This window comes from Lonchura striata, unplaced genomic scaffold (genome assembly GCF_046129695.1).
Source record: "Lonchura striata isolate bLonStr1 unplaced genomic scaffold, bLonStr1.mat Scaffold_149, whole genome shotgun sequence".
In the NCBI taxonomy this organism is placed as follows: Eukaryota; Metazoa; Chordata; class Aves; order Passeriformes; family Estrildidae; genus Lonchura; species Lonchura striata.
The window spans coordinates 27,805-307,999 of NW_027461098.1; the positions used below are offsets into that span (position 1 = coordinate 27,805).

The 280,195-nt window shown below is 42.8% G+C and overlaps 10 protein-coding genes and 2 long non-coding RNA genes across 33 annotated transcripts in view; 6 read left to right on the plus strand and 6 right to left on the minus strand.

Moving 5' to 3' along the window:
* The first annotated feature begins 2,108 nt into the window (after positions 1-2,108).
* On the plus strand, positions 2,109-66,150 carry MAP4K3 (mitogen-activated protein kinase kinase kinase kinase 3). Of its 3 annotated transcripts, none has more exons than XM_021538570.3 (34): positions 2,109-2,337; positions 10,387-10,444; positions 12,594-12,684; positions 15,511-15,575; positions 17,755-17,810; positions 20,599-20,646; positions 22,710-22,752; positions 23,383-23,455; positions 25,705-25,836; positions 26,133-26,195; positions 26,277-26,358; positions 26,460-26,570; positions 30,483-30,558; positions 31,530-31,588; positions 34,127-34,189; positions 41,562-41,620; positions 42,765-42,803; positions 43,087-43,140; positions 45,855-45,897; positions 46,109-46,271; positions 47,263-47,369; positions 48,312-48,353; positions 48,582-48,666; positions 49,667-49,746; positions 52,232-52,292; positions 52,378-52,495; positions 54,291-54,349; positions 56,224-56,327; positions 57,067-57,238; positions 59,325-59,393; positions 59,509-59,601; positions 61,209-61,279; positions 63,681-63,736; positions 64,648-66,150. In XM_021538570.3, the coding sequence occupies exons 1-34, from the start codon at positions 2,227-2,229 to the stop codon at positions 64,733-64,735; spliced, it is 2,694 nt and encodes an 897-aa protein (XP_021394245.2). In that variant the 5' UTR covers positions 2,109-2,226; the 3' UTR covers positions 64,736-66,150. The 3 variants fall into 3 exon arrangements, with proteins under 3 accessions (XP_021394245.2, XP_021394246.2, XP_021394248.2); XM_021538571.3 differs by having other exon boundaries at positions 52,384-52,495; XM_021538573.3 differs by lacking the exon at positions 34,127-34,189.
* Positions 65,887-67,648, minus strand: LOC110474837 (uncharacterized). The gene is made up of 2 exons (XR_013341778.1): positions 67,326-67,648; positions 65,887-67,231 (listed from the first exon to the last, which is right to left on the minus strand). It is a non-coding gene; the product is annotated as an uncharacterized LOC110474837 (long non-coding RNA).
* A 329-nt stretch (positions 67,649-67,977) lies between these two features.
* SOS1 (SOS Ras/Rac guanine nucleotide exchange factor 1) lies at positions 67,978-111,817 on the plus strand. Of its 3 annotated transcripts, XM_021538581.3 has the most exons (23): positions 68,351-69,358; positions 70,711-72,090; positions 76,754-76,879; positions 79,046-79,177; positions 79,732-79,896; positions 81,265-81,474; positions 81,925-82,068; positions 83,811-83,921; positions 84,031-84,129; positions 95,362-95,489; positions 96,259-96,914; positions 101,250-101,331; positions 101,542-101,664; positions 101,805-101,908; positions 103,016-103,238; positions 103,889-104,008; positions 104,326-104,488; positions 104,827-104,944; positions 106,202-106,374; positions 107,303-107,419; positions 107,565-107,829; positions 108,872-108,990; positions 110,231-111,817. In XM_021538581.3, exons 2-23 carry the CDS (start codon positions 72,055-72,057, stop codon positions 110,732-110,734), a joined length of 3,918 nt encoding a protein of 1,305 aa, XP_021394256.1. In that variant the 5' UTR covers positions 68,351-69,358; positions 70,711-72,054; the 3' UTR covers positions 110,735-111,817. The 3 variants fall into 3 exon arrangements, with proteins under 3 accessions (XP_021394255.1, XP_021394257.1, XP_021394256.1); XM_021538580.2 differs by lacking the exons at positions 68,351-69,358; positions 70,711-72,090 and adding an exon at positions 67,978-68,105; XM_021538582.2 differs by lacking the exons at positions 68,351-69,358; positions 70,711-72,090 and adding an exon at positions 67,978-68,105 and having other exon boundaries at positions 96,784-96,914.
* A 2,549-nt stretch (positions 111,818-114,366) lies between these two features.
* ARHGEF33 (Rho guanine nucleotide exchange factor 33) lies at positions 114,367-147,966 on the minus strand. 8 transcript variants are annotated; one of them, XM_021538585.3, is made up of 17 exons: positions 147,807-147,966; positions 144,751-144,806; positions 136,343-136,392; positions 131,842-131,945; positions 130,774-130,938; positions 129,066-129,187; positions 128,096-128,238; positions 127,028-127,087; positions 126,219-126,434; positions 125,464-125,593; positions 124,632-124,764; positions 123,808-123,891; positions 122,967-123,050; positions 122,121-122,269; positions 121,095-121,253; positions 118,722-119,475; positions 114,367-117,124 (listed from the first exon to the last, which is right to left on the minus strand). In XM_021538585.3, exons 4-17 carry the CDS (start codon positions 131,866-131,868, stop codon positions 116,987-116,989), a joined length of 2,364 nt encoding a protein of 787 aa, XP_021394260.1. In that variant the 5' UTR covers positions 131,869-131,945; positions 136,343-136,392; positions 144,751-144,806; positions 147,807-147,966; the 3' UTR covers positions 114,367-116,986. The 8 variants fall into 8 exon arrangements, with proteins under 8 accessions (XP_021394260.1, XP_021394259.1, XP_021394264.1 ...); XM_021538584.3 differs by lacking the exon at positions 131,842-131,945 and adding an exon at positions 139,599-139,753; XM_021538589.3 differs by lacking the exon at positions 131,842-131,945.
* On the plus strand, positions 147,953-168,943 carry DHX57 (DExH-box helicase 57). 2 transcript variants are annotated; one of them, XM_077790627.1, is made up of 25 exons: positions 147,953-148,050; positions 149,251-149,449; positions 150,175-150,327; positions 150,607-150,771; positions 151,120-151,922; positions 153,240-153,430; positions 153,565-153,686; positions 153,947-154,142; positions 154,871-154,995; positions 156,095-156,228; positions 157,009-157,063; positions 157,360-157,556; positions 158,013-158,129; positions 158,447-158,543; positions 158,985-159,158; positions 159,648-159,848; positions 160,301-160,577; positions 161,125-161,220; positions 161,320-161,403; positions 161,524-161,661; positions 162,103-162,177; positions 162,583-162,717; positions 163,074-163,274; positions 163,362-163,522; positions 168,897-168,943. In XM_077790627.1, exons 2-24 carry the CDS (start codon positions 149,256-149,258, stop codon positions 163,503-163,505), a joined length of 4,074 nt encoding a protein of 1,357 aa, XP_077646753.1. In that variant the 5' UTR covers positions 147,953-148,050; positions 149,251-149,255; the 3' UTR covers positions 163,506-163,522; positions 168,897-168,943. The 2 variants fall into 2 exon arrangements, with proteins under 2 accessions (XP_077646753.1, XP_021394252.2); XM_021538577.3 differs by lacking the exon at positions 168,897-168,943 and having other exon boundaries at positions 163,362-165,023.
* On the minus strand, positions 165,011-171,061 carry LOC110474841 (serine/arginine-rich splicing factor 7). Of its 2 annotated transcripts, XM_021538592.3 has the most exons (9): positions 170,962-171,061; positions 170,454-170,634; positions 170,137-170,313; positions 169,107-169,181; positions 168,883-168,984; positions 168,308-168,361; positions 167,043-167,087; positions 166,381-166,416; positions 165,011-165,745 (listed from the first exon to the last, which is right to left on the minus strand). In XM_021538592.3, exons 1-9 carry the CDS (start codon positions 170,981-170,983, stop codon positions 165,721-165,723), a joined length of 717 nt encoding a protein of 238 aa, XP_021394267.1. In that variant the 5' UTR covers positions 170,984-171,061; the 3' UTR covers positions 165,011-165,720. The 2 variants fall into 2 exon arrangements, with proteins under 2 accessions (XP_021394267.1, XP_031360059.1); XM_031504199.2 differs by lacking the exon at positions 167,043-167,087.
* Positions 171,062-171,495: 434 nt separating this feature from the next.
* GEMIN6 (gem nuclear organelle associated protein 6) lies at positions 171,496-175,876 on the minus strand. Of its 2 annotated transcripts, none has more exons than XM_021538597.3 (3): positions 175,773-175,876; positions 174,656-174,801; positions 171,496-172,845 (listed from the first exon to the last, which is right to left on the minus strand). In XM_021538597.3, exons 2-3 carry the CDS (start codon positions 174,781-174,783, stop codon positions 172,425-172,427), a joined length of 549 nt encoding a protein of 182 aa, XP_021394272.1. In that variant the 5' UTR covers positions 174,784-174,801; positions 175,773-175,876; the 3' UTR covers positions 171,496-172,424. The 2 variants fall into 2 exon arrangements, with proteins under 2 accessions (XP_021394272.1, XP_077646755.1); XM_077790629.1 differs by having other exon boundaries at positions 175,748-175,852.
* A 247-nt stretch (positions 175,877-176,123) lies between these two features.
* Positions 176,124-183,929, plus strand: SRSF7 (serine and arginine rich splicing factor 7). Its single transcript, XM_021538596.3, has 9 exons — positions 176,124-176,200; positions 176,506-176,686; positions 176,818-176,994; positions 177,884-177,958; positions 178,049-178,150; positions 178,515-178,568; positions 180,603-180,647; positions 181,221-181,256; positions 182,181-183,929. Exons 1-9 carry the CDS (start codon positions 176,173-176,175, stop codon positions 182,233-182,235), a joined length of 753 nt encoding a protein of 250 aa, XP_021394271.1. The 5' UTR covers positions 176,124-176,172; the 3' UTR covers positions 182,236-183,929.
* On the minus strand, positions 178,030-192,021 carry GALM (galactose mutarotase). Of its 3 annotated transcripts, XR_004147953.2 has the most exons (9): positions 191,648-192,020; positions 191,039-191,193; positions 188,133-188,339; positions 186,713-186,794; positions 185,622-185,763; positions 185,354-185,528; positions 184,777-184,888; positions 179,454-179,629; positions 178,030-178,135 (listed from the first exon to the last, which is right to left on the minus strand). XR_004147953.2 is itself a non-coding variant. In XM_031504200.2 (8 exons), the coding sequence occupies exons 1-7, from the start codon at positions 191,841-191,843 to the stop codon at positions 184,811-184,813; spliced, it is 1,035 nt and encodes a 344-aa protein (XP_031360060.2). In that variant the 5' UTR covers positions 191,844-192,021; the 3' UTR covers positions 178,051-178,135; positions 184,777-184,810. The 3 variants fall into 3 exon arrangements, 2 of the variants coding, with proteins under 2 accessions (XP_031360060.2, XP_021394269.2); XM_031504200.2 differs by lacking the exon at positions 179,454-179,629 and having other exon boundaries at positions 178,051-178,135; positions 191,648-192,021; XM_021538594.3 differs by lacking the exon at positions 178,030-178,135 and having other exon boundaries at positions 179,296-179,629.
* A 2,699-nt stretch (positions 192,022-194,720) lies between these two features.
* LOC110474834 (uncharacterized) lies at positions 194,721-198,287 on the minus strand. Its single transcript, XR_002466164.3, has 3 exons — positions 198,238-198,287; positions 196,443-196,546; positions 194,721-194,861 (listed from the first exon to the last, which is right to left on the minus strand). It is a non-coding gene; the product is annotated as an uncharacterized LOC110474834 (long non-coding RNA).
* Positions 198,288-204,977: 6,690 nt separating this feature from the next.
* HNRNPLL (heterogeneous nuclear ribonucleoprotein L like) lies at positions 204,978-231,119 on the plus strand. Of its 3 annotated transcripts, XM_077790630.1 has the most exons (14): positions 205,455-205,489; positions 205,869-205,950; positions 212,834-212,952; positions 213,065-213,302; positions 216,506-216,591; positions 218,443-218,539; positions 218,630-218,702; positions 222,632-222,703; positions 224,211-224,428; positions 224,593-224,714; positions 225,389-225,590; positions 226,463-226,520; positions 226,637-226,735; positions 227,860-231,119. In XM_077790630.1, exons 1-14 carry the CDS (start codon positions 205,470-205,472, stop codon positions 227,913-227,915), a joined length of 1,542 nt encoding a protein of 513 aa, XP_077646756.1. In that variant the 5' UTR covers positions 205,455-205,469; the 3' UTR covers positions 227,916-231,119. The 3 variants fall into 3 exon arrangements, with proteins under 3 accessions (XP_021394274.1, XP_077646756.1, XP_031360061.2); XM_021538599.2 differs by lacking the exons at positions 205,455-205,489; positions 205,869-205,950 and adding an exon at positions 204,978-205,283; XM_031504201.2 differs by lacking the exon at positions 205,455-205,489 and having other exon boundaries at positions 205,584-205,950.
* Positions 231,120-245,972: 14,853 nt separating this feature from the next.
* The window catches only part of ATL2 (atlastin GTPase 2), a 39,643-nt gene continuing 5,420 nt past the window's right edge, over positions 245,973-280,195 (plus strand). For 3 of the 4 annotated variants that reach the window (XM_077790636.1, XM_077790639.1, XM_077790637.1), the window contains exons 1-11: positions 245,973-246,157; positions 265,269-265,546; positions 270,042-270,176; positions 271,779-271,883; positions 272,620-272,670; positions 274,775-274,831; positions 275,418-275,510; positions 275,772-275,910; positions 276,621-276,748; positions 278,871-278,927; positions 279,708-279,779. In XM_077790636.1, the coding sequence (XP_077646762.1) occupies positions 246,028-246,157; positions 265,269-265,546; positions 270,042-270,176; positions 271,779-271,883; positions 272,620-272,670; positions 274,775-274,831; positions 275,418-275,510; positions 275,772-275,910; positions 276,621-276,748; positions 278,871-278,927; positions 279,708-279,779 (1,245 nt within the window). In that variant the 5' untranslated portion in view covers positions 245,973-246,027. The remainder of the gene's footprint in view (positions 246,158-265,268; positions 265,547-270,041; positions 270,177-271,778; positions 271,884-272,619; positions 272,671-274,774; positions 274,832-275,417; positions 275,511-275,771; positions 275,911-276,620; positions 276,749-278,870; positions 278,928-279,707; positions 279,780-280,195) is intronic. The other variant, XM_021538603.3, reaches the window with a different exon arrangement.

Consider the following 280,195-nt stretch of genomic DNA (forward strand, 5'->3'; position numbering starts at 1 on the left):
TGGCTTTCCTCTGTGGTATTGAAGAGGAGTCCAGCCTGCCTCTCTGCAGCACATGGCTTGACTATCCCACCACAGCCACATGCAAGGAATAGGAAGAAAAAGAGAAAGCTAGAGAAGTCTTCCCAAAGCATGGGAAAGCAAATGATGCCTGATACCAATTTGATCTGGCCTGTTTCTGAAGGCAGTGGAGGACACACCTCTCAGCTCCATCTGTCTCTTTTACTGAAGAGAAGGGACACAGACACTCCCAGAGAAACCTGTGGGTGTTTTTACAAGAGCAGAGGAAGAACAGGCAGCTGCCATGGATAGAAAGCAGGATTTAAAAGTGAAAATAATCCTGCTCTCTTCATTCATAACCATTTCTACCAAAGCAGAACTTGACAAGAACATAATATGGGAACAACTATAAGCCAGTTCCCATCTAATGGGATAAAAATGAAGACTGAGAGGCAAGAGCAGAAAGGTGACAAGGTTATCGGCTTTCCCCAGCAGGATATCTGTCAGCCTTTCTGGATGGAGCTCAAATTCCCTGGCATTTCCTTCTGTAACTCAGTCAGAGCTGCTGCTACTTCTGAACTTGTCACAGAGCCCAGTCCCCTTGGACTGGCTCTCAGAGCATCTGTGGCAGCCCTGTACAGCTAATCTGTGCCTGTCCCAATGCTTCCCCTGCAGAAAGCAGCAAAGTGTGCTGCAAAAACCTCAGTTGCCTGCCAGGAAAAATTACTGACACCTGAATTTGAATCTGGCAGGTTTTAGGCCATTTTGCTTGTGAGAGCAAAGGTCATAAAACCAAGCCAAGGACAGGAATTCACAGCCCAGGGTGATTGTAAGGACAAACGCACGGACAGACAATATGCAATTTCACAGGCATCACCTGCCAGAGCTCAAGCTTCTCTTGAGCTCCTCAGAGCTTCGTTTCTGCTCTGATAATCACACGTGGAAATGAGGCCAATCCCAGCCCCCTGTCCCAATGCACCTTTTCAGCAGGGAGGGAAGACCAATGCTTTGGCAAGGCAGGCAGGGGCAGCGAGCAGATGGCGTATCCTATTGTCCAATGTTCCCCCTCATCCCACTCTGTTTATTTCACCCATCAGTCACTGGCAGCAGAAGCGCGTGAGAAAATCTGTGTCTGATTCACTGGCACAGAGCCCAAGAGGTGCCCTAGCACCTACTCACCACACAACTCTGGGGGCTGCACATCTGGGGAAAGGGGTTCCCGCGGCTGTCTGGTGCTTGTTCCCCACACAGAGAGGGTCAGGAGCACAGACTGGGATGGAGGCAAGCACGCCACATGCCTCCTCCGTGCTGGAAACCTGCGTGCAAGAGTGAAAATCCTACAGCAGCAGCACTAGTGTGAGAAGGGGCGCATGCTTTATCCCATGGGGGCATGCACAATGCTCCAAAAAGCCACAAAATTAGAGGAAGCCGTCCTGTGGACGGTGGGAAGATGTTGCCCAGACAGAGTGCATGGGGTGGGTGTGCAAAGCGGCTGTGCCAGCGGTGCAGGAGAAAGGCATGTGCACAGATGTGGGGATATCTGGGGAACGGTGGATACCTCCCAAAAGCCAGCAAAGGCCTCAGGATCTCCCGCAGGATCCAGCACTGGAGGATGTGAGCAACCGGAGAACGCTGGGATTTCAGTGGCTTCCCAGCTGTGTGCGCTGGGACAAGGAGCGCTGGGTTCCCACACACCCAGCTGCCGGCAAATGCCCTTTCCCAAGCTGGAGAGCTATAGACGGATATCAGGGAACAGGGAAGGCGGTCCCTGGTGCACGGGGACAGCACCCTAGTATCCTCGGGCACGGGGGTTGGTGAATTTGCGCGAGTACTGCGCCGCACCCACGGGCCCCCGCCCCGTAAGCCCGGCTGCGTGGAGGGGCCGGCTGCACGCTCCGGCGCCGCCTTAGCGGGAGGGTGCGCTGGGTTGTTTGGGCGGTCCCCGGGCGGTCCCCGGGCCCGCGGTGCCGCTCCCCGCTGCGGGCGGGGCCGCCGGGCCGCGAGGGGACCGGGGCCTCCACAGCCCGGGCCGGCCTCGCGCACGCGCAGGATGTACCGCCCCGGGAAGGAGGGACGGGCGCCACCCCGCGCCTGCGCGGTGCGGCGGAGGGCGCCATGTTGGCGGGGCGGGCTGCGCGGCGGCGGTGAGCGCTCGGGGCCGCTGCCTTCGCTCCCCGTCTCCGCCCCGGGCCCGGGGGGTCGCGGCCGAGCGGGGCCTCCCCCGGCACCATGAGCGGCGGCGGAGGCGGGCGGGTGTGCGACCTGTCGCGGCGCAACCCCCAGGAAGACTTCGAGCTCATCCAGCGCATCGGTAGCGGCACCTACGGCGACGTTTACAAGGTAGGCGCTGCACCGTGACCCGGCGGGGGTGTCGCCTGTGTCCCCCTCTCCGCTCTCAAGCACCTCGGTCCTCCAAAATCTGGGAGGGCTTCTGTCGCCCAGCGGCGTGTCCCGGCCCTCCCGAGGGCAGCGAGGCCGCCCCGCTCCGGCGGGGTCTGCGCCGCCGCACCGGCACGGCCCCGGTGGGCGCCGGTCCTGCCGCCCCCGCCCGCCCGCGTCCCCGGGGCGGCCGAGCGGTGCGGGACCGGCCCCGTCCCGGCTTCCGGCGGCCGTGGAGCCGCCCCGGCGGTCGGTTCTGGCCGCTGCTGCTGGGTGCCGGCTCGGGCGGCCGTGCTACGGGCGGAGCTTGGGGGTCGAGTCGCTGCCAGAGCGAGCCGGCGGCTCTAGAGGTGTGGGGAGATTCCTAGCTCGGTTCCAAATGTCACCGTATTAGACCCGGTCCCTGCTCCCATCGCCGTGTCGTGATGGTAATGCCGGTGTATTGTGTTTGTGTCGGCGTAAGATGTGGAGGGCGAACTGTTGTCGTTAGGATGAGACTTTCAGAATTTCGACCTAACTTCAGCAAACGTAGGAGAATCAAAGCTAAAGCAAAATCAGCTAAACATAATTTGGCTTGGATTTTCTTTTCTGGTTTTTTTTTTTTTTTTTTTGGTTTTGTTTTGGGGGGGGGTTATTTTTGTTTTCTTTTTTTGAGGGGCTTTCAAATGCACTTTGCCATTTTTCTCTGCTTTGCCAGTGTATGTTGTTATTTGTGTATCTAGCTGGCTGTTGGGATTTGGAAGCCTCTCCCTGGGATGGGATGACGCTGGTTGTTACCTGCTCTTTCGTGGCCTCGGAGTAGAGGGGAGAGCTGAAGTTTGTCGTGTACAGCCTGGCGGAAACAGTGTTTGAACTGTGTGCTTTCCTAGCATCTTCTGACCTATTTTTGTCATCACAGGGTGTGTGTGAGGAAACTTGCGTTGGGAGGCAGGACTGTAGGGAAACATGCATAACCATTCCACAGTTTGAGGTGCACAGAACAGGTGCTAATGCTGCCTTTCACTTTAGGTGAATGTGCCTAGAATGAAGTCTTGTTTGAGTTGGGCTTATTTTGGTTTAATCTCATCTCCCTTAAATGTCATGGAAGTTTCAAGACCTAAATCCTCTTGTTACTGCACTCTTGGTGTGCTAACTCCCTGCTTTATTAATTGCTTAATTGAAAGGGTGTTTTGTGTTGTTTGCCCCACCTTGCTAGCTTTCTTTGAGTATTTGTGTACTGTGCAGACCTTGTCCAAGTTTACTTGCCTTATGCACTGGGTTTTTGTTTTTCTGTGAACTGTTTTATGTTGTGTGTGTCTCTTTCTTCTGCAGTTTTTAACTGGCATATTGACTCTGATACCTTATCAATTGGATTTTTTTTCCAGTGTTCTGTATGTGACTGAAGGATGTGAATTAACCAAGTCATCTGTCTTTTTGTTTCATTTTAAGGATGTTACCTTCAACCCCAGAGTTTGGAATATTTATGTATGCAATACCACTGTGCATATGAAACCTGTTAAAGATTTGTGAAGGTTTCCTTGATGTTTATCACACTTGGATTGCAGTAACCTTCATTTTAGTGCTCTGTGAGTGCCCAGTGTTTAGCACTGCTTGTGACTTTTTCTTGTTTGAGGCACAGAGTGGATTTGTTGATGCTAACAATTGCCTGTACCAGCTGAGATAGACGGTGATGTAGCAGGACCAGGATACACTAGGCTGGTATTATAATTCTTTCTTCTAGATGAGAGGTAAGTGTTTTCTGATTAGATTGTGGACACTGTAAGGAAAGCAAGAAGTGCTTTTCTCTTTTGTGGGTTATTGCCTGTTTCATTCTGAGTCAAGGTTTTGTCCGAGATGTCTTCAAAGTGGAGCATAACAGTAGCCCAAAAACAGCAATGAAAGCCAGTTACTTTTAATGTGACAAAGAAGTAGTAATATTGTCTGAAATGTCATCCACATGTGAGTTTACTAATGCCTTACCGTACCATATGTTTGAGTAGTTTCGTAAAGCCTCTTTCTTTTGCCTTCACCTGTCACCTGTAGGTGAACTTTGAGGTGGATTAAATAATTAGGTGGAGTTGAAATTGGCTGTGTGCCAACGGTGCTCATCAGTGGTGGGATTCCAGCAGAGTGGTTCCAAGTACTGCATGTACTTGGGCATCTTCAAGCTGTAATTTGTGGTTTGCCCCCTTAGCAGAGAGAGCCATATAGGAATGTGTTTCTGCTATTAGCAAGAAGGGATTATTGCCTTAATAAGCTGACAGTCTTGTTATGTTGAATCTTGCTAAATGCTGACTTTTTGCAACCTTATTTCCTGGGAAAGCATTCAGGAGCTGAATGCAGAGCACAGTGACATCTACTTCTCTTGCTCTGTTCTAGTTGAACTGAGCTAGGGCAGGCCATGGTTTAAATGTTTGTTTTGTTAAAAAAAAAAAAAATCTATTAAAGAGAGGCTGAGTTGCTGGTCTGGAGCTTACTGAATTTGATTTAGGAGCTGGTGTTGGGGGCTGCTACAGAGGTTGGAAGGGAAGGAGGATATGGTCAGATGGATACAATCTTTCTGCTGTGAGTCCTGCTCCCTAGGCTGGTTTCTGGAAAGGGACATGTCAGTGCACTGTCAGTACGGATTTTTAGCTCAAGCCGATATTTTACAGTTGTCTGCACTCCCACCAAAGTTCAGCTTTCAAAAAGGCCTTGGAGCAAATCATAATGGATTAATTGCAAGAAAGGTAATGGGTAACATGTCATGCCATTAACTCTCTATCAAATAGTCACAGTTAACAATAATGTGTATATTCTAGCACCAGTGCAAATTTGTTGTAAGAGATGAAGTGTTACCTGGATTGCTTAGTTCTTCATGTATTCCTTGTATGGGTCATTTCTGGTTTTTTGTATTTCTATATTTCATTTTTGCAAAGAATTTAATTGTATATGGTGGTCAGCAAAGCATAAGAGAAGAATTAGGATTTATTGGTTCTGAAACAGAGATAATGTCCTGTCTGCTCAGTTTCAGGAAATATTCCTGAAGTCAGATGAGGTAGTTGCTTATTTTTGTTTGCTCTGCATTTATCCATCTCGCATTTAGGAAGACATTTCTGTCTCTTGCTGTGAAATTGCTGACATTTTAACAATCTAACAATTACTGAAATTCTAACAGTCCCTAGTCCCAGATACTATGCAAGTTGTGCCTTTCTTTTAAGGTTTGGCTCACAAATGCTTTCACAGGTTTTTCTGTGAAAACTCTGTATTGTTAGGTTTCCTGTTTGTCCCTATTCCTGTGCATTTGGTTTTGGTAGTAACTGCACAGAGTTTGGAAGTATTTTCTGAGGTTATTGTAGGTCCATTTTGTTCATGCAATTAATTTATATCATAGCATATCTTTTTAAAAAAATTAATTGCTTTGATTTAATAAAGGTTGAACTTCGTCTTACAGGCCATTTGTCTAGTGCAGGTGGTCCTTTCTAAAGATTTTCAGCACCTTTCTGCAAGAAAGTCCCTTATTTTGCTGAAATTCAAAGTTGTGATAATCAGTGAGATTATTGTTCCTGCAGAAGTTATCTATTATATTGTGTTTACCTTCTTTCAGTTCTTTTTGGTATTTATGGCTTCAGCCACATAACAAATAAAGACAGCTCATTGGGGTGCACATTATTTGAGGTCTTGTTTTTCAAAAAGGAAAGCCTGTTTTTTGTTCCCTAGCCCTTTGGCAGGGAGGTTGGTTTTTGTGAGCAAAGTCTTGTATCCACCAGCTTAACTGCCTCATGCTGAAAATTTAAGGTTCTGTGGGTATCTGTGGAGAACAGCTGGTGACTATTACTGCTTTCGGCTGCCATTCATATTTTGGGGTGTCTGGTTGCTGATAGAGCTTCTGTGTTTTGTTGGAAGAGAATGTGTCCATGTCAGGTGAACCTGAATTTTGATGAACTTCTATTTTTTGTGTCCTCTTCTCTATATGTGTGTCCCCTTGCTCCTCTTTCCTGGGGTGATCCACTCTGGGCATCAATTCTTCAGTTTGCTGCTTCTGAAAAGTTGCTTTTTGATAGGCACTTTAGTTTTCCATTTTTCCTGATTGATATTACAGCTTTAGAAGCTTCTTCTTGACTTTGTTAGGAATAAATGTCTATGTTTTGACATCTTTCTGTTCAACTTTAACTGGTTTTTGAAGCTTGTCAGGTAGGCAGAGAAGGGAGGTGGATGTTTTGCCATCCTGTTTTTACTGTGCTGAATAAGTGCTATAGGGCTTCGTTTCTGGGACTGTGGTTTCCTTAACCAGTAATCCGTGCCTAGCACAGAGGTTTTTGTTTAACATCAACTTTATCAAAGCATTGCTTTCTAAAACAGTCACTCTTTTGGGTTGTGGTATTACACTTTCTACCAGCATGTGGAAACTAATTATTTTTAGCTGGGGAAGCTGTGAGGGTTTGAGAGAGGCTGAAGAGAAGGGTTCTCAAGGCTGGAAGCAGAGGAGGGCTGGGGAGTCACTTGGGTGCGTTTTCCTGTAGAGTGGTGCTAATCAGGCTCAGGAAACCTCTTTGTACACTGGGACCAGTTTTCCCATGGAATAGTAACCTGTTTAGAAATCATTTTGTTCAATAGTTCACACAGGAAGAGGTCAAAACCAGAAACCCCCATCTTAGACTTTCGCTTTTCTGGCTTTGTTGCAGTATTATATACTTTATATTATCAGTTTCCATTTGAAGAATAATCAAAGCCTGACCGTTTTTAGCTTTTATTTCTATTTGGTGGCTTTTTTTTTTTTTATATAGGAGTTTTTTCTGATATCCTGCTGTTGTTAGAGAGTACACTAGTAATAATTTCCTGTTTAATTGAGTAGTGCTCCTTCAGCTTGACCTAGCAGTGAAACTCCTGCTCAGATGGCAGTCTAGATCTCTTGAAGAGTATTGTTCTTTCAGCTGCTGATAGAATTAGCATCCTTCTATAGTTTTTAAGAGCAGACATTCTGTAAATGTTGTATACATTTGGTAAAGTGTCTGCATGTAGATGAAGGCATTGTAGGCTAATCTTTGCCACTGGAAAACCTTTATTTCCATTGACATAGTGAAATCTGCATCTGAAGGAAGGGGTTGAAGGATCCTGCTCATGGAAATTGGTGGGTGCTGTAAACCTCAGCATCACAAGGGCTGGGAGTTAGAGCATGTAAGTGTAAGTGGTAAAAAAAAATGAGCTGGGGTTTTCTTACCTGAGCCTCTTCAAAATTTTAGTTGCATTTTGTCAGCTCAGAAGTACTTGTTTGAAATCATTCTTCACCTACCTACTGCTTACTGGTTTTCCATTCTCAAAACCCATAAGCAACTGGTAATTTCAGTGGGATTTTCCTAAATAAAAGTCCAAGACAGTGTCCTCCACATTCTGAGGTGCTGTATGGTACATAATTAGACACCCCCAAATTCAGGGTCACAGCCAGCTCCAACAGGTGTTGAAAACCGTACAGTCCTTCAGTCAGTCTCTCATTCAAGTGAGCTTGGAGGAGGAATTGCTTCACAGCTGATGATTTGAAAGGTATTTGAGATTGAGTAAAACCTGTCAGGGGTACTTCATTCTCATCCCTAGCCTTTACAAGGAGTCCTTTTGTCCCTACAATCAGAGTAATCTTTTTATATACTCAGATTAACAAAGTCAGTTCATATTCCTGCTGTTGATAACACCTTCAATACTGATAACCCAAATGGAACAAGATGCAAAATTATAGTTTACAGATTCTCAACTTGGACTCATGTTTTTTTAATCTATGCCCTTAAGCACAGGGTAGCCTGCTGTTGCTGAAGGTGTTGGTGAACTGCATTAAATCAGATTTTCTTCCTCCTTTCTGGTTTTCATAAGCCCAGGCAAACTCCTGTCTTTCTTTTCTTGCCCTATCACTGTGTATAGTGACCTGTGGAGCCATAGTCAGTGACACAAACACCTGACAGCTGGACCACAGTATTGTTAAAAATAAATAAAACAAAAAATAATGAGCAGGGCTTCTGAGGCCTGTGAAATGTTTCCATCCTGGCTTGTGCCAGAGTATATCACTTCAGGATCTTCTCACTTGTATCCACTACAGCTGTACCTCATTGATCATGTTATTAGTACAAGTTGCCCTAAAACAAGTCTGTAAGTGTTAACAAGCCCCCCTGATGATCACTGGTTTTTGATAAAGCTTCAGTAATTTTTCTTGTTTGTCTTGGAGGTTAAAAAATGCTGATGTTTGCTTCATGAGCATTTTGCTTCTGTTTCTTGCTCTGAAGAGAGTATGTTGGGAAAAGAAATAAGGAATAAAGATCCTAGCTCATGCTTCAGTGGTGGCATTTTCTCATGTGTTGCCTTTATTCTCTGGTACAGATGAACAGAACTCTTGTTTTTGCTGTTCTTAATGTCTGTGCTTTTTTTTTTCCCACCAGTGATGGCTGGAGACTTTGCTGCCGTTGGTGGGGTGGATAAATAATGGCTTACAGAGAAGGCTGCTAGAGAAAATACATTTGTTAACTGCTTTTTTCCACAGTCAGGTTTGGACTGCTCCTTGACTTTTGTAGGATTCCCACTGGTCTCGGAATCTCTCTGCGTGCAAATTATTTGCAAATGCCAGTGCTCCCAGCATTGCAGCAGTGTTGCCACACCAAAGAGTAGTGAGAGGTTTGAGATCAGCTGTCCAAGGAGTGAGCTGAGTAAATCTTTAAACACAGGAATACCCTCTGCATTTATTTCCAGACTTTATTCTTGTTTACTTTTTATAGTCTTAGTGGTATTTTCCCTTCCACTTTTGATTCCACAACAAGGTCCCAAGCCGCCACCTAACAAACCTTGCACATACTTGATGAGTCCGTAAAGACTCTGAGTTCCTGACTTCCTCAATTGACTTAAATGAGACTATTAGTATCTTAAAAGGTGTGGATCCCTGGCTACATGTATAATTCTGGCCTTTGCAAAAGCAGGCTCCGAGCCCTGTGCAGGGATAGCCTGGGCACTGCATTCTGTACTCCTACAGGTAGCAAGCCTCCCTTGGGGAGAGAGGAGGCTGTAGCTGGCATCCTTCAGGAGCTACTGCTGCTGCTTGAGTGCCAGGAAGCAGCCGTGCTGCCTTCTCTCCATGGCTGGGTGCAGGGACACAGAAATGCTCTGAAAGCCCTGGACAAATGGCTTCTTGGTTTTCAATTAGAAGTCAAATGGTACAATTGTAGAAGAGAAATCATTTTTGTAGTAGGTTATGTTGCTTCTTAATGGCTTTTCACAAATGTAACTTCCTTGGTTGCTCAGTAGAACCGAGGCTTCAGCAGGACAGAGCTCTGTGGGTCAGAGCATGGTGCTAATAGCATCAGGGCTGTGGGTTTGATCCCTGTATGGGCCATTCACTTAGGGATTGGGCTTGATCATTTTGGACCCCTTCCAATTCAGAACATTGTGTGTGTGAAAATGCTGTGAAGCTCCTGAGTCATTGCTGCTGCAGTTGGCTGCTGAGTGTCTGAAAGGAATGTTTTGAGGGGAATGCTCCCTAACTCCTTTGTTGCTGCCTTGCTTTTTTGAACCCCTTGCAACAGGGTTCAAAGAATTCCAAAAAGCAAGGGGAGGCTGTTGTTTGTGGAGAAGAAGGTTCAAGGGGCCTCACACATAGCAAAATGGGGAAGAAGCATTGCGTTGCTCACCTGGGTGTCTTGCAAGTGGTCCACACACTGCAGAGCACAGCCCTTGGTGTGCCCTGGATCCCTTGGCTGCTGAGAGACCCACGTGTGTTACACCTGCTTTTCTGTCTCAGTGCTTGGTTTGTTCATGGGTTTTCATATGGAAGCACAGCGTGGTTGAGGACTTGTATAATTCAAGTGTTGTGTGGCATTGTAGTTTCCTGAGCAGACTTAAAGCTTCAGTTCTCAGTATAAATCAGCTGTTTGGTGTTCCCCAACAAGTGGTTCCACTGTATTAAACCCTTGTGTACCTCAGTTGCTCTTTGACTACTGCTGTCAGAGAACATCAAGTCAAGAATGCAGAGGTGGGTGCTGTATTCTGCTCTCTAAATATTCCTTTTTTGTTTTTTTGTAGGCTAGAAATGTCAACACGGGTGAGCTTGCAGCAATTAAAGTAATAAAACTAGAGCCAGGTAAGTGGTTTCTTAACTAAGGAGTCTGCAGACAGTAAATATTTTTGTGCTTAAGATAACAATTTTACAAAATCTATCAAGTCCATTTATTGAAAGAAGGGTAATTGTTCACTTCTGGTGTAGGAGAAAATACACTATTCTAAATAAAAAAATCACGGCAAACAAGATGTAAGAGGAAAAATGTAATTGGAGAACAGTTGTGTGAAAGCTGATTTAAATTTCACTGAGAACTGTGGGGTTTTTTTTGTCCTCTGTTCGACCCATGCATTATAAAAATTTCTAGAGCACAAGAAGACGGCAAGCCAAAAAGAACTTGCCTGGTAAAAGAGTAGAGGAAGAACTAAAAAGAAGGGTGAAATAATAGCTGAACATTAGGGAGTTGAATGCATTTCCTGAAAATCTTTTGGAGGCTCTGATTAGGACTTCACTGTCTGCTAGATTTATGCTTGCACTGTGCTTCTGTGGTGATTTCACAAAGCACATGTGCCCTGCAGATCAGTTCTCAGCCCTGCAAAGTCTGTGCTATTAATAAGAGCAGGCTTGTTGAGTAGGATTAATTTGGAAAGTAAAACATCCAGACTTTTTGTCTAACTTCTAACTACTGATGTTCCATTTCCAGATTTAATGTTGGGGTGTGTGTAATGTTTTAACTACCTGGTTTGATCCTTAAGGTCTATGTGGGCAAGAAGGGAAAGAAGGTATTTGTTTTTTTTCCATTTTTTTTCTCTTACAATTCTGGAAGAGGTTAGAAATATTGTGTTTCCACAGTCGATACCCATTTACAAGCTCAAGACAGGACAGTATGTTACTAGGTAGTTCAAAAAGTGTATATTAATCACACTTCTTTTCCTCACACTGAAAGCATGATCTCAGATGCTCCTGTCTAGTTCTGCTTCTTTGTTTTTCTTATGTCAGTTCCCATTGCTGGAGTCCTTGGCTGTGCATGATATGGGTTATCAGTCCAGCTAACTGTGCTGTGGGCAGAGCATGGGGATGCCCTGCAGCTGGGGGAACTTGCCCCCATGCTGTGGTGATGGGTGAACAACTGGCATCTTGCACTTCAGTATTTTTTGGCAGCCTTTAGACACCCGAGTGGTGCTCAGAGAGTAGGCTTTAGCTGCCCTTTTGTGGAAATTTTGCAGCTCGGTGTACAATGTGCAGACTGGGGGTTAACAATGTTTAGGAACTTGCTTTAAGGCTTTACTCTACTTCATTTTTGAACATAGTGAAAATGCTGGTCACATACTGGATTAACTGTGTCCTTTCAGGGAGGTCCATGTGTGAAAATAAATTCCTCTGTTCTTTAGTGTCTGTGTGTTTAGAAGTCTAGCCAGGAGACAGGAAGCCATCAGCAACACACTATAGATAGATGTTAACTTGCAGCTTATGACTTGAAATTTGCTGTCAGTTAAATAAAATACATGGCAATATCATATTTCTGGTTATAAATAACTCGATCAATAGGTCATCAGTATGGTTATGTACTGGGAAAAAAAATGTTTCCAAAAGGAAAACATCTCAGCTGTGTTTTCAGTTTCACACATGATTTTCTCAGCATAAACATCTGGTAAGAACCTTTAATAGAAAGACTGGGACAACCATGGTACCAAATGGTGAGATTCAGGTAAATGTCACCCCTGTGTCAGTGTTTTATGGATGTGAGGTATAGTCCATAAATTTACATCCTTGTGGAGTCTGATGAAATATTGCAGCAGGCATCTTCTAGTGGCTGGTTTTGAGGGTTTTTTTTTTTTTTGCTTCAGAAGATGAGCTAATGAGTGTGGGCATGTGGCCAAAAATAGCAAATAGTTTTGTTGTGTTTTTAAGAACCCAGGCTATTGGCAGGGCTTATGCAGATGGACACAGTGGGGTCTCGGGGAAAATAAGGACTTGAGAAAGAAGTATGGGCAATATTGTAAGAGCTATCAGCAGATGTGAGGTCCATCTGTCCCAGAATGAAAGTTCAGAATATCGTTGCTTATTGCTAAGCCCTTGCTAACAAATGCTGGTTTACAGCTGATTTATGTCTGTGAAACTTGCAGATAATTAGTCTTAATTACTGAGAATGTTTATTTTATAAACATGTGCTGAAAGTTAAGATATGACTGTAACCCAGGCCAAAGAAAATACTTGTTCTACTGCATTTCAGGAGAAGATTTTGCTGTTGTGCAGCAGGAAATCATTATGATGAAAGACTGTAAACATCCGAACATTGTTGCTTATTTTGGCAGCTATCTCAGGTACAGTTTGTCTCTTTTGTTCACTTAAAAATGTGTCCCTGTCCCCTTGTAAAGGCCAAATCTATAAGGTGACATAGGCAAAATATAATTTACCAAGTGTTATCCACTTGTGTATTTTTTTCATTCACCTTCAAATCTGTTCTATTTACTACAGTGTCCCTCTCTAAATAATCCTTCTTCCAGCAAAATTGTTCGGTGACCATGTAGTCATGTTTTCTTTCAAATGAGTTGATGGTTAAAAGCTTCGAATCTAATTTATAAGTGGAAAATTAAGCAGAAGTATGTTAAGTATGAAGTGTCTGTGTATATAGTATCTTTTAAATCTGCTTCAGTAGAATGTCTGTTTTTCCAACGTGTGAACTTCTGACCAGAATGTGAAGGTTTTGTGTTTGTTTCTGTAGGTGAGGTTATTTGCATTGTAGAAACATTGACAAATGTATTCAGTTGTCTTACCAGCTACTTCTTTTAACTAGTGGGAACAGATTGCTTAGCATAAATAATAAAAATCTGCTTCTGATGATATTTTAAATTTTATGTGAAAACAGATAGTGCACAACTACTATTGTTGTACTCAAATATCTTTAGCGTTTTTGCTAAAGTATTGAAACACTAGTAATGAAACACTGCCTCTTCTGTACTCAAGCTGAAGGTGCTTTTTCTTAAAAGAAAAGTTTCCCTCTTGTCTTAGACTGTCAAAGTATACCTTTGAAGACTCAGAATTAAATTTTGGCAAATATGCTATATATTTTGTCACTGTCTTACACTCCTCCTTGGTCCTCTCTGCTTTCTTTGGCTGAGTGCTTCGTTTTTTTTTGTGTGTGGGCATTCAAGTCAGTCTTTGAGACCTTTTGTTGTCTGACCTTTTGTTTTCCAAGCATATTTCAATACTAAGAAGAATAAGAAAAATACTATTGTCCTATTCTTGCTAGTCACCAGCATATTGTTCCCCAAGGATTTCATCTGTTTGTATAGGGATTTTTCAGACAATGGCATTTCTACCTTCCTGTTAGCTGTTAGCCTGGGTGTTAAGTTGTAGACCCTCAATGGTACTGTTGATCCTGTCTCTGTTCTGCTTGCTGCTTAGACCATATGCTCTGCAGAAAGACTCTACACTGTTGGCTCTTGGATATTACAGTGATCTTCACCTGTCTCAAAGTGCTGAGGCACAGTGATAAAAGGCTAGATTAAAACTAAGAAATGCAGTCGTCTCTTCTGATCCTCTTACGTTCTTTTTCTGTTTTCTGTAGGGCTTTTGCACACTGGGAAGTGAATGCCCAGTAAGCAAAAGTGAGAATTTGCAACTCTTTAATGCTTCATGTCTTTTACTTTGCTGGGAGGGTTCTGGCTTCTTCCCACTTCCACAGTGCTGCTACTTTTGGCATCAAACAGGACGCAGCCACATGGGCCCATGAGTCCAGTGCCCCCAAAAGTGTCCCTATCTGATCCTGCATCATTGTGGGGAACAAAGAAGGGGCTTGGAGATGTCTCTTCAGTGGTTCTGTCTTAATCAATTTTCTTGCATGGGTTGTCACACTGCTTCTGTGTCTGGCTTTGGTCAGCTAATCCAGTGGAAAGCTTTAATATTATTTCAAGCAAGCTTTTAATAGACCCTTGAAATGCATGGAGTTAACTGCCAGGGAATTCTGCTGCTCAAAACTCCTGTAATGTTTGGACAATACCTTTCCCAACCCTAGAGGAAGCAGCTGGGAATGTAGCTTTGAGGACCATGGGCGCTCTGAACACAAAAGAAGAGGACACCCAAGAAAGACAAAGCTCTCCTTGGAGCAGCAGTTATTCTAGCTGTCACCTGTTGGTGAGAACACTTGTTTGCAGCTCCGGAGATAAGTTCAGCCACTTCCACCATTGCCTTGCAAAAACCCTGTCAGAAATGTGGCTCAGCAGTTCTAACAGAGCCTTATGAATGCAGGACATGGAAGACCAGGTCATCAGGGAGCTGCAGAACAATAATCAGTCTTTCCTTTGGTTCTTCTGTGTTACTGTCTGCTCTAAGGTGGTTGTATGGGATTTTTTTTTTTCCACCTGACTATTTTGATGGCCAGGAATGACTAGGCAAGTCCCAGATTTTTTGCTCTGCATAGTGCCTTTTTGTGGTCACATCTTACCAATGAAAATTACTGAGTGAAAATAGAGTTAATGGCCATGATAGAAGATACCTTTGAATACTTCAGCCCATTGTCTATTCTTGGAAAGCACCTTTTGTGGAGATACAGTGAATTACTGAATTGATTCCCTTAGTAAGGGAAGAAGAGCTAAATAACTTCCCTTCTGACCCTTCTGACCCTGCCACCAAAAATATCCATAGGTATTTTTGAAGGAAAAGACTTTATCTGAGCAGGCGCTTACCCACAGCATGGGATCTGCTCTGCCTAGCTCTAACTAAATCACTACAGTTTCACTTAATTTGCTGTGAAAGAAATTTGGTTGAGATGCCTGGGGCTTTTTGTTTTGTTTCTTGTTTATGGTAATTCCTATGCTATGAAAAAAGTGGAGAAGTGAAAATGAGGAACAAATAACCCACATCTGTTTTGTCTCTCAGAAAAATGTATTTCAACAAAAATCACTGTGAATGTTTCACTAATACTGTTTTTATTGCTTCATTAAAGTAAAATATTTTTGACTGTTTCATTATTTACTGTTTAGACAGTGAAGTGTCACATAAAGACTAAATTATACTCATTATTTGACTTGTACTTTCCATATTATGAAGCATGTTGTGTTGTGCTTTATAGTTTGAGTCCTCTGACTTATCTTTTACAAGTCCTCTGCAAGTCTGACAGCTAATGAATGGTTTTATTCACTCTTTAGACGAGACAAGCTATGGATTTGCATGGAGTTCTGTGGAGGTGGCTCTCTACAGGATATTTATCATGGTATGTCAAGCCTTTATTCCTTAAAATCTTAGTACAGCTAATTTTCAAAAATTGAAATGATTGCAGTGTTCTGGAATTACAGGGGAGTCTTAAATTTAGTATCCATAATAATTCATTGAAGGTCAATTTTAGCTTATGTTTTTACTTAATTGGTTTGGGCTTTTTAAATAACGTTAGTGAGAGGGGTTTAGCAGCAGAAGTTATTTCCAACCTTCAGGGGCTCATATGCCCATCACTGCTTTGCAAAATAAAATTAGACAATGCCACATTGTAAAAAGAAAAAATTTATGTCTTGATGTGCTGTCTTTCTTCATAGCCACTTTGTTTCAGAGCTTTTGAACTTTATTTTTGTATAATATATACCACTTCCAATAGAGACCTTGGTATGTGGATTGATTGGTACTCTTGTCCTTTGTAAGCTGTTTTAATGTTTGTATACCAGTATTGTATTCCATTAGGGTATTTAAAAAAATTTTTAGGTTTTTTTTAAGCTAGATGTGTGACATGTGAAAAGCGAAGGTGGTCTCTATATTTGCTTTAGGCTTGGCTTCAGTGAGCAGTCAAAGAAACAAGGGCTGTCTGTGAATCTGTTGGATAAAGACAGGATCAATGAACTGCTTCTTATTTTTCAAGAGAAAAAAAGTTTTGAAGGACTTTATTGCCCTGGAATTAAGGCCTTTGTAGAAAAGGAGTATGCCCTAAGTGAGTAATGGCTTTGGGGTTCTCAGGTGATGTTTTTTTATTGAGGAAGTCTTATCTATAATCTAACTTGTGAAGATTTCACATGTGAGGGTCTCCTGTGCATAAGCAGCTTTTTATGTTTACCTTGGGTGTGATTAAAAGAAGCACCAATTCACAAGTTCATGCCATGTTCCTGTCACTGAGTGTGGCCTTGGTGATCCTTTAACTCTTTCTAATTTTGAGAAAAGCATCGTGTTTAATAGGCTTTGTTTTGTGGAACACCTGTAGAGTAGGAAATTAGCTCATGCCACATGAATGCCTGAGCAGATGTCTACAGGAGTGGCTTCCCGTTGCAGCTGATTTTTGGCTTCTCAGCTGGTAGTTAGAATGCAAGGTTCTTTTCTGGTCTTCATTATGTTTTAGAGAGTCCTATTCTGATTGAACTATAGGCCTCTGTGATCTCGAGTAATTTGAGTTAATCAGAATGAAATTTCTCAAAACAAAAATATGTGCCTAGATATGCCTACTGTGGGTGCCAATATATATAGTTCAGCATGGGTTTGGAACTTTTCTTTCAGCAGAGAGAAGTTGGATGTAGACTTACTTTGAAGATATATTGCATAATACTAATATTGCAGAAGCCAAGCAGTTAGATTCTTTAATCTAGATTAATTCTTAACTTTCTACTCCTTCAGTGTCCTTTGAGAAACTTCATCCAACTTCTCGTTGTTTTCCGTGCAAAACCTGAAAAGCTTACAATCAGGACTGCATTTCCTGGTCTTAAACCCCTTTAATTTCAGGATCAAAGTCCAGTGACTGGGAGTCACAGACCATTCCTTGCTTGCCACTCACTGTATGATTTGTGTGTTTGTTCAGAATTTAATTGTTTTCCTCTAAGAGACTTGAGTGAAGTTGAACCCTCGAGGGAGAGAAAGACTTCTCCTTCCATTGGGAAACTGCTGAATCTGCGTACAGGGGGAGTTTGAGAAAGTGCTTGGTGTGGTAGGCCCAGGAGCAGCAGTGCTGACAGCTGATTTCAGGGAAAGGCTGGGAAGCTGGAGGGAGCAGTTTCTCTGGCAGTGGGAAGGATGGAAGCAAAGAGCAGGTCACAAATAATACAAAGGATTGCCAAGGGCTCAAATGGGACTGAACAGAGTTGGCTGCAGCTGAGTCACTGAGTTGAAAGTCCAGCCCTCTATAGAAGGACACAATAGGTTTGTTCAGGGGAAAGAGTTAAGCTGAAATCATTACTTGTGCTTCTTTTTCCTCTTAAATACTGTGAAATTTAAATACAGAAGAATTAGTAGTTTCCATTCCAACAGTACTGGACATTTTTGGCTTTAAAAAAATGTCTTTGGGATGCTCAGTCTGGGATAAAGACTAAGCACATTTACTTAGAGTCTCAGTGTGAATGGAAGTAATTGAGGTATGAATTTGGAATGGGTGGTATCTTATCTGATTTTGAGATTTTTTTTTTTCTTTTTCCCTTCCATTTCAGTGACTGGACCATTATCAGAACAGCAGATTGCCTATGTTAGCAGAGAAACACTACAGGTAGTGTCTCCTCAGGTTCTTGTGGTTGTCCTTTAATGTAAAAGTATTAAAAGCTAAGAATAAAAGCTAGGAATAACATGTGCTGCCATGGAAGTCCGGGAACTGGATGACACAGTGTTTTCTCAGACTTTTGAGGAGGTCCCATATTACAGCCTAGAAATTTGTATAATTGTATAACCTCAATTACCCTGGATCATTTGAAGAAAGCTCTTGTCATATTTCTGCTGTTCATTTTATATTTGTTTTTAAAAGGAGGGAAGCAGAATGTTCTCTTAATCTGACGTTTGAAAGAAAATTAAAACACTCCATTTTGTATATCTAATAGTTGATCTGTGCCAATAGGAAAAAAATTGCCTGTGTACTTGAGATTTTGAACTCATTAGCCTTTCCCTGTGGGTATACTAGCTTTCATTTTTCTTTCCTAAGTTACAGGTTCAATACAGCAGTAAAACTTAATCAGAAACTGCTTTTTTGATGGGTGTCTTGCTTCTCTGTGAGAGAGCAGTTCTTGACTTGTAGTGAACACAGATCTGTTGAATGCCATCAGATGAGACCTGCTGCCTCTCGCTCTTTCAGGATAGCTCTGTCCCAAGCCATCTTCCTTGGCTGTCACTTGGCATCTCTCTGTGCTATGCCAGACACTGCTGCCTTCTGACTTGCAGTGCTTTTTATTACTTACAGATCAGGCTTATATGACATCTGGGAGCATTAAGGGGTTTGAGTCTTTAAACCCTTTTGTTCTTAGACACTTGTAGAATGGTTTGCATTAGAAAGGGTCTTTAAAGACACTCCCCCTCCCCCCCCAATGAGCAGGGACATCTTCAATTAGATGAGGTTGCTCAGAGCTCTGCCCAACCTGACCTTGAATGTTTCCAGAGATGGGACATCCACCACCTCTCTCTGCAACCTCTTCCAGTAGCTCATCACTATCATAATAAAAGAATTCTTCCTTATATGTAATCTGAATCTACCTTCCTTTACTAGAAAACCATTACACCTTGTTCTGTCACAACAGGCCCTGCTAAAAGTTTGTCCCCATCTTTCTTACGAGACCTTGGCACATTTGCTGAGGATGCCCTTGATTGCCACTGTATATCGACGGTAGAGATACTAAACAGTCTAGTGTGGGACCCTGAGGGACACCACTTGTCACTCTGGACACTGAGCTTGTTTGTCCCTGCTCTCTGGATACAGTCCTTTAGCAATTCATAACCCACAAGACAGTCCATCAATCAATTCCATAATCTTCTTAGATAGGGAGGAGTGAGTAGTCTAGAATGGAATTTATGAAGCTATTTATTTGTGTGGGAAGATATCTTGGTTAATATGTATAAATGGTGTGTGAGAAAAGAGCTTACTATTTTATGTTTTCTAAATGCTATTCATTGACCCATTTTTCTATATTTTAAATTGTATATAAATATAAATACGTGTTTGTTATACTCTGACCAAATATAATGCATCTAGTTTCAGATATCTTGTTGCAGCTTATAATGGAACACCATTTTCTTGACTAAGAAGTCTGAGAATATAGGCTATTGTTCATCCATAGAAGTAATTAGTCTAACATTAATTTTGCCAATGTCCACGAATCCAGAGTCTCACTTGGATGCTGATGTTAACTTTCAGTTTCCATATTTAGAAGCCCATTGAATCCTCCATTTTCAAAATATACTTGCTGTCCATTTTGCTGGAATCTGTGAGAATTTATTCTGAAAATATGAATCTTTTAAATATGACCTTTAAAGTAATTGTCTCCAGACAATCAGTTTTGAAGATGGTGACTTGACTTCACATTCTTCCAGGGCAGTACTAAAAGTGTGTGAATTAAAGGCCTTTATATGCTAGTAGCATCCAGAGATTTAAGGAGTGTACATGGGACTCTTCTGCCTAATGCCAGTTGTTGCAGTGGTCTGGTAAATGCTTTGATTAATTACACTTTAAATTTTGCAGTCAACTCTCTGATGTCTTGCATGAACTGGCAAAAAAATATTAGTTGTTACATGGATATTTCCCATGAACATGTAGTCTTGTGGAGGTTCATGGTCACAGAGCAAGGAAGGTGTTTGTGTGTGATTTTACTTCTGGAAGAGAGTTTTAGAGATAAGCCTTAAGTGTCCGAAGTGACACGGTCTCTGATTTGTTGTGCAGGGTTTTGGTTCTACAGAATTCTTCCAGAATTTAAACTTAGTTTCTAACTTGTGTTGAATCTTAAAATGTTTTGGTAGGAGACCCAGGCAGCCAAATCCTCTTGCAGAAATCCATGAAATAGAGTTGGAGCCTGGTGTTAGACCCAAAGCACTGCCTGCCAGCACTTCTAGGCTTGATTGAAATATGTAATGATACAGGAGGTAACTTTACTAGTGGTCCAATGATCTGACTGCTGAACAGAAAACTCCTAGACCATTTGCCAGTAATTACTTTGGTCTAAAAAAGTGACAGTTAACATGTCCAGAGAAAAACTTGTTTGGGGAATACTCTTCTTCCAATAGGTGTGGAGACTGGTATTACTTCCATCTATCCTGTGTTTTAGATAAGAGATAAATGTCTAAATATCTTTCTATAAAGATACTTAGGTATGCTGCTTTATATAAAGATATAAGATATGCTGCTACATCTATTGAATCTGCAAATTTACAGCAAATTACACTGAAATATAACAATGTTCTTCAGTTGGTGAGTCATTTAGATGATTAAATTGGATCCTAAATATACGTGGTAATTAAATAAGAAATGTATGTCAAATGAAAAATGTTGAACTAAATTACTATTTAAATATTTTATTCAGGGACTATATTACCTTCACAGTAAAGGAAAAATGCACAGAGATATAAAGGTAAGTAAAAACTGAAGGGGTTTCGGGTGCTTTTAAAATAGGCTACATCACCTCCAGTTGTCTTTATTGTTACATAACAGTTTTAAGTACATTTCTGAATATGTAGGGATTTTTAATCTATTAGAATGAAGTAAAAGTTTCTGGCCAAGGCAAAAAAAATTCTTTCTTTAAAATACATGCAAGGAAATAGTTTGTTCTTTTCTTGGAACCACACAAACTGTTTATGTGGACCAGTGCTGTGAAATTTAGCCATCAGCTGGCGTCCAGAGCAGTATGTGTTCATATGTCTGTCAGATTGTGTGCTGTGTGCTTTGTGCAAAAGAAAAATTTGCTCTTTCCAAGCTTTTCCAGGGAGCTCCATTTTGTCTAGTGAGCAGAGCTCTTGCTTTGGCTTCTTGCATCGTGGTGAGCAGATTGCAGGGCAGAGGCTGCTGGATGTGTGGTTCTGTGTGGTTCTTGGAGGCTGCTTCTGTCCCCTCCCTCACATGATAAAAATAGAGAGGTTGCTGCAAATGAGGGTATTAGTACTGACTGACTTAAATCTCCATCTCAGCAAAGCTATATCAAAAGTGGCTTGTTCAAACTCTTACATTCTCTTATAGTTTCCTTCTGGTGCTTCCTGTTGACTTTTTGTTCCTGAAGTTTTACTACCTAGTCTTTCCAAAGCCCTTCCAAACCTGGCAAGTTTCCTCCTGGAAATGTGACAGTAAATCATCATAATCTTTTGTGTAGTTGCATGCTGTTGGTTTGGCTGGTTTTGGTTTCTTTTTTTCCCCCAGCAGCTTTAACTGTAGTTGCCTTCATGCAGCCTGATTCCAAGTTGTTCTCAGTGGCTGCAGAAGAATATGTGAGCAATCACAAACTAATTTCTGACAGAAAGATTACTTCAGGCACCGAAATTACATGTTTTCCACTATACTTTATAGAATGCTTGTAAGGATACAGTCCATAGATACATTTTCTATGCAGAACTGTGCTAATAAATGCTTACAGTGCTCACATTGTGAAGAATTTTTTTTAATCTGTTCTCATGATCATGGAAAAGTACTGTCTTCATCTGCAGATTGCCCGACTGCTGAACTGTGTTTGCTTCCCTCAGAAGCAAAGTTCCATATTTAGAGTACCTGTCCTGTTAGCTTGAAAGGTGAACAAGGTCAAGAACATGTAAGCAGGGCTGTTACACTGTTTGCCAAACTCATTAAGTGTGCTTGTGCAGTAGGCCAAGTTAGCTGTGTTTTACTGCAGGCTTGACTTTTCCTGCTCTGGGAAAAGCCGTGATATGTGAAAACACAGATCTTTGGAGGTTCATCTCTGCTGCCTTTCCATCTACCTGATGGGCAGTGCAGTGCTGATGTTTGGAACTGTGTTCAGCCATCTCTGACTTGCACTCATTTCAACCTGTAGCTGGTTTCAGTCTTCAAATCAGGTTTGTTCTCAGTCCTTTTATCTTGTAATTTTGTGATACAAACCTCTGCTTTGGGTTAATTTTGGTTATTGAGCTGAAGTGACTGGAACACGCAGCCACACAAAAATGACCTCTCCAAATCCAGCACGAACAGAATCTCTGTTGCATAAGGACGGAAGTAGCTTTGCTCAATGCTTGATTATTGAGGCAGGTCCTTAAGCCTGTAATTATAAGCATGGCTCTCAAACAAGACAAAAAGAGCTCCTACTTATGAAAAGAAAATAAAATTGTTTCCACTTTGACCTTTTGAGTTCCTGTTTCCTTTGAGTCATTGTAAATAGAAAGAAGTAAGAATTAATTGGCACAGGCAAATACTGTTTATTGAGAGGTTTTGTGTGCAATGCAAACTCTGTAGTACCATAGGCTTAATTAAAAATTAATGAAAAACACTGTATATCTGAGGAGACTTTTTAATAACAGAATGGCAGCTTACTAATTTCACAGATATTTTCTTGATAAGGCTGCAGATTTATTGAACACAATCCTTGCTTTGTTTTTGTTCCCTAATTTGCTGTAAGATCCCTCATATTTCTTTTTTTAATGTTGTATTGGAGGAATTGGCATGTTTTAATTCAAGTAAACTTTTATTTTTTTAAAGGGAGCAAACATTCTTTTAACGGATAATGGACATGTAAAATTAGGTGAGTTAATACATCTTATTGCTTAAAAATTAATATTTTTATGTGCTTTAAGAAGCAGCATGCTCTGTTTTGTTTAATGAGATGATGGTTCATGTAAGGAACTACTGAATATCAGAGTTCTTTTTATCTTGCTGGTGGTATCTAACTAAACCATTGAATTAGTATCTGAGGATTAGTTGGAGTAATTTTGGAACAGTGAGGTAAAAGACCTGATATTGTAAAGGAAAAATAAGAGTCAAATCACAGGGTTTTATGAATATTTAATGAAATCCAGCCATCCAGAGTCCTTAAATGTGAAATGTACCTTGAAATCTTATCTGAAATAATCTCTTTGGTAACACAAAATGGGGTGCTCTGTCTTATTAAAACCTGTCATGTACTGTTAGGTCTTCTGTGCCAGCCTGTTCTTCCTTGTGTGCATGTTTGGGAAGTGACTGAGGGGAGCTGACCAATGGTATCTGAGACAGACCAAGTTTCTATTATTTGCTTTTGTTTTTTAATTTTTTGTTAAATATTTCCAGTATATTTAAGGAGCTCTTAACAGTGGGGAAACCAAACTTGTGTTCAATAACAATTAATTACATCAAATCACTTGTTAATTGTCATTTTGTTTTTTCCTTTTTCTAATAGCTGATTTTGGAGTATCTGCGCAGATAACAGCTACAATTGCCAAAAGGAAATCCTTCATTGGCACCCCATATTGGTAACTGTGTTTTACTTGACCATTAATATAATGGTAACACACATAATACTGTTGAAAAATTGTGATAAAGGCACTGTCACTGTCACTTCCTGGGTAGACTAACCACTAAATGCTGCGTCAGACTTTTTGGTGATCATATCTGTGTTACTTATTCCAAATCCTGAATTTGCTGAGCATCAGAGAAAAGGCTTTAATGCTCTGGAAACTTGAAAGGCTGTGTAGTGCCATCACTGTTGACTAATCTATCTTAATTTAGTAAAAACTAAAAACCAGCAGCAATTTTACTTGCTTTTAACTTTGATCTTAAATATTTTTTTATTTCCAAATTTTTCATTTTGGTATTTTATGTTATTTCCCCTCCAGCCTAGATACAGCTTTTCTACTTGATGAGTTTCCTTTGTCCTCACAGATCCACAGACTTTTACTGCTTGTGAACTTTATTTCTAAGCCATTTTCTCCTTTTTTTACCTAAAATGAATTCTGTGACACAATTCTACCTGTTCTTCATCTCTATTCTTCCCCATTAAACTAGTGTGTGTAATTTTTCTTATCTGAAGTTCTGCCTTTCATTTTATCCTTTCCTGCTGAAAGTGATTGTCCCCTTTCACCTTGAAGTACGAGACACATTCTCTACTGTAAAACAGCAGTTTTGTCATGTTTCACAGACAGATACTAAAATTCTGTAGTCTGACAGCATAGTAGGTGCAAGATAAAAATATATATAATGAAAAAGCCCTATGTTCAAGTATTGACTTGAAATAGCCAAACATAGTATTTTTAGTATTCTTCTTTACACCAAGGCTTCACTTCCCTTGTTTGTATCTCTTTCCCAAGATGTCTGGGTGACCTCAGTGCTTGAAAGTCCTGTAACTTTCAAACTGTGCCAGGCTTCTGAAATGACCTTAAATAATAACTTTGAAAGTATTACATAGCTTAAATGCTGATTAAAAGCATCAGCCGTTCTTTGCAAAGCTTCTCAGAGATTTGAGAGCAGAAGCAAGGAAGCAAAATTTTTGAGATTGCAGAGAAGAAAATTTAGTTCAACAGGCCGTGTGAAGGTTTTAATGGTTAGATCTACATGTGTCTCAGGGCAGGTGAACTGCAGTGCTAGTAACCCTTCCATTTAAGTGTTTAACCCATGTTTCCCCTCTCCTGTGGTAACTCCCTCATTTTTGATTTAGAGTGATTGGGAGTTTTAATTAACTGAGGAAGAAATGTGTCTAAATATAGTTTAGTTATACATGTGAAGTAAGTTCTACCACCAAGCCTGCTGGTGTTTTCAGATCTACAGGTAAGGTATGGAAAGGGCCCACAAGAGTAATTGAGTCCAACTCTTAGCCCTGCACAGGACATCCCCAAGTGTCACACCATGTGCGGGAGAGCATTGTCCAAACACTTTTTGAGCTCTGACAGGCTCCGTGCTGTGACCACAGGATATCTGTATTTGAATTATGCATCAGTTGAGATGCTGCTTGATGATCTACTGGAGTACTGTCTAAGTGACTTCATCTGTGTTAACATTTATTGAGTTATTAGTGCTACTTTGCAGGTGATCAGGATTGATAAATCTTAAAGCTAGGAATTACTAGGAATGTTGGCCACCTTGTAGGGCTACATAGGACAATCAAATTCATTATTTACTTTGTCCATTAAAAACATTTGAAAATTCCAAGTGAATAATTTCCTTTAGATATTCCTATTTATATGCCAGTTATGTTTGTTCATTTGCCACCTGAGAATGTGAAACCACTTTGTTGACATAAAGAGGTCACCTAACATGAGTGAGACAGACTTTACAAACAAGGAGTACTCTATACAGAGGTGACAATGAGTGTTGTACTTTCAGGATACAAGATAGCTGATGTTTTACTGCTTTTTCTCTTATTAGAATTCTTTTCTTCAAAGTTACTGGATCACTTTCTGGGCAATATTTAAATTTGGGTATTACGTGGAGTTTATTGTAGTTGCATAATTACACTTCAGGCTCTTTGGTTGTTGAATAGTACTTAGTCTGAGACAAATGGATTTCATCCACTTACTCCTGAATGACCATTGTAGAAACTACCTGTTAGTTATTAAAAGAGGGAAACTTCAGGTGCATGTTGCATAATTTTTTACACACACACTTGTGCATGTATATCTATATATACTGTGACCTTATCGATTGAGAGCTCTAAGGAAGAGAATACTATGTGTACAAAGAATGTTTGATTTGTGAAGTTTACCTAAAAATGTCTCTTACTGTTTAGGATGGCACCAGAAGTTGCTGCAGTAGAAAGGAAAGGTGGCTACAACCAGCTCTGTGATCTGTGGGCAGTTGGAATAACTGCAATAGAGCTTGCTGAACTTCAGCCTCCCATGTTTGACCTACATCCAATGAGGTTAGTAGGGGTTAGAGCTTGGTGGGTAAATGCAGCTAATTAAATAATCCATTTGAAGAGATGGTTGTGTGTGCTTGTGGGTTTTAGCTGTATTGCAAGGGCTCTGGGCTGTGAGGGTTCTGAGTGAACAGAAATTTTAACAACTCTTTTGGTGCATAAGTGTATAAAGTCCTAGTTGAGTCCTTGTCCTCTTAAACTGATGTGTCTTCTTCCTGACCATTAAATAAAGTGTTTAATAATTTATCTAGTGTGTATTGCACTATACCCACAGAAATGCTGTTGTTCTTTCTTTTCAGAGCACTTTTTCTAATGACAAAAAGCAACTTCCAGCCTCCTAAATTAAAAGACAAAATGAAATGGTAAGTACTTTTTCATTTCAGTAGATAATGAATGTACTGTACTTGGAAATTGATTTTAATGTTTAGCACTTTGTTTTGCAGGTCCAATAGTTTCCATCATTTTGTCAAGATGGCACTTACAAAAAATCCTAAAAAAAGACCTACTGCTGAAAAGTTGCTACAGGTATAAATTTATGTATGAGGGGTCTTTTTTAAAGTTATGAAATTAAAATATGCTTAATGTGAGTGGCTAGAATTTTAATTTCTTGTATTTCCTTCTTTCAGCATCCGTTTGTTACCCAGCCATTAAATCGAAGTCTTGCCATTGAACTTTTGGATAAAATGAATAATCCTGATCATTCCACTTACCATGATTTTGATGATGATGATCCTGAGGTAGGAATATCTTTTCATCATAGAATCAGATTAAGGTTTAGTTTGCCAGCAAAACTATCTGATTGGGATTTATTTAGCCCCAGGATTTTTGGTGAACTGGGAATAGTTTCAAGGCTTGTTTTTGCTTTTAGTTGTGCTGTTCTCTCAGTCATACAGGCACTTAGCAAAAAATCATTGTATTACTGGGAAGCAAAGATTGAAAAAAAAAAAAAAAAAGATATTTAAATACTTCAAAATTTTGGTCATTGTTGTTCTTAACCATTTTGAAACAATGAATGTATCTGCTTCTCCAGTCCTGAGTTGTCATGCATTCTTTGTGAAGTTATGTTTGTATCTGCAAACAAAGCATTCATAAAACTGATTCATAAACCTGTGTAGGAGAGAGTGATCCTGTAGTTGTTTTTGTTGAGTGGTTTGTGTGTTTTTTGCTGATTGTATTTTTCCATCTTAGAATACTCTGAAACTTAATTTCACTTACAGTTTTATCAAAGAGTTTCTGACTTTCTGCTCAAACAGCTGGGACAAAGTAGTCTGCTTATGTAAGATGATAAACAGCACAGGAGTGAAGTGTTTAATAAATAAGAGAAAAGCGATAGATATTCTGTTACTTCATCCTGTCTTCATACTGTTCAAATGTTTACAGTTCCTTAATTGATGGCCATATCTTTTCAAGAAAAAATGTAATCCTTTTAACACAAATGCCATTGATTCTTTAATTACATATTTTGAGTTCTTTTTAGTGGGTAAACTAACCTAAAAATGCCTTCAGAGGAAAAGAAGCTTAAAAGAGGCAACTAATTTAAGGGACTAATTTTCAGACTTTACAAGTTAAATGAGCTTTTACCCACATGAACAGCAAAGACCAGCTGACTTTCACCAAGTCTTTCTTAAAAGCTAAAATAAAAAGTGTGGAAAGAAGCCGAAGTGAAATAGATGAATTTTTGTGTTATGGAGTGCAGTGCTTACACATTTTCCAAATAAGAAGGAAAGACATGAAGGCATAAGGATGAAATAATAGTCAATACTTTCAAAAGCAAATGTACATGCTGGGAGTGGGAGAAAAATTTAGTAGATTTTTCTGATAAAAACATATTAAAGTCAAACACACAATAAATCCTTTAATGTGGTTGACTTTCAGGTCATTTAAGAGAAAGGTGTCTGATTCCACATGGAGTCTGCACTGAGTAACTTGGATCTTCTCACCATAAGCTCTTTAGCATCCTTTAGTTCTGTCTCTGCTCAGTGATGAGTAAGCTGTGAGGCCCTTTAAGAGCTGTTTCTTAGCTTACAGAATACTGTTCTCTCTTATATGTCCCTTGTGACTTAGCATTAAGAAGGCTCTTCTGTTGTCTACTGTATGATGGATCAACTACCCCATAATGAAGGGTGGTATCAGGAGCAAAAGCTGTGCCTTTCTGGGGATAAGCGTACCAAGTTTTGTATTTCAGATGAAGACTCTCACCATAGGCAGGGCAGACGTGGCATTGTGGTCTTTCTGATAATAAAAACTAGTGTAGTGAGAAGTATATGTGCTTCCTTTTTGCGCAATTTAACTTTCTTCAAAACTCACCTGCTCACAGAGGCAGCTGGAGATGTTAACTTAGGGATTGGCCAATCCTGTACTTGTCACAATTGCCTGAATGCATCCATCAAAAATCAGAAGTGACAGAACATGGTACAACATAATGTAGTCCAAAAACACCATTAAGACTTGAGAGCTTCAGACCTACTCCCCAGTTTGTTTAGAGCCATGGATTTTTTTGGGTGGTGGTGTTAATGTTTTGAGGTTTTTTGGTGGGCTGTTTTTCTTTTTTGAAGATGAGAGAGCTTTTCTCTCTGTCAGTGGTCTTTGAAGGCAGGTCTACTGCCTACTGTGGTGACAGGTCTTCACTTGGCCTGTGCTGCTTTTACGGGGATGCAGTCTGTGCTTGGCTGTCCAATGCTTGGATAGTCTGCAGAGCTGTGAAGTTGCTCTGAATTTGCTACCACTCTGAGGAGTATCATACTACGTTTTAAAATAATTTTTAAGTAATTATAAACTCAAAGGTGAAGCATTTATTTAATGTTCGAAAACTAAAACCCATCCCATTATTTGGGTATAATTAAAAAGGTTCCTCTGTTTATGCAGTTGTTGTTCATTTAGCAACTGTATCTGAAACAGACATTTCCAGTATTTTTCCCTACCCCAGCTCACGGAGGGCTTCACTTAATTTCCCATTCAGTCATGGATAGGATTGCTGCTTAAGACTTAGGATTTGGGAGATGTTGATACTTGCCTGTTCTCCCTATTTCTATGACAGTAATTCTCAGGATAAATGTGGTATTAGCTGAAAAGGTTGCAAGAGGAAGGTCCTCATGTTTTATTCCTAGCACACTGCGAATTTTAGGGATAAAATTGCTTTTGAGATCTGTGCCATGATGGAAGTTATGCCCAAATGGCATTTGTGTCAGGAAGTTAACATACATTCCTTTGTCCTCCTGCACAGCTCATATGTCAGGCGTTTGTATCAGTCTGTTGTCAGTGCAGGTATTTTAAGGTGACTTGAGTTGGACTTGAGGACTTGAGATGAAGATTTGATCCTGAGTGTAATTGTGTGGTCATGGTGAAGACTATAGGAGTACAGGCTCTGTCTGTAGTGCCTCATAGGAATCTGTGTCAGGGTGCAAGTGTTCACACGGTATTGCTGAAGGTGAAAATACCTCCTAACCCTGCTCCAGCTGGGCTCCTGGTGCTGGAATGACAGATGCACACACATCAGACACAACTGGGCAGTGCCTCTTAATGGAAGATTATAAATGAGCAACCTTTCAGCACGTGGTATCAGATTAAACCTTGATATGCTGTAGCCAACCATTTTCGAAGCCTGAAGAGTACGCAGTAGACAAAATGGAACTGTGAAAAGGAAAGATTGACACAAGCTGTGAGAAACAAAAGGAACTACTGGTGAGAGTGGGGAAGATACAGATCCGCAGTCTGTAAATCTCTCTAGCTTCAAGGAAGAGCAAAGTGAACAAAAGTGGGAGGTGAACCCATGTATATGTGTTGGATCCTAACAGGAATGAAGGAATTAGGAATAAACAGTTTCTGACCTATTCATGACTCTGTGAAAGTACAGCAACAATAGTATTAGTAACAAAAGGGTGATTCACATACAAAGATGCTCACCAGGGACCCTGAGGCAGTGAACAAGGGTGGAGAATGCCCCCACATTTCTAGGAGAGCTTGCAGTGGTGAATGTAGAAAGACGAGGGAAAATCCAACAGAATCAAAAAAAGAAAGCCAGGTCTTAAAGTACAGAACACTTCATCCTGTAGAAGAAGTAAATGAAAATTCAGGGAAAAAATAGAAGTGAAATATAAATATGCAGGTGAATTTGTAGAAATTTTGCGATCTCTCTTGCCACACAGCAAAAGAGTACCAGGAATACTAGTTTCTATTAAATTTAAAACATTAGGTAGATTTCTTGTCTGCTTAAATAATGTAACTGATGGCATCTTAGAAATCAGTTTCAGTTAAAAGCTGGGAAAATTATTTCAGTATCTCATGGAATGAAATCTGCCAGTAAGTCAGATTTAGTCTTGCTGCTAATTTTAAAAACTACCAATACCCTTATACTGAATGGTGAAAAAAGAAAATGCTATATGAGCAAAGACAAAAGCTGGCCAGCATTAGCTTTATTTGCTCAAATGCAGTGTTCTAAAATCCCTTATACTGAAAGCATTCCATAGTTAAAATGTCTCCAAATTATTCTATCTTTAATATATTAAAAATGCATGCAATCTTTACATTTAGCTTTCACTTGATTTCTTTTTTTAATGCTGTGCTAAAGAAGCCTGCTAAATACTGTTACACAATACAGGGTTTCAACTGAGTATGTTTTTGGTATTAAATATTTTATTTTTCACTTCTAGCCTCTTGTTGTACCTCACAGAATTCATTCAACAAGTAGAAATGGGAGAGAAGAAAAGACACGCTCTGAAATAAACTGTAAGCCTGTATAATGTGACACTATTATATATTTAATCATTGATATTATTTCAGCTGGTATTTTGGGAATCTGACATACATAGAAACATTTTTAGTGATACATAGGAAAATAAAACCTTAGACTCTTTCACTTAAGGATATAGGTCCTGTAAATATTTTTATGCGCCCTTTGTCAGCACTTCAGCAGAGTTCATTATTGTTTCATCTTAAGTGAACAAAATGAAGCCTCAGCTCTTATGAGAGCTGATTGACATAGTTTCATGTGTTATTCCAGCAAAGATATCCATACCAATGCCATATTCAGCTGGGTAACAGAATGGCAAAGGATTATTCTTTTTTCCTTAATTTAGTATCTTGGATTTGCTTTTGAATTGAAACAATCACACAGAGGTCAGGAAGGGAGGAGGTTGACCGTTGGCCATTAAAAGCACTCTATCCCCCAAGCTGTAGTAATTATTTTGCTTGAGTTAAATACTTACAGCTTTAGCTGTTTGTTTTTAAGGTAAAATCAAGAGTAGGAGTGTTCAAGAAGTCCTGCCACAGAGTCATCCTGGAAAGTGGGGTTAATGCACACCAAACTTCATTCAGCACTCTTTAGTGCTAGTGAGTCTCTCAGAAGAACAGATCCAACAGTGAATTCACATAATGGATAGGTTTTTTCTATAAAGTACAGCTGTATTGCACCTTTGAAGAGGAACACTTCACTGCCCTATTTGCTCAGTGGTTTTCCTGTTCCTTCTAATGAGAAGGTGAGGCAAATGGCAGTTGGGCTGCCTTTGTGATAAAACAGTATTTTCTGTGCCCATTAGTTTTTCTAGCAGGCACAAGTTTGGTATGTCCATGTGTCACAGGTTTCTGTCAGTGAGGATATGATACATTCGTTAAAATGAATTTTTCTTTTTTGTTAGCCTTTGGAACTAAGTCTTGTCTAACTAGAGTCCAACTTCTTGTTTTGCTTTTCTCCTCTTTAGTTGGCCAAGTAAAGTTTGATCCACCCTTGAGGAAAGAGACAGAGCCACATCATGAATTTGTGAGTAACAAGCAGCATGGGCAATGGACTGCACATTAATCCCTACAAATACCTGTGGGGGAGGAGAAATCCAAGATGTGTAGCATGTTTCCTTGGTACTGCTGAACTTGTTAGTGATTTTACCGGCAAGTTGTAATGTAGTGGGGTTTTTATGCCATTACATTCACTGTAGATAGCAAACCTCCTTATTTGTGGTTTCTGCCAGGTGTACTGTATGTGCTAAGCAACAGCCCTTCGTGTTGCAAGTTTCCTCTATGCTTTATCCCTCACTGCCCAGTGTATGATTCCCTTTATTTACAGAGTTATTTTTTTAATTGGAGAATTCCTGTGTGTACTCATCTGTTTCTCCCACTTGTTCTTGTATTGACAATGGAAATAATAAAATTGAGAGCTTGGGGAAGAGGTACGATGCATTTTAAAAGACTTTCCTCTGTGAATAGTCCTTCTGTGGCCCTGCATCAAAGCTGAGCCATGCTGAGTCTGGCAGCTATTTTCTGTCAAGGTGTATTGCCAATGGTTTCTTCCTGTGGACCCATTGGTACAAGGGGTGTGAGAACTCAAGGTGTGAGGGAAAGGATGACTGTGCTGTCTCAAAATTGCAGTAGCTTCCTCTCTTCTATGGAGACTGTTACTTTCCACACTTGTGCACTTGGGCAATTTCTCCACTTTCCTGGATAAAAAGGCACTCCTTTGCTTCCTCACTGCAGGCTTACATGTTCTCTCTGTTTTTCTAAGGCAGGTGTTAGGGAGAAAAAGTTGGCTTAGTAAATAGGTGGGAAGGACACTGGCTTTGCTCAGAGTTGGTTTTTGGAAGGGTGTGTACTCAGGAATGTACTTCTGTAGTCTACAAGCCACATGTGAATCAGATTTCTGACACAGACTTCCTTGTGGTGCTCTGTGGTTGTACTGAAATAATCCTTCCAAGTGCTTTGCCCTTTGGTAGTGGGTCAGCAGACTCTGAGTTATAGTTAATCTTGCTTGTCCTCAGAACTGGCTGGACAGGGAGCCTCAGTTTCTGGTGCCTCGAGATGGAGAACAGCTTACCAAGTTATACATATGATTTTGACAAGTATTTCAGATGTGTTACTTAGACCTTGACATAATTGCATAACAGCATTATTTAGGAGCCCTGGTTATGTAAGATTTTAAGTATGATAATGAAGGTAGTACTTCCACCATAAACCCATCATTTAACTCACAGGTATTTTTGAACTGATTCCAAGTTTTTTTGTCCTTGCTTCCCTGTTGTAAAGAAAATACAATTGGAAGCATTGTATAGTTGAAACGGTCATGCTTTTGCTCATGCTTTTTTATTTATACACACACAGAATCATAATTGTAGAAAGATAGTGGAGAGGTTGAAGTTTAAAAAATACTTTTCCCACTTCTTTCTTTTTATCAGTCTCTGATGATACAAACCATAGAGGATAACTTCATAGGGCAGTAGTGCTTTTATTGCACCTTAGGAACTTGAGTTTCTAAACTGGAGAGAGATTTTTCTAAGGGGTTGAAAGCACAGCTTTTTTGAGCAGTTCTTTGACACGTGTTGTTGGAAGGGAGGAATCTAGCCTTTTCCTGCACTGTGTGTTAGCAGTCAGGACCTTTGTACTTTGGAATCTCAGAAGTTCTTGCTGCTTGGTGAAGGGACTTGAACCATCCAGACGAATTCTGCTGATAATATCGTAGCATTGTTTGTTCTGGTCAGATATTGCATATGTGAAACCTGTCCGAGGAACTTGCCTCATCTCCCTGTCTATACAGAATACCTATAACTGTTAGTTTGAATCTTTATGAAGAGGAAAATTAACTGCTTCATGCTGTATGTCAGAAAGAAACATGCAGATCTGATATAGACAGATCTATGATTTCAAAAGTAATGATGTTGGGTCCAGAGACCAAATTAAAAGCATATAGTAATAGGTTATCTGAAGAACCAGGGGGCAATTTAAATTGACATGGCAAATTGCAAACAAGTTCAAAGAATGGATGCTTTAGCTAAGAGCCTCAGCACAAACCAGTCTGTGGGAGAAGTTTGTAACTATCTGCCCACTCTGGCAGAGAAAGTCTTTGAAATGTAAGTGGGAGCAAGAGATGACTGTCTCTTCTTCCAGCAGTAACAGTGTGGATCTCTTTTCATTAAAGCAGTTCTGATGCTTTTGCTTCTGTCTAACCAAACATGCTTAAACTTATACTCAGTTACTTATGTGTGTGAGTGCACAAAGCCCTAGACCCCTGCAGCACAAGAAGTTACTGTCAGTAACTGCTGCACTGAGATGTTGAACTGGATTCTTGCTGGGACAGTTTGTCACACATTAGCACAGCTCAGCTGATGAGCAATAATTCATCATTTTGGTGTCTGGTAATGTGACCATTCCCTTAGCTGTGTTTTACCCACATTGTGAGAACTGTCTTAACATGGTTTTGAGTTTCAACTAACAGTATCTCTTTTTTTTTTTTAGCAAGAAAATTTACCTTTATATGCATCTGGCTTTCAGTCCCAATATAATTTGCTTTTCTTGATCTCTATTTAATGAACAGCCTGACAGTAGCGATTTTTTGGACAATTCAGAAGACATATACTACACTGCAAGATCTAACCTGGTATTTTTCGTCTTATGATTTTCTTTGTCAGTGTTAGTTTTGTCCTTGTTTTCCTTTTTCAAAGTTCATGTTTTGTCCTGTTGTTGTAGTAGTGGTGTTTTCCTCTGTAAAAACCATTCAATGTAACTATTAGTCTGTATGTGTATTTCTGTAGTGTAGGAAGAAATTCTTATTATGTGTAGCATTGACAGTATTTAACCTGTATTCATATTTACTTGAATCACTCTTACAGAAGGGGCTCAGTGTTATGCATCCATTGTAATTTCTTTACTGTCATGCTATGCATAATTTGTTCGTTTTTTGTAGGGTAATTGAAAATAGAAGAAACATGATCCCATACAAGGATCCCATACAAGGCTATAAAATTATGTTAAGTCTGTGAATTCTGCAGATAGTAATTATGTTACAGAATGAGTATACACTTAATAGAAATAACAGAAAGTGGGCTCATAACTAATTTCAATGGCGTTTGGCATAATTTAAAGTCTGATATATTTTCCAAATTTTCTGTTGTTGCACTGCTAAAAAATTAGTTTGTTAGCATCACACTGTAGAAATTACTCTACGAAATGAGTTTTCTTATTTCTCTGCTCTTTGTGTAGTTAGACAAAGACTGTTGAGAAAAAGAAACATTCTGTAGTAAATTGAGAGCATTAATCTACTAACTTCCTTGGATTTGTGAGATGTTTTATATAAGCGCACTGAGAGAAATTTGGGAAACTGGGGTGTTTGAGAATGTCTTCGGTTTTATGTGATGTTTTTTGTTCTTAGAGGTGTTTTAGTTTGTTTGTTATGTCATCTATTGGCCTGGTGTGACTTCAGTCTGTCAGAAACATAGTGAAAGTTTAGACTTTCTTTGCCTTTCTTGGAAAGAAATTTGTGTATTGCTTCCTTATATGTATGTTTCACAAATTGTTTTAAGATTAGTAGCTTAGATTTCTCTACCTGGTAACAACACCTCCATCCTGTGCAGTTCCTCTCGTTTTGAGAGTGTGGTTTTGGCTTTTCAGTTTGGTTTCCTTTTGGTTTCCTCTTTGCATTTAATTTTACTTTTTTTTTCAAGACTACTTTCAGTGTTGTCACATACCTTGCTAGCCTGGTAAGTGTGGGTCTAAGAGCAGAATGAAAACATGTCTCATAACTGGACTGTCCTTTGCCATTCTTCTGCTGTTTAATACATCTTCATGTACTGAAGTACAAAACATCCCCATGCTGTTCAATGCTCTCTTCAAAAATTGTGACTATTATAAAACATACCAAGTACTGTTGTTGTCACAATTGTGAGATGCTCTTTTAAAGTCACTCAACAGCACTTTCTTTGTTTCACTGCTTTCTTCACATCCTCCTGTGCTCACTGTGAATCAAAGTGGAGAATTCCACGTTGATGGTAATACACCGCCCATTTGTGAGATTCTTCAGTAAGATCTAACCCTTGGAGGAGATAATTATTAGTTGGTTCATTCTTAGGATGCACTAATCAGAGATTCTTTCTGTCTCCTTCCTCCACTCCTCCTCTGACAGTACTGGTTTCAGATATGTTCATTGAGAAATGGTATGTGAATTTTTCAAATGTTATCAAGAGGAAACAATTATACTTTTTCACAAGCATGATGTATTACCTATCACTGTTCGTCTCTTTCCTTGCTATTGTACTGGTTTTATAAAATACCTCATAAATAACAGCTCCTTTCCAGAGCTAAGGTTATTAAAAAAGAAGTTACCATAGATTGTGGCATATTTTGGGCCATATACAGTTGATGTTGAATGCAAATTTGGGGAGTGACAGACAGAATTTTGCACAGCTGGATTGATCATTTGGCAGTTTGTGCACATTATCTTTCAAACATTTGATGTCTATGATATGGTACCCTTAAAAATCATTTCTCTCTTTTTCTTCTCCCCCTCATTCTGCCTGTGCTTTTCTGAGACACCTACCTGAATCTTCCAGAGGAATGGAGACATTCAGTACAGGTCTTGTTTGCAGGGAAGATTTTGTATCCAAGCCCCAGTATCCCTTAATGCAAATTGCAATCAGAAAGGATAAGGTAGTGCTTCTCTTTCATCTTCTACAAACATACTCCTTTGATTCGTAGCGAAATAAATAATAGACTATTTTGCTCTAGATACAGGCTCTTCTGTCTTTCAGGATACATCTTTTTTCTTTTTTCTACAATGAGGCAGCAAGTTTCTCAGAAACTTTCTTGGGTGCCTTCCATCCTTTGAGATTTTTTTTGCACATGCTATTTCCTGTCATTAGGAGTTTTTCATGTTCCTTTTTGGTCATCTTAGTCTTATATGGGCATTAGACTTTGCATAAGGTAGATTTTTCACTGTCTTTCTGTATATTTTAAAAGCAATTGTTTGGATCCTAGCTCAAAGAAGTTGCAGAGCTGAGCATTGCATTTACAGTGAGCTCAGGAAATGTTCTAAATCAAAGTCACCTTTAAAAATATGTACTCTTTATTCTGGGACATTTTTGTTATTGATCCTGAGTCACAAAAGCTTATTGTTTCTTGAACTCAAAACAAAATGTCATGTTAAATCAAATGAAAATATTTTCATTTAACTTATCCTGGTCTACAGTGAAATTCTCTGACAAAACATTTTTTTCCCATTCATAGTGAGCTGAAAAATAATTCTGGTTCATACAGGGAGAACTGCTCTGCACACCTTGTTAAGTGAGAAATGCCATCAGAGAATTCTCCAAAAAAGGATGAAGCGTTGATCTCTAGCTTACCTCTGCCTAATGTAGGGGCCTGAAGTAATTTAACCTGAAGGATATAGCACACAGTAAAAAGTGTGGAATTCTACTGCTAAAGTGACAGAGCAGTTGAACAAAACTTGGCTTTGATATCTCAGGTTCCAATGTATAATTATTTTCAGTTGTTACAAATGTAACATTCATTTAGGGCTTCTCTAGCAAAGAATTCAGTTAGAGGTTTGCAGCTCCCATGCTCTCTGCACTCTTGTCCTTGCCAGGTCGTTTTGTACATTTGTTCCTATTTAAATAATTTTGTCTTGGTTGGTTTTTGTTTTCTTTTGGCTCATAAATACACTCTGGGTTTAATAATTTGTGATTGTTTTTGGTAGCAATTACTTCTAGGAATGTAATGTTTCTGCATAGCTGTTCTGTGATTTTTAATTTGTTGTGGCAGAAAAGCTAAAACATTGGTAGAAAAGGATTGAACTAAAGAGATTAACATAGATAACAAAGAACCTTACCCAGGAACATTTTTCTTTAATTAAATATTTTTTCTCCTCACTACACATACATACATATGCTTTTTCTTCACTGCAAGCCATGAAGACTCCTATCCTATTTTAGCTAACATAGCTCTAAAAACATACTGCAGCTATCAGTATTGGATGTCAGAGAGTCTTCATACCTCTTCCAGCTTTAGATACTGAAATGGAGCGTGATCCTTAGAAGAAAATAAGTAGAAATGGGAGCAAAAGTGCCAGTGGTTTTTGCTCTTTTATTTTCTTCCCCTGTATGTTTTTGGTATTTTCTGCTTGGAAAAAGTAATTAAGAAAATCAGATGCTCAGCTTTACTGCTTGGAGGCAAGGGGACGTTCATAGACAAAATGCATGGAGAACTGAAATACAAAGGAAGAAGGGAAGAGTGGTTGTGTAGCAGTAATGCACAGTAAAACCTCACTCATCCACCAGGGAAGAATTGTATTTAGCCTGTTTGAAAAAATACATACATTTAACTTGCTTTTTTCTGATGTGTTAGGCTATCCAGAGAAATTCAAGAATGCATTTTTTATTGAAATAAGCCATCAAAATATCAAATATGTCTTAGGTGATGTTAGGCTCTTTTAAAAAATTAGCTTCCTCTTTGATGAAGCAATGAGATAGGAATATTGCTTTGTCATTTTACTGAGAAAGAGATGTGTATGTGCCTTCTTACTTGATATATTAGTAGTCCAAAGGTGATTTGTATTCTTTGAAATTCAGAGTTGCTCCCACAGTGTTTTGTACGTTTCAGGTCTTAATTTTTGCTACTTTGATTGGTCTTGTTAGATTTCAAGAACAGCAAATGTAGGAATTAACTGTGAATTCCTGGTTTGCTGTATACATTTTGTTTTTGAAGCCTGAACAAAAAATAGATTTCCAGGACAGCCCAGCCCTATAGAACAAATTAGGATGATAAGACTGTTAAAGATACTGTAGCAGTTAACTTACAGTGAAATTCTGCAGGTATTAAATAGCAGGATTTTGAACTTAAGCTGCAGAAGGTATTGTAGATTTGATCATTCTTCAGGAATTTTTTTCATGGCATGGCCTTACCATCAAATGTTTTGTGGAAATCTCTATACTGTTTTTAATACTCTTTTTAGTAATTGGTTACTTTGCACATGTGATTTATCTACAGTTGTGATGTGGCTTTCTACATGGCAGCTTCCTTTAATGTTACCTGAGCTGTTGAAAAAAACTGGTGACTATTCCCTGTATTACCTTTTTTCCAAAGCAATCCCTGCGAGCAAAGAGCACTCTGGTCTTGCACATGGATGAGTTGTTTCAGGAATGAACTGTTGGTAACCTGGGGTTGCATCTTTGATTCGATACCAAGATCATAGACCTCTTCTCATTGTTACTGGCTGTAGATCTCAAGATTCTACTGGAATATATCTGTCTAGTCACTCGGATTTATTCTGTCAATTTTGTTTGGTCTAAAATTAGTGAATATGAGTAAACTGACCAGCATTGTATGTATGTTAAATGAATGTATGTATGTTAAATGAAAATAATAATGTAGATTGGTAAAGTTGGTAGGTAACTTGCATAAATTAGTAATTAATGCTAATTTGTTCTTCCCAGTAGAAATCCATAACTTACAAGATTTGATACATTTATGTGTATCTTTTAAAAAATCCAGTTCTCTTGGGTGTTGTGGAGCAGTATAACAGCTCACTGGAGGCTTTGCTGGATACATGCAGAATTTATGGATGTTTCTCTATCAAATATGTAGCTAGAATAGGTTTAGTTAATATAAAATTATAAATTCTCTGTGTATTTGAAATAGAAGGTAGAAAGAAAATATATTTCACTTTTTAAAACCTCTCTAGCCCCCAGTATTTATCAAGAGATCAAAAGAAGTAATTTCCCTGGTAGGTGGAGTACTTGACCCTACCTTTGGAGTGAAAACCAGCAATATTTAAAGGGATTAGGAAAAGTATACATATCTAATTAAAATCATAGTCAAATATACGTTACGCAACAGTAAATGGAACCAAAAGATAGGTTTTGCCCTTTAAAACATTTAGACATAAATAATTCTGGCAGATGTCATCTTTGATAAGGAAAATTCTAGTAACTCTTAAAAGGTCTGGTGGCAAAGAAAGGCTCCTTTTGTTTTAGGTGGATTTATTTATTTTCTCTTAATATTTTCCTTGTCATTGCTGTACAGTGTATCTGTCTGTCTGTATCCATACGTTGCACTGTGTGTAAATTCAGATGGGCAGGCATTTTGGGTCTGCCCAGCATTTTGCAACATTGAGGGCTTGTCTCTTCAAGGTGAAAATCTCAGATTTCTGTAACCCCTCAGTAGCCCCACTGTTCCAGGGTTACTTTACTCAAGAGTTTCCCAGTTTTGTTCTGGAGTCCTCTTACAGAGACTCACACAACTTGTTTCACCTACTTGCTTGTGAATCTGGTGACGCTTTGTTTCCAGTCTTGTGATTTTCTGCTCTAGAGCCTGAATCCTCAAAATACTTGTGCATGCAGATGGAATTTTCTGAGATTGCATAGAAGTAATAGAAGTACTTGTAGCAAAGAAAGTTCAATCTGTTTCTTGCTAGTGGATTGTAGAACATCCACTGGTGGTGAGGAGTCAGACCAATAGAAATGGATGGAGTTTGGTGTTGTGGGAGGATCATTTAATTCTAGAATAAAGATGTATAATAAAGTTGATACAGAATTTGAAAAGTCAGTCTCTCCATGGTTCAGGAAAGGCCAGCACCTGGCTTGCATTTGCAATTTTTATTCAGCCCTCTTATACATTTTTTTACATCAAGCAATTATTAGTTACATAATGTTTTTTCCACAATATTTCACTTGTTTTGGGAAATATATAAGTTAGTGAAGCAACCAAATGCTGGTGACAGCTGTGGTAGATGCACCCATGTGCAAACTACTATTTAGCTTTACAGGGCAGACTAAAGGGTGCAGTAAACAACCTGAAACTCCTCAGCAAGCAAAAAAACAATATTTACAGCCTTGTATTAATGTGATTGCCCTTTAGCCTGGAAATGAGGGCTGCAGTGGTTTCTAGTTCTTCAGCTTGGAGCACTGGCAAATCTGGTGTGAGACTTTTTCTCATTTTTAGAAAGGCCCTTCTGAAAGATCATCTTCCATCTAATCCAGATTTATTCCTCTTAAAGCTTGGATATCTGGGCCTCTTGCTGAAGCGTGACATGCTTTTTGATACGGGTTACAACTGAAAGGGGCCTCTTCAAGAGAAGTTGTTGGGAGACCTTTAAAATGCTTCCTGAGAAGGAAGAGTGTAGCTCCATTTATCACTAATTTGTTTCTCCTGGTGAGTACACTCACTATTTTGGGAGCAAATTTATGCTCAGATTTCTCCTGTTGTGATCCACCTGAAGAAAAAAATAGACTGCAATTTTAGCTGTATTCTCCCAGCAAATGCAGATTTGATTGTGCTTCAGTGGGGTCCCTGTATTTCATTAATGCATTAAATATTTATACCATTATGGTTTTTATTTTAAAATAGTGTTGAAGGCCTATTGGCACATCTTCTTCTGTGTAGCCTGCACTCCACGATTGCTGGAGTGTTTGACTTTGTTAATTCTGTTTTGGCTTTTTTTTCTCCAAAGGAAAGGTCTTCCTAACGTATACACATATTGGCATAACCAGAGTGATAAAAACACTTACTATCCTCTCTGTTTATTTTTTAAATGTTTCCATGTGCTAAAGGATTTGAGGCACCCTGCCAGAACTACTCCCCTTTTGAAATAACTAATGAATGTACCAGTGAGGGGTAATTGGGTTCTCTGTGGAATCGCATAGATGGCAAAGTCCTGCTTTTTTTTTTTTCATTTACTGTTGTATTATTTTTGTTGCTGTTTTGTTTCCTTTTCTGCAGCTGACTTTATTTCAGCAACAATATCTTGTGTGCAAGGAAGGGGCAAAGATCAGATTTAAAAAGAATTAGAGGTGGAGCAAACTGGCAGAGAGGAGATTTTTGGGTGCAGTGGGCCTGAGAGTGGTGTTAGGGGGCAGGAAGGCCAGAGAGTTCAGCTTATTTGGTATTTCAGGTGTTGCAGAGGGGATAACAGCAGCATGGCACAGGGTTTGTGTTGGATACTCTCCTGTTCATCTTAAAAGATTCATTCTCTTATGTTTTAGGATCTACAACTAGAATATGGTCATGGTCCTCAGTGTGGCTACTTTTTGGGTGCAAATAAGTGAGTAAGCAACTGAATTTTCTGTCTTTAATTCATTCAAGACTATTTTAATAAAAAGACACATTAGCTGAAACAGATGTAGTAAAATAAGTCAAACGTGTTTCTATCAGTTAAAATTCCAAAATCACTTACTTATTTCTAAAATAATAGTAACACTAATGATACAGGATTGCAGCACTTTTCACTGTTTGAGGCTGTACTGACCATATTGTCTTTGTGATGGTGTAAACTTCCTTTTAAGAGCTGTTATCTTGGTCTACTTGTTTACAGAATAATTTGCATGATAGGTCCCACAATTTTACCCCATCTGGGAACTGCCAGTGCTGCTCTTTGACGTTACTTGATGCCGTTCTTTATCTTGTAGGGCACTAGGAACATGCAGTTATAGATGCTTTAAAAAATAAAACTTACCTTTCTTAGCAAGCCCTTTAACTTCATGCTCATACTGTTAATCATCTTGATGTATTAATCATATAAAATAGTTCTCCATGTAATTTTCCCTTTACACACAATTACTTAATTACATTTATGCATGCCAGAATTAGGATGCCTACCTTTGATTTACTAAATTAAATCATACTAAAAATGCAGAAAACCTAAGCATAGAGCATGATATTTTTGCATAGTCTTTAATTGGGAAAATAAATCAGTACTGATAATTTTTGAAATCCTCTTCTTCCTTAGTCCTATGGTTTTTCTGTTTTTTTCAGACAAAAACATGAGTATGAAGTCCAGAATGTTACAAAAAATTAACAAGTGAAGAATTAATTTATCCCAACAGTAGTTTCATACTTGTCAGTATGTTTATTTTGTTTAGTATTATGATTTTCTTATGGATTTCTTTTAAATTGGATTAAAGTAACACAGTTCTTGTTTTACAGTAAGAGGAAAAAGGACCATTGCACTTAATAGCAATACATCAATAAACATGCATGAAAGGGTGTAGTGTGAACAATAAATTTTAAAATTTTGCAAGTGTGTTCATTTTTTGTGCAGATGCTGGATGAATATTCTGAAAACCAGCTGAAATAACATACTTTGAATTATTTACTGAAAGAATCATAGGTGCTTTTGTTCTGGCTTTTGATAATTGTGCTTGTGTACCACAATTAAATTATGTTCTTGTTCTTATTTAATGCTGAAGGAGTCTCTTAAAATCAGTTGAAGAAGAACTACATCAGCGGTAATTCTATTTCTTTTTTCCTCTCCTGTGTGCTTCAAAAGTAATTCATGCATTGATTTTTTTTGTCTGTCACAACTGCTTCTTGTTTGTCCCTGTGCTTGCTCAGAGCCTGTGAGAGAGACATAGTTGTCTAGATTGCAGCTGTATTTTAAAGAACAATAATTATTTTTTTAAAAGACAGTAAAATTCTATAAAAGTAGATTTGGATCTCAAAATCTTTCACAACAGTCAAGGCAATTTTAATACAACTCACTCAACCATAGTACCTTGTTCATTTTCTTAGGGGACATGTGGCACATTTAGAAGATGATGATGATGCAGACGATGATTCTAAACAGTAAGTCCTTCTTGTAAAAATAAATAAAATCAGATTCTTGAATAGATAAGTACTTGAAAAAAAAAAAAAAAAGGTTGAATCACATTCTGTAACAACTCGTGATTCTTTTTGCTAATGATTTTCTTAAAGATAGGTATTTTCATGTTGTTGCTAGATTACATCACCATAAGTTGCCTTATTCTGCTGATTGTTATAAATTGGGGGGAGGGGAAAATCTTGTTCCTTTATTGATACAGTTCTCTTTTTATTTTCTATTATGGAACAAAATCTTGGCATCATTACGTTGAGCCAATAATTTGGCTGACTACAGTCCTAGTGCCTTCTTTAGAACTGATAAGTCTATATCAAAATAAAGCTCATGAAAAATAGATAAAATATATACCTTACATGCTGCTCTAGATGTTTCAGTTTGTTCTGCATTCTCAACTAGGAGGATGGTTTTATGGGTGCTTGGTTTTTGGAATAGAACTGACTTCCTTTACTCAGAGAGAGCAAGGTTATGTGACTGCAAAGGCTTGTGTCAAATTAATGATGTTCATATTAAATCCCACTGGTATAAGTGTTCTTGGGCTCTATTTGATTGATAGATGAGAACTAAAACAATTTAAAAAGCAAAGCCAGTACGTGCAGATTTACATTCCTAAATAAATCTAGTGTAAAGACCAAAAAGAACAATGCCATTGAGATATAATTTTTGTTTTCTTTCTGTTAATAGATAATTTGGAAAGCTGTTACTTCATACAAGAAACCTTTATAATATGTGTTATCTATTGCTGGCATCTCTCTTGCAGAGAACCAAATATAATATCTTTTTTTTTTTCTTGAATAATTTTACTTCAGCTGCTTATGTGGCCCTTGTGTTTCTGTAGATTTTCTTTTTTAGGTTAGGTGAGAAAGAACCTGAGATAGCTTCTGGACAGGTTCTAATTTGTCTGACCCTGGGGACCAGTAGTCATTGATTGTCTTCCAGAATTGTCTTGGTATTGTTTATTTCTTCTGATATTTCATCCTAAGTACTTTTGCCCTACAAGGGGTCCTGACAGTGTGTAAAAGCTTGAATCCCTCAACCTTGGGTCAGATAGGCACAGATGCAGAATCTTTCTGTTGGTATCTGCTGGGACCCAAAGATCTGCTGCAATTGTTTGTTCGTCTGCCTGGTCTTTAATATCTTTCTGTGGAACCCACTAAAGATTCAAGGCTTTGGTTTGATTTATATTCTGTGAGGTGGAGCTGCAATTGAGGAGCACATGTGACATCAGTCACTTCTCCCTTCAGATCCAGAACAAAACCAGTGAATCCAGTGTATTCTTTCCACCCCAAACTGGTGCCAGTGCATGAAACAGGGTGGTAGTAGCGGCAGAGAATCCATGTTTCAGAGAACAATATAAAGTTATCAGTCTTCATTTAATAGTTTTCATTGTTTTGATATTTCTTTTTCTCTCAGCAAGGCTGCCAATACTTGCATTTCATGGTTATGGAAACTGGGAAAGCAGCAATTACAGGGGTGCTGCCCTGCATGAATAGCACTGACAAACTGCACCTAAACCCTCTTGTTGAAAGGAGGGCACATAGTCCTTTGTACACACATCTGTCACATGCATGCCAGATTGTTGCCTTTTTGCTTTCTCTTGCTGCCCAGTAACACTGGTTGTCTGAAATGTAGGAGGAATACAAAAGAAATGGAAATGGAGCTTGAACCCTCATGACTGAGCACTTAAACTTGGCCCCATATTACTAAGAAGATAATTTCTTCCACCAAAGCAGCTGAAATGCATGACACTTGTTCTCAAAATCCCCTTCCAGCTTCTCTGAAATACAAACAACAGATAAGAGGTCAGGACAGAAACTCCTGGAAAGAATGAAGCCAAGCAGACAAGTTGTTGACCTGTAAACAAACAGGCAGATATTTTACTACTTTGAACATAGTTTAAAAATAAGGAAAATACTGTGGAAGAATGTCTAGTTTCCTGGTTTATTTAGTGGAAATAATTTTCTGTTCCTGGAAGATTAGGAAACAGGACAGTGGAAGAGGTTTTAAAAACATGCGGAATTTCAGAATTTAGTGTTTTGTTTTTAAATGTGGCATGTTTTTTAAACCACTGAGCCAGGAGAGGAAGAATGCTCCCAATGCTTCAGCTATGTAGTTTTCTGATAATATCTTGTACTCTTGGACCAGATTGCTCTAGCATGAAAAAGTTGTCTTTCCTAAGATTTCCATAAAAAAGAGACTCATCAATCAAAAATCAACCAACCAACCTAAGCATGAGGGTTGCTGTCCACTGCAGATGGATTTTACTTTTATGTGTAAGGCTGTTTTAAGTTATCAGTGTAAATTTTTCAGGGAATGGTCTTCATTAGTTTTCTTTTAACTTCCCTTCAGCTCACTGATACCCTTAACTTTCTCCTCTCAATAGCGCAAACGTCAGACCTCTTCTGTTTCTCCCTACTTTGTTCTGCCCAAGTTTATGCATCTTCAACAGATCAGTTCATGACACTCTCTGCTCTCTGGGGGGGAACCTGTGATCCTTGTTTACATATAGTATCTGAGGTATAACAAAATGTTTGAAAGTATCTGTGATGCAGTTACTTGGATATAATAGTGCTCTTGATAAGTTAATGGTATTTATTTGTATGGCATTTATAAAACCCTGTCTCAAGTTCTTGAGGACTGCAATTCAAATTTTCTCTCTCTGTTTTGTTTCTTTTCTTTATAGCGCTACTATGAAACCTAAAGTGCCACCTCCTTTACCACCAAAGGTTAGTGAGGGGGATTTGGTTGCTCAGCAGAAGAATGCACTTTAAATAAATAAATAAATAAATGGAGAATATTTAAATTACTGTATTGGTGGCCCTTTACTTGTGAAAATTTGAGGATCCAATGCTGTCTGTGGGTTTTTTTCCTCATTAATAAGTGGCATAGATGCTTTGAATCTTTTTTCATTATTTTTTATTACTATGTCTCTTTCAGCCTAAATCCATATTTATCCCCCAAGAAACTTATTCTTCTGAAAATGAAAATCAAGGGACAATCAAGAGATGCCCAACATCAGAGAGTCCAGCAAAATCTGCATCTCATGTTCCACCCAGACCACCACCTCCTCGGTTACCTCCACAGAAATCTAATCCTTTAGGTAATAAAAGTTATCCCAGGGAGTATACAAGTATTCCTTAAATAATCTAATGTGATTTTATTTCTGTATTCTTAACTGTGCACACATTAGAAGATATTGAGGTAATTTTTCTATGGTGGGCAAGTTACAAAAAGTGCATGAAAGCCAAAATTCATGAAGAAAGTGTGCTTTAACTCTTAAGAGGGTCAAATGTACCTTCTATCAAAGTCACTGACACAATTCCTGCTGATGCCATTGGTGACATAATTGCTTTCCTAAGCAACAGGCCTATAATATAGAGTATCAGGATTGGTAAAAAAGTACGTTTGTAGGTTTCAGATTTAGTGTGTCAGCTGTTGTTAGAATATTTCATTTCAAGAATAGAGTTCTGCTTTCAAAGTTTGCTTTTGTAAGTAATGAACTGGGTTGGAGAGTATAGGAGGTAATTGTGTTTGCTGTCTGCTCTGACTGTTCATCTTATGCCTTTGTCAGTCTAATGTCTTGAGAGTTGTCTTGGACTGGCTTCTCTCAAGCAAGCTCAATGTCTGCCTCTTAATTGTTACTTCGGTAGCTTTTCCTTGCTTCATACTTAGTACTGCAGTTGATTTGTTAAAGATTTGACTCTAACGAGGCAGTGTTTCTAAGGAATCAATAGTTGAAGTGTTAGCTGTTGGCAAGTATTTCTAAAGAATAGAAATGCACATTTTCCCTCATAAGTGTGGCTGCATCCCTTTCTGTGCTCCTGTTAGAGTTGTTAGATTGGAGTTATTATGTTAGAGTTGTAACGTTAATTACCAAAAAGTCACGGACTGAGATTGAATGTGGCTTGATGGGTATGTGTGCATGTAAGGACATGCATGTTTCAGAAGTAAATTTGGGTATTTTATACTATTATATCTAGTATATGTTCTGACTTAATTTGACATTCTGACCTACCTAAAAGACTTTTTATGCTAGATTACTCTTTGAAGTGAAGGCAGAGAAACACATTCTTAACTGTGGATCTTTCTAGGTAACGGAGTCACTTCTGTGCAATTAAATGGTGAAAGAGAGGAACCGCCACAACAGAATGAAGCTAGAGACACTAACTTTTCAAGGAAAGAAAAGAAGGAAATACTGGTAGGTATTTAAGCTTCTGGATATCCTTTTACAGATGTTGTGACTGTTCTACATGTGCAAGGAAAAGGAACAGGCATGCCCTTTAATATGGAAATTATGCTAGATGGCATCTTGTTTACTTTGAATCAAAACACAGTTTTCCTTGATTGTCTAGTTGTGATACAGCCTTACGCTGAAGTTTGTCAGTGTTTCATTTTTCCTTAGAAACAAACATGATCACAAATATGTCCAATTTTCTTGGTCTTTCACACACTTGAGCAACATAATGAGCCATGTCTTATGCAGTACTGAGCAGTGACTGTTGAAGCAAATGGGGAAATGAGGGAATGGAGTATCCTGTAGTTAGACTAGATTAACTATAACATGAGACTGCCCTCTTTGAGGGCTCCTTCCAAGTGTAAGGCTGGAAATGTAATTTTTTTTTTTTGTGAGAAGTGAAGATGAAATAGACTAGAACTAGACTCTGTTTTGTTTTAAGGAAGTGCCAGTAATACTGACAGTATTTTGGAAAGTAAGATTACCTGGACAGCTTTGAAGTTGTCATTTGAAATTGTTTGTTTGAAGTTTACCTGTAAAATGGGTTTGTTTAGAAGCTTGTTTGTGCTAGGAGAAATTGATACTGACACAGGAAAGTGCATGTAGTGCTGAGTGGTGACATTTAATGCTTTAATACTAAAGGGTTGAACAATTGTTACAATATTGCTTAAACTCTCTAGTACTGGAAATGGCATTCTTACAGGAACTGCTGTAAGAAGGTGTGAAAATGTTGCACAAGACTGTGCAAACATTCAGAGAGGAGGTATTAGGGAATCATAGTGGAGATTTTAATGAAAGACAATTACACTGAATGTTTGTGGTTATGCTGTGTGTGGGGAGGGAATATACATGTTCAAGCATAGTGTGCGTGTGAGTGTAAACATACTTTTAAATTTTATTTTCTAGAAACCAATTAGTAACGGCCTTCCTCCCACACCTAAAGTACATGTGAGTATTCCTGAGTCACACAAATGCATGTTGGGAGCAGGGTGAAACAGCACATTTTTTGAATGTTTGTAGTATTTGCTTTTTTACTTAAAAAATATAATATGACTTAGTAATGCTAAGCCAGTGGTATGAATCTTAACCTTTTGTTACAACTTGAAGTAAAAATAATCCTTTTGGGAAAATAATATTTTAATTTTTTGTTTGTATTTAATATTTTTTCTTCTACAGATGGGTGCTTGCTTTTCAAAGGTTTTCAATGGCTGTCCTTTAAAAATTCATTGTGCAACATCTTGGATAAATCCAGATACAAGAGGTACTATATGATGAGTATTTTACCCATTTTGTCCTCTCCTTGAATGTCACAGGTGCTTAGATGAACAGGACTATTCCTTTTAAAACAAACACATATTCATATAAGCAGGAGTTGTTCTTTAATTATCCCACTGCTGTCTAAAGTTGTGTTGTTTTTAAGATATATTGGGTCAAGTTTTTTGCTTTGATTGAAAAGAATAAATTACATATTGAAGTTAAAGATCCATTTTTAAAGATACATTTTAGTCCAGAAGAAGACAATCTTAATTTTTTTGTAAAAAATCTGACTTTTTGACATCTTAGCTGAGATCTTTCTGGCCCTTCAGAATTCTGCAGCTGGTTTCTTCTTTTTTTTTTTTTTTTTTTTTTTTCATAAATATTAGTGCTTTAATATCTAGCCTGATAAAAAGGATAGTTGGTAATATTGTACTCACTTTGCCTGCCATTACTCCTTTTGATTATAAGCTATATAGACATACTACTGAGCTGGTCAGCAAGAAAATATTTGGGTTTTTTTTTTTTTAGAAACTGGAATTAGGGAAGGGTAAATCCTCAGCAGTTGACTTCATCTCATAGGAGATGTCTGCCTTGTTTGCATGCCTATGTACAATCCAGGGATTTGATTATGTTCATAGGCTCCGGAGAAAATGTTCAAGTCAGTACTGCTGTAGAAGTACTCTCAAAGAAGGCAATGGATATTTCCATAATATACGGAAATGTCTAAGTAGAATATGCTGAAATTATTCACATGATTTCCTGCTTGTGGTTGTATCGCCTTTTTTTAAAAAAATCAATTATTACTCAAAAAAACCACTGAGCTTTCCTAATGACTTAAAACAGTCCCATTCATAAATTAAAGCTTCCTTATCAGGATTAATTTTCTTGCTTTCAAACACTGTAACTATTTTAGCTGGATTTGTTTCTGTGTGTAGATGTTGTTTTTTGGTGAAGGTGTACATACCTTCCTGAATCAAGATTTCTACCTCTTTTTGTGCTTGCAGATCAGTACTTGATATTTGGAGCGGAAGAAGGTATTTACACACTGAATCTCAATGAACTTCATGAAACATCAATGGAGCAGGTATATTTCTGATTTAAAAAATACATCACATTTTTAACCCCTGAGATTTATGTTGTATAATCCTTGTAAAAATGGTTTTTACTATATTTACATAGGTACTGGCTACACTGAGAATTACCTTAAATATTTGCTATTGAGGATAATTTTCAGTCATATTTGTGTTTGTAGGCTGAACCGTGTTTATATAGGAGATCTTAATCTATCTGTGCTTTGAACTTCATAGTGCATTGTTCTGCAGTTAAATGATTAGGTAAATAGTATGGAATTTCCCTGATGCATTTGGATGAAAGTTTCTATTTTCCTTACAACTTCATTATAGTACATAATTTTTGCAACAAACATTGTGATTCAGCTACAGGAAAGCAAGGTGATCCTTTATTCACAGGAGTCTGTTCTTGTGGTCTTGAAAGCAGCTTTGCTGATGAGATTCAGCTAACTGAATTCCACCTAAAGCTCTGTCTTTGCGAAGTCTTACAAGAAGTAATTTTTTTAAGGGATGCTGGGGAGGGGAAAGTGCAAGTTGCAGGCCTTTCTGTATTCTCCAGCTCTTTTGATACTCTCTGAGAGACTTGTTTTCTTTCTTGCCTTCTCCCTACCATAGGGAGCTGTGCACCCGCCATCAAGATGGAGGAATTTGCAAGGACAGCCTTCACACTGTAAGCTGGAGGCACTGGTGTTTGTTCATCCTCCAGGGTCCATACATTTTAGAGATGTCTCTTTTGTTGAGAGGGAGGCCTAGTTGAACTGAGCTCAGTGTAACCCATAATCATACTGGTGCTTGAGTTACTCGTTTAAACTTAGCTCAGGTACCACTCTGCTGCTGTACTGCAGTTGTCACAACTACCCTGAGGAATATCACTAATGCAGTAATAATTCTTATAGGCCAGGTAGACCAAGGAAAGGTTTGGATTTTTTCTTTACTGTTTGGGGTTTGGTTTAACTGGCAAGGAAGGAGAAGAGCTGTAATGAAAATCATGTAGTCTGCTGCCTAGTGAGCTTTCAGGGAAATGTTTTAATAAGCACTTAGAGACAAGAAGAAATGCTTGCTCACACAGCCAGTCATGTGTGGATCAAGGAATGAGTGACAGGTCGATTAACCTGCTCATTTGAAGAATTGATGTTCCTTAATCCTCAGATCCAAACCTACTGAGTCACAATATGTTCATGTACCTACAGAAGGTCAATCAACCTTGCACATTGAATCTTGATACAAGCAGTGTGGTAGATTATTACCATAGGTGTTTCTTAAAGTGTGTTTAGGTTGTGAGAAGATGTCAGGAATAGAAGTGCACCATCTTTGCTAAGCATTTATTGCATCATTATTTATGATAAAAGTCAGTAGGGCTTTAATAGCGTTTCTGAGTTTTGTTTTATGTCATTGCTTACTCTCACTCTGATTCAACTCGGCAAAAAAGCGGAAGTAGTGTCCTTCATTATTTTTCTTTGTACTTCACTTCACCAGTGGACAGAAGAGACAAAATACACCTTTCCAGGAGTTAGAATAGCTACAGGGTTAATATTTTATTCCTTTTTTTTTATTTTAAGAGTTGTGTTTTGTTTTCTTTTGTGACTTTTTTGTTTTGTTTTTCTAAGAGCAAAACAGTTGTCCTCCTGAGTGATCTATCTAGCCCAATAGTCTCTTTCCCAAAGTGGCACTGGGAAGTGTCAATGAACTTAGTCACTGTGTATTCTCCTCAGACTCCACTCAAGTCATTGAATCAGGGATGTTGGAGGATCCTTGCCTGTTTTTTGTCCCCTTTTGGACGTCTTGAGCATGAGTATGTCTCATCCCTTGTTTGTGTTGGTACTTTCCACCTCTGTGACATCTTGTGTCAATAAGTTCCAGAACTTAGGTGAGAAGAGGGGAAAAAAAGTAGTTGTGGATTTTTTGGGCTTTTTTAAGGGATGTCTTGTTGCTTTCACCCCCATCTTTTTAGGAATTGCAGAATTTGACAAAAAACCAGCTCTGCCTTGAACATTTGTTGCACTCATTCATCACTCAAGTGAAATGTGTAATCATGAAGGTGAAGAATCCCTTCAAAGTACCAATTTTAATTGTTTCAAGAGATTTGGACTGTCACAGGCTTTAGAATGGCTGTGGTTTGTTGACCACTCTTGGTTTACTGGAGTTTGTTGTTGAGCTTTTCTTCTTTGAAGGAGAAAATTCAGTGGTTTTTGAATTTTTTGGAAAAGGGTTGATTGATCTTTGTAATGACATCTTGTGGTACATAATATACCTGAAGACAGGAGTATAAAATGTGCTAATTGTCTAAATGTTAATTCATATATTAAATATAGCGTGTGTGCCTAAGATTTACTCTGAATTAACTCTGGAATCCAGGTAAACATTACTTGGCTTAAACTTCTCCTGCAAAAAGCAAGTCAGTATTAGCTTTGTCCTGTCATCTAAGCAGATACTAATTGATAATTGTCTTGTGTGTATCAAATTGAATGTTACTTCTTTGTTTTTCCTTCCATTTATCAGCTATTTCCTCGAAGATGTACCTGGTTATATGTCATGAACAATTGTTTGTTATCAATATCTGGTAAGTTACTGTGCTGTCTTTCAGTGGTAGCACCGGTAAACACTTGGTTTCGTATTTGAAGTGTGGTTTGTTTTCTAATTGCCAGGTAAAGCTTCTCAGCTTTATTCCCATAATCTACCAGGACTCTTTGATTATGCAAGGCAAATGCAAAAGTTACCTGTTGCTATTCCAGCACATAAACTCCCTGACCGAATACTTCCCAGGTAAATACACATCATTGGATATATCAGAGTATCTTAACTCTGGGAGTTCAGGAGCTGCTTGTGAAGCTCTGGGAACACCAAATAGTGGGGGGCTCTGTTACACAGATTGCAGTAAATGACTTATTTGCATTAATCAGAGGGTTGAGCCCTACATTTACACAGATCAGGATGTGAATTACTCTTGTTAGAAAAATGGATTTTGGTACACCTTAACTTCTGGTTAGGAAAGCTCTTGTTTCTAGGTGTAGCTCTTTTCAGGTATAGTCTAGTGTGGTAAATCCTGCTTGTACTTGATGCTGAACAAAAGCTATGGCCTGCAAAAAAATCAACCCTGTCCTGGCCAGAACCAGGACACTGCTAAACAAGCCTTCGTAGTAGCCCATTCAAATCCCAGCAGAAGAAGGTAGTAACACTAATCTAGTTTGCAGGAAAACCTTTGATTCATAAAGTGTCTAGCGAGACACTGGTTCTTCTAATAGAATAGAATTTCTGTTAGGAAATTGTATTATAGAAGAATGGGTTCTCTGCTACCTTTGGTTTTATTAAAAGTCTATTAACATGTAATTCTTGGGTTCAGGAACGGCTGCTTCTTGTTCAGTTACCTGTAAACATAATTGTTATGTTTAATTGTGTAATTCAGTTACCTGTAAACATAAGTGCAACACTTGTCTGAAAATTGTGTTCTTCCTAGAGGGAAAATTCTAAATAACTAAGAGAACTTGTGCTTTGATTTGTTATCTTCTGTGTACTTGCACTATTGTTCTGCTCCTCTCTTCCAAATTTGACTTTGGTGGGTGACTTTGGCTTGAGGACTGAATCAGCTGTGGACTAATAATCATAATTACCATAAGGATTGTGCTAGGAAAACCAGACTAGATTCTGCCTGGAATGGTACCTCACCTAAGTTGCAGAGGACTCAGAAAATTTCTTGTCCAGTAATGTCACTTCCCAGGAAAAATGCAGCACAACCTGAATGTGAGTGCCAAGCCAGTCATTCAAAGGCAGGAAAGATTAATTTAAATAATCTGTTTTCCTCTTTTACCTCAGGCTGTAGGGTATTAGGGTAGTCACATTTAGCCAGGCAGAAGATACTTTTGAAGTATGTAGGGGAATGTAATTTTTCCTACCAGACCATAAAGTATATTCTTAAACAAGTTTTTGGATACTATGATGGTGAGTGCTACGTGCAAAATGATAAAAGCAGAGGTTTTGGTAGAGAAAAGGCAAAGCAAAATTGAATTTGAAGTAACTTGTGAGGATTTATATATTTATTTGCAAAATGTTCTAACCTCAAGTTTTGATACTTGGTAGGCAGACATTCAGTAGCAGAAAATATGTCTATGATAATGACAAACAGATGTCTGTCTCCTTTCTAGCTTCTTTCCCTGGAGTGTCCTTGAGCAGTTCCTTTCAAACCTCCATGACTTGTTCCAATGAAAATCTGTGACAAGTACTCACTTTGAGTGCAGCATCTGTCTATCAATCTATTTATTCCTATCTTTTCTACAGCATCAAATTAGTTATTTTTATTGTTAAGAGTACTGTGACCAGTCTGAATAGTGCCTGTTGTCTTCTGATATATGTAGAAACTCTGAGTCCTGTTACCAGCAAATAACATTTTGACTTATCTGACAAATTTTCACATTATTGTTTCCATGATTTCACAAGAAATATACAAACTTGTATTTTTTTAGTTTTTTGGTGTGGCAGATGTTTTTCTATCAGTGAATGTCAGAAAAGAAAATTCACTCAATTGTTTTAGTCTATCAATAATTTTGTGTTTAATCTTTTGTAGGAAGTTTGCCGTATCTACGAAAATTCCTGACACTAAATGGTGTCAAAAGTGTTGTGTTGGTAAGTGAAGATCTGGAGATAAGTGTGAGGGGGCAGCACAAATGGTGGCAGTAATAAGATTATTGAGTGAAGTTTAGGAGGTAAAGGGAGAAGAGATTTTTCTCATTATTACGAAACTGTGCGTTTGCAGATGGTGAGCTCATTCAGGTTAGTCCTTGGGTCTAAGCAGTGAAAACTTCCCCATTTAGCTCTTTATATTTAAAGACAGTTTACAAGAAATGCAGAGAAGCAGAATGATGTCAAAATTCAAACCAATTCTCAAGAAGAACCTAATCTCCGTGTATGGAGAAACTTAGAGAAGTTGCCATCAGGATTAAGCTACCTGCATTCCTAGCAGAAGTTTCAGTTATCAATAGTGGGTGATAAAAAGCAAAATAGTATTTTTAATTCTTTGAGGACAGTGTTGTCTCTGAAGCCTCTATAATGTGTTTAATGTGGCAGCTACCAAAGTCTCAAAGCTGCACTGTGTTAAGACACGTTCTAAAAGGGAGGCAGATAGATTTAAAAAAAACCACAAACCACTATGAGTGGTAATGAATGCTGCAGGGAATGAACACTCATGGGATGACAGGGGTGAAGTGACAGGGGTCAGAACAGGTAAAAACTCTGGCCTTCTGACAGAAAAATTAATTTGGAAGTCCCTATGTTTCTAGGTTTCTGTTCATCAAACAAGAAGCCTTGTGTGCGCTCTTCTGTGGTTCTGTGATTCCTGTCCTGCCAGGCACAGAATTTAACAGGGGTGCTGTGCTACTTGACATTTTAAGGGGAGTCTTCATATTCGGAGATAGCTCAGCTTCCTGAGCCTGGAGCCCTCTGCGTGATAGATGTGAGGGATAATTTGTGAACACAGCAAGGGTGGCTTTGAGAGTCTTACTTTTTGTGACTTGAGCCTCCATTCCTGTGGCACATAAGTCTGCTTTTGGCCTCAGGGCAGCAGGAGTGCCACAGGAGGCCAAAAAAGACGAGAGCTTCTGGTCTTCTTTCTGCACCTTACAGGCATTGGTGATTGTTTTGTGGTTTCTGCTGCTGAGTTTAGTCTTACTCAGGGTCACACCAAGCGTTATTTGCTGCACTTTGCAATCAGTCTGATGTTGAGTGAGAACTTGAATTAATGAAATAAAACACTGATGGGTAAGGTGCCAAGGGATTGCTGATGAGTGTCTGTGACTATAAGGTAGTGTGGGCATATTTCACTTCTGTGGGTAGTTCTGGATTGTAGAAGCTTGTAATCGAAACTTTGTTGCTTATTGCCTGATGGCCCACAGTCACTTCACTGCACAGTAAAATCTGGTCTTTAGATGTATTTGTACAAAGTGCAAAATAGCACTTGATTGTCTTGCATCAAATATTGGCAGTGCTTAAGGAGTGAAATTTTGTCAGTATTGTAGAATTGAACTTGTGAAACTTCACAGGGCCTGACTTTTCAACTCTGTTGTTCTCTGCCAGTTTTAATTGAGTTCTGACAATGGAAGAGCAGCACTTCTTCCTCTTCTATTGTTCTTCAGTTTCAACTGGATTTCCTGATTGTCTAGAATTGTTCGTTAGAATTACAGAACTCCTGGATTTCAGACTGGCTGTGAAGAGTGCTTGAAAGGCAGCTGAACTGTTCACTGCTTGCTGGGTAACTGTGTGTTATAGAAAAAGCTATTCTTTAACAGCTTGCTTGTGGTGATTTTGAGACAGCCTAGGCAAACCAACACAGTAAACCCAAGACACTCCAAGTGTGTGTGCAATCAGCTATTTTTAAAATATATAAAGTATTAGAGTGGGGCTGGTGGGTATTTTCCAAACGAAAAGGGACTGTTACATAGTTGGAAATAGTTTATAATTTGCATGTGCTTAGTACACTAATATTCTCTATCCTTTCTTGGCAGTGAGAAATCCCTACACAGGCCACAAGTACCTTTGTGGAGCACTACAGTCTAGCATTGTTTTGTTAGAATGGGTTGAACCAATGCAAAAGTTTATGTTAATCAAGGTAAAATTACAATTACTCTCATGTTTTTTTCTAGTTATCTTTTAGTGGCTTGTTAAAAATAAGTATTAGCCATTTTTTGATTTATTAGACTTCTCCTGTTTTCTATTATATTGAAAATAACTACTTAAATATGTCATGTATTAACTGACTCAAAATAAATGTTCATGTTTTTGGGGTGCACTTCAGTTAGAGAACCAAGCCCTTTACTCCATGAACATTGCCTTTCAGTTGCACAATAGAAAACTGAGGCTGGCAGGCTGAGACATGGGTTAACAGTGGTCTTGCTCTCATACTAGAGAGAAGGTGACCATTTGTTCTATGTTTTTTGACACTGAGGTGCCCAGAAATCCTTGTTATCTCCCCATATGACATCACCTGGAGAGACAGAGCCAGGGTGGGCTCATGTTTCTAAAAAGGCAGCTGCTACAGCTTGATCAGCCTGGAAGAGAAGGCTCAGAGGCTCAGTAGCCAGGGAGAGCAGTGATGGGCACTCTTGTTGTCCATGGGCAGCTGCAAAGGACATGATAAAAGACATGCTGTTTTATTTTAACTGAGTTGGCATGAAATGCTCCAAGCTTCTTAACTCAGGCCTTTTGTATTTATCAATTCCTGTTAGCTGAAGAAGTAAACCTAACATTACAAAGTATGTCCTAAAATTTACCATACAGTTTGAATATACAACAGCAACTCAGACTACATTTATTTCCCTTCTAATACCTATTTTTGCTTATTCATCTAGCACATAGATTTTCCTGTACCTTGTCCACTGAGATTGTTTGAAATGCTGGTAGTCCCCGAGCAGGAATTCCCTTTAGTCTGTGTTGGTGTCAGTAGAGGAAGAGAGTTCAACCAGGTGGTGAAGTTTGAGACTGTCAACCCAAATTCTACCTCTTCGTGGTTTACAGAAACAGGTTTGTGTGCTATTGTCATTGCATTCCAAAATGTTCTTTGCTCTTCTGTTATAGTTGAAGCACTAAAAGGTAGGCTTCTCTAAGGAAGCAAATGGTTAAATCATTAAGGCTAAGTGAGAATTGCAAGTTCTCTGCTTAAAGGTGTATCTGGTTGAACCTGCTTGCATGTGCACTTTTTTTTTAATGTTTCTCCTTGTTGAACTGATGGGATTCCTTGAGATTTTTGGTATAGCAGAGGATGGGGAGTTACAGTTTCTTGTATTTCCACAAATTAGGCAGCACTTTATTACCCCCTGTGTTGTGTTGTGCTCTACCCTGGCACCATGACTTCTGTTTATTTAATAGGTTTTAGTAAAACTGCATTCTGAGCAGTTCCTTTTGACATCTCTGGAAGATGTATTTTGGCTCTCCTGCAGTGTGTCACTATGGTAAGAAATGGTGTTATCACCTCCTGCTGAGACAGAGCATTCCTCTGGTGTTTATGGGAATCAAAAGGATTAGGACCACTGGTGCAGGAAACCAAGTGCCTGGCCATCACCAGTGTGGGCACCATGAGTGAGATGGCCACCATCTGAGCATCAGCAGAAATTCTCTCATGGAAGTGTGCTAAGAATTACTTTTTTAGAGTTACAAGGTTGCCCCCTGAACCTAGATGCAGTAAGGAACCATTGCTAGTCATAGCTGACAGGTTCAGAAGCAATAGCTTTGGTTTTGCCTGTCATGGATCCTTTGTTGGTTCGTGATGGATTTATACATAGCTCTGTGCTGGCATACACGTGTGCATGAGTCCAGATGAGTGTGCACTGTGGAATTCACTAGCAAGAACACTTTCCTCCAGGAAGATATCCACTGACCTTGCTTCTGCTGAAAAGTGCATCAAATTTTGACACAATTTAAAGCATAGTTAGAATACCCAAAGTGAGCAGTGGATGGCAAATTAACACACAGTACTTCAGATAATGCATTTTAGTCTCATTCCTTCCTACCTGTAACTCTGAATTTATAGCACAGCCCATAAAGGAAGCATGCTGAAGAGAAATGTCCTGTTACCACTTCTCTCTTAATGTTGTTTGCTTTGGTGTATAAATACAAGAGTATTCATCCCTTCTCTGTTCTTTTTTTGCATTGTGCCTTCCACACTGTTACAATTTCCTTGCATTACTTGTGTGTTCACGTGTTATGTCTATGTTGCCGTTTTCTCCTATTTTTGTAGCTCAAATTTAAACCCTTTTGTTGCAGCAGCTTATTCCTGTCTCCTGCTGGCAGGAGAGCAATGATGCAAACAGATTTTTATTTTTTAGAATTTTAACCTGAAGCTGCTTTTGTGTTCTTAAGTAATGTGCTCTAATTTCTCATGTCTCATATATTTACTGAGTTTCTCTTTGCTATATGAAAGATGCCTACAGAATCTGGCAGAAATGTTGAATTAGTAAGAGCTGCTGTGTATGTAACTTTAATGTTAACAAACAAATGGACCAAAACTACGCTTCTGAGCTGACATGTCCATTAATCACTTGTGGGTCAAATTCCTATTTGCTGTGATGGAGACTGCTGCAGCTGTAATTCAGAAGAGAAGAAAATAGGCCTTCTTTTGAGGGTTTGGAGAAGGAAATAGGCCCCTAGTTTTGGAACATTTGGGGGATGGAGCTTCTGCAAATAGTAGCAAGAATTAAGTAATAGTATGTAAGTCCCTATCAGGAGTTAGAAATAAAGACAGAAGAAAAGTGCATTGAAACAGCATAGTGTGGACAGTCACATATATCTGCCTTTTTGCAACAGCAATATTCAAGTGCATCAACAGAAAATAAATGGAGAGCGATGTACATGTCAGTTTGCTTTTGTGACATGGCTCAGAAAAGGCTGAATTAAATACATACTTCAGTATTGTAGCTTCAGTTTTCCTTTCACAGCCAACATATTGGATAAGTGGACATACATCTCTAAGAGAAGAGTAATGTCACTGGTAAGATGATGATTTTAAATAGATAAAACACACTAATGCATCAAAGTGTCTCAATCTCTAGAACTTCCATTTCAAATTTCATGCTAATGTATGTTATGAACTAACACTGTCATTTTTTTATAGACACTACGGAGACGAGTGTTGTCCATGTAACACAGCTGGAGAGAGATACCATTTTAGTGTGTTTGGATTGTAAGTTTAATATCAACTAAGTATATATGTATGCATATACATGCATAGTCTGTCTTCAAATTAGGTTCTATATTGAAGATAATCCTTGGTTAACATATCCTTATTTTTTGTCTAGGCTGCATAAAAATAGTGAATCTGCAAGGCAGGTTAAAATCCAGCCGCAAACTGTCGTCGGAGCTCACGTTTGACTTTCAGATTGAATCAATAGGTAAACTGGGCTTCATTATTAGTCTTGAATATCCCTGGAGGTCAGAGAGTTGGGTAGTCACCATCTGGATGAAATTTAACAAGAGCAAGTGGTGGATTCTGCATCTGAGATGAGGGAGTCCCAGTTATGTGCACAAACTGGGGAATGAGAGGCTGGAGAGCAGCTCTGCAGAACGAGATCTGGGGGTTGGGATTGATAGCAAGCTGAAGATGAGTCAACAGTGTGCTCTGGCAGCCAGAAGTCATGACAAGCATTAAGGACATGGAAATCGTATGAAGTTGCATATGGGAAAATTCAGTTTGGATATTAGGAGAATGCATTTCACTCAGAGGATGATTGATCGCTAGACTGAGCTCCCCAGAGAAGTGGTCTCAGGACCAAGCCTGTTAGAGCTCATGTGACTTCTGGACAATGCTCTAAGCAATCCTTATGAATCTCTTTCAACTTGAGATCTTTTATGAATAACTTGTTCAGTGTTACAGTAAAGAATTAGGTATGCTACTTGTCTAGTCTTTGGGATCTGGAACACTACCTCATTTCACTTTGTGTGAGAAGAGTCAGTAAAAGGTTCAGCATGTGCCTTCCTAGGAACAATTGGAATGGAGTAATAATCCTGGAGTCTTCTTAGACTAAGCTAAATATCTTGGGAGCATGATGGAGACTTCTAGCCTCTAAAGGAATACCTTAAGCTAACCTACATAAACTCTCTGCCTAACCCGTGTCTAACTCATTTTGCATGTGTGTTTGTGCAGTCCATTTTTATAAAGCAGCTCAAAGACTAAACTATGATATATCACAGAATGCATAAATTCTGTTTTCTTGTGTAAAATTTGAATTAATTAAATTTGTGAAACAGAAAGAATAGATCATTTTGGCAGTTCTCCAGCAGTTACATGTCTGGATTGTACCACCTGCTGTTGAAAGAGGAGTAGGAGGGATGTGTGCACAGGTGAAGGGTAGCACCAGAAGAGGAGGAACAGTGGGTCCTAAAATTGTCAGGAGTTGCAGGGAGTTTCTGAGGAGAAGCTTTAAAATTTCAGGCCCTTCAAAGATAACCTTCCACAGAGAAGAGGGCAAGACACATTGCCACTGAAAACATTACTTTTATGGCTCTTGATGATTGGGAATGGAGGGAAGGAGGGATTGAATGTACTTGAAGCTCCTCACTCTGGGACATCTGCATGTACTGTAGTCCTCACCCTGCTTGTCACAAATGAGCTTCCTGTGGCCTTTACTGTTCTGGCAGTGTCTCCAAAGACACTCCTGGAACTTTCCTGTTAAAATTCCATATATACTGTCTGCAAGTAAATTAAAGGGATTTCCTGTTCAAAGAAAATGACACATCTAGGACTAGACATTTAGAATATTTTCTGGTCATATGGAAATGTTTTTAAACCTTGCTCATTAAACAAATAAATATATAAATGCAGCTACTTTTGAGGCACGTTTGGTGATTCCTGGGAGACATTCTGCAGTCTGAGTGGGTGTATATTATACAATGGAACATACATGTACAGATTTCAAAACTTTAGTCTTGTGCTTTTGGCCTTTAAAAGCAAGAGTTGAGTTTATGCCTCAAAACTGATTCCAGTGTTCTTTCTTGCCAGTCTGTCTACAAGACAGTGTGTTAGCATTCTGGAAACACGGCATGCAAGGAAGGAGTTTTAGATCAAATGAGGTGAGTACTACATTTTGCTTCAAATTCTGGCTTCTAATGTAAGCCACGTGGAGGAGAATTACACAATGCTGTTGTCTGAAAAAAAATGAAACATTTCAGTAACTTCCTGGGTTAGACCTAGCAGCTGGAGTCTCATTCTAGGCTTGTTTCAGAAGCAATAAAGCATTGGTGGAGCTGTACAAGAACTCCCTCACATCTGACAAGCAAAGCAGAAATGAGACCAGGCCAGGATGCCATAGAAAATACCCAAGTCTAATTCTTGGTGTTATTAATCTTCACCTTTCAGCTTTTTATCACAGTGTCAAATGAGGTGCCTGATGTTTTTTAGTCTCTGCCATGTTCTCTTGGCTAAAAATACTTTGCCCAGCTTACACAAGAAATATTTTTTCCACCTTCAGTAGAAAAATACCAGATTGACTTAAACATGGTTGGTTTGGTTTTTTTCATAAAATCTCCTTGTAGTCACTTTTTTCAGTCCATTTGATGTGATTTTTAGACAGAGTTAAACCATTATAACTACCTTCCCAAATAGTTTTTATTTTCCCTTGGTGCAAACCCTGTGTACTTGTTAGTGAAAATGCTGGACTTTGTAGGAATTTAATGAGTCTTTTAATTTGATTATTAATGACTATTTACAAACATTGCCACTTATTCCATCAGTATTTCATTGGCTGAGAAATTGAGCTCATTATGTTTAAAGTACACATACAGCCACACCACACCAAGCTTAGATATCTCACATTGTTCCAGCACTACATTGATTTGCACAAAGCGTCAGTTGACCCAGTCTATGCTAACAGTGAGCCTACTCTGTGTGAACCAAAGGCTGGAGTCAGACTGCTTCTTATTTCCAAGGTGCAAATGTTTATTGTGGCATTTGTGCAATGCTCTACCCATTGGTAGAGCACTCAGCGGCTCTGCTCCAGCTGGGAGGGGCCATGTTCCAGTGTGCTGCAGCCCAAATGGATGCATTTTGTTGTTTATGTAAAGCATCAGGGACACTGGCTTGCTTTGTTGCTGTCAAGCCAAAGCCAGAACCTAAATGAAGAACTGAAAGCAGAACTGGGTTGTTAACAGAAAAGCAAGCCACCTAAAACTTCTTCTCTGTAGAACACATCTAGGGTAAGCTTTTGGGCCTTTTAAAATCCCTTATCTCTCCTAGCTGTCCCACTAGCTGCAGCTGTTAAAAGAAACAAACATATTTTCTGCTGTAATATGAAAGCCTCCAGTGCCAGGCTCAGGTCTTGACCATATTTGTTACTTTGGGGGAAATTTTGTTCTATATAATAGGTAGGAAGTTGTTGCATGGGACAAAAAGCTGACTAACTTGCAGCATTTTTTTCTTTTAAGACATCATTAGTTCAGTTTCCCTATTCTAATACAGTTGGCCTAAGTGGGGATGACTTGAGCTGCTTGCAAAGTTTTTTCCTTCCACAATTGTGACCTTACACCATGATTTGATCAAGTGTTAAAAATTAAAGAGGGAACTGTGAATTCTGACACAAGAAGTACAAAATTGGGCAAAGATTGTACAGCCTTAGCCTCACAGAAAGCAGAAATTAATTTTCTTAGAAAAGTGAAGGATTTCATTGCTGCGAATTAAAATTCTCTTGCAAATTCTCTGCACCAGAAGTGAATTCAGTAAGTCAGCTAACATTACTAGGGTCTGGGAAGGAGATGAGAATGTCTAATTTCCCCAAGTGTAAAATTTGGCTGTGTAGAAGAGGAGCTTTGTAAACAGTGCTGCCTGATCACAAAATGAGCAAATACCCCTTTGGAGTGTGCACTGGGCTTTGGTTGACTTCACTGATGAGCATGGCAATTTTTTGGGTGGTCTGGTATTCATATGATCATAAACATGTATCACACAAGTACAATTCGCCAACAGAACACACAGGTGTGTTGCACTTGTCTGAAATGTCAAAAGATGAAGTTTTCTTTTTGCAGTGGGCATAAGTATGACAGATTAGATTGTTTCTCTGCTAAGATTTTCAGAATATGAATGTAGTGCATACTTACTATAATTCAGCATTTAAACAAAATGTGTTTTATCTGTGATTTGCTTGACCCATTTTTGTATATACACTCTAGAGTGACAAAAATTGTGCCCTGTGTCTTTCAGCCATGGCTATAAAGAGAATTTGACTGGTAACTCAAGTACCAAGCTGAGCCCTGCTATTGTGCTTGCAGTGGCTACCAGAGGAATTCATGTAATGTGGGAGGAATTAGAAAAAACTTTTGTATCTTAGCTAAAAGTGACAGTTGCATTATAATCTCTATTGGATTTTAATTGGTAATCGGTAACATCAGTCACAGTTAATTATTTTCTCTTGATTAATGTTTAAAACAAAATGAAAACATTTGTGTTCTTAACATGTAAATATTTATTTTTATTGTCTAGATCACACAAGAAATTTCTGATAATACAAGGATATTCAGGCTTCTGGGATCTGACAGGTAAGGTGGGAAGTAAACAGGACATACTAAAATAAAAGAATAATGTGTGTTCTCCTACCTTATAAAAGTTATTTTTGCATGTTTCTTGCAAATTCTTTTTTAGGCATCTTAGACATTCCTTTATGTACATGTCTACCTTTCAGTTCTTTACTTTTACTTTTCTCTTTCTTAAATTTAAAAAATTAAAAATTTTTAGAAGTGTTTGTGAGCTTCCAGAAGTACACAACCATGCAAGAAACTCTTACTTGGCTGCAGACACAATCTCCAGGATTGTTTTCCTTTTTGAATTGGAATTCTTTTAACTTGGTGAAATCTTTATTTTCAGATGTTCTGCAGCAGTAGCTCATGAAAATCTGCCTCTGGAGATAAATGCAATAAAATACTTTAAAAATTCAAGTATCTCACTTTTACCCCAGAAAGGAAATCTACCAGTTCTTCTCCCAACATGACAGTCCAGGTCTTGTAGGCGCTCTTGATAGCTCCTGGTGTAGCTGTTCCTTGGCATCTGCTTTTGGAACCTCTCTGTGTGACCCAAGTGCTGTTTTAGGAGTGTCACTGACTTCATCAGCTTTCTCTGCCCTGGTGTTGAACTTTGTGCTTGTGTAAGAGCCACAGAAGCAGCAGCTGTTTTGTCTTCAGGGGAGTGCATACTGATATGACAGTTCACCAGTAATGAACTGACAAGAACTGCAGAGATAGGCTTTAACTTTGCCTCTGTCTTACACTGCTTGCAGTAAACCATGAGCTTGCTTTTGGTTGGCATTGATTTGAGGGGCTTTTGGACTAAAGGCATCCAGGGAAAAGGAAATAATGAGTCAGATGGATCCTAGGAAAGAATATTTAATTAAACCCAGGGTTGTTTTTAAATGAAGGATCACTTGACGTTGTGGCTTTTTAAATTTCCATTTTAGGGTCGTGGTGCTGGAGAGCAGGCCCACGGACAACCCGACAGCCAACAGCAATCTGTATATCCTGGCAGGGCATGAGAACAGCTACTGAGAGCAGCACGTGGCAGGCAGCTCGCTGTCAGGAGAGCGCTCCTGCTGCAGCAGCACTCGTGACTGGCTGGAATTGCACAAAAGCTGCAGTAACCCCACTTCAGTTACTTATAATTTATTATGGCATGAGAGGAAGACGAGAATTGTTTGTGGTATGGACACAGCATTATGATACCACAGAAGTGCTTAATTTGCTGTTATGTAATCTTTGTACATATGCAGTATTTTTCAGTGAAACTTCTTGCTGAAGCCCTACACTGACTTTCTGTAGATAGAGGTCCTCCTGTTAAGTACAAGTGTCTTATCTGTACAGATGTAAAAGTCACTGAGGATGCAGAAATTAAATTGGGGTACTATTATAAGGATGTCTCATGTGTTTATTATAAAGTGGGATTCTAGCAACAAAAATAGTACATTTAGCAACACTATTGTATTTTATTATATGTAATTTACTAATACAAATATTAACTTTTAGAAATTGTAACCAAGGCTGTAATCAGATTACAATCTTGTTTTAATTTCAATACAACACACTGGTGTTCATGTTTGCACAATGTATTGAGATGTGATGTATTTAGTCACAAAGGTAAGCTGTGACTTTGTGGATATGACTTGGGCTTCAGAGTTCCTCTTTTTTTTTTTTTTTTTGTTTATTTGGGTAGATTCCTTTGTGAAACAAACCAGTTAAACATCTGTATTTTTATATTTAATTAAAACTTTCCTTATGATTACTTCTCTATGCTTGAAAACAATACCTTATGGATGGGTGTCAGTCCCAGACTAGTGGTACCTGACTGTAATTCTGCAATAGTTTTTGAATTATTAGTGTATACAATGATAAAAAGTAGTTATTACTATTTGTCTTACTAAATAGTTTCATATCACGATGAAAAGGAGCAACATTCCACATTGTGGAAATGGCTCAGAGATGTTGCCATTTTGACTTTTTGTTTTTGGCCTTATAACCATTTTCACACTTTTCTTGATTTTAGGATGTTAACACATGGCCAAAATTTAGTTACTACCTCATTGAAACAATACAATGGTTACTACGCATCACGGGAACTTAGTTTTGATCAGAAGTATTTTTGATTGCTATTTTCCAATGGAGTGTGTAAATGCCAAGTTTTAAGGAAAATGCACACATTTGACTCCTTTTTTTGTATATGTTCTTTATATTTTATTGTGATAATATACACTAAAACCAAACTAAATTAAAAGTGATTTATGGCCTGCGTTATTGTTGTGATGGGTAATGCTTTGAAATATGTTCCCTAATGTATATAATGTAAAATAAATTTTTTAACATGTTGTTGTACAATTAGATTATCACCTGCACTGATTTTCCACATAAGACTAAAATGGAACATACTGAGTTTTCAATTCTGCGATTAAATGGTTGTGCCAAACACAGAAGCTGGGCGTCTCTGAATGTATGAACAGAGGTTGCTGGAGTTCCACTCAATTTGGGTTGGCATCAATACACTTTTGGCCTTTGGGCAGTGGACGTGTAGATTTGAGCTAAGTCTTTCCAAACTCCACCTTGCGTGGAAGAAATTCCCTCCATTTCCTGCTCTTCCACCTCTGTTGATTGCAAAGCCAATTTATTCTTTTTTTCAGCAGGTTTATTTTCTGCCTGTGGGCCTCAAGCTCACTGCTTCTGCCAGCCCCATCATGGTTGTTCCTTGTCCTAAGCCTCGGTTCACCCTGTGGGGGAAGAGGTGGAGGCACAAACCTCACTGCTGAGCAGCTGAATTCTCAGAAAAGCTGAGTTGTGTATCACAGCACCCTTGTGAAATCCCCAAGGGCGATTTCCATCCTGCCTCCTGTGGGCTGTTCCTCACTTGGACGTGCAGAAGTCACTCCGATTTGGCAAAGTGCACTACAGCTGATGTGCCGTGAATGTGCTTCCTCCTGGGGCGGTTCTCTAGCAGCTGGGGCCGGGTTCCTCAGGCCATTGTTGAATTATAGGCACCAGAGGTTAAGGGCTATTAGTTTTTACTGTCCTTGAGCATTTTTGGTGTGAGCATGCATGCAGGAATGCAGCTGGAAGGGCCAAAAATAAAGAGGACAGAGCAGCGGCAGGTGGGAAGAAGGGAGCATTGTGCTAGGGTAGGCATGTTCCCAGTCTAGTGGTACAATCTCAACAGCTCTGCTTTTCCCATGCTGCTCTCCAACCTCGAAGATTGCATGGAAAAATAGCTGGCAAAAATAGGGAGTGTGCCCAAACCTCTTGCTTCCCTCCAAGAAAACACACCTACAATGCAGGAAGGCCTGTGTCATCTATGAATGGTGTAGAAGTTGGAGAAATTTGTCTGAGGAGGGAGACAGCAGTTCCTTTAGGATGTGCGGATACATCTCATCAGGTTGCATGGACTTGTGCACTTTCAGGTGCTTTAGATGGCCTTGAACCCCATCTTCTCCAGCAGGTGATTCTTCTGTCTCCCAGGCCATGCCTTTCCCTTCTGCAGCTTGGGCAGTGTGGCTGGAGCACATCCTGGTGGAGACGGGCAAAAACGTAATTGAGCACCTCAGTCTTTGTCCAGAGAGGGCCTCATTTTCCCTAGTGTTCCTTGTTATCACCCACATACCTGCAGAAGCTTTTCTGCTTGTCCTTGATGCTTAATTCTCTCAGAGCTTTTAACCTGATCCCTGGCTGCTCGGACGACCTCTCTGTATTCCTGCCAGCTCCTGCTTCCACCCTCCATAGGCCTCCTTTTAGTGTCTAAGCTTGTCCAGGAGTTCCTCGTCCATCCACACAAGGTCTTCGGGAATATTTGTCCAATTTCTTGTCTCAGCTGAAGCCATCCCGCGTGTCCCAGCCCGATCCATCGATCCATCCCCGTGTCCCAGCCCGATCCATCCCCGTACCCCGCACTCCCGGCGATTCCAGCAGCGGCCATTCGCCCTCCCGCCGGCGGGGGGCGCGTGCGGCGGGCCGGCCACTTCCGCCAGGAAGGCCGCGGCCGCGCGTGGCGGGGCGCAGGCGCGGGGCGCCGCCGCTCCGCGCATGCGCCGCGGCCGCCGACGGAGCGGGCGAGGACGGGACCGGGGAGGCGGCGGCGCTCGCGCTCCGACCCCGCCCCTCGCGGCCCGCGCGCGACCCCCGCCGCGCCGCGCGCCTCCCCCCGCCGCCCCCGCCGGCCGGGGCGGGGAATGCGGCAGCCGCCGCCCCCCCCCGCCGCTGCGGGCCTGCCGCCCCCGCCGGCGGCGGGGGAGCGCCGCGGGCCCCGCTGAGCGCCGCCGGGCCTCCCGCGCGGCTCCCGGCCCGCCCCGGCGGCACCATGCAGGCGCAGCCGCTGCTCTACGAGTTCTTCAGCGAGGAGAACGCGCCTAAGTGGCGGGGGCTGCTGGTGCCCGCCCTCAAGAAGGTGAGGGGCCGCCGGGTGCCCGCGCCCCGGGGGCCCGGCCGGGGATCGGGCTGGGCGCCGGGCGCGCCGCGGGGCCGCTCCCCGCGCTCCGGGAGCGGCTCCGGGCTAACGGGGCTCGGTCCGCGCCGTCCCGCGGCGCAGGCGGCTGCCGCGGTGCTGCCGGGCCCCTCCGCGCCGGGGCGATGCTCTGACAGACCGAGCCCTGTAAATAAACACCGTGTGACGGGGGGATTTTTATGAGCAGCTCCTGAGAGAATTTTCGTTAATTAGTGTTCGTGCCTAATGGCTTTTAGTTAACCTTCTCGTAGTTTAAATGCCTTTTTGCTGAGAAGGCTTAATCAGGACAAACGAGCAAGTCTTGCTCCCTCAGGACGGTGAGGCTTGTGCCTATGGCATGGAAAGAATTTATTCGGAAGAGAGGAAAAATGGTCAGGCCTCCTCTTCCATCCTGAACCCAGAAAGTGCAAGGCTTAAGAAACAAATTTTCTGACACTGTTATTTGAACTGGCTTCAGATTGCAGAACTTCACGTGGTTTAGTCCTGCACGGCAATACTTTCTGAGTTACTGTCTAGTTAACAGCGATTCACTGCAACTTTTGCCTGAAAGGCTCCTTCCTTGGGCTGGTTGAGAGGTTCTCGGGTGCTGCAGCTCTACTGTGCAGTATTTCTTCCTAATTCCCCCTTGCAATGTACTGCCTCTCTTCTCTGGGCATGCTCTTTGAGGTCTGCAGCATTGTGTGGCTTTGCCCAGTTCTGGGAAGTCTTTTTACTTGTCTCATCTGTAGCGCGTCCTGTTAATGTCTTATCCCTGGATAGTTACTTCCTTGAAACTTCAGCACTAACACGGCTCACTTATGGTGCTTGTGAGCACTTGGACACCCATCCAGCTGAATGAAGCCTGCTTGAAACTGGAGCTACCCAACGTCCCAGCCACAGAGAGCTTGTTCCTTTGGAGGATGGTTTATTCTATGGCGCAACAAATGTTTGTCAGATTTGAAAGGAGTCTCAGTGCTGACAACTGGAGTACACAGAGCGAGGATTCAAAGCAAGCAAACATTAAAACTTTGGGATAACTTGTGACATCTGAAGTGCCAGATTTCTTCCTAGCGGACAAGCCATTCATGAAGTCACCCTGCTTTAAAGATGATTCTTGAAGGCGTTGGATGAATTCTGCAGTGGGAAAAGGAATTTTGGAATCTGAGGAGAAGGCCAACGAGGACAAGCTACCAAGGATGACAGGCTGGCCCTACAAGGTAGAGTTGTATTGGTTTTGTCTGCTCTGTTTCTCTTTGTGTGTAGAGGGGTGACAGGAGGCAGGTGGAGTTAGTTCTGAAGGCTTCACACTGAAACTTGTAATTGTCTGGCAGGTGTTTGCTCTTTTGACTTCAGCTTTTCATGAGATTGCCAGCTTCTTACCTTCTCTCAGACTGTTGCTGCTTACTATTGCTGTTTTTGTAAAGATGGAAATAAAGAATCTGTCTTGATTGTCACCAGCTTTACTGAAGAGCCAGATACTTGAGTTACAGCAAAACTAAATGGCAGATGAAAATTTTAAATTATTATCTTGTTGTCTTTTTCATTAATGGACAAACCATATTGTGTATTTTCCTAACGTGAGAGAGGTACAGATAGTTTTGAGTAGGGTGTTTTGCCCTGATAAAGGCCTCTGAAGTAGTGAACCTGTCACGGGTGGCATGAGTTTGTCGTGAGGGGTTCAGTTGTCTGCCGCGGTTCACAAGGCGGGTGCAACACTGCAGCATTGCAGTCACTGATCCCTGGGGTAGCTCACCAAAGCCCTGAGCTGCACCTGCAGGCCAGCACGTGGGTGAAGTGGAGAGGGTGGCAGCATTTCCCAATGGGGTCAAAGAGCAGGACTGTCCTGGTGACTTTGCTGAATTGCCAGAGCATTGCTGTCTCAGTAGGAGTCGTATTTTTGGAAGCTCACATATGTCCCACTGTTGCTAGAGGAGAACGTTTCCTTCAATTCTCCCTTAGCTGACCAGATGCTGACACTCATTCTTAGGTAGTGACAGGAGCTGAACTCTACCTGAAACCAGGTGGTTGTAGAGGGACAATTGTGATTATTTCCTGCACAGCTGGAAATTAGACTTAACAGTTTGTGGAGACCTGTGTTGAATTAATAGGTCCATTGAGGAAAGTGGCATTTAAGTTAACATTGTAAGAGCACATATTCCAGGATGGAGTGTTTGCAGCTTTCAGGGAAAGCTGCCACACGTGGACTGAATCATTAAAATGCCATTGCCCTTTTGTAACTGTGAGTTGGCTTCTAATGCAGTGCTCAAACTACAGCCTTGGGACCGCTTTCTTAAAAAATGGGTGTTGTTGAATCATTGCAGATAGCTTTCTTTTTCCCAGTGGATTATTTTGATTCTATTTTTAATCAAGCAGCAAACCCAAGAACATAGAGTAAGAATAAATCTCTTCCCACATCAGGCAATTCTTAGAGGAGACCATGCCTTGTGTTTCATTAGACATGAACCTTAGCAGTAGAGCTGCATTTGCTTTGAACAGCTGCATTTGCAAAGCGCAGTTCTTGTACCACTGAGATCATAATGTAATCCCTTGTCTTCTGATTCTTCTTCAGATGCTGTCAAGATAGACTCCAGTGCACTCAATTAGGAAGAAAATTATGTCAGCTGAGATTCTTCTCTGCCTGGACACAGTTATTTTGAAGCTGCAAAAGAGGAGTGTTGCAGGGATCTTTGTTTGCAGGTGAAAGGCAATAATCATGGTGATGAGGTACAAGAAAAGGAAGGAAGGAAGAAGGAATAACAACAGGTGACTGAAATTGTAGTTGCAAGGATGGAAAGAAGGTGAGATGCTGAAGATGAAGGATCCAAGACATTTGAAACACCAGAGGTCTCGGGTACCTGGAGACAGAGATACACAGCTTTTAATGCAGCCCGCATTGGAAAACAAAGGAGTGACACCTGCCATGTGATGCCTCTTCCAGCACTGGTGTCCTCTGCTAGTGAATTTACACACTTTATTCTGAATAGTTTTTCTTGAACATCATTCCTTATGGCTTCATCCTGTGGGTGTAAGTTGTTCATGCAGTCAGAATTTCTCTGCACATGTATGATGCACTTGTTCCCTGGTCCATTGGTTTTGCAGTAGGAAGCTTGTCATCGTTACTGATGGATACCTTAAGCCATTTGATGATGGAGAAAAACAAAAGAATGTTCTGCTCCTTGCATACCTCAAGTTGTTTTGAATCAGTTGAGCAATTGACCAGGGGTACTGCTGGAATTTGTTGTGGTCAGAATGATTGGACTGGTGTGGCTTGGCAGCTGAAGGGATTTGCTTCCTCAGTTAAGGAAACTGTTCCTGACAGCATGCTTCCAGGGACTCCATGTGTCATCTGGACCTCTCGTGGAGCAAAAGACATGGGAAAAGCTGCTTCAGTCACTACAGAGTTCTCAGGAAGCTGCTGTTAACAAAGATATTTCTACCTGATTTTTAATTACCTGGCTCTTGAAATTAGTGACAAACCAGTTGCCACATGCTACTCAGAATGGCAGTCCTTACTCTTAGCATTGCTTCACACAAGATGTTGAACTTTCTTAATTTCTGGTCACTTTGTGTCGTCTGTTCTTCTGATGGCTGTGGAGGATGAAACTAAGAACCTCCTACAGCTGAAGTCTTCACTGCATGACTTTTTTCACCTGCTCGGTGGAGCAGTGTAATACTGCTGCCCATTTGAGACATCAGCAGAAACGTTAGCAACAATCCAAGTCCTGCATCCTTGGTGAATTGCTGCTGAAGAGTGCACCCTAGACATTTCTATTTGACTTAATTTCCTGTATTTTTAATTGATCAAGGTAACAAAACATGGTCAGGGTTACCAAATATCAGCAGAGATGTACAAGAATAGAAGAAAAAGCTTTTTAAGGAGTGCTGACTGTATAAGAACACTCATCCATGCAAGATGTACATAAAGTACTTTGTCCTGGAGTGTTTAGTGGTAAGCTTGTTAGTGGTTTTTTAGTCATTGAGGGAAAATAAAGCATGTGTTGAGTAAAAATGAGAGTTACAGCATTAGTGAAGACTTTCAAAGGTGCTGAATTGAAGAAAATTCTTGCCAGAATGATCTCCTCTGTTGCCAAGTTTGTTTCTGTGATGGATTATTTCTACTAATAATCCATATCCAAAGGTTTAGAAAAATTCCAGTTTAGAACTACTTGCAGTCATTAAAGTGTTACTTCTCTGATAATGCTTTGGAGGGTGGCTTGGTATGTTATCTCATTATAGAACTCCTTCCATGATTAGTATGATGTGGTAAATACAATGCTTTTTTCCCTTTAGACCCTTTTTTACAAGCCCTTCAGCTGTCACCAGGGCAGACTGACAGCACAGCCCATGCTCAGCAGTGAAATACAGTTGTTCTTCACAGGAGTTGGTTTTTGGTTCATGATATGATTTCTTGCAGTACAGGGATAGTCTTGCCCAGTTATGAAATGATTACCTGCAGTTGATGCTTCATTTTTATTTCAGTTTGTTACATAGCTTTAGAATTATTTCTTTTAGAATTCCTTTAGAAGTGTTTTCTTTTGTTATGCCATTTTCTGAAGCTGCTGGAGCTTCTGCTGCTCCTGATGGACTCAGGTCCGGTATTGTTCTCTGAAGCTGCAGGATTTGCCTGGTGTGTTCTGTACTTAACAGAACACCTGTGAGCCTGATTGTGGTGATTGTTAATGATGATTTCGGAGCATAAAGCTGGTGTTCATGTAAGCTATGTGAAGTTGCTTTAAGAAGTCTTTTGGAGACAGGTTTTTCATCTTGAATTGAAAATTTTCAGCTTACAAGCAACCTGTTGGGCTTTTTCTCATGGTCACTGAGGAAGAGGTAACTGAAAACTGTTGCTGAGGATGTATCACTCCGATTGTTAAATTCACTGTGTCTTCATTCCCTTTCTATTATCAAACACCTCTTTCTAGTGCAGAACAAACTGTTGAATGTCACTCTAGACTGGGGTTTGGGTCATCTTGTGATCAAGCTTGGAGTTGTTGTGTTGGACCTGTTGGGGGACCAAGCCTCTTGTCTAACCCGAAGCAGTTAGATCTGGAGTACTTTAAATGAAACATTTCTCAGGGTTTGGTTTAAAGTTCCTACTGCTCCCCATGAGGCTTGTGGGAATGTTTATATTCTAAGTTATTATGGAGAGTTTGTAAAAAAATGGTTTGAGAAGATTTTATGTAAAATAAGCTGCTATAGGTTATTAAGTAAAGATCAGCTATATTTGTATTATACATTAATCACTTCCTTCTTTATTGTTGATTTCATTGACTATTTCTGCTAGTTTAGATTTATGGCTGCCTAATTTTTAAGCTCTTGCTGTTCCTGATAGAAGTTCCTTGCTTTTGTGGATTTTAAGGGAAGAGGACAAAAAAGATGGGGGAAAAGAAGCCAAGTGTTCATATTGTAGAATTTTCTTTTAATTAGTTTGTGGGGTTTTTCTGTGGTTTTTTGTTTTGTTTTGTTTTTGTTGTTTTGTTTTGTTTGTTTTTTTTTTTTTTTTTAAGCAGGCACTGTTTGTCTCTGCTGATCTTAAGCAGATCCTGAAAAGCTGTTCAAGAAATGCTGGCTCTGCTTATATTTAAATAAAGAAAACTCTGGCTATTTCTCTTCTAAGAATTAGGAAAGATTAAGAAGATTGGCTATTCAAAAAAGTGAATACACGAGTTGGGTGAAGACAGCCATGGTGGCAGGGATTAGTAGCTGATGTAGGTTATATTTGCCCTTTGGAATTTATGGGGTATTTTGAAGATTTGAAGCTTCTTTGAAAAGTTTCTAAACTGCTTTTTTAGTAATTTCCTTTATCATAAGATAGACATTTTATTGTGTGTGTAGGAGGGAAGGGAATGGTTCTGTCATTATTTAAGGGAGAGGTTAAGTGTTTAGATAAGAATCTGATCTAAACATCACACTTCAGAAGTTGTTAGTCTGTTTTTATCATGTGTTTTCCTAAGTGGGATTGAAGGATTTGGTGGGATTCAAGCCATACTCCTTTTCAAGGGTGATAAGGCGGGGTGGCCCAGGCTTTTTAATTTAAAATCTGAGATGACTTTATGAGAAAGATGGAAAGCCCCTGGTAGTTCGATCTTCTCTTTTCTTTATACTAATCATGTGATGGTTTATGCTAACAGATGTTCCCATTTCTTGTCTTCTACTAAATCTTTCATCTTACCCAGTCTTGCATCATGTCTTAGAAAATGGACTTGGGATTTGCACCAAGTACACTCAAATAACACTGTCATTCTCAGTCTGAGCCTTTGGGTACTGTGGTAGTGCAGATACTGAAATTACACATTTCTGTGATAACTTGCGCACCAAACCATGCTGTACTTTTCCTTGTTAGTCTGGTTGTTTTCTTTTGTTTGCTTGTATGACTTTGAACCCTAACTGATACTAAGTGTCACGTAGCAATGAAGGTTATTTACCTTCTACTTAATATAGATAAGCAGTGCTGGCAAGCCAGTGGCAACTCATGATGTTTTCTTCTGCCAAGGTGGATGTTCTGTTAAAGTGGAGCTGGGCAGTAGCGTTTGAGAAGGATGTTGTCATTGTCCCCAGACAGAAATGCTTAGGGAAAATGAAACTTTTATCTCCTGAACTCAGAGTAGGTTATCATTGTTGACTCTGTTTTGGCTGACTGTGGATAATGTTTCAGGTTATGGCCTGATGTGGTATTTTTGTTTGTTTGTTCTTATTCTTATAGGCTGTGTGTTACAGACCAAAGGAGTTGTAATGAGGTGATTAAAGCCTGGTCTGTTTTCTACGAAAAGGAGAAAATAGAGCTGCTCTTCATCACTCCAGTTCATCATGCTCTGTATTTTTGTTGAATTTGCTTGGTAATTTAACACTTATTGAAGTACAGAGTGCTGGAGTATAATACAGGGACACTGTAATACAAATCTGTTCAGTTCTGCTTTAAAAGAAGCGCACATTAAAGGCAGCATCTTCCAGACAGCTCAGATCAGCTCTGCTCTTTAAGAGATCACTTTGGCAAGTCTGTAATTTCTGGTGTTAAGATGTTCCAAGCTGGTACAGTATTTCAGATGTCAGTGTTTGATTTGTAAATAATGTTTGGGTCTGCCTGGTGTGCTGTTATTTGTGTAGGTCCACAAACACTCTAGCTGTGCATAACGAAGTTCTTAGGAAAAGTGAAACTGTTGGCATAATCAAAATAGTTGTGTTAGCTAGTCAAATGGAGAGAAGTTCTTCTGTTCTATTTTTCCCAGACTGCTTTTACGTTTAAAAAGCAGTGATTTCTGGAGGTGTTTTTTGAGACCTGCTGAATAAGGGTGTGCAGTCTGCAAGAAGCCAAATGCATGATCCAGTGTATTTGAATCTCAACAGCAGTTAAGTGAGCACCAGGACTATGCCCAGACATGAAGCTTCCAGGCTAATGAGTGCCTTTGCAGGCAGGTGGATTTCTGTTTGATGCTGTTGTGTGTTTGAACTTCATAACATTTAGTTCTTGCTATAACTGCAAGCAGGAATTAAGACTCAGGTGTGAAATTAAACAATTATGGCAGCATTATATGAATATAGACATGGGTTTAACATTTGGATGAGGCAGATTGTTGGGTTTTGCTTCAGAGTTGTTAGGCTCTCGTGTTAATGATTGAGAGAACTGAAGGCATTTTGGGTTTTGTGCAGGGGAACAGTAAAATGATGAAACTGGGGCTTGACAGATGCATTGCGAAAGTCAGCAGTGAGCTTGCTCTGGCACAGTATTTGACATCGGTGTAGAACTGAGATTAAACTGTTTGTTTATATTCTGAAGCACTGAGCTTTTTGTACCTGAAATTTAGGGTGGTTAAAACTGTGCTAATTTGTGAGCAACAGAAGTGCAAAGGAAAAGTATACTTCAGGTTTCAGAAGTTACATGACTGTCTGGAAAGAAAATTGAATGAGTAAGGGGGATTGTTCTTTGTTGAATTTGCTCCAGCAAGAAATTAGACACACTTATGACATACAGGTAAACATAATGGGACCAAATTTTCAAAATCTCTCAGCTGCCACTTAATGCCAGGACAACACTGTGGCCTTATTTGAAGTGTTTTTTTTTTTTTCCTGCTGTAGAGGCTGACATATTTTTAAAAAAACACTACAGAAACAAACTTCTAAGCGAATCTTATGCGTACTAACTCAGCATGGATTCAATAATTTGAAATAATAAATGCTACTGAAATCATTGTTCCTGTAGTGTGCTCTGTGAAAAATATTCTGTATTTCATTGTTATGGATTGTGTCAAAGGGAGAAAACCCTCACTGCTGAAGCCTCTTGCAGAAACAGTGGTTAAAGAGTTAGTGGAGAGAGATAAGTATATGCAAGGGCTTTAAAAGTTTTCCCAATTGCACTGCTAAGCACAGTTATTAATTAAACATTTTCTTTACATTAAATATAATTTATAATGATTTGAGTACATAAAGCATTTGAGATTTATAGTTCTGTAAGGTGCGAGGCTTTCACTCATGTTTGCCTGATGGACCTTAACAGAGCTACATTATTATATTTTTCTAGGCTGTTTGGCTTGGGTTTTGTCATCTTTTTTTCTGCAAGTAAAGCATGTGGTTTGGGGAAGAATAAAAGTCAAATCTTGAATTCTTCTTTCTTTTAGGTTCAGGTGCAAGTCCATCCTAAGCTTTCCTCTACTGAAGATGCATTGCAGTATGTGGAGGAGTTAATTCTTCAGTTGTTAAATATGTTGTGTCAAGCTCAACCAAGAAGTTTTCTGGATGTAGAGGTATAGAGAACACTTACTACAAATGTTATTGCAAACAATTTGAACTATTACATGAAAGCTACTATATTAACCATTGCACAATGAGAAAAGGAAAGCAGTAATTATGTATCTTTATGTAGCACAGCCTTCTGCATAAAGCTTACTGAGTTCCCTAATAGCTCCTTTTCCTATTAATTGAATTTGTTGTTCCATGCACAGCAAAATTATCTGTGAACTGTAGTACTTTTCAATAGATGGTGAGTGTAAGTTTTGCATATTAAGCTTACTGGCTCCTTTCAAAAGACCTTTTTTTCCCACTGATATTGTATGCAAACTACAACTGCTTAGTCTGAGGCTCTGTGCTGCTTTATCAGCATGGTAATTTAGGCTGATATATCCCCTGCTGTCCCAGAAATTAAAACAAAAACAGTCAGTCACTTCTTTAGAAAGCGTTTAGGAGCACTTCTTTCCTCTGTAGAGAGACCTCATCTCTTACAGTTGCCCCTTCAAAGATCTACAACCTCTGCTGCTCAACAGAGCAGCTTAATGTTTAAGAAGAGACATTGAGCTGAAGAGTTTTTCCATCTGAGGAACAAGTTAGTGAAGCTGTATCACTTAGATATGTAGGGCCATGAATACCTTGGTAACACTTGGTGCTTATCATGATTTAAAGATTTTGGTGCCAGGCTACAGAGTCTGTGTGCCTGTTGGTTTCCAGTGCTTGATGCCAGGGCCTGTCCAAGTGACTTCCTCACGTTCTGGAGAAAGTGGACTACTGGCAAATAAAACCTTGCTGACAAAAAAACTTTAAAAAGGTGGCTGTCTTAGAGCTCAAGATTGATGAATTTCATCCTTCCTCTTCCCTTTTGAGCACCGACACCTCCAGTGGTGTTCCAGTGTCCACTTTAATGCTGACCTGTTTTGCAACATCATTCTGGTCTGGCAGCTCAAGAGACAAGAGCTTTGGGGAAAGTGGTTTAGTGCTGTTTTAAACACTGACAAAAACCTGGACACAAAGTGTTGTATTTTGAGTCTTATGGTTGTGAAGGCAGGAGAAATGCAAAAAGCAGAGATGATCAAGCAACCGCCATTTACCCCCTTGGTGTTCATGCACAATGATGCTGTTTTTAATTATATGGTTGAACACATTCCTTTTTCCTCTGGGACACCTTCATTGTTCAGTCAGCAGACTAGAAGTGTGAATTGGTATTAGACCAGAATCAGACTTTTTTTGGTAGGACCTCTGCTTTCCTTTTGCAAAAGTGTTATGAGGGGAAAAAAAAGCCTACACTTCAAAAAATTGTGTATTACCTCTATAGAATAGTATTCTGTCACTATTTTTTTGTTAGAAAGTTTGTGTACTTTTTCTGGTGCCAGCCCTCTGTAAGTGGTCATTAACTTTGTCTTCCTCATTTCATGGTTACTCAAACAGGAACCATGTTTACATATGTGAGCACTCTCAACTGAAACAGTCAGTGGGAACTGTGGTCTGAAAAAATAAAATGTGAAATTATGTAAGAAAATAAATTTCTGGCATCTGTGGATACTAGGGCTACAAAAATGAATGTCCAGAGACCTATTTGTGAGTTCTAGCTGGAGAGTTGTTTAATGCATGGGAGTGTGCAGATGTCCTCAGGCACTGCTGGAAGGAGTAAATAAACTGGGCCATATCTGGCCCACCTGTAGCCTGAAACTGGTTTAGAATATGTGGGTGCTGTTGGACATTTTCTTCTCCTGTTACGTTCATTGTCATCATCAGAGCAGTTTGCGTGTGTTCAGAGTGGACCATGTGCTGATCAGTAAAGGCAAAACAGAAAGCTTGTTATCATTTCATTCAGTGACCAACCATCCTGTGCAGGGAATAAAGTGTGGGGTATGTAGTCATGTTGTTACCAGGCATGGACACAAGGGGAGCAAACTTTGTCTTCAGTTGCAGCTTAATTCTTAAGTTTTGAGCAGTAGATAATTCTCTGATAACGATACCCTGAAACAGCCTTACGAATGTAGTGAGCAGCATGTACCAAGATGATAACATTTACACATCTTGTATAAGCCTTTATAGTTGAAATACAAATATTAGTAACCATTTCTTTGTTAAATAATAGAAAGCAGTTTGATAACACAGTTACATTGCTGAGATCATTCAGATGGTGCGTTTACTCCTTGGTCATGTTTTCTTGTCTTAAGGATCGTGTTCAAAAAAGTTTCCCCCATCCTATTGATAAGTGGGCAATAGCTGATGCCCAGTCTGCTATTGAGAAGAGGAAACGAAGGAATCCATTATCTCTTCCAGTAGAAAAAATCCATCCCTTGTTAAAGGTAAGCAGTGATGGAATCTTGCTTTCAGAATGCAGTTAGAGGTCAACCCCTTTGTTTCATGTAATGTCTGTGTGTGCTGCCTGAACTGTGAACTAAGAGTTAAGAAAATGTGTGTTTGTTGCATAGTTCTAAGTGTTCCAGTTAATGGAATATACTTATTTCCGAGTTAAAAATCACTTAATTCTCTCCTTGATGAACAAGGCCAAGAACCCATTGTATAAGTTTGATTGTGTTTCGTTTTCCGTGACTAACAAAACACTCAAGAATCTTGTGCAAATAGCCCTAAATGATTAGGTGAGGTTTTTGGGACAGTTAGTTGGGTCTTGGCACTTCCACATTTAATAGAGCACCATCTGCAATGTCACAGTTTTTTCTCTAGGCCTACACATTCCTTTGTTTCAATTCCTAAAATAGGCTGTGAATATGTGGTGAATCTTTATTGAGCAGGGTCTTAAGCTTATTAACTGGTTTGAGTTGTCATCTACAGTGTCTGTTTCATCAATTGAATAACAGTGGGATGCTTTTTTGTTTTCTTTTTTTTTTTCCCTTTTTAGGAAGTTCTAGGCTACAAAATTGACCACCAAGTGTCTGTTTACATAGTAGCAGTATTAGAATATATTTCTGCAGACATCTTAAAACTGGTTGGGAATTATGTGCGAAATATAAGACATTATGAGATTACAAAACAAGATATTAAAGTAGCAATGTGTGCTGATAAGGTAAGCCTAACTCTGGTCTGTCAAGTTAATAAACAACTAAATCTGTAGGTAACTTTGAGAGGACGATGTCTTTTTCTTAGTGAGTACATGGAATATTTTATCTTCCAAGAAGAAATTAGTGTCATAAAATATAGTTCCAGTAATGGAACAAAACTACCAGGAAGCTAATTGAGCTTATAAAGCTCTTGATTGTGCTTATTAAATCTCTCTCTTGATTATGCCTGCCTAATGTCAGCAACATGTGAATACTTTAAAAATTACTATGAAGCAGCACTAACTTAAGACTGTATTGCATGTAAAAAGTAGTGTTTCAATGGGTCAAACAAACCCCTATCTCCTTAGCATCTCAGCCCAATTTTCCTTGGTAGTGAGACATGGGCCTGGTGAATACAGCCTGGAATCCCCTAGCAGTGTGCTAGAACTATATCGGTGAAGGAAAGTTAGAAATTGTGGGGTCTCCTTGACTACTTGGATTATTACATGTGATTTCCTACAGTAGTGGTGCTGTAATGTCCCATGCCCCAGAATTAGTTAGGATTCTCATTTTAACCCAAGTTCTTTGTACAGTCACTGACTCTGGAGCCTGAATCACCTTCTGTTCTTAGACCTTCAGAAGTCAGGCTTCATGCAAACTGTCCTGTGTTTTTCTGCTTTTAGAGAGTCATTGTAATGACTCCTGGCTCACACACCACATTTGGAGGAAGTGTTCAGTGATCCACTTTTGTTGAGAACTTCAAATTACTGATTGCTTGTATGTGGTAAACCTTGCTTGGTATGACTTGGGATCTCTGGTAGTCAGAATGTTTAGAGTTCCTGTTATGTGTGTAGTTCTTCAACAGGACTGGTTTATGAAACTGCTGCCCTTTCTCAACGGCTCATTTTAACAAGAGAGTTCAGCAGTTAAGGACAGAAACTGGGCCATGTGCACTCTGTGGACAGGCCAGTGTTCATTTTAGGTAGATCACAGGGTTCTGAGCATGATCACGTGTGAGTTCCTGGTAAACCTAAAGCTGAAAAGCCAAAATGCACACACACTGCTGATTCAGAGCAATAGAATACAGCTAAATGCTAATTTTTTTTGTGTACTTCACCTTTTAAAATTGTAATTGATTTTAGGACCACGTTCTTGGAGAGATGCCTGGATTGGTCTAAGTGACTGGGAGTCTTCAGAAATTGTCATGCAAATAATGACTTGCAAATTCATAGCAATGGATGTTGGTTTTGTAATACCCACCTGATTTCAGAATGATAATACATAAATCTTGCTGATCATCAGTCTGATTTCATGGGAATAATAGGTTTTTTTTATTGGTAACTTACTAGTCAATCTCAAAAAGAGGTTCTCATTTCCCTCTCTTTGCTGCCTAGGTATTGATGGATATGTTCCATCAAGATGTAGAAGATTTAAGTGCACTAACTTTATCTGATGAAGAACCCTCCACCTCAGGGGAGCAAACCTATTATGACCTAGTGAAGTCATTTATGGCAGAAGTACGGCAATATATAAGGGAACTGAATCTCATTATCAGAGTTTTTAGAGAGCCATATGCCTCCAACTCCAAACTGTTTTCATCTCATGTAAGTATTGTACAAACCACAAACACAAAAGGCACCTACTATAATATCTGTAAATATAGATGGATACTTCCCAAACTTAACTGTTGTTGAGTTTAATGTATCAGCAGTAGAAAAACCACTTTTCTTGAGTTCTGATATGGAAATAGTAAAAGAGCACTTGCAGGTTCTACTTGTAGGACTGTGGAAGAAACCTTCTCATTTACTTATGTTCACTTACAGGCCTGCAATTTTAATATCTCTCACTGTTCTTTGCCATGTTTCAATAATGTACATTTTATATGTTTTTATATATTAATTATTTTTAAAATACATTTTATGATCTGACATAAATCACAGAAAAAGTATGTTATAAAATGATTGTAAAATCTTGTTCTTTCTAAGGAAGTTCTCGACTTTCACATCAGAACAGAGTAGCTTTACACATTTGACTTCTGTTTTGTCTTGTTGCAGGATGTAGAAAATATATTTAGTCGTATATCAGACATCCATGAACTTAGTGTGAAGTTACTGGGTCATATAGAGGACACTGTTGAAATGACAGATGAAGGTAGTCCTCACCCACTAGTAGGCAGCTGTTTTGAAGATATGGCAGAGGTAAGAGAATGGTGTTGTGGGTTTTGGTGGGTTTTTTGCTATTCATATTTTAATACTTGCAGCTAGATATCTGTTCCAGCTGGCTTTCTTCAGTTTCAGATCTCTTCTTCCAACTCCACTGTGATGAGTGGACTATCCATTTTTTAAAGTGTTATTTTCTTTTTAGTCTCTAAATCTCAGCTTTTGGAGTGGCTGTTTAAAGTTCAGAGAGTGGAGGTGAAAAAACTCAACAACACTAATGAGGAGGTTCCTGTAAAACTAGAAGGTGGTCAGCCTCTCCTTAGTCTCAGAGAAGATCAGCAAATCTTCCTGGACCTCACATCCAGCCATGTGAAGGACTAGAAGGTGGCTGGCAAAAGCCAGCACAGATTTCCAAAGGACAAACTGTAGCTGTCCAGCTTGACTGCTTTCAGAGTGATGGCTGTGTCCATGGGCAAAGGGAAGAGCAGTTATTATCGCTTATCTGAACTAAGCAGGGTCTTCAGCACAGTCTGTCAGAGCATGGATGAGGTGCAGCCTAGCTGGTTAAATTGTAGAACTTGGGCAGTTGGCTGAGCTGTCAGGCTTTTGAAGGATTGTTATCAGCAGCACAAAGGTCACCTGGAGGCCAATGGTTGCCAGCATTCCTCAGGGTTTAATACTGTTTAATGTCTGTCTTGGTGTTGTGGAAGGAGGTCTGCTTCATCTGATTGGTGGGTGCTGCCAAATTGTGGGGGAACACACAGCAGGACAGAGCTGCTGTTTGTGGGACTTGACAGGCTGGAGAAGCGGACCTATGGGAGCCTTCTAGAGTTGAGTAAAGGCAAACATGAAATTCTGCACCTGGGAGCAAACAGCCCCATGCAGTGTCTCAGCTGAGAAGCAGCACTGCTTGCCAGGGCTGGGAGATCCTTGGAGATCAGATGTGAAGGCTAACTAGTTCCTGGGTTGCATTAGGGGATGTGTAGCAGGCAGTTCTGTGTAAAACTTGAGACCAAATCTGGTGTATGGTTCTAGTTTTGGGCTTTCTGGTACAGGAAAAGCAAGATAGTGAAGGTTGCCATGATGATTAGAGAGTTGAGGCCCATGATACAGAAAAGAGGGTTGAGACTGCTGGTTTTGTTGATTCTTGATAAGGCTGAAGCAGGAGATCTTACTGCTGTGTTTAGTTACCTGAAGGGAAAGTGTGAAGATGCCCAGGTCAGATTCTCAGTTGAGAACTGTGAGATAAATAAGAGAGCATGAAAATGGCGAAAAGATGAATCCTGATTAGATACTGGGGGGAGAGGGGAATATTTGCAATGAGAAAAATTTAACATTGGGATAGGCTGCCCAGAGAGGCTTTGGTGTCTCTGTTCTTAGAATTAGAACTCAACAGGATGAGAAACCCTGAGCATTCTCAGCCAGCTTGAATGATGCATCTGTCTTTAGCCCCAAGGTGGACACTGCTTTGAACAAAGAATTGGACCAGTTGATTTCCAGATAACTCTTTTAGATTTATTTAATCCATGAGTCTGTGCATATAAAAGTATGGATTCTTTTCTGTAAGTGTTTCGGGAAAAGTATGCAGAAAAGTCTCTCCTATGCAGGATAAGTATTTTCTATAAGAAATGTGGAAGTTTAGCTGTTAAATCAATTTTGTAAACTGATGGCTTGCCTGCCCATGGCAGGGGGGGTTGGAACTAGAAGATCTTTAAGGTCCCTTCCAACCCAAGCCATTCTGGGATTTTATGATTGTAAAATTATTCTGTATCTCTTTTTAGGAACTAGCATTTGATCCGTATGAATCATATGCACAAGATATTTTACGACCCGGGTTTCATGATCATTTTCTAAGTCAATTATCAAAGCCAGGAGCAGCATTTTATTTACAGGTAACTTGCCTTTAAATAAGATATGCTGTTGCTATTACTATGTTAATTACATTGTCTTATTGCTTCAGTACATGTATTGTTTTAAGACTGAAACTTATTTTGTTTCTAGTCAATAGGTGAAGGCTTTAAAGAAGCTGTTCAGTATGTTCTACCCCGGCTCCTCCTCGCCCCTGTTTACCACTGTCTTCATTATTTTGAACTGCTAAAAGTAAGAATGTTGTGTAAATCTGATGTGTTTGGTTTGTTTTTTTTTCGTGGTTCTCAGTGTTAGGTGAGAGCTTTGTATGCTCAATTAGGTGTAAAATATTTTACTAGAATATGAATAATAAAACTGCTGTGTTGAGAGAAAAACAGGCTGTGTGCTCTGCAGGTGGATGCTATAATTAATTGCATATCAGCTGATAATTATTTCTGCTGAGTAGTCTATCAATCTAGAAAGCAGTAGAGATCTACACACTCATATTCTTGGAATGATTGTTTCAACAGTGCTGGGAGATGATGGTATATGGCTGTGTTACAAGAAATGTCCAAGCTTTCTCAAGCTGTTACTTTGTAAATTTGAAATAACAACAAGATTCCCCTTCAGACTTGATTTTATTTTAATAAAAGCTTCAGTTCTTGCCATGCACTTCCCATGGGATTGTAAAATGGTATCTTTCCTTCAAAGGGAAGGCTTGGGTAATGTTTATACTTGGGCTATTTGTAATTAGACCTTGCATTGATAGGGTAACAGTAGCATATAATAGCTGCCGAATGTTTCTCTGAGTTACTTATCAGTATTGCATAATGATCTTTAGGGAGTATAAAGCATTCTGAGGAAAATGTTCCAGTAGGATCATCTTTTGAGCTTAATGGAAATTCATAAGGTATTCACTGTTCCAAACAACCATTTATGAAAATTTGGACCAGAAGTAAAACAAAACAAAAAAAATCAAACAAATGAAAAACCAAAACAATTTTAAAAAATCTATTGTTGTTTCCTTAAATGTTTGGTTGGTTGTCTTTGGATAAGTAGTTTATCTTTGAACATAAGTGTCTACAGTTGTTAACTCCGTGATTTAGCTACATGTGCGCCTTTACCTGTACATGTACACGTGGCACGTAGGACATCTTTTTGAAAAATTTTGGGATGTGTGCCTGACCTGTTTGTCTCATTCATGGGTTTGGTCTCACTTCAGACAGCTTTAAAATATGAAGCATTTCCTTTCATGGCACTCCATTGGAAGGGAGGTTTGACACAGCTTGTTTGCATTTTGTACAATAAAGACCTGCACAGACATAAGGTTTCTCTGCTCATGCTGTTATCACACAGTCTCAAAATGCAGTACTGAAGGTTTTGCATATTTACATGTGAACATGACACTGTATTACCTAATGGACAAAGCATGAGGGATTACTGTTGTCTGACACCCAGCCGTCCTGCCTTGCTTCTTGCCCCTGGCAGATTTAGGGGGGAAAGGAGAGCATGTGTGCCTATGGAACAGGAAGCAGCCCGTGTTTGCCCTTTCTAGGGCAGGCTGGAGTCTAAGCTGACACCCCCCACCACCCCCTCCAAAGTTCATCAGTCTTTGTGCAACCCATGACCTCTGCTTTGTGAAAAATTCTTCTTTTCACATTCATTCTCTACACACACAAACACACATAACTCCTCTACCCTGTCAGTCTGGTATTGTTGTGCTGGATTTTATTCTGTATCTGATAATAACCTCCCAGGTTTCTTCCCACCATGTTGCTCACGTCACATTTTAGTTGGACACCTGTCACTGTGGTCTGTCAGCACACACATATCATGTACACAAAATAGGCAGTGATGGGTAATAGGTGCACATGAAGAGAGAGATATCATCTCTGGTGGCAGCATCTTCAGCTGTCAGTGAGTACATCAGTGTGCAATTCAATATGAATCCCTGCCTCAAATAGTCTTTGCTAGCAGTAACATTTTCTTCCTTATATCTGGAGTCTTTGAACAGATTCCAGCTTGATTTTTGTCTGCTATGGAAGTATATTTGTGCAATTATATCATCCTGAGAGTTCTACTGATACAAGATACTGAATTCTCTTGTGTGGTAAGAGGTCTGAGTTAGTGATTGCAGGCATGTCTATGAATAATCAAGTTTAAAATGCTATGAAAATGGACCTCTGGTAATGAGGAGACAAAATGTTGGCAAAGTAGCATATGGAAAAAACATTTGATTTCTCTTGAATGTAGATACACTTAAGGATAGAGAGGTTAGCATTTATCTTTGAGCTGTGTAAATAAAGCTTTATTGTAAATATAAAGTAAATATAATTTTATTGTTGTATAATGTTGCCTATTTTAAAGGAATCTACTTAAAATGCATTTCAGTTACCTTCTAACTATCCAGACTACAAACAAAAGTAAATTTCTATTCACTAAAGGTTATCTTTAGTTGGACAGGGCACCAGGAATGCACAAATGCATATTCTAGTTTTTGGCTGAATCTTTTTGCTGTTACATTGTTGAGTAATTAGCATAAGACTAAGAGCTGTGTTTTCTTTCAACCAGCCTGAAATTCCTCAAACTTTTATATCAGAACTATATAAAACAGCGACTTTATGTGAAACTGCACTTTTCTGCAGATGTTCAGATAATAAATGAGCATTTCTAAATCACAGAATCATTATTAACAATTGAAGAAAGAGGTTTTCAAGACCTTTGAATTGAGCACTGTTCTAAATGCGGCACATTTGTATGCATGTATGATACTCTTTCATTGGGTGAATAGAGTACTTTAAAGTTCCTTTTTTTCCAGGTAGAAATGCTGCAAAGCATATATAGACTTTGCTTAGATAAAACAATATATTCTGAGCAACAGGAGAGTTCGGCAGGGATTTTGTGTGGTTGAGATTTTTTTTAAGCCAAGTGCAGACTGGAGTCCCATGATTTAGGAATGGTAACTATAATCTCTTTGCTAATATATTTTAATATTTTAAATTAATGCTAATATTTTTTAATATTTATATTTAATTGGAATTCTGTTTATAATATACTAAAAATCTTGGGATGCTTTCATTTCACAGCAACATCTATTACGTGCTATTTATTTTTTTTCAAACTTTGTTCTTAGATGATAAGCAACTTTTCAGGTTTTACTGACTGGCAATTCAGCTCAAGTAGAAATACTCCTCAGCTGAACTTTTTGTCTTCCTCTTTCACCATGCTAATAGTAAAAATAGTCATTCTGGCTTGGCAAGGTCTTTCAAGATTATAACCTCTCATTTTCCCAACCTGTTGATATTAAATTGGTTGCATGTTGCTGAAGAAGGCACGGGGTAGTACAGTGTTAGTTTAGGACTAGAGTATCTTGAGCTTGATCCTCTAAGTTTCTTGCTGTGTGTTTTATTGGGCAGAACATCCCAAAGTGTTTTGGGCTTTGACTTCACTTTGATTCTCAGCCTTGTTTCACCAAACAGTGTCATGTTCCAGAGTGTAACAAGTTGAGTGAATTCAGTGTGCAATCCCATATGTAAGTGGTGTAACCCAGCCCAGGGTGGAGAATTAAAGTCTTAATTAGTTGAACTTCGTCAGTCTGCAAAGATTTTACAATATCTGCAATTATAGATCATTGTCTCACATCACTGTCTGGACTGCTTGTCTTCAGTACGAGCCCTGTGATTAACAGGTTCTGCTGCTTTAGTCTATTTGCAAAGTATCTTTTAATTACTGTTAAAACCAGTAAATAATGGATTTGAACTGTGAATTATTTCAAGAAAGTATTCACTTAATATCAGCACAGGATTTTACTTTCTGAAATCACTTTTTCTTCAGTGCTTCTTTCCAAAGACAGTAACTTGTATGCACAATACCATTTGTAATACTTGGTCTCTTTGAGCTAGGTATTATAAGCTCTTGGAGACAAGTATTATACCCTTTATAGCTTAGCTGCCTCAAGTAGCATAAAAGTAGCAAGATGGCTCCTGTGACAGTGTTAGAAACAAAAAGTTTTAATAAAAGGCAAAATAACAAAGCTCTTTGCAAAGAAAAACTGAGCCAAGGAAAAAGTTCTTGCTCCTACTAAAACACTTCACAAAAGCTATTTACTTTTGTTCTCTTCTTTTTCTAGTGAATTACTTAAGTGAAACTTTTTGGCTTCTGTCCAGTTAGCTATCCTTAAGTTTGAGGTGAAATCTCCAAGTCCTATGAAGCGTCTTTTAACCAAATTGAAGAGAGAAACTTCTAAGCTTTTTTCCTTTTTAAGGAAGCAAAGGGTAATTTTTTTACTCCATCAACAAGAAGCACATTCCTACACATTTGAAATAAATAAAAAGCAGAAGTATTACTATTTTACACATCTTCGTGTATGCAGCTGCAGATGTGGATGACTTACTATATCCACTGGACATAATGTGCAGTTCTAGGTCTCTGTGACAGATGGAGGTCTGTGTGTTAAAGAAAGGATAGCTTGACCAAGCTGTTGCTAGTGTGTGATAAGGATTACACAGTGTATTTGGGTATTTCTTAGGAGAAAAAGCTGGTGTGATGTAAAATTTGGACTGAAGTCTAAGAAGAGGTTTCTTAGAATGTGACAGTAGGTTAGAAATGTAAGAATCTTCATATTGTTAAGCTAAGACTTCTATTACAGCTGGAATGCTGTAAAGGTACAGGAGTTGTGTCCTGTGGTAGAAGCCAGAGTTGATACAGCCAGGTAAAATGAGGAAATGATATTCTGTATTTATTTCATGCTTCTGGGGTTTCACTGACAATATTTGTATTTCTTTTCTCTTTTAAGTGCTAGTGGGTTTATGCCTTAAGTTTAGTTGTCTGTTCATTAGCCAAAAGGGAGAAGTTGATAGGGGAAAATAAAACTTTGTCACACATTTGTGGGTGTGTGTGCACTTTTCCCAGAAACTTGGTTATTGTTAATCAAACTAATTGGTCTTTAATTTTCTTTCTAGCTGTGGTACTCATTGATGTGTTTCCTGTGTTTGTATCAGGTGAATCTACGCACATGGCTGTCACTTCATTTGTCAGTGATTTACGTCATCTGTTATGGAGTTGTAATGGGGCTGCATGTTTTGCTTCATAGGGTTTTTTCCTTATATACAAGATGTATCTGGGATTTTGAGAAGCAGATGTCTCTTTCCAGGAAATGTTCTAATAATTTCTGATAATCTCCTTTCCTTTCTAAATAGGTACCTCTGAGTATATTTTTTCTATTATCCCTCTAAAGTTGCCTTTCTGCAAGAAAAAACTGGAAAAAATATAACAAAAGTGACCGTAAAATATTCCTTATGACCCTTTGACTTACAGTCCTCAGTGGCACTTGAGCTGTGTCATTCAATCCTGCAGGACCTGTAACAACAAATGCCGTGCTTTGATCCCTTGAGGCAGGAGTAGGATGTCGCAGGGCTCGGCTTCTATGGGAAGTCAAATGAAGTACGTCCTGAATTCCAGACTTAGGGCTTCGCTTATGTGTTTAACCGTAGGGTTTCAATTCCTGTTTTCCAATCAATTCTCCAGAACCACCTGCGTGACAGATGCTCTGTAGTCCTGTGGGAGGTAGAAGAGCTGTATTAAATGATTTGTTCCCACTTTTCAGTGGCTGCTGTTAGTGGTGGTAGAGAGCTTTTCAACTTCCATGGCAGCAGCTTGTGCTGAACACCCAAGGCCAAGCTCCCATGAAAATGGATGGGTGTTACAGGAACTTGCGAAATATTATCTATTTTTTTTCCTGGCTGAATAAAACTTTTGACAAAATCCATCGAGGACTGAATATGGAGAAACTTATATTAGCTGGGATTTTCAACTCCTAGTTTTTGTGACTGTGGCAGTCATGATACAGTCCCTGGTACACGTCTATTGTTGCATAATCTTTTAAAAACCATCGTGTATTTCCCTGTCCTCTTCTCCTGCCACCTCGTGTACAAAAGGCAGATCCTTGGAGAGAGGTAGTGCCATGGTTGAGACTTCCATATGTTTACATCTCTTCACTGGAAATACTTCTGGATGTGAAGCTGTGGATTTTTAAAAAAAGCTGTGCACTTTCTTTCTCTTTAACAGTGTAGGTTTACATTTTCTGTCAATACTTCAAGATATTCAATGGAAACTGATGGAAATATGAAGGAAATAACAAACACAAGCAGAACAACAAACTCCATTAGTGGTTTCTTCTTGTCACTTGCTGTTTCATTTCATTTCACCTGCTGTGTTTTTTTACTTAACCACCAGTGTTCCTCTTAAAATCAACAGGGTTCTACCCTTGCTTCCCAGAATGGTCTCTGAAATTGTTCATTTGCCTTGCATAGCGTTCAACCGTTCATACATTTCTGTTCAAAAAGTTGTACATTTCTGTCCAAACACAGAGGTGCCATCCAATTTTGCTTACAGCCTTGCAAAATTTTCTGGCAAAGATCAGACTTCAATTGTTTCAAAGCAGAAAAAAAAGTGGATTTGAATCCACTTTGGAATTACAGAAGAAAGGGAAGATGTTTTCAAATTGCATTGTCTTTACATTGATGGAAAATTTGGGGATAGAAAAGGGAAGACCTCAATTACAAGTGTGGAATGGCGTAGGTAAATATTCTGTGATATTTCAAATACTGATCTAACTAAACACTATGAACTAAATTATGAGTTTTAAATTTCTAATGTATTCTGCAGGTCTGCTAATAGTGATGAGACAAACCAAAGTTGACAGTAAGAGAGAAGAGAGTTTCAGAGCATGAAGGCTCTAGAAGGATCTGTGTGAACTTGTACATTTGTTGCAGAAAGGTAATGATGCTGCTGTGGAGGAGACATCAGCACATGCAAAAAAAAAAGCCAAACCCCATTATTTCTGAAAAATGCAGAGCAAACGGGTTTTCTGTACTTGGAGAAGTCAAGGCCTCTTATAGGCAAAGTAGCCATTCACAGTAATGGAACGTAAAATGAATAAATGGCTACTAGTAGCCTGCAAAATCTCTGAATGTTTAGCAAATAGTTTTGTGAGAACCTCAGAGAAGACATTTGGAAAAAAGGCTTTGCTTTTCTATCCCTTCCTTGGTGAAGGAGATGCTGAGTTTGTAACTTAACATCGATTGTTTACATGAATCCCTTCCCAGCTGCAGAAACTGAGAGCAAAATTGCAAAAACTGAGAGCAAAATTGCACCTCTTCCTGTTGAGCAGACACCAGGTGAAACACTTAGCAGGGTGACGTAGCTCTGGAGCAAATCTGGAATATGGTCTTTTGACAGGCTGTACCTCTTTATGGGAATGCTAATGGCAAATTGGCCACACAAGGAACCTGTGTGTAGAGAACTTTGAACTGTTGAATTGGTGGAACATCAGCTGACAGACTTATGTAGTATATAGTTCTCAACAAGTCTTCCTGGCTTTTCCTCAGTGTCCATCCTGATTTTCAAAATGGCACTTCAGAGTAATGTAATTGAATTCTGAAATGTAATTATTTTAATTTCACACATACACACATGCCCCCCTTCCCCTTATAAGAACATTCACATTGAGTAATCAAAGTAGCAATTCCTTAAATTCTCATGTTTCTTTAGCCCAAATGTTTTTACGTTTTTTGGGCTTGGATGACATTTGATGTACTTGCATTTTCAACATATATTTAGGATCTATTTTAAGTCTATTTAAGATCTATTTATGAGGTGAAGGAATAAGGAATCTTATACTAAAAGTTGAAATGCTTTTTGTTTTCCTCTGTTTTGATGGTTTACTTGTCCAGTATGCTTTCCCAAAGGGTTGATCATGTTTTATAATGTGCATTAAATGTAACATGAAATAAAAGATGAGGGCCTTTTAGCTTCTGTGTCTTTTAAAATGTAATTCCAAGAGAATGCTAAAGGCTTTATGTAACTAATTATCTGATATCTGGGGTTTGATATTTGATATGTCCTATTTTATGTAACTTTTTAAAATTAAACCGAGAAGAGATAATTAAACTTTGAGTGGAGAAAAGGTTTTTATCATTGCTTCAGTAAGATATTAAGTTCTATTTCACTGTCAGTGCAAGTAACACTCCTGCTGTAATGTAGATCTAAATAAACAGATAACTGTATGAGTATTTTTACTGCACTGTGCTCAAGATTATCTGAGTTTATATGAAAACAAAATGACTTTTCAAATTTCATTGCATTGAAGCTGTGTATATATGTTCAGGAATATGGCATGTGGAGTGTCCTTCAGGCTTCAAGTGTGAGATGCTTTTTAATCTTCTAGCATTTCCCAGAAGTGCATAGTGTTCCCTGAAGTTATCCCCATTTACTGTCCCAGATGATTTCCTGATGCTTGCTAAAAATTAAAAGTTTCTAGATATGAGAACACTTTACTTTGTCCCCAGAACACTGCTGCTTTGGGCTGAGTTTTTTTGGGATTTACAAAAAGTCAGAGGGTGCTCTCAGGTATCTCTATGCTGTTGAGCCTCCTTCCAGGATTGGTTTATGGCAAAGTGCCAGCAGACCTGCCTGCCTTGGTCAGAGAAGAAACCCTGTTGGTTTTTATTGTTGATTACAAAAGGGCTCTGTCTTCTGTGTATTGAAGCTGTGATCTTGATTCCCAGAGGAACTGGGGAACTTGCAGTTCACAGATTTCAGTGGTTAGACTTTTCTGGGAGGACAGAAGTCTAGGTTGTGATGCAAACAAGACTTCGTATCTATCATGACACCTGCTGCTGTGGTGGTATCTGCATATTCTCATACTGTATTTCCAGAGAGATGCTTTTCTGACAGTGTAAGATGTCAACTACCAGTCTAATTGTGCAGTGCATGAGAAGGATTTCTTTTCTGTGTCTTTGGAATTTATAAATATATAATCCTTGTGGTATGCAACAGGTAGAACAAAATACCTTGTCGTTCACTTCCTGATGTCTCTTCAGAAATTGTGGCCTAGAATGTAGAGTACTTTCTTTTTTTAGAGACTTCTATTTTCCAGGTTTGTTTTCCTTGAATGAACAGGGTCTTGTGCTTGTAGTGTTATGAATCATATGAATGATAAGCCAATATTTTCTCATAAGATTGTTAAAATCCACAATCTTTGTAATAGTACTGGTAATCAGAAGTCTGCACTTCCTTCACCTAATGTTATAATATTTTTGTAGTATATAGTGCACTTCCTGTATAAAACCAAACAAAAGCAAACAACCCCAAAACAAAACCCCCCTCACCACTTAGCATCTCCCTGGTTTCTTCATTAGGGGGCACTGCACAGCTATAGAAGGATGAATAGGATTTGCAGAGATACTTTCTGGTGCTTTCCAGTGATGCCATTTCACTTTCCACCTTTTCTAAACTATCCAGGGGCAGTGTAAGATAAAATCGTTGCTGTAATTTACACTGAATTCTGGTTAAATCTGGTTTTGGTAATTGTACAGTACCATGCTGGAATATAAACTTCCAAATTCCTATGTCCAGAGAAGTGTCTTCATAGTAGTTCAGAGTACTGCTTGATTTGCCATTTGTGTTGGTGTTACAACAGAAGACAACACACATTTCTGCACAGCACTTTTTAAATGTTAAACCTGGAGTATAATTACACTCCCTGGATTTTGATTTCGTTTCTGTTTACCATTGGAAATAGGATTACTCCAAATGGATCCTGTTGGGAAATTATTAACTGCTTTCTCCATATGTACGTATGTGTTTTGCTTTGTGACATGGATAAATACCTACATTTTTGCAGCTGGAGAGAGGTTGCTGTAAAAAGCAGCATAAGAGCAGAATGCTTTGCAGTAATGAATGTTAGTCTTTATTAGTTTTGTTTCTGAAGAGAATGTACAGAATATTTTAGGACCTAGTAAGGCTTATTTTCAAGGATACCAGTCTTAAACAATCTCTTCCACTGCTGAAGAGTAGCAACCCAGAAACTTTAGGAAATCCAGCCGGACTGTTTGGGTGGAGGTTTGTAAAAAGGCAGCACACAAGGCAGAGATTTTTCTCTGAATGCTTGTGCAGGAAAGATGCAAAATCTTAGAGGTAGTTACAGCTTTTTCAGAGCTTTCTTTCAAGACTTCTGCCAGTAGTGCTGTTCCTGCCTCATTGGTGTGGAATCCTCTGAACCCAGATCTGCAAAACTGAAGCAAAGGGGAGATGATGCCTCCACGAAATCTGGAGCTTGAGGAATATGAAGAGGGTAGTCTGTTCCTTCTTGGATGATGTCATCTCCCTGAGATCTTCTGGGGAGTAATGCTTGTTGTGGTGCATTCTCAGACCTTTTTCAGTGGTTGTTACTCAAGTAGGCTCTCCTACCTAATGCTGCTTAGGTTGAGAGTACAACAGTACAACAGATGACACTACAGGAGCCAAAGCTGCCTAGAGTAAACTTTGTGGTCATCCTTATGGCTGGAAACAGAGTAGTCTTTGGCACTGACAGCTGTTGCATTGAATGATTAATTCTAGTTAGGGAAAAAATTGTGCAGTTCTCTGACCCATTAAAATATCAAAAATTACTGTGTACTCTGTTGGATTTTGGAGAACAATGCTTATATTTTACACTGGAATTGAACAGCGTAATTTTATTTTTTCCAAGGGTGTCTCGTTCTGGTTCATACTGGTCTTCACTTCTACCACCATAACAAACCCTTCAATTGTGTAGAGTTAATTCTTGGTGTGTGATAGGCTAAAATGCTTGTCTGTTAATAATTCTGCAGATGTTATTTCAGTTTGACATTTAAACCACAACTGTGGTCACCTATTTTTTTACTCACGTAAAATGTTTTAGTGCTTAAATGAAGATTTGAGATGCAAATCTTCAATTTAAGCAATCTTGAACATGGCAGATCTTGTTTTAAAAGTCTACCTGTCATAACAATAGTTAGACACAAAATATTAAGTGTTAACCCTTCTTACCCAGTTTTAATTTAGTTTTTAGATTTAAAACTCATTGTGGCTCTGGGCAACTTGATTTGTGTTGGCTCTGCAGTTGTGCTGGAGATTGGCTTGAGATAATTTCCAAGGTCCCCTTCCACCTGATTTATTAATTAGACTGTTATTCATGAGGTGAGAGTCCTTGTAATCTTTTTTTAAATGGGATGAAGGAATTCTGCTTAACTTCGGGTCAAGCTTGCCTGTTCCAGGATGTTTATGTGTTACAAACTGATTTGTTCTTGTCCTGTAGTATGGTGTGTATGGGGATCTTCTTCCTTGCTTGTTCTTCTTAAGATTTAACGCCTGAAATGGGTTCCATTAAGGAGCTGTAAGGTAAATCAAACCAGTTTGAGATAAATACTGCATGTCTGAGTATGTTTGTATCTGGGGCACCTTAATAACTGTGCTGTATTTTAGTGTGATTAGGCTTTTAGCAGAGAGTTGTCTCTCACCTGTGTCAATAGCACACCTGGTTATTACCATTAACTTTTATAACAAGCAGGAGCACAGAAAATCAGCAGATGGTTAGATTTGTTCTTCCTGGGTCAAACTTCTGGATTTGCACATACCAAAATGCTTGTAACACTTCCTGTCTTTGACTTTCAATGTTCACAGCAATTGGAAGAAAAAAGTGAGGATGAAGAAGATAAGGAGTGCTTGAAGCAAGCAATAACTGCCCTGCTAAATCTTCAAAGCAGTATGGAACGGATATGCTCCAAAAGCCTTGCAAAACGAAGGCTTAGGTAAACGTTTCCGGTTTTTCTGCTCTCTGCTCTTAATGCTTTGCTATAAATCCAGGGCTTCTGGTTTCCTCTTTTAGTAAACAATGAACAAAATAGTTTGTGACAAGCCTGCTTTTTCAGAGGAAGTGACATCAAAGCCAAGATAATTTGTTATTGTTTTAAAACAGTTCTAATTTCTATGTGTCCTTGCAAACTGGTAGTTGAGACGTTCTGAGAATTCACTGGTAAGTAGAAAGTTACAGCATTAGTGGGTTAATTTGGCTCAGATAATAAATAAAAGCTATTCTAAAGGTACCTTTCTGTATAGTTAGAAGGGAATGTTCTTGAATTTGAAACTACTCCTAAAATTGTTTCAATATTTTTGTTGCCAGACAGTTTTTGTGCTACCGAGGGTAACCTTTAGGCTTGAACATGAATGCATTTAACAGCTTGTTTTTTCTGAATGTACTTGTTTCAAATTAATGCTATCTAGAATTGTTCTTCTGGTTATGGAAGTGAGTGGCTTGTTGGGCTAAGAAGCACTCACAACTTGTCTGCCTCTGGTTGTTTGTGTTTAGGTAAAACATCTGTTGCTGAAGTAGAAAATTTATCAGATGAGATACTTTAGTTAAGACTTTGCAATGGTGCTGATATTGAATGATGAAATTATATTCTCAGTGGAGTACTCACTTCTCAGAAGGATGATGTGGTGTTTTTGTGTCAGTGGTGGTTGTGCTTTTTTAAATACATGTGCACTAATAGGCTGTCTTTTTCCCATCCTCCACTGAAGTGAATCCGCATGCCGGTTCTATACTCAGCAGATGAAGGGGAAGCAGCTAGCAATTAAGAAAATGAATGAAATTCAGAAAAATATTGATGGTTGGGAGGGTAAAGACATTGGACAGTGCTGTAACGAGTTCATCATGGAAGGAACTCTCACACGTGTAGGAGCAAAGCACGAGAGACACATATTCCTGTTTGATGGCTTGATGATTTGCTGTAAGTCAAATCATGGCCAGCCAAGACTTCCTGGTGCTAGCAATGCAGAATATCGACTCAAGGAGAAGTTCTTCATGCGAAAGGTACAAATCAATGATAAAGATGACACTAATGAGTATAGACATGCTTTTGAAATCATCTTAAAAGATGAGAACAGTGTTATTTTTGCTGCTAAATCAGCTGAAGAGAAAAACAACTGGATGGCAGCATTGATATCTTTGCAATATAGAAGCACACTGGAAAGGATGTTGGATGTAACAATGTTACAGGAAGAAAAAGAGGAGCAGATGCGATTTCCAAATCCTGAGTTTTATAGATTTGCAGAACCCGACTCTGAAGAGAATATTGTGTTTGAAGAGAACATGCAGCCCAAATCTGGAATCCCCATCATCAAGGCAGGAACTGTTGTGAAGCTCATTGAGAGGCTGACATACCACATGTATGCAGGTGAGGCACTTGAGTTTGTGCAGCCTAAACTCAAAGTAGGAATTTGTTCATGCTTGCTTCTCTTCCTGTGTTAAATACATGCAGCAAAAGGCATAAAGTGAGTGAAAAGTGAATGTGCTTGGCAGTTCACATGGGATATTACATGTGCATAGGATTGTTCTCATGCAAGAGATGGGGGTGGGGGCCTACAGCAATTGAGCTCTAGACAATACTTCTTCCTTTGTGCCCCAAGCTACAAGAACTGCCTTCCCTCCAGACTTCTAAAGCTGGGTGACACAGGAAAGGCCAGCATTGTGGAAGAGAATTATGGGCCCAGTGTTTTCAGTTCAGGGTTGTACTCTGTCAGGTATTACCTGTGTCCATGCTGGCATGTCATGGAAAGACCAATATCAACTTGATAGATGCAGTCACTTGCATACTTTGACCTTAGAACTTTGCCTTATTCAGAACTTCAGTGAGGATTTGATTTAAGGACTTTTGACTTAGGGTTTCTGTTTGTGTTGAAGTCATGTTAAAGATATTTATGTGGTTATCCAGGCTGACCTCAGTGTCTGGGGTTCTTCTTGATAGCACCCCAGGATTTTCATAAGATGTGCTGCAAAGCATGGGCTTGAGTTTTATTTTTTTTTTCTGATTCTGTCTGTATCTCAGTTATTCTGAAACTTCATGAATCTTGGTGCTTTTCATATTCAATGATATTTTTTTTCTTCCTTTTTGCAGTCATAATTGTAGTAGATTGTTCTTCTGGAGCTCAGTCCTAGATACCCTACACAGATCAGGAATATTTGTTTGAAAGAAATGAGGAGTAAGCAGAATTTAATTCCCATAGTTTAGTACTCTGTTTACTTTTTTAAAAACTTATATTTATATCTCTTTGCTCCATTACTATTTTTGCTCTTCTTTAATTTCCTTGAGTTTTCCTAACATTTGCTAGAAAGCCAAATGCAATATTGTGCTGGCAGTTTTTACCTGAGCAATTTTGCACCTCTCTTCATTTTCTTGTAACTTTATAAACTTCTAGCTCTTGACTTAAATTTTTATAAGCATGATTTAATTGTAAAATCTACATAATTTTATGTCATAAGTCTTGAAAGTTAAACAACTCAGCCTTAGAGAAAGGAAGGCACTTTTCTGTTACTTCTAAATCTAGCGTTGTCTTTGCCAAAGAATTAGCAAAAACTATTGTATGAGAAAACTGAGAATATGGGTACTGAGAGGTGGCCTGAAAGACTTTGACCAGAAGGATAAAAATAGTTGTCTTATAATGTATGTAGCTTGTCTTTGTAGCCTTAAACATCTTAGTGGATGTGATGCTGCGTTGCTACTTTGTGCATAATTTCTCAACACTTATCTTCTATACCTTCTGTTTTATAATTGGTTATCTGTGAGGAAAAATATCATTGTTCTCACCATTCTGTGCAGTCTTTTCCAGGGCAGCAAAGAAATAAAAGATAGAGTGACTCAACCAAAAATGCTCTGTTGTACAGGAAACATGGTCCATTGGTGATGTAAATCATTCAGGGTTTTGTTGCATCTTGTGAGATGCAGTGAGTAGGGCAGCAGCTCTCCAGAGTACCAGGTTAGCTCTTTCACACATGTATCAGCTGAGTTCAAGGCTTCTCCTCTGCTTGGAGACCTGGGAAGATACGTGCCTTGGTGATATGTAACCAAACAGCTACAGACTGTAGAAATGCTTTTCTTGCCCCACACAGGATTGTGTACATGTGGTAATCTTAAAAGTCTTTATTGGTTTTATATTCAGATGCCAGAACAGCAAGTATTTACCTTTCGGAGGAAATTTTTCTGAAATGCAGTGTGGCTGGTAAGGGCAGCCCTTGATCTGCCAGTCTAAAGACAGTATTTACTGTAGCTGTGACTTTTCTCTAGGGTTTTTATCTTTGTAGGTCAAGTGATGTAAGAAATAATTACAGATGCACTTTGCAAAGGTAATATAAATTTTTTGCAGTTTAGTTAGTTGCTGTAGTCAAATTAGGTCTCAATTTTTTGTAATATATGAAGATCCACACAGTCCACCTCTTTTGTAGATATGGGTGTTGGACATTTTATTTGTCATCCCTCACCCCCTTGACAAATGAGAAACCATTTTATCAGCCAAAATTTCTTTGCTGTGAAACAGGGACAGCTCTAAGGAAACAATTCTGCCAAGCGTGGGAGGCATCCATCTTTTACAACAGCTCAGACAGGGAGACAGCCCTGATGGCCACCTGGTCATGAGGTGTGGCAGACTGTCCAAACTATCCTGTGGTGAAGCAGCAAAACAGAGAGAAATCTCCTCTGCAAAAGCAGCTTTCCTTGTCTTTTTACATGAGAGAAACTGCCCTGCAATTAGAAGTTCAGGTTCTGACCCTATTTGCAGATTCTGGTGGATTTTCCTTGTTTTACTGTGTTTCTGCATTCATTATCTCCTCTTGCTCAATTCTTGTTTAAGAGCAGCTGGATTAGGTGGTACCAACATTTTAAAGTCGTGGCATTTTTTTTTATCTATAGGGCAGCACTCTTCTATTTTTAAAGCTTTGATATGTTAAGAGTGCTTGTGCGTCATCATAGTGTCCGTTTCCTTTCTTAAGGAATTCAAGGGTGATTATTTATAAATCCTTGTAGAACAGTTATTGTTCTTTTTTAGCTTTCAAATTGGCTGCATTGAAGAGAGAATTATCACATGAGCAGACATCCTGACTAACTGGTGTTGTCTGTATTTTTTTAAAACTTACTCATATATTGTACACTATTCTGAGTCACAGTTATTGCTAGCAAGATAACAAAGTTAGATTTTATTTTCTGATCTACACAGTTTGAAATTCAATATGTATTGTGGATTTATATGCTGACCCTACCTGTAAATTATAATAGCTACGACTCAGAGCTTGCAGTGATCTGAAAATTTTAATTGCTATGGAAGTTCTTTTTTTCATGTAGACAAAAATCTCTTACTTAGTGTAGATGCTGTGTACAGGTTGCAAGCTTTGAAAGCATGAGTTACTGTGCTTCTTTAGGACAGCAGAATTTGTGTATTTTCATTATGAAGATGATGTGAACAGGGATGACCATCTTAGTGCAAAAAGTATTGAAGTTCTGCCTTTGAAAATAATTTTGGACTGTACAGTTTCAAGGATTGGTGGGAGAGGAATTATGATTAGAAAAATGGAGTAATGAAGAACATGTGAGAAGCAGAATAGGCAATTGTTAAAGGAATGAGAATTGTCATGCAACAAAATTGCAAGGAAATGCTGTGTTACATGGCACAGTTAAGGTGTGCAGCACATCACAGCAAACTGTTGCCCAAGTGAACAACTCAGTGGGGTCTAAGAAGGGTAGAGAATGTTCATTCAAATGTACAAGCTGCTGGTAAAGAGTTAAGGAGGATTTTAAAGCAGCTCTTAAAAATCCATATTCCAGGAAACAAATCCAGTAGAGCATTAGGTCAAATAATGCAGCCTTTTCATCCTCCATGTTACAGCCTACAGGAATTCTTGCTTCAAGTCCTGTGAGCTCCTCTTCAGCCACTCCATGTTAAGACAATTCCAGCTGGGATTTGGTTTTCAAATCTGGCTATGGATTTAATATGCAAAGCTGTTGCAATCTGCTCATTAATTCAGTGATAACAGTGTTAGCCTTGTTTCTAGTCAGCTCTGTGCAGTGCCAGTGAGCTGTCACAGCATTACCTCATATTTGAAAACAAATGGGTTTGCTTTTGTAGTTATGAGAGACACTTTGGTTTTCTGATTGTTTTGATTGTTTTTAAGACACATTTTCATATTTTAAATTAATTGATATGTAATTAGTCAATATAAATGAAATCAGTTTATTTTGTAGAAGTGAAATAAATATCATAGCTATCAGGTGAAAAAATATCTAGGCTGCTTTAACCATGACTGGTTATCAGTTGTGCCAGTTTAGGGGAAATATTCTCCCCTGGAAGAGGCCATTTCTATCCAGTGCAAAGTTACTTGATGTGTTTTTTGAGTTCTCTTGTCTCAGTCACTGTCAAAACCAAAGTTGTTTACTTGTAAATAAAATCATCTATTCATTAATTTCAAAGTCACTGGAAAAGAATCCTGTCTTTTAACAATTGAGGGAGGAGGGGGAAAGTAACTGTTGTGAACCTTCAACAGAATTAAAATTGTTTTTAAGTTCTGCTTTGTATTGCTATTTTAGGAGGCTTTGAATTGTTATCACAGCCATTTCGGTTTACATCATTTTCTCTGTAAATTGATAGGGTGACATCCTTAATTTTAACAGATAACTGAAGTTATTGTAAAGAAAAAAAAAAGCAGGTAATTGCTGACATAAGTGTAAAATTATTCTTTGTCTTAGATCCCAACTTTGTTCGGACTTTTCTCACAACATATAGATCCTTCTGTAGACCTCAAGAGTTGCTGAGTTTGCTAATAGAAAGGTATGCCACTGTTAAAAATACTGTCCTTATGCAGTGCATTTTGTTTTCTTTTTACTTGTAGTGCGTAAGATTCTGGCTTTCCAGCTGGTTTCTTGTCGCTTCAAACACCTTTTAAAAAATTGTCCAATTCAAGGATTGCCAGTAAATGTACAAGTTTATATCCAGAAGCTTGTGCCCGAGGCTGGTGCTTACACCCATGTTCTGTGCTAGGTTTGAAATTCCAGAGCCGGAGCCCACGGAAGCCGACCGGATGGCCATGGAGAACGGGGACCAGCCGCTGAGCGCCGAGCTGAAGCGCTTTAGGAAGGAGTACATCCAGCCTGTGCAGCTGCGGTGAGTGCTGCGCCCTGGGAGCCGCCCAAGCGCTGCCTTCGGCTGCTCCGGCGCTCGGAGCTGCCAGAGCCCTTCCTGCAGCTGCTCTCACGGGGAAGGTGGGCTGAGCTTAGAGTGCTCATTGGGGCTTTGCTTTGCAGAGTACTGAATGTGTGCCGACACTGGGTAGAGCACCATTTCTATGACTTTGAGAGAGACGCTGACCTTCTGAAACGTTTGGAAGAGTTCATTGGAACAGTAAGAGGTATTTACGGTCCCTTAAGTGCTGACATTTATCCTAAAGCATCCCATTTCAAAGGTGAATCCCATTTTCAAAGATCAGAATTGTGATCAATTTTGCTTTCAGGAAAAACAGGACAGACTGCTTATTAAATACTTCATAAAGAGGGTGAAATAAACTTTCATTAAGCCCACACACACACTATTATTCAAAATCTGCCTCTTGTTCACAATAATGATTGTTATTTACATAAATTGAGTTTTGTTGTAGAGGGACTGAAATAATGAAAAATAATAAGAACCAAGTCATGATCAGGACAGAATAATTGCTTTGATTGTCATTTTAAACTTTACACAGAGGTAATTTTTGGAAATTTGGATGGTGGAAACCATTATTTCTTTGAAACAAGAGTTTCCAGCTACTTCACAGTGCATATGAGAACTGTAGGACACCTTGCCGTTGTGATTGTACAGACTTTTCCTGTGTCCTTTTTAAGAAAGCCAAGACAAACACAGGAGCAATTTTCAGGAAAAGACTATGTCAGAGAAGTACTTAGTGGTTATTTAGCCACTAAAAAGAGGGCAGAATGAGACAGGTAATTCATCGGATGTTACTGGTAAATTTTCAATGGACTGGTGCATGAAATTCTTATGGTGCAGAGCTAGAAAGGCATTGGCCTTTTAGTTTTATTCTCAGCTTTGATGGTAAATGCAGTACAGGGAGAAGCTTCTCTCTGTTTGGTATTTTGACTTTCTAGGTTGTCTGAGGTAATCACATGCTCTTGCCCAAACTAGAAAGGTCAAGGTGTTTGCAGAAGTGCATTTTGGGCAAGAAAAGGTTTGTTCCCAAAAACTCACTGTAAACTCAGAAAAGAAAGGCATGTAAATCAGAGCAGGAGACTAATTTGGATGTTCTGATTTGTGCTGGGGTAAAATCATGCTCAGCATTGGCTGTTGAGGAATTCTTTTTATCTTTGAATACTTCTACACTTGTGTAGAGACTGCCAATCTTAAAGAATATATGATTGCTTTAGTTTAGTAGGTTTTGGGTTTACATCCAAAGATTCCTGAGTTATACCGATATCTTATGAAAAACAGTATTAACTAAATAGTAATTTTCCCTATGTGCCAGGCAAAGCCATGAAGAAGTGGGTTGAATCCATCACAAAGATAATCAACAGGAAAAAGCAGGCACAAGCCATTGGGCCGAGCCACAACATCACTTTTGAGAGCCCCCCTCCAGCAATTGAGTGGCACATCAGCAAACCAGGCCACACAGAGACTTTTGACTTGCTCACTCTGCATCCCATAGAAATTGCTCGGCAGCTCACTTTACTGGAGTCAGATTTTTACAGGTAACTTTCCTCCACTGAGAAACACGTGGCACAAGTCAAAATATTCTCCATGCCTGAAATTGTTCCTGTGGGCCTTTGATGTAAAGCCCCACAGAAATTAAGGGACTTTACCAGTGTTGTGTATTCATTTCCATTTTACAGAGGAAGCTCTCTTAAATACAATATTTGTTTTATCCTCCCCAAGTTAATGTGCAGTATGGTGACTGTTGCATACTGTTAATTGTCTTGTGCTCCAGCTTTCTCTTGATATTTTCTGAGTAGATCAACATTTGAGAAGTATGAACAATTATTAAATCGGTTTTCTTCACATCCTGGTTTATGTAGCAAATTAAGGACTGTGTCAGATCTCATCAGCTTTCTATAAGAAATTATTCAGGCATTGGAAACTCACATTTTGTTACAGTGAATGAGATGGAGATTTCATTTTTCATTTAGATGAACAGAGATGCTTAAGAGTCACATAGATTAAGAAATATCTACAGTCCAAAAAAGAATCAGTCATTTAGTCATGAGGGCAGCCTAACATTGTATTTCTAAATTTATTTCTAAATATCAATTCCAAATTCAGTGAAAATCAAGACAGTTTGGAAAAATAATATCTTCTTTCCTGCTTTCAGTTACATTTTTTGATAAAACATCTACTTTTCCAGAGCTGTGCAGCCATCAGAACTAGTTGGAAGTGTGTGGACAAAGGAAGATAAAGAAATTAATTCTCCCAACCTTCTCAAAATGATAAGGCATACAACTAACCTAACTCTGTGGTTTGAAAAGTAAGTGACTTTCCTGAATCTGCACCTACTCCATATCTGGACATTTACAGTTCATTCACAAGTATACTGTGAAAAATTCTGTTCTGGGAGAATTCCTGTTTTGGTGTTTAGATGCTAAAACTGGTCCCTGTGAGAAATTTACCATAGTGGTCTCAAGCTTTTTATTCTTAGAAATAAATTTTGAAATCTCTAAGACGTTTTCAGATCTACCTCAAGTAATTTGATAAAATCATATTTGTTTGTGTTACAACTTAGTATTTGACTTTGGAAACCTCATCAGCGCTTTAATACAACCCCCAATGTTCTTGTGTATTTAGATGCATTGTAGAAACAGAAAACCTAGAGGAAAGAGTAATTGTAGTGAGCCGGATAATTGAGATCCTGCAAGTTTTTCAAGAGCTAAACAACTTTAATGGTGTCCTTGAGATTGTCAGTGCTATGAACTCCGCAGCAGTTTATAGGTTGGATCACACATTTGAGGTACAGTGAAATGTTTTCCACTTTTGCTATGACAGTGTCGTGCAGGGTACCTTGGCTACACTGAAAGCCTGTCTTGTCAGTAAGCACATGCTTCCAAGGAGCAAGGAAAGTAAATCCCTCAAGAAATTAATCAACCAGGGTGTAAGAGAGAGGGTTTTTTCCTTGCTTTCAGAAGCAAGAAATCCATCCCCACTTAAGTAAGACATCTCAGGATGGTGGGGCACTGTCCTCATGGTCCCTGATTCAAGTACCAGTGGGAGACCATTACTCTCAGTATTGTTGCTGGGCCATGCCTTTATCTTCTTTTTCCAAACCTCCTGTTTGATCTCTCTTTTAAGCAAATTCCAAGTCGCCAAAAGAAGATCTTAGAAGAAGCTTATGAGCTGAGTGAAGACCATTATAAGAAATACTTGGCAAAACTCAGGTCCATTAATCCTCCTTGTGTGCCTTTTTTTGGTGAGTACATGTGGTTTGGATGAGCCATGTCACACGTTAACATTTCAAAAGTATTGAGCTTATGGACTAAACAGAGTATGAACAATAAAGGGAAAATTTTAACAGGACAGTGAATTGGAATTTCAGGTGCCCAGACATGAATATGTGAAAAAAAAACCCTGAAGTGACTATTCATTGAAGATGTTATTTGCAGTAAAAATCAGTGTATCTGCAATATCCTATTTCCATATTTGCTGATTTTTACTTTGAGTGTGGTTTGAACTGCTACAGCCAGAAATACTCTCAATAGAAGGTGTTCACATTAGAAATATTATTGCCATTGACTGGGAGAAAAAGCAAGATCCTCTTCCTCATAAAGTGTTCCAAGAAATGCAACTACAGTCTCATTTTTATTAAAAAGTCTTATTTCTGTATAAATAGAGTCTGGAAAGCAAGCATCCTCTTTATCTCAGATTTAACAGCTCTTCTTTGAAGCAGATAGCTGATATTTAACAGATTGTGATTTTAAGTACATGTCATTTCTGTTCTTAAGCTAGCCACTTAAATGTTTGCTACAGATCAGTTCCGAGCCAGGACAGTGCATTTGTCTAACATAGGCTTCAAGCCAAAACTGAAAGAACATAGTGTTGGTGGCTTTTTTGGCCTTTTACAGACTGGGGAAAGATATACTCTAGAGCTCTGTAAAGAAAGATAAGATCAACTAAGAAACCTTCTGTCCTGATTCAGAGATGAGTAGAGGTTAGCAGGATCACATGTGAATAGCTTCAGTTATTTATTTATTCTTTCTGGGATTAATTCCAAATTGTCAAGTCATAATGACAATTCCAGGCTCATTATCTACAGAGTGGAGAGCACTTTTTGCTTCCTAATCTTCAAATTATTTGATGCAATTATGAAGTCAGGATAAAACTTGAAAATAAGTTTTGGAGTTTAGCTGGGGTGTCTAATGGAGAAGAGGAGTTAAGAGAAAGCACTCCTGTTCAGTGTCCTCTTTTTGTATTCAGTTGTGTGAGCTTCCTAAAACATAGAAAGATGCACAGGCTTTGGGGACATTTCTCTGGAAAAGGCATGTTAAAATATTTAAATTGTTGCCCTTATTGGAAGGTGAGGTGCAATTCTCTTATTGACCCTAACAGAGGCATTTTCTAAATAAGTGCAGTGCACAAATTAAATTTTTTAAGAATTCCTTGTATTCCAGTTGTGACTTCCTCCTTGTTTCGTATTCTGTGTTGAAAACCTCTTCTGTGTGCTGTTTAGGGATTTACTTAACCAACATTTTGAAAACAGAAGAAGGCAATCCTGAATTTCTCAAGCGCCATGGGAAAGACCTTATAAACTTCAGCAAGAGAAGGAAGGTAGCTGAGATAACAGGGGAGATCCAGCAGTACCAGAACCAGCCGTATTGTTTAAGAGTGGAATTTGACATCAGGGTGAGTGACACAATTTCTTTCTGTGGTGATTCTGCCAACTTACAGACCATAAGGACAGACAGAATTCACATAGATTCAGTCTGACTGAACCAGAGATGAGCAGCAGGTCTGTCATAAAACTTCTCTTGGGTCTCGGTGTAAGAAAGGGCAAAAAGCTCCATGCTTGCAGTTCCTTGGGTTTGTTTCATTTTTTTTCTCAGCTGTTGGGACATTGGTAGATCTTCTTATTGATCAGTGTTAGACAGGAACTGAAACTGGCAGATTCTCATTGTCCTTCACTCAGTTTCAATTATTTGTCCAGTGAGCCCAGTTGTCTTTTCCTCTCCTGTTAGACTGCTTTTATGTTCCATTTTTACCTGATAGCACTGTGCTTATGTCATGTGTTGATGGAGATGATACATCTTTCTTTCTCTTGGTGTTTGTTTTCCTTGGTCTGAGGTGTTGTCTAAGCATTATCCTCTCTGGTTGCTTTCCTTTCATCCTTTTTTCTTCTTGCCATCTTTTGAGCTGTGTGCTTTCAGAGAGTCACAGGATAGGGTATCTTAAGAGATTCTGCAAGGTTTTTTAAATTTGTTCTCCTTAGGCTTTGACGGAATGCATTGTGGGAGCAGTCTTCCCTGCATCAGTGTAAAGATGGATTGTTTGCAGCCTCTTCTGGAAGTGTTTGGGCAAACATGGTCTGACTTTGCACTTTGCACTGCAGAAAGCATTTAGGATACTTCCCCAGCTGGTTTTCAGGCCAAGCATAGTAGTAGCAATGTCCAGAAAAGGCCTGGCAACAAGAAGATTTAATAGCTTAAGTCTGTCATTATCTCTTACTCCAGCATTTTCGCTCTTTTCTCGAACAGGTGGGATCATTTGCGCTGTAGAAACAAGCAATATTAAGAAGCATCTTAGCTGACAAGTTGTCTGCTTTGTTGTATTGCAGAGATTTTTTGAAAACCTGAATCCAATGGGAAACAGCGTGGAGACAGAATTTACAGATTATCTGTTCAACAAGTCACTGGAGATAGAGCCACGAAATGTCAAGCCTCCTCCAAGATTCGTTAGTATTTGATTTTTGTATTTATTTTTCAAAAAGCGCTAGAGACAGCAGAAGTAATTTCAGATCTCTGACTTCGTAACTGCAAAGCAGCATCTAAGTGATCCCGTGGCCTTTTGATTTTGGTTGATATTTTCTGTCGTTTCAGCCCAAGAAGTACAGCTACCCTCTCAAGTCGCCGGGTGTTCGTCCCTCTAATCCAAGGCCAGGTACCATGAGACATCCCACGCCCCTGCAGCAGGAGCCACGGAAAATCAGCTACAGCCGCATCCCGGAGAGCGAGACGGAAGCCACGGCGTCTGCCCCGAACTCGCCCCGCACCCCGCTGACCCCCCCCCCTGCCTCGGCCACTTCCAGCACCACTGACGCCTGCAGCGTCTTTGACTCCGACCCTTCCAGCCCTTTTCACACGAGTAGGTGCTCACAGACAGCATATGCCACTCACATTTTGTGGTCTTAGGCAGGGGAAATCAGGTTTAGCCTTCTTCAGTGACTGTAAAAATCATTGCTGTTGTCTCCCTGCAGATCAAAAACTTTCGGCATTTCTTACTCTCTTTTCCTTTAAAAAGTTTTTATTGTAAACGAGAAACTGAACATAATTAGGTGTATTATATAGGGACTGTTACAAGTCTTTGGAGGACCTGTCAAAACTGAAGGCAGAGGTAATCTCTAGGGCCCATATGTGTCCCAGTCAAACTTGTGACATGTATGTGTATGAATGTATTTGGTGAGTATCTGATGGTGAACATTGGGAATAAGAAATTAATTGTTTGTGGGTGTCTTATTCTGCTGCCTGCAATTCAGACCTAATTTCAGTGTACACGGATGGTTTTCCTGCAAAACTTAAAATCAGTGTTTGCTTGCTTTAAATCCATCAGGATTTATCCACACCTCTTTTTCTTCTGTCTTTCCCAACATACGAGGAAGGTCGTATTTTATGGTGTGCCCTCAGTATTTAATAGTGGATATAGGCTCCTTTCACATATGAGGGTTTTCAGAGGATACTCCTGTGTTGAGCTGGTTGCCACAAGGAGGTGAAATGACTTCCTAAAGGCAGAAGTTCCTTAGCAGAGCTGTGCCATTGCTGAGTGTCCAAGCCAGGTCTTCAGAAAGCCTCTGGAGAAAGCATTTATTTGTTGATCAGTCCATTGATTGCAGGTTCAGGATATTGTTGTAGTACTGTTGTGACATAAGAACAAATTTGTGGTGTGGTTTTGGTCTCAAGGATTACTTAAGAAACTTCAGGACCTGATGGCCACAGAGATCTTTACAGCTCAGAAAAGCAGTTTCTCTGGCAGCTGCAAGTTAGAGGCTTGTTTCATTGTCTTTACTTACCACTTCCTTGATTCATGATGCTTTTTATAAGCAATTGCTTTATTATTTATTGTACCTCTGTTGGCAGCAATATGGAGCCAAAAGTTCATCATTTTCAATGTTTTTTTTTCTGTCCCTTAGGATCTGCTTCTGTGTCATCCATAAACTTTACCAAAACTTCAGATGATGCTCCTGTCCCTCCTCCTGTTCCTCCACGGAGAAGACCAGAATCTGCCCCAGCTGAATCCTCCCCATCAAAAGTAAGTAAGCAGGAAAAAGGTAATTTTTTTTCTGGGAGAAGAGGGGTGGGTATGACAGAAAAGCAGCTCTCAAAGACAGTACATTTAGTTTTTGAAGAAGTGTATGTGAAAGAGTAAGCAGCCATATGTTTCAAGCCTTCACAGCTCTGCCTCACTATGTCTCGACCTCAAACAAATGAAAACAGATGGGACCTAAATTTAGGGTTAGAATTGTCTCATCTACTGATGTGCTGTGCTCAGGCCCTTGCATTGCCTGTGAGAACTTGAGGTTTCAGACAGGTGTTTCTGTCTGGGATTAATTGTTCCAGAGTATCGTTTTAGGATATATGAATAAGAGTAAGAACTGACGAACAGTAATGATGGAAACTGCTGTACACAGCTCAGTCCTCTGAAAAGTTTCACCAGAATATTTGATCCTGATGCTGTGGTGCTCAAGTGCTTGCTTTCCTCTCTTGCTTACCTGTCCTGTCTGCCTGCCTGCTTAAGCCATTGCTACATGTTCCTTTTGCATTTGTCTGGCAACTGGGATCTGATCCAACCTGTGTTGCAGACACTGTCAAATTACACCTGATTTCAGTGGAAGCTTGTTTGTGACTTCAGATTTTAAAATCTCACTCAAAATTACTTCAGAGCAGATATGTCTTTGAAGAGAGTTTATAAGTGGCCCTTCAGCAGTTATTTTCAGACTACAGGCAACTGTTTTGCCAGTCAGCAGAACTTGATACATCACCAAAATGTATCTGAAATCCTACCAAAATGTATTTGAAAACATTGTGTATGTGATAGGGTGTTGGAGATCAGTTATCCTGTCACTATTATCTGCAACTTGGGAAATGTTCACTTCCATAATTCTAACTACTTAACTCCATCTTCTGAGCATAGTTTATTTTTTTCCCTGTTCGGCATCATCAGCCTCTCCCTTTTTCTAGTTCTCCTGAAGAAATTCCTGGTGTGTTAAGCACTCCAAGTTCTTACTGGGGAGGTGGTGGAAGTTACCCAAAACTCCCCAGCAAGCAGGCCTGGAACTAGCATGGAGATCGTTCCTTTGAGCATTCTTTGCCTTGCCCTTGTTCCTCTCTGTGCCTCTTCATTCCTTCCATCCTTGTCTGTTCACTCACATGTTGCTGCAGCCCTGCTAAAAGCAATCTGCACTGCAGGAGGAGGCTTCTGTTTCACAGCAGGGTCCTGTGCTTTGCAGCTGCTGTGGAATTTTACTGACTGAAGTTTTTGTGTACCTCAGATTACTTCTGCACACCTGGACAACCCACCAGCAATCCCTCCCAGGCAACCAACCTCTAAAGTGTATTCTCCAAGGTACTCGGTGCCCGATCGGACCTGCATCTCTGACTCGTGTGTTCCCACTGCAAACCCCCCCGAGTTACCGCCACGGGAGCCTGTGCGAACTCCAGATGTTTTCTCTAGCTCACCACTACACCTCCAGCCCCCACCCCTGGGGAGAAAAAGCGAACTTGGTAACACCTTTTTCCCCAACAGCCCCTCTCCGTTCACGCCCCCTCCCCCCCAGACACCTTCTCCACATGTAGCACGGAGGCATCTGCCGTCGCCGCCTTTGGTACCGCAGGATGCAGACCTCCCTTCTGTTGCTGGACCACCCGTTCCTCCACGACAAAGCACTTCCCAACATATCCCAAAGCTTCCTCCAAAAACTTACAAAAGGGAGCACACGCATCCGTCGATGCATCGGGATGGGCCACCCTTGCTGGAGAATGCCCCCTCCTCCTGAACTGTCCCTCGCGCTGGGAGTCGCATTTTCCTGGTGCTATGTCTGTTGCTGGCAATGGATGCACTGAACCTGGTGGTGTCAAGGAGTTGGGATGTGTATGCCAAACACTAAGAACTCTCCAATGCGTTGGAAATGTTGTGTACAGAAATGGAACTGCAAAACCAGACTTTCTAGTGGAAAACCCGGTTAACTTGCTGTTCTCGTTTTAGTATGCGGGACTTTGTTCTAAAGTAATTGGACAGCTGATTGTACCAGAAAACGGTCTGGAGAGACTTCTTTGGCCAATGAGCAGAGACTGAGTTTGTGTAATGATCAATAATGTCCAGTACAGGAAGGAAAAACAGTCTTGAATCCATCAGTTCCATACAGTGGCACAGTTTTCAGAATGAAAACATTATGCACTTTTTTTAAATCTCAAACAGGGAACTTTATATCCTTCTTAATTTTCCTTTGCTTTACTTACTCCCTGCTTTAAAATACCTTCCTAAAATTATGAGAAGGACTGTGAGGAAGATCTGTGGTACCTAACTGAGCTAGAATTAAGGCAAAGCACTGTATTGCGGTCCTGTTTACAAGTTGTTACAATGAGTAGTAGGGGGTACCTAGGCTTCACCAAAGAGGTACTTTATTATTATTTTCTGAAATACTGTGGTGCCAGTTCAAAAATAAATTTTTGCCAGGAAGCATAATGTCTAATTATTGCTTTCTTTAGATAGAGCTGATGAAAGTCTTACATCCTTAAAGTGACAGCGAATTTTTTTTTTAAAAGCAGCACTATCATCTGAAGCAAATATACTACATTTAGAAGACTGTTAATCTCTGCTAGGTTATGTCATGTTCTTTTTAAGGTTTACTGATAATCCATTTCATGGCTAGTAGCTATTCTTTTTCAGTCATGCCATGAAAACAGTCACTTGTCAACTTCCATAGCTATTGTCATGTTTTACTAACAATAGATTAATCAGCATACATAGGATTGCCTTGCAGTTGCATAAATCATGTGTATATAGTGAATGTTGCATAAATATACTTGCAGATTGTTTTTAATTTAATTGAAATAAAGATAAAGATATGTTTGGCCGACATACGTTAAATTATTAATGGACAAATGTTCAACTTAGCTTTTCAGTTAAGCACTGAGGGGGATAAAAGCCCATCTTGTGGTACGTATTTTTCCTAGTTCAGTGTATGTATTTTAGTAATGACTTAAAGAGGTTTTTTTGGCATATTAGAAAATAATAATTCAGTAATATTTGAGAGGCTGAATTACTCCCAAAGTGAATTATTATACCTTGTGAAATGTTTCCCACATCCTGTATGACACGTGTTAGAAAAAAATCAAATTTATATTAATTTTTACAGTGAGACTTTCTGATCTGTATTTCTTCTTCAGCACATTTTTGTCTGTGCTGTTGTGCAGCCAAGGCAGAGCAGGCCCCCAGTGGTCAAGATGCTCAGTCAGGAGGGACCTTGTATAGTTCCTGCTAATCAGCAGATTTCCTAAATGTCAGTAGGTTTCTGCTTTCCTGTGTGAAATGGGGAATGCTGTTCCCTGTTTGTGGTGGAGGATAAAAGTGCTTTCCTGGTGAGATACTCGGACAGCAGGTGACAGTGGTCACCATGCAAGAACCTAAAGCAGACATTCTTTGGAGCCCAGGGGTCAGTCACAGTGCACAAATCACGGTGTTGACTCAGCTGCAAATAGGAAGGACAGGGTCAGAATCAAACCTATAGCATTTAGGAGTTGATTACAACTGCTAAGCTACTGGTTTGTGTCGTAGCAACTCTGTGTTAATCATTTCTGATCTGCAGTGGCTTCTTAGGTGGATCATGTTTGCATTAGTGACAATACTTTTCACATAGAAAATTAAATAATTGTAATGATGCTCTCTGTCTCCTTGGTAAAATGACCCTGATTTGGTCTGGTGTGGCCTGGACAATGAAATATGTCCATGTGGAGGCCTGGAGAGTTGCTGTAGTACTGCAGGGAGCTGATATATGGCTGAAAGTCAGCCAAAACCACTGCAAACTGTGTAGGCAGGGTTATGTAGCAGAACTTCATAGGTTTTTAAGAAAGATGGGGACAACCTTTTTGGCAGGGCCTCTTGCAATAGGACAGAGAGTAATGGCTTTAAACTAAAGGAGGGTAGATTTAGACAAAGTATAAGGAAGAAGTTTTTTACATTGGGTGTGATGAACCACTGGAACAGGTGGCCCAGAGGTGGAAGATGCCCCATCCCTGGCAACATTCAGGGTCAGGCTGGAAGAGCTCTCAGCAGCCAGCCCTAGGTGGAAATGTCCCTGCTCATTGCAGGGGTTGGACTAGATGGCCTTTAAAGGTTCTTTTCCAACCCAGACTGTTCCATGATTCTGTGGTGATTTTGCAGGTCCTGTGCAGCTGCTGTGTGGGAAGTTGCTGTTGTGCTACCTGGTGACCCCACGGTGACACATTATTGTCATGGCATTCAGCAGCCCCTGCAACAAGCTTGTCTGCTAATGGGGAATATTGTCCTCCAGGGTTGAGACCATGGGAGCACTGGAGTGCTCCATCCTCAAGAAGCCATTTCCAGTGTGGGCTAACCTGCTGCTCTGATACGCCTGTCTTAAATCAGGGAGGAAGAGGTCTGTCTCAGTAAGAGCATGCTAATACACTGGATTTTAAAACCTTGACGTTTCAGAGTCACGTTGTGGGATATGTAATTATTTTTCTTTTGTGTGTGATTTAAATTAGATTTTCCCAGTGATATCACTGGAGGTACTGCTGTTGAACACAGTAGATTACTGTGCTTCATTGAAAAGATTGTTGAACTGTCATTTCTAAATCCAGACAATGCATAGATGAAGTCTTTCTTTGGGAGACAAACCTGTGACCTAATACAGGTGTAAAGACAAAAATGCTCTTAACTTATTTTGTAAATTCCATTCCTTATTTTCCATTACAAAAAAACCCACCCTTAAATGCATTTTTCTGTCCACTGATAGCAGATTTACCTTTTGTGTTCAGTGGAAAATAGTGCATTATGAGGGAAATGAAATAAAGAGTAAGGGGTTTTTTTATTACTTTCTAGCCAGCAAGCGTGAATTTTCACCCATACTGGGTGGCTGAAAAGTTGAAAAGGAAAAATAAACTAAAAACCCTTTTGCCAGATGCATGACAATTTAGGTGCCAAATGCAGTTACAGATGCAGAACATCTGTAATATTTTTTTTTAAAAGGTAACCAAAGGTAGGTGATCAAGGGCACATGTTATTGGAATTGCTTTGGATAAATTTGTTGCATCTCTTTCAGAGTAAGCCTTTTTTTGTTTTGAGTCTAGGATGGCTGACTTAAACAAGGAGTGTAGCTGTGGAGAGGTGTGGTCTAGAAGAGTCTTAAGGAGAAGAAGATCTAAGATGTAGATTAGGGCTACACCAACAACAGGATCTTGACCAGAAGCCTGGAGAAGAGTGACTCAGCTGGGCTCTGGATGACTCTTAGAGCCTCACGTAGAGAACAGTCTGCTTGCATGGCTGGATTTGCAGGATTACAGGATGGTGTAAGTCATATTGCCTCGGAAAGGGACCAGAGAAACACCTGTTTCTTCTTTTAATGGATGCAACCTTCTGGCTGATTCAGTGCAAAAAGCAGCGGCGTTATTTAAAGGCAATGTTTATTTGGCAAAGGAAGAAAAATAATCCAGAGCACACATGTACCCTGAAGATGGATTTGAAATGAATCCTGCAACAGGTTGTGTGTGTGTGGTGCTGAGCATCATTCATTCATACTATTTACATTTGCAGATTCTGAGCAGGTACAAGGACATCTCAAGTGATAAATATAGGCCTGGAAGTAAGAACTCGTAGAGAATCAAAAAGAAATAACCATCAGTTCTGACTGTGCCTTAAATCACTAAAATAGAAGCTGAAATCCACATGCATTTTACAAGCAAGGGTCTGCCACTTCGGAAGGATCTCCTCACCCAGGAGATGTTAGCAGGTAGGTTTTTTTCCTTTGTCCTATTTCTGTCCTGGTATTCTGCTTGGCAAATATGAAAAGCAGGATTGTTTTGTGAAGGCTAAGTGTGTCATTACATACATGAGGCCAAAACCTCAAGAATCGGAGCCCTTGACAACATCAGTGCATTACAATGGACACTTGTCCATAATGATACATCTCTGGTTCTATGGACAAACAAACTGTTCTGTCTGTGGCTGGTTCCTCTGCAGAACAGGCTTTGCTGATGCTTCAGTTACAAGTCTCTGGCTCTTCCTGCATAATTTCTATCCTGGCCCTGCCCAGTCTGACTAAAAGCTGTCAAGTCCTAGAACTGTCTTTGTGATTCAGTGGCTGGTCAGCATGTAGCAGTCCTGACTGGAGAGGGACATGGAATTTGTAATTGTATGAGGATGTGAGGGAAAGGGAAGGGGATGGAAGGGGAGTTTTTTGCCATTAAAAGCCTTACATTAAAAAAACAATCTTCCCAGAGTAGTTTCCAAAAGCTAGGGGAGGAAAGTATGACACTTCTTTCCTTTTTGTAAGGAGGATAAGTGGATATTTGTTTAATTAAAATCTATGGGAGAGGGACCAGCTAAAACATTTTAATCTTTGGGGTTTTGCTTGGTCACATTCTTGAAATGCTGGGAAAACCTTGATTGCAGTAAAGAATGGGTTTTGTCTCTCTGGATAGCCCTTTTCACACACACCCCTTTGCCTCCAGCAGAGGAGGAAAAGCAGGTGGTAGGTGCAGGTCAGTCAACACTGGAGAGCTCTGGGCCCTGTATCTGCAGCAGATATTGGCCACTGCATCCACAGACACCTGCTCTGGGCTCCCCTATCCTGCTGCCATGGCCAGGAGAGCCATGCAGCATGCTGGGTGCCTCTTCTCTTGGCCCCAAAACCAGCCACCCTTGCGCTGATGCGGGGAGTCCCAAGCCCCCAGTCTCACAGGATTTCCCCCAAGGCATTGCTGTTGGCCCCATGGAGACAGTTCACAGCTTTTGAAGGTGAAGCTGTCCTTTTGCCAGACCAGTGTCCTAGGTGTATCAAAACAAGGTGATAAAAACACAGTTGCTCCTGAAACTGCCCTCAGAAGGTCCCAGCATCAGGTGACACCACAGCTCACCAGTACTGCACTGGTAACCACTGTGCCAGTGGTGCTCTCGCTGCTGGTGTGGGACTCGGGTATCACAGCAGAGCTGCTCCGAGTCTCCTCCAGAGACCAGTTACTGAGGGTGTGTCATGTCCAGGTGTGAGGAGGGTGGCCTGTGTGTGGCCTCGTTGATCTGTCCTTGCACAAGAAGGAGAGCTATGCCTTTGAACATGGTGCACCATCAACTTGCCTGCCCTAGTGCCTCAACTTTTAGCTGGAAGAACCTTTCCAAAACTGCACGTGATGGGCTTGTGAGGGTGTCAGGCCAAAGAGTTGGCAAAGTGTGTTCCAGATGTGTTACAGACCAGGAGCCAGGACACTGTTTGGCACTACAGTGTCTTCATTGATCCACACTGGGGATAAGGTGGAGAAGAGTCTCTCTTGTGGCAGGCCCTGGGCCCAGCCTGCATCACCTGCCTGGAGACATGGGCGATTCTGAGAGCAGAAGCAGTGATTCCTACAGCAGGACACAATTCAGGAAAACAGCATTCACGTAAGAGGTGAAATAGGATTTTGGTGAGTGATGGAAGTCCAAAAGAAAGGATGCTGCCGACTGGGCAGTGCTATGCTCAGGTGCTTCAGCTGATGCTTCTTAGACCTTCTCAAACCACGTGGGTAATGCGAGCTGGCTTTCTGGAATGCATCTTTGATGGTGTTTTTTTTTTGAAAATAGAGGAAAGAAAGGAATTTTAGACTTCTGGCCAGAGTACCAGGGCTGCAAAGGTAACCTTTCTGCTGTGGGTGAGCCCAAATAAGACCTGCCTTGATTTTGGAAGAGCAAAGATGTATGGCAAATCAAGCAGTTTCGGGGGATGAGGGGGAGGAGAAGATACCAGGGTTTGGCCAAACGGAGGGAAATTCAGTCTGGTAGAGATGAAAGCTAGCAAGTTCCTGTGGTTATTGGACCTGCTGGTTGAGCTCCACTGCAACCCAAAGCCTGGCCCTGCCCTGTACTAGAAAGAGCAGGATGCATTTGTAAGTCAGTTGTGAGAGTCTCCTCTCCCCCACCCTCCACCCTGTGTGTTAGTCAGGGGGATCCTGGGGCCTTGCTGTCTGTCTCCACCCTTGGGGACCTGGGGAAGCACTGCTGTGCTTTGGCTGTGGCCTGCCTTTCTTGGGGCTGCTTATTTCTTTTTGAAGAGTTTGCGGAAGGAGCTCCGGAACCCCCCCTTGGGCTCGTGCCGCGGGTTGTGGTCGCTGAAGGATGTTTGCTCATTGTCATCCTTCTGGCAGAACCTGGTGTTGTCTTCTGCATGGAGCTCCTAAAAGGGAAAAGACAATTTAACCAGCATTTGCAACCTCACATTCTTGTTCCCTTCTCTCTCTTTCTATTTCTCTCTCTCTGTGCTAGGAGGGACCTGGTGGGTGAAGAGGTGCTGACAAGGCTGGGAAACAACACTGGTACCTCTGCAGAGAGCTTGTTGCTGGCTCTAGGGCTGAGGCAGTGACAGAGGAATAGAAGGATAAGCATTATGAGAGGGAACTGGAGCCTTTCTTGCTAAGCTTTTTGTTTAGGGGAAGTTCATTAGGTTCTTTTGCCAGTGAGGGAGCAAGCCAGCTTGGGCAGCTGAAAGAACTTCCCACCCTCTCCTTTCTCCCCTAGAGCAGGAAGGCATCGGGCTTTGGAGCTGTGATAAGGTGTGAAAGACTTCTACTGGCTCTGCTGCTGCGTGGTTTTATATCTGTGGGGCAAAAGGCTTCATTAGCACACACACCTTGTGGTACATGTGCCACTAAAAGCTGTGTCCCTCTTTCAGGAGAAAGCTCCTCTCAGCAAGACTCTGGACAAGACCCTTTACTCCAACTCTGCCCACCACTGCCATGGTGATTTCCTTTGCACTGTGCGGGAGAACATGTTCTGCAGTTCTGGACAAGCTCCACATCTACACCCTACTGTGGGCCATAATTCTGTGCAGGTGAGTGCCAAAGAGCTCATTGGCCCCTTTCTCTGGGGTGCCTCTGTCCCCATGACTCTTCTCCCAATGCCTCATCTCCCCTGTTCAACCTACCACCACCTTCTTCACTCACTAGGCTTTTTTTTCTTTTCTTTTGAAGTTTCCTTGCTGCCTTTTCAGTCAGGCTGTTGGAACCTATCTCCCATCATCATCTGCATCTACAGCCCCCTGTGTAAGCACCTCAGAGCACCCTTGGCCTCTACTTCCTTGGCTGTGACAGCCCAGAGCTGACTTTGAACAGTCACTGCAAACCACAGAAACATTGCTCCTGCAGGATCTGGTGTCCCTGAAGGGTTACAGTGCTGTTTGCCATGTTCCATCGCAGGGACACAGTTGCTGAGCTTTGACTGTTCTCACACAGAGTTTGGCATAGGTCTGTACAATCCAGGCAACAAATGGAGGTGAAACAAAACCTATGGACCATATCCCTGCTGGTGTAAATGGGCTGAGCTTGGCCGAGTCATGCTGGTTTACACTGGCATGACTTATCCAGCACTTACCCAGCATTTCTCACAGCAGGTGGAAAGGCACCTGTTTCACTGGGTGGCAACAACAATACTAATTTTGAACAGCTTTGTATACACTTTGTGACCTGCTCAGAATATTCACCTGGGGTGGGAAGCTCAGTGACAGGTGGAGACACACAAGAGGCTACCTTGTCTTAAAGGTGTTCTAGTTCAGCCAGCTGTGCACCTCAACCCGTGCTTTTCCCTGGGAATGATGTGTGTGAAAACGAGCCGTCTTGTCCCTCCCTTGGGCATGTACATGCAGTTGAGGTCTTGGAATGTGTGGGCTTGAAAGCTGTTTTGGCGTGTTCTACTCTAACTGTATCTCAGATCTTTCTCCTGCTGCTGCACCACCGTGTGCTTTTTTTTTTTTCCTCCTTCTATTTAAGCCTCCTTACTTCCAAAAAGCTCGGTTTTTCACCCGCTCCTCTCTGTGGGGGGAAGTAGCTCCTTTGGGAGCTTCGAGATGAGGCTGAGATCATGTGAGGCTGAACATTCCTGTCCTGCTTCTGCTGCAGACGGCTCCCGCTGCTGCTCCGTGTGCTGTAGAGTCTGGTGCTAACGCCCTCGGCGCTCCGCGGCAGCTCCTTCAGGGACCTGCTCAGCTGCTTCCCTTTGCTGTGGAACATCTCACGCTTGTAGGTGCTGCTGCTCACGGGAGTGCAGCTCTTGGGCAGTGGCTGCAAGGCGTGGTCTGTCCTCTCTGGTTCTGAGGTGAAGTTCACAGGCCTAAGGAAGCAAATATCCAAGCTGGACTCGGAAGAGGCCGGGGAGCAGTTCTCAAAGAGAGCAAGGTTTTGGAAGGTGTCATCTTCGTAGGGGCCTGGCATGGTGAAAACCTCCCCAGGGTAGTCAAACTCTTCGTAGCTTGGTGCAAAGTTCCTGGCATCCTGCAGCAATTCCACAGAGCTTCTGATGGCTCTCTCAGTGTTCCCCACCGCGTCAGCCGGTGGCGCTTCGTACTCCATTTCAGGGATGGATTGCAGAGGGGCTGTCAAGGCCTTGAGTTCCTGCTCTGTCAGCTGAGAGGAGGCAAGGATGTTCTCTGGCCTCTCGTGTTTTCTGCTTTCCATCTCCCAGTCAGGGGACTTTACAGTCTGGATATTCTCCATCACCGTCGGCTGGGGTTTCTTCATCTGCGGCATCAAATGCCTTAGAAATAAAAACCAAACCAAAACAAAAAAATAGAAGTGGAATACTAAAGGATGACAGAGACAGCATGACGAATTCCCCCCACCCATTCACTCCCCTAACCCTATTGTGTTGATTTTATGGCCAAAAGGTACTCTCTTTTCTTAGAGAACAGTAACAGAGGTATCTCTTGCAGAAATGGCCTTTGTCTGACTTTTGCATTCTACAGCGTGAAATGAATAGAAACTGAGAAGCTAACTGCTCCATCTCTCTCCTGCTCATCTGCATACCAGTTTTTAACTTTCCTTCTCTCTCTGTAATGTAGGAGCCACGCCTCACTTTCCTGTGGTTTCAGGTGGACTGAGTTTCTCTCTTGGGTAAAGTGACTCTGTCCCCAAAATGTGTCAGGAGTACTTGGAAGGCTCCTACCCTCCTTGTGTTCCAGCTGAGTCTTCAGTTCATGATGAATGTGAGGGTGGTGCCAGCTGAGGCTAACAAGGTGGAGGCCTGGAGCAAAATTCAGCAATTCTTGTCTGTGAGAAGGGGGAGATTGGCTTGGGCAGTCTGGGGAGAAGGAGGCTAAGGACTGATCTATAACACTGCTAACAGAGGGGGACTGGGAATGATGCAGCCAAACTCTTGTTAGTATCAAACGAGATTAGCCACAAATTTCTGGCATAAGAGTAAAAGTCAGTCTAGTGTGCTTCTCTGATCATCATCTCATTTGGCACCTGTCAGGCTGGAAATGGCTAAAGGGGAACCATATGAGGAGTGGTGAAGGCACTTGGTCTGTTCAACCTGGAGGACACTGAGGGTAGACCTTGCTGCAGCTACAGCTTCCTCAGGAGGGACAGCAGGGGGGCAGGCACTGATCTCTCCTCTCTGGTGACTGGTGACAGGACCTGAGGGAACAGTGTGAAGTTGTGTCAGGGGAGATTCAGGTTGTATATTAGGAAAAGTTTCTTCTCCCAGGGAGTGGTTGAGCACTGAACAGGCTCCCCAGAGCAGTGATCACAGCACCAGAGCTGTGACCAGAGCTTGACAGAATTCAAGGGGTGTTTGCACAAAGCTGTCAGACACATGGTGTGACTCTTGAGGATGGTTCTGTGCAAGGCCAGGAGTTGGACTCAGTGATTCTTGTCCTTTCCAACTCAGAGTATTTTGTGATTCTGTGAAGATTTCCAGGTGTTACCAGTAGCCCTGTCAGTCTTGACTTAGTCATGTGTCTTTCTGAACCCATTTTGTACTGGTACCTTCTGATAGCAAATCACATTATCCAGTTATGTGCTGTGTGGAAAAGTATTTTTTTTCCCTGCTCTGAGATCTTGGTCCCATTTCCCAGCTCTTGTAATGATGACAGTGTATAATGTGGAGTGTTACTGTGCACACCACTGTCAGGCCTAAACAAATCCACGTCCTGCCTGTATTGCCTTAGCAGGCAGAGCTCGGAAACATTCCCTGCTTATAAACCACATGGCAGGGAACAGCAGGATGGAACCAGCCCTTCATCTCTCTATTCATATACAGGGAGTGTTTTTGGAAATGACAGCCTGTAGCTGCCTGGTGTCACTGGCATGGGGTGGGTGAGGAGAGAGTTTTCAGCCTACTTTGAAAGCTGCCCACTAGGACACCAGGCTTACGGGGTGGTTGTGCCCGAGGAAGGTGCTGCAGGGAATGACTGGATGGCCTCTTCGGTGTGGATCCCACTGTCCCGCATTGATGCTGCACTGGGCGTTGGAGAAACCTCCTGGCTGGTACACTGGGAGGTGAGACCTTTGTACAGCTTCACCAGGGATGACCTGAGGGAGGAGAAATCCATCGTCGGGCTAAGAAATAAGGCAGGGAATAAGCACGAGCGTGTAGAATCACAGAAAACAGGACTGGGAGGGACGTTTAATATTCCTGTTCACCTCTGCCCACCCCAAGGAAGAGCCTGTTCCACCTAGTATGCTCCAGCCAGCAGGGCATCCTGCTTTCTGTGGTGTTCTTAACACCTCTCCTGATTGCAGTCCCTCCCCAGCAATCTGATCCAGCCCTTTACCACCCTCCATACTTGGAAGCTTCCCTTGAAATTTGATCTTGTCCTACTCCTCAGGAAGATCATCACAAGGAGCAAAGGCAATCAGATTCTGATTTTAGTAAAAAGCCTTGATTTCAAGGAATTGTTCTGAACTGCAACTTGAGAATCTACATTCAGGGTAATTTTTGTCATAGTTCCACTCAAATACATTTTTAAGACTTTTGTTTCTCCTACCTCCTCCCCCAGTAAAATAAAATGACACAGTTCTTTTGGAGTCTCAGCCTCACCAGGGCCTGGAGCTGCCAGAGCTAAATCCCCATGTGTTTTCCCATTGGGGAGTGACTTTGCCACCAGCTTAAGGAATCAAATTATTCCATGAAACATGTGGCTGCTTTATTTAGAAGGATTTAGAAGTGATTTTTCTTTCACTCTCAGAGTTAGGCTAAAGGGCCCACTCCAAATCTGACCTCAGTATGGAGGGCAAATGCCAATAGTGGTTCTTCTCCAGCATTCAGATGCAAAGGGCTTTGTTTTATTCAGCAGAGCAGTGTGACTGTTGATCTTGCGTGGAACTAAAACCCGTTTGCCAGGTTTCCCCCACCCCTCCCTTCCCTGGTGACAGAGAATGAGCTGATGTTGTGCTTACTTCTTCAGCTTTTTCCTCTTCTGTATCAGCAGGTCTTCATTGCATTGGAAGAGGAGGCTGTAGTGTGAGATGAAAACCCGGAGGCGCTGCACGCACACCAGCAGCAGGTAATAGTCAGGGTGCTCCTGCTCCGTGAACTTCAGGACATTCTGAGGCACAGAGGAGAGCAGGCTGTTTGGAGGGTGTCCTGCCCCTTTCTGGGAAGAAGGCACTATTGGAACCATGGATTAGGGCTCTGGAGTGTTAATGGCTCTGCCCTGGGGGAGCTTTGCTAGGCACCATGAGTTTCTGAGGGACTTGAATGAGGCCTGCCTCCCACTAGGAACCACTGTAAATTTAATCACGGGATGTGTAGATGATGCACTTGTTTAGCTTAGGGTGAATAAACCAATGTTTTAATTTTCTAGGGCTTGCTTTCTGTGTATTTGCCTTGTCTGAAATGTTTCTGTACAATTCAGATAAGCCTTCTGTGAACCAGAACTCTTTTTATCGGCCATCTCTCTGTAGGACAGGTTATTGAGCCCTAGGAGGCCTCTCAGATGTGTCCCATCTCTGGCCTCCTGTTTTCCCAGAGCAGCAAACAGCAGAGCCTTTGGCTTCCCTGGGAACAAAAGCTGTTTCTGTCAGGCCAGTTGGAGAAACTGGCAAATATAAGCAAGCCTAGTGAAAAAGATGAAACTTAACCTATTGTTAGCTGGCTTTCCCTTTGAATTTTTTTTTTTCTTCAAAGAACCCACTGGGTTTGTCAGGACCCTGTACCTGTACAGGCCCAAATACCAGCTCTCAGTTAAATGTCACCTGATGTGATTAGAATTCAACAACACAGTTTCCATCCTGGGGCCCTACCTGTAGGTGAATAAGGTATTCAGGGATTCGCTGGACTATATGAAAGAACAGAATGTAGAGATCAGACTTGATTTCTTCTTCAACCTGAAATAGAGAAAAATTACTTAATAGTCTTTTCCACCCATAAAACACATCTCCTTCCAGATGGTTCTGTGGTTTAATGAGTAGTTATGCTGTAAGGAGCTATAACAGTTCACAGGGGCACACCAGACATTTAGGCTGGGGATTATCTACTTGGGACACTCAGCTTAACAAAGTAGGGGGGTATGTTGAAAGTGCACTAGTTAAGTTTCAGTGAAACCCCAAGAAGACACTGTTGCTCAGAATGAAGTTCCTAGTTTAGGCTAAAATTAATTGAACAAAATGAGATTAACTTCGAAATTAAAATACCTTGGAAGCAAGCAAATGGGGTTCAGTTGCTGCACTTTAAACTACTTTTATATTTAACTTTTCAAGTTTAAACCAAGAATCCAGAACCAAATAGCTGAAGCTCAAAGTGAAGACTCTTTTCTCTATAAAGGACTCAATCCCTCTGTTTGGATGAGTCCTCCATTTTCCAGGGAACAGTTCCTGGAAAAGGTCTGGATAGCATATGCATAGGTAAGCTTTTGGGAGTTTTAATCTGAGGCGTTGTCATGGCACAGCAGAAAAGCTGCTTTGGTTTCAGACAGCGAGGAAGGTGTTAAAGCTGCCTTTTGTAGGTGCCAGTCAGCCACAGCAATCTCCAGGAAACAGAACAAGTGGATTGGCAGGAGAGTCCTATCATGGGTAGGCATAACAGGAAGAGATCCAGGCTTGCATGGTGCCATGCTATGTGCTGGGAAGCAGGCAGGAAGTTTACCTCCTTCAGGATCACCACGTGGATCAGAGAGATGCATTCTGGCAGGTCCCTCAGGTAAGCAACGTAGTAGTCCAGAAAATTATTCTTACAAAAGAGAAAAAACACCCAAACTTAACAGAGATTTTTGGTCACAGAGCCAGCCAAAGTGTTAATTCCCCACCATCACTGCTGGATGGTCACCAGTGCAACAGAGCTGCTGTTTCCATCCTTCAGGGCTTGGAACTTCTCAGGAAAGTCTGTTTAATAAGATGTTCAGCTGCTGAGCACAGTGTGTAAAGCTTTACTGCAGGTGGGGAGGGGTAGAGAGGCTGGGCAGTAAGAAGCTCTTCTTATCTAAGACTCCTAAGATTAATACAGTATCAAATGAGTTTTTACACATCCTTGTTGCTCACCACGGCAAAAGAAGTGGGTTCAACAAACCAGGTAGGCCTGTGCCTTCCCAGGTGCTTGTCAGAGCTCTGAGCAAGATGTATTGGAGCAGGGGAGCATCAGATCCCTTCTCTTTTCACACCGTTACTGGAAATACAGCCATTCAGGCTGTCAAGGTTCACATCTGGCTCCTGCAAGCAGGTCTGGGTGTCATGTAGTTTATGGAGCTGTGCTATGAGGCTGCTTACCCACAGTGGGTCTGGCATGTGGATCCCTGAACACCGAAGGGGCTGCCGTGCCCCAGGACTGTGCTCTAGGGGGGCTTGCTGAAAGCTTTGCCCTTCAGGCCACAGCTGCATAGCAGAGCCTCTCCGTTCAAGGTGCCTTGGTCTACCTGTGCCTCAACAAAACGTCATGAAACATGACAGAATATTCTGGAGAGGTCTTTAACATACCTCATCATTTGTCAGCTTCAGGAAGATGTCTCCTAGGATCCCTTGTCGTGGCCAGCTCAGGACTCTCTCCTGGAGAGCGTGCAGTAAATCCACGTGCTGCTGCACCAGGAACCTCAAAGAGTTGGGGAAAAAGCTGACAGGAGACCAAGTCAGACTGGTAACACAGAGCAAAACCTCATCCCCAGTAAGTGAATACTGCTGAAGTGGGCATTCCTGAGTGGTCAGCACAGCCTTGCACATGCAATATTGACTGCACCTATTATTGCTACTCTAGCACAGGTGTTACTGACTCCTGTAGTTGGAGTCCTGGCTGCATCTGGGGATCCTGCTTTGGCTGCTGTGTACATGCAAGTGCCCTCTCCAGCTGGCTATTGAAGTGTTTTGAAAGCTCCTTAGGCTTTCCTTGCAATGCATTGAGTAGCTGACCAGAATTAGCAGCACAGGCAGCCCCAGGCAATGCTGCTGTGGCTGATGATGCAGGACCATGGCCCTGAGCCATCCCACTGCGAACTTGGAAGAGAGCTCCCCAGCTTTCTCTGTTTCACAAGACAACCCACTGATGCAGAGCTGGTCAAAATGTGCTAGTGCCTTTCTGCCACTTCATTTTGATTTCAGCCAGAATCAGAATGAAGATGGTGGACAAGGTGCAACGAACAGGCAGGGATGTCTTTAATGACTGCAAAAACCTCCCAGTGCCTCCAGTTTTCAACTAGAAATAAAGTGTTCAATGATCTCTGTGTGGATGTAAGAAAAGTGTGTGAGGGGATAATGCAGAAGTAATATTGACTGAAGAAAGCTCTCCAAAAGACAAAGAGCATGTTACATCAAATACCTTCTCTCTTTGGTGCTTCTTTTCACATCTGGCCCCTGCAGCGTGGCCTTGATCTTCAGGATTAGGGAAAGGTTGATGACATATTTCCTTTCAGACTCCAGCAGCTCCAAGGCGATGTTCTGCCTTTTGGCTTCCAGAAGATAATGGTTAAGTTTAAAAATAAGGAAATACTGACCTCAAGGACAGCTGCATATTAGACTGGTGAAGTGATCATGAAAGGAGAAACTTGTTTAAAAATTGTATTAATGTCTCATCTTTTTGCATCTTCTTTACCCAAAATATAAAACTCCACCCTGATGCTACAGCATGCCCCAGACATGACCAGTGCCTCAGTTTGCTAAGAAAGTTCCAAAGCAGATGTATTTCCCCCATGAATACAAAATTTTTCTAAGAATAACAAAGCAAGCAATCAAAGGCAAAACAACTCATATAAGGGTTTCCCATCCTGAAGAAACCCTGCAGAATGAGAAGTTGTATTTTTCATGCACTTAAGCAACTACTCTGCTGCAATCCCTTCAGTGCTTTGAACCTGACAGGTCTTGGAAAGGAGAGGGGCTGTCCTGGGTACAGAGCAGTTCTGTCAGTCACACAGCCCAACAAATACAAAGGCCAGAGGTCTTGCAGTGGAGTGTGAGGCCCTGAGAGATTCTCCCCAGCAGCAGAAACTGGCCTGTGTGTCTCCCTCCATGGATGCTGATGACCAGCCAGCTCACACCAGCTTTGAGCCTCTCTAGCCAGAGTTTTCTACTCCTTACCAGCCAAAGAGGGCTCACATATTATGTTGTCTGCTGAGCTGTATCTGCTTTGGCCCATGTCTTTCCCTCTCTCTGGTTGCTCTTTGGAAATGTATTCATCTCCCCAGTCCTTGGTGTCCTTGGGCTGCTTCCAAACTGTTGATGGCAGATGCATTTTTGACTGCCCCTCTGTTGCCAGGGAAGGCTTGAGGCTGTCATCTGTCTCCATGGCTGCCCCTGCAATGACAGACAGGTCAATGGACTCTGACATCTCAGCATCTCTCTGACAGGTTACGCTGCTTCCATCCATTTGAAGCACTGGAAGGTGAATTTGGAGTATTCTTTGTGCTTCACAAGGGCTGTAGCCTTGTAGAGTTAATTTACAAAGGAAGTGCAGTTGGTGAGCTCTTCAGCAAAACAAAGTTTGCACTCTTGCAGCGTTTATTTTCAAGCCAATTAAGATCCAAAATGAGCTATATGTAGAGAAGCAGAAACACCTTCTTTTCCCAAAGGGGAAAAGTGGTGCTCTCACTATTCTTTGTTACATCAGGAAGCTTCAATTCTTCCTTTCTGCAAAAGCACTTAGAATCTAAGAAAGCAACAGCAGAAAGTTTTTCTCTGCCAAACCCTTGGCACTGACCATTAGAGGCACTTCAGCGACACAGGTTTGCCCTCATATCTCAACTGCAAGTAGGAAAATAGATGTACAGGGCAGAGTGAAAGATAACCCTATGAAATGCCTTCCCTGAAAGCATTTCTTCACTGCAGTAAAGCAAGCACTCTAATTGAATCATTGTCCTGCTGTCTTTGGACACTTGATATTTTCTTACCTGGGCCTGCTATGACTTTCACACCTCCTTCTCCCATGGGCATGATCCTGGTGTCAGACACTGTTGAAGAACAAAGGGAACTTTAGCAACAGAAGGAAACTGTAGAGCTTGCTTCTTCCTGCCAAGCCCTGTCAGTAGGGTTAAATCCTCCAGTCTTTCAGTTTTGCTATGAAAACATCCCTGTTGGACTGTCCAATAAGGAGAATCTTCTCTGCTGGGCTCTTGTCACAAGTCTGTATTTCAGTAGCACTTGCAGACAGACAATGTGGGGTCCCTGCTGTGCTCAGTGCTGTGTGACTGCAGAGGAATGTGAGCAGTCTTGGCTTCTCCTGGCATGCAGGTGCATGTTGGGTAGAAGATACTCCACACAGAACAAAAAGGATGGAGACCTAACACAGAGCCAGGGCTGGTATTTTGAGTGGAAAGGAGCTTATTGAAGAACAGAGGGATGAGACTGGAAAGAAAGGAGCAGTGGGAGAAGTGGGTGAGAAAGGTGGCTGTGCAAGAGGGATGTGAGGGAGAGGGCTGACCTGCCACCTCAGAGCATAGGGCAGAGAGGGCCATGACTGGCAAGTTCTGAGCAAAACAGAGTAGAAAACAGCACATGGTTTTCATCTAATCTCTGCCTTTGTTGACATTTTTCATGAATATGTTTTTATTATCTTCCTATCTGAGCAGCAAGAGAGTGATAGGCCCGCTTAGACCCCCAGAAAATTATAGAATGAAAGGCTCTGCTCCATCTTCTTTTCTTTGATTCCCACTTCAAAGTGTTTGGCAATTGATAGTGTTTTCCTCATCAAGGTGTGATTCCTCCTTCCTGTGCCCTGCTCCCTCACACAGAAACAAAACCAGGATTTTTATCAAGAGCCCCCATTTGCTTCTGTATCTGTGCCACTGGCACTACAGGAATGAAGATCCAGCCTGTATCCCTTGAAGGAGGCAAGAAATGGCTGTTGAGACAGTGTTTGCAAAGCAAATACTTCCTGAACCCAGGTTAGCCCAGTGATCTTTTTCTGATTTTGTTTTTTTCCTGAGGAAGGCACTGCATTTGCCTATTCCGTTTCCTACCTTTTTCATAAGTCACGTTGTGTAAAAGACTTGTAAAATCTTCATTAATCAGCACAGGTTCTGGGAGGTTGATGGATCGAAATGGGCTGCCCTGGAGAGGTGTTGGCACTGTCTGTGACCCGTGGTCATCCTTCTGTGTTCTTCTGTACAAACACAAAGAAGGAGGTGGTTGGAAAGTCTGAATGCTACAGGTGAAGCTCCTACACTACATTTGTGGCCAACACTGTCAGAAATAGGACAACTCTAGCAGAGACCAGGAAAGGAGCTGATTTTGATGGAATTGGCAGTTCATGAACAATGTTCTGGAAATAACTTCCACTGGCTGTAGGAGAAGGTTATTTCAGATCTATTCTTTTGCAGAGTATATTTCATCTAATTAAATAGCTTAATTAGCTGAAGGGCTAGCCTAGATCTACAAAGTGTTTGCACCAAGGCAGCTGTTTAGACTCATGTTCAAAACTCTGTTTTCAGAAGGAGGCTAATTAGGACCAAGCTGGGCAACCATCTGCTTCATCACAGCATCAGTGTGGCCCAGCAGTGTGCAAACATTCTCTGACTCTGCTCAGAGGAGAAAAGGCTGGTGACAGGAAAGCAGAGCATGACTGCATCATCAGGAGCCCATTGATTGGAAGGGGAAATTGCAGTGCAGTTGTCTGAGTGGTGGAGGCCTCTGACTTTCAACAGTCCCACCATGTCTTTAGTGGGTCTCTGTTCCACCAGGCCCTGGTTCTCCAGGGAGCTGCTGGGGGCTGTTTTGCTGCTGGAATCACAGTGAGGTGTTAGCATTTTTCCTGTCTTTGCTCTGTGGGGTGTAAGAGCCTGGGGTGAACTGAAGCATTTCTGGTCATAAACAGGGCTGGTACATGTGTCCAGCCAGGAAAAAAATTAAGAAATTATGCTATACAAAAAGGAACAAAATGGACACCGCTGCTAATTAGCATTTTCAGAACCCTGGAGTTTGGGCCCTTACTTAGCTTTCATTTTCCGTGATTCCCGCCGCTTCTCTTGCTGCAGCTGCTCAATTTTCTGTTGCATTTCCTCCTGCTTGGCACTGATTTCTTCAATCATTGACTTTGCATCGCTGAGCTCCTCCTGAGAAACAGGCAAAAGCACAGCATTCCCAGGGTGCCCATCAGCCTTACGTGGCACAGCTGAGTGCTGGCTGGTGTGCACAAGAGGTGCTCCAGGGTGCTGTGGGGAGTGGCTCTGTGATGAGACACTTCCCTTGAGAGTCCAGGATGTGTGACACGTGCCGTGCACAACATGGGGATCCTTAATTCTACAGAGCTCACTCAAGGCAGCATGGTGCCACATGATCAAGGCACTGGTGGGAGATGAGACTCAGGGCTTCATCCACCACCAGCTGAAAGCACTGGGAGGCTCCTGCCCTTAATGGCATTTGGAGGTGGCCTTCAGGAGCACATTTCCCCCTGCAGTTTTCCAGCATGTGTATTCACATGGTGCACTTAGTTCAGATCCCAGTGTGAGCACTCACATGTATAAGCTTTTGCCAGTTAGACCATGGATCTGCCCTTTTAGCCTGGTTTCCTATGGAAATGAGGCCCTCCATATCCTCCCTGTCCATACTTCCTCAAGCAATTTGAGCCAAGCCTTACTCAGATGTAGAGCTCTGATGCATGAAGTTCCTGCAGGTTCCATGAATGTGAGCAGCAGGATTGAGGATAAATACTCAAAAGTTTCATGTAAACCAAAGGATTTCCCCCAAGCAAGGAGGTGACTTCACTGGGAGCTCAGTGCTCGAATAGCCAACATGGGCATGAGGCAGATGGAGAGCAGCATTTGCCCCTTTTGTTGCTTGCATAATTCTTCATATCTGCATTTTAAATCCCCTTTTCCCCTATGACAATGTCCTGGGTAACCCTGTGTCTGGTTGCTCTGAGACCTCTCCCATATGCCCTTGCCCTTTTTGTTGTCTTCCTTGCTCATCTGGCACTGAGGGCTCCTTTTGCTTGGTGCCATCCGTCTCCCTGTCACAGGGTTAGCAATGGGCTTTTTCAGTAAGCAGCCCTCTTTAGCTTCACAAGGTATTATTGACTCAGCAAAACCCCCAGGGGAAAATTTGCAATAAAAACAATAAATTAGTTCCTCTGCCTGCCTTGTCATCCAGTTTCTGCATGGAGACACCGACTGTTTTAAAGTGTACTTTAAGCCTTCTTGCTTGGCTGTCTCTCCAGACCTTTGTCTTTATCCTCTTGGGCCAGATCAAACCAGGCAGCACTTCCTTCCAGCCATGTGGAAATGCAACTTCAAAAGGCTTTAGGGTTTTGTGTTGATTTGCTGCTCTCCAGTGGCTTTGGTTCCTGCAGGAAATGCAGGAGACCTGACCCAGGGAGAGGTGTGGGACAGTGGGCAGCAGTACAGGCCATAAACCCATGGCATGTGAAGTCCATAGCAAGGGCTGCTCTGTGCCCAGGTAACTCTCAGCACTGCCCCATGGCCAGCCAAGAAGGCTAAATAGGCCAGAGTATGGTTTACTTGTGAGTCTGAGCAGTCAGAGGAGACCCAAAGCCAAAGGAAGTACCCCAGGTGTATCCAAAACAATTCCTCACTCATTTTCTTTGCAAACAGGGAGCACTGATGGAGGCAGGGGAATGCTTCCCTCTGCCAGTCAAGCTCACATGGAAAGCATGCAGCCTCCCCACAGGTCACACTCCTACCTTGAAAGTGTTGAGGGAATTCTTCATCTCAGCCACCTTCTCTTCCATGGCACAGCGGCAGCTCTTGACCTTCTCTTCCAGGGCATACTCTCCATGCTGGATGCGTGACAGCTCCTGCATTGCTTCTGTGAAACCCGCCTTCAGCTCAGAGGCTAATGCCTGCAACTACAGTAACCACAAACATGGTGGGTTCAGTCCCTCCTCCCAGGCTCAGGTGTTTGTGTCCCTGAGGGTCACAAAGGCTGGGTCTAACCCATTCTGTAAGGTGCTGTGCTCTTTCTCCTCCTCCTTTCATGGCTGGGAAACATGGGGAGAGGTTCGGCCACTGCTGCAGCCTCAGTACGGAGTAGGAGGTGTTTGTCTTGGGCAATCAAGGTGCCCCTTTCTTAGTCTTTTTTTTAAAACTTTTTTGAGTTTTTCCAGGCTCCCTGGCAGTTTGCAGCCTGTAGTAGGAGAGGACAGCCTGAAACACACCAAAAAGGTTTGCAATAACAGCAGCCAGATTATTAATCTCCAAAGCAGCTGAGCAATCAAGAACGTGTCTGGTTTGGAGCAAGTCCTCCTCCCACATGTGCTTGTGGGGCTGGTACTCTTCCCCACACAGGTCTAACCCCTCTCTCTCCATGGGCTGTGGAGAAGCTCTGTCCTTTGCCACAGGCCCTTCCCATGGAAGGAGGCAGCTCTAACTTGTGCTGGGGAGGGAACAGCAGGTTTTTCCCTGGCATACAGTGATGCTGTGCCCACTCTCTATATTCTGTCCCTAGAGGCCCTGGTGCTGCTGGAAGAGCTCACCACCTAAGCTGGAGGCAGCCAGTGATAGCTGAGTGAAGCAGGAGATGGACTGGGGCAAGCCAGGCTGGCAGAACAAGCAGACAGGGCAGGTGTGGAGGTGGGCAGTGAGGGGGGATCAGCAGCTGGTGGAGAGCTAAGCAGGGAACACCCTCTTGGGAGCAGCTCTGGCTGCTGAGCTGGACTCTGCCCCCACGGCTGTGAGCGAGGCGCTCGTCCTGCCTGCGCAAAGCCCACAGCAAGTCGCAGCCCGAGGCGCTTCGGCACAGAGGTTTTTACCTTTACAACAGAAATTCGGCCTAACATCTGGTTATAAACTGAGTCCAAAACGGGAGCACTGGTGGTAAGCGGAGAGCCACCCCGGGAACTCAGGCGCTTGAGTCCTGCAAATGGAGCAGAGATGGCTTCCGATACCTCGGGGCAATGGCATGCACCAGCCCCCTCTGGTCAAGACTGGCAGTGTCTTTACAGAGGACGCCTGCCTGCCATCCCCGGTGCTACCCCAGTGCTCACCCCACAGCCCCCACTCTGGTCTGGCTAGACACATATTTCCAGAGTGCCGGGGTAGGAGGACCGGGACTGACAGGAACCACAGGCACCGGGACAGGCAGAGGGGAGCAGGAGGCTGAGGACACCTTCCTTCATCAGGATGACAACCTGAGTCCCCAGGCCAGCTGGAGCTCCAGACTCCTTGGCTAAACCCTTTCCCCCACCCCTTCTGGCCACAGTGTCACCCTGTGACCTGTGAATATAGCCTGAAGGGTTAGAGGGGCTGCTCAGGACAGCCACCACACTACTTCTGATATCTCAGCCCAGATGGTCATGGCATCATCAGACATCCTAACATATGCGCCTGGAGAAGGGGTAGGGAGGGTTATAAAGTACTGTGACTGTGCAAAATGTTAATATTCCCATCCCTGCTCACAGGTGCCTGACACACTCTACTCCTGAGCTGATGTGACCAAGGCACAGTCTGCCAGCCTGCATCAGGTCTGGGCATCACACACTGCCCTCCAAGTGAAAAGGGTTGATTTGCTAGAGCTGTCCCTTCCAACTGCAATATGCTATTCCATTGTAACCTATGCTAACCATTTCAGAGATCTGCTTCAGGATGGAGATATCACAGCCCCAGGTTTTGCTAGCAGTGGAGCAGTGCTGGAGCTGGCCCTGGAGATAACATGGTCTGGGGAGAATAAGCTGAAAACGAAATGTTTCTTCCCACAAGCCTGGCCATCTCCCCCTCAGATGCTTCCAGAAAGGGGGTAAACTACACAGATCCTTTGAAGGGTATAGGGATAGGAATCATTGCGGATCTTGAGGTTCCAGAGTAAGAAATAGCAAAGCATCAGCGAAAATGGACCACTGCAGAGACTTTGGCATCCATGTGCACTGAAACAGTCTATGAAAGCAGAGTTCAGCCAACATAAGGAAAGACTTGGATTAGAGCCTGGACAAAATATTCTCTGCATCTAAGAGCAGACAGTGACCTGTTATTTTGGGATTTGCTTTTTGGCCAATCTCTGCTTTTGTGGTGACAGTGCTAGCTTAATTTCTTTGTGTATCCATCTCAGTGCTCCAGAGCCCAGCCTGAGTCTGTCCTGCCCCATATATCCTTCCTCAGCCCCATGCAGCTTGCAGTGGCTGTTTCAGACACTGAAATGCATCCTTGTGTTGCTGCTTGAGGGATGAATGCAGCCAGAAACACCAACCAGCCACAGAGCTTGTATGATGGAGCAAGAAGTGCTGAAACCATGAGCAGTTCAGGGTTGGCATAGAGAGGAAATACATTCTTGTTGCATTGGATGCAGAGCTGATCCAAAATCAAGTAAAGTGGTACAGGAACAGCATGCTATCTTTAAACTCTTGCCAAGCATGGTTAACTAGGGATTTTAGTTTTAGGTCATTTCTAAAAGCAAGCTGTAGAAAACCATCCTTTAAATCCCATAAGCTGTTAAAACAGATGGAAACCATTGCGGTATCAGGCTCTGCCCATGCCTTGCCCAGATGACAGGGCTCTGTCTCCACAGGGCTGTCCTATGCCTACAGGACCAGAGAGGAACTTCACAGGTTTGTGACCCTCTGGAAAGTCAAGCCAACTCTGTGTTCCTTAAGTTTCTAAGTGCAACACATACCAAAAGGACAGATTGTGTTAAACTGTAATGTGTTGCCCTGGCTCACTTATTCATGGGAGCAAAGAGGTAATTTAACACTTAGGTTGTGGAATTTAAGAAACAATAACTTAAATTGAACTAATGCCTAGAGGATAAATGAATCTGCACAGTCATAGGGAGTCCTTGAACCTGTCCAACAACTGTTCAAAAAAAGCATTTAGGCATCTAAATAATTTAGTACCAGGTACAGATTTCAGTGCCCATCTCCCTTTGGACTGTGGCCCTCAAACCTGAAAAAGCAAAGCAGTGAGGCATCCAGTGCCATGTGTCTGTAGTGAGTTATGTCTTTCTTGGGCCCCATGACTCCTATTGCACCTGCTGCCCTGATGGTTTTCAGCTCTGTGTGGAAAACCCATGCTGTTCACAAAGGGTGCACAGGACTGATGCTGCTTCCTGGAGCTGAGTCAGCAAAACTGCAGAGTCTCCCCCCTCCTCTCTTGGTGGGTACCAGCAATTTGAGACATTTGTAAAATATAACAATGGTCCTTGCAGCCTAAAGCTTTGTTAAAGCTTTGAGGCAGCCTGTGGAAGATGGCTGTGGACAGCAGATGGAGATGGTTTATGAAAGGAAGGAGTGGGATGGAAAGAGGGCAGCAGAGCCTTGTTGAACTGGGTCACTGTCCTGGCTGCCACTGAAAGGATGAGAGGGAGCCCTTGTTTCTCTGAGTAGCTGTGTCCCCACAGGTTTCCCCCAGCACTGGCCAGGGCTCTGTCTCCACAGGGACTTCCATTTGCATCTGCACCCTTGGCAGCTGCCTAAGTCTTTACACTAGAACAGGACCTGCTGTCTGGGACCTTGAGCTGAAGCCTGTCAAAACCAGTAGAAAATAGGCTCATGATAAAGAAATACTGCACAATACTGCACAGAACAATTCTGCTATTATATATATATATATATATATATATATCCTTATATATATATATATATATATATCCTTGAAAAGAGCAAAACCTTCTGTGGCCATGAAGGAGTACTGTCTGTGTGCTTCCCCAGCTTATCAACTTTCTATCACTGCACATCTTTCTGGGGTTGGTCTGAAGAAGTAAATAGACATTGTGTCTCAGAGGAGGGCTGCCTGAGGACACTGCTTGAAACCAATCTGGCACAAAGTCCAGCATTTCACACAAGCCCTGGATCTGATTTTTCTGAGTTGCCTGATGCATGCTTTTACAAGGAAACAACTAATTTTTAGAACAGCTAATTCCTGTGCTTAAGGGCAGCACTCCTACAGCCAAGCATTAGGAAGGCTTGCAGTGCCTCATAGTAGCAAAGCAGCAGTGATTTACAGTGGTAAAGAAGCTGATCCTAGGAGTATATCCAGCATATATATTCCTAGGCAAGGATGGCAGGAAAACAGTCAGCACAGCAGAGTAGGTGAGCAACAGAAGAGAGCAATGACTTAAAGGGAGCATGAAGTACTCATCAGCCCTTGTTCCACACCTGTGCAGCCCCTTTTGGTAACTGCATCATCCAGTGCCCTTGCTGAAGCAGAAGGGAAGAGCCAGCTGGTGACTGACATTTAAGGATTCACTAAGGTACCCAGGTGTCAGCTGGCAAGTAATATGTGTGCATGGTGCTTCCAGCACACATGCATGTTGGATGCACTGTGCTGGACCCTTGAAGCTGGATGGATGGGAAAAGAGGATGAAATGACAGAAGTGCTGGGTAGTTCATGGAAAGCAGTGCTTTCTCCTCCTGCCATGGTGCACTTGCAAGCAATTACAGACATTAGTGTTGCAATGGTGACAAGGGAGGTCTCCAGTAGTCTGGCTTTCCACTTCAGGGCTGTGTTTCCTCTCTCAGATTACGGTTCCATATTGAACCAGACCAAGGATTAAAGTGCTTAAAACTCTGTCACATTTCCAGCAGACTGGAAATGCATAGGAAACATCACTGTGGAAAGGCTGAAACTGCATCTTAGGGGACGGATACTCCCTGAGCTGTGGTGATAGATAACTTTACAGCATCTGTAGTGTCCAATTGCAGCAAAAATGTTACCCCAAAGACAAGGCACAGAGCTCAGGAGGAATTGATCACCAGGATTTCCAAGCTTCCGGGTGGGCGGCCAGACAAAGACATGCAGAAAGACTGAACAGTCTGGCTGCTCTGATTTATCAGGCAAGAGCACCCCATGGCAGCTGGGAGGCTGCCAGGATAACCCAAAGGCCCACGGAAGACTTGAGCCCCTGCTGCATAAGACACCCCTGCCCCTTGTCAGTCAACACATCCTTGCTCTTTGGACAGTTCATCAGGTTTGCTGAAAGCTCATCAGAGCTCAGTCATGAAATCTCCCCCCCGCCCCCCGCCACCCAGTGAATTGACATTCTCTGCTTGGTGCTAATGATGTCAGTTGCTTAATTAGCTGAGCTCGCAAATCACCTGTCTAAATACAACTGGTTGTGAGCAGAGAAATTTTACTGAAAGGTCTTTTAAGATGAGGCCCAAGATGTGTGATATTTATTCATGCAGTGTGCATGTTGTGGTTGTCATGTTCCTTGTAAATGCCTACACTTTTCCTTCAACTTAATTTAGCTTTTTTAACTACTGTTTATATATTACTAATTCTTTAAACTCTTGGAGTTATTGAGGGCATTTTGCTCATCTTTACCTGTGAAATCTGTGTTGCAGGGGTACTCACAGGCACACTTTCAGTCCCTCCTGTGGGAATAAAGAACTTCAGTCAATTAAAATGACTTATAATGGCTGCTATAAATAACTGGAACAGAGGTTTTGAAGTCCCTCTTGAGGAACAAATCAGTTTTAAAGGACTCAAGTCTCACTTTAGGAGGTCTGAACACCATATAGTTTGTAAAATAAACTGCAATTATAAAATAGGAATGACTCACCTAAATTCAGATGTTAAATTCACCTTATTTGCTGTCCTTTGTCTGGCCAGAGCTGATCCATGCAAGGAAGTGAGAAAACTCCTATATGCAATTAGGACTAAATTGCTCCCTGTGAAGTTTAGTTTTGTGTACCAGCCTTAGGTAACGGGGTTTTTGTCCTAATGCATTACTGATCTGTTTCTCTACTGAAACAGTAAATTTTATCTTTTACTATATCTGTACATACTTCTATTACCTCCACAAAAGGCAAAATACCTTATCTGTATATTTTACAAGTTTTATTTTGTCACAATTCAATCCAAGCAGTAATAATGTCTTTTCTAACCTCCCAAAATTACAACTTTTCATTGGTTTTGTCATTCCTGGGCGTTGTGGTATGGTGATCCCACTTGATCTTGTACAACTTAATACTGCTGAAACAGACTTAGCTGATGGACATTATATCTATTTTGCAGAAGTATTTTGGACACTCCAGAGACATTAATCCTGGAATTATGGAATCCTTTGTGTTGGAAAGGACCTTTTTAAGGTCATGTAGTCCAACTGTCTTGTGCAGAAACCGTCAGCCGTCCAACAGAAATTACTGCTGGTTGTGCTGCCGTTGCCCTTTGAGGCAATTGCAGTCCAATGGCCACAGTGTTATTCCCTCCCTTAGGCTGCCTGGCTGGATCTCACTCCCAGAAAACACCATTCCTCATCTGGATTGCCTCCCCTTGGGAATGTCACTTCACAAGATAGGTTTTCTCTTGCCTCCAAGGATTTGCCTCACTCATCTCTGCTGTTAAGTCACAGACACAACCAGTAAATGCTGGCTGCAGATGCTTGGTGCTTTTCCAACCTGGGCCTTTAAGAACACAGAAATTCAGTCCTGCAGAGGCTGGAAAAGGATGCAGGGAGGATTCTGCACAGTCAGCCAGTGGAAAGTTGAAGCTTGGAAGTCAGAGCTATACAAGGCATAGCTCCATTCTGATTTTCTTTACCCCTGAGGAGGAATGTGGGTTACCAGCAAGGACACCTATGAAATGGCCCTGTTCTTGTCTATAGGATTTGTCCTGATTCAGAGGAACTTGGGCAAATTCCCCAGTGACGTGCAGAAGGGAGAGGCACAGAGGCTGTGTGCTCCTCTCTGCCCATGTGCCACTTCCTGCCTGTGCTAGTGGCTCTCTCAGCTGTGGGGTTGAGTAGCTGGGTCAGACACTGACCCTCTGGGGAATATCCTCCCATGCTTCTTCCTAGGGAAAACAAGAAGCAGCAGGTGACTGGGAGAGGTGACTATGACTCCAAACTGCCAGCTGTTTGGGGTCAGAACTCATCAGCCAGCCTGCACCAAGTCCCGCATTTCAACTTTTAAATTACAGGTTGTTTTCATCTTCAGCTTTGGCCTTTCTGGTTCTTTTTATCCAGATTTGCTCTGCAACCACATGAATTAGGAACTGACCTTTGGTCTGAAGCTTTCTCATGGTGCCTGGAGCTGGGGCTGTGTGTACAGTGACTCTCCTGAATCATGGAAACTGAGGCCCATGCCAGTTCTGTTGGGCTCTTGCTGTGGGATAGTAAGGACTGTCTCAAAGAGAGCACGAGGACATGAATTAATAGTTTCTGAATTAATAGTACAACACAAACCAGGTGCAGGGAGCCAAGGAAATGCTGTTTTTACAACATTGTGTGGGCGTTTTGAGTGCTGAGCTCTGTGAAGGACTGGAGGTGTCAGGTAGAAGCATAGCACAGCAAGGAAGATCCTCCTCAAATTTTCTTTGGGTTTCTTTCCATCTGATACATAAGACAGAGGGCCTGACAGTCCTGCAGAGATCCATAGGGATCTTTCATGTGGATTTGATTGTGGATCAGTCTGTAATATCCTTGGATATACTAAAAGTGAGGAACTGCTCCTGAGGGAGACCAGAACTGGGGAGAGGATCACTGCTACTGTGAGTTTACTCCCACCTTTGCCATGAGCACTCTCTGAATGTACCCAGTCAAAACCCAGATCATTTCTGTAAAGTCACTGCAAAGATGTGAAACAGAGGAAGCTTCTCACAGTCTCACTGTGGGAAACAAGGGACCATGGTTATCTCCCAATTTCTGCAGTGAACATCTGCAGCCCATGAGGGCATAACAATTAATTGGAAAAAATCCCTGAGTTAATTTCCTTTTCAGTCTGCTGTTGTGTAAGGGCCTAGGTACACAGACCTAGTTTCATCAAATTAGAATAATCATAATACTAATAGAGAAATTAACTTCTCTGTTAACTATGCCATGAATCGTGGCACCACCAAGCATCTTTTAAGAGGGAAAGAGGTGGTCCAGTCTCTCTCCTGAGCTGACAGCTGTGGACACTCCTAGAGCTGCTTCCCCTGCTCAAAGATCCAAGAGTTCCTCACCATATGGACACAGTGCCTCTGAGGTGGCAAGGCAAAGCACAATGCGAGGGGTTTGGGGTGGAAAGCACATTCCTCTGAAAGAAGTCAGTAACCACTAAAACGCTGTATTTGAGCTTTGTATACTTTGTAGAATGCAGCCAACCTTAGCAAGGACTGATTGCATGCAAGCAATGTGGCCTGGATACATCTTGATGCTTGCAAGATTGGGATTGGTGCAGATATCTGTCTTGTGGCACCAAGAACCCCTCTCTACAAAGCACATGGGGGAGAGAAGCAGATCCTCATCACAGCACCCTTATGTAAAACACAGCTTTGGACAGTCAGAAATCTCTCTACATCCTAAGGCAGAAGTGGGGCACCAGGCAAGAAAAGGAATGACTTCCCGCATTGGACATCACATATGCCACAGGAGTATTTTCCAGAGAGGAGAGGGAGGTAGTTCTAAAATAAGAAATAAAAACGTCAACCCCCAGGTATTTCTAAGAAACTGAAAGTACTGAACATTTGCCCACAGCTGCCATGGTTGAGAGGTGCTCTCAGGAGCCCAGCTGGTGGCCAGCAGACAGCTCCTTTGAGAGCATGTTTCTCTCTTGCTGTCTTTCATACGAGCAAGAAGTGAAATAAGAGGATGCTTTACCTTCGTGTTTGTTTGTGTCCATGGCTGCTATGGGGTGTGCGTCCTCGCAGGGACTCCTGTCCTCACTCTGAAGGGTTCTGGCTGGTCACTGGGAACATCCCATGGCTTAGAGCTGCCCACATGTGAGCCCTGGGGTGGGTCAGCTGATCTGAACCCTGAGTGCAGAAAGATGCAGAAAGGGTTTATTGAGCAGAGCTGCTCGAAGTTCAGACAACAGAGAAAGGAGGAGCAATTTGAGAGAGAATGAAGCATCCTAAAGATCTGCTTGGGTTCACAGTGCCACCACAGAGTGGATGCTGGTACAAACACTTCCCTCCCAGCCCAAGGCCATTTGTGTTTCCATGGACAGGTGACTAAAAGGTTCTATGTAATCCCACAGAGACTGTTTCCTCAGCAAGATACTTTCTCTATGAACACTGAATCAAAATATGCTGTAGTTTGAACAGCACATGAACATCTTGCACAGGCATTCTGCATCCAAGAGTCAGCTTTTTGCTATGCAACCAGTCACCCAAAATGTGCTTCAGACCTGTGTTTGGGCCACAGAAATACTGCCTTCAGAATGCTGCTGCACAATTCTGCCAGCCCTTCAGGAAGCCCTTGTACTGCTGTACCTGTTTTCTCTGCCCACTGCCTCCCTGACTGGGAGAAACAAGAGTGCTGCAGGGCACCTCGATGTGCAGAGGTGTGGCCTCTGTGGGAACCAGGGACACCAGGGCACGATGCCGTGCCCAAGCCAATCCCATGGTAATGCACCTCATCACTCACCTGCTATTGGGATTAGGACCCCGATGCCTGATTAATGACATGGGCAGAGACACAGAAAAATGGATTGTACCAGCTCACACTTCCCACATCAATATGGGCCCTGCCCAGATCCACACTTCCCCTTCCCAGGGTTTGATTCAAGTCTGCTTTTGTCCAGCCTTACTAGGAAACCAGATGTGATTTAGGACTCAAGAATAACCTGCTACCTCCATTCCTGTTGGACACAGCTGTGCAGAAGACTGATGTGAGTCATCCTTAGCTTTGCTAACGGGACTGGAGTAGCCAGCTTAATTGTGGCACAGAGCTCTGCTGGCACAGCTCTGCCAAGGTGGTTCAGAGAAGTCTGGGGTGATGTGTTCAGGGAAGCAGGCACAGAGAAAGGCACAGAGCATTACATAGATGGGAAAACTGCAAAATATGCAAGAGTCCTGTGTGGCTACTGGAAATCAGAGCAGAAGCAGGTGATTCTGGTGCAGTCAGCAGTGCAGCTTTGGCCCTACACATTAAACCTGAGAGCTTTTGAGTGTGGAATTCCCAGGAGAGGAGGGTGGTGGCACTACCAGTGCTACAGAATACCCAGCTGGCCTCTTGCTGCAGGGTATGATGTGGATTGAAAAGCTTCCAGCACAGCACTGGAGGGACTTGGGGTTAAGCATCATTTTAAGATTGAACATTAATGAAAAGATACACTTATTTGTAAGAGAGCTGTTTGTAAGATCACTTGCTAAGAAGATCCACTGACTTCTCAGGACAGAGGATCCCTTGAAGAGGCATGTGGAAAACCTGAGCAAATTGGAGGGACCTTTGAAGTGGGATTTGTACAAATAGGCTGGGAAAGCTCCCAGAGTGAGATAAATCTTAGAGTTTGTTACATCTGTTTTCAATCAGCTGATAGTATAACAGTTTTTTTGTTGTTGTTGTTCTGAAGACTCTTACAGTCATTATAGAGTTTAGATGGGCAGGAACCTCTGGAGTTACCTGACTCAAAACAGGGCTAACCCCAAAGCTAGACCAGGTTGCTCAGGGCCACACTAAGTCAAGGTCTAAGTATGTCCCAGGTTAGAGAATTCTCAACCTTTCTCCTCCTGGGGCTACGCTGCTTCTATGAGGAAGAATTTTTCCTTATGGACAATTAAGGTTTCTTTTGTTGGAGTTTGACCATCTGTCCTTTCATTGTGTCTGTGAGAAAAGCCTATTAAGTAGTTGCAGGTGGCTATAGAAGTCTCCCAGCCTTCCTTTCCCCAAGATGGACAAACTCAGCTCACTCAGCCTGTCATCACCCTATGCTCTGTGCTCCAGCCCTCTCCAGCAAAGAAAAAAAAAAAAAACAACTTTTTTGGTATTAGGTATTCCAGAAAATTACAAGAATGTGAGTTGTTTTTAAAGTACCTAAATCTCTCTAGAAGTTTTGAGGACAAAGTATTTAAATGTGTGTTTCTGAGCAAAACAGACTTATAAATTCAACTTCTCTAGCAAAGTTGTTAAAACTTTGCTCCAAATTTAAATTAATCAGCACCATAGGAAAATCCTGAGACTGTTGTTATTGGGCTGTTGAACTAGGACTAGTGTGCTTAACAGAGAACTGGTTTTAAAATTCAGAATTTCTTTTGCAATGCTGGGGCAAGAGGAACAAGTAGGAAAAACAAAACAGATATGAAAGAAACATGAACCTCCTTTGTTTTCACTGACAACAAAGGAAACAGCATTTTCCTGGAAATTATCTGATTTAATTTTCATATCTTTTTGCCTGTTCTACTAAGGACATGTTTAAGCACAGTCTCTGTCCTCTGCAGAGCTCAGGAGTGAGTCTTTGAAACTGGGACATGGGGGATGCTGCCATCCCCTCCTGCTTCAGGCAAAGCAGGAGTTTTGTTATCTGACTACACTGCAAAGTAGGTTGACCTTGGTTAAGTGGGTCCAGGAAATCTTACCTGTTTTACCACAGTAAATGTCTTTATGTGTCCTCTATCTTCAGCCTGCAATTTCCTAAGTTACCCCTTGGTTATTTGTTATGTTAAATAATTGCATTAACATTGGCTACTTTACAGAATTTAGGGCTCACTGCTGTACTTGGTGAACGTGTAACATTGCCTCTCTCCTGAATTGCTGAATATAAGAAGCAAGACTAATCAGCCCTTCCTCATCACTGGAACAGAACATGAGCCTTGCCCTGGTTTGGAGTGAAGGTTTCTCCTCTGTTCCCCCCAGATGTGGGTGGGGAAGCTGTTAACACTGTCCTCACCAGGGACCAGGATTTCAGGGAGCCTGAGTTGGCTAAGCAGTCTGGCTTGTGCCTAAAGGGTGCAAGAAATGGCTTGGAGAATAGGATTGGTATTTGGCCCCAAGACCCTGGATGGGGGCTGCTTGGTCATACCATGCCTCTGCTGGCAGTGGACAAGTCCTAAACTCACAGCAGAGTCAAGGTGAGCAGAAGCTCCTGTATAGCTCTAGTTCAACTTCCTGCTCAAATCAAGAGTAATGCCAGACTTCCTCAGGACTCAGTCAAGATCTGGTCTGGATAGTTCCCACATTGGAGTCTTCACAGCCACTCTGGGCCCTCCAGTACCCTGAAGAAGAATATTTTTCCTTACATCCAGTTGGGGTTTCCCTTAGCTGCAGCTTGTACCCATTGCCTTTCACTGTGCACCTCTGGGAAGATTCTGGACTCCATCTTCTTTACAGCCCCCTTGAGGCAGAGAAAAGCTGGAGAGGATTCCCCCCTTCATGGTTTTGTCTCAGTCCTGAGTAAGTCCCTCCCTGTATACACATACATGTGCCCATGTGCACATCAGCAGCAAGTGCAAGCCCTCCATGAAGCTCCTTTCCTAAACCACTACCAGGCCTCCACCTGTGGCAAATCCGAGGTTTGCCTGACATGGCCAGCCACCACAGGGTAGTTCCCTATCAACAAGGAGATGTTATTGCTCTTCTGCAAGCTCCCCACTGGACAGGCTCAGTACCAGTCACATGGAGCCATTCCCAGGCTGCCATTCAAGCCCAGGTCCCCTGCTTTAGGGACAAGAAATGGCAAAGACGTGCTTGTTTCTTCAGAGCTGAACACTAAAACTCATTTACTCTCCTGCAGTTCTCATCTAGTCAGAATAATATCTCCAGAGCAAACCCCAGAGGATTAATTTGAAGGTGTTAAAGCTACCAGATTCCTCCATCATGGCAAAAAGATGTATTTTCCCCTTTTGTTTCTATCTCCTCTCCAGCAGCCAAATCTGCTGGAACCAAAGAAATTCTGCCATGCTGCTGGCCACTGGTGGCCAGCAAAGAATCCTGTCTTGATGCCTTGCATGGGCAGCTGGCACTGCAACCCCTCCCGCCCAGCACAGCAGCCAACCTGCTAACAGAGCCTGGGCCAGCACCCACTTCCTGTGAGATCCCTGAGGGAGAAGGGAGGGATGGAGAAATGGATGGATGGATGGATGGATGGAGGGAGGGAGGGAGGGAGGGAGGGAGGGGTGGATGAGGTCCCAGTGAGTTGTTCCCTTGAGGCAGCACAGGAGTGGGGTTCCTGCACAAAGCCATGCACAGTGTAGAGAGGAGAGGCAGGTCCTGCAGCCTGAACTGCAACTGTGGGACCATGCTCCCCCTCCCAGCACTCTCCCCACATGGAATGGCACAACTGGGGGAGGGGATCAGCTATGCAAAGGATCATAGATCAAAAAGACTGAGGGACTACACCAAGCTTCAGCATGCAAGCAGGCAGGGTTTAGTGAAGTGTTCACAGCCTAGCCTTGGAGCAGAACTGTTACTATTTGTTTGGCTTCCTGTCCCATTCTGCTTCTGAAATCATGACATGGGTAACAGTGCAGGAATCCATGTGCACTTTTGCTGCTTCAGTTATTAAGCATCCACAGTTTTCCTAACTAAGTGCTTGGGATTTTCCTGGTGACTGTCTCAGTGCTGCTGGCTGAGATTGCTGGCTGTTTTAAATATCTCACTTGGAGAACAACCCCCAGTCCTCTAAACAGATAACAAAAAATCAGTTATTTACTCTCATCACTCTTGCACTTTGTCCCCAACTAACTCTAATGCAGCTATCATCCAAATAAGTCAATTCAGCATGACACCTCAATTTAGCTTGTAAATGGCGAGAGCAAAAGAAAAGGTCTTTTTAAACTATTTTACAAACCTCACTATAAATGCAGCCTAACAAGATTGTCCAGCACACTAAGAAGCTAGATCTCCATTCAGAATCTTAGAAGAAATCAGATGAAAATAACTATGGGCACTGAAGATGCAAAACACTTTAAATATCATTTTATGTGCTGCACACACAATATAATTATTTATGACTCTAGCTTTATCCAACAATACAAAAAATGGCATAATTAACCCCACTCTTCATCCCAAGCCGAGTACATTTTAAACTTACCCCAGGCTAGCTGAAGATCCTTCAGCACTGGTGGTTGCTAGAGTTGGGAATTAGCACTGTGCAAGAAAGGAGAGAGAGGGAGAGGAGAGCAATGGTGACTTGATATTTCCCGGGACAGGACTGTCACATGCTAATCACTGATCTGAAATGCAAGCATAACAAAAGCCTTCTAATTATATAATCTTCGGGTCACATCTTTGCGTGCCCATGCAAAAACCAGGACTGTGCACTTGGAAGAAGGTGATGCAGAATTTCTTGACTTTTTAATTAGCATTGCACAGGGCTGGGGAGGGAGGGCCCTGGGAAGTGACGGCAGCGGGGGCCATGTGGGGCTGTGCTGCTTTGCCAGGCTCAGAGGATCTTAAGTACCTCCTGCGGCATCCAGAAAATACAACCTCCAGCTGGGGACAGGCAAATGGGACCAGTTCCTCCCTACCTGCTGACAGCCTGGCTTTCCTAGGCGTGGGGGCCAAGGGCAAGGTTGCCAAAGTAGCCATGGCAGGGGAGCAGCAACACAAACCAGCACTTGAGTATTTTCTGTTTCTTGTCAATGATGAAAAATTTTGAGTAAAAATAAATAAGGGCTTGGAGGGTGGGGAGCAGCAGCCCTCCACACTTGCTCCAGTTCTTCCCTAAGGAGGATCAGCCCTTCACTGGAGGGCTCTTTGCTCCAAAGGGAGCATGTGGAGAATGCAGGTAACCCAAGGGCAGGGCTGTCAGGACAGTGCTTGGGCCAGTCCATGAATTACTCTGAAGTGTAAGAACAGGGAGACATAAAGGAGGAGGCACAGTAACAAAGGGCAGACTAATTTCTCCCTGAAAGACAGATCTGCTTCAAAGATACCTTCCAGGCAGAAAATGTGAAATTGCACAGCCTAAATCGGTATAATTGCTGTGCAGTGTAGATAAATGTGGAGCCCCAGCAAAGGAGCTGAAAGAACAGGCTCCTAAATTAACAGAAGTTCTCTGGAAGATGCTGCTACCTATGAAGTCAAGTATTAGGGACAGAGGACACAGTATTTCTCTTTTTTTTTTGTGTGCGTGTGTTTTGCTTTGGTTTGGTTTTTGTTGTTGCTTAGGTTTAGGGTGGGGTTTTTTTGTTTTTTTGGGTTTGTTTGGTTGTTTGTGGGTTTTTTTTGAGCTGGCTATTTCAGAAGCAAAAAACAAAAAAATTGAACAAAATTGACTGTTCCCCTCAAGCACAATCTCAGGTGTTCTTTTGCAGTCCCCCTCTAGAAAATGAGAATGGTGTATATATGTATATGAGAAGTATTTTCACTTCAGGACAAGAAGGCATCTGAGAGGCAAAACCCCATGAGGCCATGCAATGCATTTATTTATCTGAAGAGAGCCACTTCTCCCAGAGCTGACTCTCCATCTCCTGTGGACAGGCTGTTCCCACAGGTGGGTCCATGGAGCAGCATTCCTGTGAACCATTCTTGCCTTTGTGGGGTGGTGGGGAGCCTTTATGGGGCAGAGCAGACCCAAATGGACCATCAGAGTGGTGGCTACGGCCACCATCCGCAGAAGGACCCTGAGGAAACACCCTCATGGCAGGTGTTGTCTCTGGGTTGTTGGGGGCTGTGGTGGGTTTTAGACAGCCAAACCAATGTGTACATTTTCTTTTTTATTTTTGTGGTAGTTTTTTTCATTAAACTCCAACCTGGTATAGGTTGCCTGGAGTTGTGGAGTGTCCATCCATAGAGTCAAGACCCAACAGGATGTGCTGGAGGGCAGCTGTCATGGGTGACCTGTGCATGCAGGGATCTACAGAAAGGCCTTCCCCACCTCAGTGACACAGCTTTGGGGTCTCTTGTCACTCAATGTCACCCTCACTTTGTAATAAATGGATATGATTTGTGCTAACTAAATTGTAACTATATCAATATTTTAGATAATAATTGCTATAAAATAAAAAGGAAAAGTGTATGTGATGAGTGTTACAAAGCAGATGGGTTTTTTTGCAGATGTTAAATGTGAAAAACAGGATGTAGGATGTATTATTGAGATAAGCAAGATCCTAAAACAGAATCAGCCTTGGGACAAACAAAATTGGGATGACTCCCAAAGCAGAATCGTCCTTGGGATGAGCAAAGCTGGGACAATTCCAGGTATGGAATCTAAAGTAGTTGTCTTACCTATGAAATAATAAGGCTTATTTGGAACATAATGCTTAAAGTTTAATGCACATGCGACTTGCGAGGTTGTTCAGAAGGCAGTGAGGAAGACGGTGAGCCTTCCTCTGAAAAGACCACTGAAAATCCAGGAGGCTCCCTAGCAAAAAGTGGAGCATGGGCTATGCAGTATAGTAACGTAGATTTCAAGAATCGAAAATAGGAGGAGAATTATGGAAAATTATTGATGAATATGTATTAACATACAGTACATAGGGTTTAGTTCGGATTCCTTTGTTTCTTATGAGACAGGGTGAGAAACCCTCCCCGTACCCCCATCAGTTTTGCTTATGCTTTATACGAACCTTAATCATACTTAATTAAGCATGATTAAGGGGCCAAATTTTTAATAATGCTTGATTGTATTAATTTATACAAAATTGCTGTTCAATTAAAATTGCTGCTAAGTTCAATTTTGTTGTTTAGCAAATTAGACATACAGAACTTCATTCATAACAACTTTCCCCCCTTTTAAGTCCCACAGACTGAGTTTTGTAGTGCAAGTTGGATAATAACTCCAGGATCAGAGTGCAGCCATTAACCCGACGCTGCCAGGCCCGCCACCATGCCACGGCCGTGCCCAGGTGCCACAGCCCAGGGTCAGCACTTCCAAGGATGGCGCTTCCCTGCGCTGCCTGTCCCAGGGCCTGGCCACCCTTTCCATGAACACGCTTGCTAATATACAATCTAAACCTTCCCCGGCACAATCTGAGTGCGTTTCCTCTCGTCCTGTGACCTGTAACCTGGGAAGAGAGGCCGATTCCCGCGTGGCTACTCCTGTCGGGGAATTGCAGTGACAAAGATTCCCCTGAGCCTCCTTTTCTCCAGGCCGAGCCCCCCAGCTCCCTCAGTAACTTGTGGGTTGGTGCAGCGAGCGCCTACCAAGATTTTCAAGCATCGTTCTCGTCTTTACTCGGGAATACGAGAGATACTTCAAAAACCAGCGTGCCTGCTGAGAAGCAGGCAGCGGGGTCGCCGTCAGAGCCCCACACGCGGAGCCAAAGCCACACGCCATCCCAGCGCCGGGCCGCCGTGAGGGCAGCGGGCGGGGCGGCGGAGGCGCCGTGGCCCGGAAGGGAAACGCGCGGATCCGGCTCGGGGAGGCCGGGAGGTGCCGGGCACAGAGGTGGGAGCGCTGGGCAAGAGCCGTGGAGGGGCTGTCGGGCCGTCAGGGTTCCGCGGAGAGCGCGGGTGCAGGGGAAGGGGGTGCGCGGGGGCTCGCGAGGGCGGCTGAGGGGAGGTGGGCAGGGATGGAGTCCGGGGAGCGCGGGGCTGGGGGAGGATCGAGGGTCCCCTCACACCCTGCAGGGGAAAGTGCCGTGGGGAAGGGCGGAACGGGCCGGCGGAGCTGCTCCGTGCCCGGGGCCCCGTGCTCTGAGCTGAGAGGAAGCAGACAGAACCCTGTGTGTGACAGAGGCCTCGGGGCACCTGCCATGGTTCCCTTCTCCCTCCCTTCTGCCAGACTGCCCCGGGCGGGTCAGCTCGGCTGTGAGCTCCTGTCCAGCCCAGTGGAGCTGGAGCGGGAGGAGCGGCCACACAAAGGGGAATTTGCTTCTTTCCCAAGCCCTCGTTTGGGCTGTAACTTGTGCGCGGCCACATCAGGTCTTGTCCTGTCTGTGGAGGTGCCAGTGCGAAGATCCAGGGAGTAAATTCCTGCCGCACTGCCCACAGGTGCTCGCCTGTGCCCTGCAATAGTTTCGCGTTAGCAGGAGGTGCGGAGGAGGATGTGCTGATGTTGGGCAGTCCTGATGTGGCAAAGACCCTGCTGAGAGAAGGGGAAGAGGCCACCTGTTTGCCAGGACAGATCCAGTCACTCCCCTGAGCAGGCTCGGCCTGGGCAGCTCCCTGCAGAAGGGAGCCCAGTGTGAGATAATATAAAAAACACATTGTATCTTCGACTTTAGCTCCCCTTCCACCTTTTAGTCTCAACCCTGCAAACTGCCGAGTTTAAAAGTGACAGGGCAGAGGCTGCTTTCTTCTATGAAACTTCCCTTGAAGGGTTGTCCTCTGGGTTTCCGTGTCCAAGAAGGTTCCGTCAGAGTGGCAAAACTGGGGTTCACAGGTTAGGCAGCACTGCTGGCAGGCTTATGCTTTTGCCAGAGAGTTTTGTCAGATTTGCAGCTTTTGGCCCCAGAACTCACTAAACAGTGTTCCAGAAGAATATTTTTTGCTTCATGTACATACAGACACACCAACATGCAGGTAATCAACAGTGGTTTGAGGGGGTGCTCTGTCACATAGAAAAATAATTAATGTGTGCTCAGACATACACAATGTGCTTATCACCTTCACGACTAAGGACTGTTCTTTCCTCTTCTTCCCCAAGGAAACATGAGTTGGTTAGGGAGGAAAAGAGGAAAGCCCAACAGAGGAGGAGGACGAGGGAGAGGAGGCAGTGGAAGACGAGGAGGCAGCAGTGGCCATTCAAACAAGCCTCAGCTTGGTGGAAGTAGGAAATGTTCAAGCAAAATTTGGGACGATGGAGATGATTTTTGTCTCTTTGAGGAACCAAGGCTAGAATCCAGGTATTTTTGTTGGTTTGGGGGGAATTGGCACAGAGGTGCTGGGATACATAGGGGTGGTTTGGGATACTTTGGGCCATTTGAGATACTTTTTGGATGTTGACATACATAGACATTTGGGGCTGGTTTTTGGACATGTTTGAATACAGGAAAGAGTGAATGGGTGATGAAAGTGTTTCAGTATGAAGCAGTTTTTCTGTGTCTGTTTTGGTTAATGTTTTATGGATTTGATACGTAGGAAAGTGTTTTATTTTTTAAAGATTATAACCTCTGATTTTCTTCTTTGGTCATTAAGTAATTTCAGGATGCTTTTGGTCAGAACACATTAATAAACACAGGATATTAATATTTGTGTATTACAAAACAGAAGAATGGAAAATCAGCAGTTTAAAATTATTTTAGTATCCTGTGTGTGTTCTGACTCATCTAGCTTAGAAATATACGGTTGTTTTGTAGTCTAAGAACAGCTTTACCTAGCAAAGTGTTCAGTAAATCATTTTGGATTCGACACAGGATACAATACATATATGCACATGTGTGTGCAGATAAAGACACACAAATCCTGGTCACATAAGAGTGAATCCAGATGAATAGCCCTTAGATTATGGATTTCTCTTATTTTGATTTTCCTGCTTTGAATTACAAGTTTGAGCCCCAACATCGCAATTCAGTCAAGAACATTTGAGCCAGGCAGATAACTCATGGTTGTGTCCTATTTTAATTTCCAGATCAAGTGCCCCTGCCAGAAGAGGAGGGCAAATGAAGCAGAGACCTGAAGCAAGAATACCTCTGCAGACCATACACATGACATCAGAGAACCAGAGAAGAGTGAAAGAACTCCTTCAAGAGCTGCAAGGACAGGAGCTGGCACCTGAGTCGGAGTTAGTTTAAATAGAGGCACTACTTCCAGCTTCTCTACATGAGCATGCTTTAGCAGGCATACCCTTAGAAATGGCAACAGTATTTTTCCCCTTAACTTTTAAGTGTATCTCAAATCCTGTGGTTTTGACTCTGCTTTGTTCTTCTACAGTATTAATTCTGGGGAAGGGGTAGCCAAATCTTCCATTTAAATGAAGGATTTAAAACTGCAGAGGCAGAGTTTTATGTCTACTCAACATTTTAATTTTGTTTCATTTTAACTTGATAACTCTTTTAATCAGTGTAGCTGGAGAAGATGATGATGAGCCTGATTACCTTGATGATGAGCAGTGCTGGTCAACAGAACAGGAAGCTTCTGATGTAATGCCAAGGTTGTCTGCTGAGCCAGCTGAGCACAGAATTGTAGACAGTGAAGTGTCTTCATTTGCTGTGCACAAACTCTCCAGGTGATGCTTTATTGAATAATTTGTATCATGAAGAGGTAGATCCCTGGTCTCAATACTTTGTAAGCCCTCCTTGTGTTCTTCATCCATTTTGCTCAGATGTTAATAATTAGTCAATACTTTTGCTTTGTTTGGGAGCATTTTGTATGTGACAGCTTTTTCTGAGGAGTTTAATTTCTGTAATTAAGTGGGGAAATCTAACCCTGAAACTATTGAGTGCTGCATTCTGAAGTGTGAGGCAGTGCCAAGCGTGCTCTCTTACTGTGAGCCTGATTAAGTAGGTCTGTGGTTATTTTGCTTCATGTGAGCCTCTCTCTCACTCCTTGCCCTGATTTCTCTATTTTGGTGCAGGTATGGTTTTGACTGTGAGCGTTGTAGGGCAGTGCTGAGATCCTGCAATGGTAATATTGGGGCATCATTGGAGTATTTGCTGTTGCAGTGCTTCTCTGAAAGGTACGGAGAGAAGATGCAGATTTCTGAAGCAGCTGCTGAGGCCAGTCAAGAGGAATGTTTAGAGCAGAGGCAAGAAGAAGCTTTTGCCCTTCGATCAATTTATGGAGAAAAATTTATAGAAAGGATTAAAAATCGTGTTTGGACTTTCAACTTGGAATTGGGCTACCTAGCACACAGGTTCAGTAAATCTAAACAAAAAAGTACAAGGGACACAGCAAAACAGACTTCAAAGGAAATATGTAAGTTTTACCTCCAAGGAGGCTGCAGGTTTGGTTCAAAATGCAGATTTAGACATGAATTCCCTCCAAACCATCCACTAAACACATCCAAGAACTCTGCAGATGATGCTCACCTCAGATGTAGTGATGGTCCCATCTATGAACTTGAAGTAAGATTTCCTGAGGAGAACAAGTATCCTCTTCAGGCACCTCTCGTGGCAGTTTACTCCACTGATGAGAATCTGCCTCTTGCTTGTCGTTTGCACATTGCTGAGTTCCTCTTTGGAAAGGCCTTGGCAGCTGCAGAATCTCACGAGCCAGTGGTGTACACCTTGGTGACTTGCTTAGAAGATGAACACGAGGTCAGCGAGCTCCTGAGCAATACTCACCACAAGTTCAGTGTTCCTCCTGTGTCCCTGCTGGCAGCACCTCCTGTAAAGCCACTGACAGAGAATGCACCTGCTTCAAATCAACAAGCTGAAGGTACAGCAAATCTTTATGGTTTCTGGGCTGAGAACAGGTAGAAAGATTTAAAATAAAAAAAAAAGAGACAAGGCAGAGAGAGCCCCTAGTTCCAAATCTAGAGCCATCTGTTCTAAATCTATTCCTGGAGATTGAAGTCATGTGGTGAGCCAGATCCATGATCTGTCTGTGCCTCAGGAAGTTCCTTCTGTAGTCAAGCTGCAGCAGAGAGGTCTTGTGCTGGCCAGAACTGAGTTCAAGAAGCACAGAGTTTGGTTTGGTAGTGAGTGATGTCCATTGCCACACAATCTATGGAAAGCATTGAGAGATGTGAGCTCACTAGAATGGACCAGAGGAAGTGTGCTTGCAAGGGAGTGGGAAAGGTTGTTTGTAAGCTCTGCTATGTCTGTGACTCATCATTTCAGAAAGCTCCTTTTTTAGATTACTTAAAATTACCAACAGCTCCTCAAAATTAACTTACAAAGGTGTATTTAAGTCTGAGCAAATGTGGAAAGTGGTTATAGAATGTTGTTCAAGGCATCATCCCTTTCTATTTGTGCTGGTGCAGGCAGGTTGATTTCACAGGGAGAGAGTTGAGTCTTGTGTCACTTGTGGCAGGGTGAGTATTGAGCTCTTAATTCCAAAACTACTTTTATCTAAGGCAAGCTTTTTGAAGACAGTGTTCAAGAATAACTGCATCAAGTTATAGAGCTCTTAAATAGTGACAAACTCTGGTTTTGCTGCAGTAAGACCAAGTACTCCATTTTTTTAACACCTCTACAGAAAGACAGCTTTGTTCGAGAAACTGAGATTCCAAATAATTTTCTTTAGCTACAAAATATTCCTTATGCTATAAAATACCCTTTTTTGGTAAAAGTAGCCTTAAAACTTTCAAGGGCTGGCTGACAGTTTGAGCAAATCCTGCTTCAGTTGACAGGCAAAGGCACTGAAGTACCTGGTCCAGTTTCAGCTTTGGTTTAAAAGTACTTGGCAGTGACTTAATAATGAATTAAAACTACCCTAACATGTAAGCATTTTGTGCTGCACAGAAGTGGTTGTGTATGGGAGAAGTGAGCTGAGGCACATGGAAAACATGCAGCCACCCAGACCCTGGTGCAGGGGTAGGGACAAGTGGGATGGGGCTGGAGAAACTGTGGGTGATTTGGTGAGGTGAGGGGAGGTTTGCTTGTGGTGCTGAACTAAATGCATGTCAGAAACAGTCCTGCAGACCCAGTCTAACAAAGTTCTTTATTGGGAATGCTGCTGGAACATGTCTCTTTCCTTCACTGCCCATTCCTTAGTAATAACAGTATTTAACTGTACACTCTTTGTCTCAAGCCTCAACAGTGTCAGAGCCTCAGGAAGAAGAGGTGGTAGCAGAAGAGGAGGAGGAAGAGCCTGAACAAGTTGTTGTGGAGAATGAGAGTTATGTGAACTTGAAGAAGAAGCTTTCCAAAAAGTATGATGTGCAGGCAAAGTCTCTGTATAACGAAAATGTTAAAATCTGCGCACAGTTTCAGCAGAAAAAGGTACAATGTGCAGAACATAGTTTTGTTGCTTACTTTAGAGAAATAAATAGTTAAGAGACAAGCTGTTGTTTCAGATGGCTCTATTCCATCCCAGTGGTGTTCTTACTGCTGTGCTGTCTGGTTTTGTCCATTAGTCTTCCAGGCACTTTCAGTCCATGCTGTATGAAAGACAGAAGCTCCCTGCATGGCAAGAGAGGGAAAACATTTTGGGTTTACTTGAGAGTCACCAAGTTCTTGTTGTGAGCGGCATGACAGGGTAAGAGTGTGATTGCACATACAGACTTTACGTATCAAAGTTTACACAAATAACATGAAATACGATCCAAAATTCTGGGAAGGTTGGGATGGTGGCTTATCTGTGACCAGTGTGATCAGTGGCAGCAGTTCTAGGGAACTTCATGTGAAGGATCACACTAATGAAACAAAGCAAATTTCCAGTGGAACGCAGTCAGTTTATGTGGGTGGAAGGTGTTAGATTTGTGGGGTTTTTAATTAACTTCTGATTTCATTGTGCAGATGTGGGAAAACCACTCAGATTCCTCAGTTTATCTTGGATGCTTCTTTGCAAGGCTCTCCAAGCAGAGTTGCAAACATCATCTGCACTCAGCCTCGCAGGATCTCTGCCATTTCTGTGGCTGAACGTGTAGCCAAGGAAAGAACAGAAAGGATTGGACTCACTGTTGGATATCAGATCCGTCTGGAAAGTGTAAAGGTGCATACACTTTGCTTGCCGGTTTTCATTTACTGCTATTAAAATGTGCTTAGCGCTTCTCTTGTGTACAGAATCTCTGCCCTATACCTGCCATGCAGTGAGATAAGCAAGTTTGTATCATCTATATTTGTAAAATATTATGAAACACGTTCTGTATTTTATTTTATCTCAAGTTGCACAGTTCAGTTTGCAGAATGAGAGTGCAGTGCTGTGTCTTGCGGGTTTGCTTTCTGGTGAAGGAGGTGAAGGGGTTTTAGAGTGTGAGTAATCCTGCTGTCCTTTGGAAGGCTGCTGCCTGCTTTTCTGCCTGTTGCCATTCCTATGTGTCTCCCAAGTGGAGACTGAAAGGTGCAACTACAGCCAGGCAGAAACTGCTGGGTTGGAAGTGAATATTTGTCTGTGTTGCAGCTTATTGTTTTTTCCAAGAAGTATGCTAAAAAAGTGACTCGCCAAATCTTCCTAGGGGGAGAGATCTGAGTTTATCAGAAAACAATATCCACAGGAAAAGCAGTTTATATTTTTTGATAGGTAGCAATGCGCCTTGGTAATAAGCAGGTATTGTCAGTGTCAGTCAAGAAATTAAAATCCATCTCCAGCAGGGCTTGCTCGTTCCCTCTCAGTCAAACCTGGCCCTGAGCTGAAACCAAATGCTTTACAGCAGCACATACTCTCTTTGCACTGTGTTAATTTGCCCAGAGTCAACTGAATGCTTTGTCTTACCCTTCAAGTCCTCAGCTACCAGGCTCTTGTACTGCACTACTGGTGTGCTGTTGAGAAGACTGGAAGGAGATCTGACTTTGCAGGGAGTCACTCATGTTATTGTTGATGAAGTTCACGAAAGAACAGAAGAAAGGTAAATAATCTCTTATCCTGTAAGTGAAATGAAGAAACATAGTCAAAAGTGGCTCAGGTGCAAGTAGCTGATCCTGTGGCAGTAATATAGGATGGTGGAAGGAGTCTGGGTTTAGGTTCTTGTCTTTGGGCAGTAGGAAATTGTGCTGCAGCAGCTTGTGAGAAAGCACATCTCTCAGAAATTGCTGTGTCTCCAAGGCGCCCTCACATTGCAGCAGTGTTTCAGAGAAGTTTTGAGTGGCACTTTTTAACCAGAGCTGTCTGTTTCTTACAGTTTCCTTGTTTAAGCTTTTATCAAATACCATAATTTATCACATGCCTTTTTAGGTTTCTTTTTCCCCTGATGCAGACTTCAGCAGAGCAAGGGACAAATGCTCACATTGGCTTCCAGTCTGTAGATTTTGCTAGACAGTCTCATCCTATCCTCCTCTAGCCTCCTGCAGTTTTACCTCACTTGCCTGCTGATCACAGGCAAAAGATAAGGTCTGTCAGTATCTCTGTAAATTACGTGGCAAGTGTCCTTTTCTTTTTGGCATGTTTTCCTTGTCAAACACTGCAGTGCAGTGGGTTTCTAAGAGGCTTTGTCTCTTACCCATTATTCTGCAGATCGGGTGGTATTTTAGCCACTTACAAGGGCTTATGTCTCTCAAGGATTCTTCTTTCTTATTTAAAATCACTTCAGGCCAGTCTTCTGGTCATGCTACAAAAACTATAAATATATAGGGAAAAATACAGTGAGCAGGGAGGGGTGGGTAAGTTTAAGTAACTCTTTCAGTGAAGAACGGGAGCAAAAAGGACTCATCTGTTATTTTGAGTTAATTCTTATCTGATTTTCTTGTGTTGTCATTAATGTAAGGAGTTTAAAAAACTTTTTGTTCAAATGGTGTTTTGAAGTAATCCTGACACTTCACTAAGGGACAACCAGAAAAGAATCAGATTTGCAGATTGCTTTTGACTAGGCCATTCAAACAAGCTCAGGCTTCTGTGATGGTGTTGCTGTGCTGTTGAAAAACACTAGGGAGGTGGACAGAAGGGGGAGAAAAATAATTTGAAAGTTAATGCTGAAGACATTCAAATGTTCTTTTGCCTGTTCTCTTCAGTGACTTCCTGCTGCTGGTTTTGAAGGATATAATGGTTCAGAGGCCAGACCTGCGCATTATACTGATGAGTGCCACCCTGAATGCTGAGCTTTTCTCTCAGTACTTCCACTCCTGTCCAGTCATTAACATACCAGGTGAAAACCATTTATTTTTACTGCCATTCATTGTTTTAGAGATTTGTTTTCACTATTTCTTCTTGCAAAGTGTTTCCCAATTCAAGATGAGGATGCGTACCAGAAATTCAATGCCAAAGACTTAGAGGGAGAGACTGATGAGATTTAGGAGAGAAGGGACTTGGAAATGTTGTCACTTTTGTGCTGTCTGTATACCAGCAGAATTTCCCTTCTCATAAGACAATCATTATATGGTGTGTGCATGACATGGTTCCCTGGATTAGTTTCACCACACCTGAGGATTCTCCTGTATCCTTGTGAGAAAAGTATCAGTGAGAGGATCCATCTGGATGTGTACACGTTTAGCCCAATGTGCCTTTTAAATTGCTGAGTTATGACGTGGAGCAGCAGAGGAACATGGGTGTGTTCCCCTAAGCATGTCTGCCCTTCTCTGCCTGTGTGAGTGCATTGTACATGGTACCATGAAATCCTAGATTGGTTTGGGATGGAAGGGATCTGAGAGGTCCCTTAGACCCCCTGCCATGGGCAGGGATGCCCTATCACTAGGCCAGGTTGCTCAAAGCCCCATCCAACCTGGCCTTGAACACTCTGTGCTTGGAAGACACCTGCTGTTTGTCCTAGTCAGAAATTGTGTTGAAGAGTGCAGTGTAGATAAGAGCTATGAAGCCAGTGTATGTCATTATAACCTGTATAAAATTACAATAGTCTCTGATCTTTTTCCTCTTTTTTCCATGCTGTTGTGGCATGTGTAGATAGATTTATTCTAATGCTTCCTTTCAGGTCGAACGTTTCCTGTGGACCAGTTTTTTCTGGAAGATGTGATTGCAATGACAAGGTGTGAAATTCACACATTCTCAGATGTATTTGGGTGGTGATGTTGAGGTTGCACTTTTGACCTTGAGACTGCAGTAGTTCTGGCATTTATATAAGAAGTAAATCCTCTCAAATCTCCATCATCACCTGCACTCTTGGAGCTCTGCTAAAGTACTTGACCTTCATATTATCTATGATTTATACAAAGTTCCTCTCAGACTTAAAAAAATATTTTAGATACCCTATCTCTGTAGTTAATTATTAGAAGGAGATTGTTAGGCTCCTTTCTACACTACCAATTGTTCTTCTGCTGTCCAGGTATGTTTTAGAGGACAGCAGTCCCTATAGGAAGAAGGTCAAGCACGAACAGAGTGGGAGACACAAAAGAACTGCATTTGAAGAAGTAGAGGAAGACCTGAGGCGTGCTGGCCTTCTGGAAACCACTGACACCGTGGTCAGAGATTCAGACCCAGACCAGCAATTAACTCTGAAGCAGCTCCTTACACGATATAAAGGTGAGCTCCTTCATAAATTTAATAAATTGGCACAGAGACAACATGGGATATTATCACTGTAAGCTGAATGCTTGTCAATAATTCAGAGTTTTGTACTTGTGAAGTTCTAGATGAGAGTAGAGACTTTCTGCCAGTTTAAAGAAAAATAAAAGAGAACCCATTATTCTCTTAAACTACAAGCAAAGGTCTTGGCTGAAACTAGTTCTTAGCATCTGAAAATGGACAATTTTCATCCACTGTTTCTTTCCATCCCTTTTCAGATGCCATGTTAGTTCCACTTTACTCTCTGTATCTGTACTTGCTGAAGCAGCTTTGCTTGAGGCACAGCATGGATCTGCCCTCTTCAGGTCTAAGTCAGGTGCTCTTTAAGCAAAGCTGTAACTGGTCCCATGCATCCACAGATGTTTTTTACGAGACATGGATTTACTGCATCTTTTATTTTTTTTTTTTTCCCAGGGGTTAGCAAGTCAGTGTTGAAAACAATGTCTGTCATGGACTTGGACAAAGTTAATCTAGAATTAATTGAAGCCTTGCTGGAATGGATAGTTGCTGGCAGACATTCATACCCCCCAGGTAATTTCATTGTCCTTGGGTGATAAGCGGAAGAAGATTCTTGGAAGTTTCTTGGACAGCCCAAAGCTAATGATTTGCATGCAGAGTTTCTGTAGCTACTGACTATTTTTGAAAAAAAAAAAAAATCTAGTTGAGTTAACAAGCTTGTGATATACATGGGAGAGGGAAGGTGAGAAAATTGTCTACTTTGAGAAGTCTTTTGTGAAGGACTGTTACAACCTGTGTGTTTTTTTAATACAATAATTGCACATTAATAAAATATTGTGCTGTCCTTTTGGTTGAGTGATTTTTAATTTTTTTTTTATCTACATATATAGGTGCTGTGTTGATATTTTTGCCTGGCCTAGCAGAAATCAAGATGCTTTATGAGCAGCTTCAGACTAATGCTCTTTTTAATAACAGGCACAGCAACAGGTAAGGCAGGAAAGCTCCAAAACTGTCAGTCTTTATCCATAAATAAAGAGTAATTTCCTGCACAAAGCCTGCCTTTATCCAGGGATAAATTAGCTTGATTACATGTGTGAGCTGACTCCAGTCAAGGTAAATCCTTTTCTATCTTGTTTGCCCTCTCCTTTTGTTTTTCACCTCAGCTCAGGAAGGTCAGTTGTTGAAGTTCTCAGAGACCCTGGTGTGGAGTGGTTTCTGTTTTGTGCTCTGCATGATCCAGGCTGCTGACATTTCAGAATGTTTGCTGAATTATGTGTAGTTGAGTGGTTGTGTTTGGCCTTGGATGGTTACAAGGAGAAATAACACTCTGGACAGTATCTAGTGAGGCAAAAGTGTGTGCAGGCAGGTTGTTCCCAAGAAGGAAGAGGCGGGAGATGCGCTGAGCATCATGTCCTGTTGTCCTTGCAGGTGTGTGGTTTATCCACTTCATTCCTCACTGTCCAGTGAAGACCAGCAGTCTGTGTTCCTCAGGCCTCCTGCAGGAGTTACCAAAATCATCATCTCTACCAACATTGCAGAGACATCCGTCACCATCGATGACGTGGTCTATGTGATTGACTCTGGAAAAATGAAAGAGAAAAGGTACTGGCATTCATTCCTCGGGGGTTTTGTAAACTGTTTTAAGCCTTGAGCTTTCCAAAGAGCTGGGAAAAACTGGAAGGAAACTTTGTCTGCAGAAAGCTGCTACGAGGTGGAGAAAGCCAGTGTAAACTCAGATCCAAGTGCAGGGGTGGGAATTGTATCCATACAGAAGTTCGCAGCATCTGCCTGCTCAGCCTCCAGCCTGTTTTCTGTGCACTCCTTACAAGGGCAGGTAAAGGACAAGGGGTAAAATGGCTTCAGATTGAAAGCAGGCAGGTTTAGATTGGATGTTAGGAAGAAATTCTTCACTGTGGGGAGGCACTGGCACAGGTTTTCCAGAGAAGCTGTGGCTGCTCCATCCCTGGAAGGTTCAAGGCCAGGCTGGAGAGGGCTCTGAGCAACCTGGTCTAGTGGAAACTGTCCCTGCATGTGGCAGAGGAAGTTGGAATTGGATGATCTTTAAGTTCCCTATCTCTTGCTCTCCTGTAGATACGACCCAGGCAAAGGAATGGAAAGTCTGGAGGACACCTTTGTGTCCAAGGCCAATGCTCTGCAAAGGAAAGGGCGGGCAGGACGTGTGGCCTCGGGTGTCTGCTTCCATCTTTTCAGCAGCCACCACTACAACCATCAGCTTGTAAAACAGCAGCTGCCAGAAATACAGAGAGTGCCCTTGGAGCAGCTCTGTCTAAGGTGAGCTGTCGTGTTTCTTGAAAAAGCCAGTGTGCAGAATGTCCTTCCTTTGCTGCAGGGAGCACCTGCCACAACCCGCAGCAAGCACCATCGTCATGCAAACACTAAAGGAAGAGGCCTTCCTGTCCCTGCTGCATGCTGTGCACCCCTTTGTACTGAAAGGAAACAAAGCAGCACAAATTACAGTAGTTTTGCAGTAAAAACTTTATTTCAAACCTCAGGGTACTAAATAGATACCTGTTTTTACAGACTCACTACTCCACATTGCTTCCTGACTTCAGCTTTGTGTTACCAACTCTCTTCTAGGGAGGTGCTCTTCAATGCGTGTTTTCTGTTTGCCTTTTTTCATTCTATTTTTACAAAAGCTTGTTTTTTTTAATCCTGTATATGGAACTAAGCTGCTTATTTTCTTTCTTTGTTTTTTCTTTTTAACTCCATTCCCTCCTCTTAAGAATTAAGATCCTGGAGATGTTTTCTGAGCAGAGTCTTCACTCTGTCTTATCACGACTGATTGAGCCCCCCAGGACTGAGTCCTTGCAGGCATCAAAGGTGCGACTGCGGGACCTGGGAGCATTAACTCCAGAGGAGAAGCTCACTCCTCTGGGATACCATTTGGCGTCGCTGCCTGTGGATGTCAGGATTGGCAAGCTCATGCTGTTCGGCACCATCTTCCGCTGCCTGGATCCTGCGCTGACCATAGCAGCCAGCCTGGCCTTTAAGTCACCTTTTGTAAGTATTCTTATCCCGAGGGCCATGGGTTTGTGCAGCAGCAAAATGCTGCTGTGACTTGCAGCACGCTACATTTGATATTTAAATTATTTTTAGCCTAAATTGTTTATGTGTTAATGCAGTGCTTGTTAAAACAGTTCCGTTATAAGCAGAAGTTCATGTGGTAGCAACAAGAGTGGTATTTATATACAGTATAAACAATGAATATTATTTTTGATTTTTAGCTAAGAAGTGCACACATTTTATCTGAACTTGATGTGAAAATTACTGGTAATATAAATTGTGAAATAGTGATAATGATGGAGCTGACATGTCTGAGCTGTGAATGCAGAGGGCGGTTTGGATCTCTGTGCCTTCACTGTCACTTCTGCTTTTTGAATCAGGTGCTTTTTTGAATGCCTCATATTTTATGTTAGCCACAGGGAAAATTTGCATTCTGACTGTGAGCTGCTGTGAAAATACCAAAGAGAATGTGCCATGTAGCTCTAGAATGGCTCATCCAAGTGGTGAGGGAAAGAACACACTAACCCTGTTACTGTCTGTCTAGGTGTCACCATGGGATAAAAGGGAAGAAGCAAACAAAAAGAAGCTGGAGTTTGCAGTAGGAAACAGTGACTACCTGGCTCTTCTCCAGGCCTATAAGGTGAGTTAAAACTCAGTAGCCTCTCTTGGGGTTTTGTGATGTGTTTGAAATTCAAGCAGAAATGTTTTATTAAAGGCTTCCTCCCATCCTTTCACTCAGGGATGGCGTTTAAGTATCAAAGAGGGCTCTCAAGCAAGCTACAACTACTGCAGAGAGAACTTTCTGTCAGGAAGAGTTCTTCAGGTAGGTCAGTGTTTGTGGGCTGGCACAGGGACTGGCAGAATCCCAGTGACAGAAATAAAACACTAGGAGTGACTCTCCCTGCTGGGGGTGCAGCCATCAGAGCACTCTTGTCTGTTGTAGGAGATTGCCAGTCTGAAGAGGCAGTTTGCAGAGCTGCTTTCTGACATTGGCTTTGTGAAGGAAGGATTGAGAGCCAGGGATATTGAGAAGAAGTGGTCCCAAGGAGGTGATGGCGTGTTGGATGCCACAGGAGAGGAGGTAATTCACAGCATTGCATCAATGCTTCAAAATGCTGCTGCAGTTTTTCATGTGGGCTGTCCTCAGGAAGACTAGGGCCAGAGATGTCCTGGGGTTACATGATAATCAGGGTGATCAGGGTTTGGTAGTTGTAGGATTCCTGTGCTTTGGGACAACTTGTGCTTGCTTTCTCGAGGGTGCAAGCTACTTTGTAGCCAGATGGCAGAGAACAATGTGGCTGGGCACCAGGATAGTGGTGGCCAATTTGTTCCATTGATAGTAGGGGGAAACACAGCCCAGGTCCAGCCTGAGGCCACAGGAGCAGTGACTTGTCCTCTGTAAAGCACAGGAGTGCAGCTGTAAAAGTGAACCAATTTCAGGAGTTCAGTCATTCCTGGAGCAGGGTTTTACCTTTTGACACTGAACTGGAGGATCCCTAATGATCCCCTATTGATTTCACAGGCAAATTCGAATGCAGAGAACATCAAGCTGATCTCAGCTATGCTGTGTGCTGCACTGTATCCCAATGTTGTCCAGGTAAAAAAATGCTTTTTCATTGTTTTGGTCTAGCATATCTACACAGCCTGCTTTCATTTGGGCTCAATGGGGCAGCCTTGAGCCTGGCTTAAGTTGCCAAAGTTTGCTGCATGTGGTGTCAGAGCACCAGTTTATTGCCTGAGACTGCTGCTATTCCTACAGGCTGATTACAGTGTCACACAGAAGCCAGCAGCCAATGGGAAGAAGACACTTAAAATTACACCTTTTTAGAAGGCTGAGGTTACAGAGGAAGTAAGGGTTGGACAGCACCTAGAGTTTAATACCTCCCTCCAGTAACTTGACATGTTGCTGCTACAGAATTTCTGGTTTTGAAAAATTGAAAACATGAAGTTAAAAGGTTTTCTGGTGCAGCAGAGTTTTATAACTTTTTTCCTTACCATACAGGTGAAAAAGCCAGAGGGTAAATACCAAAAGACCAGTACAGGAGCAGTCAAAATGCAACCAAAAGCAGAAGAGCTGAAGTTTGTTACTAAAAATGATGGTTATGTTCATATTCATCCTTCATCTGTGAATTATCAGGTCGGGATGCTTCTTTCTGCAAAGCATGCTCTCTTTTTATAAAAGAATCACTTTTGCTTGAGTGTTTAAAATTACACTGAGGATCCCTATTGATGTTTAAAATAAAAAATCTTAATGATTAACAGTCCTGTGCTAGGGCTGTAAATAATGGTGCAATCCTGAGTTATAAGTGTCCTCCTGGGCACAGAGTTAAACAGCAGCCTCTGGAGCCAGCAGCTGCTGGCAGCTCTTTTGGGTCCAGGAGGGTCTGTTAGGGCTGCAGGTGCACTTCAGGCACTTGCTCTCTGCTGCTGCAGAAGAGGCAGAGGCAGGAAGAGCAGTGCCAGTCTGACCAGGCTGTCGCGTCCCTGTCCCAGACCAGGCACTTTGAGAGCCCATACCTGGTGTACCACGAGAAGATCAAGACGAGCCGAGTGTTCATCCGGGACTGCAGCATGGTGTCTGTGTACCCGCTGGTGCTGCTCGGCGGCGGCCAGGTGCACATGCAGCTGCTCAAGGGGGACTTTGTCATCTCCCTGGATGACGGCTGGATTCGCTTTGTGGCTGCCTCTCACCAGGTGAGGAGGAGGAGGGGCTGTCCTGGGAGAGCTGCAGAGCTGGGCTGCAGATGAGCTCACCCGTGCCTGTTTTCCCGTGTGTGTCAGGTGGCTGAGCTGGTGAAGGAGCTGCGCTGCGAGCTGGACCAGCTGCTGCAGGATAAAATCAAGAATCCCAGCATGGATTTGTGCATGTGTCCCCGAGGCTCTCGGATCATCGGGATGATTGTCAAGCTTGTGACCACACAGTGACATCAGAACAGCTTTCTGTATGTAAAGCATCACCCATGGCTGCTGCCTGAGAACAGACCAAGTAACATCAGTGTCCTGACGTATTTATTGGTCCAAAATGTGGCACTCACCTCTGGAAGAACAAGCTGGCAACTGTAATGTTGAGTTTTGGGGCTTTTTTGTTTGCTTGCTTGTTCAAAATAAGGTGGCTTACAGTAGACTCTGGGAAATGGGAAAATAGCAATTCTTCCAGAAGGAATAGAAACCTCTGAGTGTTTTTTATGGGACTGTGCACTGGCAGTAGTGTTTTCTGGTAACATGAACACCTGCTAGCCAGCTGTTTCTTGTAATAGTCATGGCTGGAGGCAGCATGTGACACAGGCAGCTGCTCCCAAATTGGTTTAAACTCACTTCTGTATTTTGACTAAGACTTTACTGAGGTAGTTTTGTCTGACTAGGGGTCCTGTTTGCAGTTCAACCCAAAGCCCTTGTGCAAGTGAGCATCTTTAGATTTGTGTCAAGAGGTTCTGAAATTCAGAGGATGTCCTGTGGTGAGGAGATGTACTGGCTCAGTCAGGGTGGTTTTGGATCAGTGCAGCTTGCTGTAGTGACAAGATAAAACTCCAAGACAGTGTTTGAAAGAGTGAAGGAGAGGCTGTTCCAGCCCTTCCTGCACTGGGAATAAGTAAGAGCTGAGATGGACTGCTGTAGTGCATTAAAACGAACTCTTGGGCAGATGCCATTGCTAATTGCTAACATGTTCTGGTGAGGTAGTCCTCCCACCACCCTGCACAGCTGGAACAAAGCCCCACTCTTGGAAGCCTTCAGCCAAACTCCTGCTCTGAGGACTGGCCTGCTCCAGTGTGGGGTAAAATGCTGTAGCAATAATGAACTATTATTTCCTCCCTTTGCCCTTGCTTTTAATTGCAGTGCTGAGCATTGCTGCAGCCAAGCTGCTCAAATACCAAGTGCCTTAAGTGACAGGACTGGGCTGTTCACCAGAATGACCACTGGCCTCCAGCACCAGTCTCATCTACAACCTTCAGAAGCCTGAGGAATGTGAGTGGAGGGAGGGACATTGTTTGGAAGAGTTTTGGTTTTTAAAAAAATACACATTGTTTGTAGGAGTTTCACACCAACAACCCTCCTGTGAGGAAGATGACAGGAGTATCAAGACCAATATCCCTGTGCAGAGAATGGCCACTGCAGCTCTGCTGGGATGGATTAGCCCCCAGCCAGCTCCACTCCCTCCTCCATCCCACCTCCACGAGCTGGCACCAGGAGGAGGAAGGATGTGATGCAAGAAATTCACATGCTGGGATAGTTTAATAATAAAACAAAAGCCACACACAGCCATAGCGAGAGAAGTGAGGAATTTACTCCCCACTTCCCTTGGGCAGGCAGGTGTTCAGCCACTCCAGGAAAGCAGCACGCTGTCCTTCCTATCATTCCTAAAATTACCTGGTACTCCAAAATTTCCTTGCTATTCTGATAACAGCCATTATCAGCTGCAAAGATAAAGCAAATTGGCAAAAATCCTTCACTGTTTTATTATTTTAGTAATCTATCCATGGTGATACGGAGTTAAGTCTAGTTTCCCAAAGCAACCACGGCTCAGCACAGCAGCAAGGCCCTTCGCTGGGTATGCTTCACTGCCGGGATGGAACCAGGCAGACAGGAGGAACTTGAGCTCTCAATTCCCCATAGATCCTGCTACTTGAACACAACCTGCAAGTTGTCCTTAGGATCAACACAGAACCCCTCAAACTTCCTAAAAAAGGTATACAGACACAGACATACAGCATAACACACAGGAAACACCTGGCACTGGTACCTTTTCCTCTAGCTGGTGCTGCATAGGGATGTGTGCCTGTCACAACCTGTCTGCTGTTTTTCAGCCCAGGGGCACACTGCCTGCTTCCCCATCCCAACCATGAACAGCAGGATTATCACAATTTATTTCTTAGTTAGAAATGCAGTTTATTTCAATGCACCAATAAAAAAAAAAAAAAGCCCAACATATTCAGATCACAGAACACAAACACAACAGAAGAGTTTTGTATTAGTCTGCTAACAAGACTTTTAGAAGATAAGAGATTCATGCCAATTGCTAGTCAATAGAAACTGCTTTCTAGGACTAAGCCCTTACATCACAAAATCCCTTATAATGTAAACAAAATAACTTTTTTACTAAACTTCTTAAATCTGAACCCATTCTTTTAGGACTTTCATTCCTTCAAGGGCTTCCTGATGGTGAGTGACTGAAAGGAAAAAAAAAAGATAAACCATTAAAAACAACTCCTACAGCAAAACCAACAGAAACTGCATGCTACCTCAGGCTTCCTCTGGAGTTCTGCCCCTATTTTCATTTACAGTTCTCAAATAATGAAAGAAGTGTTGTATTTTACACTTCAACTTAAAAACTGCTTTAAGCTTGAAAGCTGAAGACAGAGCTGAGACATCAAGCCTGCTCAGAAACCTCAATTCCATCCCATAATTCTCTCTGGTAACACAGAAAACTTCTTCTTTCATGGAGCACAGCACTGCTTGGCAGCTGTGCAACTCCCGAGCCTGCAGGAGGCACCAGCAGGAATTGAATCCTACACCACTTCATTGGCTTGCTCCACACATTACTCACTTGTTCCTTAGATTCCAAATTCCTCAGGAACATTTCATTAAAGGTTTCCTTAGCAGCTATTCTTATTCCTTTAGCTATATCATGACATTCTAACTGCCAGCAGCAGGAAATGCCTATGAACAATTCATCTCATAGTTCAGATTTAGGCAAGTAAATATCCTGAGCTCTTATCCTTGCCCAAGTTAACTTCTCTAGGAACTGCTCCAGCTTAAGTGCTATAGAACCATAGGACCGACTCCAGTTCTAAAACATTCCTACCTTCTCTTTGGAGAGGGTGATCTCGACTTTGAGCGGCTGTTTAAAAACAAACAAAGAGACCAATCAGCGTGACTGGTACACTTGGGTACTCTCAGCATCCACTTCTGACCATTTAAAACCAGAACAATTTGATGCTGTTAAATGCATTGACACTGCTGGTATCAAGTGTACCCAGGTACTTTAAGCAAGAAGCTGCAGGTGAGAAGGAAAAATGCTGGAAGCCGGAGCCCTTGGGAAAAGAGCAACACACAGCTTCAAAGCTGCTGTAAATCACAGTAACCCTGCAAAGCAGGAGCAGTGAATCGAGCAGAGTTAGAGAGAGGGAGAACTACAGACACTTAAGAACAAAGGTAGGAGAAAACATGCCCCAATTCCTGTCAATAGTATTTTTTATAAGTAACAAGTGTAAAACATCAGTATGTAAAATCCTGGAAGAACTGCCTACTGTCCCACAAAAAAGTCAGCTGTTCAAAAAACCCCATAATGTATGAAAAATGTTTTTCAAGTCAGCTATGAAAAATAAAAAAAACAACCCTGCAACTGAATTATCAGTCCAAACAGAGTTTTTGAATCATGAGGAGAAAAAAACTAAGAACCCCACAAAAAAACCCCACCAATGAAAACAAAAACCAACTGAGTGGTACTTGTATTTGAACGCTCACCTTTTAGCAGGTAAGCCAGATTTAGATCTACCATGAGACTCAGACCTACAACAGGAGAAAAATAAAGCTCAGCAAAGCAGCCAGTGAGCATGCAAACACATGGAGAGTTAGCTACACCAGCAACAGCAAATTCACCCCACGCAGCAGCACCAACCACAGAGAGAAGGCTCTGGTGCTGCAGGCCTTCCCCAGGGCCTTCCAAGGGAATCCTCCAGCTCTGAGTGCAGAGACCCCAACTCATCCGAAGGCACGAGTGCAAGCACAGGAAGCTCCCCAGCAAAGCTTCAGCTGCCAGTTCCACAAAACACCAGACCAGACTCCCACACTTCCTTCCTAACTGCAAGTATCCCTTCTAGAAAGGGAAGAATAGTTTCAAGTGTCATAAAGTATTTTAACAGTATATTAAGAGCCTGGAATCAGCCACAAGTAAGTGTGCATGCTGAAGAGCTGTGCATTCTTCAGATCAAGTTCTCAATGCCAGTTTCATTCAAGCATAATATAGATTTTGCACCAATATCTGGCTACTAATGAGTAAACTATTCCAAATTTATCTCAGGAATTAAAATCTACTTGAACAGTGAAACTTTCCTCCCACATTTATTATGTTACTTTACCAACTCAAATATTTGCTTTTACTTAAAACTGTCTTCCTAGAGTGTCAGAATTCAATCTATCACTAGACATCAGAATGCTCTGTTCAACACACTTGGCCAAAAAAGCAAAATGCTTTAACTCTATTTCTGCTCAGAACTGTTTTTAAAGGGTAATCAAAATTCACCTTTACCTGCTCTATTAACTTATACTGCTGGCACATGTTAAACAAAATGTTATATGTCACTGCTTTGAAACCTTCCTGGTCACTATCCTGAGCCACTGTCTGTCCCATTTCCTCTCTTGTAACAAGTAACTTTTTAATGGATTACAGTTACTGCAGATGGGAATGCTCACAACCACCCATAACTGGTACTGAGCATGAGCATCTCTCACTGCTAGGTAGAAGGCAGCACAGCACACGAAACCATCCTCAATGTACTATATACCTAAGATTTTAAAAAATTCTGTCCATAGACCTTAAATTGTACACCACTACTTTTTGTCCATGAAAAGGCATAAATAATATTAAGTACAAATATTGCTCTGCTGGACAGCCTTATAAGTGCTTCCAAATTCCCCCTGGGGGAAAAAAAAAAAAAAAAAAAAAAGACCACCACAACCAAACAACACACCAAAACCATTACTGGTTTGAACTCAAACAAGTGTCTCACCTGCTTCGAGGCCATACAACAGACCGGGACCTGGAGCGTGACCTGGACCTAGATCTGTAAAAAGAACAATGGAAGCTCTACTACCACATGCTTCATACATGTGAGACAGAAACCAGTTATTGTAAATGTCCCAGAAGACTGAGAACTTTGCTGATCTGTTGGTTTTGCAGAAGTAATTTTTATTATTAGAAGGCTGTAGCACCTTTGTAGCCATCCAGGTAAAATGAATCCCACTGTCTTACTGGACTAAGCAATTACACCCTGTACACAAGCTGAATTTGGAAACCTTAACCATGGAGCAAGACTGCAACTCTGGTACAATGTTAGAAAGAAAAAGTAACATCTCAGACACAGCAGTTCCAAAATTATATGCTTAAATTTTAAACAAAGTATTCAGAGTAGCTCTTACACAGGTAACACCATAAAGGTTCCTACCAACCTGTGGGCTGCAAAACAAACTTATTGATTACATTATAAATGCTAAATATATATATATATATATACACACATAGATAGATACTTGATATTTCAGTGTGTCCTTCAACAATGCTGTGGGTTTAACAACAACCACATACCTTGACCTTCTTAGAGAACCAGAGCGGGACCTGCGGGGTGAGAACGATCTGTATCTGCGAGGAGACATCGACCGGGACCTGCGGTAGGAAGCTGACCTGGATCTACAAAACAAAGCGAAAACCAACCCATCACTTCAAGGTAATTTTCACAACAGCTACAGAAAAAGGAGGAGAGGCCCGCAGAGGAAGGAGTGGGAATGAAAACAGAGAAGGCAGAGCCCTACCTCCTACCACGGCTGCGGCTGCGTGACCGGGAATACCTTCTTCCTCGGGACCTCGAGCGGGATCTGGACCGGGACCTGGGTTTAGGTTAGAAAAAACAGGTATCAGCAGACAGCTGCAGCAACCCACACCTGTGAGGCCCTGCTGAAGTCAAAACTTTTTTCAGACAACTAAAAAGAGAATTTAAAAAAAAAACAAAAAAAGAAAAACCAAAAACCAAACAAAACGAAACAAAAACACACCACTAGCATCTGTCAGTTGGAAAAATGTCTGGGCCTACTTGTCTTGAGCATTTTTACTACCTAGAAAAATGTTAAAAGCTGAATTACATTGCAGAATTACATTAGAATAGAAAACACTGTAATGCGTATTTAAAATAAACCTTGCAAGTTTGCAGGTCGACCCTCTTTGGCCCAAGGTCTAGCAGATCTAGACGATCTAGAAGTATCTATAGGCGAGCGCTGCATCTAGGTAGGTGTTCTCTTCAATCTAACGACGATCAAACTGACAGCCCAATGAGCCAGGGTGAGGCTTGATTGACGCAAGAAGATTTTTCTAGGTGGGAATGTGGTCAATCTGGTGTTCCTCTTTCTAAACCGGAGGGGGGCCCCAATTGAATGCCAAATTTACTGTTTACGGCGGTCACCGTCTCAAATTTTCTGCCCTTAAAGAATAAGGTGAAGCTACGTGTAGATGGCTCGAGGGGATCTGGCCTCTTATGCTGATCACCTCAAGGTCTAGGAGGATCTTAAGTGTCGGATTTGCAAGGCGCCTCAGCATGAAATCTTAAGGCTCGTGACATTCTGAATCAAGGCGACTGACTCAAACGAAGAAACCTGAAAGGTTTTGACCAGGTTGATTATTAAGATATTAACATTTTTTATGTATTAGCAAAAAAAAAAGTTTGTGATATACACCTGTTGACTTACAATAATTAGAGTTAAAACTGGTGTAACATTGTGTTCTTTGCTAACAAGAACTAGACAAAAGCGAGCTGGCGAAGCAACGCAGCCGCCCCGGCCCCGCACGTACCTGCTCCTCCTTCGGCGGCTATAGCGGTGACAGTCATAGGCATAGTGGCCTTTCTCACCACACTCGTAGCATCTGTCGTTGGGGTCGAAGGGGCGCCGGGCAGGGGGCCGGTCGTAGCGGGAGCGGCGCGGCATCCCTGTGGAAACTTCCACTCTGACCCTGGAGCCGCATATTATCCTGTAAAACACGGCAGCTATTAGCCAAAAGAATATTCTCCTCTGATGCGCTCAAGCAACACACATGAGGAATCTATTACTGGTGTGGCGTGTAAAGACCGAGGGCTACGGCCCTCACAAAAGTTCCAGACATGCACGTACTTCCCATCGAGGCCAAGCACAGCATCTTCGGCATCCCGGGGGTCTTCGAACTCCACGAAGGCGAACCCCGGCGGGTTCCTGGCGATCCACACGGTTCTCAGAGGTCCGTAGTAGCTGAAGGCTCTCTCGAGCTCGCCTTTGCCGGCGCCCGTGCCCAGGTTCCCCACGTACACCTTGGTCTCTGCGGGGACGAGCGGCCGCCATGTCAGCGCCGGGCACGCGGCCGCCCCTCCCCCGCTCCCTCCCGCCGCCATCTTGGGAGCCGCGTCCATCTTAGAGCGCTCCCGCCGGGCCGCGCCCGCCCTGCGCAGCCCCCGCGCCCGCGGCGGCCGCCCCCTCCCCGCCATTGCCGCCTCCTCAGCGGCCGCCCGAGGGAGCGACCACCTTCTCTCCCCCCGCCGGAGCGGCACGAGCTCCACTACTCCCGCCACCTTTCTCCTCATCCCCCTGCCCGAAGCAGAAGCCCCCGCGCGGCTCTGAGACTCCCCGGGCTCCCCGCCGTCCCCACCGTATCGCCCGTATCGCGACATCCTCCCGATGACAGAGGAGCCCGGGCAGGCGCGGCCCTTATATAGAGGAGCAGCCGCTGCGCCTGCGCGCCGCGCGCGGGGCGGGCCGGGGCGGGCGCGCGCGGCCTCGCGAGAAGCGGTTCCCGCGCGCGGCCCCGCGGCCTGAGGAGACGTGAGGGGGCGCGGCGGCCCCCGGGCTGCTGAGCGCAGCGTGCCCCGCCAGCCCCCAGCGGCAGCCACCAACAGCGTTTGCAGCGTGTGGCACCCCTCACGCGTGACCCATCATGGCTTCTGCCTGTGCCGAGCGTGAAGGAGCTGATGCCATGGGTCTTATTCCACGTTCAGGAGTGGGCCCTGCCTTGGAACAAGGCATCCCCCAGTTGCTCCAATTCCCTTATGATGGCTCACACCTCGGGTCCATCCCAAGCAGCCTTGGGAGGTCAGGCCCTGGTTTATCCCCTCATGTCTGACATGCAGCTGGAGCTGTTGTGTGTTGCCATCTCCCAACCTTTCCAGGGAGACACACACAGTAATGGATGTGCAGCAGACATTTTTTAAGAAAAAATCAACACAAACCTGACAGATGACAAGTAATTGTAGGTAAATGCCAGCACGAATGAGAACAGCCTTTTAAGAACAAGGATTAGGCAGACTTTCCAGTTGCATTTGAGCACACCAATGTGCTAATCTCCTAATAAGGCAGAACAAATAACTGAGATAAATGAGGCTTCTAAATGTTCCTCACTGCATTAATAATCTCAGGAATAATCACACAATTATTCCTGCATCATGTGTTGGTATAAACTAGAAACACAAACTTACTGAATTGCAACACATTTTCCTTTTACAGAACACTGGTTTCCCAAGCACTGCTGCTCTAAAACATCAAATATAGATAAGTTTTAAAACCTGCTATTTGCCTGCTAACCTTCCCTAATAATTTTACAAACTTGGACGTGCATTGTAATTCATGTTCTAAACTAGGAGAACAGTAATGGAAAAACAAGGAAACTGCCAGCCATGTAAACAACAAAACAGTTTTCTGAACATTTTTTTTTCAATTTGGTTTGGGAAGTCCAGGTGTCATAGTTCTCTTTCTATAAAAAAAAAAGGAAAAAGAATCTGCTAAGCAGTTCAAATAAAGGTACCTTCAGCACGATAATTAAACTAGTTTTAAAGGGAAAACAGTTTAAATGTATTATGTATCATCCTTTACAATACTGTTACAAGAACTCTGACAAATTAAACTGATAAATCGGTTTAGTACAACAGCTTGCTTCTAATAAAAATAGCACATGAAAAAATGCTTGTGCTGTGAGTTTATACTTTTTGTTTTATTCCTTCCTTTACATAAAAAAAAAGCCAAGACAAAAGTACCCGAAATGCAGCTTTTGTGCAAACAGTGAGCATTGACACCCAGGAGAGTTCCTGAAACAGCCCAGTTCCTAAAGCAGGAGAGCTCCTAGAGAGAAGCCTCTGCAGCAGGCTCGGCGCTGCTGCTGCAGGCAGCCCTGCAGCCCTGCAGCCAGCCCTGCAGCAGGCCCTGCACGCGGGCCAGGATGATCTCGTTGGTGCTGCTGCACTGCTCGGGGCCATACGGGGGCTCGATGGTCAGCACCCCCGCCACGCTCAGCGTCCTGCCCAGCTCCCCCTGCTCGCCCACGGGGATGTGGTTTGTCTCCAGCCACGTCTTCAAGGCGTTCTTCCTCTTCTCCAGCTCCTCGGGGCTGTAGGCTTGGCACTCCTCTGGCTCGAGGATGTGAGCGAGGCGGCGCTTCATGTCACTGTCCCCTTCTTGCAGGATCTCGACCTCCTGAATGGCGTGGCCCATGACGAATGATATGGATCCTTTCTCGTTCTCTGGGAACATTGCGAGGACAATGCTGTCAAGGAAGGAAGATTGTGTAAGTTCCTGTTCTTAACTGAAGACTGAGAAGCAGCCTCCAAGGTTTTGGAGATAAGAGCTCATTAGCATCAGTCTAATCCAGGTATTTAGGCAATACCCAGCACCCAGCATTTTCCTTTCAAAAGCACGCTGCTATACCCTTAAAATACTAAAAATGTGGAGCTCTGCAGGGAATTGCTGGTCTTGAATTTGAAACTGCTCTAGACACTATCAAGCAGAATATAAACGTACACTTTGCTTTGAAAAAATAAAGTCTGGAAATCTAAATATTTTTGTGCAGCTTTCCCAACACTGCTGAAGAACCTAAAACATTTCAACATTCAGAAACAGTGATACTTTCATACATACAGCACTTCGAATGTTGAAGGCAGCTAACAACACCAGAACTTTTTAATGAAAGAACAGTCATATTTATTGATCATTGCTAAAAGAATACTTTTTTTATGACTGTTGCCAGTTTATAAAATGAAGATACAACAGGAACACACTACAGAAGGCTCAGGCTCACATTGTAGAAGCATGCTGTTTTCCCAAGGGCACTTGCATCTCAGAAGTCATAAAATGCAAGTAGGAAGGCAGCTGGTTATATTTCTAGGATCTCTCCCTCCTGTATCAACAAACAGCATCAGAAACCATTTTATTCCTCTTCTGGGAAGCACAACTCCAGACCTTGATGCCAGCACTTCACTAGCCTATTATTGCCACCATTAGTGGAAGTAGTGACTTTTTGGGATGCAAGATATGCCTTAATTTCAGCATGGACCATCACCAGAATCACTCACAGCTGCATGAACCTTCCTTACCAAAATGATAGGAAACTTCATGAGATTATTGGAGCAACTTCAGAGCTGAAGCAAAAACCAATTCTTCTGAAACACATCAGAAGCTGAATGTTTTAGTTTTCAGCCTCCAGCCTGTGTTCATATGGGACAAGCTCACATCCAATAAGGTATGAAAGAGCTCTGGCAACAAGGAGACAAATATCTGCCCATTCCCGGGTGCATTTTGCCTTTCAAACCCTGTTTTCAAGTTACTCACTTGAGATACCAGAGATGTGTGGTACCACTTTCTGTCCAGTGCCCCTGATTTTCCCTTCTTGCTCTCCAAAGAAGCCTCAACACCTTCCTGGGCATCTGGCTGGAGTTGAAAGCCAGACACCAATGGAAGAACTCTAGACAAAGGATTTCAACACCTAAAGCATCAAAAGCACTTCAGCACCCTTCGTAAAGCAGGGTTTGGTATATTACCAAAAGCAACCTTTAGCACATGGATTGCTGAGAGCTAATAGTATAGGTTAATATATAAGTTTTAAATAAGAATAAGTCACTTGGAATTATAATACTGTGTGATTTAATATGCTGTTCACTTAGCTTTACTTGCTTAGCATGAAGATCTGGGTTTGCTGAAGCCTTGGCTACAAGATGTGAACCTTCACCTTGAACACATGCAGTCAGGTGGTAGAGAACTGATTTTTTAGCAGTTCTCCTACACACTGGCACAGTGCTGAGTTTTGAATTTACAGTGAGAATAATATTCCTAGCACACTGATATTTTGGTTGTTGCTAAGCAGTGCTTATTCTAAATCATGGACTTTTTAGTTTCCCATGCTCAGCCAGAGATGAGGTGCACAGGAAGTACAAACCAGAAGATAAGAAGGCTGCAGCCATCAGCAGAAGCTGTAACTTAAGAAGATAACATTACATTTTTGCTCCAAGTAAGTTTGCTTCAGCCTTAGAACCTTTTCTCCTCCTAAAAATCTTGTTTTTCATAAAAGCTTTGGTACTTACGTGGCAGAAACTGGGTCAACAGTTAAAACCCATCCTTCATATTCATTTTTCTCAACAGCAACAACTTTCACCAATTTGTTCACATACGTTTCCCAATCTAGAGGGCTTTTTCTCTGCCAGTCATTCATATTTCCTACATCCAGGACCTAGAAAGCAACCAGATCAATCAGCAGATGCAGTCAATCTTTTTGCTTTGCTCTTCATGTCAGAACTGGGTTTGCCTCCATGTAAAGATTTGTCTTTAGCAAAACTCGCCTTTTTTTTTTTTTTTTTTTTTTTTAAGCAGACATTCACACAACTGGTTTGCCTAAAGCTGCATTTCTGTAATTCCCCACGGAGTCAGCTTGTTTTTAAAGGCACACAGCAAAGCCTCAGACCCCACTGTTGTGATCACCTTACGCCTCCCCGTTGCATCTAACACTCCATCTATTGCTCTGCCTTCTTACAAAACCTCGGAGGTGAAAGTTCAGCGCGTCTCGGGTGCCGAGCCCTTCCGCCGCCCGTGGCTAAGCGTTATCCAGGCGGCTCTCTCCCCATCCCCTCCGCTGGAGCACAGCAAGTGCTGTTCACTCTGTTCCCGTCCGGCATCCCCAGCCAGCGCTCCGCCGGGAGCGGGGCCGCAGAGCCATGGGCGCAGCGCGGCTCGGGAGCACCGGGGGCTGCAGGGCGCTCTCTTCCCCGGAATGCCTTTTTTGCTCCTGGTTGTAGAGGTGCTTTTAGCAGGCTTTGCCGTGAAGGTGGGAAACTTGATTCCAACATCCACCCCCAGCCCACACCTGCCCTATGCCAGCAGCACTCCTACAGAGCTTCCAGCTGCTAGTCCTTGATTCGGTTATTCGTTAGGAATTTGCAACAGTTTTGAAAGTGCTAAAACAAAAAATATAAAGGGTATAAAATTTTGCAGGCTTAAAGGAGCCGTTTCCTTTTTTTCCTTTCTTTTTGAGAGTCCCAATTCAGCCTCTCCAGTACTACAGGGATTGTGTATGAATGGCTTGTGCCACTGCATTCAGCTACCGCTTTCTTTCAGCCACGGCTCGTGTATTAGAAAGCAGGGAGAGAAAATCTAATTGTTTCCTAAGAACAAGCACTGGCCTGCACTCCAGAGGCGGCTACGCACCAGCTGATGGGGATATCACCTCCAATACTGGATGCGTCCAGGGATCGCTCCCACTCAGGAGATGCCAGGCCAGAAAAGCCGCGCTGGCTGTGCTCCCAACGGGCAGATGACCACCTGCAGCAGCAGCAGCAGCAGCGGGACGGGGACTCCGCGTTCCCAGGGAAAGGCTCTCCCGCTCCTAGAGAAAGGCTCTCCCGTTCCCAGGGAAAGGCTCTCCCGCTCCTAGAGAAAGGCTCTCCCGTTCCCAGGGAAAGGCTGTCCTGTTCCCGCCGCCGCCCCCGCTTCCCGTTCGTGAGCCCGCCCCGCGCATGCGCGCCGCCGCGCGCGGGGGAGGCGGGGGAGCAGGCCAGGGGGCAGGCGCGTGCGGCGGCGCGTGCGCGCGGGCGGCGGAGCCGTCGGGATGTCGCGTTACGGCCGCTATGGAGGCGGTGAGCGCGCCGGGGGCCGCGGGCGGCGGGCGGCTACGCGAGTGGGAGGGGGAGACGACTCGGGGAGAGAGGAGATTACGGCGGGGAGCTTGGCGGCGGGCGGGCATCCGTGGGAAGGGGAGAAATGCGACGCCGTTGCCGAGGCCGCCGTTGTCGCCGCCGCCATTTTGCGTCAGCGGCCGCGGGGCAGGGCGCGCGGCGAAGGCGGGAAGGGGCCGCGCGGACAAGATGGCGGCGGCCGGGGCAGGGCGGGCAGCGGCTGAGCCCGCGGCCGGCCCCGCGCTGAGCCCCGCTCGTCCCCGCAGAGACCAAGGTGTACGTGGGGAACCTGGGCACGGGCGCCGGCAAAGGCGAGCTCGAGAGAGCCTTCAGCTACTACGGACCTCTGAGAACCGTGTGGATCGCCAGGAACCCGCCGGGGTTCGCCTTCGTGGAGTTCGAAGACCCCCGGGATGCCGAAGATGCTGTCCGTGGACTTGACGGGAAGTACGTGTCCTTTTTACGTGTCTGCCGAGGCTGCCGACAGAGAACCGGGGTTTATCTCGGCGGTCCCTGTGTTCTTCTGGTTCATCACGGACTGAAAGGTTTAACCGAGACCCTTCGTGGACTCGTTCCAGGGTGATCTGCGGCTCCAGGGTCAGAGTGGAAGTTTCCACAGGGATGCCGCGCCGCTCCCGCTACGACCGGCCCCCTGCCCGGCGCCCCTTCGACCCCAACGACAGATGCTACGAGTGTGGTGAGAAAGGCCACTATGCCTATGACTGTCACCGCTATAGCCGCCGAAGGAGGAGCAGGTACGTGCGGGGCCGGGGCGGCTGCGTTGCTTCGCCAGCTCGCTTTTGTCTAGTTCTTGTTAGCAAAGAACACAATGTTACACCAGTTTTCTTTAAACTTTAACGCTAGAATAAATGTATAGGTATATATTACAATTTGTTGCTATTTCTATCAAATGTTAATATCTTAATAATCAACCTGGTCAAAACCTTTCAGGTTTCTTCGTTTGAGTCAGTCGCCTTGATTCAGAATGTCACGAGCCTTAAGATTTCATGCTGAGGCGCCTTGCAAATCCGACACTTAAGATCCTCCTAGACCTTGAGGTGATCAGCATAAGAGGCCAGATCCCCTCGAGCCATCTACACGTAGCTTCACCTTATTCTTTAAGGGCAGAAAATTTGAGACGGTGACCGCCGTAAACAGTAAATTTGGCATTCAATTGGGGCCCCCCTCCGGTTTAGAAAGAGGAACACCAGATTGACCACATTCCCACCTAGAAAAATCTTCTTGCGTCAATCAAGCCTCACCCTGGCTCATTGGGCTGTCAGTTTGATCGTCGTTAGATTGAAGAGAACACCTACCTAGATGCAGCGCTCGCCTATAGATACTTCTAGATCGTCTAGATCTGCTAGACCTTGGGCCAAAGAGGGTCGACCTGCAAACTTGCAAGGTTTATTTTAAATACGCATTACAGTGTTTTCTATTCTAATGTAATTCTGCAATGTAATTCAGCTTTTAACATTTTTCTAGGTAGTAAAAATGCTCAAGACAAGTAGGCCCAGACATTTTTCCAACTGACAGATGCTAGTTCTTTAGTTGTCTGAAAAAAGTTTTGACTTCAGCAGGGCCTCACAGGTGTGGGTTGCTGCAGCTGTCTGCTGATACCTGTTTTTTCTAACCTAAACCCAGGTCCCGGTCCAGATCCCGCTCGAGGTCCCGAGGAAGAAGGTATTCCCGGTCACGCAGCCGCAGCCGTGGTAGGAGGTGTGTTTGAGTTTGTCTTTTATTCCTGTTGCCTTCTTTTGCCCATAAAAAGCTATACTTGAACAACTCTCGGAATTGCTTTCTTTGTAGGTCCAGGTCAGCTTCCTATCGTAGGTCCAGGTCCGTGTCTCCTCGAAGGTCCAGGTCTGTGTCTCCCCGCCGGTCACGGTCAGCTTCCTTGAAGAGATCAAGGTAATTAAGATTAATTTTTACTGTTTGGTTTATTTTTGTTACTGTTTTCTTGTTTTAATTAGATTCCAAAAGGTATTGGATAGCAGATTTCAAAAGGTGCTGATCTGTAGAATTCAGCATGCTTTAAAATGTTTCTGACAATTCTAGTTAAATCTACAGGTGTGCTAATGAGTTCTGAGCCCTTACCTTGAGACAGTGGCATCTCCCATGATTGAATGTCTTTGTCTAAAATGTGTAATGATCATGTAGGTATATGATCATGTAAGTCTTAAGTTCACAAATGACAATTTACATAGTGCTGTTATTGTCATTACTTTTTCTTGAGTTTATTTGTTTTTAATTTATCTCAATTTTTTAATTTCAGGTCTAGATCAAGATCCAGATCTAGATCCAGATCGGTTACATGGCCCCGAAGCAGGTATGTGACCATAGGTAGTTGGTAAAAGTTGCTTAAAAGTCTCAATAGGCTCTCTAACAACTGTTAAGTTTTTTTCCAGAAAAAGATGTGTTTTCCCTCCACTAACCTAGGGGTCCATAGTTTTAAAATGCAGTGCAGAAGATTGTTCTTCCTCTTTTTATTCTTTGGCATACCACTAACATCTAGGTTACCATAGTCATCATAAATACTGGTTTGATTGGGTTGCATTAACAGCTAACAAATGTAGAATTAATCTCAAAAGTTTATTTTTCTTCGTGTAGCAGTCACAAGATTGTGGATTCTTCCCATTATTTTTCCGAGAAAGCAAGATGCCCTTCAGTAATGTGTTATTGTCTGCAGCCAGGCAAGGCTTGAAGGGCTTGCTGGTGTCCTGAGTGTTACAGCTGCAGTTCCAGCTCTGTTGAATATCAGTGTCAGTCTGCAGGAGCTGATTTTGGTTTGAGATAAACATCTGTGAGAATTATTGTGCACCAATAAACGTGTCACAAGGATGCTGTTCATTCCCTTATACTTTACTTGATAGTAAGTGCAGCCTGTGCTTCATGGAGCCTTGTCCTGGCAGCAGGGGTGACTGGGTGTCCTAGACAAGAACAAGAGTGAATGGAAATTCTGCTCTGGATATGGAGTTGCTTATGGCCTAGCCTGTCCTTGTGCCTGCTGTGCTGGTTTTAATGGCTGCTCTTTGAAACAAGGAACAATCAACCATGAAGAAACACTAAAATACAGGATGGCTTCAGCTAATGGCAGCAGGTGGAAAAGCCCACAGCTGAAGGTGGCATTTTCTGAGGACAGCAAGCAATGATGGGAGTTGTAAGGGAAAGGAGAGATGAAGACCAGATGGCTTAATTAAGAGCAGAAACTCACACAAATAGTCCAGAAGCTGGTAAAGAGGGAAGAAGGTTGCCCAAGGCAGTATAGCAGTGTGTTTCTGTGGCTAAACCCTGTTGAATCTTTGTGCTGGTTGTTCCAACGTGACTTCATCATGGCTTATCCCTGTCCACTGTCAGTGGTGAGCCAGAAACAGCTACAGTCAGCAGACCCTAAAAGAGAAAAACATCTTGATATTACCACCACTGTTTTCTCTTTTTGGTACCGTGCTGGTTTTCTGCAAGGTAAAGGATACTTGTAGTGACACTTCTGGACTATTGTGTAACACTTGGCATTGTAAGTAGGGATTAAGTGACTGAGGCATAGGAAGTTAGAAATATACAACTAGGCAGAAGTGGCAAAAGAATTGTGCTTATGTAACTGAAATATTATTTCTTCACAGAAGAGTCCAAGGAATGCATTGCACCCAGAGACAGGCTCTGGGTTTGTGAGGGAGACCGATTAAATGAGTACATTACATTGGCTGGTTTGACAGTGTCACAACACACATCTGGAAATTGTTCTGGAAAGCCTTGGGTGTGGAATGTAGAGTGCTAGAGGGAACCTCAAAATTTCAGTGAGGCTTTCAGGCAGTATTAGTGTTCCTGTGGTGCAGCAGCCTCAAAGGTGGATATTTCCCACATTTTTTCCATAAGAATTGAGTTCAAATGTTAAAAACAAAAAACAAAAAACAAAAAAAAAAAAAAACAAAACAAAAAAACAAAAAACGAACAAAAAAAAAAAAAAAACTTGAAGTAAGTGGCTATATAAGAGGGCCTTCACAGAGAAGATATTTCTAGGAATGAGCTGTCTGCAACTGCAGTGTCAGATGCTGCTCAAGGCTAATAAAACCTGCATGGCTTTTTATTAGTTCTCTGAAAATACTGGTCAGGATTTGGGTTGTTCCTGTGTTCCTGCCACCTGTATCAGCAAACACTGCTCATCAGATAGGGACCAAAGTACAGAGCAACATGTGCAGCATCCATTTAAAAACACTTCTTTGGAAACTTAACAGGCAAAACCCTGGAAATGTGCAGGATTCTGTGTATTCAGCATGCAGTGCTCATCCACTGGGTGTGAGTCCTGTCCTAAATATGGGAACCTGCATGCTCTTGTTTCCCTGCTGAGCTGTGTCTTTCCTTGCAGGTCTAGGTCTCATGGCAGATCAAAGTCTGGCTCGCCGGCTAAGAGGTGAGCGCACACACACACAGCCTGCAGTAGCATCTCAGATTTAGGTTTGCATGATTAACACAGCCTGGTCCTTTAGGAAAATATCCCCCTAACAGGGGTCCCCAGCTAATTTCTTTGTGATATGACAGAAATTATAGCATTTCTTCTGCAGCTCTTGGGAATGTGTTCCTTATCTGTCTCTGGGTTTTCATTAACTCTTCATGTTTTCCAACATAGTACTAATTTTTTGTGCCTTTGTGCTCAGTCTGTTAATTTTTTCTGTCAATGAGATAAAGAGCTTGAACTGTGTTAGTGCTTTTCTTAAAACAGCAATCCGGTGATGTTGCTTTTCTCAAAGCCTCATCTTAGCACCACCCCTTGTTTTTCTGTTTGCTGAAGAAAGTTGTTTAAAATGCATCTCCACAGTAAATAAATGGAGAATCCCTGTCAGAGTAAAAGTTGATCTGAAAACTGAGATGGGAAAGACCTTCTGGCTAGATTCCTTATGATTTGCTTTCTGATAGGTTGGGGCTTTTTTAAACGTAAGAGTTGCATTTGACATTTAAGCTGCATTGATGCTTTCTGTTTTGGCAGCCGGTCGAAGTCCCGGTCACCGTCTCCAAAGAGAAGGTACGTTGGTGTCCCTACTGATAGCGTAGGCTCCGTAGAGTTGGCATTTTAGTGTCTGCACTGATCTCTGCTGAGGAGTGTGATTGCTGCTTGTAGCAAAGTACTGGAAAGGTATTTTGCTGAGATCTCTTTCACAGCAATAATGTGGTTGTGGCTTTCTATATAGTAATATGTATGTGGTGATAAATGCTCAGGGTTATGTAGCAGTATCTTGTCTGCTCCCCTATTCCTTTTGTTCCCTTTGGTTCCAATAAAACTAACAGTTATATTGCACAGAGACTGATGAGCTTAAAGCATAGCATAAATGTAGAAAATCAGCTTTCAGTCTCATTGAAAGCTACACTGACATTGGGGAAGGTAGAGTGGAGTACCCTGGCACAGCAGTCAAGGAATGGAAGATCAGACCTCTTATGTTCAGTGCTGTTAGATTATTTTTTTCTTTTGCAGTAAGTCAGTAAATAGTTCTCTCTCTGTGTATATGCACAGAGTAATGTGTAGAATTTGTGGAATGACAGAAACAGCAGCATTTTTTCTCTAATTAGAATTCTTTAATAGATAATTTTTACAAGTTTAATGTCAATCACAAGAGCATCAAAGAATACTCATAAATGCTGAGTGATTGCCGTGACAGGTTTTGACAAGCTGCTGTATCAGAGCAGTGAAGAAGTATCATGCCCCTTCAGAAGTCGCTATAAGTAATACCCTTTAGATGGCCTTGCAGTGATTTCATTTTAAAAATAACAGTAAAGAAAAAAAGTGTTATCTCCAGATCATCAACCTGTTAGCTTTTGTCAGTAGTGATTGGTTATTTTATTTAAAAAGTGCTTAAAAAGAGCCAGTCTGGTATACTCTTGTTGCTTTTTCCTGTATTTGTGATTCCCAAGCAACTACTGAAATGTTAATTGTGGATTGTTTTCCTTTCAGCCGTTCACCATCAGGAAGCCCTCAACGAAGTGCAAGTCCTGAAAGAATGGATTAAAGTTATGAAGTTAATCTTTTAGGAAGAAAGCTATTTTGCTTACATTATTATAAGGGATTTTGTGGTGTCTTTGTAAATGTAAGAATGTAGATAGAAGAGTATATCAACTAAAATTTGGCATGATCTGGGTCTTCTGAGTTAGTCACAGCAATAGACTAGCACAGGTCTCTTTTTATTGTATGAATTAACTTCCTGTGATACGAAAATGTGGGACTTTTTTATTGGCACATTGAAATAAAATGTGTATTTTTAACTAAAACTTCTCTGAAGTAACCCTGCTGCTTCTGTTAACGTTTGGGTAATTTTAGCTGTGTGCCATGTAACGTGGATGAAAAATGTCAAAAATGGGAATCACTAATCCCAGCTGGTGTCTTCTCAAGGTAGTCACTTTTCACATGTACTGTTGAATGTCTTTGGTGAAAGGATTCCTGTTCTCTTCAAAATGGAATTTAGAATCCATCTCTGTCTGCAGATGGATAAAAATTTGCATATACCCTTTTCATTCCTTGATATTTAGAGGGCATTCATTTTTCTGCCTGATCTGCTTATTCTGCAAAGCTCATTCTCTGGTGTTTGACTGTTGATACCAGATGGCCCAAAAATGTAAGGATAAACTTGCCTCCCAAACACATCTTTTAAGCAACTAAATATGCAGAAACCTCTAAAGGTAATAGAAATAATTAATAACTTGGCATTTGCTAGTTTCACTTCTTGCATTTTTTTAGTTCCTTAGGCTATTGATGTAAAGAAAACTTTTTAAAATATCTGAAGGTGTGCTTTCCTTTTTTGAGGGAAGGTCCTTAAAATGAAAGAATCTCAGCTGCCCTCAGGAGTTCTAACCTGTTTCACAGAAACTGGTATGGTTGTCAAGCAGCCCATATCCCGGAGATGGCTTTGTTGAATGATCCCAATTTCTTACAGCAAATACATAACCTGCAGGAGTCTTTATTTGTGTATAGGTGTGTCCAGTTGTCCTCATTCTGTACAAAGGACTTGTATGATAAAGCACTTCAACACAGATCACAGCAAGGGACTGGCAACAGTGTTGGACTGTGAACAGTAGGGTAGGCAGAGGGGTGAAAAGCATCTTTTCTTTTTGCTGCATTTGGCTATCTAGCAGAAATAAAGGCCAGTTTCAGCAACAAGTAAGCACTGAAATGGAAAGCCAGGCCTGTTTGGGCTTAATGAAATCTATCATAGCAGTTTGCTTCCACCGTGTAAACCACAGCAGAACAGTTTATAAATGAAATTACAAGAAGACTTTGTTACATGTGGGGTAACACGTGGTTCTGAAGAAACAGATTTCCTGTTAATAATGACTGCATGGAGCTTTTCTGGTGGATGAGTCAACAGTCCAGATCCTGAAGGTGCTGTTTGCTGCAGCATCCTCTGGCCTTTATTCCTGGTCCTCGCTGTGCCTGGATCCTCTCCGGGGCTCACCATGGCCATTGGTGCTCCAGGTGGATTCTGGCCATACTCACCAAATCCCACTGTGGCGGGCTGATACAGATGTTACCCTGCAGCCCAAATGCCTGAAGCCTGTGATAGGTGTTTGGAATATTTTACTGGTTGTGCATTGTGTACCTGGTGCAAGGCACACGTATGCCACTGCTCTGGAATTTCATCGCCTTTTTTTTTCTGTACTCAAGGCGAACCTGCTCTGCTCCACAATAAACCTGCAGACTGACACGACAGCTCTACTGGTACCTGTTTTTCAGTACCCAGAGACACTGGAATACCGAGCAGAAGAGCAGCTGAGGAAGCATGGTGAAGTGCTGCAGGCCATGGGTGCAACAGCATGGCAGGAGAAGGTGGGACATGATGCCTAATGTCAGCCTGTTTCCCTGCGGAGTGGGCTACCAGCTCCCTAATAGGATGGTGCTGTCATCCCCTGGCTTGTGCCAATTTTTCTGAACCCTCAGAAACATGGAGGTTTTCATCAAATAGTTCCCTCATACAAGGTTTTGGAGATTTCATGTGGAAACAGTGCTAGGATGACAGGTTTTCTCCTACAGTCGTATATTCAGGACTAAATGGGTGTGCCCACTTCAGCAACCAAGACAGAGCATAGGAGTTTAACCAGAGCATCCAGGGCAGCCAGCTGGGATAATCCCAGCACACTGTCCTCCTCAAAGCTGTCCTGCATCAGCACTGTACACCACTTGGAGCACTTTGATGGAAGGAGCAGATGTTGTAACAACCACAACTGCATCAGCCTTCCCACATGCTCCACATGAATATTACCAGATATTCCCCTGCTGTAGTTGGAGCTGTGATGTCATGCCCCTAAACAAGGTGTTTTCAGTGCATTTTTACTGCAAAACAAAACCCAGTGCCCAGGGTGAGAGGCTGGACAGAGTGTGAGACTTTTGCACAGACCAGACAGCAGCAGAGGTGGTGACAGGAGCTAAAGCCAGCAGAAACCACATGTGAAAACCACAGAGGATAAAGGCTCCTGTATCAGATGCATCACCCAGGGTGGTTGGAAAGCTCTGTTTGGCACCTGGCAGGATTTCTGGCTCGGCTGCTAGAGGCACTTACCCCTCTCAGTGCTGGGAGTCAGCAGCCCTTCTCCTCAAGCAGTGCTGAACACAAGCCATGTGGTGTGGTTGTATTCCTCACCCGGATGGAGCAGGACGTTGGGGAAATGAGGCTGGGGAGAAACAGCAGCATATCAGTGACTGAACACATTCCATTCCATGGGACCAGAAAGCATGGCTGCATGCCTTTGTTCTTCCCAAGACATATTCCCACAGCTGCCCCCAGCCATTTCCAGCAGCAGTGTGTAACCACCCGCGACTTGCCAGCGGGCAGAGTGGGTGAGTCCCACTGCTGGTTGAATCCAGGCAGAGGATGTGGCAAGGCCCCAGCAGGGCCATCCGCTCTGGACCCCCCAGCTTTGGGAAGTTGGGCTGCACAGGGCCAGTCCCTGCTGCGCTGACTGACCCCTGTCTAAAGCCACGGTGACGTTTGCCTGCCTCACTTCTGGCATCTGCAGTGTCCCCTTGAGAAGCAGACTCTGCTCCTCCATTTAGTGCCCCAGAGACATGGAGCGTGGTGGGGGTATGTCCCCTGCCACAGGACCCAAGTGACCATGGGAGGGGAATGGACAGCTCACCTTGTTAACGGCATCGGGCCAGTTCTGGGTTTCCAGGCAGAAAGCCGAGTGCCTGGAGTACGTGGCAGCACCTTTGCCCTTCAGGGAGCCATCCAGGTTGTTTCCGGTGTAAAACTGGATGCCAGGCTGGGTGGTGTGAACCTCCATGGTCCTGCCAGAGGGCGGGTGGAAAACCCTGCAGAGATGCCAACGGAGGATGACATGGGACTGGCTGAACGGGCACCTCTTGGCTCCAGGGGTGGGGACTCCTGCCAAGGTCCCAGCCTACCTGGCCACGAGGCGTCGATCCTGCCCCTGATGCAGGCAGAAGTTGTGGTCAAAGCCATCCAGGTGAAACTTCTGCAAGTGCTTGCCCAGCTCCACAGGCTGCCGGAGATCAAAGCCAGTGCCCTGCACGGCAGCCACCTCCCCTAAGCAAGGGGAACAGCAGGCTCAGCCATTCAGCCACATGCCAGCAAAACCTACCATGTCCCCAGCACAGCTGGCAGCTCCTGGGGACACTGCTGTACTTAGCAGGGACAAAGCACAGACAAGGAGCAAGAAAATGCATGAAAGATTGTATATGTACAAACCCAGCATTTTCTCCCTTGTCCTTGTTAAGACTGCTGTGGGCATGCAGTGTCCTGTGATAAAGCAACACAAACAACCCCAGGACATACTAAACACAGTGCAAAACAGTCACCCCAACCCAAAAGTGAGGGGTTTTGCATGGAGGGCAGAGTAAATGCCTTGAAAAAAAAAAAAATTAAACTGTTCCAATTCAGGCACTTACATAAAATACAGCAGGCATTGCACACAAAGTGTCTGTCTTTAATAATTGCACAAATCTTATTTTCACCCCAAGACTAAGACTACCCACACAAGAAGGAACTGCAAAAGGCAGTCGTAGCAAGCTGGCCACAACTAAGATGTGAAACAGCTCCATGGTGAAAGCAGCAGGGAGAAGTCGGCCACTGGATTGGGTATGGCCTTAAGCTCTTCCCCTATTTGTCCACAAGCATGGCACATCAAGCTGAGCAGAGGCCACCTGGACCGAAGAATCTTCTCCTCCAAATCCACAGGGAGCGTGTCTCCTGAATGGACTCACATAACAACCTCACATCCCCTGTGCCTCTGGCCCCATTTCCTGCTGCTCTTGCCTGTTCCCTGGGGCTGGTGATGGACCCAGTTACCAGCACCTGGTGCTGCCCACCCTGCTCACATGAAGTGGGACTGCACCCAAAGGTGAGGGCCCCGCTGTGCCTGGGGTCCCCTGGGTGCTGGTGTGCCCCCCTTGCCAAGCAGTGCTGCTGCCCACACCCACCAACATTGCTCAGAAGGATCACTTCCACCTGGTGCCACAAGCACGGCACTGCCTACCAGTAGGGATCTGGGTGTCATCCACAGGCAGGTAGGAATCTGCTTCAATGGAGATCTCGTGGTCATAGACATCCAGGGAGCCCTGCAGGAGGATGGGAAATGCTGGGATTCCTCTTGCAGCCACTGTTCAAGCAGCCCTAAGCACAGTTGTGAAATCACAGTGCACAGTGCTGCCCAGCTGATTTGGTAGTGCCTGGAGCACCTCCTGACCCTCATTCCACCTTGATCTTGGGCACAGGACAAAGGCACTAGCCCAGGCAAAAACCTTCATGGGCCATAGGAGCTGTAAATCCCACAGGGATGGGGCCATCAGTCTGTCTAGTACCTCACTGAGGGCTACCACCCTGCAGAGTGATGAGCCAAAACGTGCTGGGTACTGAGCACACAGCAGCAGGGAGAAGGGGAAGGAAGCAAGCAAGGGGAAATGCAACCCATCCTCCTGTCTCATCTGCATTGCTGCCGGGGTGTGCTCCTCCTCCTCTTCCACAGCCTCAGGAGTGTGGGCAGGGAACCTGCTGGGCTGGAAGGGGAGCAGGATCAAAGCTGAACCTTCAGGTCACTATCTAATCTGAGCAGCAATTTTGTGCCCAAAGGTCTCCTGTTCCTCTGGAGCACACCTGAGTTGCACGCTGCACGTGCTGATATTGCTGCACCTCTGGGAGCACCAGCAACAACAACTGCACAGCCATTCTCAGGGCAGCAGCCTGGGCACAGCTCCTGCTCGGAGGGGCTGGGTTGTCTCTCACACTTTTAAGAGCCTTTGTCTCACATCCAAATGTGACTGCACTGTGTTATCCTATGGCTCTGCCCAGCAATACTTTATTTCTCAGATCCTTTTCCTCCAAGCACAGTTATAAACTGTGAGATTAAGACACAGCTGCAATTCACTGTCCATGTGGTTAACAAGACCCTGTACAGGTGTGTAGGAGCCCTCTGCATCCGGCTGCTGCAGCCTTGCTAGTTGCAATCCTGGCTACCTTACATCCCCTTTCTGTGATGTTTCTTCTGCCCATTTTGACTTGGGTGTTTTGGTGCTACCACTCCAGGCCCTGATTTCAACCTGCATCACCCTTTCAGAAATGCCAGCAGAACACAATTAAGAAATGCCAGGCCACCACCAGGGCATGCCAGCTCTGCACCTCCTCCTTAATCTTCCCAAGGGACCAAGAGAGCAAAACTCCCCAGTTACACACAAAAGAATTATCATGCTCATCTGGATGCAGACTTGTCCTCAGCTGAGATCCACATGATTCAATCCCCTTCCTGCATGCAGCCCATGAAGCACAGAGACAACCTTCACTGCTGTGTCCCCAAAACCATGATGTGTCCCCAGACCAGGTTGGTGCCAATGACCATCCCATCCCCAGGCTTTCTGCCCCTGCACAGTGTTTCTCCACGGGGCCCATCTCCCCACACTTACCTGCCCTGCCAGGTTGAAGTACGCGTGGTTAGTCAGGCTGATGGGGGTTGTCTTGCTGCTCTGGGCCTGGTAGTTGATGGCCAGCTCCCTGCCACTAAGGGTGTAGGTCACCCAGACCTTCAGGTCACCAGGGTAGCCTTCCTCACCATCGGGGCTGAGCCGGAAGAAGCGGACACCATTTGGGAGCACCTGGGCGCTCCAGAGAACCTGCACGGAGCACGGCCTTGGTGGGACAGGAATGGGAACACAGAGCCCTTCCCTTCTGCCCCAGGCTGGGCTAAAAACAGGGACAAAAGGCACACAAGGGATGTTGCACTGAAACAAAGGCTTTTTCAATCACCTTTCCAAGGAAAACACAAGCACCAGCCTGCTCTTGGTCAGCCAGGACCACCAGCAGGGAACAAGCTTTCCACTGAGCAGCCAAACAAAGGAGGCAATTTGGCAGTCTGACAAGGATCTGTTCCAGTCTGTGTTATGCCATACCTGAGAGTCCACACATTTGGTTTTTGCCCTGCAGCTGGACTTACCCCCTTTCCGTGGATTTTCTCATGTGCAACACCACTTCAACAAGCTGCCACCCAGGCACTGGCTTCAAGGACAGTAAGAACACACTTGGGACTCCTGCCCAGGGCCTGGGGTTGGGCTAAATGGTACCAGATGTGCTGTCAGACACATCCAGAGACCTGGGACCTCTCTGGTTCTTGTCCCTGCCAGAGACCAGCACCAGTACTCAGCTTGGAACCAAACATGCTGGCAAGGCAAGCAAGCCAGCACACTGCTGCCCTGACAGCCTGTTTGGCCCTGGCCATGGACCTCATGCTGGGAGGATGGATGTCCAACAGGAGGCTCTCTGGAGCTTCACATTTCCCTGAGGAATAGTTAGTGTCTAATCAAAGTGGACAGATTTAGGAACAAGGGCCAAGGTAGCGCTGTTGAGTTGATCCCTCTCATGTCCTACACAGAGATCACCAACATGGGGGCATGGTCAAAAGCCAGCATTTTCACCAAACACAGAACCTAAGGGTGACAAATACACCTGGCTGCAGAGTAGGCCCTCCAACAAAGTGTGCAGTTTGACTGCAGCTCCCACAGCTACAGTAAGGATGCTGCGGATTTAAATATGAGTTTCTATTTAAGTTCTTTGGAAAAAAAAACTATTAAAGTCCAGGAAACGTACAGGTATCACTACTTTTTTTTAAGATAAGAGAGTTATTTTCAAAAATCCACCAGCACACTGCAGCCCTGTAAGTGCAGCTGCAGGATGCTCTCATCAGACCACATGCTGACCGCAGCACTGATGTCTGCAAAATCAGGAAAAGCTCAGAAGATGACCAAGATAATCACAGCTAAGTGCCAGTGTGTGTTTTTTGTTAGGGTTGACCAGCTAGGGCTCACTGTCTCTGAACAATGCCTGTTTCCTGGCTGGTGGGGGTCTTGGGCAGGTGTCCAAGCGTGCCCTGTGGGCCAGAGGACACAAAGCTCCAGCTGGGAGATGTCACTACCTTCTCCCCAGCAAGCTGGTGAGACTTCAGCAAGTAAGAAAGGTAAAGAAGCAGAAGAAGAGACCACATCCCCTGACTGCAGAAAACAGCCTGGAAGGCCTGGGTGTGGAGAAACACATGTTTTCAGCTGCAGATCACAGGTGTCAGGCTGTATAAAGAAACTTTAAACCAACCAAACTGTCCTCTTTGGAGGTACAACAGCCAAGCTATCCCCAGTACTCCCTTTTTTCTAAGGCTGCTGAGGAGCATTTCATCCCAACCTGATGCCAGTTCACACTGTGATTTTTTTTTTCAGGCACTCTGGCTTTTTTCCCATCAGCCTGGATTCCTCTCACAAAAAAAACCCATTAACCCCATGAAAGCAGCTGCACCCAGCACATTCATGTGCTCTTTGGGGGAAATGGTGGATCAGCTACTTGCTGGTTAGAAATGTACTTCATCCAAAAAACCCCAAGGCTTCAGGAGAGACTTCTGAGCCTGCTCTGCAATGGAGCAGGGTTATCAGCAAGGCTTTCAAGAGAAGAGGTCCTCCACTGCTCTTACCATCTGTATACAAATACCTGACTTGAGCAGCAGCTCTTGGGAGGAGAGAAAAAAAGCTGCATGCCCTGGGGCCAGGGAAAGGTTGTTTCGTCTCAGGAGGTCATAGGGGAGGGCTAGGAAGGAGAGACAGTGATCCTGGATCCTGGGGCATTCTGCAGGCCTGATCTAATCCCCCTCTGCTGTGAGGCAGAGTGACAGCCTGGGGATTTTGTCGCAGGATGGAAACTGCACCAAAGGGGGCAATGCAATGACTGAACCTGCAGCACCACCCTGCTCTTCCCTTACTGGGGAGTGCTGTCACAGGCAAACAACAATGATAAGTTTCTGCAAACTCATGTCCTTCTGACTCTGAGAGGAGCTATGGGCAGGTAGCAGCCATGAGACTGCAGGTAGAAATGAGTCTGCATGGAAGCTTTCTTTGGGCACGTGAACAACTCCATGTCACATCCAGGGTGGTGCAGCTGGTGCCTGAGGAGCCTCCACTGCTCCCGGGCTGGTCCTCACTGCTGTGTCCCAACCTAGGCTGTGCAGAAGCAGCCCAGGACAGCCCTTGCCCAGAGCAACCCTGTCAGAACTCAGGGGCTCATGAGGCTCAGGGCTGCAGTCACACAGACGAAGCACAGCAACCCTCAGCTTGGCATCCAAGGATGACATAAGTGAGTCCTGCAAACTCAGGCAAAGACAAACCAACCCAGCAGCCTGCAGGGTCTCACTTCCCCGTGTTCCTGCACTCACAGCACTTTCTGACCTGATTCAACTCAGTAACCACCAGGAAATTCTACAGGGTTCAGAAGTGTAGACATCACACACTCTTGCCACAACCCCACAGGTTGTATGCTGACAGGACACTGGAATTTTCACCTTGTCAAATCCCTTGGCTCCTCCATGCAGGCTGTTGGGCCCATTATTGAGGAACAGCTGATACTCCTTCCCGTCCAGGCTGAACCTCCCGTTTGCAATCCTGTTGGCAACACGGCCCATGACAGCACCGAAGAACGGGTGCTTCCTCGTGTAACCTGGCCAGAGAAACAGCACACGGTTAAACAGAACCATGGGAACAGGATGGGCGGTCTCCAGGAGTCTGCAGTCCCAGCGTTTCACAGGACACACAGCTCGGTAGTGCTGCGCATCTTTGATTAACGCAGCCTTGATGGGATCTTGTATTTGCAGATTTGAAGAAAAGGCCTCCATCATTGCCAGGTAAGGAATGACTCAGATCTGCCACAACAGAGTGGCACACCACCACCACCAGTGTCCCAGTTCCACATCCACCACAGAGCCCAGGAAAGGCAGCAGGAACTGTATCTAACTGTATCTCTTCAGCCCATGATTTTGGGGAGGTGGGGAGGGGTGGAGGGGGCCTTACAAGCAGGTCACGCAGTGTGGCAATAGACTAGTAAGTGCTGGTTAAACTGCCCGATTGTGCGTTTTTAATTTTTTTTTTTTTTAAAGAAACGTATTAAAACCCACCTTCTAAAGTGTCAAATCCTAGGACAACATCTGAAAACTGCCCATCCCTGTCTTTTGTCTCCAGAGTGGTGATGATGCACCCAAAGGACAGGATCTCCACTCTCACGCTGTCCGACTGTAAGACGAACTTCTCCACCTCTCCGCCTCCCTCCTCCGCGGCCATCCGCCCGAACGCCTCTCTCCGCACCGCCGTCATCGCTCCCCGAACCCGGCCCCCCCGGCGGGAGCCGCAGCCCTGCCCGGGAAGCACGGAGCCCAGGAGGAAGAAGCAATGGCGGCGGGAGCGGAGCGCTCGCAGCTCCAAAGGGCAGCCAGAGCAGCCCCCTCGCTCCCGCGGGCGGAGCGGAGCCGCGCCCGGCGGAGCGGAGCCGCGCCCGGGGCGGCCACCGGCGGCAGCGCCTCGGGGGCGGCCGGGGCAGCGGGGGGATGCCAGGGGAGGGAGCGAGGCGGCGGCTGCGCTGCCCGGCCCCTTCGAGGGGCGAAGCATCGCCTCCAGCAGCTCCCCTCGCCCACTTCCATCGCAACGACACGGCTTTCCCGGCCCGTGCACAGCGTGCATGACCAAATGCTGTTTGCTCCCCTTGTGCCCTCCCTCAGCCCGGCACAAGGCAGCGCCTGCTGACGGGGCTGTAAATCAGGCTCAGAGCATTTGCTGGCCGGGGGGCTGCTATTATCAAAGCTGTGGCTCTGACCCAGACTCCATCAAAAATCATCATCCTCTGAAATACCGATTTCTGCAGTCTTTGCAGGTATTTTCAGTCTGCGGGGAAAACCCCGGCAACATTTAAGTAATGTATGTGCACATTTTTGACCTCTCTAGTGCAAAGCAAAAGAGCACCTCACTACAATTTGTATTCCTATGAGGGCCCATTTTCAATATTTGTTCAAAGAACCAATAACTCCCATCAAAAAACCTGAATCGGTGAACCAGAGGTTGCTAAATATTAATTTCCAACACAGCCATTATCTTTTGACAAGACCAAGTACAAATTCCAAGTGAACACATAAGCCAAACTTCCCACCTGGGGCTGGGCAGAGATGGTTTGGAAATCTGCATTTCTTTGTTAGCAATGGCAGTTCCTGTGTTTCCTTCTGCACCTTCGCAACCCACGCTCTCTGTCCACAAACGACATTTGAAGCAAACATACTTTTTTCTGCTCATCAGTACCACCTCCCATGCAAGACAGGATAGGGAGCAGCTCAAATTTTGCAATAAGGAAGGCTCCAGATGGATGGACGAATGGCTGGACAGATGGATGGACGGACGGACGGAGATTTTCTCACCTCCCTTCACAGATGCAAGACCACTCGAGCCCCAGTGGCCATCTAAGGCTGTGTGCTTGCAAAAGCAATACCAGGGACAAATCTGTTTGTGAACCAGCCACACAGTTTTCAAGCTGGCAGATAAACTAGAGCAGAAACCAGCTTGCACAAGCCTGAATCCTGCAGGGAACAGTAAGGAGCAATGTCAGCTTCAGGATCTGAGCAAGGTATTCCAAGAATCCTGCTTCATGACTTTGAGGATTACTCATGGCTCACCTCTGAATGCATCCTGCCCCTCTACCACTGCTGAATGGGGGAGGTGGAGAAAGGGCAGAGCAAGGTACAAGCAAATCCTGTTCAACATCTCACCACCCTGGATTTCCTTTTTAGTCATTCTTATTTTTAAAAAAGTGGGGGTTTGGGGCCTTGTTCAACACTGAGTTTTGCTTATACTGATGGTCAAATGCAAGCTCCTTTCATTTTCTCCTCTTTCTTTCCAGAAGAAAACTGCAGTACTGGGCCTGAACACACCTGGCATTGGCAGCAGGGCACTTCCACAGCTCAGAAGAGCTCGCTATTCATCTCTGAGACTTTGGTTTCACTTCTCTGCCTTGCAGCTCTGCACAAGCAGTTGGGCAGAGCTCACCAGCTCTCAAGTCCTTATCTGCCCTCTCTCACATTTGGAAAATGCAGCAGCCTTTCCCAAGTCAAAAAGCAAAATGCTGGTGAGGAACAAGGATTTATCTGCTCTAACAGTAGGTATAGAAAAAGTGTGACATGAAGGCAGGTTATGTGTCTGGTCCCACTGGTCCCAGCTCCTCGACACCAGGCAAGACATTTCTATTTAGTACAAAAGGCAAACTGGAAAGTCAGCCTGTGAGTGGTCCTGTCTTTTCCCCACCACAAAGCTGAAAAAAAGGTACATTGTGAAAAAGAAATTTGTTGTTGTTGTTTGTTTGGGGTTTTTTGTTTGGTTTTGTTTAATTTTGGTTTTTGTTTAGGGGAGCCATTTAACACACTATCAGCTCCTATCACATAATAAAGTTGTTATGAGAAAAATTACAGGGAAGAATTTATTTCCCTGGGATCAGAAGCTTGGAAATTCCAGGAGCCTGCAGGGCAGCTATCGTTTTGCACAACAGAAGTGAAGCATTGGATATTATACATGCTTATGCTATTTTTGTACACATACTTTATTTTTTCAATATATTTTTAAAAATACTTTGCTTTTTTCCCCATGCTTTTCTTTAATCCAAAATAAAGTAACTTTACTTAAAAGGCTACAGTCAACCAAAACTCTGTCTTTATGAGAAGATCTTTTTTTAATTTGGTCATCAGGCAGTTCTGTAATAAATTACATCACTACATTTCCTTCCTTCATTTTGTCTTTATCTTAAATCCAGCTGTGATTTGCAGTTTATTCTGGACACAGAGCAAGACTTGAGGACTCAACTGGTTAAGAAAATAATTTTAAAGGGAAATTCAAGTTTCTGATGTGTTGTGCTCACCTATAGGATCCAACTCTGTTCTGAGTTACCCAGATCCATAACCTCCATTTTCATCACAGCTGCCTTCTGCAATGGAACAGGAGAGTGATGTTAATGCTGCTCACCTTGAGACAGGTGACATGGTGTGTGTCCTGTGAGGAAACTTTGGACATACTCCTGGACCAGGTTGCTTGGATCAGATCTCTTGTTTTGGGGAAGCCAGGGTGTTTGTCTCGGCACCATGAAGTGGTGCAGCTTTGTGGGCAGAGGCCAGGAGCTCTCAAGCTGTTACACACCAGTGGCATTTTGATTTGAATGTGACAGAGACGCTCCAAATGCTGTAATACTTAAGCAATGGCCAGTGGTTACATCTTGCTGTTGCCCAAGAAACTTCCTTGTTCAGTAAGAGCAGCAGTGATGTGCCCAGCACTGCAGCTGGAGATGTGATCTGTGGGGGCTGGTTGCTGCACAAACACAGAAAAGAACACAGACATTGCTTCTTACACCCTCCAGCATTACAAGGCTGTAATTAAATCCCTTTCCCCAACACTCTCTGTATAAGCCCGAGGAGATGAGCTGGCACGTGAAGCCTGCAGGGGGTTGAAATCAGCGGAGACATTCCCCCACCATTTTATTGTCTGTTTGTTGCATGCATCTTCAGCTCTGCTGGGAACTTCCCGGCACATAGGCTTAAAATGGAGCCTCTGCTTTTTTTTTTTTTTTTTTTTTTTTTTTTCTTCATCTCTTCAGGGGCAAATAGACTGAGCCATTGATTAGGTTATTTTGGGATCGTGGCATGGCACAATTGCTTGCTGTTATGCTGACAGTCATTTCTCAGAAGCCTGTTACGCACATTTTATAGAGCTCTGGAAAACACAGAGCTACCCGAGAACATTTTACACAGCATGTTTCTGATGTGCCTTTGTGTGCAAGTTGTTTGTGTCTCGGCAGCAGCCAAAGAGCCATTCGGATGTGTTGGTTGCTATAGTAATTACTTTTCTTGGGAACTAAAATAATAGCTTACAGCTCCTGCAGCTCGCTGCCGTGTAGGCTGCCTTGAACCAGAGACACTTCCATTTTGTTTTGGAGGGGTTTGGGGACTTTCAAGTGTGCTGAGATTCAGACTTTCCTCCCTAGCTTGTGCAGTAAATTTTGAATTTAACCTTTGCAGAGGATGTGCCACAGGTCTGAAGGCTCCAAAATAAAAGTAGCTTATGAAACAATAGGACATCTTTTCAGCTGCGGTTTCTGATGGGGTGAAGATTTGTATTTGCTTTCCATTTATTGTTACTGAAAGCTGATAGGAGAGGGACTGAGGCTCATGCTGAGACTGATTTTCAGTGCTAAGGACCCTATAAAACACTGGGTGGGGGGCTCAGAGGAGTTTCAAAAATGCCTAAGCAAGACAAGCAGAAACATGACAAGGAGGGTAGCTCTGCATCATTCAACGTTTTTCTCTCTGGTGAGGTAACTCCTCTAAGGACCTGCATCTCTGGAGAGGGCAAGGGGGTCTCATAGTGGACAAAACAACAGCTGGCAGACGCCACGTCCCCCCTTCCATCTGCAGGCACAGAACATTTCTGAGTGACATTTTAAACTGCAGCTCTGGATGTCTGCTTGAAAGGGCACAGAAGCATTTCCCAGCAGTAGGACAAGCTCGTGGCTCTGGGAAGGTCTTTCAGTTGCTTTGGGCTCCTGGACTGACAAACCAGGGATTTCTCTGCAGCTTGCAGCCAGGTGGGCTGGCACAGCATGGCCCTTCTGGATCGGCCAAGGAAGCAGAAGAGAGGCAGGGGCAAGTGGCACAAGAAGTGGTAAGCCCCATCACCCTCCTGTATCATGAAGCAGCTGCAGGTTTACTGCAGCTCAGACTCTTGGCTCACAGGGGTTGACTTATATAAGGGTCCCAGCACCAGCAACAAGTACCAGTTTGCTTTTGCAGTCAGAGGCCAGCAAAAGGTGGGGAGGATATAAAAAGGGGCCAGAGATGGAAGAAGGAGGAGCTAGGATGAAAGCAGAGAAAACAAATAGGGAAAGCATTTTACCTCCCAGTGCTGTCCTAGAAAATTTGCTCTCAGATGTGCACATGGCTGCATTGGCAACTGACAGGGAGATGCCAAAGGGAGATTAAAGCATCATCTGCTAAAGGCTGCAAAGGCAAAACAGTTCCTGTTTGAGCAACAGCTACACAGAGATGCAGGGAGGGGGGTGTCTGGGGAAACCACAGGGCAAAACTGGGCCTTCATGTGTGAGGGGGATGTGCTTGGCTTGCAGGCAGCAGGTGATAAGAACTTGCTTCCCACATGTAGATGTGCAGATCTGCCCCCCACCCCCTCCCCAATTTAGGCATAGCATACACACAGGTTTTTGCCTGCACAGATTTGCAGCTGAAGCACAGTGCTGTACCAAAAGAGCTCAAGCAGCAGGGAGCTACATGAGCGTCCTCACTCCCCCCAGGTAATGCTGGATAAAGGACCCTTTGCCATGCCCACCTGTTTCTTCTCTTTGAGGCTTGAATTTAACAATACTGCTGCAACTAAAGTTGGGCTTTATATGGCCTTTTTATGAACCTCTCAGGCTGTTTTCTGCTTTTGTATCAGAAATTTTACCTTCAGCTTTAGTCCTGGTGGATTGTGGTGTACAATGACTTAAAATTGTCCTTAAAGCACAGCAGTAGAAACAATATTTAAGACACAAAATTTGAAATGCAAAGGGGGAAAAGAGAGTATTTATCTGGCAAATTTGCTTTAGGAAACAAAAAAGTAACTCAAAAGCATGTGGAGATAAAATTTCACAATCAGACCAGTGTATTACTTGATTCTGTAGATTATTGTCTGTCTTTGAAACATACCACCTGTATTCACAGTGGCCAACACCTGCACTTTTAGCAAAGTAACAAAATTCATTTCTTTACCAACAATGGGTCAGGTGTCGGAGAATCTTGGCTTTCCTTAAACAGGAAATCTGCAGCTGTTGTGGGAACTTCAAATCATAATTGAAAATATGATCCAAATATGAGATACAGATTCAAGTTACCACAAAGTGAGCAAAATAGTTCAGACTGATTTAACTATAAAAACATGACTCCTGATTTTTAAGCCATGTCTTAGGGGAGGAACAGGACAGGGGCTAATTCACGACTCTTGATTTCTACTGGTCTACAGAATGATTAATGAGCGTATTTCTGGACCACTACATTTTTTCTTTAATTTGGGAGTCAATTTTGTTATTAATTATTTTATATTTGGCATTTGCAATGAGCTGCTAGTGACAGAACACATACTTCAGGAAGCCTTGTTATATTAAGAGCAAAAGCTGTAGCTACATTAAAAATTCACGTAGGCTGCATAAACTTTTCTCTACTGGAGAAACTGTTTGTGCTAGACAAGTATTCTTGCTGGCATAAAAATGATTTATTCTCAGCAGCAACTCTTCTCCAGCAAAGACATCATAAGATGAAAAAATAAAAAAAATCTCAAAAGTTTGCTCTCCTATATATGATTAAAATTACTTATCTTACATCAGCATATGGCAGGTAGCCTGTCTAAATGTGTGGCAACAGCTGGACAATGCATTAATGGTCCTGGAGTGTGAAAAGCTGAAGTGTCACCCAAGAAAGTGTGTCAATGGCACCTTAGGGACACCCTTCAAGTGCAGCTTCCTAGCCAAGTCACTGGAGCTCTGAAGGGGCAGCAAAGATGCTCCACAGCCCTTATCTGAATAAACAGCACTTCCTCAGGCAGGGAGGTTGTGCCTGTTGAATGAGTAGTCCTGTATAGCTCAGGTGGTGAATTTTGTTGCAATTGCACAAGAGAAAGCTGAAGGCACAGAGATACCTACCACGAATTCACTGAGACTGATCCTCCACCTCCACCAGAGCATTGTCAGCTGTGGCTGCCAGCAGCAGCCACGTCATTGTCACAGGTTTAGACACTGTCAGTTCAGGCAAAGCACAAGAGGGAATTTTCTTTTCTCCCTCTTCTTCTTTTCTTTTCTTTTCTTTTCTCCCTCTTCTTTTCTTTTCTTTTCTTTTTCTTTTCTTTTCTTTTCTTTTCTTTTCTTTTCTTTTCTTTTCTTTTCTTTTCTTTTCTTTTCTTTTCTTTTCTTTTATTTTATTTTCTTTTCTTTTTTCTTTTCTTTTCTCTTTTTTTCCTCCTTGTGAAACAGTATTTGGTGAACTCACCTCTTCTGTTACAGTCAAAATCCTCGTGCTTAGTGTCAGGCTCAGGAAGGTGGCAAAAGTAATGCCATAGGGAAATCACAAGGCTATTGCAGCTACTGCAGCTAGCTGAGTGGAATGGTACAAAATGTTTTGTTTGGCTTAAGCCAGCAGAACCTTCTTTGGAGTAGGCAAAAATAGGCAGAGACAACATTTTAGTGCTAATCAATAGAACCAATCCTCATGTACCACATCAAGCACAAGGACATCAGTAAGCAGAGCTGCTTTGGTCTTACAAAGTATTCATGCTGTGTAATGTGCATTAAACCACTCTGGGAACCCGAGCAAAGATAAGTTTGTGCTCTGGGGTGGTGCATCTCCAGCCAGCACAAAAGTGGGGAAACTTCTGTACTGTACCCAGCCTCACCCTGTAGACATCCTACCGTACCAGTCAGGTCAAAATCCATCACCAGTTTGCCTTCCTATCACAGCCAGCAAAATAGTCCAGTACTGCTACTTCATCCTGAATGGAAAGAGACAAAGGAAATCAAGATTAGAAATAGGAAAAACCTGGCTCCCAGAAATTCTCTTGCTTTGACACTGAGCTTTATGCTTCAGTTAAATTTTCACCATCAAAGAGCAAAATACACACCACCAGACATGAATTAATTTACTATTTTAGTCAATCATATCCTTTCTGGTAGCTTTTCACAGGCGCTTACCAAATGGTGATTCTGAGAAGCAACCCCTGCTTCACTAATTGAGCACTGATAATTTTTAGGAACTGTTGCCTAATATAAGTACAGAATTGTTACCCATTCCTCCTCTGGGGATGCAACACTCAGGAACAAAAAAATACTTCAAAAATCTCTTTAAAATGGAGCAGCTGTTTTAAGATACGGAGGACAGTTGGGGTGTCTGGATACAACTGTCCCCACAGATGGCAGTTCAGGGTGTAAGCAAAGGTCAGAGCTGGCTAAGGGCATGGTTTGTGTCCATGGGACAGGACGACTTCTGGCTTCCTAAGCAAGACAAGCTGCCCCAGGATTATTTTGTGTGAGCAGTCCTGAGAGCATTACCCTGACAGGTAGCCAGGACCTCTTACCCCAGCATGCCACGTGGGTCAGTCCTCTTTTCTCTCGGTCACCCCGATGTTCTGCTCACTGTGTGTCCACATTTCCTGAGCCAGGAAGCTTTTTGGGCTTCTTTCCAAGCACTTGACCTTGCACGGGGCACAGACAATGTGTGCAGCACATCCATATGTCACTGGAGGCATCCAACTCTTACACAGATGATTACAATTCAGCAATCTGCCAGCAAAAGGAAGGCATTTAAGAACTGCAGTAATTTTATTCTATAGCTCCAAAGAGGCAAAGCCATCCCTGGATGGGGAAATGAAAGTGCTATTACAGTGTCTTGAGCAACAAATGGTATCTAGTGCTTATGCAGAGAAAAGTGGTATGAACCAGAGAGAGGAAGTACTGACTAGACGGAGTGGTGGAGTGGTTACACTGTCCATGCAGGCAGGAATGCAGTAACCAGAGAAACCATAAAGGTAAAAAACCAGCCACCACCCACCGAGGGGCCCATGCCTGGGTAAAAGCTGTGACACTGGGACTTTTATCTCTGCTGTGGCTGCACTAGTGCAAACAAGTGTAGTGGCTCTTATCTGCTGTATCTCTGCTGCATTCACATCTGAAAAATCCACAGGATAACCCCTCAGGTTTCCCTTTTATCCTTTTAACAGAGGTTAATCACACTGTATATAACAAAGAAAAAGACCACAGCATGCAAAGTCAAAAAATATACATAATGAAAAATGCCAAGATGAAAGTTGCAAAAGCAGACTGATTTTGTCCCCTCGTGCCTTACTTGTTGTGATAAGGACTTTTATTTTACAGCCATTTTCTTGTGGGGCCTCAGCCTCCCTTGGTGACCGGAGCAGGCTGAGCCCAGGTAGCAAAGAGGAGCTCGGGCTCTGCTTTCCTCCCGCTTGGCCAGGGAGCCCAGGCAGCTCCTCAGCTCTTCCTTCCTCTGGTAAAGCTGCCTTCTTTTCTTCTGAGTATTTTTCACTGCCTGAGGGAAAGTGCCTCGCTGCCATGTGAGGCGAGCAGCTGCTGCACTGTGCTGCAGGGGCAGAGCAGTGATGTGTAGACTGATGTGTAGACGGCTTTTGGCCAGATATGTGCCAGCCTTGTACTTCTGTAGCATTTAGAATGCTTATGACTGTTTTCACAGATAATGCAGTTTTATTTGGCACTCGGTTCTGGTTTTGGGAATTTATGGATCATGTACTTGGACTGACTGCAGCTGGGTTTCCCCTAGCATGGGAATGTTTTAAAACAATGTTTTTCAGTTGCAATCAAAGGAATTATTAATTTTTTCTTTCCAGAAGTACTCACTAGACCAAGTTTACTTAGAGAATTAAACTCAGAGTTATTTGAGTTATTTGCAATCTGATGCCAAGTAGCAAGTGGCAGTAAGTAGCCTAGAGGAGAGCATGGACAAACTGAAAAGAAAATAATAAAAAATTAAAACCGAGAAAAAATCTCTAGTTCAGTTTGTCCAGTGTGAAAAATGTATATTTTATGATTGGCTTTTGGCAAATGTTACAATTAATATTATATGTGTGATGTTAGAAAGTTAAGCTGCATTAATTCTCTTAAATAGTGTGTTAAATTTAGTTTCCAACATAATGTCAAAATAGAAACTCTGCTATGTGAAAGGGTTTTTTTTTAAAAGAATGAGGTACTCGCTTCGAGGAACACCTAAATTTTCCAGAGAAGAGGAATTTATGGTTTTCTTATCAGAAGAAGCTAATTTCTTCAAGCCTTGCTCAGACTTGAAGAGGCCTTGGGGATTAAAGGAAACAGTTGACATACAACAGAGTTCTTGTTTTAAATAGAATGTATGCATGACCATGAAGGATATATGAATATGCAACAGGCTGTTGTTTTTAAGGTTATTCCTTTGTTTCGTGACTGAGTCTCCGAGAGCATCTGGAAGTCTGTAATTCTTTTGCTTTTTATTGTCTTGTAATTGTCCTAACTCTAAATTTTATTACTCTAATTGTATTACATTTTTATAACCATTTTATTATTATTAAACTTTTGAAATTTTAAAAACCAAGTGATTGGCATTTTTCACATCCAGGTATGCTGGTGTTTTCCCCATCCCTCTGCAACCGAGATAGTGTTACCTTCCAACAGGAGGGTGATCAGTGCACTACTTTCTTTGACTGCTGAGACTAAATTCCAAAGAAGGAACAAAAACTCTGCAAGTGCAATGCTTTAGCATTGTAAGACACATTCCTTGCCACAGTGAACTAATAATGCAATTTAAATTACAGTAAAGGATGTAAGAAAGACAAGGCACAAAAGGAGGAGGAGATATAGATGTCCTAGTAACAACATGTTTTTCAAAACTATGAGCATAATCATATGATTTAAATTTCTACCAGATTTGGGGATTTTTTTTCATGTAATTGTTCTCCTCTTTCTGCAATTATGTGGTTGTATTTGACTGTGTGGTGGTAAGCAAGTAACACTAATTGTTATTCTTATTGGAGGGTAGTGGACTGAAACCATTAATTCTGTTTATCAGCCCCAGGTAATAAAAATGTTATGAAAATATCTATTTCAGGCAGCTTTAGCATCTTTCTTCTGTCTCTTTTTTTATACAAAAGAAGCAAGTCTGACAAGCAATATGACAGTGAAATCCTTCTGCTAAGTCTGCTGCTCAGACTTACATAATTGGGGTGTATTTCCATATTCCTTCCCTCCTTTCCTCTGCTCAAGGCACAGACAGAAGGAATGTCTGCTCCAAGGCTGCTCACAGTAGCTAAGAAGGGAAGCCTCAATGCTGCAACTTAAATATTTAAAATATCATAACATCCCCACAGTGGGATAATTAAATACTGCACTAAGTCAGCAAAACAGGGTCTGCTGCTCGGTGACACTGGAGCCCATATGCTGCACAGAAGCAGGGTGAAACTTTTCTGTTTCAGGGAACACTGAGCAAATAAGAATTTAGTCAAACAGTATGTCATTTCCACATTTCCAGAATGGCAATTCTAAAAACATGCAGGAAGGAAAATTTAATTATTAAAGAAAATCTGATTATTGCAGTGTTCCAATGCAATTTTTATCTGGTACATTCTGTGATTTCTGAGTCTGTTTTTTTTGCAGTGTTATGGTGAAACTGTCTGCTAAAATCCCAGGGCCCTATCACACAAAACTAATTTACTAGAAATGTCATCTGGCAAGTAAGCATTTTTGTCCATAGCAGAAATTTCAGTGGTGTATTTGGAAAGAAGTGCCAAGAAAAGAAAGCTTCGTGTTCACAGATGGCATGTTCCTCATTGACTATTTCAACCACATGAGATGTATGCACAGCTCCAGCCCTGTGGGCTGTGTGCTCTCAGAGTTGCAAGGGTTGGCGTTGGGTTGGTTTTGTTTTGTTTTGTTGTTTTGGGTTTTTTTTGTTTGTTTGTTTTGTTTTGTTTTTTGTTAAAAATAAAAATAGTTACAAGTATAAGAAATACTGAAAGGAAAACACAAACTAAACAAAAACAAAGACCAAAGAGAAAACAAGGTGTTGAATTAAATCAGATGTGTGTGCTCACAGAGGAGATGAGCTGAGAGATGCAAATTCAGATCAAGCCAGGCAGCATTGAGGAACTGAACCTCCTCCAACTTCTTGGAGGAGTGCCTTTATTACTGAGTTTCAGGATAACTGAAAATGAGTAAACAGGACACCATTTGCTTTCCTTCCTAGCTCAGAAAGCTTACAAGCACCATTTCAGATTGAACAACGCTCTATCTGATACAAGTGGGGAGGGTTTACTTTTTCCCCACACAAACAGCAAAGGAAGAAGCAAATAATATTTACTTTGGCTGTCTTCTGAATTGTTTCCCTCCCTCTTATTTGGCTGCTCAACTGAAAAAGCAATCCTATACCCATTCTCCATTGATCTGCTTCCAGCAGGGTTCCACTCTACATCCCTCTGGTTTGGCAGCCACAGAAACAAATTCAGCTAGGAAGTCCTGTAAGCCACTTACTATATTGGAAGGTTTCTCACTCTGCTTCCACTGATGAGGAAGTCTTCTCTTGGACTAAACGGCGAGACACAGACTGTGTTTGCAGGGTGGTTTGCAAGAGGGGTAGAAAATCGGCCAAGAGGCTGCACTCAGAGGGTCCTGACCAATGTTTTTAACTCAGGGTGGCAGCCTGTTGCAAATAGGGTCTCCCTGAGATTGCCACTGAGCTCCACGCTGTCCATCTTCACAACGACTTGGGTGATGGATTTGAAAGCACACGCACCCAGGTTGCTGATTCCACTAAACAGGGAGGCTAGGACAACCTGCTCTGTGAGGAAAGACTGACAGAGTTATATAATATGTCTCTGGAGGAGAGAAGGCTTGGAGGCAGGAGGCTAATCTCAATATACCAGAGTGCTACAAAGAGAGTGCAGGGTCTCCTCACAAAGGGCCACATGGAGAAAACAAGGCACAAGATAAATTTTCTTTATCGTGAGAACAGCCAGTGACTGAAACGCAGGGATGTGGGGGTAGAGTCCCTGTCACGGGAGGTTTCCAAGCTGCCAGGGTGCTCTACAGTCTCGTCTAGGCTGCCTCCCACAAAAGTTGGACCAATGATCTGTACAGCTCCCTTCCAGCCTGGGCTGTTCCGTGCTTCTGTGGTTCTGTGCAGACAGGCAGGGGCTCCTGCAGCCATGTGCACCAATATCGCCGTGAAGAAGGAAGCAGACCAGCCCTGCAATTTGCCAGCAGACCTGCGGGCACGACAGTGCCGGCGGCCCAGCAGGTCTGCAGCTCACCCAGCTCGCAGGGAGCACGCCAAGGGCGCTGCTGGCTCCCACCGCCGGACACCGCGCCCCATCGGCCACCTGAGCCAGCACCAGCTTCTCGCTCGGGGCCGAGGGCCAGCTGCGGATGGTGAGGAGCGGTCTCACGGCTCTCCGAGGCCCCTGTGACCTCGCTACCTCCCGCCTGCCGTGGCCCTCGCAGCCGGGACACGCCGGCCGCGCCGCTCGGGGCGGACCGCAGCGCCGGGATCGGCGTCCCGCGCTGCCCCATCAGCCGGGGGCTCTAGGAAGGAGACAAAGGCGGCGGGGGCGGCCGAAGGCGGTGGTCGGCCAGGAAGAGGCGCGGGCCGGGGGCGCGGGGCGGGCACTGAGGGACCCTCGGCTCGCCCCCGCCGCCTCCCCCAGCCGAGCCCTCAGGCACGGCAGCGAGGGGCGGGGCCGAGGCGGCCCCACAGCGCGGTGACGGGGGCGTTCCCGTCCAATCGAACAGCGCTGTTTTCTGATAGACACGCGCACTGACCAATCGCCGCGGCGCGCCCGTTCCCTCCTCGGCGTGGAGCCAATCGCGGCGCCTGCGGCGGGCGGGGAGGCGGGGTCACGTGCGGGGGCCGGCACATAGAGCATCGCTCGGGCTCGGTGCTGCCGCCGGCTCCGTCCGCGCTCCCGCGTCGCCTCCCGCGCCGGCCGCCCTTCCCTCCCACAGACATGTCATCGCCGTCGTCCGGAGAGCGGTACGAGGAGGAAGAGGAGGAGGAAGACGGCGCCTACGAGAGCCAGGCCAAGCGGCTGAAGCCCAGCGCCACTGCCGAGGAAGGCGAGATCGAGTACAGCGGCGCGGAGGAGAGCGACGGCCGGCGGGACAAGCCCCCCGCATCGCGCGGCGGCGGCTTCTCGGGCGGGGTGAGGGACGCGGGGCCGGCGGGCGGGGGGCGGCTCCCCTCAGGCTGCCGGCAGGGGGAGGGGACCCGCCCCGCCCTTACCGCGACCGCCGCCGCTGCCGGGGCAGGAGCCGCGCTCGGGGAGCGGCGGGGGCTCCCGCGGCCGCCAGGCCTTCCCGGCGCCGGGGCCCTCTGCCGCTTCCCGGGCATGGAGGCGCTTCCGGCGGGGTGGGAATGGCGGGGCTCGGGGCCGGCTCCCGGCTCCGCTCCGCGCTGCCCGCCGCCGGCGTGCGCTCGTTCCGCGGCGCCCCGGGCACGGGCTGGCCGGCACCCGAGGGCGGGTGGGCTGAGGGATGTGGCTCTGGGCTCCGCGGGCAGCCGGGTGCCTGCCGGGCTGTCGCCAGCGCAAGTTTTGTGCCGGCCCTGTTGCTGAGCGTCACTATAGAAACACCGAGCGGGCGGCGGCGGGGGATGGAGCCGCGGCCGAGGGTTTCTTTCATCCTCCCTTCCACCTTTGTGTCTGGCACCACGCGGAGATAAGGCTGGTCTTAAACCATTGCCTCCTTTTAAAATTAATTTCTAATTCTTCTTTCTCCCTACCTCACAGACACGACTATGAGCACCATGGTTCACTTTTTTTTTTCCCTGCTACGTACCTTTTTCTCGTGAATTTGCATCTAAGTATCAAGGTAGTCCTTGACACATAAGAGACTTTTCTGTCTACTGTTTGATTCCTTATCTAACTAATTGTCTGTCTGATTGCGACCGTTTTTTTCCTTGATGGCTCGCTCTCTTTCTTGCTTGAATAAGCCAAGTCAAGAAAATATTGATTTAATGTCAAAGCTTGAAATTTGGAATACCCCTTTTGTGATTTGTTGATATGAACTTGCTTGTCACAGGGATGAGTTAATGAGGGAGCATTTGCTGTTACCATTTCTCCATCAGTTAAATCTATTGCAAGAGAAGGTGCCTGGTAAATTTGTTGTGGTTTAACCCTCTCCTGCAACCAAGCACTGCACAAATGACTCCTGCCCGGGCTGATGGGGGAGGGAATCAAAAGGGTACAAGTGAGGAAAATTCTGCTCTCCTTTCTTCTTTCCCTGCTTTATATGCTGAGTGGGATTTCATAGGGTCTGGGATATCCCTTGGATATCCCTTGGATCACCTGGGGTGACTGTCTTGGCTGTGCTGACATGTGGACCTGCAGGAGAACCAGAGAAAGCCTTGATTCTTGCTCAGCACAAAGGAAAACCTCTGTATTATCAACACTGTTTCGAACAAGTATCCAAAATACAGCCCATACTACTGTGGAGAAAATTAATCTTACCCCAGCCCAAAACAGCACATTATTACAAAAGTTTCCTGAAAAATTGTAACAAAATAAATTTCCGGAGAGAATTGTTTTTACTCTCAAGTTTCTTGTGACAGAGTATCATCTCTGTTGCAGTCAAGACTCAGTAATGTGCTCTGTCTTAAAGGCCAGTGCGGAAATAATCCTTTTACTTGCTTAAGTTATCTGTAAAGTTTGTGCAGGAAACTTATGGATTCTGTAACGTATCTTATTCATCCCTCTGCAGGGAAATGTTCTCAGCTTATAAAAGTTGTATGTCGTTGAGACATACAAGATGAAGGTAGGCTGAGAGGAGGGAAGAAATGTAAGTGTCCTGGAGTCCTCAGAAGAGAGCAGAAACATAAGTAGGAGGAACTATAGTGAATGAGGAATTAGGAGGAGAAATGGGAAATGATCATGACATGATGATAAGAAATGGATGATCAGGGTAAAGAATGAAATGAGTCTGGCAGCCTTATGATTTGTTGGGTGTTTGGGTTTTTTAATTTTTTTTTTTTTTCCTTCACATATGTACCAAAATATCAGTGAACTGTACGCTCATATGGGATATATGCCCTTGTATAAAAGCTCTTTTGTGCTAGGACTCCTCTGGCAGGTTGGTGGGATCAGGGATTATTTATTATTGTGGTAGTTTCCTGTGCTGGGATTATTGCATTTGGCTGAAGAAGCCCTTCATGCCTCTATTTTTTTTGTTCTGTTTTGTGTCTTTTGTTGTGGGGTTTGTTTTGACTTGATTGTTTGAAAAAGGTGCCTAGAAATCTCTGTGTAAGACCCAGAAGGAATCCAGCATTTATTTTGCTCTTTGTTTTCCTCTGTTTCTTACTTGTGGGGACACTTCTCATAAACCAGAGGTGTATCCTCTCCTTTATGGATCATCTCCAGGCTGTGGGGCCAAGAGAGCCAGGAACAGACCAGGATGTTGACCAGGGAAGGAGCAAGATGTGTTCCTGCAGAAGTATTCAGTAGGAGAGAGTGATTTGGAAGAATGACCATTACAGAAGCAGTGTTGAGTGGTGGTGAAGCCCTGTCAGAGGAATCAGAATTCCAGTGTAGCAGAGGGTCAGGACACTGGGATAATGTGGGCTGAGAGCTGTGTTTAAGGAAATTTTGAGGGCCTTTCAGCTCACCTTTCCCTCCTTTAAATGCTGGTTTTATGGATTAATGTCATACTTATAGCACCTGTAGCATTCTCTTCCCTCACTGTCTCTGACATACCTACTCCTAAGCATTCTTGTGAAGTCAGGAAGATCTGTTATCCTTGTTCTTACAGTTGGGGAAGTGAGATGTGGTGTCTGAATGCACAAAACAGAGCTATCAGCTGCTGCAAGGTAAAACAGGGATGTGATCTTGCAGCTTCTCAGCCACTCTGTTGAAACCTCCTGGGTGCTAAATGGAAAGCAGCTCTCCTTGCAACTCAGTTGCTTCATGTCTAACACAGGCAGTGTGGTAACAGCAGCTAAATGCAATGAGTTCTGATCTTCACCTGTTTTGCAGTGACTTGTCCATTTCTTCAATGAACTCCATCCTAGAAGCTGGTTTTGAGTAAATGTAAATCATCTGCCCTCCTTTGTCCTCCTTCAAAAAAGAAAACCCAAAACATTGTCTTTAGGCTGGTTCTTCTTCCAGTGTCTCAGGCCAAATTTCCTGATGATATTGTGTTGTGTAGGGTTTTGTTTTGGGATGGTGTTTGCTTGGTTTAATTTATTTACTTACATATTTTTAAGCATATTCAGATTGTCATGAGCAGAGAGGAAAACACAATATACTGTTTCAGTTGAAAGAGACTTGGGGCAATGATATGTTCCAAATACCTGGCCATTTCAGGTCAGAAGGGGTCATAGTGGGAGGGTATTCTTTCTGTAGCAGTTGGAATCATTGAAAAGACACAGTGGTAGAGATGCATTAAACAAAGAGAAATGATACTTGAAGTCCTCATCCAATACAGAACTCAATTGTCAGGTAACCTTCCAGGGTATGGGGTGTGATTAATTTTAACCCCATTCTTCTTCATAGCCCTGCTCCCCAGGCCCCTAAACCAACCAACAACTGAAAAAGCACAAATCCAGGGTATACAAAACTGATACATTCTTCCACTGCTGTGGATCCATAATTTAGTCTTGTCTGTTTGGTTCTTCTGAGATACTTCCCCCACACACCACCAGTTCTGTTGTGTTGTAAAACAAATTACAGACCAGTTAAGAGGGATGCAGAGAGAGGAGAAAGTTGAGAGTTAATAAGGTAATCTGAAAGGTGAGAAACTAAATAAGAGTATATTTAGGTACTTGGCAGAGGGAATATGAAGGAGAAATGCCATCCTTTTGCAGTGAGGGGAGAAAAGAGAGATGGAGGAGGTAAATAGTGAAAGACAAGCAGATGCTCAAAAAAAGGTAATATGAGCTAATATGAGGATACTGACTGGAGAAAGGATAAAGGACACATTTTTGTGCAAACACTTGGTGAGAAAATTCTAATTGGAGTTGATGAGCAAGACAGGCATCTTCCTACAGCCCATGTTGACTTTCTTTCTTTTTGGAATGGCAAACTGTAGTTAGTTGGCAAGAAACTATTGATATGTTTCAAATGTTGTCAAGAGGTATGTAGGTCACCAAAAAATGGATGTTAAAATGCCACAGCTGTTCTTTGAAGCTGCTTCTGTTGCAGTCTTAGGTATGTGAAGTCACTTGTTTGTACTTCATCTGCTTGGATATGTCAGTGCTTCCCTTTGTGCCTCAGCTTCGTTTCAGGGTAAGGATTTTTATGCTCCTGGTTTCTTTTTTGGGGAAAACCTTTTCTGTCCTTGTTACTGGTCTTGAGCAGGAAGTCTGTTCCATTATCTATTTAAATTAACTACATTTTCTGTCCAGCCTAATGATTCCTCAAGAAATCGTTTATGAGCTTTCAAATCCCCTTAAGATATATATTAATGGTACAGTACATAGGTGGAGTGCAAGTGTGGTGTTGGAGTTTTGCATGGGGCTTTTGTGTTCTCATGGGAGCTGAGTTACTGAAAGACTCCTTTGTAGGCAGAGAAATACTGGTGGCTGTTAGTCAGTGTGTGAGCAGATGCTTTGATGTAACATTTGTCTGCATGCCAACTGCAGCACATATAGCTTTCAAGATACAGTAGCTGTGAGATCTTGGTCCAAATCCTGCATTGTTCTTCTCTGGGGAGAAATTCCAGCGGCAGTTGGATGAGCTGTGAATGTTCTGACCTTAGCTGCACACTTTACACTCTGCAGATGCATTTGATTTTTCATGTGGTCTCGTGGTTTTATTTCTCCTAGAGGAAATCCAGGGTCATTCTAGATTTGTTTGATACTGCAGCTTTGTAGCTGCAGAACTTGTTTGGCAATAGTATTCTTTGTGAAGACTTTCCTTGCACCCAAGTATCTACCTGTGGCACGTGTCCCCACCCCTCACCAGCCCATGTGCTCTGTGAGCAGCAGTTTGAGGGGGCTGATTTGTACTTGGCTCTTGTGCTGCTGTTCACTGCTACTGGCTGGAGGCTATTGGAGTAAAGCAGAGACCCTCTAATTTGGCCACCTCAGTGGTTTTATGTGAATAAAAGTGGTTCTGAAATTCCCTGTAGGTAAGTCCTCAAGATCATGGCAGGTGGCTGAGATATCACTTGTGTTTGGGGTTTTTTTTATGGGGGTGGGTGGGTTGTTTTACTGTCTTTGTTTTAGGGGAGTTCTTTGGGGTTTTCTTTATTCCATGCTTCTCAAACTTCTGATCAGGTTGCTATAATGGCAGTTTTTTTGTTCTTTCTAAATATCTTGCTAAATCTTGCTAAAAGAACACCTTCTGTATGATGTTTTGGGAGAAGGAAATTGGGATTGGAAAGCTAAATGTTGCTTTAATGATAACAGAAAGCAAAATTTGTATTTGTTGATACTCTGCAGAATTGCAGACACCTGTACATGTTCATGTAACTCATGGATAATGCATTCGAAGGTGAAAAAGTCTTAATTTTTGAGAGAATTTGTACTATTAGAAAGATTTGCATCTACTAATACTTGCTAGTAGATAAAAATACAAAGGAATGTGCATAACAAAGAAGCATGAACTGAAACTTAACTAAAAGTTTGAGCTGGGAAGGGGGGGGAGAGCAAAATACTCTTCTGAGTATCCATTCTCTGAAAAGCTTGATGTGATTTATGGAGATATTAGTTCAAAAAGGTAGTGAGTAGCAAGTACTAAGTTGCTGGTAACTATTCCTTGTGGTGAGTCTGCTTCAATGAGCAAATCATTGCTTATATTCACCATGTGATTAGACAGAAATAATATTGGATGGGATTTCTCAAGTATATTAAAAAAACCTAAAAGGAAATGCATCTCCCTGGCACTAACTGGGGTCTTAATATAGTAGCAAGTATGCAGGGCAATGAATAATTGATGTAATCGGTTTTGATTGTTCTGTAGACTGTAAGTAAAGTAAAGGTGCCTGTAATTTCAACATCTTAGAGTAATAGGGTTTGCAGGAAAAAGTGGTAGTTATTGTTAGCTTTCTCTTGAAGATTTCCTCAGGTGCTTTTTTTCAGCTTTGAAAAGTGTGTATGTGGGTTAAGAACATATAAGCTGAAAATAAAATCTCTCTGTGGTTCTGTTCCTTCTGCAATTGCCTAAGCATTTGCAGTTCAAAGTATTAACCTTTTGTGACTACTTTGATCACTGCTCCTGCTGTACACAGGAGCTGATTGATTCAGGATACAAGTTAACTTATACAAATATCACCAGTGGTGTTTTCCCAGCATTGCCACAGTTCTTATTCAAAGCAATGTGTTGCCTCTTAAAATGCTTTTGTACTGCAAACAAATAAAATGTAAGGTAAGCCTAACATATTACACAGCTGATTGTTCTGACATGTGAGGAAGCCTGAAGTGCTGGCTTTTGATTAAAACAGGATGGTCAATTCCTTATTTAAAGAAGGAAATCTATAATTGTTCAGTGAGAACTGTACATGGAACCACAGGAGTTAAACACACAAGACTCAATTTGTAGTTATCTGGAATGTGTTTTTTCCTGGCATCTGTAGTTCAAATGGACAGAGAAGAGAGGAATGTCTAACAGTAGTTGCAAGCATTGTGGTTACTTAATTACAGGAGCTCAATGCTCCTTTGTGCTACAAATGAGAATATCTCTCAAGTTCTAGAAGATGCTGTGCTGCTGCTTAAGTGAAAAATCAACTTGACTTGATCTGTTAGATGGAACACATTGATGTTGTCACTAGATTTGAGTACATCAATTTCACACTGCTGTTACAAATATGAAATTTGGGTGCTGCGTATTTGCAGTATATTTTAGTGTGCCCTTTATTAAAAAAATATTAGCGATAATTAATGATCTCTCTTTTTTGGCTTATCTTTTTTCTTTTTTTTTTTTTATTTTTGCCCTCCATGTCCTAGAATATTTAAGGTAAATGTCAACCTTACTTCAGGGTTTTCATGGAAATACGAGCTGATTATAACCCCAATTCTTCAGTTCCACATAATTGAGCCTGAAAGTAGCTCTAAGAAATATTTATGGTGGGAATTCTGTGTGCTAATGTATGATGTCTGGATCCATTCATAGCAATCAGCCCTGGGGTGAAAAGAGCCCCATATGTATGGAAATTGGGACTTTTTAAAAACATGTGTGTTCAGAATTATAAGGGAGGTTGGGTTTATTTCAACCATAATCCAGAGCTGGCATTTTCTTTTTTTTTGCATTGTGGAGCACTGGAAAATCTCAATTTGTGTTCAGTTTACAATGAGGGATGGCCCTCGTTTGTTCTTGCTTTTTTATTCTCTCAGCCTGTCTCAATAAAAAAAAAAAAAAAAAAAAAAAAAACCAGCATCAGCAAGCAGAGTGTTAGAAATATTTCAGCTGTTGGACATGTCCTAATTTTTTTTTTTTTATGCTCCTAATGAATAGGATGAGTGTAAGACCTCCTGTATTTCAATCAGTGTTAAATGGCTGCTTTTTTTTTAATACAAGTAAAATCCTGTGTGTGCAAACAGATTAATTAAATCTGAAAAGATTTTTATTTTATGTAGACTTCAGCAACTGAACTCGGCAATCCGTTTGGAAAGAAAAGTTAAATTATTTAACACATGCTTAGATTGTGCATTTAGATGGCTGCTTCTGGATCCAATGTAGCGTCTACCAAGTATTTAATTTTAATTCATGATAGGAGTGTTCCTTGCTCTGTGTTGAATTTTAAAATGTCATTTTGTTGCTAGGATGCTGGGGGAAGTCATCACAAAGTCTCTGTTTCTCCTGTCGTCCATGTCCGAGGGCTGTGTGAATCTGTTGTGGAAGCAGATCTCGTGGAAGCTCTTGAGAAGTTTGGAACCATATGGTATGTCTTTGTTAGGAGTTGTCTGGGGAAAAACACGCCATAAATGACCATCGTGGGCGCCGGTGTTGTTCTGAGTGAGCAGGAAACCTTAGTGTGCTGTTTCCCTCCCCAGCTATGTCATGATGATGCCGTTCAAGCGCCAGGCTCTGGTGGAGTTTGAAAACGTGGAGAGTGCAAAGAAATGTGTGACCTTTGCAGCAGATGAACCTGTGTACATTGCTGGGCAGCAGGCCTTCTTCAATTACTCCACAAGCAAGAGGATCACCCGGCCAGGGAACACCGATGACCCATCTGGCGGGAATAAAGTTCTCCTGCTGTCAATTCAGAACCCTCTCTACCCAATTACTGTGGTATGTTTTGTCTTCTTTTGTTTGTTCTTTTGTATATTCACATAGGTAACACAACATGTTCTTAAATCAAGGTTTTTCAAGATGGTTCAGTCTCATACAGGTATTTTGCAATACATTTGGAGACTTCGGAAGTGAAGATTTTGAAATATTTAAGTTGCTGCATGCTTGTGGAGTATTTTCAGATGCATTGCCACAACATCAAGATTGTTATTGAGCCTTTAGGCTCTGAGTGGTGTATGTTTAAAGAGCAAGGACTTTTTCCAGTAGGGAAGGGTTATTTTATTGCAGCCCTTCTTAAGTATTTTCTTTGTGGAAAGGTGAAACCTTTATCTTCTGATGATCAATCAGTTTGTTGGAATCTTCCTCACTTTTATAGGCCACCATATTTTCCTTTTAAGTATTTCAGGTTGTACCATTTATACAGTGGCATCCTAATTTATTGCCATTTATTAATGGCACATGTACATGTTTTTTTATGACAAAGGGTTTTGTTGTTGTTGTTATTTAAGCATTTACATTTTATCATGCATTAAATGCATATATTTTTCATAGGAGATTTTATAGTAGATGTTAAATTGAACAGAAATATTTAAGGAAAAAATCTGAAATTGTGTACTATGATACAAGTATGAGTCCATTTTCTTAGGGATGTAGAATGGTATGGGTCAATCAAAGTGTTTGGGGTGTGTGGAACCAAGTAACTTAATGTGAGCATTACATTTTATTTAACGTGCTGTACATTATGAGAGCAAATTGACTGCAACTTAGTATTCCTGAAATTACCTCACATAGTCAGTTCCACATCATGCTATCTGCTTCATTGTCTTGAGAGTATTGATAGCTTTTTGTCTGTTGATTCATCAGTGAGTGATGAATTTTATTTTTCCTGTCAATTCTCTTTATAGAAAAGCACGCCATGGTGGGAGTTGCTTTTTAGTGTTTAAAAACAAACCTGCTCTGAGCTGTGTGAACAAATCCACTGACTGAGTTAACGTATTCTTTGCACGTGACTGTAATACATATTTTGAAAACTGTTTCATTCATGCATTTTAAATTTGCCTTGCATGAACTTCTAAGTTAAAGGTGAATGCTTGAAGAAACTGGGAGAAGAAGCCTGGTTCTGGGCTAGGAGAATTCCATGGGAATTCTGAGGATGAAGCCTCTGGCACAGTAGCTCCCTTTTAAAAACAAACAACCCACCCCTAACCTCTTCCTTCCCACTGCCCCCAGCTGGTTTTTTAGCATATACAAATGAGTGCTAGGAGCAGGCAGATTTCCAGAATTGCTGGCAAGCAGCACAGCTCATTGAAGGCAGTGTGGTCACAGCAACTGGGGAGAGCAGCTGTGCCCATAACAGCTGAAAATGTCGTGAGAAAAATACAAATTTTGCACTTGTCCGGTGGGTTAAAAACTAGTTAATTTAAGAATGCCTCACACCAACTCTGCATTATTTAACAAACCCACCCCCAACAAAACAAAACAAAAATCAACAAAACATCCTTCCCCCTCAAAAAAAAAAAAAAAAAAAAAGGCACAAAGCCCAATACTACCTATTGCTTTTCAACACTTCTTAAGTTTGAGCTAAATTTTAAAAAAGAGATGAAAAATTGCAATCAGTTTTAAGTGATAAGTCTGATTATCTGCAGTAAACTGTTGTAAAGTTTTTAAGAGCTTTACTTTAAAAACAAGATCGAGTTTTTGGGGAGACTGGTCCATTCAAAGGCATCTTGTGGCAGAAGCAATATTGTTTTAAAATTACAATTGTGATGTTTTTTTGAGGGATGTAACAGCAATGGGCAAGAAGAGCAAATAAACTGTATTCAATTCCTGATTGCTTTTCATCCCTGTGTGATAGGGGTGTTGGTGTTTTGAAAAGTTTTGCCCGTTATGTCATATGTAGGTCTTTGAAGTTCAGTTTCCTTGTTTCCTTACCTGTGGGCAGAACGTTTTCAGAGATTTGTGTGTTCAGAGACTTTCCACATGCATGAGGAAGGTGAGGTGTACCTTGGTAACTGAATTATGATATTCTAGTACATATATAATATGAGTGCTTAAATTCTTAATAAATAGCCCTCATTAATGTGTCTGTGAACCACTTGATTGATTTGGTAATATAAAGTAGCTGAATTATGAAAGAGAATGAAAAAATTCAGCTCTGTGTGTGACTGCTGGCTAATGACACTGATAGGGTTTGGAGTAGACCTTATAGTTTTAAAGACAATTTTTTTGATTTTAATTAAGTCGCTGTGAAGAAATTTTTTGAGGGATAAATTGTGAAGGAAAGTCATATGAAAATTAATGTCACCTGGAGCTAGAAAGTTTCTAGGAAGCTTTTCTCTGAAACAGGAAAGATGGTGGGCAGCCTTTTGTGGTGCCAAATGTGCTGTAAATCTCACAGGTCTTATTTTTTATGGGTTCAGGCTGTGTGGGCTGTGTCTTAGTTTTAAGAAATCCACATGCCCCCTACTCCTTTGCCTCCCAATTACTCCTCTACTCTGCAAAACATAATATTTATATATGGTATAGTAGGTATAATAAATATTATACCTACTTCCTTTGCCACTTCTCCCTCTTGCCCCCCAAATAAACCTGAGGATGTACACCAAGATCTTGGAATGATCATTTTGGAGGTATTTGCTTTAGATAAAAAGAAAGGAAGCAGCATAGCACCCACTTGTTTCAGTTGAATGAAAACTGTTGACATTCTCATTTTGATGAGCTAAGTTTACATTTTGAACTGTTCCTGGTTAGTCTCTGAAAAAGAACACAAGCTCAGCTGCTTGAAACCTATGAAATGTGTTACAATGACAAGTGTCACTTTGTCTCTGCTGTGGTAGAACTGCTGCAGGGCGGTGCTTCAAAGGCAGCTGAGCTTGAGACATGGATGCAGTTATTGGGTTTTAACACAGTTGAAGATACTTGTTAGACCAGTATTTGCATGAGTACTTCTTATGGAAGTCTTTTCCTGTATTTCAGATTTCATTGCCTGTAGTATACTGATGCATAAAAATGGATCATGATTGATATGACTGAAAAATCCAGTCATGACTGTATTAGTTTTAGAGGGGAAAATAAGAAATGGAAAGTTAACAAGCCTTTTCTTTGCTCTTTGGCATTTAAATATCACTGCAAGAAAATGTTCTGTGGACCAAAAGTGTTTGGAATTTCACATCTGACTAAATTTTTTTTTCCTTCTTCCTTAGGATGTTTTATACACTGTGTGCAACCCTGTTGGAAAAGTTCAGCGCATTGTTATATTCAAGAGAAATGGAATACAAGCCATGGTTGAATATCCTTTTTGAGTGTGATTTTTTTTTTTTCTATAGGTTCTTGACGCCAAATGGGTTTAACATGCAAATGTAAGAAAAATACCATGTGATTTTGAGGCCAAATTATTTCTTCATTTCTGTCTAAGACATGGTAACTTCTGATTTTTATAATTCTATAAGACAAAGTAGTTCTTGCACATTTCATCTTTTTAGGAAAATGGCATTGTCAACAGTGGTTGATAATCATGTTTATAGTCCCTCAGGCCTAATATTTGCAGACATGAATTATGTCATAGATTTGACAACCCCTTATATGCACCTTTATACACAAGTCTCATGGCTTCTGCTTGTGTTGATACTCAAGAAATGGGTAAGGGATTGCATAGGTGCAGTTTGTCTTCTTCAGACTCTTGTGAAATAGTCCCAGTATGTACTGCTTGTCTTACTGTTTTGACTTTATAAAGCAAAGATGAACTTAGGCATCCTTGACCTTGATTCTTGGGCATTATGTGTTGAAGAAATTCCCTGCTCTATTATCCTACTGTTTACTCTATTTGCAGTTGTTCTTGGATTGAATGTTCAGAATTGTTGTGTGTTGCTGTGGTTTGTGAAGTCCAAAGGCTGATATGATTAAGCCTTAATTAATGAAACTCTGACAGCCCTCTTCTAAAGCTTTATTTACATCAATTTTTTAGCTGTTATCTGGACAAAATTTGCCAAATTATTTTGCATTACTTTGTGATTTCAGGTGCTACCAATGTGATGGCTGCATTGATTATTTTCCAGGCAAAGGGAACTACCTAACTTCTATTAAGTCAAACTAATTGCTATTTATATATGTAGAAAACTTAAACTGTGTCCTAACAGACAATAATTTGACTTACTGTATGTGTTAAGTTTGTCATAAATTGAATTGTCAGATCAGATGACTTGCACAATTGGGGATTATTCTTGGGGATAATATTCTCTCATCTTATGAGAGATTTGGGAAGTTGTGGGGAGGGTCCTGCAGACACTCAGAAACTCAGTTATGTCTTCTGAATTAAATTCTGCAACATGCCTTGTATTGAAAATGAAACAGCCAGCAATTGAAAGAAAACTCACAAATGTGAGTGAAATAATGCCAGTAGCAAGGTAAACAGTTGGGGGTGGCAAGGAAAGTGAGCTTCAATAAAAGCCTTATCTGAAAACTTCAAAATTTGCTTAAATATAAATGCTACTTGAAGTACCCATTACTTCTGCAATTCTGGCCAGTGTCAGTTTCTTATAGGTCTGAGAAACTTAACTTTGCTAATTTTTAAGTTACACAGTGAACCTGTGTCACTTTGGAAGTAGCTGGGCTGCAGGAATGGGATAAAACCATGGCACATTCTGTTTTGGACTTTTTCTAAAATGTCACCAAATAATATCACTAAATAAATAATGGTGTGCAAGGTCTGTTCTGCTGCAAAGTTCTGGCTTTCTGACACCACATATTATTGAGTATGAGTGAGGTAATGGGTTGTGATGTGCCAAGGCTCAGGCACATTTTTCTGCTAATCACAAAACTAATCTTGGAGCATGAGGGGTATATAAAATAACTTGGAGCCAGGTACATGCCTCTGCCTGTTGTATTTTTTTGAGGCAAGATGAGTATTTGTTCACTCCAAGTCTCTCTTTTTGTTATGTGGGGGGTTTTGCCTAATGAGCTATAAAGGGTGTACACTTAATCCTTTTTGATGTAAAGTAACTACTGTCATAAGTCTCTGTGGAGTTCTTGTAGTGCATACAGTAGTGAAATACCTGCAGGATACAAAAGTAAAAAGGCCCTATCAGATAAAAGGTACATGAATGAGATACCTGGGGGAAAAGATCCTTAACATGATGTGTATGTTTGAATCGGTGTTTTGTGCCCAGAAGGCAAAGGCTGCGCTCAATGGAGCAGATATCTATGCAGGATGCTGCACATTAAAAATTGAATATGCAAGGGTAATGCTTGGACCTTCTCTTTTAATTTTACTCCAGAAAAATGCATATAATCAAGGCTTAACCTCTTTCACTTTTACTTTATTTGAACAGCCAACTCGACTTAATGTCATTAGGAACGACAACGATAGCTGGGACTACACTAAGCCATATCTGGGCCGCCGAGGTAGGTTGTGATCCGTTCTCACGGTAGCTGTTTGACTGTACTAATGCCAGCCCTTCACACGTGTCAGGCTGTGGCCGCAGTCCTTCCAAAGCAGGCCAGTGCTGCTGGAGGCTGTGCCAGCGCAGGGAATTCACCCTGAGCCCTAGTGCCCCCTACTGCCGTGTGCTTGAGCCACTTAGTGCGACAAGGAGCCCACACCTCCAAGCACCTTCGCAGTTCTCAAGGACTTGCATTTCTCCAAGCAGCTCTCTCTCTTTGGAGGAGAGGAAACCTGGCACAGACTATTCCATATAAACTACAAACTTGCACACTGCTTCTCCTTCGAAAGGACTCCTTTCCCCTATGTTGGACAAGGCATTAAGAAGGATAGAGGACTTCAGCAGGCTGACTCTACACTTCATCATGCACCACATCGGCATCAGCAAAAAAAAAAAAAACAAACCCAAACAAACAAAAAAACCCTCTGAAAACCTCAGACTTGCAGTTCACCTTGTCTGCATACTGCATGCACCACCACCACAAGTTTGTAAAGGAGGACCTTTTCAGTACTTCAGATTTGTGTGGGATGAATAACATGATAGACTGTACCCATTCTGTTCAAGTTTGTATGTATGCTGGTCTTTTTTCCCTTAAAATTACCACTGAAAAATCAAGAACCTACAAAATTAAGAACCTCTTGTTGATATCATTGACATTGTAATCTATTTATTACTTGCTGTATATGAGAGTTGCATTCAGACTTAACAATGTAAATACTGTTTAGTAGTAGGGAAGTTCAATCCTTATAATGCAGATAGTTGGAACTGAGCAGTGCAATACCAATAAGTCCCTTCAGCTATACTTAAGTAATAAAATAGGGAGATTCATAATTGGTACAGGCATATTGTCTCTTAAGTACTCAGCTGTAAAAATTCTCACAGCTTAACTCATGTCAGTAGAAACTATGATTATATATGTACAGTCAAACTCCTGTCTAGCCTAACTCCTGTTAATTGTTTATTTAAAAATAACCAAAAATTTGTAACTCTTGAGTGCAGTGTTCAGTAACCTATGTACAATAATATGTTCAATGTAAAGTTAGAAAAGTGAAGACAATGTGACCAAGATAGAGTATCTACTTATCAAAGGCTACACAAGAACCAGGGCTTTGGCTGTCTCAAGAGATTTTCACTTGAGAGTAATTCTGCAGAGACACTGGGCTTGTGAAACTGTTGTACAACTAAAAACTTAGGGCTTGGCTTTTCATTATGAAGTTCTTGTAAAAAGTTAACAAGGGAGCTACAGTATTGGTTGCAGCTTGTAGATTATGACTATTTCTGTTTGGATTCAATATTTTTCTCAAATTCTTGAGTCAAAGCAAATTAATTCTGAAGGAACTCAAGGACAAGGAAAAAAATCTAAAGGTTTGAATTTGAAAAATTGAAAGGAATTAATTTGACCTTTGTATCTTTTGATCATTGCAATGTTTGGAGGCTGACTTGTAACACTGTGCATATAAATGCATTATGTAATTGGTCTGCAGAGACATATGACTGTATGAATGGAAACTTCCCCCAACTTGAGCAACAGTGGAAAATGAAAAACTTAGGATAGGTGTGGCTTGCTCTTTTCAAGAATTCTGCTCTTTTGTTTTTCTTTTATTACTGTCTCTATTCTCTATACATAAGCGCCCTATTACACATAAGAGGAAAAAAATAGACTTGTATTTTATATATATATATATCGCAATCATTACATACTGTATGTAGTATGGTTTTTCATTTACTATGATCCACATTAATTTATGTGGACAATGGGAATATAAATTGTTGAATGAACAGTAAAATGTACTTGAGAAAATAGGTACCTAGAGCAGTTTTGCTCATAAAGTAATCCCAGAGTTGGGGTTTTCTTTGAAAGAGTTTATATATTTGTCCTTCAGCTCACTCTTGCAACAGCACTATTTGGGTTTTGAACATAGTGTGACCTGAGCTGTAGGGCTCTCACTGCAGCAAAGATCTTATCCCAAGGGAATTTCATTCCAAGGACAGACAGGCCAATAAATCCTTTCAGATTTTCACACCTGCCCTTCAAATGTAAGGAAGGAAATGCATTTTACTAATGATTTCTTTCAAGAACTGTCTTTAGTTCTTTATGGTAATAAATTGCTCATAGTCTTTCTCCACTAAAGCAAACTTTCTAACAAATGCCTTCTGCTATGAAGTCATATTGCATTAGATTGAATGAAATAAACCCACCTGACTTAGTGTTCTACTGGCTTTTAGCCAGAAATTTCAAACTGTCATTTGGAGCGTTTCTTTTGGTGGTAATACCAGGTTGCTCAGTGACTCAAGGACCCAATGTACAAACAAATCTAAAAATCAAGGAACCCAAGCTTAAACAAGATCATAAAGAACCTTTCCTTTCAGAATTGTTTTAAACACAGGTCTGTTCTTGTATTTCAGTGCTTGTTTACACAAGTATTTGTACTGGCACAATCCAGGGGCTTTGTACAAGGAAGGAATAAGCATGGGGCAAGGAGACACTTGCACCACCATGAGGAGGAAGTATTTGTCAAACTTTTCTAACAGAATTATTTATTTGAAGAATATGATTCTTGACGATATTTTACTGTGGGTAGCTTTAAAGCATTAGTTCCACAGATTGGAATTACAAAACTGATTTTTCTGAAAGATGATTACTTTGTACAGTTTAAATGCTCAAAATACTTGATTTGACTGCTCATTTGCTTTCTAGAGCCAAGAACCAAAGCTGTTACCCTGAAAAGGGAGTGGAAAAGTAAACTTGACAGTAATCTTTCTTCTATATGTTTTAAAGTGTTCAGGACTGCTCTCTCTTCAGATTTTACTGCCAAAGTAAATATCTGACTTGGAACCTGGCCTCAAAATCCTGAGCAGAAGGGGCCACATGTGTTTTCATCTACCACTGTTGTGTAATCAAATAGTTCCTGGTTTTTGGGGAAAATACCTCCAACTGCATTGGGCTGGAGTTACTGTTTTCAGCAGTCATATTTAAATTTCCTGAGAATTGTTGTAAACTGATAAATGCCTTACCCCATCTTTTCAATGTTAATTTTTTTTTTTTTTGTAATTGTAAGAAAAGAATTGTTGCTTACCACAAAGAAATCTGGAAGTTTAGATTTTTTTTCTTTGTCGTGCAGCATGGATCTGATTGGAAAATACAATTTTGGCTGTGAGGAATTGCTTCCCTCCATTAATGTAGACCCCTTGCTTAACTTTATATCCTAGAGAACTGGGTTTTCTTAAAGGATTGACTGTTGTTTAAGTGCATTACTCAGTGATACTTTCCCTCAGTTGAACTGCTATGTGCTGCTGATAATGCCACAATGTACAATCCTTTCAGCATGCCCATAAATCAGTAGGTGTTCTGTAAATATATATGTACACATAATGTAATGCTCTCTGTTTACTGATTATGAAACCATGTAATACAGGTTGTTGTTGGCTTATGCTGAAACTTCTTGAAAGAAGCCCACTTTGAAAATGTGTTGCTGTTGAAGCTAATATTATGATTCAGGTACTGTCTTTCAAAAGTACTGCATTTCAAATTTGTTTTAAGAGACACATGGGTAAATCCTGCTGTATGGTGTTTTCTATACTAATGTGTGGTGTCTGTTTAGAGGAACTATTGAGTATCTCCATGAACTTTAAATGTCTGCATCTCCTCATTGGCCACTGCCCCCAGTCAACTTAAGTGCAATTTGTTATACATATGGCAGTCTTTTAATTTTGGTGTCCCAGGGCTACAGCTTGTATTTTTAGACATAGAGTGAATGAGAAATCGTTTATAAAATTAACAAGGACTCAGATTACTTTTTCACTTCTTAACTAGAAGCTTTGTGTCTTAACTGGAGAAATCAAGTGCCTGGTTGTGCATACTAAACTGATTTCTTTCCCTTCCCATGTTAGACAGAGGGAAGGGCCGGCAGAGACAAGCTATTTTGGGAGAGCACCCATCATCCTTTAGACATGATGGCTATGGTAAGTAACATGGGATGACAGCTGGTAATGATTTCTTACATGCTCTGTGGAATTCTAAATATTTAGTCAATGCTTGGGTTGGCTATGGTTCTTCCCTTCAGCGTGAGCAGTTCACCTGCAGTGCTATCAGATTGACAGTCTTCTGAAACACTGCTGGTTCAGTGAAACCATGTGCACTCATTGCCTCACCTCTTCCTGTCACCCAAAGCATTCAGCTCTACAGGTTTATTTCTTAGAAGAAAGTTTTCTTTCAGTTGCCATCACCATGTCAATGGGTAGAAAATGATAGCTGGATTGGGAAAGCAGTTTTCTTCTAGAAGATGGCAACATAGCGTGATCAGTGGTTTGGTACAACAGAGAGCTCTGATGTTCTTGTATGCAAAGCGATGAATTGTTGGCATTTGCATTTCTAATTTAGGTGATTCAGAAAAGGTGCAGCTATGTGACTGTAGAGGAATGATGTTTTGGAATCAGTGCTATCAAGTACTGTGTTTGTTACCAGTGCTCTCTGTAAGGCAAGACCTGCTGTCACTTTCCTGTGCTGAGTGAAGACCTCAGGGTGGAGAAACAAATGTCTCCAGTCACCTGTGATTTTTCTAGTTATTTACTCTCTCAGCTGTCAGGTGCAATGTGATTTCTCTTGCCTCTTTCTTTTCAAAGGTATTTATGGTATTTTACAATGTAGGTTGATATGCTACCTACTCCTTCCAAAGGTTCTTCCAATCTCCAGCATTTACAAGTCCCATCTTGATTCAGTGATGTTCTTTTTTCACTCTTTTGATACATCTTTCTACCTTAAGTAATGTGTCCATCTCCTCCTATACTACTCTCTGCCTGTCATTACTGCTTTTTGCTGGGAAAAAAAAAGACAGAAGGTTCCTTTTATACTTGGCTATGTGAGTTTCACATTATTTTTGTCTCAGAAAAACAGGGATCCTCCCCTTGGTCTGTAATACTGATATTTTCTGTGAACAGAGGTATTGCTTACTAGTAGTGTCTCATCACTGAAAGAAAAAAAGACATTATCTATTTCAACTTGTAACTTTATCTATAGTGGAAAATAGGATTACTTCATTTTGCATTAGTGTGGGGATTTAAGTATTCCTGTTTCTTCCAAATGAGCATTTTGAAAGGCAGGCTTCTGACTTAATCTCATGTCTCTGGGAAAAAGAGCTGTGTCATCTCCTGACCTCTGTCTCACTCCATTTGGTTTGTTTTCCTGACTTTGTAATATTCTTTCTTGGTGTCACGTAGCTCTGTAACTACATGGGAATATTTCTGAATGTTGATTTTAATTATTTCCTCTGATACACTTTTGTTCAAATATTTTGCATGCTTCAGGGAAGATAATGATTTTTGTAAATACTGGAATATCTTTTTTTCAGCAATCACTGAAAAACCTTTTACCCCTCCTTTAGATATGCATTACGTATGTGGGCTTTGATGCATGATTAGGCAGTGAACAGGATTTCACAGAACATAAAACCACGGTCTCTGATCTCCTTAGGCTCCCATGGCCCTTTGCTGCCCTTGCCAAGCCGGTACCGCATGGGGTCTCGGGACACTCCGGAGCTCGTTGCTTATCCCTTGCCGCAGGCATCCTCCTCCTACATGCACGGTGGGAATCCTTCTGGGTCCGTTGTCATGGTTAGTGGGTTGCATCAGCTCAAGATGAACTGCTCAAGGGTATTCAACCTGTTCTGCTTGTATGGAAACATTGAGAAGGTAAGGCATAACTGATTAGAAACTTGGAAACTGCTGTAGTTCTTTCAAATGCTTTGGAAAAAGCCCGTCCGAGATTGTCTAAAAATATATCCTAATGTTTTATAAAACTATTGGATGAGCTCTTTGTTGCAATGTATATATTTTTTTTACCTTATCCGTCTTAGGTGAAATTTATGAAGACTATTCCAGGCACAGCACTGGTTGAAATGGGTGATGAATATGCTGTAGAAAGAGCGGTCACACATCTCAATAATGTCAAGTTATTTGGAAAGAGACTCAATGTCTGGTAAATATGTTTTATCAGATTAATAGTCCACCAGTGGGCAGATGGAATGAGGTTTCAAAGGGACAATAACACAGTACTCTGTTATCGTTGTTGGAGTTATGATTTCCAGTTTGCAACTGTTTATTTTGGTTTTCAACTGAAGGAGGGTTAATTTATGTTAGATATTAGGAAGAAATTCTTTACTGTGAGGCTGGTGAGGCACTGGCACAGGCTGCCCAGAGAAGCTGAGGATGCACCATCCCTGGCAGTGTTCAAGGCCAGGTTGGATGGGGATTTGAGCAACCTGCTCTAGTAGAAGCTGTTCCTGCCCATGACAGGGGGGTTGGAAGGGTTAAGGATTAAGGTTAAGGTCCCTTTTAACCCAAACAACTCTAAGATTTATTACTATTTATAATTTTATTTATTTACATTCATAAAGCATATTGTCATTACATGGATTGGCCACTGATAAATTGTATTCCCTAATGTGTCTTATCCATTTTTTCTGCATTTTTCAAGGAAGGTATCAAATCCAACCCATCCTGTTCTTACTGCATTTATTTCAAAATATTATAAAGAAACATCAGCTCTTTTCTAGTTAGATAATAATCTGCAAAATAATAATCTGTCATAAATATGATATGATAAAATATGATAGCCACAATTATTTAAGAAACTTTATCCCTAAATTCCAGTGTTTCCAAGCAGCACTCAGTAGTTCCAAGCCAGATATTTGAACTGGAGGATGGCACGAGTAGTTACAAGGATTTTGCCATGAGTAAGAACAATCGCTTCACCAGTGCTGGCCAAGCATCCAAGAACATCATCCAGCCACCCTCCTGTGTGCTGCACTATTACAATGTTCCCCTGTGTGTGACTGAGGAAACGTTTGTCAAGGTAAGCACTTGGAGGGACTGACATCCAGTGCTCCCTGGGCTCTGTCCTGGCTTTTCATGGTGCTGCTTTTAAAAACAAGTAACTGGGAGGCTTGTAGCAGAGCCACTGGAAGAGAGCTGTTCCTTAAAATATATTTCTAGCCTATCTGGATATGTTTATAATTCTGGAGTTACTGTCTCAATTTTATTTGTTTATATTTAACGTGAGAAGAAAATTTGAAAATAAAGTAATTTGGGGGGTTTTTGGAGGAAAAGGAAAAGACACAAAGCCAAATACATGAAAGTTAGGACTACAACTCACAAAGGATTTACTGACTCCCTGCCTAGTAATGACTGCTAGCATGTTTTGGAATGGAGACAGGCATGCACCTGGGACCCTTGGCACAGTGGTATCCTAAATGAACTCTGGATGCTTAAAACATACAATATTGGGCCTCATTTAAGTGGAGGCAGTGGCAAGATTGCTTACAGTTCAGTGAGTTCTTTTTCAGTTCAATAAAATATATTTTTCCAACTCTCTCTGAAAACAAACTCTGGTTCCCAAGTGGTGTCCTTGTACAAACAGCTTCAGAGCTACTGTATTGGAGTAGCAATGTCAAAAAGTAGAACTTGTTATTATTTAAATACATTTCTGGAGATAGCAGTGATATCATAGATACAGGAGCCTTGTTTTACAAACTACAGAATGGTATTCTAAAGAGTTGCCAGTCTAAACATATTTTTAAAATAATTTGCCGTAAATTCTTGCAAACTCTCTTAAAAAGTCGGAGTCTTCCTTTTTGTGTGTCTCTTCCAGGAACTTGGAATTTTTGCTAACTTGTTTATATGTGCACTTTTGCTGGAGTTTTACCTCTTATTTTATTTTTGTGACAGTTATGTGAGGATCATGAAGTTCTCAGCTTTATTAAATACAAAGTGTTTGACCCAAAACGTAAGTAAAATTTGACCTGTTTGGGAAGTTCCTTGATTCTAGTTGTGATCTGAGTATCCACTGTCAGGAGACATTATTGATCCCCTCCTTCCCATTTTTATTTCTCATTTTGACAGCTTCTGCCAAAACACTGTCTGGTCTGTTGGAATGGGAATGTAAGACAGATGCAGTGGAAGCTCTCACTGTACTTAATCACTACCAGATAAGAGTCCCAAGTAAGTAAATTTTCCTTACTGCTGGATTTTTTTTTCTGTGGAGAAGTTGAGGGTTCTGGTAGCCACGACAATGATCAGAGGGCTAGAGCATCTCTCCTATGAGGAAAGGCTGAGAGAGCTGGGGTTGGTCAGCTTGGAGAAGAGAAGGCTCCAGGATGACCTTAGGGTGGCGTTTCAGTGCTTTAAAAGTCGGCTTGTAAAAAGAGGGAGTGACTTTTGACATGGGCAGATAGTGATAGGAGAAGGGTAAGGGTTTTAAACTCGGAGAGATTTAGGCTTTAGATGTCAGGAAGATGTTCTTGACTCTGAGGCTGGTGAGGCACTGGCACAGGTTGCCCAGAGAAGCTGTGGATGCCCCATCCCTGGAAGTGTTCAAGGCCAGGCTGAATGGGGCTCTGAGCAGCCTGGTCTAGAGAGTGGCATCCCTGCCCATGGCAGGAGGTTGGAACTGGATGATCCAATGAGATGATCCCTTCCAACCAAACCCTTCTCTGATTCTTTCACAATAAATATAGAGAAATCTGCAATGTCTTGAACAGAGGATTCTTTAAATTACTCAGCTCATTGCTCTCAGTTTAGTCCTCCTGTAGCACATTACCTTTGAAACTAGAAATTTAGCTGAATTTAGCTCCAAACTAGCAAGAATAGAATGGTGTGAGTTCACCTGCTAAACAAGTACACAATAGGCCAGATCTGCACTGAACAATTAAGACAGTTTACTGAATTAAATGGAATTTTTCCAGGTGTTCCCAGACATAATATTGAATCCAGGCCAGCGTCTAATATTATTTTAAACTACCTCCTCCTAACTGTTATGAGTTTGTCTCCTTGTGAAGTGTTAACAGGTTAAATCTTTCCTATTCCCCCACACCTTTGGTCCACCTTGTTAATAATGGACCTTAGGGGCGGGATATTTTTGAAGATAGTATGGGTAACACTCTGTTCACAGTTTCAGCTTCTTCTGTTTGGAGAGTTGGTAACAGCAGAAAAGCTTTCCCTTTCAATGTGAAAAGGGCAAACCCCCCGCGGGGTGTGAGTGTGCAACACACAGAACTGGTGAACTGCCAGGTTCAGGTCAGCAGGAGAGCTGTGCCCACGGTGTGTTCTGTGTTGTCTCCTCACAGATGGCTCCAACCCTTACACCTTGAAGCTTTGCTTTTCTACTTCATCCCATTTATAGAGAAGAGGACAGCATGTTAAGAGCTACGTTCACCTGGATTTGCAAGTTAAAAACTACACTTCATTCACAAAGCTCTAAAGTGGTTGTTCTAATGTTGCCTTGTTTCAACTTAATTCTAATATCTTTTATCTTGTTTTATAATAAATGGATGTTCCTTCATAAATACAAACCAGATTTTTTTTATTTTTGCCTCTGAGAAGTACATGTTGTAAACTTACTACAAAGTTTGTATTTTGTTAGTGTAGTATCTTCAAATGTCTAAAGAAGCATCAGTAGGATAAACAAGATTGTTTCTTTTCAAAAAATGAAATATATTTGCATTTTCAAAATGTTAAAGATTAGCAAGTATTTTTCCATTTGTAGTCTTAATTGGCAGATAGAACTATTACAGCAGAATTTTAAATGTAGAACTTGTTTTTCAGTATGTTAAGTAGTAAAGTATGTTGCAATACTAAAAAGAAGCTTGTATTTATAAAATGCTTTGATCGGGTCAATGTTGCACATACTGAACTTTTAGTAGTACAGACTTGATTTATAGTTCCAAACAGAGCTAACGTAGAAAATTACTAAGTATGTACACATGTATGGTAAGAATTCATACTTAAAGTGGTTTTGTTGGTTTGTTTGTTTTTTTTTTTTAAAAAAACCCTATTTTCCATTTGCATTAGCATGATGCCATCTACAGCTAGTCCCACCATAGGGGCCTTTTAAAAATTAAAATTTCAAGCCTGTATCAATGTGTTCATCCTCATTTTCCATGATTTAAACTTAAATCTTTGGTGTTTAACATATCCTTTTGACTCTTTTTTAAAAGCAGTGGTTATGATAAATACTAAATGGTAAAAGTCATGGGGAGGTGACAACATGGATCACAATAGAAACCAAGGTGGTAAAAATAGTTAAAACAAAAAGAAAGCCCCCCCACCATATACTTTCATACATGGACAGTTAATTCAATGTTTTCTTCTCTCAGATTTATCTTAAACATCTATTGTGACCATGGAAGAATTCATCAAGTGAATAGTCTTGGCTTGTCTGTAGTTTAAGATGAGGTAATCTCAGTGGGATTCAGGTAGAGCAACTGACTATGTGATGTGAAATTCATGAGGTGAGAAATCTTTCACTTTGGAGAAGATAATTTGTTCTGTCCCAGTACTTTGAAACCTATCTTGAACTGGAGTTGTCTTTTTTGGGCTAAGCCCCCAGAAAGAGGAATCCAAGCAGTGGGGTCTGGGAGCTGGGAGTTGAACAAAGCTCTGTGTGTGTTCCTCGTTCTGAATTTGCAGTGGATTGCTGAGGGCTTCTTTCAGGTCTGTTCTTAGTCATTGCAGAGAAGTTACTTTATCAGCTATTTTATGCTTTCTCCTACAAGTTCTTTGTTCAGTTTTTATGGATTTTATCTATATCCATCCTATATGAAAGATGATTTGTGCAGAGTGCAGAGATTATGTTGTAGGATGTTTACAGGCTGTGGGCATTGCACATCTTTCAATACAGACTGGATTTTCCCCATTCTTAATTTCAAGGCAAACATTTCTCATCATACAAGCGGAAATGTGTCAGATGTCCTTCAGCTTTTCTCATCAACAATGATTCATTTTTGCCCTGTCTACCTCCATTTTGTTCATGCTTCAGGTAACAAGTGTTTTAGATAGTCACATCAGGCTGTTAATACGTCTGAACTGGGAACTGGAAACCAGCTGCTCTTTGGCAGGTCTTTCAGCACAGGGCTTGGAATCATCCCAGCCTCCTGTCGTTGGGGTGGCAATGAAACTTTCATTCTAGGGGCGCTGCTGAGACTCTTTCAGCCTCAGTGCTCTTTCCCCAGAAATTGCTTCTAGACAGCTCCAGCACAGAAGTCCACATGCCATATCTTGCTGCTGGTGAAATGCTCTGTGCTGCTTAGTGTTTTGACTGTAAAAAATATCTCCCAATCTCTCATTTTCTTCAATCAACTTGAATGTTCTGTGGAAGCCTGTTTCTCCTGTTACAATTTCCATTGCTGGTTGTGTTAATGTAGTTCCAGAAGTCGTTTGTAGTTGAATATTAAAAAAAGTCTGTTTTCAAATTGCAGTGTGGGATGAGTGACCCTTAAAACATTCTGGTTTCACTAAATTAAAAAAAAAAAAAAAAAAGAAAAAGAAATGCACTTTAATGTTTTGCATCTGTGGATGACAGCATTCAGTGCCTAAGATGTTCAGGTGAAAGGCATCTTTCCTGTGTCTTCCCAGGTCAAATGGAGCATGGTTCTCTGTGTATCATAGAGGACAGGATAGCAGCCAGAAGGCCCATGTGCAAAATGAGTAGCCTGTGCCATGTAAAGCAGAAAAGAGAGAAGACTGAAGAATTGTACCAACTTCTTTCTCCACAAAATAATAATCTTATTAATGTCTTCAGGAGAACAGGAAAGATTTCTTGTTGGTGTTTTGCTGTTAAAATAAAATGTTTTCTCGTGGGCCCACAAGAGTGGATGCTTGTCCTCAGGAAGGAATGAGGTTGGTCTTCTTCCACACATGAGGTCTGTGTTCACCTTTAATTTTGCTCTTTAAAACAGAGCCCAAACAGTGGGACAGGTGGGGAATCAGTTGTTCCAGAGGGAGTGAAGTTTGTCTCTCATTTGGTAGTGGTATTACCATACTTGTTAGATTAAAATTAAACCTTCAGGGTCTCTTAATGCAGGGGTTTTCCCCTGTCTCTTTTGCATAAGTCACACAAGCGAAACGTTGAACATTGCTATGCACATTGCCTGCTTGTAAGCAGCTGTCATTCACAATGTAATATCTTCATGTCTGTCCCATTGTTCGTTTTGTTGGGTTTTGTTTGTTGGTGATGTATTGTTTGTTTTTCCAATTGATCATCTTTCACTGGGGGTAAAGATGTGTTGAGGTGGAGATATGCCCCTCTTCTCATGATGCTCTAATTCTTGTTTATATTTATTTTTCCTTATATGCAAGAGGTGTGAAGAGTTGTTTTTTGACTTTCTATACCACCACAGCAAGATAGAGTGTATTGCTAGGGTGATGAAAGAGAAGAGTTAAAAGAAACCATGGAGGTCGTGTTTGGGTGTCCTGCTTTGTGAAAGGAATGATACAACTGGACGTGGTGTAACTAAGTCTGTCTTTTAGAAAGGGATAATATTTGGGGCAAGCTGGCTTGTTACTGGCTGAAACCTTTTTGTTGTAATTAAATGAAACTTGCTCCTTTTCCTGCTGTGTGTTTTCTTGTGAACAGCTCTTGAACTTGTTTGAATGTGCTGGTGGCTTAGCAGGAGACATTCAGTCTCTTCTGTTAAATAAGGCATTGAGGTCTGAGAACATGAACACTTTTTGCTGAATTATTTTTTTCATCTCAGGGATGTGTTTAAACATATTTGGGATTATTTTCTGTGTTCCTTTTTTTGGAAATACCTTGCATTCCCACATCTGTAACTACCAGTGGGTTTTTAGCCATTCCAGGGTTCTTTGTCTGCTTATGTTTATTTTTATGTCTAACCAGTCAGAGAGAAGTATGCTGCATGACTGATTTGTTGTGAAATTCAAGTACCTTCTCAGTTGCACCATTAATATTGACACTTGTGGGGAGGGATGATCAGATGTGCTCACTCCTGTGATAATGTGATGTTTCTAGGGTGCCACAGTTCCTTAGAACCAGAGTCAGCTAAAAATAACCTGAACCAAATAGGTGTTCAGGGTTTTTGGGATGATGAGGCCCCCAAGTTCTACTGCTAAAGTATCTGATTTGATAAAGGGTCAATCCATTTCTAGACAGCTGCATTATCAAGTTAAAAGAGCAACATATTTGTGTTCTGTTTAGTCTCCTAATGCATAATAGTCTTTCCCTGTTAAAAATAGAGGATTTCTTCCTTCAAGGACTGTAATTCTCACAGGATGTGGAGGAACCTAATGCAACTAGATTACTTTTTCTGTGCTTTGACCATGGCTCTCTGAAGTAAGTAACCTCAGTCCCCTTTCTTGTATTCAGAAAGCTTTATCTGCCCTGTGCCAAGCCTTCCTGCCTGGCCTGCCCCAGCCAGCTCCCTGGGCTGGAGCCATACATGAATTCAGATGGGTTCCCTGCTCTTCCTCCTCACTGTTGCAGCTGCTGAAGCATGGTCTTAATTTCTGGCACAATTTATTTGACTTTCCCTTCTCTGGTGTTCATGGAGCAGCTGCAGCCCGAGTGGGTCTTCATGCAAGGGAGTGAGTCCTGCAGGAACGTGCCAGGAAGCCAGCAGCTATAGCAAGATAATTAACCCTCTTTTCCAAAGCATCTGGGATCCAGGAAAACAAATTAATCCTGGCAGGGCAGTATAGCAGTATTCAGAATTAAACACTGGAGTGGGATTGTAGGATGGGGATGGCTGAGGTTGGCAGTTGAAACACAGAGCAGGATGTAATTACTCAATTTCATATAAGCCATTATCTGTTTGTTTTCTCTTGGCATCTTTTATTTCCATTTGTGGTTTAATCTTTCTTCAAGCTACTAAAAAAATTAAATTGTTTGTGCTCCATTCAAAATTCATGGGTAGTAGTCAAATAAGCCTTTAGAAGTTATTAGTGTGCTTCTTCCTGAAAATCCTAAATTTTCTGTCTCTTAGGCTGTTAATAAAATAAACTTTTGCTATTTCAGGAAGCACAGTTTGTATTTTGGAGATACTTTCTCTGTCAGCAAAGTGTAAACATCTGGACATTTTAAACTCAATGGCATGGATGCAGGGATTTGCATGTAATATAGATTATGCTTCTATTTTCTCTTCTGTTAACCACAGCACTGTAACTGCTAAATCAGATTAAATCAGTGAGCTTTAGATAAGCATCCTGTCAAAAGGCTTCAGAAGTGTCTAAGAAATAGCCTGGTCAGACAGTGATCTGGTAATCTTTTTTTGAAGTTGCTGCATGGCTTCTGATTGAACCACAGTAACCTAAAACTTCAGTAGCTGAAGGCGGGAATCCTACTTACTGAACTTTTAGTTCTCTTATCTTCTTGGGGTGCACTTTAAATCCAAAACAAACTCCTGAGTTCTGAGGATAGAGCTCTAACTGGAGTATTTTAGTTACACTTAAATATGTTCCCCTTACCCAAGATTTCTGTGGTGCATTTTCCATCTCTTTATTGCTGTATGGGCAAAGACCTGTCTATGCCTTCATAAGGATCCTCTGTATGCCCCTAACTCCTCCTTTTTGTGTCCTTTTGACATGAAGCAATGAAAGCTAACCATAGGATTCCAGATTAGGACTGAGCTATTGATTAATTTCAAAGTAACATGTTATCTAGTCTTGCTTTTTTCAGCTCTTTCATGTAATAAAGTAATAAAAACAACCCTACCTGAAGTAGTCTGAAGGGCAGGTTTTCTCTCATAAAGAGAAAAAAGGTGGTAACACTTCACCAGGTCTTCAAGCATATGGACCCTAAGTTCACAGCTGAGTGCAACCCTGCTCTTCTTGCTTTCTTCACCACAGGAAAATAACACATCATTCATGTTTGAGTGCTGCTTCAGTCTGCCCCTGCCATTACCTCCAGTGCTCCCACCTTTGATGACCCTGGCATTGCAGAGAAAAAAAAAAAAGAAATTGAGGTTTTCCTTCTTATCTCCCATAGCTTCCAAATGAAGCTTGTCCTTCTGCCTTCTGCACAATTTGAAAGTTCCCAAGAAGTAGGGCAGGGATATTCAAGGATGCAAGGACAGCAGAAGCTAATCTTTCTCTTTGAAACTGGCAGGAAGAAAAGAGTCAGAGTTCCTGGCCTGAGACTGCCAGCACAGGCTCCATTTATTTTCTTGCTGCAAGCAGCCTGAGCTTCCAGGAGCTCTGCTTTTTGGACCTTTCCGGAGCATCCGGCCCAGGACAAGGCTCCTTTGACGGGGAGGACAGAGCGACTCCGAGGCGGGATGGCGCACGTTCGTGGGCGGAACGTCTGTGGGCTGAGGCTCCTGCTCCAAGGGGACACTTCTCCTGTGGCATGCTGCCACCCATCAGCCTTGGCAGGAGCCCTTCCTGCACTAAGCTGCTCATAGCTGACCAATGTTTGAGAGGGGCTCGTCTTTAAACTGCTTAAGCAGTAGTCACTTTCCATGTGAAGCTGCTCTTAAGCCATTTTGCAAGCACTTAAGCTGCTTCTATCTTGTAGTCCCGTTGAGATGCTGATATTCCCATTTCCCCAGTCACTGTGAGACTGCCTGTACCTTGCATTAGCCTGGTTCCTGTTAAAGACTCTGTAGATCTGTATTCCAAAGAGGCACTTGCTTGAGTGCCTGCTTTGAGCTCTGTGTGTGGCTTGAGCTTAGGCCTGCCAGCTGTGATGCTGGCTCCTGTGCCAAGGAGGGTGGGAGTTTGCCCTTACTTTTTAGGGCAGAAGCGCCCTAAAAACAAATTTCCCGGCGCTCCAGGTTTCATTGGGAGCTCAGACACTTGTCCACACTTGTCCTGCAGCTTGCTGAGGAGTCTGTTTACCTTTAGCCAAACACCCTGCCAATAACCCTGAATCAGCCTTGTGCCCAGGGCTGTGCAGCACAGAGGCCAGGCTGATAACAACTGCATTTTGCTTTGTGTCCTTTCCAAGCCCAGGCCAAGTTTCCCTGCTGAGATATGGGGGAAGGGTGGGTGGAGAAGCTGAGCTGTGTTCACCTGGGAGATCCTGTTTTTATCTGCTATGTGAACAGAGCTGAGCAAAGGAGCAGGAGGAACATGAGCACACCTTTGGCTCTTGGTTGTGGCAGCAGCACAGAACAGATGCCAGTGTCTGTGCTGCTGGCCTGTAAAGCAGAGAAGCTTTCAGAGCCAGGCTGGTTGAGTTTACACACAGCTGTCTGGTAGATTGATTGTGGCAAAATGGATTTTATTTATGCAGTTTAGATAGCTTTGGGCTCGGTACAAGGTAGCTCTGTGGTACCTGGCTTGCATGTGATGAATACATGAAGCCCAGGATCTTTGAGTTCCATTTTTTCTTGCCAGTTCTTCCTGGTTTCCTAATGAAATGGAGCAGCTTGCCCCTGCAACATGCCCCTGCAGCTTGCCCTACCTTGGAGATTGCATTGGTCCTCACAGGTACACAGCCAACTGCCTGTCCTTGTCCTCCCACAGGTCCAGACTTTGCTGGGGAATGTCACTGGACTGTTGTGCATTGTGTGGAAGTGACACTGAATAACCTACCTGTGCCTGGAGTTTGCCTGCAGGGCTTTGTAAGGCCAGAGGGTGCCAGTTTCTGCCAGGAATCTGGTGAGAGTGAGGAGGTGAGCTCAGTGAAGTATAACGAAGCTATTGCCACAAAGACATTTATCAACTACATCTCTGCAGACCTTTCACAGCAGACTTCTGCCTCTCCTCCCTCTCCTGGTTCCTTTCATGGCCTATAGTTCTGCCTAGAAATAAATGATAAAATATTTAAAAAAGAATGAAAAAATGGTCTAGATGATGTGTAGTCACAAATTCCTGTTATGCCAGGCACAGCCCAGGTGATAAAATCCTGGGTTGCCCTGTTTATCTGAAGTACAGAAGGCTGCCATGGAGGAAAGGGCAGGGTCCTTCAGGACCAGGCACCTGCAGCTCTGCTGTTGTCGGGTTTCTGCAGCATTTTACCTGATTTGCATCTCTGCACAAAACACCTGATCATCTGAAATGCATCCTGGCATCCACCCAACTTACTTTTCTGTCAATTGAAGCAGGAAACTTACTATCTCCAATTAGCAGGAATAGATGATGTCGTTCTTATTATTTATTTCTTCCATGTCTGCAGCTGTCTCCTTCCCTCCCTCCTTGTGATGGACTGAGTTAGGAGGGAGGAAGCTCCCCTGTGGGCCTGTCCTGGCTAACAGCAAAGGTGGGCCACTGTTCCCCAGGGCTGTGTCCTCCAGAGGGAAAATCAGGCACAACTGTAGTTTTGGAGTGTCCTTGTAACCAGGAGAATCAGGACACAGACCACTGCTTTTGTGCTTCTGTTCATGTCCTGGCTTTGGGTCTGTGCGGTGCTTCAGAGGGACCAGGGGCTGAGGAGCAGGGTCAGTGGGTGCTGCTGATTCCTCGTCTGGATCCAGGCTCTGGGGCAGAGCTGGCAGGAGCAGGGCCTGCCCTGCTGACAGGAGACAGCAGGTGGCAATGAGAAATCCACATCCCTTGGCTCCTAGTTCAGCACCAGGGTCTGCTGTGCTGGCCTCTGCTGAACTGGGGACAGTGAAATCTTAGACAAACTGTCTGAAGCAGATCTGACACGTGCTCGAGGAGCTGTTTGAGGTCATGGGATGCTGTCCTGCAGCATCTGCACTGGATCACCCTCAAGGACCTGCCACGACATGCAGAAAGACTCCCAGGTGCTTGAGTTTGGACTCTCATTCACCAGAATGGGCACTCCAGAATTTGCTGAGCTATCTGTGAGTGAGGAGAGAGACTGTAGGGCACAGCCAAGGGCAGCAAGCACATATGTGGCTGAACACAGCTGTGCTTTGGAGAGGGCAGCATCTAAGATAGTTTCTGCAGAAACCCATCCTTAACTTCGGAATCTCCTCTGGGTGGCCAAGAGGCATTCAAGGTGGAAAACTCAATGTCTGAATCTCTTCTGCAACCTTACCAGCTCTGGGGTGTGCTCTAAGACATCTCCACAACCTCTTCCTAAGAGCAGCATTGCAAAAGAGCCCCACTGGATAATCCAGAAACCCGGGTTTGGTTCCACTTGTGTAAGCAGTTTATCAGGCAAGAGGTGATATTTCATCCCTCCTCCTTGAGGGAGCTGGTGTGCTTCTGAACATGTGCAAATGCCTTTGATACTTCAATAATAATGGATAAATGGCAGCCTGGCTTAGCAGGAACAGATCTTGCAAGACAAGTGTGATTGGTTCCACTGTTGACAGAATGGAAAAGGATCCAACAGCCAAAGATGTTGTACCTGAGGAGTAGTAATTAAATCAATGCAATGAGGCAGTGAAAGGCATGAAAAAGGGACTGCCCCAGCAGCATAGGTGGAGCTCATAGGATCCCCTGTGGGGTGAGACATCTGCTTCAAAGGGCTCACAAAAGAGATGCAGGGAGCCTGCATGTTTATCTGGGAGAGGGTGGGACTGGGTCCCAGTCCCTTTCCTCCTGATTTTTCTTTGGGCTCTGCTTGGCAGAGGTGGGGCTGTGTCTGTCGGCCTGGCTCCTGCCTGGCTGCTGCATGGTGCCACTCCTGAGCCATGCCCTGCAGGCTCTGTCGGGGCTCAGGGAGCAGCAAGCCCGGCCTACCTGACAGCTCTCTGGTGGCTTTTTTCAAGGAGGAGCCAGTTTTCATATGGTCACAAGGTGCAGACACCCCCTGTCGCCACACACAAAGCAGGAGGTGAGAGCTGGGTTGGAAGGATGCTGAGACAATAGGGTGTGTGGGGGGACTTCAGGGACTTTACTGCCACTGACACATTTGCAAAACAAGTGGGAGATTGAAAAGGGAGACTGGGGTGGGAGGGAGAGGCTGTGGGCACATATTCCCATAATGATGAGCTGCAGAAGGAAGACATAGGTGAAGCCCTAACACTGGTAGAGGCTGCCTTGGGCCAAAGCAGGAGCTGGGCAAAGTCTTGATCCTGCCAGCCGTGTGTTGTCAAGCTCTGGCTGTTCTCTGGACTCACTAATGTTATCTTCACTCCTGGGAGAGGGTGGGGGCAGCTTCAAACTTGGAGGCAGTCCACTTCTACCCAAAGCAAAACAGTTGTTTTGATACCACATTAACCATGCTGGTTATTTTGGGAATTTTCCACCTTTTTGTTTTCTGTCCTCATTACATGTAAGAAAAATTGGCTAATGGTGGCATTTCAGAACAGGAATGTTGCAACAGTTGTAGAGCAGCTGCGTAGTTGTGCCTGTTGGAAAGATGTTCCTTTGCCCTCCCCTCTTGGCTTCAGCTGGGCTTGTTCCTGCTATGCTTTCCTTCTGGATTTTCTCCTTTTGGGTTCTCCTTTTGTTTATGCTCCTTTCTTTCAGGCTGGGGCACATGTTTCCAAGGGTCTGGTTCCAAGAGCCAGAGGTCACAGTCTCTTGAGCATTTAAACTCAGACATGGATTTTGTAACACTTGTGGGGGGAAGAACAGCCTTGGTTTGGCATTTTTGGCAGCCTTCTGTCTCCAGACTCCAGGCTGCTCTCTGTACCATTCCTGCTACCTTGCTGGGCAAGGAATAGCCTGAACCACAGGGCAGCTGCTGGCATTCCCACTCCCACAGCTGTGTCAGGTAGTGAACTCCATGGTACTTGTCCTGCTGGCCTGGGAGAGACCCAGGGCCCGGGGTCTCATCCTGTTCCGTGCCAGGACAGCCCTGATCCTTGTGACATGGGGAGCACACAGCGTGGCCGGCTGTCCTTGGGCACTGCTGGATCCCTGTGATCAGATGGCAGAAGCCACTGTGAGCCTCTGGCCTTTGAGCAGGGTAGAAACTGCAGCTGGCAGGCAGTTGGAGGAGCAGCCTGGTAAACACAGCCCCGTGAGTGGGTGATAAGGGAGCACTTGCCCCCGGGCACACTCCCTGGGCAAGCCCTTTGCCCAGGGCTGTCACCCACCCTGCCTCACGGGCAGTGAGCTGTGGTCCTTCAGCCCTTCAGCCTGGCCTCCTGCGCTGCCTCCCGGGCACCTTTGCTGCCAGCTCTGCTTTCCTACTAAGGCAAAGTGCAAAGGCTCCTCTTGCATCACTCCAGGGGGTGAGGGCCAGGCAGGGCTGTCCCTGCCAGCAGCAGCACTGCAGGCACCAGGCAGGCACAGGAGGCTTTAAAGATCCACAGACCTGCTCCCATCCACTTCTCCATTGCCTGTAAATGAAATAGAACTAGCTTTGAAAAATAAAAATACTCCTAGCAAATGGAAGCTGCTGCTTCCAGCTGATGTTTGTCTCCTCCAAGGGGAGGACAATTTCACTTTCAGAAGGCCAAAATGTTTTCTGCATGAAAGTCCTGGCTCACCTCTCCATGGAAGCACTGGCATCTTGTGTCACCTATTTGTAAGGCAGCTTTTAACCTGTTTATGTAACCTATTAAAAATACATTAATGTGCTTTCTTATTCTTTTCTTCCCTGCCAAGGAGTTGGTCAGACACAGTTTCAGGTGAGCTCTGAGAGTTGGTTCCTGCTGAAGGGTGCAGAGGGGTCAGACATGGTAGCAGTTTCCAGACTCAGTGTGGGTTCTGCGGGAGCAATCCGTGCCTTGCTGCACACCCTCTCCCAGTGCTGGCACACACAGGCCTCAGGCACAGCACCCTGTTTTTTGGAGAGCATCATACCTCTCTAGCCCCCTGGTTAATGGTTAGACCCACATTGCAGAGCTGTCTCCCCAGCCCAGTTCTGGAACGAGTCATGGATTTTAAATATTGGATTTTATGATCTTGCCCTTTGGACTTATTTTTGCTGTGGCTGTTGGTAAACTGTGTGCTTCTAAAAGCTCAGGCTGCTGTGAAATCCTCTCTGCACTGTTGCACCCCTGAACAGGTACATTTTGGTGAGTTGTACAGGAGCAGTGTCTGATTGAAGTTGGCACAAAAGTCTCAAGGCAGGAGGCTGATTTTGGCTCAGTTTGGTGTAGAATTGCCTCTCAAAGAAAGTGCTGGTGAGAAGGGGCCTGTGGCAGTCTCAGATTCAGCCAGCCTTTGGAGCAGGATTGTTGCCAAAGCTGGGTCAGAGCAGCTAAGCTGGAAAATTTGAAAGGATGGAAGCCCCTCCACTCTGGGTCCATGTCCCAGGGCTGCACCACCCCTCCAGGGAAGGAGCTTTTCCTAACACCCTGAACCAGGCAGGCTGCTTACCTCCTGGAAAGGCTTCAGCCTCATCCTCCCTTCTAGCTGCCAAGTCACCGTAGGCTTCTGCTAAATCACCCCAACCTCCTCTCCTTCCCAACTAACCAAGCCAGCTCCTTCCAGCTCTCCCTGCAGGCAATGTTCCCAGACCTCAACCAGCCTGGTGGCCCTGCTAGTCCTCTCCAGCTTCCAGCAGATCCATGCTCATCCTGGAGGGGCTGTTCACACCCCCCGAGTCCTGCTGAAAGGGAATGCTTTGAGCTGGAACATGCTGACATCAAGCTCAGAAACAAGCTCCTTGTTGTGTCTGCTCCAGTAAGGCTTCAGGAGAAGCTGGTTTTGATGGATTTCTGGATGAGATGGGTCTGAGCCACCTGGCACGTGCCCAGCACTGATAAGCAAGGCCTACCTGTGCCTGTCTCCTTGCAACACCACAGCATCCTCCTGACCAGAGGGGTACAGGCTACTGCCTTGAGCTGTCTCCTGAGCCCTATGGAAGAGCAACAGAGTTTGGGGATATCACCAGCACCAGGCTGCCATGTCCTGGGTTCTGGACTATTCAGAGCAGCAGGCACCTCTCCACTGGCACCTGGGCACTGTCCACCCCTACTGGAGTAGGTCCAAGGGGTTCAGCTGCTCCCAGATTCCAGAGGCTGTGTGGCTGAAACCCAGGGGAACTGGTGGAGCTGGCTTGCCCTGCTCAAGGCCAGCTCATCCACCTTCACCTTGCTGAAACAGCTCACTATGAATGGAGAGGCAGATGCAGTGCTTCATTTAGATGGATAACAGGGAGCAGAGGGACTTTGCAGGGTCATCCTGGGTGCCTCAGCGGGGTCTGGGCTCCAAATCTGAGTCTTTGTGGAGCACTAGGCTCCCTTCTCTTTTCCCTTCTGTGGGACTGAGATGTGCTGGGCACCCCATTGCTGCCCAGAGCTTCCTGGTCCCCACTGGTCACTCCTCTCTGAAGGATGGTGTCACATGCCTAAGGCTGCTCCTCTGAGGTCTGAAAGATTAGACTGGAAGTTTTATGGGTGGGAGATGTCCCAGGGCTGAGGTCAGAGACAGAAATGTAATGTCTGCCCTGCTCTGTTATACAATCCGCTATTAAATAATCACTCAGGGTCACTGAGTCTGCCAGGCCCCTGCAGCTGGCAGTGGGGCTGCTGGAAAAACAGGATCACTGTCCATGGACAAGAAGGAGAAGGAAAAGCAGTAACAGACTGTTGGGCAGTCCCATGCTCAGACCCTTCCCAGCCTTGGGGTTCCTCATTGCAAGGGGCTTTTCAGTGGCAGAGGCACTTGCAAGGACACAGCCTGTTTGTAGGATGGTGGCAGTGGGGAGGTGGCTGTGGCCACGGTGACAAAAGGATGGTGTTTGTCTGTGGGATGCTGTGGCTGGAAGTGTGCAAGCAGGGAACTGTGCCTGTCACAGGGACAGTGGTTCTCCTGTGAATTTGGGCAAGGGGAACACCCAGCACCCATCCAGCACTGCCCATGACTGCTCTCTGCATTTCCTAAAGCTGCAGTGGAGCCAAGGCTGGGGCAGAGCCATGGCCTGCCATGAGCTGCCAACCAGCACACAGGGGCTGGGCCTGTGCCACAGTGCAGGGTTGTGCTGCCCACCTGGGACGCCCATTTAACAGTGCTGTGTTAATGATTTCAAAGGTACTGCAGAAGAAAGTAGCCGAACTGGACACTTGGAGGACATCAGGGAACCTGTGGGAATGGCTACTGCTGCCCTGCCTTGCCTGCAAGTGAGCGGTCACTCAACAGAGCTGGAATGATTTTCCCTAGGAGATACAGGCCAGGTCCAGGAAAAGAAACCACGCTGGTGGGGGAAGCTCACAAAGCAAAGCTGGGAAGCAGCCACACTGCACTCAGAGCCTGAGCATTGCTGTCCTGGGATTCCTGTCCTCCAGCATGCATTTACAGCTAGCTAGCCTACTTCTGCTGGGTAATTTCTTCCTAATAAGGGGTTTTGGCAGGTGGCTGTGCTCCCCTGAGGGAGAGCAGCTCAATACAAGCAACAAACTGGTGTGGAGCAGGACGAGTTCTTTTTGATTTAACTCGGAGGGTGGCAGTGAAATAGGAATGCTGGGGGATGACTGTATGGCACTGAGAAAGCTTGAGATATCTCTTACTTGGATTTGCTGCCTGTGATCAGGGAGGCATTTTGGCTTAATGCAGCTGTTTTGTTATTTAATGCCACCTGATTTTCCTTTACACTTTCCCAAATGTTTAAAGCCATTCGTTGTTGTGCTTATCCACTTTTTAATCTAAGGTCAAATGATAGGATCTTAATCCCTGGATCTCAAATTAATTTGCCTTTTGGTTTCCAGCCCTCTGCTACAGCCAGGCTTGCTGTCCCCTTTTCCTCCTCTCATTGTTTCTCTATTTCTTGCAAGTTAGCATTACTTGAGAAGAACAAAACTGGTGATACCCCCTGATTAATATTTCCAAACAATTTCATGTTTTTCCTTGTGATGAGTCCCTGGAGCATTTTTGTCAAACTACCTAAATGTGATCATAGCCAGTGCAATGCTGTGCTTTTTGTGGCTGACAGGGTACAGAGAGCTGCCATGGAATGATCCTACAGGACAGCACCTAAATCAATTTTACAGTCTTCCTGGAGGAGAGGGGGCAGGACAGCCTCTGAATCAGATTCACAAATCCAAAGATGACAGGACGCTAATCTCAGCCCCACCCTCTGGGTTTTGCTAAAATTTGGTTTCTCATTCCATTTGCAATTGCCCTGTGCTGCAAGTTTCTTGCTCAAATGTATGCATAAAATCTTGGAGGAAGATAAAATACAATTTTTCAACAGCATGTTCTAGATTTTATTTAGAAAAGATGAGATTGAATTAAATTCACACATTAATCAGCCAGATTAAATGGCACATTCTACTTTGTGTCCTTACCTTAGCCCAGGGGCCAGACTGAACCTACAAACACAGACCACAGAACTGGTCTTGCCTTTCATGTCTAGACTCAGACCCAGACTTTGCTTCAATACCTGAGACTAGATCCAGAAGTTTCATTGGTGTGTGAAGGATCACAACCTATGTCCAGGCCTGGCTGGGAGCACAGGAGTGATCCCAGCCCTGAAGGGTGCAGCTGCCCAGGTACCCTCTCATAAGCCCAGGGTGCTGCTGGGGGAGGCTCAGGTCCCCACCTCAGCTGGCTTTCCTGGGTGCTGCCATCACTGGGTCTTAGCCCAGCTCCAGATGGCAGCTGTCTTTGAGGTACCCAAGTCCTTGGCAAGGCAGCCTCTGCTAGTCCAAAACTTCTCCTGAGCTGGGTACAGTGAGCTGTGACCATGTGGCTTAATTACATCCAAACCCATCCAATCCTGAGAGAGCCTCATCCAAGGGTGTGTGCATGACCCTGTGCTGGAGGGATTTGCCTTCCAAAAGGACAATGAGAGCTGCAGGTCACATTCTGCTGTGGGAATTCAGCAGGACTCTCTTAAGTACAACTCATCTCTATGCAGCCAGTCTGGACTTGCCTGGAAAACAAGCATGTGAAACCCTGGGAATAAACCACCTACTTCCTCGTGAGGACCTGTAAGTCTCACCCAGCAAGTCAGTCATGTAGCTGCAAAGGATGCACATAAACTCTGCTGTGTAATTAGCACCCTTTGTATGCCAGGGGAATCATTCCTAATCCCACATGCATCCAGGAGCCAGGTTTGCCTGCACGGCCCTCGGTTCCAAACACCCTCCCCAGGGGTAAAGCTGCACGGCTTCCCTCAAATCAGGATAACATGGTAATGCTTTGCCCCATATGGGAGGAGCTGGCTTGTGATACGAGAGATCAGTTACGCTGCAAGGACAAATATCCTCTTCTAGAACCCACAGCCAGTGCTGGTAGGAGTGTTTGCTGGTAAACACCTGCAGCACTCTGAGCTAAATTAGTCTGATTTTACTACATTGAAGGATGAAATGTCTACACAGCAATTTTCCTGATGAGACTCTGAACTGCCACTGAGGCCTCTGTGATGGTGGAGTACTTTCCATCCCAAATTGTCCCTGGTAGCCTGATTTTTGCATTCTGCACCATGCAGAAAAAGCACTGGTAGTACAGGCTGAAGCCCAGTCACTGATCATATGGGGACTCCTCCTTCCTTGAGTCTTGCTGTTTGTACCAGAAAAACAGACACAGCTCCTTGGAAGGAGGCTGTGTGACTTCAGGAGCTGGTGCAATTGTCTCTGCAAGACATTTGATGGGTGTCACAGTGACAGCTGGAGCAATACTTCTTTTTCTAGGATGAGAAGTTTGGAAAATAGAGTCCGGGGGTGTGGGAAATCTCTTTCTCTGTGCTGTCCTTGATTGACTAAAAGGTCATTGGGAAATGGCAACAAGGGGATCCAGATCCGAGAGATGCTTCTCATTTTTAGAGGTGCAGGGCAGGCAGCAGGTGGGTAAGCAGAGCTGGCCTCCAGGTGAGGCTGGAAGCAGCATGCTGGCTGTAGACAGGGGCATCTCTGCAGTGGGGCAGCCCTGGGCACTCCAAGCAGCACTGCAGTCTTTACAGGAGTCACATCTAACCAGACTTTTAAAACAGCCTTGTCTTGTGCTGTTGCATAAGAGCAAGATGGAAATCTCCCTGTGTTTATACAGACTGAAATGACAGGACTCCACTTGAGCAAACGCTTGCAATGAAAGATTCAGCCGGCTATGGAGCTTTGCTTCCAGGAGCAGAAGAAAACCACATAGCCATTTAATCCTTTGAAGACTTCAGTCACCCTGGTAAGATGTAGACAGGGCAGGACAAGGGAGATGGCTTTCATGTGCCCCTGCAAGACTGTCACTTCCTGGACAGGCTGCGTCCCACCACCCCAGAGAGCCACACAGACCAGCATGGCTCCAGAGCCTGCCCACTGCCCTTTCCCCGCTGTGACACAGTCCCTCGATTTAAACCCTTAATCCTGGGAAGATTGTGCAATAGCTCCTTCAGGCTGAGAACGGATTATGCCCTGTTTCAAAGGTATTTGGCACTGTGGCAGCACTGGAAGAGCCCAATCAACCGGCCCAACCTCTCCTGCAAGAGCACCTGAAGGCAATTTTTGCAGCTGGTGCCTAGCAACTTGCTCTCACAGATAAAATTCAATGTTATTTCCACCTTCCTCCCCAGAGGAGCAGCTCCTGGGTCAACATCAGGGAAGAATGAGACATTTCCTACTCAGTTTGCTATAAATTAGTGCTATGGGAGGGGCTGCTTTCTTTCTCATGTGTCCTGCAGCCAGCTAAAAAGGCATCTCTTCTCAACCTGTGGGACAGCTTCAGATTGAGGAGATTAAGTAAAATGTTATTATTTCCCCCTCCTTCCCGGTTTGTTTTCTGCTCCCAAATGACTCTGCTTTCTCACAGTTCTTTGCAGAAGAACCAGGCTTGGATTCATACTGTGTCTCACCTTGGCTTTGCTTGGGTGAGCCCCAGGTTATGCCAACAGACACAGGTAGCTACAAGCCCGGGGCTGTGCTGAGCACTCTCTAATGACGCACAGCAACTTTTAGATCACCTGTGTGACAAATGAAGGCAGCCCCGAATCTGAGAGAGATGCCTTTGGGAAACGGCGAGCACCAGAAAAAAAAAAAAGCATAGGAAACCAAGATTACCTGTTTACTGGGCTGAGATGTTTGCCAAGGTAGTGAGGCAAACACCAGCCAGCCTGGGCAGGACCGAGCAGCGTGCTCCTGCATGTGGGCAGGGCACAGGAATGGGCGCAGAGAAGAGGGAGCCAAAGGGAGGATCCAGCTGCAGAGTGGGCAGAGGCTCGGGGAGCAGCACATCCTCCAGCGCCCGCTGGCACGGTGCAGAGGGAGGAGCGCTCCAGCTGGAAGAGTTGGAAGCTGTGAGTAGATGAAGTCCATAAGTAGTAGCGCTGTGGTACGGCAGCCTGGGTGTTTTTCAGAGAAAAGCAAGACGAGGTGCCTTGTAGGGCATTTCCAAACTCTGGGAGGGCACGTGTTTGCCTCCGGGAGCAAGCCCGAGAGCCAGATGGATTTCCCAGTGGGAGTCTGTTAGGACATCTCAGACTTGCCTGAGTGACACAGTCCCCTCGGTGGGGTCTGCTGGGAGAGCAGCTGGCCACTGCCTGCCCTGGCTGTTCCCAGTGCCGGCGCTGGTTCACCACTGCAGAGCTGAGCTCTCCTTGCCTCCCCAGTTTTATTCCTTGGGAAGCCCTGGGTGGTCCTAGCAGCTGTAGCCAGAGGGCTGGAGGTGCCTTGCTGCTGTGGACAGGGTGGTTTTCAGCAGAGCCCCCTGTATCTCACAGCTGTCTGCCCGCAGCTCCTGACTGCCTGCAGCACTGCACAGTCTGGAAGGAGGAGTGGGAATCACCTGGCCACTAGTTTGGACTCTACAGCCTGAAGCAGATGAGGAGAGAGGTTGGTAAGCGCAGAAGCACCAATGGAGACGTCTCCAGCTCATCCCAGGACCCTCAGCCCTCCAAGGAGGGACATGGCTTTGTTCCCCAACCCAGCAGTGGTGCTCAGCGTGCTTCAGGTAGGTGTTTGGCTTAAGGATTTGTATCATGCAGATTACTTTAAACAAACCCAAGTGCATTGCACAGGCTGGCTGATGGGGATTGAGAAACACTTTATACAGAAAGGCATAAAGGAACCAAGTCTGATTCAGCCTTTCCTAGTGTGCAGTGGGTGCCTCTGCCTGCATGGGTCTGGAGCTGGCCAGTTCCCTGCCGTGCTGTGATATCTGAAGGCCAGGAGACATTGTGATGGCTCTGTTTCCCTTCCAGCCACAGGGCGGGACAGCTCGCCAAGCAGCCTTTGTCTCTCTGCATGCGTGACACTGGTGGTGTTTGGTGGCTGGCCCAAAGTGGGTTTGGGACAGCAGAGTTTTCAGAGCAGCATGGCCAAGCCCAGGAGAAGATGCTGCCTGTAGTACAAACTGTGACTCTGGTGGCTGAAGGGACTACTGGCCCAGCCAGCACTCGTGGGTCAGGCGTTCTGCTCCAGCAATCCCCTCCCACCACAGCCTGCCTGTGGTTTGCACAGTTGTTCCCAAGCTCCTTCCAGGCCAAATCCACAGCCAGTCTAAGCAGTTCTAACTGCTAACTTCAGTCCTAACTCCTTTTCTAGCCTGGCTCAGAGGAATGTAGCTGGGAGTGCAGTGGAAATGGGGACCTTTGCAACCAGGAGAAGACACGTTGATAGCAAAATCCTCAGCTCAGAAAATGTCTCCTTCCTTCCTGCAAATATAAGGTCACAGAATTAAGGCTGAGCTTTCTGACCTCTAAGTTCTTGACTTCTGCTCTCACGTTACAGCAGCAGCAAATCCTGTTGCATGAAGCAGAAATCTATCTGTCTGAACACACACTACTTCAAACTCTTCTCTGCGTAAACTGTTCCAGACTTGACCAGGAGCAAGGCTGATTACTAACAGCAGAATTAGGAAACTTCTTTAGTATTGTGGTGGTTTTCCCTGTTTTTTTGTTTGTTTGTTTGTTTGTTTGCATATTTAGCTGCCGAAGCTTAAATTGCCAGCTAACAGTGTTTCTAGCTTTCAGTGTGTTTTACTTCAGGTTATTTCCCTTCACCTGATTGCCTGAGGTATCTGCAATACCTCTGTGTACAGTGTGCTCTGCCTTCCTTCTGATAGAAAGAAATGTTTTCCTTCACTTGGTATGAGGTTAGAAGGACAAGCAACTGTGTTCTCATTTTCAGCAAATTAATAGAGGATATTAAACCACAAAAGGCTAATGGCAACATTTTTGGTTTTTTTTCCAGCATTCATATGAACAATTTTGTACAAAGGGGTTGAATCCTGCTTCCATTTATGCTCACATAAATCCACAATAATAAAGTTCTCTTACAGAACTGCATATTTTATTAATCCAAGCATCATAAGTAGAATTGAATATATGATAATAGTTTGATTGCTGTATCCTTCTGCAGTTCTCACTTGCTGTGATTACAGCTTTTTAGACATTTTAATTTCTTTTTCACATGTTGTAGATATTAAACTTTCTGACACAAGGGCTGCCAGTATAAGCACAGCAGGAGGTGTCATGAACCCCTGTGTCAGGAAACCCCTTATGTGCTACTTTGACGGTAAAGGAAAGCAAAGTTTGGAAAGCAGTTGTAGGTTCTTCTGTGATGGTTGGTTTTTACTTTGAAAATCTCTTCTGAGCTTTCCCTCCACCTCCATTTTGGCAGAACCAAACTATTTGCTTTTAAGATTGCTGTCGCTCACAAGCTGCCTCTCCAGGAGTAAGTACGTTAGCATAGCTAAAAACTGAGAAAAATGGTTTCTACAGAGGGCATTGACACGATGAAGTGGGGTTTTGCAAGCCTGTTGCTCACTTCACATGATGATTTATTGGACATTGTGTTCTTCTAACAAGTGACAAGGTCATACTGACCAATTTGCCTGTGAAGGTTTACACAAGCTTTAGCAATAGGAAACCTCAGAGACTTTAAAACTTCATGCAGTAAGGGCAGCTCGCTTTCACAGCTGGCCTTTTAAAAGGATGAAGCAAGGTCAGTTCGGACGGAGTGGAACGAGACTCCTGCAAACCCCAGAGACAGCAGGAATGTTTGGTTCTGTGGAAACTTGTGTGGCTCGTTCTGGTTGAGAGCTGTCCTGTGTGTTTCCAGCCCAGCGCTACAGTGAGGAGCGAGGAGCTGGAGTTAGGCTGGACACGCAGAGCGGTCCGGTCACTCTCCTGGCTGCCCCCAGGGCCCAGCAGAGGTGGAAACGGGGCACAGCAGGGTGAGGCTGCAGGTGGACACCAGCACAGGGGTGACGGTCCAGCAGTGAGCTCTGCGTGGGCGAGCTGTGGCCGAGGGAGGGAGGCGCCCCTGAAGGATGCGGCCCGAGGTGTTTTGTATGGCCCGGGGGCTCTCACCCTGTGCCCGCTGCTCAATCTCAGCGCACGCGGGGGGAGCCGTGAGGGAGGCACTCACCCACACCTCAGGCCGGGCAGCTGGGCCTGTGTGCGTGTCTGTGTGTCTGTGTGTCTCTCTCTGTGTCTGTGTGTCTCTGTCTATGTCTGTGTGTCTGTGTGTCTCTCTCTGTGTCTCTCTGTCCGTGTGTCCCCGCGCTGCCCTCACGCCGCCCGGCCCCTCAGCGCTCCCCGCCGCAGCCCCCGGGGGCTCCGGCCCCGCCCCGCCCCGCGCGAGGCCCCGCCCCGCGCGCCGCCGGCGGGCGATAAAGGTCTCGCGGCGGAGCTCTGACGTCACGGGGAGTTAATTTTAAACCCGGACAAGATGGCGGCGAGGGACGCGGCGCGGCGCGCGGGCCCGGCCCGCCACCGGCCCGCCCCGGCAGGTAACGCGGCCCGGCGGCGGCTCCGGGGGCGGCGGCGGGGCTGCGCTCGCGAGCTCGGCCCGGAGCGCGGGGCTGGGCGGCCTGGCGGCGCCGGGGGAAAGGCCCCCGTGTCTCCCCCCTCCTCAAAATGGCGTGGGCGGCCGCCCGCCCCCGAGGGGCGGCGGGGAAATCGCGGCGGCCGGCCCGCGGTCGCTCCCCGCGGGGTCACCCCGCTTTCCGCTCTCTGCTGCCGGGGCCTCCCCCGCCGCGGGCGGCGGCGCGGGTCGGAGCGGGGGCGGCCCGGGGGCCGCTGTCGGTGACCTTATTCCCCGTGCGGTGCGGCCGGGCCCCGCCGTGTGCGCCTCGGCCCCGGGAGCAGCGGGGACTGCGGCTCGGGGGCCGCGGGGCGGTAGCGTTGCACAGTGCCGGGACCGGAGCCAGGCAGCCGGAGGGCGCCGACTTTGCGGGGCCGCGTGCCTGGCGGAGGAGCAGCCCGGGGAGGAGGTGACCGATCCCTGCCGGCCCGGCCCCCACATGGAGCCGGTGCGCTCCGCTGTCAGCGCCGCTGTGCCGTAACCTGTCCCCGGTGCGGACGGGACGCGGCCGTGGCTGGGTGTTGAGGCTCGGTGCGCTGGAGCCTGCGCGGTGTGCTTCCCAAAGTACGGCCGTTCCTCGGGAACGGCTTCGGAGCCAGAGCTCGTAGCGGTCTCCCTGCCGTACGCATGGCGAGGGGCGCCTGGGACTTGTGAGGCTTGTACTGCCTCGAACGCTGAGTTGGATCATGTGAGGTTTTTAGCACTGCGCTGGAACACTGAACTATTTTAACATCTTTGTTGTGTAACTCTCACTTAATTTGGAAGCAGAACGATTGGACTGGGCGCAATTAAACAAAACCTAGCAGATGCCATGTGGCACGATTGGTTTCAGTTGCTTGGTTTGCAAGCCAACTAGAGATAGGGAAATCTAGCTGCTTTGTAAACTGGGAGATACAGAATGACAACTCACCTGGCTTGATTTACAGGGAGGAAAAGGCAGTGCTTCTGAGCATCAGGAAAAGTTTGATTGTGTTTGGCAGCATTGCAATTTAAATAATTTAAAAGAGCTCAGAGATTGAAGTTGAGGATAAGATGCTACTTTGCTACTCAAGGACAGGTCTCCCTCCCTCCCAGCACTGCTCAGTTTTCTTTGATTTCAATTTTCTGTGGATTTGCCACTGTGCATTTAATAATCTCAAAGCATTAGATTATTGCATATTTTTCTCAAGGTCATAAAAGTGCCACCACATCTGTAATAAATGGCCATTAATTGGCTGTGTCATCATTAGGAGTGGAAGCATGCACATGTCACTCTTAGTTGATTCTGAACTTCTGTCATGGAACAATTAGGTGATAGGGTCAGTGTGGATGGTCTGTGCCTGCCTGCAGAAGGGTTTTCTGTACGGTGAAATAAAGCAGAGGGATCGCTTGGAATAGTTACAAGAGCAGCAGTGAAACAGGAGCGGCCTTTAACTCCTCTTGTACCATGACCGAGTGCTGCTTAACAGCTGTTACCCCTCCTAGCTTACCCTAAAACAAATAATCGTGTTACAGCACCTCCTCAAATAATAGCACTAGTTTTTTGCTTTTTCAGCTGGAATTATTTTGAAAGCAGGGAGTGGAATTGAAGAAACCTAGCAGAGAAATAGTTCCAGCACAGAACAGTTTTACTTGAATTGTTGTGAAAGCATTGTTTTAAACATGACAGTCTGTCCTGGTTTAGGAGATTGGTCAGCTCTTGTTCATGTTGCACGCACAGGAATGCTTGAGCCATGTCTAACAAGATTCCTAATACTTAGGTACCTTGTGTCAACTGCAGTCTCTGTGGTTTGCTTAAGTATCAGTGATAAATGTTTGCTTACTGACTGTACTAATAAAGTAGCACTGACTGGAGTGAGGTGCTGTGATAGAGGAGTTGTTTTCTCTTCCTGCCCTAATAATGAAAGGTACACTACCTCATGCTGGCTCGCCTGGACAGGAGAAGAGCTGGGGTTTTCCTCCAGCGTAATAGAGGAGCACTTATCTCCCGGTGGCCACATCACATCGTGGCCAGCTTTGAGTTTCCCAAATTCCAAACCAGATGAAATAGGCAGATGGAAATGCAGGTGTGATTTCTGTGTCCTTGTTGGCTGGGTAGTGAACCACAGTGGTATTGGTCTCCAGTGCCAGCACGATCACAGACTTCACTTCAGCGCTGTAATGAAAGTACTTTTAACTTTGTGCCTGTTGCTAGCAGACTGTTGTACATTTTATCACAGTCCATGGGAGTTTCAAGGACATTCATAAGGAAAACTACCAAATTTCACTCAAATACCACCTTACGTAAGTTAGGTGTGAATTTGCTTTTGTTCTTGTGTTGTGATTATGAACAAACCCCATCCCTAGGATGATTTTTGATATTCAAGGCAGTCTTTGAATGGGAAGTTTTAAACTTTAAAATCAGACTGAATCGATGCCTTGTTTTTTAATTAATTTCTTTTTCTACTGTTGCTGCATGCTGTGCCTACAGTGTGATCTGTGAGCTGCCTGAGTGCATTTTTTCAACTTTTTGCTAAAGGCTGCATTTACTTATTAAACTTACTATACTAGTTATTAGTATTTTAAGTTTTGTCTTTAACCTCAACTATCTAAGGTGAGCAAGGCATAAAAAAATATTTTCTAAGTTTCTGCATAGGCAGATGTGCTGTACTTGCCATTGGTCAACAACTGAAAAATTTCAGAAATACTTACATATGATGGTTCTTTAGACTTTACTCTTGCTGAAGTATGACTGGGTTTCCTTTTTTAAAAACATTTTCAGCAACCTGAACTTCCTGAGATGTCCTGAAGATAGAAGTAGCTTTCCTTGGTTTTGGAAGGTTGCTCTTGATATGATATAAATTATTATCTCAGCCTGTAGCTGATTTTAAGGTTGTGGTCCTGCACAGGGAGCTGATTTACATGAATACATCTCTGGGGTTGGGATGTGTGTCTGAAAGACCAGAACAAGCAAATGAGCAAGTTTTAGATACATGTGAAAACATGGCTCACATTGATGTCTGCTGTTTCAGTTAGCTGCAAAGAAATGACTGATAAGAAATAAGTGATGTCTTTTAGGATAAGAATTATAATCAAGGCATTTCTGGGAGCAAATTAATACATAATAGAAACTTATGCTCTGAGAGCATTGGTAACTAACTTGCCTGACCTTTAGCTTCTGTTTACTTCTGAAATAATATGTTCTGTGTAGTGTTCATTTCCAGTAAAACAAGACTTTGCTTGCCAAGCTTTTTGAAACACTTTGAATATAAAAGTTGGAAGGACTTTTGAAGTTCCCTCCTTCAGCTCCCCAAGTTGGTGTTTAACTGGTGTTCTTGCTCTGCAGCAAAGCAAGGAGGTCACTGCCCCCACTTTGTGTTTGGGAGGGAGCCCACATCCCTGTTCTAGGGCCATAGTTATCTCTACAGGATGCGTAAGCATGTGAACATCCTCCTAAAGTTATCTATTCAGTTTGTCTGGAATCTGTCACTGAGAATTTTGGAGTTCCACAGGGATGTTACTCCTTGAAGAAACAGGACTGCTTTATATCTCAGTGTGAGACTAGTAGATCTTTGTGCTAAGTGTGATCTTTGAAGCTATGTAAGTATCTCCTTCAATTAACTAAACAGGAAAAAAAAGAGAAAAGCTATACTAATTTAATTATGGTTAGTAGCTGGCTTCTCTTTAAGGTTGGAAAAACTTAAAGTAGAATGTTTGTCACCAATGATGGAACTACTGAGCATCCAGGGCAGTCCAGAGGAACTTCCCTGAGTAAATGCAGGTAAGCTAGATGTTGGAATTCCTCTTTGATGCCCACTGGATGAACTTACAAGCAGGACTGATAGGAAGTCAAGTATAAGGTAAAAGAGAAGTCCATTTGGGCCTTTGCAGAAATGATTTATGACAATACAGCTTATTTTAAGAGGTGCTCTGCTCTTGTCTATCATGGAGGAATAGGTGAGAGGACTGGCAAAAGTCTTAAGACTGCATAAAGTGCCTTTTGGGGAAGGATTTTTTGTTCACAGCTTGGTTACATGGCCTTTATATATGCTTTGTATGAGGGAAATTCTGATATCCTGTACTAGGAGGGGAGATAGCTCATGTAGTTTGTTTTGTTTTTTTTTTTTCCCTAAGTGTATTTTCAGCTTTTATTTTCAGTGCAGTTGATGAGCAAATGTTGATTGCATTTCCAGCCCTGTATATTGGTGATTTTTGCATGGCAAGGTGGGATTTGCTGCTGCAGGTCATTGCAGGTTTCTCTTAAGGGACTAGAATAGAAGCCAAAATGTTGAAGGCTTGAACTGATATAAGATGTTGTACAGATTATAGACATTGAATGTAGAATGCAGTTTCCAGTGAATTGATATTTGAGTGTAGAACCTAATTTGATCTTACACAGTTTTTGTTCCAGTGGCAGCAGAATCAGGTTCCAGTCTGTAGTTTGTGTCAAATTATAATGCATTTATTTTCCCACCATCACCTCAGAGATAAGCATGTTGAATTTATAAGTTCTTATTGGTCTCAGTGAAATATTTGGAATGTCTTTTTGAGCATTGTATCGGATAATGCTCCAGCATAACAAGGTGGCTTTTTTTTTCACTTGGATTGAAAATAACAGAAGCTTGTTGGAGAACGTGTCAGCTGCTTGTACTGACGTGTTAGGACTGCTTTCCCTATGTTGTGCATACTTGGAAAAGTTGTTCTCACCTCTTATCTCCTCCAGCAGGGTGGTACTGCTGAGTGGAAGAGTAAGAGCAGTTATTTTAGCTGTTTCTTTAAACCCAATCCTGTGATAATACTGCCTGCAAACTTGCTGTCTTGTTCCCCTCCTCTCCTTGACCTCTTCTGCATGAAAGAAAGGGTTGTGGCTTTTACTTGTAGGTGTTCATTTGCCTTGGTCCATGTGGTGTGATCTACCTGGGGAACTGTAAACTTTTGGGAAATAAAAGATTCAGTGTGTCAATCCTTTGCCTAATATGGGAATTATCATAGCCCTGATTTCAGGGGAGGAATAGTCACTTGAACTATGTGAACTCCTAGGCATGGAGACAGAAGCTTGGCCTCTTTTAATGTATTGCTTAGACATAAAATAATAGTGAAAATAACTGCTGTAGAAAATGAGGTTAAGGCTCTTGATATAATCAAAGCACTTCCTTAAAGCAAGAAGTCATCTTGCTTTTAAGAGAATTAAGTTTCTTAAATACTTTGTAATCCTCAACTAAGGAACTGTGTTTAAGATTTTAAACTTTGCCTTGAAGCTGCCCTCAAAGCAGTTAACAGTTATCTTTCAGGGAGCAAAGTCTTCAGCTTGTCCTTCGGATAGGAAGGGAATGCAGTTCAAAATTCTTAAAAGGAAGTATTTTGAACTGCTGTATGTCAGGCTTGTTGCTAATAAATTGTTTGAAAAAATGTCGTAAGAAAGAATTTTGAGGGTTAGGACATAGAACTGGAGTATTTTCTAAAGCTGATAGTACTATAGAAATACCTGTTGAAGACCTACATGTTATGTGTTGATTTAAAAGGCAGAAAACTTTTCGAAGTAAAATACTGCTGGTAGAAACATACAGAAATGTGCCTTCTGCTTTTAAACTTAATTTTTTTCAATAGAAAAATGAACACGCTATCTGCTGTGAACATTTGGATAGCAAATGTGATCAAATGCTTGTAGAACCTTCAGATGCTGTGAGAAATCTTGCTTGTTTGAGAAGACCCTCAAAATGCAATTTGGTGCTTTTGAAGAGGTTGGAAGTTGGCTTGTGAAAGACTGAATATTATTCTTAGAGTCTTAAGTACTTTGAGTTGCAGACATATCACTGTGTCATTAATCAAATATCAAAGTGAGCTGTTCTTTAGTCTATTCTTTTGTTGACTTATTTCTGTGGTGCATTAGGACTAGATTAAGCTTTAGTGAGCTTTGAAGAGGAGCACATTGCTATCTTTCTCTGTCTCAATTCATCTTATAATCCTAGCTTTTTCTCCCCAGAGCTTACTCTGTGTACTGTAAGGAAAGATTTCGTGGATCCACCAAATTAGGACATTAAGTATGATCTAAAGTGACTACACTGTTGGTTGGAGAGTTGTGCTAAAACATACAGACTTTAAAGAGTTGTATTTGCCTCTTTCTTCTTCACCTTAGTGAAAGATGTATATTAAACCATTGTGGTCTCAACATAGGGTAGTCCTGCAGAAAAGCAGTTTGTCCAGTTGTATTTAGACAAGTTTGAGAACGTGACGTGAGGATAAGTAGTAAGCAGCCTCCTCTGTGTTTGTTCTTGTTGGGATGATAAGTTTGGCTTGCCTTACACCTGACATTGCTGACTTCTTTCAATTCTGTACCTCTAGGCTTGCCTGGCCAGCACCCATCAATGTACACATGATAATTTCCTGTCTCAGGAAAATGCATTTAAAAGTCAACTCTCTAGTTGTTGAGACTTGTTTTGTAGCAGTGGCTGGTGATTTTCTGTGGTGACAAGAGCTGTGAGTGATTTAAAAAATCCTTGGGTAAGTGGGTGAGCCTTGAGCCCTTTGAACAGCAGAAGGTGCTTGTGTGGAGCTGAGCTGCTGAAGTGTATGTTGTAATGTCCTTGGGACAGCTTAACTAGGGTTGAAATGGGTGTTGTTCTACTCTGGTTTGCAGAGGCCCAGCTCTCAGCGGGTGCAGGGCAGTCAGCAGATGTGCTCAGGGGAATGCTCCTCCAGTGCAGGACGGACTAGGCCGAGCTCGAGCTCTTCCCAGCAGTCCCACGTCCTGGCCTGTAACACTGAGAAACTGAAATCTCTGGCAGCCTCCATTTGTAAGGGAAGGAAACCTTGTTCTTAACTGAAGGTTAACAAATGTGTTGGCTACCCCAGCCTAAATCTGGACTTTCAGATAGAGACAAATCTTTGGCAACACACAGTCAGATCCAGTTACAGCCCAGTTGTCTACCCATCTTTGCGGTGTTATCACATATCACCAAGTCAGTTCCTACATGAATGTGCTTCTTAACTGTACTTGTGAGTTTTGGGAGTCTGGAGAGATTTTCCAGCTGAACTGGGTTGTAGTTACAGAGCTGAACTTTTCTTTTGTCACAAGTGCCCAGTGAAGCAGTCTGTGCCTCCCCCTCAGCAGTGCTGGAGCGGCTGTTTCAGAGGCTGTACAGTGCAGAGCACATCACTTGGTGTCCAAGATAAATTGGTGCTGGACCTGGCACAGCAGTGCCAGCACAGAGGGCAACAGCCCTGGACTGTTCAACAGTACAGCTGAAATGTGCACTGCAGTTCAGGGCTCTGCTGTTTGTTTGTCTTCAGTTCTAGTCGTTGTTGGTTTTCTATTTGAGGTCATACAGTGTGTAGGAAATTGCTTGTGTTGGATTGCTTTTTCTGCTGGTTTGCCTTCGGTAGCTGACTTGATTCTAAGCAGTGTTGGATATGTGGCAGAATTAGCACGAAAGGCAGTGTGATGCTGCATGGTGTTGGAAATGGGAAAGAGTGGGAGAGCCCTTATGAGTGGGCGGTTAAGACTCAGCTGTGCTATTGAAACAGGCTTGAAGAGGCAATGGGGAGAGGGGAGGAGGCAGTTACTGGCACTGTCCTGTTGGCAGAATTAAAATACTTTGAGCTATTGCCTTAACAAGGGATTTGTGTGTAGCAGCAGCAGTGATGCCTGGCAGAGACTCAGGAGTTGTGACGGTAGGTGTGGGGCTTTGAAGTGTATGGACTTAGGTATGTATCAGTTATTATGGGTTAATTGCAGGAAAGGGGTATGGCAGCCCAGGCCTGTTTCTCTACATGCCTAGCAGCAGGAACCCTGATAAAAACTATTTTTGTTGTAGCTTCTTCCAGTAAAAATAAAGTGAAGACCTGCAAAATGTGATTTTTAATTTTTTTTTTTTTTTCTTCAATTCTCTTTAACCGTGCCTTCTGTGTAACTTTTTTTCCCGTTTTGATTCCCATTGTTGATCTTGGTGTTAAGTGTGTTGACACATGTTGTGTTTCCTCTGTTACGCTTGCATTTCATCTGGTGGGTGTCAGTGACCCTACCAAGTTAAGAAGAATTAAGAAGGGAGAAGGAGAAGAAGCTGAAATACTTCACAGAGTTGTCTCCAGGTAGTTACTGTATCAGTTTTGCAAACTGTGCGATCTAGAGAAGACAGTTTTTTAAAGAAACCTACACTCTGTACTGTTCTTTATTCTTTGAAATGAAATGTAGAATTCTGGAGTTCAGTGCTGGAAAAACGGGCTAGAAGGCTCTCTTAGCTGCAAGAACTGAGAGGTGGAAATCTGAGTATGAACTGAGGTTGGGCTGAAAGCACTTTTAGTTGGAAGCTGCATTGAATTGTTAAGGTTGGAAAATATCTGTAAGATCAGAGTCCAGCTGTTATCTTGGTGCTGCCGTATTCACCACTAACAGCGTGTCCCCAAGTGCCACATCCACTTGTTTTTTGAACACTTCCAGGTTTGGTGGTGATTCTACCACTTTCTGGGCTGGCCTGTTCCAATGCCTGACCACCCTTCCCATGAAGAACTGTTTCCTAATATCCAACCTAAACCTTCCTTGGCACCATTTGAGGCCATTTCTTCTCATCTTGTCACTTGTTACCTGGGAGAAGAGACCACCCCCCACCTCACTATAGCCTCCTTCAAGGGAGTTGTAGGGACTGCTAAGGTAACCCCGAGCCTCCTTCTCTCCAGGCTAAACTCCCCCAGTTCCCTCAGCTGCTCCTGATCAGAGCTGTGCTGCAGACCCTTCCCCAGCACCTCAGGGTCTTCCTTGCAGTGAGGGGCTCGAAGCTGCACCCAGCAGTTGAGCTGTAGCCTCACCAGTGCTGAGTGCAGGAGGTTGATTGCCACCCTCATCCTGCTGGCCACACTGCTGCTGCCATTCAGCTTGCTGAAAGCAAAAATGAAAGGTTTGAGCCTCTTTGGTGTACTGTTTCCTTACATTGGTGTTTGTGAGTGACAATTTGTTTATGCTGGAAATGAGTAGGAAATATGACCCTTTGGCATACCTTCTCTAGAGCCAAAGGAAGTGCTCGCTGTGCATTCTGCTGAGCTCCTCTGTGGCCGTGGTGCTGATGCACCACAGTAACTAAACCACCTCTGACTGGCAATCGAAAGACCAAACATGAGATAATTGCAGTTGGCATCTCTCACTTCATTCTTTTCTCCCTATTCTCACTCAAAATACCAATTTAGGTTAGCTGCTTATCGTTTAAATTACTGGCTCTTGGCAGGAGGATGCATACAAGGTGCATAAAACACAGTTATGGCCTAAACCTGTTAGAAAATACTGACTCCTTGAGTGAGCAACCTTAAATAAAATCACTCTGCAATACAAGCAGAAGTCTGCCTGGAATACAAGCAGAAGTCTGCCTGGAATACAAGCAGAAGTCTGGTTTAAATGTGCATGGCCTGCAAGGATCCACTTAGTTTTCAGTGTTCATGAGGAACTGTCACTTGCCATTTCCAGAGTTCATGGTGAACTAGGGCACTGTCAGATCTGGAGTATTCCCATTCCCATCCTTAAGAGCCTGCCTGATGGGTAAGAAAGGGGAGAAAAAGTGAGCAAGAGACCTTTTAATGCTTTAATCTGCCCTTTGTGTTTTAATACAGCTTTCTTTGAGGGGGTTGGAAAAATACTGGTGAATCTTACTGTGGGTAGAGATCCTGTTAGGTCCTTCAGTGAGTGTGCTATTAATAGCTGTGATTTTTGGGCAGAGGGGAAGAAGGATGAGAAGCATGCTTTGCCGCTATCCTTACCCTGCACGATTTTTCTTGTAGCTATGGAGAAACATCTTTCTTACCGAGTTCATAATGTGCTTTCTAAAAAGCAGTCATTTAATTTTTTGTTCAACTTACTGGGTTTGCACTGCTCCCGTCTTAGTCTTTGCTTATTGACATTCTCTTACTTGTATTGGTTGAGAAGAGCCGAATTTGAGGGTTGACATTTTTTGCTACATATTCTCATTATATGAAGTTTCCCTCTTGCTTTTTTGTCCTCCTAAAAGGAGAACACAAAATGCCAGCTTATCAGTATTGTATATAGGGGAGAGCTGTCTGCTCCTGCATGCATGCTGACCATTCAGCAGAGAAGCAATTTAAAGCACTTAGGAGTAGACAAGCCTATTGTTTGATTAGTTGTGGTGCTTCAGAGGTATCTAGGTCATGAGAATATCATCTTTTTCCTCTTTCCTGACAGAATTGTAGCTTCAGGTGCTTCTCTTCAGCTCACAGTTTATGTAACAGTTCTAGATGTGTCCCTTTAACATCCCATTGCCCTGAAGGAACACACAGAGTTAAATGCGTATTTCACCCTGTACCCTGCCCCTACTCCTCTCTTGGTATTATTGGATGTCCAAACAAGTCTTTGGAACTTAGCTCACCAGTCCTATTTATAGCTGAAATATTCGAAACATTTAATTATTTCTGGCCTTAAAATGAGCTACTTGGCACTGTTTACTAGTCAGCAATAGGAAAGCAGCGATGCATCAAGGTCTGTGGCAGCCCCATAGTTTTGTGTGTTTATTGCATGGAGTAGGACTGCTGGAAAAAGGGGAGGACAATTTTGTGGCTTAAATCTAGGGATTTTTTTTTCCCCCCCAGAAGATGTGTCTAAATAAGGTCCGAAGGTTAACGTATTTTCTTTCTGTGCTCTGGAACTCACTTTACGCTTTCCTTCGTTCACTACACCAAAACAAGAAATGTTTAAGCACTTTGTCTCCCTTCTGTGCGAGGAAAATTTCCTACATGAAGTACTGAGAGAATGCCTTACGTTGAAGTGCAGTGCAGCAGTTTCCTCATGATAAATTATTTTAAGCTTTTGATTCAAGCTATGAACTCCCTCAGCGCGTGGAGGTTGAACAAAATTTCAAGTGAGATGGCTTGAGCTTAGTGTAGCTCACTTCAGTTTGCTTTTCAGTGTTCAGGCGATGGTGGGGGAGCCTGTCGAGCATCTGTATTGAAATGTGAGCAGGGGACTTGAACTGCTGTTGTATGGAGGCAAATGTGTGGTGCTGTAGAGCTGTTCAGGGATGCTGGAACCTGAAGTGTCTAGGGATGCTGGAGGTCTTGATTTGACGTTGACTTCTAGCAAAGTGCAGGTTTCTGTGCAAACAGGATGGTAAGACTACCAGCTAGAAGATTTATGGCTTTATACTCGTTAAACTCCTAGAGCAAATGGAAATATTGATGAGGGACAGCTACACTAATGAAAGTGACTTAAAACGAAAAAGTAAATGGGATTTAAAATATTTTATGTTCTGCTACATTTGTGGGCAATTGTGTTCAACTCACTGTCCACAGAAGCAGTTACTGATTGTGAGCCAGTGCCTGTTGATCAAAAACATTTACTATATCTGAAACTGAGTTTAGCAATTAGTATGTACTTTTTCTTATTTTTAATGAAAGGATGTGGATAATATGTTCAAAGAGTTCAAGCTGTATTTAGGTTGAAACTTAAAGGTAACTGTATTTTCTGTCAATGTGCTTAAAGGGAAGAGCTCGCATTTAAAGCAGGCTGTCTTATTTTTGTAGTGTGCAGGTGTCTGAGTGTTTTCACTCTCGTATTCTTACACTGCAGGACAAGTAGGTCATCAGCTGCTGGCTGTGTACATAGGGGAAGCAGGAATTGGCTTTTCATTTTACCTCATGCTTTAAGAAATGGGTTATTTAGTGGGGTTTGTTCAGTTGAAATACTGTCTGCATATACAAGAAGCTACTGTTCTCAAAATCTGGCTTAGTATTTCAACAAATGGTGCTTGTTCTGGGTACTTAAGATGGTGAGAATAAATAGCAGCCCTGCTGTAGTTATTACTGAGTGCAGTGAGGAGTTTATGAGGAAACTGAGTGGTAGTATCTTCCCTTGGCTATATTTGCTCCCATTCAAATCTGTCTGCTTCTGTGTCTTGCTGCACAGTGTTGCTTCTCTTGTGTGTCCCCAGCCTGTTTGACCTGGGTTAGGAAGTGATCGTGTCAGTCAGAACCGTGCCTTAGCCCACAGGTTCTAATGGAATAATTCAGGTTGGAAGAAGCCAAAATGATGTAGGGACTGGTTAGTGAACAGCCACAGTAATAGGTGTGAATGGATGGCAGACTTCAGGGGCAAGTCCAGTTGATGATCTTTTTGCATCAGCTCCAGACAGAGCAGCACATATGACCTTAGTCTGGAGTGTGTTCAGTACTGTAGAAACATCAAAGGTCAGGTGAGCATCTTGACAAAAGAAGTATACATCTGTGGCTTCTTGGGCCTGCAGCACTGTGCTACAAGTTCTAGTACCTTATGGTTTGACAGATCTTCTGTACACATGGGAATTTCCACCAACATAAGGATCAACCCCAGGAGTGAGTTGGGTGAATCTATCAGTCTTTAATCCTGTGGCAGGAGGCAGCATTGCCTCTCTGTTGTGTGTGCAGAACATGGAACATTCCTCTGAAACAACCAGTCCCTGTGTGAATGTATTGGGTTGGTAACTCCATTACTGGGACCAAACTGGGCTTAGTAAAGTGTTAAAATATGCTATAAAAAACAAACAAAACCCCCAAACCATCAAAAGTCTGTTGTTTTGGTTGCCTCTGTAGCAGTACTGAAATGTATTGTTATAGAGACCTACAACGGGATGCTGCCATGAACTTTGCAAAGTACTGTCCAGGGGGCTAGGAAGTAGAAGTGGCCATTCTGTAAATGCCACCTCTTCTAAAGTTAGTACTCCTCTCTTTTATACTTGATTTGCTGGCTCTGAACTATTGCAAGAACCTAGAGCAGTCTGTGGGATTTAGAACAAATCAGATTAAATTCTGAGTAGTACACTGTGACTGTGCTGGAGCAGGTGAGGAATGGGGGACAGCCAAGGGACAGGGCTTTGAGTTCTGAATTGCATAAACTTCTGGCCTGAGTTGACCAGACCTTGCAGTCAGCATGTTTATTTTATGAGCTACTTGAAGAACTTCTGCAGCACTTTTGCAGAAAACTGGACTGTGAAGGGGGGGTGCTTTTTATCCTGACCTTTGTTTTCAGAGGCTTGGAAGTATAATTTAAAGTGTAATGTGACCATGAGACTGAAGCCTTGTAGAAGGACTCCCTAAGTGCTGCCTGAGACAGCCAGAGTGACAGGGTGAGCAGCCAGAAGGCAGGATAAAGGATCAAAAAAGGCTGTGACATCTGCCTAGGACACCTGACAGGGTGGCATATGCTGATTATGCTGCTGGGACAAGCAGTAACACTTGTTCTATTGTTAACATGCTTGACCTGTGCAGTGTCTGTCCTGGTAATTGCCAACTAGTTCAAAATCTCGAAAGGAGGGGTGTTCTCTGCCACTCAAGCACAAAATGATCAAACCAGCTCTTCTGCATGGATCAAGTTGCTTTCACAGCTGTCAGCACTGCAGGTCTCCACCCTCTAAAGTGCTTGACTGATGGCCATGATGGTCTTTTCTGTAGGTAGGTTGGGAACTTAGATATATTTAGCTGGTTAGTCAATGGAAAAAAAAAAAAAAACCAAAAAAAACAACCCACAAAACAACAAACCAACCAAACAAACCCAACTTGGTGCTCTGGACTTGACTTGCAATTTCTGCTGGTAAGTGAAATCTATAGGAGTTGAGCAGGCTCTAGGATGAATATTCTCTCGTGTTCCCTCTGAGCTAATGAGCTTCAGTGGTGCAGAATGCTGTTAACAAGATGTAAGCTTTTAATGGGCATATTTTGTGTAAGCTCTTGATAGTACTATCTCCTTGTGATAGGGAGAATCTGCTTGTTTATAAATAACTAATGATAAAGGACCATTCCACTTGTTTGTTCTGAAATCTCCTTGGCCTGAGAGGTTTTGTGTGGCTGTGCTCTGCACTGGCACAAGGATGCTGCTACACCTTGAGTCTTTGAGGTCTGACAAGTTTTGATGACTTCCAGGTAGGACAGGATGGTTAATGTCAGGCCCCAAGTGAACAAAGAGATGCTGCAGGTATGGCTTCAAACTGTTTTTCTGTCTGCCCTAGTTTACAGACCCAATCCCTTACTGCAGCTGTGTATTTAAATGCAGTGTGTATTTAAATAAAAGAATAGGAGGCTGTACCAGGTAACCAAGTTATTACCAGGGACATACCTTGAAGCAGAGGCTTTGAAACATAGTGTGAATGTGTTACTGAAACACAGGCACCTCTTCTTGGAACTGTCTGACTTCGATACTTTTATCAATAGAATGTTCCCTTTATGTTTCTAGGCTGTGATGCTGGAAGCTTTCTTTCTGACTGTCAAGATCTTCATCCCTCCATACCTGGGCTATCCTCCCAAGTTTTCTGGCCTCCAAAGGATCCTGTCTATATGGGGCAAAGCCTGTTTAGAAACTCTTTCAAAAAAGAGGAGAGGGCTTGTTTAATGTCTGGCAGTACAAAAGCTTTAGGCCAAAGGTGAGAGACTTTCCTCTGAAGTGGTGACCAGTCAGTGTCAATGTAGTTTGTGTGGTTTGGTGTCCTGTTGATGGGTTTTCTTTTAAAAGTTACTCCTTCCAGTTGTCAGGCCTGCTGGTATAATCAATGTTTTGGCCTGCTGTGTTTAATCACTTTGAGTTAGGGTGATGCTAGGGACTGTTTTGCATACTCACTTGGATAATGTTGGAGTTTAGTTCTAGCTGCTTAGGATTTAAGCACTTCCTGTTCAAACCAAGTACCATGTAAGCCTAATATATTAAAACCAATTTTTTTTAAGATTTAATGCCATTCAGCTTTGGAACAGCACAAGATTTGATGCATGGAAGTGGAAACATCCTCTCATTTTGCAATTAAATGAAGGGTTGTCAGAGCTGGATAAGGAGAAAATTGCTGGAGAAACTTCAGGGTCACCGTGTTACCAGTTTTTCAAATTTACGGTAATAACTGCAGTGTCTCATTACATCCACAAAACTGGAGCCCTGTTTATAAATCTTTTGTTGAGGATGGTATCTTGCATGCAAAGTCTGGCAGGTCCTGTGAGCATTGACAGGTTCTCTTCCATGAACGAATGAAAACGGTGTGTTCTGTGGTACCTCATGGATCCATCCTGCAGGAGAACACTTGGAGTGGGCTGCTTCCACAGGAAACCTCTCTGTGAGCAGCACATTGAGGGATTGGAGTGGCTGCTGCCTTGCCATGGAAATGGGGACATGACTGCAAGGACAGTGTACTGAAAATCAGATGTGATTATCCCACATAAGTAACTGGTAGGAAGGTGGCCTTAGTCAGGTCTGTGCACATGGGCTTCCAATAGAACATGGCAAAATGTAAATTGGGAGTGGGAGGCAATTCAGTAAGCAAAACAAGAGAAGCTTTTCCAGATGCTTTCCAGGAAAAGTAGAGTCAAGAATGGTAGAGTTGATTTCTACTGTGGGACAAACTTCAGTGTTGTGGTGCCTGAAAAAGAGAGGAGACTTCACCTTGGATAGGGTAGTTTGGGTTTTTTTTAGGCCTCTAATCCAATTAACTCCTGAATTCTAGAAGTCAGGAATATAGGATATTGGTACTGGTATAGTGGGTGTCTGAAGGGCTGTGTTACCTTGCCATTCATTAGTAACTTTAATCTGAGTTACAGTTTTTCCAGCTGCTGTTCTATCCTGAAAGGGTAAGTCTCTTAACTGTTTTGAAAGAGTTAATACTTGCTGTTACTAAATTTTGCTTAATAGTGCACTGTAGAAGAATATAAAGCCAGAAACTACTTCAATGGTTTTTTTGTCCTCTTATCCTAGAAGTGTTAGGGCATGCACACTTCCAGTAGTTTATTGTCTTGCAAACAGGGACTAGGTGTTCTAAAGTCTGTGCTATATTGAGACTTGAAACAGTGTTGGAATTAGAGAGGAGCTTATTTATCTGGTGTTTGTTTTCCTGGGCTTCCCTACTAGATCCATGGTCTTGCTTGTACCTGTTGACAAACAAACCTTTTGTCAGAAAACATTCATTTCCCCTGACACCCTTACAACAAGAAGGTGGTGATATAAAAATGCCCTTTTTTGGTCCTCTGGAGCTTGTTTGATATGATTCATTTTTCTTCCAGATAAAAGGCCCTTGACTTAAAATGCCTTTAAAAGGGGCTTTGAAGCTGAAAATCGGGGTTGGGTTTTTTTTTTTGTGATTCCTTAATACATAAAGAATATCAGAAAGAGAGAAGATCTGAAATACATGCTAGATACAAAGCTGATGAAAATGGATAGGGAGCTGCTGTTGACCTCTTTGCATTCCCAAGAACACCACCCTCACTGCTGGAGATATAAGCCCAGCTCAAGGCTTCACAATAAAAGTGTTTCTTGGCCGAAGCTGTGACTTACTAATATGTTCTCACCTGTCAATTTGCAGGTAAGCTTTATGAAGAAGAAGAGGACGATGCGCTGCCAGACTCGGATGCCCTGCCGGACTCGGATGATGAGGTGGAACTGGATAAGCCACGCCCCATACAGATTGTCCTTGCTCATGAAGATGACCATAACTTTGAATTAGATGAATCAGCATTGGAAAAAATCTTGCTTCAGGAACATATTAAAGATCTTAACATAGTAGTTGTGTCTGTAGCGGGAGCTTTCCGCAAAGGAAAATCTTTTCTGCTGGACTTCATGCTTAGATACATGTATAACAGGGTGAGTAGTTTGGATTTTTCCTGCAGGAGAAAAGTACTTTGGTATTTTAGTAATTTCTTTGTGTTTGTGAAATTGAGCATAAATACAGCAGGTCAAAATTTTCTGATACTGGGGGAGAGGAAGTCAGCTACTCTGCTTCTACACTGTGAAGAAGGCCATTTAAGTGATAGTTTTTCAGTGTACCATATCTTGCAGTTATCAAGGGAATTTATTGGTATCCCAGTGTAAGTGATCACAAGAAGAACTTGAATGGTGAAGTGTGATGGCCTTCTAGTTGAGCTTTGGGGAAGGGCTGGTGACTTGGGGGAGCCTTGCTTTGACTTTACCTTCTGAAATCGTATTATAGCACTCAGTTGCCCATTGTTGCAAACATAAAAGTCTTACCAGATAGCTAAATCTGCTTAAATATGATGTATGGCAAAAAGGAGAAGGTTTCCTTTTTTCTGTTTGGAATGTGTTTCTGAATGCAGTCCAGGAACTCCTAAAATCTTTTTAAGTTATTGATTGATTAAAACCTGGCCCAAAATTTAATTCCTTCTTTTAGTTTGTAACTTTTGGCTAGCATTGTCTTGTTCTGAACCCTTGGCTTATATGGAGATGGTGGAATAGGGTCTTCTGTGAAGGATGCACATGTGCCTGTCACAGGTTGTGGGCTGTTTCTTTTAGTCTGCATTATGAATATTGACAGGCCAGTGTTTTGTTGCCTTTTGAAGTTCTTAGAAACCCAGAACTGATTCGTTTTTTGTTCACTGTTCTTTGGAGCTAATTTGTGCTAGCTGGCTTGAGGGAAAATCAAGACAAACTCTGCAGTTACAGGAAATATGGGAGTACAGCAGAAAAGTTGCTGATAGTTGGCAAATGAAGACTTCCTTCTCTCAGTCCCAGTGGTGCCTGCTATTGAGTTCTTCTCCCTCATTTTGCAAGAGCTCCCCAGGAAAGACCCTGAGGATAGGGTCTCAGGGTAGGAGGAATACCGAGTAGCACGCTGGTACTCCTGGCTTCTTGAGACTCTTTTAACCTAGGGAGGAAAAAGGTTTCATTTATTATGGATTGTGTTCAAAATTATCCTAACAATTAAACCCCCAGCAGTCCCTGCAAGCAAAGAAAAACACAAACTCCTATGTACAACGATCTGAGCAAGGTGCTGGGCTGGATAAGAGGTAGTGCGAGTTCCTTTTGAAAACAGAAGGGCTAAGCTTTAAACAAAACTCTTAGTTTTCAGACTGTGAAATAAACATTCATATAGCAAAACAGATTGAAATGCCTTTTCAGCCTAATTGTATCAGGCCTATCTATTTCCTTTATTGTGCAGTCACTTTTCTCAGTTTTCTATAAATATCCTTCAAAATAGCATTTGTTTCTCTTAAACTGAAGGTGAAATCACCTTGGCTTGGCCAAACTTGGCCATCTACTCTAACAACTGTTTCTTTACAAGAGCAGTCTTGCTTTCCATGTGCTGCTTCTGGCCAGGTATTTCCATTCTGAAGATGTATTGCTTGCAAACCCGTAGTTGCACTGATCCAACTCACCGATGCATCAGAAGAAACTGCACTTTGCTGAATTGTTTTTCTGCCAGCTCAGTGACGTAAACTGGCTTAGGGAAGGAGTTTGACAAGTGTCAGAACTGCTGCAAACTGATTGATGGGAACTGGGGGTGATGGAGGAAAATGCAACGCCTCCTCCTTGGAGCACTCTTGAGTTGTATGAAGTCAAATGATATCCTCTGCTTATCCAAATTTAGTACTGGAGGAGAGATCTTGGTGTAGTTCTATAGTACTTAGTCTGAGCCCTCCATCTTTAATCAGGCTCAATTGCATGTCTGTATTTTCTGTGAACTAAATATTGCACAGAGTACTAAAGCAACTGCATTCAGTTCATGTGCCAGTCAAGCAATTTTGAGGTGTCCTTTTATGTGGACATTAACATGCATAATGAAAGACTTGCCAATAAAACCTTCAGAATCTCATTTTCTTGTCTTAAACTGAGTTCCAGAGGTCATGTGGAAAGTTGCCACTGTAAAAATCTCCCTGGTGCCAGCTGAAGTCACAGGTAGGATTTTAGCATGGCAGAGGTTGATCAGTGCCTTCAGGGAGGTGGACATCTCATTTCAAGCACTGTTCCTGAGTGTTATGACTGCTCTTTTGAAATGGAGCAGCAGCAGTTGTGTGCTCGGCAAACTTCTGTGAGGATCCTGTGGTCTTAAGCTTTAGTAAGAGTTGGGTGCAGCAGGTTCTGTAGGTTTAGATGTAAAAGTTTACTTGTACAGGAGTGTCACCTTGTAATTTTGAATTAATCCTCAAGGTGTACTCTGTATTAATGCACTAGGCAAATAAAGCTGCATTGGGCTTTTCCTTAGAGCGGAGTAAAGTTAAAGAAATTACCCTTTAGGTGACTGAGATAAAATTGTAGAGCAACTTGTAGCTTGATTGCAGGTAGGAGCCTTTTTGACCTCCTCCCATCTCTTTCAAGCCAGCTTGATGGATGGATACTTAAAATGCTGAGCTTTAGCTAAGGAAAGATGTAGGTAACAAACTAGGAGTGTTTCAAAGTGATGCAGAGGTCCATCAGAGGCAGGCTGAAGTACATCATCCATAAGATGAAGCAACTTCAGGTGAAGATGAGCCTGTTAAAACACTACAGTCTACTGTGATATGAATCACTTGTGAAATCAAATCAGGTCATATCTAGTGCCCATTGAGGGACTTGTCAAACTGTGTAGTTTTGATCAGATTTGTTACAAATAGGAGGAATACAAATAGGAATAATGTATGGACCAAAATGGGCTAAAGTGTTCTTGTAGGAAAGAAAAATGGAGCATACTGAATAACAGATTCTTTTTGAAAATTAAAAAGCTGCAGTCCATTGACACATACCTGTGAGATATGATACAGCATTGTCAAACTGTATCCTGGAGTGTGCTGCAGCACATAGCAGGCTTGGAGCTTTCATTTCTAGAGGGGTCTCTAGAAGTGTAAGCATCTTCTGGGATAGAAAAAACTACAGGGAAAAGCTGTTCGGGTTGTGTGCAGTGTCTCTGGTAGAGGTGTATGTGCCTATCAAAATAAACAGAAGGGGAAAAAAAAAACAAACAACCAAACCCACACAACTTACCTGTAAAGACCTGTAGAACTCTTTACTTGCATACCTGTGTTAATTTTCTGAATTTCTATATGCTTACCTCACCTTTTTCTGATCCAGGTAGCAGAGTTGAGTAGTGCATTGTTAGCATTTGGGAGAATGCTGGTGCAGAACTGCTGGATTGCCTGCATGATGCTAGGCATGAAGAAAATGTGCAGGTTTTTTTCCCCATCCACCTTTAGAAATAAGCAGTTTCACTTAGTTGCTTCAAGTATTTTTATTCTGTACAGTCCCTGGGTACTTATGCTGTGTTCTGAAATGTGAAGAAATGTCTTGAGCCCTTATCTGAAAACTGCCAGTGTGGAGTCAGCAAGGTAGAGCCCAGAAGTGAATTGAGAAATCTCAACTTTGACCTTCTCACTGGACTCTTTCCTGGCTGGTAATCTACTCTGGGTAGTTCAAGGCAATTCATTAAATGTCTCTTATGCCAGCTTGCTGTGTTCTAGCCTGTGAAAGAAAGCTTTGTTTACACTGAAAGGAGTGGCAGGCAGACAACAGTTCAACTGATGAGGGGGCTGCAGAAAAACCTATCCAGATGAAACTTCCTTGGGGTGCCTGATCATCCTCCTTACTTGCCAGTGTATGAGCTACATTTCTGGGTTAGATGTGCTCATATAATGGTTGGATTCTTGTGGGTGAGCTGCTGTTCTATGTTGCCTCTCCTGGAAGACCTCATTACAATTCCATCAGCCAGGAATGTTAGCTGCCAGCTGTACTCACCTCTCAGATAGCTCCTCAACTCTAATATGGATGGGTTGACTGGCATCTATCAAACTCTTAAACTGACCTTTTCTATCTGTAACTGGCAAGTATAGATTGTAAATCTTCTGGTTGTTGTCTATTCTCTGTGGCTCCTGCAAGATGGCATTGGGAGTCTGGTATTGGCTTCTGTTAGTGCAGGGACTCAAAGGCTTAGCCAGCTGTTAGTGAGGGGGATGGGAGAGGATTAAGTTAAGATCAGGTGTTTTGTCCCTTGCAGAGGTTCCTGCAGCTGTTCCTGTGTTGAAATACCTACTATTGTGTTTGAGCAGAGTTTTCTCAACTGTGAGAGTGGAACTGGTGGACAAAACAGTGCTGTTCTCAATACCTCTGAGTGCTGGAGACTGAAAAACTGCACTTACATACACTTACATTTCAGTGACTAAAAAGTTGTGCAGCCACTCAAATACCATGCTTTGTGGATGATCTTGAAACACAGCAGAGTAGCATTGTGTTTTAGTATTTTGTGTAGTGTTGTCATCTGGCTCTGAGCAAAATGTAACAACAGTATGGAAGTCTGCTAAACCCATAGCATGTTCAAAAAAAAAAAAAAAAGTTCTCCTTGGTTTTACATCAAGTTTTTCCTTTTGTTTTGTAGACTTCTCCTTGTTGGATAGGTGGAAACACCGAGCCATTGACTGGGTTTACATGGAGAGGTGGATGTGAACGGGAAACCACTGGCATTCAAATCTGGAGTGAAGTGTTTGTAATTGAGAAACCTAATGGAACAAAGGTGAGTGCATATCTCGCCTTGATTTACTCAAGGTCTCCCTTGCAGGAGTTGTAGACTTTCTGGTTTGGATGTATGGTGAGTTGATTTTTTTGTTTGTTTGTTTGTTACTTTTTGGGTTTTTTTAAATATGAAACAGAGAGGCTGTGGATGCCCCATCCAGGAGGTGTTCCTGGTCAGGTTCTGTGGGGCTCCAAGCAACCTGGTCTAGTGGAAGGTGTCCCTACCTTTGGCAGAGGGATTGGAACAAGATGATCCTTAGAGGTCTCTGTGTACACTTTTAATGTCATGGATTTCATGGTGGCTATTTGAACATTGGTTGTTTTCCTTTGCACTGAGCAACTGTGTAACATATCTGGAAACTGTACATCAGTGTAAGGATGGAGATTGATTCTTACAACCCAGCAGAAAAATTCAACAATAGTCTCATTCTGAGAGTACTTTGTTTTGGCAAAGTCTGCCCCATCCAGGCTGATGGGTGGGTTATCCTGGGGATGTTGTAAAATTGTAATGGCTAAAAATACCATCTACAGACAAATGCTGGGGGGAAAAGCTCTGTAGCACACACTGTTCTTTGAAGGGTGAGAATATGGTCTAGCTTCTAGCTGTGTTCTAGTGAAATGTAGTGCATGGCTGTACTTCAGGATCTGGAAGCTGGTCCTTCCATATCATTTTAGCAAGCAGTCTATAAAGAAAGACTAAGTCTAACAGTGGGGAAAAAAGCACTAACTTGATTATGTTTTAACTCTTTTTAAGTCAGTTTAACTGCAAAGTTTACTTGGAGGTGTTTAGGCTGAAACAATGTGTTAATGTCATTAATAAATATTTACTCCACAATAGTGGTGGTAATCTTGAACTATTTGTGTTCTGAACCATCGTTTTTAAATTATTTAAATTTCATACCCTTTACATTTGCAAAGGAAACACCTGATGCCCAATCTGTGGGACATGGATTTTAAAAATAGTGGCTTAGTGATGTTTAACAAATTTCACAGCTAACCAAACGTTTCTCTGGTTAAAAACCAGTTATGTTGTGTGAATCTGCTTATGCTTTGGGAACAAATCACTCACTCGTTCTTGCTTATCAGTGGGAAAGAGAAGGGAAGTGTAGTAGGTCCCAAAGATGGGAGTTGGACTGATAAACTTTTTTCATTAATATCACTTCCTTCCTTGTCATTCCAGCAGACAGTATCAATTATCTTGTTTTCTGCTGAAAATAATTATTTTAAGATATATATATATGTATTTATAAGTAACCATCTTCCTCTTAGCTCTAATGAACTATGCTAGATCTGCAGCTGAGGCTGATGTCCTTCCGGTGAAGGAGAGCTGTCAGTTACTCTGCATGGCACCCCCACGGGGCCCAGGAGGGCTGTTTCTCTGGGAGGAGGTGGCCAGGCAAGGCCAGAGACCTGAGGCTGATGGCAGGGCCCTCTGGCTGCTGCTCACTCAGCTGTGGGGGAGTGTGCAGGGAGCTGGCTGAGGTTTCATCAACAGGCCCGGGGCAGAGACTTGCTCTGCCTGGAACAGAACTGACCCCAGTGGCCTGGAGCATCAAAGTGTCCATGATCTGATTGACTGCTGCTGTTCTTTACAACTCTGCAGGTTGCTGTACTACTCATGGATACCCAAGGTGCCTTTGATAGCCAATCCACTATCAAAGACTGTGCAACAGTTTTTGCCCTGAGCACCATGACGAGCTCTGTCCAGGTGAGAATATCCATGCTGGCAAATATTGGCAGAACCCTCTATCCTGAACATGCAAAAAATATCTCTTGAGCCACACTTGGAAAGTTCACCTGCATATCTTCCTCCAACTCGGATTTAAAACTCCATACTTTGTCTTATTTTCAGTGTAGTGCATAAACTACCCAAGTTGCTCGGTGGAATCAAGGTTATGCGAGGCCAGGCTGAGTTAAATTGCTGACAGAACTGGGAAATCCCCTTCCCCCCAAGATGTCAGAGTAGCAACTGCTTCTTTACAGATGTATTACAGAATCCTTTTTAAGGCTGTACATAGAGCTTGGGGTGACATTATGCTGAGATCAGCTGAACTTAAAATTGCTCTTCTGTTCAAGTGTCCTTTAAACTCCTGAGAATTGTGCTGTACTCAAAACTACTTCTAAGCTTGTGCCTTAGAAGTGCCAAAAGTGAACAGGTTCTTGAGGGTGACAAGTGACTTTAGATCAGACATCACGCAACCGAAAAGGAACAGGAGTGTGTAGAGCATTACTTCTGTCCTGTAGAGTTGGCTCTAGTGAATCATTTTTGAATAAGGAGGTGATTTTTGTTTGAGATGTGTTCTGTGACACCTTTCTACTTGCTGACTTTTGGGTAGTTACACTTTTTCTAAAGGGAGCAAAAATACTCAATGTGTGCAAGAGACTATATGAATGTAAGACAGTGGATTCATGTGACACTGTAATTCTCTGTCTGTCTCTTGAAGGTATACAACTTGTCTCAGAATATTCAGGAAGATGACCTTCAACACTTGCAGGTAGGAATATGGTGAATTTATGTTAAACTGCTTCTGAACTGATAGTCTTAACAATGTTCTAGAAGTTACTGTTCATGTAACTGACTTGGGAGCTGTTTATTGCTTCATGTAAAACACTGAATTTGACCTGATACTAAAACTGGTACAGCTTGTAAAAACTCTGTTTGCATCAGCTCCATGATGTTTCTGCTGTGCCAGAGTAGAGGTAAAATAGCATGGGCTTTTTATCTGGCTGATTCTTTTAAAGTCTGTTCTCTCTATTGCAAGTTCAGAAATTCCTGAAATAATGAGAAAGGAAATTTATGGAAATACCTAATGATGAAATTCCAGAGTTTTACTTTTTTTTTCTAAAATTGGAAAATTGATTTTATTTCATAACCAGTTTGTAAGGAAGTGTTGGAGTTTGGGTCAGGCCAGAAAGAGTCTTCTGCCCAGAAGCCATCTCTGTTTTTTCAGCTGAGAAGCTTCTGCAGAGCTTTATTTCTGCTTAGAAATAAAAGCAGAAGAATGTCTTCTCTTCACCATGGGGTTTTGATCCTCTAATGCAGCATCATGGTCAAAGGCCACTGAATTATGGCTTCATGTGAATGATGCAAGAGCCATATCTCCTTAACTTAAAACCTGTAGCTTTAGAGAATAGCCTGTGTATTATCAAATGCCAAGGCTGTGACCTTATCACAGCTTAAAACTGGTCTGTGTGTCTTCAGTGCTACAACGGACTGGCTGCCAATGCTGGAAGTAGAGGAGCACTAACTGAAAGTAGTCTTATGAAGCTGTTCTCAATTAGCAGGGTTGTATCACTGGGCTCATACCCCCTACACCCCCCAAAAAACCCAACCAAGCAGTGAAAACAAAAAATCTGTAGGTAATTATTTGAAAGCCAGGCTTCCCTCGAGACTTTGGTCCTTTAACAGGCTTGGTGTAATCTGAATAAAACAATCTATCTCTGTTCTACTGGAGGGTGAGATTTGAAGGAAGGAAGGGAAGAGAAGGATGATAAATACAAGCACTGGGTAGAGGACACCGATGCATTTAAAGTTGCAGCAGAGAATCATGATCTGAGGGAATGAAATTCCAAATTTCTCTTTTAACAGGAATTTATGTAATTGTGAAATATGGCTAGTCTCCGACTGCCTTTTGCATTTTGCAGGGAAGTGAATGAGGTAAAGAGTTTGGGCCAAAGAAACCCTCAGCTGCTTTTGCTCAGGGTTGGACAAGGGCTTGGAAGTTAAGCTGTGTTGAATTAGTCTTGTGAGTTCCCAGGTGCTCTTGTGATCAACACTGAACTGCCCTTTGGGCCATCATTTACCCGAGACACTTGAGGAGTCAGTTTAATGCAGAATAGTGATTGCCTGGTACTGGAGAGTTCTGGTGGGCTTCCATCACCTCAGCCTGCAGTATCTGTAAGGAGGCTGGCAGATCAACCCCTGCCAGTATTGAGCTGTGCTGAACCAGCCAGCACAGTCCCTAATTCCCATTCCTGTGGGTTGTTTGGCCTGCTCAGGCCAGCAAGGAGTGCTGCTGCTGGTGTTAAAGATGGGGAAAGCAGTCAGAGGAAGACAGCTGATACTTGCCTTTATACTGGAGGGAAGGAGCAATTATTAGTTAAGGTCATGAGCTGATGCTGAGATCTGAGAAGCTGCTGAACTTGGCTTGTATTTAAATGTCTGATATATTGGCCAGAGCCAAGTTCCCTGAGATTTCCAGGAATAAACCTTTTGTGGGAAGTAAGGGGCAAATGTTAGAGAGGCTTACCTCCTTCACCTAGGAAGCAAGTGTTGGAAGCTGGCTTGGTGAGAAATGCAGCCAGCTTTTCTCTGAAAATAGCCCACAAGCCACCCACTTAAAACTGCAGTGTGTTGACAGTTCAGGAATGGCACTGTGAAGCCTGTGGGAATCACGTCTCCTACCTGAATCTTATTGGGGGTTGGTATACTCATTATTGAGGTTTGTTTGCCATTCTCAACCTATAGTGAGATATAAGATTGAAACCTTTAGTAAAATATAAGATTGAATGCTTTATTTTTTAGTGACAGAATAGAATATTTCACAGCAGACAGATGTGTTTTCTATGTGGCAATCCTTACACTGCTCTTTCTCTCAGTTGTTTACAGAGTATGGAAGACTAGCTATGGAAGAAGTTTACCAAAAGCCGTTTCAGGTAACTGTGTGTCAAATAGATTTAAGCAGTTGAATGTGTAGGAAATGAGCTCAGGATAATTTCTGCAGATAAATTAGTTGAGCTGAAGGTAACCAGTTCTTTGCAAGACTAATTTTCCTTCACTATTGCCACTTGGCTTTGCAAAAACCCAATGGAAAAAATGCTAAAGGGGATCACATTTTGGGCAAGTATAGCTTTGTGCTTGAATTATAAAGCATAAAAGGAATCAAGATGTCAAGTGATGTGCAGGTGTTAAGGAGAAAAATTTTGTGCTGCCGCCTTCTTTATTACTCTGAGATATGGTTGATCCTTGCTGGTGGTAGATGGTAGACCTGAGAAAAGGTCCTGTTTGGTGGTGGATGTTCTGTTTAGTTTTTTTAAACAAGAAAACACTTGCACCACATAACTACAAGGCTGCTACATTTAGAACAGCCAAATATACAAAAAAAACTTACATAGTATCTTTGCTTGTAATCTATAAGATGTTTAGTTTTAGAGCAGCCAAATACTTAATCACACATATGGTAGAATTTTCGACCTTAGGAATGATGTAAACCATTCACTGCTGTTGTTCTTGCTGTTGCAGACATTAATGTTCTTAATTAGAGATTGGAGTTATCCATATGAACATGCATATGGCTTGGAGGGAGGAAAAAAGTTCCTAGAGAAAAGATTGCAGGTAAGTTACCTCTGGTAGTCCTGTTCTGATCTTCTAAGTGACACCTTGCTGTCAAGACAATGATGCATCATGAGCTGGCTCCTTGTGCTAATAAAATACATTTGTGGTGTTTCCACTCATAGGCAAAGTTGACATTATTAGGTTCAGGAATAAAAGCTTTAAACACTCTTCTGTGCTTTTACTGCTTTTATGATGATGGTTAATCTTGACTGCAGTGCTGTAAAACTAGTAGCAGTTCTTAATGCCTTTTTTTCTCCTCAGGTCAAGCAAAACCAACATGAAGAGCTACAGAATGTAAGGAAGCATATTCACTCCTGTTTCAGTAATCTTGGGTGTTTCCTGTTGCCCCACCCTGGTCTTAAAGTTGCAACAAATCCAAATTTTGATGGGAGATTGAATGGTAGGAAGCTTTTCATTTTGCGTTTCTTGCTTCAGATCACTGAGTTTGTTTTCTTATGTGATGGAAGTTAAGCACTGTAATGGTTAGCTATTGAAATGCCTGACTGGAAAATATAAGGCTAAAAGGTGAAGTTGCAGAATTTAGAAATGTGCATTGTATGTTCTTTTTAGTGGCTTAAAAGTAGAGGAATTAAGCAGGGAGAGGGAATGGATATCTTTGTGTCTAGCTGTTCATTGTAATCTGATAACTTGAGACGTGCTTAAAGGTCATTAAATAGAGATTCCAAAGATAACAAGAGGCTCCAGAGGGCAGAATTCCCAAGATTAAAGACTTTACTTTCTGGAAAGGCTTTTCTCTAGGAGCTTGCTGAGCCACAGGTCAGCTCTGAAGCGGCTGCAGTAAAAGCCGCGGGGTTCTGCTCCTGCAGAGGAGAGGCAGTCGGGATTCCTCCAATGCCTCAGAATGGCAAAGGCTGTCAAAGTGAGCTGCAGTGCTGGGATGCCAGCCCTGCTGTGCTGAGGGCACACACCTGAGAGCTCACTGTGCATTGCTGTAACTGGGGAAATGCACTTAAAATATTGAAAGGCTTAAAAATGCAGTTCAGAGTGGTGATGCTGTGGATTTAGGATTGTGGGCTAACAGTGCTCCTTTGGGAGATACAAGATTGAAAACTAACCACCTTTTTCTTGAAATTGATTGAATTTTACTAGATATAGATGAGGATTTTAAGAATGAGCTGCGGAATTTGGTACCATTACTGCTTGCCCCTGAAAACTTGGTAGAAAAAGAGATTAGTGGATCCAAGGTGACCTGTAGAGATCTTGTAGAATACTTCAAGGTAAGCAAACTCATACTAATTATTTCTGTTAATAGCTTAAAAGACAGTATTCTAAATTTAGGCCACGATGTTCCCAAAGAAGATGAGATATCTAGGCTGACGCTCACTGATCAGCTCACTTTTATTTTCATTTCATTACTCTGACTTTCCAGAACTGGCACTACTAACAGTACAGCTCTTTGCAAGCTACTGTTAGCAAAATTTGTGGGTTGGTGTCTTTTATTTCCCTCTCTCTGAATAGGCTGAAATATCTCAAGTTTTATTAGATTTTTTTTTTGTACTTTTAAATACCAGTTGGATATTTGTTTTGTTTTTGTTATTTTGAATTAAAGTAGGTCTTATGTAGTTTTTACAGATAGAAAGGCAGCTCTTAAACTGCTAAGCATGCAATGAAAATTTCAGATATTCCCCTCTGGATTTTTAACATGCAAGGAGGGTGCTTTCTAAACACTTGCATGTATAGCACCACTGTGCTCTGAAATATTTATGTATGATACTCACAGCTGTTAGTCTTGAGCTTTTTTGGTATCATGGTGACACCAGCAGAAATGTGATAACATAATCTACATCACCAGGGATTAGCCTGGTGTGTGTAGCCTTATTTTTTTTTTTTTTTAATTGGAATGACTTAAACAGTTGGCTTGGTGGGAATGATGCCACTGTCTCCTAAAGACAGGAAATTTTGCATTGCTAATTTTGGGGTAGAAAAGTTAGGCTGATGTTAAGAAACAAACTATGCAAGGAAGGAATTTGAGACCGAAGCTCATTTAACTTCACTTGTAAAACAAAGTAACTTTAGGAAGGAAAGACTTGGTATGGGCTGCAGAAGTGATAGCTGTTCTGACAAGTGCAAAATCAGCACGGGAGCACTGAGCTTCACTCTCTCTGTTTACATGGCTGCACGCTGCTTTTGCTCCAGTTTTTCTCTGGTAGGACCATCTCAGATACAGTGTAGGGAGTGCACGTTCAGGTGCAGCTTAGAAAGGACTGCATCCTAAAAACCCAAGTGTAAAGCCTCTCCTGGAAAGCCAATTCACATCCTGTATCCAGGTGGGGAGCAGTGCTGTGGGGTGCTGCAGAAATGCCATGCTTATGTAACTAAAGAGGACTGCTCCCCTGGGACTGTGCATCTGCAGCTGAGCTTGTGAGGCCGGAGTTGGAAACTGTAGGGCTTTTACTTGGAGGAAATAGCTACAGAGGCAAGGAGGGTGTCAAGGGAACGGAGTCCTGTATCACTCTATATGTTTTTGTAGGTTGTTCTACAACCTAGAGCATTGAGTACATGGGGACCCTGATAACCTTGTTCTCTCCTCCCTTTGAGCAGAAAATCCTCAGGCCCGAGGCTTGCAGACAGGGCAGGGAGGGAAGGCAGCAGTGCTGTGAAGAGAGTGAGGACAGCTCCTCAAGGGCTGAGAGTGGCCTTGCTGCTGTACCTTGCACAGCTTGTCCAAGGCACTGGAATGGCTGCTGCTGCCTGCTGTGCCCCACTTCCCTGTCCCAGGAGTGTGCATGGGCCAGCATCTTGGGGCTGCACAAGAAAGGAAGTGTGTGCTCTCTTCCCTGAAACCCTGGGGAAAGAAAGGATGCCTGAGGATAAGCAGGGTGAGGCACAGCGGGATAGGTGGCTGCTTAGCTTCTGCAAGTGTTTGTTTGCTCAGCTCTGTAGTGCCTTGATCTGGTTTCTTTCCTCCTACACTTCAGTAGACCAAGGCATGTGGGGAAATGTAAGTATTGGTTCTCCCAGCACTGGGGTGAGTTTGGGCAGACCTCTTGCCAGACAGGCTGGGATAGTCATCTCCACTCTTTGGTATAGGTAAAGATTCCCTGTTTAGCCAGGAAATGCATTTGAGGGAGTAGAAACCTGCTGTCAAGAGCTGTCATGTCTTGGGACAGTGGTGATGTCTCCTCAAAGTGCTCTGCTGCCCTGCTGGGCCCCAGTCTCGGGCACAGGAAAGAGAAGGGGGAAAAAATGCCAGACTTTAATGAAGAAAATTACATCTTTTTGTATTTAGCACTATTACAGAGAAGTAATCTGAGCTTTTTTTGTCATCCCTCATTTCTGATTATCCTTAAGCACGAATATTTAGAAAAATAAACCTTTTGTTTTTTCCTTCCCATTTAGGCTTACATTAAAATCTATCAAGGAGAGGAGCTACCTCATCCGAAATCTATGCTGCAGGTATTTTATTTTCTTTCAAAAAATCTGATTAGATGATGTGTACTTTATAAGTTCTTTGCAACTGAAGAATCGTGACTGCTGTGGGCCTGAAGCTCCCCTTCACAGCTGTAGTTCTTGATGGATCTGTGTACTTTGAAAGCCACCTGAACTGTGATGGTTGGGTACTTTTCCCTCAGTTTCATCAACCAAATGAAATTAAATCAGCCAAATAGAGCTGGGGTCTGATCTGTCTGGTTGGTTGGGTTTTTTAACTGCTTTACTCTCTAAACATTGGTTTCCTGTAACTTGCTGGAAATATCCAGAAAATGACATCTTGCGGCTATAACTACAATAGTTGTCCCTGACATTGCACAGGTAGAAAATAAGTCTAAAATTCTTAACAAAACTTGACAATTATGATTGACACCAAAACTGTGCATCTGTAATGTAGAAATAATAAGAGCTTCCTTCTTTCCTCTGAGGTACTGAAAGTAATCCAGTGTCAGGATTAAAATGTAATAGTTTAGTGACCCTTATGTGCTTATTAACAGTAGAGCATTTAGAAGAGATTGCTCATGATGAAAAGCCTGTACAAGCAGGCTGAGGTTTGTTTGCAGCTGTGCTAGAAAGCTGAAGAAAGGCAGCAATATGTTTTAATGTATATTGCTAAACTTCACTTATTTGTGTGTGGCCTTTTCCTGGCCATCAGGAGCTCTGGAGGTTTGGGGGGTATGTTTGGAGTGCAGTGCTGTGTAAAACCTGGGAATGCTGTCAGTGACACACATGCTGCATGTTTTCTAGGCAACAGCTGAAGCGAACAATCTTGCTGCTGTGGCAGGAGCAAAAGACTTGTACAGCAAAGGCATGGAGCAGGTATGATGGCACAACCTTTCCTAAAAGCCTACATGCAAATACAGACCTTGAGCTTCCATGTTGCCCTCTGTGTGTGAGCACTTCAGTGGGGGAGGGTAACTCAGGGCCAGGACTTGTGTGTTCTCTGCACTCTGCTCTGAGCTTGGGTGTGTGATGCTGGGGAGTGTGAAAATGAGTGTGTTTGCAGGATTCCCACCTGTTAGTTCCCTCTATGGTGCTTGACAGGCATCTCAAAATCTTTACAAGCACGTGAGCAGACATTTGTTGTGTCAGGATTGCACAGGAGTGGAATTCTAGTTCTGTAGTCTCATGCTTCTGAACTGTGGCCATTCATTAGCTGTAAAATGCAAGGATTTAAGTGATTCAAAAATTTAGAGAAACCCCTTGGAATACAAGAATTACTTAGAAAAACTGTG

What these genes read in the sequence shown, in the direction of transcription:
- MAP4K3 (XM_021538570.3), top strand. Translation starts at nt 2,227, where the DNA reads ATGAGCGGCGGCGGAGGCGGGCGGGTGTGCGACCTGTCGCGGCGCAAC. An exon ending in AGTAATAAAACTAGAGCCAG is followed by an intron (nt 10,445 to 12,593) that starts GTAAGTGGTTTC and finishes ACTGCATTTCAG; the next exon opens with GAGAAGATTTTGCTGTTGTG. An exon ending in TACTTTTTGGGTGCAAATAA is followed by an intron (nt 41,621 to 42,764) that starts GTGAGTAAGCAA and finishes TTAATGCTGAAG; the next exon opens with GAGTCTCTTAAAATCAGTTG.
- SOS1 (XM_021538580.2), top strand. Translation starts at nt 68,019, where the DNA reads ATGCAGGCGCAGCCGCTGCTCTACGAGTTCTTCAGCGAGGAGAACGCG. An exon ending in GGTTGGATCACACATTTGAG is followed by an intron (nt 104,489 to 104,826) that starts GTACAGTGAAAT and finishes CTCTCTTTTAAG; the next exon opens with CAAATTCCAAGTCGCCAAAA. An exon ending in TCAAGCCTCCTCCAAGATTC is followed by an intron (nt 107,420 to 107,564) that starts GTTAGTATTTGA and finishes CTGTCGTTTCAG; the next exon opens with CCCAAGAAGTACAGCTACCC.
- ARHGEF33 (XM_021538584.3), bottom strand. Translation starts at nt 139,620, where the DNA reads ATGGACACAAACAAACACGAAG. An exon ending in AGAAGCACCAAAGAGAGAAG is followed by an intron (nt 124,765 to 125,463) that starts GTATTTGATGTA and finishes GTCTCCTGTCAG; the next exon opens with CTTTTTCCCCAACTCTTTGA. An exon ending in TGAAGCTGACAAATGATGAG is followed by an intron (nt 123,892 to 124,631) that starts GTATGTTAAAGA and finishes CTCTTTTGTAAG; the next exon opens with AATAATTTTCTGGACTACTA.
- DHX57 (XM_077790627.1), top strand. Translation starts at nt 149,256, where the DNA reads ATGAGTTGGTTAGGGAGGAAAAGAGGAAAGCCCAACAGAGGAGGAGGA. An exon ending in GCTGTGCACAAACTCTCCAG is followed by an intron (nt 150,772 to 151,119) that starts GTGATGCTTTAT and finishes ATTTTGGTGCAG; the next exon opens with GTATGGTTTTGACTGTGAGC. An exon ending in CTCTTCTCCAGGCCTATAAG is followed by an intron (nt 161,221 to 161,319) that starts GTGAGTTAAAAC and finishes CCTTTCACTCAG; the next exon opens with GGATGGCGTTTAAGTATCAA.
- LOC110474841 (XM_021538592.3), bottom strand. Translation starts at nt 170,983, where the DNA reads ATGTCGCGATACGGGCGATACG. An exon ending in TCTGGCTTACCTGCTAAAAG is followed by an intron (nt 166,417 to 167,042) that starts GTGAGCGTTCAA and finishes GTTTTTAAACAG; the next exon opens with CCGCTCAAAGTCGAGATCAC. An exon ending in TCACCCTCTCCAAAGAGAAG is followed by an intron (nt 165,746 to 166,380) that starts GTAGGAATGTTT and finishes TTTTCCTTTCAG; the next exon opens with TCACTCACCATCAGGAAGCC.
- GEMIN6 (XM_021538597.3), bottom strand. Translation starts at nt 174,783, where the DNA reads ATGAATGACTGGCAGAGAAAAAGCCCTCTAGATTGGGAAACGTATGTG. An exon ending in GTTGACCCAGTTTCTGCCAC is followed by an intron (nt 172,846 to 174,655) that starts GTAAGTACCAAA and finishes CTTCCTTGACAG; the next exon opens with CATTGTCCTCGCAATGTTCC.
- SRSF7 (XM_021538596.3), top strand. Translation starts at nt 176,173, where the DNA reads ATGTCGCGTTACGGCCGCTATGGAGGCG. An exon ending in AGCCGCAGCCGTGGTAGGAG is followed by an intron (nt 177,959 to 178,048) that starts GTGTGTTTGAGT and finishes CTTTCTTTGTAG; the next exon opens with GTCCAGGTCAGCTTCCTATC. An exon ending in GTTACATGGCCCCGAAGCAG is followed by an intron (nt 178,569 to 180,602) that starts GTATGTGACCAT and finishes CTTTCCTTGCAG; the next exon opens with GTCTAGGTCTCATGGCAGAT.
- GALM (XM_031504200.2), bottom strand. Translation starts at nt 191,843, where the DNA reads ATGACGGCGGTGCGGAGAGAGGCGTTCGGGCGGATGGCCGCGGAGGAG. An exon ending in GAGCCAAGGGATTTGACAAG is followed by an intron (nt 188,340 to 191,038) that starts GTGAAAATTCCA and finishes TGCTCCGTGCAG; the next exon opens with GTTCTCTGGAGCGCCCAGGT. An exon ending in TGACACCCAGATCCCTACTG is followed by an intron (nt 185,764 to 186,712) that starts GTAGGCAGTGCC and finishes CCCCTTGCTTAG; the next exon opens with GGGAGGTGGCTGCCGTGCAG.
- HNRNPLL (XM_031504201.2), top strand. Translation starts at nt 205,615, where the DNA reads ATGTGGCTCTGGGCTCCGCGGGCAGCCGGGTGCCTGCCGGGCTGTCGC. An exon ending in GGAATACAAGCCATGGTTGA is followed by an intron (nt 216,592 to 218,442) that starts ATATCCTTTTTG and finishes CATGATGTGTAT; the next exon opens with GTTTGAATCGGTGTTTTGTG. An exon ending in TGTATGGAAACATTGAGAAG is followed by an intron (nt 224,429 to 224,592) that starts GTAAGGCATAAC and finishes TATCCGTCTTAG; the next exon opens with GTGAAATTTATGAAGACTAT.